The sequence below is a fragment of the Gambusia affinis genome, linkage group LG10 (genome assembly GCF_019740435.1).
Source record: "Gambusia affinis linkage group LG10, SWU_Gaff_1.0, whole genome shotgun sequence".
Lineage (NCBI taxonomy): Eukaryota > Metazoa > Chordata > Actinopteri > Cyprinodontiformes > Poeciliidae > Gambusia > Gambusia affinis.
Genome location: NC_057877.1, coordinates 28961 through 260688, shown reverse-complemented (window position 1 = coordinate 260688; position 231728 = coordinate 28961). Strand labels below are relative to the sequence as shown.

General features: G+C 37.7%; 3 protein-coding genes across 9 annotated transcripts; 1 reads left to right on the top strand and 2 right to left on the bottom strand.

The window, feature by feature from the left end:
- Positions 1 to 13741: 13741 nt before the first annotated feature.
- On the bottom strand, positions 13742 to 153335 carry szt2 (SZT2 subunit of KICSTOR complex). 7 transcript variants are annotated; one of them, XM_044130336.1, is made up of 74 exons: positions 153146 to 153335; positions 147767 to 147892; positions 141917 to 142090; positions 139481 to 139651; positions 139040 to 139162; positions 135588 to 135750; positions 134427 to 134533; positions 131794 to 132004; positions 126930 to 127100; positions 126614 to 126845; positions 123528 to 123657; positions 121314 to 121459; positions 120386 to 120538; positions 120143 to 120257; positions 117306 to 117511; positions 116993 to 117229; positions 116485 to 116563; positions 116293 to 116381; positions 115961 to 116129; positions 115697 to 115814; positions 115339 to 115452; positions 114925 to 115128; positions 114661 to 114740; positions 109185 to 109323; positions 108746 to 109069; positions 108415 to 108622; positions 106158 to 106285; positions 103520 to 103766; positions 101955 to 102108; positions 99633 to 99725; positions 97738 to 97816; positions 96940 to 97227; positions 95391 to 95526; positions 94980 to 95096; positions 94814 to 94883; positions 94288 to 94473; positions 93279 to 93488; positions 91623 to 91860; positions 90993 to 91067; positions 90281 to 90419; positions 88553 to 88688; positions 87907 to 88027; positions 87591 to 87743; positions 83274 to 83376; positions 82134 to 82248; positions 77827 to 77914; positions 76492 to 76610; positions 76205 to 76369; positions 74106 to 74190; positions 71822 to 72001; positions 61449 to 61640; positions 60934 to 61124; positions 60629 to 60795; positions 58782 to 58879; positions 58507 to 58639; positions 56368 to 56495; positions 52786 to 52833; positions 50769 to 50890; positions 50244 to 50429; positions 41022 to 41277; positions 40852 to 40931; positions 40109 to 40231; positions 34900 to 35102; positions 34637 to 34733; positions 33968 to 34048; positions 33642 to 33716; positions 25473 to 25538; positions 20561 to 20774; positions 19497 to 19674; positions 19271 to 19393; positions 17647 to 18163; positions 16366 to 16476; positions 14660 to 14728; positions 13742 to 14562 (listed from the first exon to the last, which is right to left on the bottom strand). In XM_044130336.1, exons 1-74 carry the CDS (start codon positions 153152 to 153154, stop codon positions 14419 to 14421), a joined length of 11025 nt encoding a protein of 3674 aa, XP_043986271.1. In that variant the 5' UTR covers positions 153155 to 153335; the 3' UTR covers positions 13742 to 14418. The 7 variants fall into 7 exon arrangements, with proteins under 7 accessions (XP_043986271.1, XP_043986266.1, XP_043986270.1 ...); XM_044130331.1 differs by having other exon boundaries at positions 153018 to 153151; XM_044130335.1 differs by having other exon boundaries at positions 52786 to 52830; positions 153018 to 153151.
- Positions 153336 to 154789: 1454 nt separating this feature from the next.
- Positions 154790 to 158455, bottom strand: ddx10 (DEAD (Asp-Glu-Ala-Asp) box polypeptide 10). The gene is made up of 2 exons (XM_044130330.1): positions 156936 to 158455; positions 154790 to 155981 (listed from the first exon to the last, which is right to left on the bottom strand). Exons 1-2 carry the CDS (start codon positions 158283 to 158285, stop codon positions 154899 to 154901), a joined length of 2433 nt encoding a protein of 810 aa, XP_043986265.1. The 5' UTR covers positions 158286 to 158455; the 3' UTR covers positions 154790 to 154898.
- A 19589-nt stretch (positions 158456 to 178044) lies between these two features.
- LOC122838343 lies at positions 178045 to 216457 on the top strand. The gene is made up of 8 exons (XM_044128918.1): positions 178045 to 178353; positions 190527 to 190585; positions 194774 to 194882; positions 198817 to 198875; positions 203070 to 203171; positions 211278 to 211280; positions 211369 to 211477; positions 216296 to 216457. Exons 1-8 carry the CDS (start codon positions 178291 to 178293, stop codon positions 216455 to 216457), a joined length of 666 nt encoding a protein of 221 aa, XP_043984853.1. The 5' UTR covers positions 178045 to 178290.
- Positions 216458 to 231728: the final 15271 nt, after the last annotated feature.

The window sequence follows — 231728 nt, the reverse complement described above, 5'->3', positions numbered from 1 at the left end:
CAGTCGCCCTGTCCCTGAGGCTGAAAAGCATCCCATAGCATGATGCTGCCACCACCACCTTGTTTCACTGTTGGGATTGTATTGGGCAGGTGATGAGCAGTGCCTGGTTTTCTCCACACAAACTGGTTAGAATTAACGCCAAAAAGTTCAATCTTCATCTCATCCAACCAGAGAGTCTTATTTCTCAAAGTCTGGGAGTCTTTCATGTGCTTTTGGCAAACACTATAAGAGCTTGATGTGTCTTGCACTGAGGAGAGTGCAAGACACATCAAGTGCCATAAAGCCAACTGGTGGAGGACTGCGGTGATAGTTGACTTTGTGGAACTTTCTCCCATCTCTCTACTGCATCTCAGCCACAGTGGTCTTTGCCTTCTTCTCTGCCTCTCTCACTAAGTCTCTTTAGCTGGACAGTCAGATTTAGGAAGCGTTCTGCTCATCCCAAGCTTCTTCCATTGAAGGATAATGGAGACCACTGTGCTCTTAACAATCTTAGGAACAAGGCATAGAATTGTGCCTTGCAGAGTTCACTGGGCAGTTCCTTCCACCTCATGATTCTCATTTGCTCTGACCTGCACTGTGAGCTGTGAGGTCTTATGTGAGCCTTTCCTCATCAAGTCCCGTCAGTTTAATTAAACACAGCTGGACTCCAATGAAGGAGCAGAACCTTGAGGAGGATCGGGAGAAATGGACAGCATGCGAGTTAAAGTGTCACAGCAAACGGACTGAATACTTATGGCCATGTGATATGTCAGTTTTTCTTTTCTGCTAAAAATGGGATTAGTGTACATTTATGAGAAATAATATCAACTTTTTCATTTTAGCAAATCGCTGCAAAGAAACAGAAAGTTTTAAAGGGGTCTGAATACTTTCCATTGTGTAAAGAACTTTTCAACCCTCAAAGGGCTCTCAAAGAAGTTTTACAATGAAATCAGTCAACCCCATTCACACAAACATTCATACGCTGATGACAGAAAGCTACTGGATTGTAGCCACAGCTGTCCTGGAGCAGTCTGACAGAAGTCAGGGTGCCATATTGTGCCATTGGCCCTTCTGCTCAGCACTAGCAGGCAAGGCATTCATTAGAACTAACTGGACATTTTTTCTGAAATTGTGCATGTATTATGTGTATTATCAATATGTGAAGCTTATAATAGAAATTTGGTCCCTAATTAGTGACCACAATTCCACAATTGGAATTGGGGTCCACAATTCTCATCTTCCTGTTTGAGTTTCTTGATGCAGGTCCTCAGACGTCATAGTGTGTCTTATGAACCAGAAAACACATTGCTGGGCATTTTTACCATCAACACTTGCATAAGATGCTACTGGCTGACTGAGCAATTGCTCAGTAGAACACATCGTTAGGACGAAGTGACTGCTGTAAAGGATTCAATTGTTGAGAGATTTAAGAGATATAACATTGGGAGTGAAACTAAATTTAAACCTTCACACATTTTGTCAGAAGCCACTTAAAATGTGTCTTAATATTTGTGATAAAAGGTACTTTAAAACTCTAAGCCTAGAAAATTGAAGTAAATGAACTAATAGAATGATATTGAGTGGTTTTCCACACTTTTGTCCTCAAAGTCATCACAAAGCTGATGTGTTGTAACCAGATTCTAATATGGTAACAATAGTTAGCTATATGTTTATATATTTGCATAGCCATACTATTTTTTGTGATTAATTAAAATTTTTATTGTATTTTGTTTTAAATTATGCTGCTTGCTAGCTGAGATAACTTATTGACCAGCGGTGAACTAAACTGTATTTTGTACTTGAATTCTCAGTGTTTGCATTTTTTTGTCCTTGCTGATTGTGCTGTCTGAGTCCAATGTTCACCTGTAAGCTGTTTACAGGAGGAATGTCGTTTTGTCCAACACTGAGTGGTGAGTTTGAACTTTCAGAAGGATCACATCGCATTGTGACCTTGAGAACATCATGGAGTCTTTACTGAGACATTCTCTGCTATGTAAAAACATAAATTGGCTTTTGCAGATTGTGTATCATTTGAGCTCAAGTTTTTCCCATGGTCATAATCTGGTATGACAAAAGGATAAAATAAAGGTAGAAATTAACTTATGCATACCATGTAAAACTGTGAACTTGCACCTCCAAATTGTTGCAGTTTCAAAACAAGAACTGAAATTAATGTTACATGTTTTATTGTTGGTCATAGCTACTAATAAACAGAAACATAAAGAGAAACATAAATAGTAACTATCAAGCATTTAAGCAGATAACATCTTTTGCTGTATGGCATATGTAGAAATTGTTGAAGAAATTAAATGTTACTGAACATTTTAAATGTCTATAAGATGCTTTGCCATGTTTGCAGTGCTGCCTGTTTATTTTTTAATTACTTTAGCACAGCTCCCATAATGAACTCTTCTTCAACTTTTACTGTTTATCTGCTGCTTATGCAAAATAGCACCAAACAACATGCTTTTTACCTTGTAATAATACAAGGGAGTTTTACATTTTTGACTCAAGCTCACTGTTACAAATGGCAGCCATTATTCTTAAAGTGACGGCTAAAGGGGATGGGCTGAGTCTGTCTGCAGCGTTATTGTGTGAAAGTGTGTTTACTTGCTAAGACAAGAACAGCTCAGTTTATAGTATGATGTGAAGAAGTATCTTTAAAACATCATGTCTAAAAATATATAATGATTTAACAATCATTGAATATTGATTATTTTTGACAATCCTATGTGTATCTATACATATACATTTGCCTTCTATTGTTTTTCAGCCCATTTCCTAAAATCAATTTATCTGTGTGACCTCAGACTTGCTTTCTTGTAAAAATCCAATATTAACGTTTTATTCTGCTTATTAGTTTGTTTGTTGAAATTAATTTGGCTGTTTGGTAAAATCCATCAATGCATGTGTTGTCTGAGAATAAGTTTTCTTGATTGATAAACAAAATTGTAAACAGTCCTTCCTGGTAACTCCTAAAAACATAGAAAAAGGCACTCAGATTGATCATTTTCACTTGATATATTGTCTCCTTTGCAACATCAGAGAAGAAAAATGCTTTGATATTATACTGCTGTTTTTTAGTTTTCTTGTAGATTTTTTGACCAGCCTGCTTCAGAAAAAAACAAAAAGACATTTTAGTTAAAGCAAAGAATTCCAATATTCTTAATTTTTCCAGCTATTCTGCTAACAGTACCTTTAAATATCAGTGCCCTCTGTGTACTACTGTCATTATTCTACCATTCTATCATTACTGTGCCGTTCTTTCCTTTGTTTCTACATTGTTTTATCATCCCAAACCACAATATAAACCATTATATTTTATATACATATAAAATATATAAACGTTTGTAGTGCTGTCTGTTTATTTTTCAGTTTCAGTTATATATTTCATTATATAAAATACAATGGTTTTATATTTATGCATTTGTGATTGTTTCTTTTAAGTGTGCGTGTGCTTGTGTGTGTGTATTGTACACACATTCAGGTGTTTTCAGGTGTTTTGCTTACTTTAAATTCTTGCAGACCCTCCACACCATAATAATTACTTTTGGAATCTACTAAAACTTTACTACACTTAAATATCCACACATTCACCAAAATTACAATAAGATGGCAAATGAAGATAAAAATTTTTTAAAAAACACGGTTTTATTTCAAATTCTTTAAAGTACGTTTAATGTATAATGCACACAATTGTATCCTCTGAAGCAGACTTGATCATTTTTGATTTATTCTTTCAAAAATCTTCTTTACAATGGGGATAAAAAAAAGTTGAGCTGTGTTTTTTAAGATGCATTCTGTGTTTGTATGGAGGTTTAGTGGTCCCCTGTCTGTCATTGCTGTGTTGTAAATGATTAACAACACCAGCTCTTCTTCTGAAGTTCTGAATCCATAACTTTTGAAGATTGGCTGAAGGTAAATGGTTAGGATAAGTTAGGTTTACTTTGAAGACTTATAATTATTTTTCCTCTGTACAAAATAGAATAAATATATAAGTTAAAGGAACTCAGAATGTTGTTTAATTTGTGCTGTACTTTGTACTTGTATTTTAACAGGTTTAAAGTATTTATTTATTTTTTTTAAATTATAAAATGTAAAAATTCCATCCGGGAGTGTGCTGTGGTGGTGCAGGGGTTAAGTACAACCCACATATGAAGGACTTAGTCCTCAACAGGGCTGTTGCAGGTTTGATTCCCGGCCTTTGCCACATGTCTTCCCTCTTTCTCATTGCGCACTTTCCTGTCAATTCACTATCAAATAAAGGCCACTAAATCTTTACAAAAAAAAAAATCCATCCAAAATTAACAATTTTTTCATACAAAGCAATTACAAATTTAAGAGCAATTTGTTTCACTATCCACAAACATTTTAACCTAAATATTCCCTAAGAACACACAGACAACCCATCAGCAGCAATGCCTATCTGAAGAAGAAAGAAACGTATCAAATAATGGATCAGGTCTGTAGCAGGCAGATGATAGACAGATTGTAGCTAATTTCAACAACGCAGCAGGACAAAACCAAACTCCAGATTTTTCAAATGAAGTTAAAATATTTAATCGCTGAGGCAGCTTTTGGAACATTGTTTGAAGGCCCTTAAGAATTGTTGGATAAGATTGAATTTTTCTGGATGGTTTGTTTTGAACATTGGCGAGCTTGTAGCTGGTATGACAGCTTGCAGCTTACCTCCTAGCAAGGTTAGTCAGAATGTAAAATCTGAGAAAACCTACATTTGAAAGACTTAAGCCCAGTTCGCACTACACGATAAACATTGCATGATTTGGACTCACTGACTCTTCAGGGAGGGAGAGAAGGGACGCTGGCGATCTGATCCTAGGTTGCAGAAGCTAGCTCTTGGGATGTGGAATGTCACCTCTGGTGGGGAAGGAGCCGGAGCTAGTGTGTGAGGTCGAGAGGTTCCGGCTAGAAATAGTCGGTCTCACCTCGACACATGGCTCTGCTTCTGGAACCAGTCTCCTTGAGAGGGGCTGGACATACTTCCACTCTGGAGTTGCCCAAGGTGAGACGCGTCGGGCAGGAGTGGGCATACTTGTTGCTCCCCATCTCGGTGCCTGTACGTTGGGGTTTACCCCGGTGAATGAGAGGGTAGCCTCCCTCCGCCTACGGGTGGGGGGACGGGTCCTGACTGTCGTTTGTGCTTACGGGCCGAACGACAGCTCAGATAACCCACCCTTTTTGGAGTCCGTAGAGGGGGTACTGGAGAGTGCTCCTACTGGGGACTCCCTTGTTCTGCTGGAGGACTTCAACGCTCACGTAGGCAATGACAGTGAGGCCTGGAGGGGCGTGGTTGGGAGGAACGGCCCCCCCGATCTGAACTCGAGTGGTGTTCTGTTGTTGGACACTGTTTGCACACTTTGTTGGTCAGACCTGGCAGGCCCAAACATGTTGTGAGGGTCTGCTGGGAACGTCTGGTGGAATCCCCTGTGAGACGGAGCTTTAACTCCCATCTCTGGCAGAACTTCGAACACGTCCTGGGTGGAGGTGGGGGACATGGAGTCTGAGTGGACCATGTTCTGTGCCTCCATTGTCGAGGCGGCCTATCGGAGCCGTGGCCGCAAGGTTGTCGATGCCTGTCACGGCGGCAACCCTCAAACCTGTTTATGGATACCTTTGGTGAGGGATGCTGTCAGGGTGAAGAAGGAGTCCTATTGGGCCTTTTTGGCCTGCGGGACGTCAGAAGCAGCTGATGGGTACCGGCGGGCGAAGTGGCATGCGACTCAGGTGGTTGCAAAAACATGGCCGTGGGGAAAGTTTGGAGAGGCCATGGAGAAAGACTTCCGTACGGCTTCGAGGCAATTCTGGTCCACCATCCGGCGTCTCAGGAGGGGGAAGCAGTACAGCACCAACACTGTCTACAGTGCGGATGGTGTGCTGCTGACCTCAACTCGGGATGTTGTGGGCAGGTGGGCAGAATACTTCGAAGACCTCCTCAATACCACCAACATGCCTTCCATTATGGAAGCTGAGCCTGGGGACTCTGGGTTGGACCCTCCAATCTCTGGGGATGAGGTCGCCGAGGTGGTCAAATAGCTCCTCGGTGGCAGGGCCCCAGGGGTGGATGAGATCCGCCCAGAGTTCCTTAAGGCTCTGGATGTTGTAGGGTTGTGTTGGCTAATGCGACTCTGCAATATCGCATGGACATCGGGGGCAGTTCCCCTGGATTGGCAGACTGGGGTGGTGGTCCCCCTGTTCAAAAAGGGGGACCGGAGGGTGTGCTCCAATTATAGGAAGCTTAGGCCTCCCTGGCAAGGTCTTTTCAGGGGTCCTGGAGAAGAGGGTCCTTTGGATAGTTGAACCTCGGATTCAGGAAGAGCAGTGTGATTTTCATCCTGGTTGTGGAACACTGGACCATACAAAGGAGAAAACCTACAGCAGGGTCCTGGAGGGTGTGTGGAAGTTCCCCCAACCAATCTATATGTGTTTTCTGGACTTGGAGAAGGTGTTCGACCGTGTCCCTTAGGGAGCCCTGTGGGGGGTTCTCCGGGAGTATGGGGTACTAGGCCCTTTGATACGGGCTGTCAGGTCCCTGTATGACCAGTGTCAGAGTCTGGTCCACATTGCTGGCAGTAAATTGGGCTTGTTTCTAGTAAGAGTTTCACCAGAAACAATCCCTTTGTCTCCAATTCTGTTCATTACATTCATAGACAGAATTTCTAGGCACAGCCAAGGGGTTGAGGGGATCCATTTTGGTAGCCTTAGGATCGCATCTCTGCTTTTTGCAGATGATGTGGTCCTTTTGGCTTCATCAGGTCATAATCTGCAGCTCTCACTGGAGCAGTTCGCAGCCGAGTGTGAAGTGGCAGGGATGAGGATCAGTGTCTCCAAATCCGAGGCCATGGTCTTGGGCCGAAAAAGGGTAGGGGGGGGGTGCCCTGCCCCAAGTGGAGGAGTTCAAGTATCTCGGGATCTTGTTCACGAATGAGGGAAGAAGGGAGCCGGAGATCAACAGGCGGATTGGCGCAGCGTCTGCTGTGAAGTGGGCGCTGTACTGGTCCATCGTGGTGAAGAGAGAGCTGAGCCAAACAGTGAAGCTCTTGATTTACCAGTCGATCTACGTTCCCACCCTCATCTATGGTCATGAGCTTTGTGTCATGACTGAAAGAACGAGATCACGGATACAAGCAGCTGAAATGGATTTTTTTCACAGGGTGTCTGGGCTCTCACTTACAGATAGCGTGAGAAGCTCAGTCATCCAGGAGGGACTCACAGTAGAGCTGCTGCTTCTTCACATCGAGAGGGGCCAGTTGAGGTGGCTCGGGCATCTGGTCAGGATGCCTCCTGGACGCCTCCCTGGTGAGGTTTTCCGGGCACATCCCACTGGTAGGAGGCCCCGGGGAAGACCCAGGACACACTGGATGGAGTATGGCCTCTCTCGGCTGGCCTGGGAACGCCTTGAGAACAGGGTTGGGAATAGAGTTGAAATTTTGCATTGATTTCCTTAACAGCAGTGTTGGTCCTTCTATCAGTGTGAGAAGTCAGACTGTCAGCGTTAACAGTCATTCTTCTTGTTCTCGCTAAAGAATTTGTAAATGTTGACAGGGTTAGTAGCAAGCAGTCTTCGTTGCAGTGTGTGGGCGTGTGTGTGTGATACAGTGTGTTTATAACTTTTCTGAAATGTCTCTTTTCGCTCCTCTCCCCCTCCTCTTGGTGTCGGCGTCGGTGCAGCGAAATCCTTCCCCCTCTCTCTCCTCCGGCTTCCTGTCAGTCCAACTGATTCTGGCGTTGGATCTTTGGTTGTCCAGATCATCTCTTAGTCAATGTCCATGTTGTCCAGTGCCTGGAGTTGATGGAGGTTTTCTTTGTCTTCTTGATTCTCTGCATCTACTCGGTCACTTTCATCAGCTGGTTTTGTGGGAGGGACATCATCTGGTCCATGGGAGGACAGGTTTGAGGAGTTGAGGTCAGAGGTCAGATGCATTGCAGTGAGGCTCAGACAGAAGGAAAGAGAAAAAGCAAATAAAAATCGATTAGGGTTTGTTTTGTTGTTTTCTACATTTGTAGCCTATAGGCATAAATTCAAGCTGTAAGACTCTTCAGCCTCATCAGTTCATCAATTACCACGCCTCAGCCAACCAGCACTAGATTGTTGCTCAGCCTCAACCAATCACCATGCAAGAGTTCCTTCAGAAGGCTAAACAACCACAAATCCACCTGCTTCAGCCGTGTTTCGAGCTTATGTGTGAGCTTTTCCTACCTCTCGGACATTCAGTCAGTTAATTCAGCTGCCTCTTCTCTGACAGCGAACCTCGTCCAACCTAAAAAGCATTAAGTTACATTTAAAGTTTAGTAACTTGTATTTGTGAACAAACAGAACTCAAACTCAAAGATTAAACTCACAGCATCCGATTGTTGCTATGGTAGCAAAACATCTAACTATGAATATTTTTCTTAGAATTTTTACAAAGTAAACTTAAACTTAAAATCTTTTAATATATGTATGCTGAAACCATGAAATCTAATGTAGCAGCATGGATAATCTCTAACAAATGTTACATTTATTGTGTCTGTGTTAAAATATTAGCATTTATGGGCCCCTAAAGCCCTGGGGGGCCTGATGGAGCTGCTGGTAATGTTTGATAACATTTGATTATTATTTGCCAAAGTTAAAGGAGAACCAAATATTTTAGCCACGTGAAATAATCTGTTCCCCCTCCATAACATGGGAACAAATTAATTTACCAGCAGGTCTTTAACTGTGCTTTGGAAACATTTGCTCTTCATTTCACAAAGGTAAGGGGCCTTGGGATTTAAATCATAGCTCCCTTATATTAAAGTCTTGTGAGAATAAATATCAAACATAGTTTTCAAAATGTAATTTATTAACCATTATCCAACATACATAAATTAGCACACCACAGCAAACTCAGGAACCTAAGGCAAACTCGCGACGCAGGGATACGTTTTTTCTATTGGTGGGCTTCCCACACACTGATGGAACCACCTCAGGCACAAGTCACACTAAATCTAGGAAAGAAACCAAAAATATAATGCTTTTTTTTTTTAGAAAAAATATGTCTTTATAATTACAATATACAATCAATCATTTTAGATTCCCTTATATTCCAACTGCAGGAGGATCATATCAAAGCTTGTTTATGCAAGAAAAAATTAGGTAAAACCTGTCTTTCCCAGTTCACGGTTATCATTTATATATATATATATCATTTATATATATAATATATATTTTTATTATATATATGTATGCATACACACAAAAAGTATAATTGTTGTACATTATTTCTGTCAGACTGAAAAATCTAACTCAAATATAACATCTCTGCAGTGCCGGTGATGAGATGGAGGAGAATGAGGAGAAAGATGATGAAGAGAAAACAGATGAGGAGGATAAAGATGCTTCTGTTGTGGAGGGAGGAACAAGTTGTGTGAGGTTTGCAAATTTCCTCTGAGTTTTTGTGGATAGGAACTGCCTCAAGGACTTCCACAGCTTCAGAGGTTATGATAAAAAATAATGTCCTTATTAGACGGTGAAAGATAACATGGACTACACTAACATAAAAAGTTTTTTTGTGTGTTTGTGTGATTTCTGCAAACAATGCACAATATACAAAGTTGTGTTTTTCATTTTTACAAGTGATCCAAAATGTAAAAAGTCAATGAGGCACATATTTTTTTTATTTTACTGATAAAAAACATTTCTATTTAATTTTGTTTTTGTTACATGTTCTAAAACTGCCTATATAAAAAATTTAAAGACCAACAAAGTGCCAGGAGTCGATGGATTTCCTGCAGAATTTTATAAGCATTTTAAAGCTGAGGTCACCCCCCTATTACAAAGAGTATTTAATTATGCCTTCACAAATAAGGACCCCCCAAAGTCTTGGTCAGAAGCAATAATATCTAGAATTCCCAAAGAGGGCAAGGACCCCATAAATTGCTCGTCCTACAGGCCAATAAGTTTGCTGTGCTGTGATTTGAAAATTTTAACTACAATACTGGCAAACCGAATTCAAAAATGTATCCACACAACAATTAAGCCAGACCAAACAGGGTTTATAACGGGACGTTTAGGGATAAATAATATTAGGAGAACCTTAAATGTGATCTCTGTGGCGAGGCAGAAACAGGATCCTTGCAGGATGCTTCTCAGCCTTGATGCTGGGAAGGCATTTGATAGGGTGGACTGGCAGTACCTGAAACACACACTGGCAAAAATGGGATTTCATAGAGACTTTATCAAATGAATTAGTGTGCTATATTCTGGAGCCACATCCATAATATGGGTGAATGGATACTCCTCAAAGAAATTTAGTTTAAAAAGAGGAACTAGGCAGGGATGTCGTCTTTCGCCTTTACTATTTGCTATCAGCATTGAGACCCTGGCAGAAAGAATACGGACAGAATCCAGAATCCAGAATCCATGGAGGAACAGCAGGTGGAGTCACCCATAAAATCTCGTTATATGCTGATGGCATTATTTTGTATATTTCTAATCCTCCGAGCTCAATCCCTAGACTTATGACTAGTTTAAAAGATTTTGGAGAAATCTCAGGCTATAAAGTTAATGAAACCAAGTCAGAAGCTTTGATGTTGGTGGGAAAATGGCCGACAGGTTTAGATAAAGAGGTCACTTTCAATTGGTCCAAGAGGGGATTCAAATATTTAGGTGTGACGATTTCACCACAAAACCTCACAACTATTTAATGGAAATGATATTACATTTACCACACAAATAAAATCAGACCTGTCTAGATGGGAGATTCTCCCTCTGTCCTTTTTAGGCAGAATAGAAACAGTGAGAATGAATGAATGTACTCCCACGATTGATGTATCGATTTCAGGTACTTCCTATTTGGATACCTGCCTCCACTTTGAACATTTTAGATAAAATTATTAATAACTTTATTTGGCAAAGGAGGAAACTAAGACAGAAATTATTGTTAAGCCCAAGAAGAAAAGGTGGCCTTGGTCTGCCTAATCTGAAATTGTTCTACTGGGCAGCAGAACTTCATGTTGAGGTCCAGTGGCTTGTACAGGATGAGGAGACCAACTGGATCGGTCTGGAGAACAATGCTTGCCCATTGGTACCTCTTGAAGCGATGCCATTTATGGAGGGAAAAAATTGGAAGGATTTAAAAATTGAAAATGAGTGAATTAATTGTACATACAGAGTCTGGAGTCTAGTGAGGAAGAAAATAGGAGCATCTTTAACTACATCACACATGATAAAAATAACCAAGATTACCGACTTTTTTCCAAACAAACTAGATACTGGTTATCAGAGATGGACTCAGAAAGGATTAATAAGAATTAATCAGTTATTCAGTGAAGAATCTCTTAAGTCATTTAAGCAATTACAATATGGATTATGCTCAGAAGATTTCTATAAGTACTTACAATTAAGGGATTATTTTTTATTACACAAAGAATGGCCTACCTTAAAACAAAATACATCACCTTTAGAAATATTTCTGATAAAATGTGTAGAGGACAATAATAATAATAAGATTATATCTAATCTATATAAACATTTACAGACAATTCTATAGACATGAAACAAAAGTGGGAACTAGAAATGAATATTGTTATTGAAGATGAGGAGTGGGAGGAGATTTGTGAAAAAGGTTTTAAGATCACCCACAGTCCAGGTTGGAAGGAATGTGACTGGAAATTAAGAATGATATTCTTCAAAACACCTTTCAGTTTTTCAGAAATGCTCCAAATTTGTGCTGGAGGAACTGTAATCAGACTGGGGATCACACTCACATTTTTTGGGACTGTCCAGTACTGATTCCATTCTGGCAGAAGTTGAAAAAAATATTTAAGTTCACGTGACCACTGAAGCCCTGCATTACATACTGGGTTTGACCCCAGGAGAAGATATTGGGAAAAAGAAAGTCCAGTTACTTACAGATTCTGCTTTTAGTAGCAAGGAAAATGATAACTCTGTCCTGGCTCAAGCTTTTACCTCCCACCCTTCAACACACACGCAAGAAAGATTGAAGAATGTGTATGTAATGGAAAAGATAACAGCAAATGTGTATGGAGCCCAGTTCTAAAAGCTGTCAGCTCCCTTTGTATGTTTCTGTCTTTTAATGGAAGACACTGGATATGTTCACATCCCTCTCATGTCTAAGAAATGTCAATTGCCAAAATGGATTTAAATGTTTGCTGAGCACCCCCCCCCACCCCTTTTTTTTCTTTCTCTCTCTCTCTCTCTCTTTTGTTGCATTATGTAAGTGCATGTATAAATACATACATATGCATATATGTTGGATTCATAATATTCTTAAAGAATGTTAAAATATTAAAAAATAGCAGTTTGTTTCAGCATTCAATAAGCGTTTCTTAAAATTAAATAATTGCTGATCAGTCCCTACAGGGTTTTGTGATTATTTTTGTATTTTTTACAATCAAAATCACAGATTTTGTGGTACTAATTTAGAAATGATGCTACATGTGACTTTTTGCTACTCGTATCAATCACAGACTATAACTTGACATCACATTATCTATCCTGAGTCAGCAGTCACTTAAACTTAAAAATTGCAGCAAAATCAAAAGGAAAATGTGGGCATTTGTTGATTCTGTGTGAAAACTGGAGTCTTATTGATGTAATTTGGAGTCTAGAGGGTCACATAAAAAGCTACGGTGGCCAGATTTGAGCTTGACACCTGTGGTGTAAGGGATTTGGTGCCAGCACTCCCAAGGCTGTGCACTCAGATTTGGTCTCCCTCATTAGGCTTAAACCCCGAGAGCAAAGATAAAGAACTTGGTTGGTGAGAAACCAAGTTCCATTACCTTGTTTCTATGATCTTCCTCCTCCTTCACCAGAGGGAGGAGATAAGTCTCGTTTTACAACACCGTATGCAGCATTTGTGGTTCTGCAGGTCTGATTTTCCCTAGTTTTCTTGTTTAATTAGTTAAGTAGTTTTGAGGTTAATTTCTCTGTATTTGAGTTTCATTTTGTCATAGGTCATATCTATCTATCTATATATAGATATATCTATATAGATATAGATATATCTATATATAGATAGATAGATATATATAGATAATCTTGTCTTTTCATTAGTAGCCAGATTGCATGCCAAAGTACTGCACAGAATATTTTGTAAAGTTGGGCTATTTTGTTAATAAATTCTTAGATTAGCCTTAGATTAAATTTAGATTAAATTAGCCTGCCAGTGGTCATTCCTTGTTTAAAGACTTAAAGTAACAAATTGTAATGTTAATAATTTCATTAATAACAAATTATTAATAATAATTATTAATCATTACATAAGCCAAATATCAATGCAAGTTCTGATTCCCCACCATTTTGATGCCACCTACAAAAATGTAGGTTTCTAGAATTCTGACTCCACATTTTCTTATTGAACTATCTGTCACTAACTGGGAGGACTCAGTGGATAAAGCCTGTTACACTGAGTTTTCAGTAGAGGCTCAACAGCACTGAAGTCCACCCTATGGAGGTTTGGTGCTTAGGATTTGTACCGATGCCTACCACCAAGTTTCAAAAAGACGTGGCAGCTGGAGGCCGGGAGCTATCAGAGCTACGTCAGCGTCTCATGAGAAAAGGAGTCAGTGGATAAAGAGAACAAGGCTGCAAGAACTGATCACCTTCACAGGCCATTGAAACGGCCAAAACTGACGTATAGTGAAGATGTTCCTACAAATCAACCTTTGTGAAGATGTCATCCTTCATCAATCCATTGGTAGGTGCCTTCAGACGAAGGATGTTCGTTAATCTCATCTTGTGTATAAAAAATGGAAAGCATTTTTAGAAGCTAAATCTTTTATTTTATTTTGAACAATTAACAATAACCAACTAAAGAATGTTCTCCAGTTCAGATACCACTTATTTCACTGAAGTAAATGGTATCTTACTGGTCTCTTTTTACAATTCTGTATAACGTGTTGCACATATACACAATATACATGGATGAATTAGTGCAGTGCTTAGATTACAGTGAGGTTCTCATGACAAATGAGACAGCAGAACATTTTTATAGACTCAGGCAGAGCAGAGAATGTCATCCTGGGGTCTGTTTGCTTTCCCACTGGTCAGTGTGTCCGGCAGCCTTCTTACTTATGGCTAGCTTCATATTAGCCTTGGAACTGTAAGATGACACTAATTCCTTCTCACACACTACTGAAAATAATCACTGATAACTCGACCTGTCACTGAAGCCAATACTGATATTTTCTTACCTCACTGATTAGAGCTTTGTAAACCAACTCATTACATCAGGTTTAATTATGCAAAACCAATTGATTCTGCACTCCAGGCACTTAGAAGAACAAAAGAAGAAAAACAGATAAAGGCACTTCATGGCACCAATATGGCAGTAGGCCTTTAGGTACACACATTTCTCTGATATTTCCTAACATTTCTTAGTGTAATAGAATATATGAATGATGTCATCAAGTACTTTATGAGTTTTGCTGTCAGTTTTATAATAGTCCTGTCCAGAGGTTATAGCAGGCAGTGTTGATGACAGATTCCAGATGGTGGTACATCGGCACCAGCTGAGGAGGTGGACTGCTGCTGGCCTGAGGCTGGGACGGCAGTGGTTCCCGAAATACAACCTTTAAGCTCTGTAGGATCAAGGCAATTGCAAAGAAAACACTCCACATGAATCAATTTTCAGCATGAAATGATCAGCAAAACAGTCTAATTGGTTTAATAACTTACAGTTTTTCCTGCTTGTGTGTCCAGAAAAACCAAAACAAAACAATCTGTGAACTTCTGGTTAAGGACGGCCTTTAAAAAGATAACAGACATGGATCTAAATTAGCCAGACAATCTATACTCAGACAAACACTTCAACCTCATCCTTTTACACCATTTACATGAATGACTATGTTTACATGGTTGTTGTGCCACTGGTTTGGGTACAATGCCTAAAATCATTAATAATATTTACCTTTAAAAAATGATTGTCATTATGAAACATAAAAACACATGGACTTTCCTTACCAACATTCATTCACACAAAACCATCGCACATAATCATGACATTAAATGTAACACTGCTGGCATTTAATGCCCTGATGGCGGCTATGGTACAAACTGTTTTTCAGTCTGTTTGTTCTTGCTTTTCTATGTTCAGCTGTTCAGCAGTTGGAACAAATTGTAACCATGGTGTTAAGAGTCTTTTTAGTTATTCCTGCTCTTTTTGAGGCAGCGTAATCTGTGCAGTTCTTCAAGAAATGGCAGAGAGCAGCTGATGGTCTTCTGAGTACATGTGATGATTACTGGAGAGACTCCAAAGGTTTTTGACAAATGTTATTTCTCCTGAGGACTCTCAGGAAATAAGAGTCTCTGCTGGGCCTTCTTTGTCACATTAGCTGTGTTTACTTCCCAGGCCAGATTGTTCATGATAATGTTGCTACCAAGAAATGGAAGGCTAACACCTTCACCTTTTTTACTTCTAAAATCCACTTTGAGCTCCTTGGGCTTGGCTGTGCCAAGTCCAGCGTGATGCACTGTGCAGGCTGTCAGTCGCTCCACCCTGTTCCTGTAGGCAGACTCATCCAATCATGAGTTGACAGCCTGCTGTATTTGTATCGTCCACAAATTTAACAAGGGTCGTACTTTAACCGACTGGCTTAGTTTATCCTTAACTATTTCTGTAGTTATGCTGCCTCAGGCTACTGGAGTATAAATGGACCAATTTTCCTCGTTTCTTCTTCTTGTACTCACCGATTAGCATTATTTGCTGTTATTTTAACTGTATTATTTTTCTTTTCTCTCCTCTTATAGCTGGTCTGATGTCCCGTTTGGCTGTGATTCTTTCCTGGAGGAGGGCATCATGCTGCCATCAAGTCATTTGTTTCTTCTTATACATTCTGCTCTCTCTTCTCAAACCCCCAGTCAGTTGTGTCACATGACCACTTCTACTGTGCCAGGTTCTGGTTCTGCTGGAGGTTTCTTCCTGTTAGAGAGTTTTTTTCCTCTCCTCTGTCACCACATGCATTCTTGGTATGAAGCATTTTTGTAAAGTCAATGTCACAAGTGATTGCCACTGTGTGCTCATCCAGGAGGAGTGAATGCTACTGATCAATGACTCAATGCAATATGCTGGCTTTCTGTAGAGAGAAACTTTTTAAACTACTTTGAAAATTAATTGAGCAGTTAGATAACTAGGATTAATGGGAGAATGTATGTATGACTGAACTAATAGAATCTTTGGAAAGTGCTTTGAAATGACATTTGTTGTGAATTGGTACAATACAAATAAAACTGAACTGAACTAAGTTTATGCTTAATGTTGGGCCAATTTTAAAGAAAGTCATAGTTTGTAAAATGAGGAATAATTACACTTCAGCTGACAAGTAAAAAGTACAGTTTGAAAACCATCTCTCAACATTGTATTAACGCCGGGTCATTTTACTCACCAAATACTGGATGCCATTATCATCAAAGTGTCTGCAGCTCTGAGGGAATCGACTGAGTAGAACTTTAATCAGACTTTGGTACCATGCTGGACTCATGGTCAGGAAATAATCCTGCAGTGACACAACAGTCTCTTATCAACCATGTGACATGATGTGTGTGATATTTTAGACCACTCTAACTGAGTGTGTTAATTCAGTCAGAAGGTTTTCAAGTTATTTTAATACATTTTCTAAAAAGAGGATGGAGATTTTATAGGATTCTGTTTGCTTGTTTACGTTTTTACTGTTTTAAGTTTTTGATATTTTAATCAGACTGCTTTTTAATTCATATAACGTGTTACAATGTTGTACAGTATTTTGAAAGTTCTTGTTTTTATCTATATACACACTTATAAACTCACATACACATAAAGTTAAGGAAATTACCTCTTTAGCTCATCTAATGTAGGAGTAAAAAAAAGAGCTGGACATGGTTGTTTGAGGTCATTTTGTGTTGACCCTTAAGGACTGATACATAGCTGTGGTCCAGTGCTGTAACGGTAGACTGTTTCTCTGTATATACTCGTGACATATTTTTGCTTTAATAAACTGGATGGTTGACTTTAACTCTGCTCTCTGATTATTTGAGATGATCTCTCCCAAAAAAAGTCTCTGTGAACAACACAGACTTATAAAATAATGTAACCAGAAAGGAAGTTTTGTGTTGCATTGATTTCTTCTGCAAAAGGCCTCCACATTACTTGTAATTCCATGATTCCTTTCTTGTCAGACAATATTCTGGATGATTTTGTGCATAGAATGCTGAAATCAGCAGTTCCTATTGCCCCGTCAATACTCTGCTCCCTGCGGAGCCCCTACAGTTCCTGACAAAATCTTTTGACTCACTACTCCTGGGGAAAGGACAACGGGTTAGACTTGAGAAACATGCATAAGTGTTTCTATTCTCATCTCCTCAACACTATGCTCTAATTAGATCAGAGATTTAATCTTAGACAAAACAAGGCATTGATTTTATAAACATATGAACAAGGTGGCAGAAAATGTTATTGTAAGGAAACATGCTAATCATGTTGCCATGTCTTTATGGCAACATGAATGTTTATTAAATCTCACCAAATGGACCTATTTGGCTTACACAACAACACAAACTAACAGCAACAAGGTATGGACATGTCAACCGTCACAACGCTTGACATGTTGTCTCTTTAATTTAGGAGATTTAGTCTGACTGGATTTCTTTAGTTCTTAACTTTACTTTCTTTAAAGGGTAAATATTCTCACCAGCTGTGGGTCAATATCCCCCACTGAATGGCTCTGAACAGCCTCCAGCAGCTCCTCCAGTTCTGTGAATGACAGCTTGGCCAGCTTTAATTTGTCTAGGGACACAGGGTCTCCATGGACCAGCCTCTTCCACAGGTTATCTCGGCGGCAGTGACCCATGGCCTGCTCCACACTGGCTTGGATCTGTTTGCGAGCCAGAGCCACCTCATTGTTGAGCAAAGGGAATAGAGGGGAGTTGTAGACCAGCCCCCGACACCCTGGCCCACCCCCTGTCAGAGGATAAAATTCATTGCCATCACTAGGGGCTGAGATAGTGGCAGCTTCAGATGACCTTTCCTCCCACAGATCCTGGCCATCTCCACTTGACCCGCTGCTCTCTGCTCGGTCGCGGGGGAGCCGACTTCCCTGCTCGTTTGGATCCCGGTAGATCTGGGGGAGCTTCTTGAAGCGGCGCATATCAGCGGTGAGATGGGGGAAGAGCTCCCTTTGACTTGTCATGATTACATAGAATCGCAACCTGAACAGAAAAACATATAAAAGACAGGAAATCCTTAAAATTTAATACATTATACACCATTGAGCCATTACATTATGACCAGGTATTAAAATTCTATCATTCAGTCCAACCTTTGACAGTTACAAAAAAAACAGCCGGACACCCCTAATATTGTTTATAGCCAGTAGTTTAAAACAGTTAAGCAGAATGCACAGACTGAGCAACAATAAGAAGTTCATACTATGTTGAGATATTTCAACATAGACGTGTTTGTTAGATTATGGACCTATTACTGAATAGATCCATAATTAGGACCTACAGGATAAGCATTATGGGTAATGATAAACAGCAGTACTCATCATAATATACTACAGAAATGATGGATATAATATAATGGATATTATATATGCATACATATGCATACGAATAATATATAGTGGCCTGCAAAAGTGTTCATACTCCCCTTGACCGTTTGATTATTTCTGTCACATTACAACCAGAAACATAAATATATTCTTAAAACTTTTTTTTTTCTCCATTTTTTTTTCTCCAAAGAGTTTTTGCTGCGCTAGTGGCTCGTATTTTTTGTGACAGTAGGCAGACAGGGAAGAGAGTGAGGAGAGGGGGAAGACATGCAGCAAAGGTCGCTGGGACCAGGAGTCGAACCCGCGACGTCCGCGTCAAGGACTAAGGCCTCCAAACGTAGGAGATGCTAACCCCCTGGGCCACCACAGCACGCCCCACATAAATATATTTTATTGGAAAGACCAACACAGTGTGTTATACAATGTTCAAAGAAAGTTGTACATGATTCAAAACCTTTTTTATGAATAAAAACTGAAAAGTGGGACGTGCAAGAGTATCTATATCTCTCTCTCTCCATATATATATATATATATATATATATGTATGTAGATACTATAAGTTTCCATCTATACATATATAACTATATATCTTTTCTCTCTCTCTCTCACACACATACATATATATATATATATATATATATATATATATATATACACAGTACAGACCAAAAGTTTGGACACACTTTCTAATTGAATTCAATGAGAAGATGTGTCCAAACCTTTGGTCTCTACTGTATATAACTGTTCTATTGCTCATTACTACCTTAGCAAATGCCTCTCCCCATCTGACTGCTCCTCAAATGGAACAGCGTTGTGGCACACTACCAGAGACACGTCAAAATCGTCATGGTGGTGGAGGCCCTCCAGGTCCTTGTAGGAGCCCGAACTGCATGTGAAGCAAAACCACAAGAACAGACAGAATGTTTCATTAAGTTGGTCAGACATAAACAGAGGCGGTTTATTAAGGGTTTACTGGGATGTGCTTTGACCTGTTCCACAGAGCCACCAGTGCATACTCATGGAGGTCAGCCATCCCTTTTTTGTTGTCAGTAGCAACTGCAGTCTTTGACATGCGGAGAGGCTTCATGCCGTAAGTGCTGGTGTGGTCAGTGATATAGTTGTAGAGCTGGTGAGCTGTTATTATCCCCGTGGAGACTGAGAAGCTTCCTTTATAGAAATATCAAAAAATATGTAAGATATTTATGTTATTTCATTTTTAATCAAAGCCTTAACATGTTTCAGGAAGCAAACATATTCATTACCTCCACAAAGGGTTAGTGACTGGAGAGAATGGGAGGGTTTATATCATCACAATAAAAAAAATGTAGGAACTTTTGCCATTGTTATGGCTATTAAATATTAAAAGAAGTCATTCATATTTTAGATTTCAGTATCATTCTGACAGAACTGTGGATTCGGTCAGGAATCAAATGGCTTACATCAGCCACTTTATTGTGGCCATTCTAAACTTCTGAAGAATCTCGTTTTTGTAGGTTTTGTTCTCTAGCCTTCCGTCCAACACGCTGCCTGCAGACAGAACAGTTTCTTGAAGATGCCAGTGTGAAGAAAATGATCAGTATATGGCATTTCCAGACATCAACTATAGATGGACTATTGTTGCACCAATATAATTGAGATTTTTTTTTTTATTGTGACAGAAATACGAGTTCTGTAGACAATAATTAAGTTTCAACAACAACGTTTGCAAAATGATCAGAAACTAATTGGAATTATTAGCTTTGTGTCTTTGCTTTTAATTTCTTTATTTGTTGGATCAGGACCAACAGCTTTATGTAGATTTATTACTCAAAGAATATTTTTGACAAATAACACAGAAATAGTGTTTCATCAAAAAATTCTAACATAAGATTTTTAATGATCTCTACTAAGTCCACTATAAAATCGTCCTTTGGAAAGATAGCTTTCCTTCCTTAAGTAATGAACTTCACAAAATTCCACGTCAAAATTACCTGAAATTTGGTGTATTGTATTTGAAAGATAAAGCAGTTTATTTTTTCTGAAAGCCCTACTATTTACAGTGGATGTTAATCACCTTGAAAGATGTGATTGCGACCAAACTTGGGAATATCTGGGTAATGGCAGATGAAGTCATCGAGAAAGTCCGTAAGCTGGTAGCCCTGGCGAAGTGTCATGTGGCATCCGACCAAGTACTGGTGAGCCACACGCAGGTGAAAGTCATAGCTGAAGGAGTGGACGTGCATCAGGTCCCGCACCTTATCACACTCTTCAGTGAAGAGCATGGACAGCTACAACAGAAGGGTGAACACAGCTGTAAGACAAAGGAGGCCACAGAAAGACTTCCAGCATGATTCCTGCTAGATGAGGTACTTCCACTCCAAAATCAAATGGGATTTTGATACCGACATTAGCTTGTCAAAGTGCGATGAACTATGAATGATCATCGAATTATAAGCAACAAGTTGCCTTTTCAGTTGCACAGAATATTGACTCTACTTTATTTAAATATGTTCTTAATAACCTCTAAGGCATCCTCCTGCATTAAAAGATTAATTGCCACTAATGCTGGAGCTCAAGAGTGAATCATGAGAAACTCCTGCAGTCTATCACAGGTAACATCAGGCATCCCATATGCTTCTTGCAGAAGACGCTAGGAGAAAGAAAAAAGGGATAAACCTATTGTACCTGCAGGCTGGGGCTGGGCAGACAACTTTCCTGTGTAAAAATGACACACAAGAAACTATTTAAATAAACTAATTAATTTGTAACTAGTGGTTAGATGTAAGTGGACTGGGTGCTGGAAGATTGTAATTCGCTATATTGTATGCACGTGTTTTGCCTACCCGTTCAATTTGTAGTTATTTCACTGAAGGAAGAATAAGAAAATTTTAACCAAAAATGTACCACACCTTGATTGTGCAGAGACCATTGAAGGGACAGGAAAGTTACAAAGGGGAACAAGATTCTAAACCACCAGACAGCATGGCAGAAACTCACATTAATCAAGAATCTAACGTTTAATCTCTATGTCACTCTCATCATGTGGGAACAATGCAAGGCAAATATAGTCTGTTACAAAACTGGTACAAGGCAAAAAAAACCCCCAACAAACTCAGCACCTGCTTAGGACCCCCAGATCTCCAGGGTCCCCAATAAATGCTTGAATGTAACATTTCCAATAATCAAAATGTTACGTCTATGATTTATAACAATGCTATTCAATTTGATTTAATGGTTTCAGCAAATATAAATAAAAAAATTAAATTGTACATTTAGCATTTAATTAGAACCTTTATTCACAAACTCATCTACATTAAAAAGATACATATTCTTGCCTATAATTTGATAGTTAGATGGTGCAATTGCTCCCCTCTCCCCTGCTGTGTCTTAACAACATGGAGGCCCTGAGAACCAGGTCAGTCATTATTCGATCAAGGACAGCCAGATTCATTTATTTTGCTAAACTGCTATTGTTAGCTAAATTTTATTATTGAGCAGGACAGGCATGCTTCTTGATGTACAGATAAAAAAAATTTAATAAATAACTAAATAAAAATTACTGAGGGAAAAAAAAAAAAAAAACTCAACACAGAGCACTTGAGGCATCAATCATAAAAGGGACAGGGGACCAAACCCCCCCTCTCTGCATGTGCCTGTACCTCACAGTCTTGGTTTGTGGTAAAGTTAGATTTTTTTATATTCACACAACCTACTTTGTCTATCTGTTGAGCTTACTGCTGCATTTGTCCGGCAAAGTGAATTTGCAGTACACATATAATGCTAGTAGAGGCAGCTTGCACTGTTAAAGAATATATTTACATTTATTGTAGGTGCTGCTTTCAAAAGTTGTATGTTAATTAAAACTGAGATTTGGAAATGTACGTTTGTTGTGCCATTTGATTCCTTTAAAAGATGTTGTATATTTTCCACAGCTTTTGCCTCTTCATTGTTTTTTTTTCTTGAGATCGTTGATTTGTATTTTAATCGTGCAAATTAACTAAACTATTCAGAAATCCTAGAATTCACACAGTATTTTCTATTTTTATGTATGTACAACATTTCTAAATAAAAAAAGAGCAGGCCTCGTACTAAAATTGGTATTCTGTAGCCTATCGGGGAATCTTTCTGCCATAATTCGAGAGCACACATTTTCAGATTGAAAGCAGCACTTCATGTCTTTCTTCTCCAAACTTGTTAGGCTTCAACTGCAAACTTCTGCTCTCTTTCAAATATTCACTGTGCTTTCTCAAACCTTCTCTACTTGGATCAAGTCTCCACTTGCAAACCTCTCTGCTTGCTTGCAAATAATTTTTTGCTCACGCTTGGAACAGAAAAGTACCGCCGCCTGGCAACCTCTCAGCTAATATAATGCAAGTGTTATTACTGGCTGTTTGTAAGCACAAGTATAAAACGTTTTGAGAACAAAAGACATGAAATCCTGCTTTCAGGCTGAAAATATGTGCTCTTGAATTATGCCAGAAGAGTTGTCATTTAAAAAGTTATTTTAAATGACAACTTTTTAATTGTACATGAGGAATTTTATTTTCATGTACAGCTATTCTTACTTCAGTAAAATTGGCTATTCTATCGACAGATATACACTATATTGCCAAAAGTATTTGTTCACCTATCCAAGTCATCAGAATCAGGTGTTCCAATCCCTTTCATGGCCACAAGTGTATAAAATGAAGCACCTAGGCATGCAGACTATTTTCATAAACAATGGATCAATCTCAGGAATTCCAGCGAGGAACTGTGATAGGATGCCATCTGTGCAACAAATAGAAGTGTTTGGGAACAACAGCAACTCAGCCACAAAGTGGTAGGCCTTGTAAACTGACACTTACACTGACACTTGACCGACTGCATTGTATTAAGTGTAAAGCTTGGTGGAAGGAGGATTATGGTGTAGGGTTGTTTTTCAGGAGCTGGGCTTGGCCCCTTAGTTCAGTGAAAGGAATTCTGAATGCTTCAGGATAACAAGACAAATTGGTCCATAAAGTCTGGTGTGGATGAATTTGACTGGCCTGCAGAGTCCTGACCTCAACCCAATAGAACACCTTTGGGATGAAGTAGAGCGGAGACAGAGAGCCAGGCCTTCCCGTCCAACATCAGTACGTGACCTCACAAACGCACTTCTGGAAGAATGGACAAAAATCTCCATAAACTCTCCTAAACTTTGTGGACCTTCATCCCAGAAGAGTAGAAGATGTTCTAGCTGCAAAGTGTGGACCCACGTCATATTGAACCAAATGGATCAGGGATGGAATGTCACTAAAACTCATATGCGAGTCAAGGGAGGTGAGCAAATACTTTTGGCAACATAGTATTTGTACAATGACTTATACATGTACACAAAATGCTGTCCGGGGCTTTAAATACTCTAAACGTTTTCTAAACTAAATTAGGAGCAACAGGCCATGTCCTGTCAGCTGTGCACAGTGGAAGTATCCTTATTAGGAATCATAATAAAGAGAAGCTGTAATCATTGATGACACAATAGAAGGAAAAGATAGAAAGCAATATGATCAAAACAGAATGAAAACATTAATCATAAATTATAGGCAAGCATAAACAAGGTTACATACCTTCTACCTGTAAACATAGACCTTATAAGAGAGATTGCAGAAATGTCAGACATGTATTTTGATCACAGCATGAAGAAACATAAATATGCCTATAATGTTTATTGCTGAAAAAATGGTTTCAAATGTTATGCAGAGGTGAACCATGAATAAGTCGACAGGGGGTCCATGTATTTGATTTTAAGACTTTGCAGATATTATTTAGGATGATCCCAATAAACTAAATATGTTGAACATATCTAAAGACATTGGGAGTTTTTGATGTCTTTATTTCTAGGCTTGATGGCTTAAGTGGCCTTGATTTGACAGTGTTCAGACAGGACAGCAGGTTGTGATAAAGGGTACGGTCATGGGGCTGGAACTCAAATATGTCTTTTCTATAGCCAAACTCATGAAAATAAATTGATTTTTGGTTCTACCTCTCATCTTTTCATCAATTCATTTGTAGGACTTAATAAAATCATATCAGGTTCCAACCTTATTAAAAGGGGACTATAAAGGGCGTGCTGTGGTGGCCTAGGGGATAGCACGACCCACATTTGGAGGCCTTCAGGCCTCGACGCAGCGGTTGTGGGTTCAATTCCCGGACCCGGCCAACATTTGCTGCATGTCTTCCCCCCCGCTCTCTCCCCCTTTCCTGTCAGCCTACTGTCATATAAGGGACACTAGAGCCCACAAAAGACCCCCTGGTGGGGAGAAAAAATAAATAAAATAAGGGGACTATAAAAAAACGGAATCAACAGTCACTTAAAAGCTTTAAATCAAACATATTACCACATGGAAAAAAAGCATGTAAAGAAGATGTGGAACAGTCCCAAAGGTATGCTCATACGGACAGATCAACAGCAGAATGACCCCGTAAGCCAAAAACTAAAAATAAACAGGTTCTTAGCAGAAAGTAGCTCTGGTCACTTGACCCCAAAGCCTTTGATCAAACTCCAACCTGATAAAGATGTAAGGAAAGTATAAAAAATATATTTTTTCCTTTTTTTTACAGGAATGAGACAGAATTGGAAAGAATGCATAGACAATTAGCTGAAACACCCAACACAGCCAAACCAACAAGCATGGAGGCAGAAGCCTGTCAAAGGTCAAGCAAGAACATGAAATCACAGAGATCTGGCTCACATTTGAATTGAAAAATTTGAGGTTTCAGGACTTTGCTTTTCCTAGTTATTGAAAGTGTTTGTTATGCTTGCTTATTTACAGTCCAAAATCATGGTTACTGTCACTGACAATGGCTGGGCAAAACACTCAAATTAATTAGTTTGTAGATATAAAGAGACAGACAGTAGATGTGCAAAGAAAGAGATCAAGACTGATGGCAGCAAGCAGATTGGCGAACATGGGTGAAGCCTGATTGTAGTGAGACACCCCTTCTTAAGAGTAGCAGGAACATACCGCACAGTCACATATTGGTGAGGCATCTGGAAACGGCTTGCAACGAAGTTTGGTGAGGTGGGTGCCCTGATGGAGAGATGAGATGAGGTGGGATTTGGCACACATAAAGATACAGACAGATGAATGAAGAGGAAGACTGATGAAGTTTCAAAGGCTTGTGAGAACTTGTGAGACGTTTTAATGAATAAGTACAAACTGTATTGGCACAATGGAGGTTGGGTTACTGTTCTCCTGGCAACTGCTGAACCCAAACTTGTTAACTGGATCCATCAATACAGGAAACCCATCTCCCCTGCTCCAGAGCCCCATAGCAGTGTAGTTTACATCACTATCTGAGGCTTTGCTTTACACATGGTAAGGTATGGCTTGGATGCAGGTGCTTGTCTTTGGAAAAGCTTTTCTACGATGCCTGACACATACTGTTCTTGAAGTTAATCTGAAGGCAACATGAACTTTGCAGGTCTGCAGCTGTTGACTGCATGTAAAAGTTGATTTGCCACAACCCATTCACAACGTTGGTTAGAGACAATGTATCAGACAGAAAACTACATCAGAAGAGTGGAAAAGGCAAAAAAAAAAAAAAGCTGAGAAATAAAGAACGACCACAATTTTATTTAGCTAAACAGAGCAGGGCTGACCAAGCCTCCCTGGGGCCCTGAGCAAAATTTGGTTTTGGGGCCCTCTGTTTTTGCTAATAATGTGGATTTCTGCAATCATAGTCAGATGATTAGATCATTTGTATACCTGCTATAAACTCATAGCATCTCTGACTGTGCTGTTTAGCAGGCAGTTAAGATGGGATACATACACATATTCATATTCCTGACATACTTTGATTAAATTCATTTATTTTAGGCATAATTCCAATAGCTAAAAGTTATATTTATACTAGGTAATTCTTTCTCGCCTGACAATGTGGACCAGTACTGGGCTGATTTTGAGCCTTAAAATAATTTTAGCAGTGCTCCTGCAGAGGGTTCCCATAAGACGTTTGTAAAAATGAGGTTTGTTTTGGCCACATCATGCTCAGCAGCAGACAGCACATCACCAACTACAACTTTGAGTAGCTTATGCCAATGTGGTAGTCATGTAGCCTGATGTAAAAACATTTTGTTAAACAATATTGAAGGTTGAGAAGTTTTAATTATCAAATACGCCTTTTTGAAGCCAAATAAATCCCAGAAATAAATAGAGACAATCATGAGAATCAACTCATTTAAAGTTAAAACTCAGTTTCACATAAATACAAAGACGTTAGTATAAAGGTTTGGTTGTTGAACTGGACCATTCAAAGTCACTACCCTTTCAAGCTAGTTTTCTATTAGCAGCTCCACAAATCTTTTGATAAAGTGTCCTGCATAAGCAGTTTCAGGGCTTTGGGCGGGCTCTGAAGCTGATCGATGACTTCATTTTATAGCAGTGGAACTTAAATGCAGACCTCGAGGCTCGGTATCCTGCCCTTTAAATGTCTCTCTGCTTCAGCACACTTGACTCTAGTACTAGATATCGGCTAGTGAGGCAGTTTTGCCATTAAATCCAAGTCTGTTGGATAAGAGACGAATCTAAAAGTTGCAGGACTCTGGTCCTCAAGGACCCTTTTGATTCTATCAAAGGATCAAAGGTTTGCCCTTTTGATCCTTTGATAGTATTTTCCTTTTGAAGTTGTTTTAGACACCCAGTTTTTGTAGTTACTTTTATATTCTCCACACTCAATGACTCATCGACTTGAAGTAAATGTGAAAATTGTAACGCTTGGGTTACGTTTGAAGGAGGAGAGGAGGCGGCAGACTCGTCAGGTCGATCAAAAAAACTCGCAACCACACTGGTACTGGAATTCCACAGTGTTATCTTTAATAAACGCACTTCAACAACCTTGCAAAACCCGGTTGAACGGCTGCTATAGTTTCAAACATAAATAAAATGAGCAGAGTCCAAACAACATGTCCGTCTAGCACGTTTCTCCCTCGCTCTCCACAGAGAAGCTGCGGCGCATACGTGTGACGTCATCAGCTACACTAAAGTATCTTAAAGAGACACCACATATACGGCTGTTACAAAATGAGACGGCTTTATTATTGATTCAAAATATTTAAGGGAGTGACAAACTGCTAAAACATGTCCCATCACACCTCTGGAACTCTCAGTGCAAAGTTGAAAAGTAAATCCCATCCTTCAGATCTGAGAAGATCTTTAACAGGACAAGGTCTGCAAACAGTCCGGCCAGCACTCTGGAGAAACGTCTCTTCAACACTGGTACCAAGGAGAAAGAAACGGCAGGCTGCAGCAGCCACAACAAGCACTTCAACAAGAATCTAGGAGGGAAATCTCAACTTTAAACACCAAGAAGAGGTGTGATGCAACATCTAAACAGGTTCCTCCAAAAGCAGCTCAGGAGCAAGAAAATGCCCCAAAGTTCCTGAGTGATGGGGCACTGAAAGGGATTAAACTGTTTTGTATTCAGAAAACAAAGTACTTTCCCCATCACATGGTGTCTGATATGTCTGAGAAAACACTGAGCATTATGAATGAACATCCAGCAGTTGAAAATATGGTCATTCACACAGGAGCTCTTGATGTTGCCAAGCAGTAGGTTAGATATTTTGATGATTCAGTAATCTCAAAGTCAATGTGTTTTCACGTGGACCACTACTGACAGCTTGGTGTGGAAATTGGAGATATAGCAGATTGTTTAGAATTAATAAATGACTTAGAAAATGATGCATTGCTGTCCCAACTTTGACAATCACAGAATCTTATCACTGCATAGCCATCTCTTCAAAATAAGTCTGGAATAAAACTGTTCACATGAACCATTTCTGCACTGTAAGTCAGAAACAGGGGACCTCTGCCAAAAACAGGACAATGATCAACATTAACCAAGACACTTCATATAGGCCATCACTGCAGAATAATTAAATTCCTGTAATAATTTGTTCACAAGGTCACCTCCACAATTTCAGCAGTTGCCTAGATGTGACAGGTTTACTCTTTTCCCCTGAGACCATCAGACCCATTACAAGTGAATTTCCTGTACTTGTATAACCTTTTATCAAATCCAGAGGATCCCAAAGCTCTTTAGAGTACATTCAGCCATTCACCCATTCACACTCACATTCTCACACCTTGATTACAAGACCAGTGGTCTCATGTATAAAGCATGTGTACGCACAAAAAAATGTGCAGCCTCATATTATACGCACAAGTAAGCATGTATAAAAATTAACTTTGTGTCAAAGTTTGCTCAAATATACAAACACTCTTTCCCTGGTGTGAAAATGTGTGGCAGCCACAACAAACTCCAAAACGTCAGAACTCACCTAAATACACTGAAATCTGACTAGATTCAGTTATTTAGACCAAGAAGCACCAAACCTGATGTTTATTTTATGACTTTAATGTTTTATTGTTTAAACGTAAACTATGAAACTGGACCGCATTTATCCTCCGACAATAAGCTAACACGCACACAAAATAAAAATAAAAGGATGTGAAAACCTCACAAGAATGTAAATAGCACTTTTCCTCAGTTTCTGTCTCATAAGGATGTATCGCATTGGTCTGTACGCCAAAGAGCATGAAATGCATCTATGGGGTCATTTCATTGTGACTGAACAAGGAAACAGGGTTGGATGAGCAGATTAACTCCAAACAGGTTTGATTATTTTAAGGTGATCAAGGTGTGGAGATTCAAGTAGCTGTGCAAAGGTGTGCAGCGTAAATGAGGAGAGCTTTGGCTCTGATGGAGAACATCACCAAGAGAAGGATTCAGAGGGAGCGATTGATCAGAGATCATATTGATCTGCTGGGAAATGTTGATGAGGGTTTATGAGCGTCTAGATTAATCCAGACTGATCATCCTGGAGCTCTGAGCAGAACTTAAAGAAGGAGCCGTGTGGTACTGGTACGGTCCAGCTACAGTCATCCTTCAGTCCAGCCAGGCCTGCTTTGTAAATGCGCCTTATGGACAGAAAGCATCTCTATTCTGTAAATGAACAACTTATCCACATGATTCCACTATTCAGAATAAACGTCCACATTCCTCACTCAAAGACTCTCTGACTCTCTGCCTGTCTTTAAATCCTGGCAGAACGCTCTGCTGTTCAAACAGGCATTTGCATGATCTCTTTATTTCAATTCTTTTTTTATTTGGATTGTTTTTCTTTAAAATGTATTATTTTTATTTTTGTGAGGTGACCTTACGTGTCATGAAAGCACCTTTTAACTCAAATATATAGTTATTATTACTATTAGAAATATTTATACTGCTACAAACCAGGACGTTGCCATGGTTATTGCTTCACCTGGTGACAGACTTCTAGGTATTTATATTAATTATATATTTATGGGTGGTGACAGGGCGGACCAGCAGTTGTGCTCAATTTCCTGCAAATTAGGATTTAGAAAGAAAAGGTGTGTGTGCACGGCTTTATGCATCTGAATTAGTTTGCACGCTGCATTTTCTAAATTTACACCAAGTACACCAAGTTTTAGTGTGAAAACCTCACACTCTTTTATGCATGAGGCCCCTGATCAATGTAACACACCTCTAGAGAAACCTTGGATGACATCGTTCACCACAGATACCTCATCCATCAGAGTGGGGGTAGGTGGCCCCACTCTGATGCTGGGAGTCCAGAATTAATCTCCTCTAAGATTTTTACTTAGATATGCTGACAACAACATAACAGCATTAAGGGAACACACTGATTGCGTAGCACATTTAAACATTTTTTTGTACATAGATGCGGTGAGGTGAAATATTTTACCTGGGAGCAATCTGCTTGAGGACATGAAGACAGACTCAGGGTTAGAGGGAAGGTGCAAGGTGGTAAACCACTGAAGACTCAGACTGAAGACAAACTCACCTGTATCTCCAGTTCAGAGAAGCCTTTGGAGAAAAGTATTTACTCTAAACCACAAATGTTTAATTTTAATTTCTCTCATATAAGATTTACAGATATTTGAATTTACTGATATTTATTGACGCTCTCATTGAACAAACAGTGGAAAAAAAAGCTTTCTAATAATAAAGTCTGTATTTTTTAACATTAATTGGATATTATTGAGAAAACAATAATATCAGCCCTCACCAGTCAACTAGGGATAAGTGTGTAAGTTAAAGGATGCAGGGTTTCCCCCAGAAAACTTGCTGAGTCCGGTGGTCGGGGTGCCGAGGCGGTCCACTGTGTTTTTGAATTACAAGATGTTAAGTATATATATATATATATATATATAATTAAGTTATGAGAAGACATTGCCAGTGAAATGTCATTTAAACCCACAACTGTTGAGACATAAAAACAACAAATAAAAAAGAAAAATACAAATAGAATGAATATCAATTATTTTTACTTCTATTTAATTCAAATTAAATCAGCAGCTCCAGAAGGCCCTGCAGGCCTCCAGGGGCCCCATATGTGCTAATATTCTGACACAAACCACAGAAATACACAAAATACACAAAAAGATTTTAAATTGTTTAACATTTAAACTGAAGATTTTAAGGAGCTGGAGAGTTTACTTGGTAAAAGTTCAAAGAACAATGTTCATAGTTACCATGGCAATCTTTAATCTTTGAATTTGAGCTCTGTTTGTTCACATTTTACAATGCACTGGGGGAAACCCTGGGAAAATTTTTATTGTCATAAGAAATTTTTTGTGATAAATGACACTATAAATGAGCCACCCCTAGTTGACCGTGACACTGCATGGTGGGGGGAGCCACGGACACAGCTCAACCTGTCTGTTGCAAACAGAAGTGATGTCATTGGAGCTTCCATAGGTGGACATGTTAAAGTGAGTCCACTGTGAAACACGGAGCAAAGTTAGAAAAAGAGCAGCTTCTGTCATTTTAAACACAGAGACTTGCTAAAAGGGTTCAATTTTCTTCAGCATTAGTTTGTGTGTGTGCACACACAGTGGAGGGCACAGCTGTTTGACAGAAGAAGAAAGGGGCTCACAAAAAGGATGTATTGGATTGTTCTAAAATTAGAACACTTTTTGGCACTGGACAAGTCACATGATCAACAGCCGAATGTTACTACTGGAGAAAACCTTTAAGGAAATGACAGGAAGCAGAAGGATCTGTGTATTTTCAGGCAGTTTGTTTTTTCTGTTTGAAATGTGAAATGTTTATTAGACCAAAATCAGAAATTGGATAACCGGTCGTTATCCAATTTCTGACTATGATTTATTATGATTTTGTGCAATAAACGAACATGGAAAAAAGGGATAACAAGCGCTCAATTTCTATTATCATGATTTCATTTTTGACAAGCAGTCTGACCCAGAAGTTCTGTCTGGTCACCGTATCACATAGAGACATTACGCTCTGCAGACAGACAATTTTGTTCGTTTCACGCTGTAGTATTTTCTGCCAATCACAAGTCAGTTTCAGTAAAGCTTCTGTGAGAAACAAATAGTACTGGAGAAAAATGGTTGGCCCGAGTCTTTAGTTTAGTTTTTTTTGTGTGTGTGTGAAATATACACTTTCCTTCAATTGGCTTCTTGTGAACATACCCTAACCTTCACTGTCTCCTCATCTTTTATATACTTAAATTAGAGGAATATTTTTTCATCATTCCCCAAACATGGGCTGAATATCTGCTTGTATGTTATTGCAATAAAAAAATTTTTTTGAAAATATTTTGTGTCTGATTATTTTGTAAGATTTGAGTTTAATGCTCTGACTACATATAGGTTGATACAAATTAAATATGAATAAATATCTTAATGTTTCTTGCTTATAAATCCAGAGCTAAGAAATAATGGAAAGAATCAACTCAAAAGTTGCTCATTATGTTTAGTCAGTTGAGTCTAATAAGTTACAAGTAAAAAGTCACATGAAGGTTACAAAGGTTTTCATTTCGTATTGGACAGTCATACTTCACTTATAAAAATGTGAAAAAATATTATGAGGTGGTAAACTACAGAAGAGGATAACGGGTCCATAACATTTTTCTAACACCAACTGTTGTGCAAGATAATTTTTTTCAGATTCTGAAAAATCCAAATTCTGACATTAAAGTCAGAATGACATGCAGAATGTTCTAGGTTTTAAACCAGAGCAGGTTAAAAACTATCAAGATTGCAAAAAATTGGGTGGACTAGCCTTTTAGCTACTTACTGAATCAGAAGCTACATTCAGATGCCAACTTTAGCTTTGTATACAAAACAAAGTCAGAGTGTATGGCTTTCTGTGTGATCATGATCAATTAATTGCATGCAGCTATGGACGAGTGTACAAAAATGGGTCTCCATATGATGTGCGGGGCAGAGGGAACTTCCAGGTCCGACCACTTGTTAAAAATGAAATGAAAATGAAAATTGAGTGCTCATTATCTGTTTTTTCCATTTTTATTTTGTGCACTAATGAAAAATGAGATAACGACTCGTTATCTCATTTTTGATTTTGGTTTAATAAATGAAAAATGAAAAAACAAGTCTCTTTTTGTTTTTTTCATTTTCCATTTCAAACAAAAAAAATGAACTGCCTAAAAATACACGAACCTGGAAGGAGGATTGATGGTGTGTCTGGGGTTTTTTTTGGACAGCTGGCTCCACCAGAATTCTGACAGCAGCGCACAGTTCATGAAAAGTTGTTTGTAATTCAAACATGTTTAATCTCAGTTCTTAAGTAAAACCGCAGCCGTGACGCACGCTCGCCTGGGGGTCTGCCTGGTTGATCCTGCCAGTAGCATATGCTTGTCTCAAAGATTAAGCCATGCAGCTCTAAGTACACACGGGTGGTACAGGGGAACTGCGAGTGGCTCATTAAATCAGTTATGATTTGCGGCATTACCCCAAATTGCCGCACGCATAGTCGCTCTCAAATATAAGAGACTTGTTGCTTCAAAGTGGGAACAAAACGCTGATGAATGATAGATAAGCGCTAGCACCATGGTTGAATTATGAATATATCTTATGCAACTGTTTACAACCATCACTGTCACAATTTTTTATGATTCATTGTGTAAACAACAAGTAATTAAAAATGATTTTTATTTCATTTCCTATTTAATGAAAGCACTGTAATTGCAAAGCTGTTATTTTTTTTTGACATTAGCAGAATATAAGCAAATATTTGAGCACATCTGTAATGAGAACTCAGGTACAGTAAAACAGAATGGGAATGATGGTTTCTGCTATGTGCCGAGCAGTGATATTTACCTGGGAGTTGACTGTTTGGCCCATGGGGATGCGGGAACACTCCAGTGCATACTGCTTTACACAAAAGTAACACCCCTGGTAGAATAACAGTATAGCACAAGTTGTGATTAGCAAAATGCTTGAGTCCCAGTCCAGGGAGAACATTCAGGTGGATACTCAACTCATCTAGAAGTCTGCGACATAAAAAATGCTTAAAGATTAGAGTTAAATTGATTATGCAACGCTTTACTGTTTTGCAAATTTTAGCTTTGCGAGACAATATTCCTATTCCAATGTACTGAATTATTAATTTATTAAACAAAAAGGACTGATAATCAATGTCTCACCTGAAAAGCCAGTTCCATCAACACGATCCCGCCTGGCAGCGCCCTCTGGAGGTGATACGAAGTCGTGCCAGATCCTGAGGTCTGCAAATTAGATTCAGGAAACAGCCTTACATTCTCTACTGGAATATATTTCCATGATAAGCATGTGCTTAATTCAGAATGGTTGACTTTTTAAATACCCAGCTGTTAATTGATGGAGCAATACATCAATGACCTGTCTCTTAAATTATCCTTAAAATATTTAAGATCCAGGGTTTCTCCTTGCTAGTCACCAGCAGGCAATGCAGATGAAGTGTCTTGTTCAAAAACACAACTAAGGAGGCGGCCGATTGAGGGATGAACTCTTATAACCGTTGCCATCATCGTGCAAGAAGTTGTGGGTTCAATTCCATGTGCTCCTGGAAAAGCTATTTAAAGGCCTTGTCTCTCCACAATGAACCTTTTCAATATTCTGAGTATGTGATTTTGTGGCATAATTTCCCATATATCGAGAGGAAAAACATTTTTATCTCACCACAAGAAGAGATAGTATATTTTTGAGGAACTTCAAAAACATTGACAATTGTTAGTGAGATTGCAGCAGCACACAGGAATAAACCTTAATTTCTAAGTTTGTTTCCGGTGTATGTGTTTACAAACAAGTTTTGCATTTGCCAATTGAATATTAACCTTAGGGTTGTCTTCACTCTTCTGCTTCACATAAGAAAAGGACATCCTTCCTTCCAATGACATGGAGCTCACCATGGCAGCACGTGCTCTGGCAATACTTTCAGAGAGATGAGAGATTAGTGAGTAGAGCACAAAGCTTGGAAACCTGCGTTTAGATTGAAAGTGCCACTTCAACATTTTTAACCAATAAAATTAGTTGGTCAAAGGTTGCCAGAATCCATCAAAAGGGGAATCTCGAAGAAACTATTCTTGCAATCACACACCTGCGAGCAGGGGATGGAGGCCGGACCTGGACTAGAATGAAGCCCATGCTCTGCAGGTACTGGATGTACTGCTGAAGGAAGTTGTTAGAAATCTCAAGCAGCCAAGGCTCCTCTTTAATTCGGCTTGGAAGCATGTCGGCAGAATCAGTGCTGTAGCTTCGGTCTCGACCTGACGATGTGGAGTCACTGGAGCGATGCCTTTTCTGGAAATATGTTGATAAAATAAATGAGTTCCACATACTTTAGTAAAAAAAATAATAGCCATTATTGTTGCCAATGTAATAGAAGTTTTCATTTTTAGCCTTATTTTATCTTTGATGGCACTGATGATACTTTTTACCATTTATTTGCTGATTATATCTGCTGTGTTTGGTCATTTCTGCAACATGTGTTTTTCCATTAAAGAAGTTTCCAGATAATGTTTAGATGTTTCCGCAGCTGTGATAATATAAGAGACCTGAAGTCGTCTTGGGTAAAGTGCTTGATCTGGCAATTGTCTTTGAAATTTTCATAACACAGATCTTCTGAACACAAAAGAAATGTTTTATTATGTGAAGTAAATCTTAAAGTTTCAAGTGCCAGAACTATGGTGAGAAAATGGTGTGTATGTAATACTAGACTTGTAATTACTGTAAGGCTGTTTGTGTGTAACACTGGATAGTTGTATGTCTGAAACACGATTTGTAAACTGGAAAAAACACGTTGTACATAACTTTGGAAACTTGGAAATAAGTGGTCAAATGCACACACAAATGTAAAGAATGTACGAATATTTATCCTGGTGCCAGAAAAATATGAGGAGGACAGAGTATAAAACATCATTTGAAATGATTTAAAACTACTAGGTGAATTGTGCAAGTTTAACTTCTACTTATTTATGAAGGAAGACCACTGGGATGCTCTGCTTTGCCTCTTGGTTTGACTGCCCATCTTTCCCAGCCAACGAACCAATCGACCACTTAGTGGTCGTTCTTAAAACCACGTAATGGGAGAGGCATATAGGGGAATTTTTCTGCAATAATTGGAGAGAGGGTTTCCCCTGATATATTCATTTATCCAAACATTGGTGATACTGACTTTGCACATAGACTATTGAGTGTTTAGATTCTCATTTTCTAATTTTAGGGAGTGACTTAAATTGTGTCATTGATCCAGAGTTAGACCGATCTAATCCCCGTAAATTAACTAAATCTTTAATGGCTCAAGCATTCTCTGATTTCGTGATGCAGAGTGGTCTTATTGACCCGTGGAGAAACTGAAACCCAACCAGTAAAAAATTTTTTTCTAAAGTTCATCATTCCCTGTTGCTAGGAGATCTATTCTGACACAAAGTGCAGCCGTTCTGAATGAAGGCTTTACTGCAGCTGTTCACACGGTACTGCATACTGGAGCAGAATCTTTTAGCGATTCGCAGTACCAGACCGCACCAGCTTACGCTAAACTCTGGCCCTATCTCATGAGACAAATAAGTTACTACACCTCTTTCTAATAAAAGATACAACTGAAGGCTAACTGAATTGGCAGTCACTGCTAAATGTGATCAAAGATATCCCTTAAATCCCTTACCAGAATTACCTGAAGAGCGTACGGGTGTTCAATCAGAAATTGGTTTAATTTCTACTAGAGAAACTGAGCGCTTACTTTTATATAGTCGAGGTTCATATTATTAATATGGCAACTGCCTTGCGGAAGTAATAAAATCAATAAAAGTGATGCAGTTAATTAAAGCCCCTGGCCCTAATGGGATTCCCATTGAATTTTATTAAAGGTTTATAGAAAAAATTGTGCCACTATTATTGGCTATGTCTACTGAATCATTAGAAAACAAAACTTTGGTGTCAAAATTTAAAATGTATGGGATAAAGATTTGGAAATCCAGCTTTGCAAGGAGCTCTGGAATGACACCATTGACAAAATTTGATCTTCTTAGTCTGATTCAAAGTTGTATGTAGGGTTCATTTCTCAAAATCTAGGCTTTCTGACATTTACCCGAGGGCTGTGGATGTATGTGATAAATGCAAAGGCTCTCCATGTATTAAATTATATAATTTTTTTATCTAGGTACTTCTCAATTATTTCTTCTGTTCTCAAAGTAAATTTGCAACCTTGATATTACAAAGAATGTGTGTTCTGGGGTTTTTACCAGCATCTTTCATCAGTTCCTCACCCAGTGCTCTGTTCCACCATGCTTAAAGCCCTTCACCATTGTCCCACATGGCAAAAAGTAACAACTTTCGCAGCCGCAAAGACTACCGACCAGTGGAACTAATCTGCATCATCAGGACCTGCTTTGAGACATCAGCCAGGAAGGTAAAATTCCTGATTCGGAGTCGCATCATTTCATGCCTTCCATCCACACTCAAGCCCCCAGCTTGCCTACAGAACCAACAGGATGCCAGTGCTACTGCTGTGCACACCATGTTGACATGGAATAGTGAGGCTCCTCTTCCTGGACTTCAGCTTCAGCACCATTCCAAGCGGATTGGAGACCAAGCTTGGGGACCCGGATCTCCCACCAAAAACTTCTGCTGCTGGATCATGGACTTCCTGAGACACTGCTCCCAGAGGGTTGTAGTAGGATCCCACCTGTCCTCAGCACTGAGGACCAGCACTGGCTATCCACAAGGCTATGTGCCAAGATACCTACTGTATTCCCTCTACACACCAATGTACCTCCACCCACCCAAAGAATACCATCATAAATTTGACGATGATACCAGAGTAATGTGCTTCATCTCCAGAGGATATGAAACCACATCCAAGTGGAGATGACTCTGTCTGGTTCACCACGACAACCTCCGTTTGAACACCTCCAAGAGAAAGGAACTGACTGCCGACTTTATGAGATGAAAACCAGACATTCGACCTGTTTTTATAAATGGGAACAGGTGGAGATAGAGCCAAATTTCAGGTTTCTGGGCATCTTCATCAGTGAAGATCAAACTTGGAATGGTAACTCCACTTCAGTCCTGAAGAGGGCAGAGCTGAGACTGAACCTCTTTTGGATTCTCAAGAAGAATAACCTGAACTCTTGGTGTCCTTTTAGCCCTGCTCTGTGGAGTTGCTGTTGAGCAATATGGTTGCAGTCCAACAGCTGCACTGTGGCAAGAGGAAGCAGATCCAGAGGGATATAGACACCATCCAGAGACTGATTGGGTGCCCTCTTCCATCTCTGGAAGAGATCTATAGGACTCGCTGCCTCTGCAGCATCATAAGCATTATCAGGGACCCCTTTCACCCTGGTCTCCACCTCTTCAAATTCTTACTCTTATTTAGGCATTTCAGGGCAATAAAGACAAGAACAAACAGACTAAAAAAACGTTTTGCGCAAGAGCCATTGTTACTCTGAACAGTTCAAATGATATATTTTCATTACATATTTTTAAAATATTTATTAAAATATACTTGTTTATTTATTTGCTTTTGAGAGTTGCTATTTTTAAATTTTGTTGCACTTTCTTGTACATTGATGATTTAAGGAATTCCAGTTATTCTAGCTGTAATTCTAATTCTATTTTTCCTTATACTTGTTTACATTTAAGGCCCTGTTTACACAACAACAATTTCTGGGACAAATGGAAGAGTTTTGTTGTGTTTGTACTGTACATTTACATGAAAATAGCTAATGTTTTCTCTGATGACAGCACAGTTTGAGAAAAAGTTCTAGAGTGCAACGGTTCTAAAACGTATTGGTGTCCATTGTCTTGTAAACAGAGTAAATGGATCTTTTCTGTCAGGGAATCCCTAGCTCATGCATAGTATGACACAAAACATAACTGCTTCCTATAATCCACAGAAGAAGAAACCACAGACAATGCCGGTGTCAAATAGTGGCGTTGTGAGGGCATTACACCTTGTCAATGTGTACCGTTACTGTAAACAAAGATTGTAATTAGAATGTTTTCATGTGAATGTGTTAATAGAAATGGGGAAAAAAAAAAAAAAAAATTTTTGTTGGATCATCATCATGTAAACAGGACCTAACTTGTGAAGCAATTTGTGCAATTTGAGCCTATTCTATAAAGGCTGAATCCACACTGCAGCCTGAAGTGACCCAACTCCAACTTTTTTGACGTAATGCGACCTGTATCTGATCTTTTCATGACAGTCAGAACAACACAGGTCAAATTCTTTTCTAATGCGACCCAGGCCACTTGGACATCCGATACGTATCCGATTCAAATGTGACCTAACGTCCAGATTGCATCCATCCGACTTACGTTACTGATACTCAACAAATGTCACTATTCTGTGTCTTGATACACCCAAGTGGGACGATAAACCACCATAGTGTTTTAAGGATTATTGGAATATTAAGGTTTGAGTTGTATATGTGCTGGCTCCGGTCGGACGACAACTTTTAAATCATAAGCTGTGCTCCACCATTAACATCCACACCTACTTCTTTTTTATGGCAGTTGGGAAAACACTGAGAACACTCTCTATGTGTGACATCATTGTGCCCTCTACTGCGGGACATGTTCAGGTTGTTGTAGTTCAAACTATGTTTGGAAGTGCGAACCAACACAGCAAAAAAATCAGATTTGACAAAAGAATCGGATTTAGTAGGAGATTAGGAAAGAGGCCAGATGTCATTACTTGATTTTTAAATTTTAAGTTTGCCATGGAAAGATTACAATAAGGTCATATCTGTTAGTCATGTTATATGAAATGCTTATGAACTCTCACCAAAAGAATTATTTGGGTTACATGTAGAAGGTTGGAAGTTGTTTTCTGCAGCTGCATCAGAACCAGACTGTCTCTCCACTTGTTGTTAATTCTTTATCCTTGGTATAAAACTCATGTGTTTCTCTGCCTGGGGAGCTTTTGCATCCAGACTTGCTTCATTACTGATTGTCCTACAAGCTTTCTATATTGTGCACAATATATGAATAAACCTGATTGAGTAGTTTCACCTGAACAGTGCTTGGGAATAGTATTGTTTTCCACGACAAGTTTAAAACAGGTTTTTTTGAATTTTTTTTCAGTAGTGCAAACTGATGTAAAACAAGAAAGATTTAGTCTCATTTATGTCAGTTAGAAAAATGGTGATGTTTCTTAAATAAACAGTGCATGAAATACATTGTTTAAACAATAACTTGAAGCGTTGTTTTTTGGCAAAAGATGTGATTTTTGTTTTGACCAGATGGTTTCCTGAACAATACAGGTGGGAGTAATGTTTTAGACAATCTTTAGATAGAATACATGCCTTTACAATAGTCTGAGTTGGTTCCTCTTGAATTTGCTTACGGAAGCCCGGGTCAAAGAGAAGTGGGGTGGCACAGTAGTGGACAAGCCTTGATGACTGCTTCAGAGTCTCCAAATCTGTTCCCTGTAGGGACAATTATGGCAGCAAAATATTATTGGAAGATTTGAAAAGAATGCGATCCATTGCAATTTCTTCAACTTCAAAGATAAAAACTAGTTTAACAAGGTTCACTGATGTAATTTATAAAAGACAGAACAAGAACATATACAGTTATATGCCTGATGGTCATGCTGTAGTCAATACCTTTGAGAATGTGACTAAATGTATGTGATACAGTTTTAGCACAACTTCTGGCAGTAGAGGAAATGTCTACTGTAAATCACTGAGCCAAGTCAGACTGCAGACGTCTTTAGAATATGCCTATCTTTGTACCAAACAGTTAGAAATCAGGATCATTTTAGAAGTTATCTCTTCAGGTGTTACAGTGTCTGCTTTTATAAGGAAAGTAAAACTTTATTCACTGTAATAAAGTAAGGAAAAGGACTGCCAGGTGCTTCCTTTTTGGGCAGTTCGGAAAAGCAGGGAGAAAAATCCTGGCTACTTAAACACTACAGCCAACACTTCTGTCTCAGATGGGCCACAAACATGATCAGAACAGCTATACATTTCTGAACTAGGTTATAACCAAATTAAAATGAATTATGTTTTGACAAATGGTTCCTGAACACAATCGGGATACTTACAGATATGGGCATGTTAGATTGTGCTGATCTCTGCTGCCAAGTGACAAACAAGTTTTCAATCTTCATCTGCTTCTCCATTTCTGCCCGGGAATACACAAAAATATGACCCGATTCAAAGCTGAATAGCACTAAGGGCCCCAAGATATTCTGATAGATAGAGCTGAGATTACCTCTGCGCTCTGCGGTCTTCATCTCCAAGAGCTGGTTACTATGTCGAACCACTACATCTCCTTCTGTCAAGGGCCGGATAGTGCAGACATCCCTCAGAGCCTCATCGAAGGGAAGTAGCTCAGAGGGGAAATGGAGTGGAGCAAGACTTCGGCCTGGACCTCCTAGCCTCCCCTGCTCCTTGCTGGGTAAAGGGGCAACTGCACTACGCAGCAAGGCATCAGGCTCCATTGAAGGGCTAAGGAATGGGTTAGGATCCTGGAAGACATTGTTTGACCATAAGACTAATCTGAACTAAGCGATCAAAATTTCTGTGCTCTATAAAACTTTGAAGCCTCCCAGAAACATTTGTGAAATAATAAAGACAGAGCTAAAGAAACCTGCTCAAAATTTACCTACAAATGGTGACGTGTCCTCAAAATATGTCTATGGAGTAGACGTGTTTTGAGGAAGCTCTGACTCAACTTCATTATTATTTCACCCTAAAAAATCTTTTTATGCATTTAAAGCTGGGAGTACTGCACTGCTTGATGTCTTAAGTTTACCTCAGCACAGATCGTGTGCGCCTCCTTTCACTCAGACTGGACACAGGCTGACCTGTATGGATATTTACATCAACGCCCTGTGAGGAATTATGTTTCTTTCCAGAGATTTTCATCAAGGTAAGAGATTAAAATCCACATTAGCGTTAGCTCTGATTGCGCAGCTCTACGTGAATCGCAGAAATAATTTGTAGTCACACTTTCAGAGGTGCATTGAGGGAGTGGTAAGAATGATTTATATTTGTGGACAAAGAATTTTGTGAGGCTTTTCCATCTCAACATGCTGCCCAGTGCCCGGCTGTGTCTGCGCTGATAAAGTTTATGTCAGTGTTCCCGGTTGGTCAGAGTGTTAGTGGTTAAAGAACCAGCGCTAATCACTCATCATGCAGCTTTCAGCCTGGTGAGGAGCTTTCACACTCGCCTTGCTGGTCTTATATTATTTTATTAGTAATAGTATTATTGTTTTTCTGGTTACACAAAGCATCAAACCATATCAAATGCTTTGTCCACTTAGTCAGCCAGAGTTAATGCGCACAGAGATCTGAGAAACTCATCTCACAAACTGGACCAACCAAAACAGTTTCTGTGTCCCCTTATTAAAACCTCAACAGACATGAAATGGAAGAGCTACTGTTGCTACGTTAGCAGTATTGAACTTAATCTCCTGTTTGTTGTGCATCTCTGTGCAGTGCAGCAGATTTAAACTCATCATGCAGGGCCAGTCCAAGGTTGTATGAGGCCTTGAGCAGAATTTGACTAAGGGGCCCCTCTTGCTGCTAAAAACTTCAGCACCTCTAACAGCTTTAAAGAAATGGGAGAGAGGAAGTAGATTAATTGATGAACCTAAAAAGCAATCAGTTATAATTAAAGTTTAGTCATTTGTATTTGTGAACAAACAGAAGTCAAACTCAAAGATTAAACTCATACCATCAGATTGTAGCTATGGTAACAAAACAATCTAACTATGAATATTGTTCTTTGGACTTTAACAAAGTAAACTTTCCAACTCCTTTAAATCTTACATTTAAATGTTAAACTATTTAAAACCTTTTAATTTATCTATGATGAAACCATGAAATCAAACTTAGCAGCATTGATCATCTCAATAAACAAATGTTACATTTATGTATCTGTGGTCTGTTAAAATATTAGCATTTATGGGCCCCTGAAGCCCCGGGGGGCCCGATGGAGCTGCTGACTTAATTTGGATTAAACAGAAGTGCAAATAATTGATTTTTATTTTAATTGAATTTTTTGATTTGTTGTTTTTAAGACTAGTTGTGGGTTTAGATAGCATTTCACTGGAGATGTTTTCTGTAACATAATTAACCAGGAATATTTTTACATTTCCTGTCTATTTAATATTTTTTAATACAAAAACACAGTGAACCGCCTCAACGACCCAACCACCGGGGTAGCAAGTTTTCTGGGGGAAACCCTGAAGACCTTTTTAATGTAGTGCTATTAGCCTGGCAACTTAAACAATCACAGGCCTCTAGAGCCATACATTGCATTAAGCTTGCAGACGGGACTTTACTCACCGATCTGGATCAAATCAATGACTGCTTAGCAGATGTCTATGCTAATGTTTGTCAGTCACAGGGAAAATTGGACATTGAAAATATGAAACAATTTTTTAAAATTTAATTCTGCTGAGTCTACAATCAGATTGAAGCACTGGAAGCCAGCATAACTTTACAGGAAATGGAATCTGTTATCTCTACCCTTCCCAACAACAAAGTACCTGGTCATGACGTCTTCAGTGTTGAGTTCTTCAAAGTATTCAGTCGCAAATTATCACTTCTACTTTTGTATATGTTAAACCACTCTCAGCAAGCGTCAAGACTGCCTCTCACTTTATACAGAGCCGATATATCGTTCATTCCTAAACCTGGCCAAAGTCCAGAAGTTATCCCCCAATGTCAATGTTGCCTCAAGAAACTAAAATCCTTGGAAAAATTTTAGACAATAGACTCAAAACATACATAGGTTTAATCATCCACCCAGATCAGACTGGCTTTATGCTAGTTAGGCCTATGTTTTTTTAATCTGCATGTCTTATCAATATTTCAATTCTATCTTTTCAATATTCAAATTATTCAGATGTGCATTTAATCAAATAGAATGACCTTATATCATGTATGTGCTCAAAAAATTTGGTTTTGGACGCCTCTTTACAAAATGGATATAAAATAATTTATTCGACTGTTTCTGTTATTACTAGACCTGTCGCGATAACAAATTTTGCTGAGCGATTAATTGTCTCAAAAATTATAAATGATAAACGATAATATTGTTTGAAGACCTTATTACACTAATGTAAGGGAAATGACATAATAATGCATGCAACTTCCTGCCAAAGATAGATACACTTTATTTTCAAAAGAACATTTAACACTGGAACTGATAAACAAAATAAACAAAACAACCAACAATAAAATGGATTCTCAGTCTCCATTAACAAAAATGTACTTGAATAAAAACATCAAAGTGTAAATAAATACTGCATTCAACCAAAAGAGTTCAGATTATAAAGTCTGTAAACTATATTGCCCTTCAGTAATCATTAGATTTAAATAGAGAAGATGGAACATCGACTACCTGATGCAATAGTTCACACTTACATTTTCCCCTTAAGACAATCTTGGAACATTGGTCGTTCAAAGATTGTCGTTTGTGATCATCCTGTAGTGTGTGGTGTGTTACGGTAGATCGTTGTGGCGCTCTGATCTAAATCGGGTTTTCCCCACTGGGAGCTTAACGCAGCCTGTTGAAAGTGACAGGTAGCCAATCAGAAAGCCGGATTCTCCTCCATCCTTTCTGAGGGGAAATTACAGAGGGGAATCTCAAACAGTTGACAAGATACAACCCGAAGTCCAGCGGACATTGGAGATGATATGTGGAAACAACATTAATGTTTATAAAACATTTAATGTAAAGAATATAGAAATGATGAGGGGAAGAGTTGGAGCCAAATTGCTTCCAGTTGATGAACCCGGTAACTTTTCAGCTGTTCTTCATTAACATGACATAAATAGATTCTAATGATTTTCATTCAGTCAGGACGTTACACTGACACTAGAGCCACATGCACTGCAGGTAGATTGTAGTAAAGCATTGATTAATGTCTGGTTTTAAAATTAGTTAACTGAACTTGTAGCCATAATGTTGTGCCCACTGTTGGACACCACACTGCACGATGGAACCCAATGGAACCATTATACCTAGGATTTCTGTTGGCTAATGTGTGTGATCTCTCAGGTTTGAAAATGGGCCGACAATCGGCCGACAGCTCTAAGATGATGTAGTGTGAACTGGACATTACACTGAGGAAATGAGGAAGGGAGGGTCAGCAGCAGAGTTGAGCCTTTTTTCATTCAGTGTCATCAACAGAAAGAGAAAAAGGCCGGAAGAGACGATAATTAAAATGATGTCGATAGTTTTAATTTATCATACGATTAATTGATTTATTGTTTATCGCCACAGGCCTAGTCATTACTAATCAGAAAATCTCCTATACCTTTGCTATTACCCTAACCCTATCCCTCTCCTCATTTCTCTTGTCAGTCATTATTGAACCTCTGGCTGCCAGGATTAGGCAAAACCCCCTAATATTTCCTATCGAGATCTTGAGTTGTAAGCATCATATTTCCTTCTATGCTGATGATATACTTCTATATGTCTCTAACCCACAGGCATCAATGTCTCCTCTTTTGGCAACGATCAATAATTTTGGCAGCTTCTCAGGTTTCTCTATTAATTGGGACAAGAGTGAACTTATACCCCTTATGGCAGGGGCTGATCTGGCTGATATTTGAGGTCCACATCATTTAAGATAGCTTATGATTCCTTCACACATTTGGGCATGTTGGTAACAAAAAAACCAGAACATCTCCTACGACTGAACTAGCAGAGCAAAATTCTTCAACTTAAGCAGAATATTGATTTCTGGAGGAAATCTCTCACTATCCATGGCTGGTAGGATCAACGCCATTATAATGGTGATATTACCACGATTACTTCATTGTATCCTACTTTAGACAATTAGATTCTATTATTATTCCCTTTATTTGGAGCTATAAAAGTGTCAGTATCTCCAAAAAACACTTGTGTAAACCGGTGATGGAGGGTGGGTTCTCCCTACCAGATTTCAAACAACATTACTGAGCTTCCCATTTATCCATCCTGGCATGGTGGAAGAGTGGTCCAGTCTCATCTGATGGGTCCTATCCTGCCTGGTTATATTTGGAACCTCTGCATTGTTGTAATACGCCCAAGATGCCCTAATTAACAGTTCCAGTAAAGTCAGTAAATCACTTTATACTAATAGTTTTGTCATTGGCAGCACTATCAGAATCTGGAAGCAGATACAAAAATTCATAAAAGCTCCGGAGGTTTATTTTGATACTTCTGTTTGTGAAAACCAGTCCTTTGCACCAGGTCTCAGTGACGCTGTCTTCCAGAGGGCATCGGTGTGATAGGTGACTTACATTCTGTTGGAACTTTTGCATCTTTTGCACAGTTATGTTCTGAGTACAATCTTCCCCCATTAAGTTTTTTTACGTTATCTGCAGGTCTGGGACTTTGATAGGAAAAATGTATCAGATTTTGAAGCTTTAACCAATCATGAAACCCTGGAGGCAATAAATAAATTTGATCCTGTCAATCAGGGGGCAGTGTCATACTTTTATAAGATCTTCAGTGTTATGCCTGTAGACACAACCAGAACAAAGACGGCATGAGAGGATGAATTAGAGTAGCAGCTACCTGATGAACTGTTCAGTTAATGCCAGACACAATCTCATCCAGTTCGAAACATTACATTGACTCCACGACTCCAGGGAGAAACTCAGCACTTTCTTTGCAAGTGTGTCTCCAATTTGCAATCGTTGTCCGGCTGCTATTGATAACTGACTCACTCCTTCTGGTCATGTCTTCAGCTTCACTCATTTTGAAAGAAAATCTTTCCCTTTTTCTCAACAGCTTTTGGAAAACAATGGGACCCAGAACCAATTATTATCATTATCAGGGCCCCCAGTGCTTTGCAATCAGCCACTAAAAATCAGAAAATGGCTGTTTTGTTTGGTCTGGTGATTGATAAAAGGTCAATTTTCAGATTTTGGAAGAAGGACTCTGTGCCCACATTTAATCCATGGATGGGGGAACTAGCAAATACTCTACATCTGGAAAAACTGAGGTATTACAATGAAGATAGAGTCGATGTGTTTGAGAAGATACGGGACCCTGTGCTACAATTTCTTCAATGAAAGACTGCAAAGGTAGTCTGTGTAACTTTTTTGTTCACTTGTGGAAAGATTTGGATCAATTTGTGGTGTATTTATTTCATGTTGGCTTGACTCTGTAACTGTTTTATGATGTGCTGATTTTGTGCAGGTAAGGAATGGGTGTGAATTTGTCCTGTTATGTTAATGTATGTCAAAATTAAAAATTTTAATAAAACAAAAAACCTATAAATATTAAATATTAACTTGTGGATTTAACAGAGAAGAACCACCAGTTTCCCAGCTGCAATACAATATGTGCACTACCTGTGGGAGTGTGTGTGTGTGCATGTATATATGCATACAAATATTTACATGTCCTTATATAGGCCCCTAAGTGAACTTTGGTTTTAGGGTTCCTCTATTTCTGCTAAGAATCTGATATTTCAGGCCAGAATCTGAACCAGCAACAGCCGCATCGAGGACCAAGCCCTCTCCAAATGGGCCGGGCCCAACCCCTGGCCACCACAAATCCCCAGTGTCAAATCCTTTTAGCAGAGCTCCTGGAGAAGTTTCCCATAACTTTTAAGTTGATGTAAAAATAATTGTTTTTGCCACATACATTATTACCATGCTCAGCAGCAAACAACTACAGCTCAGTGTAGGTAATTGATTTATCAATCCAGTGGCCATGTAGCCTGATGTAAAAACATTTTGCTAGACAATGTCAAACATTGAGACATTAATTAAGGTTGTCAAACGTGGCATTTTGAAGCCAAAAATTTTTTTTATCCAGAAATAAATAGGGCCAACCACAAGAAACAACTCACTTAAAACTAAAATTCAATTTCACACAAATACAATAATGCTAGTTGTTTGGCTGTTGAACTGGACCATTCAAGGTCGCTGTCCTGTCAAGCTAATTTTCTGTTAGCACCTCCTCAAAACGCCTTGATAAACATTAAATTATCAAGAGACATGAAAACATACCTTTTATCTTAGCCTTTTCTATTCTCCCTCTTTTTCCTGTCTCCCTGAAGGATAAGTCTTTTTGCAACATTATTTGAAAACTTCTACCAATGCTATGGAGGTTTGGATATGCACTGTACATTGCACAGCAATGGCTTGGTGAAGTGCCACCATGGGGCAAATCCCAAGGCATTTCCAGGCCAGCCTTGGGATTCCAAGACCGACCTGGAAACATAGTCCCTCCAGCGTGTCCTGGGTCTGGATCATTATTTTCACATCATTTCTGGATTGTTAAGTTTGAGCTCAAGTATTTATGAATGTTTATTGCAAGTTTTGTACTACTTTTGTTAATTCATTATTAGACCAAGCTACTGCAATACATACCGGTAAGTTATTTAGTGCTTATATATATATATATATATATATATAAATCATTAAATAATAAAGGTTTTTAGTTTGTGCAAAACAGTAAACTAAGAACAAATCATGTGGAATATTTTATTTATTTACAGTCATGACCAAAAGTATTGAGAATGACACAAATATTATACTTTCACATGATCTGCTGCCCTCTGGTTTTCATGTGTGCATGTCAGATGCTGTCATCACATACAGAAATACAATTGCAATCATATTATGAATAACAAAAGCTTTTAATGACAGAATGAGTTAATGCAGCAAGTCAATATTTGCAGTGTTGACCCCTCTTCTTCAGGACCTCTGCAATTCTCCCTGGCATGCTCTCAATCAATTTCTGGACCAAATCCTGACTGATAGCAGTCCATTCTTGCACAATCAATGCTTGCATTTTGTCAGAATTCCTAGGTTTTCGTTTATCCACCCATCTCTTGATGATTGACCACAAGTTTTCAATGGGATTAAGATCAGGGGAGTTTCCAGGCCATGGACCCAAAATCTCTATGTTTTGTTCCCTGAGCCAGTTAGATATCATCTTTGCTTTATGGCAAGGTGCTCCATCATGCTGGAAAAGGCATCGTTCATCACCAAACTGCTCTTGGACGGTTGGGAGAAGTTGCTCTCGGAGGACATTCTGGTACCATTCTTTATTCATGGCTGTGTTTTTAGGTAAGACTGTGAGAGAGCCGACTCCCTTGGCTGAGAAGCAACTCCACACATGAATGGTTTCAGGATGCTTTACAGTTGGCATGAGACAAGACTGGTGGTAGCGCTCACCTCGTCTTCTCCGAACAAGCTGTTTTCCAGATGTCCCAAACAATCGGAAAGGGAAAATGACTTGACCCCAGTCCTCAGCAGTCCACTCCCTGTACCTTTTGCAGAATATCAGTCTGTCCCTGATGTTTTTCCTGGAGAGAAGTGGCTTCTTTGCTGCCCTCCTTCAGACCAGGCCTTGCTCCAAGAGTCTCCACCTCACAGTGCGGGCAGATGCACTCAAACCTGCCTGCTGCCATTCCTGAGCAAGCTCTGTACTGGTGGTAACCCGATCCCGCAGCTGAAACACTTTTAAGAGACGGTCCTGGCGCTTGCTGGTCTTTCTTGGGCGCCCTGGAGCCTTTTTGGCAACAATGGAACCTCTCTCCTTGATGTTCTTGATGATGCGATAGATTGTTGACTGAGGTGCAATCTTTCTAGCTGCGATTCTCTTTCCTGTTAGGCCATTTTTGTGCAGTGCAATGATGACTGCACGTGTTTCTTTCGAGATAACCATAGTTCACAGAAGAGAAACAATGATGCACCAGCCTCTTTTTAAAGTGTCCAGTGGTGTCATTCTTACTTAATCATGACAGATTGATCTCCAGCCCTGTCCTCATCACCACCCACACCTGTGTTAATGGAGCAATCACTGAAACGATGTTAGCTGGTCCTTTTAAGGCAGGGCTGCAATGAAGTTGAAATGTGTTTTGGGGGATAAAGTTCATTTTCTAGGCTAATATTGACTTTGCAATTAATTGCTGTTGCGCTGATCACTCTTTATAACATTCTGGAGTATATGCAAATTGTCGTTATGAAAACTGAAGCAGTAGACTTTGTAAATATTAACATTTGAATCCTTCTCAAAACTTTTGGCCATGACTGTATATGTACATGTTTATATAAAAAAGGCTTGTCATGACACCAGGGCAGAATTTAGCTGACTGTGTTTAGTGAAGGCAGTACAAGGCGTTTACTGGAGCCTGAATGAATACAATTATGGCAGGTCCTTCTCTGATGAACAGCAGCATTATATCAAAGATTAATGCCTTTTCTGGAATAATCTTTTTGTCTGAAGCAATTTATAACAATGTGGATGTTTAAAATGAGGACATTTATGACACACTTCACAATCTGTGCTTTTGTTAGGAGTGGAATAAGTCTTGAGCATCTATATTCACATTTCTTAATAGCTCATCATTTTCCCATAAAATTATTACATTTTATCTTTAATTGGTATTAATTGCTGTAATAATGTTATATCAATAACAGTCAACCTGATTCGATCACTTCAGTAACTTGATTGTTGAGTTTAACATACCAGCTTGGAGTCCAGTTCCTGCAGAGGTGGATCAGAGAAGCAATAGTGATGGAAGAGGCCCATCTTTTGGTTGAACAGGCAGTGAACAACATGAGCCCTCGCATTCTGCCATTTTACAAGGCGAACCAGTTCACGGTTCAGAGATGCACCCAGGTCCACAGACCAGTTATAACTGTACAGAGTCACCTACAAAAAGCAGACCTACTATGAATATTCAAAAAACATTGAGAACAGACATGTTTCTCATTTCCACTACACAACATTGTTTCTGTCTGCAGCTATTGACTGTTATTAACTCTGTGTGTTTAGACAATCTAACGACAACTCTGTTGCTACATTGCATAGCTAATAATTTAGTTATAAACGGAGAAAATACAAACATTTCATTCCTATTCATAACATTGCCACATTAAGTTAATGTCACAATATTGAAATAAACAAGAATAGCTTTTCAGTTCCTAAATGTGTCTTCTTTATTTGGCCCCAGCAGAAGTCACATAATTAGAGTTTCATGTAAACTTTTACCTTTTTCTCTGCAATGCTGATGAACAAGAATCTCTGTCGGGGAGCTTGTCCTGCTTCAGGATGGCCAGGAGTTATCAGATCACTCTGCTCCAGAGCCTCAAACCGTTGGAAGCCCTTGTGAGCTGACCAATCAAAAGAGAACATTTGGAAAAATAGGACAGCAAAAACATTTCAAGTCATATGTTACAATCCTTTTATAGGGGCTCTCAAATAAGTGTTTCATATTCTTATATTCTCAAATGATAGTCAACAGAAGCTACAGTCAAATTACAGCAATAATGTGAGGTTTATATATATATATATATATATATATATATATATATATATATATATATATATACACATATGCACACACAGTGCCTTGTGAAAGTATTCGTCCCCCTTGAACTTTTCAACCTTTTGCCACTTTTCAGGCTTCAAACATAAAGATCTAAAATTTGCATTATTTTGTGAAGAATCAACAAATAAAGTATAAATGCACCTGCTCTGTGATGGTCTCAGGTTGTGTTTAAAGCTCAGAGAGCATCATGAAGACCAAGGAACACACCATGCAGCTCTGATACTGTTGTGGAGAAGTTTAAAGCTGGATTTGGATACAAAAAGATTTCCTAAGATTTAAACATCAAGGAGCACTGAGCAAACGATCATATTGAAATAGAAAGAGTATCAGACCAAAGCCACCAAGACCCGACCGTCCCTCTAAACTTTCATCTGGAACAAGGAGAAGAAAGATCACGATATTCAGCCAAGAGGCTCATGATCACTCTGGATCTACAGAGATCTACAGCTGAGGTGGGAGAGTCTGTCCATAGGACAACAATCAGTGGTACACTGCACTAATCTGACCCTTATGGGAAAGTGGCAAAAAGAAAGCCATTTCTCAAAAATATCCCAAAAAAGTCTTGTTTAAAGTTTGACACATGCTGTGTCTTCCATGTTTTGAGACGCACCAAACATAGAAGAAGGAGCTCTGGTCAGATGAAACCAAAATTAAACCTTTTGGCCACAATGCAAAACGATATGTTTGGCATAAAAGCAACACAGCTCATCACCCTGAACACACCATCCTCACTGTCAAACATGGTGGTGGCAGCATCATGGTTTGGGCCTGCTTTTCTTCAGCAGGGTCAGGGAAGATGGTTAAAATTGATGGGAAGATGGATGGAGCCAAATACAGAAACTTTCTGGAAGAAAACCGGTTGGAGTCTGCAAAAGACTTCAACAAGTCTGTTGGACTTGTTAACTGGGACGGAGATTTACCTTCCATCAAAACAATAATCCCAAACATAAAGCAAAATCTGGAATGGAATGGTTCACAAATAAATGTATTCAGGTGTTAGAATGGCCAAGTCAAAGTCCAGACCTGAATCCAATTGAGAATTTGTGGAAAGAGCTGAAAGCTGCTGTTCACAAACTCTCCATCCAACCTCACTGAGCTCCAGCTGTTTGGGCAAAAATTTCTGTCTCTCAATGTGCAAAATTGATAGAGACAAAACCAAGTGACTTGCAGCTGTAAAGGCAGCAAAAGGTGGTGCTACAAAGTATTAACGCAAGGGGGGCAAATAATATTGCTTTACTTTGCAGTTTTTTATTTGTTAAAATAGTTTAAAATAGCCAATAAATTTCGTTCCACCTCACAGTTGTGTCCCACTTGCTGTTGATTCTTCACAAAATAATATACATTTTAGATCTTTATGTTTGAAGCATGAAAAGTAACAGAAGGTTGAAAAGTTTAAAAAGGCTGAATACTCTTGCATAGCATAATGCGAGAGAAACCTGCCTTAAAACATTATATATGTATATATATAAAATGTTTTTAGGCAGGTTTATTTCTAGAAAAAGGCTAAACTAAAATTCCATGCCTCAAGCAAAAAGGTTAATTTGAAGACAGCTCATTTGTTGTTGAATTCTGTGATAGATTATATATTGTACCATTTGTTAAAGAAAATGTAAAAAAGTAAATTAAAGAAAAATTGACCAGTATGATTGTTATTGTTAAGCTAAGAGCCAAACTTACGTGTGAACCTATTTGGCCCTGGGGAGCTTTCCTCATCTGAACTGTCTTCTGCAGCCAAACAGAGATGGTACAAACAGCAAGGCAAGGTGGGCAGTGAAACACAGCTCAACATATAATGATGTAAGCAAATGTTTGCAAAATAACACACGAGTGTTAGACAGCTGGCACTGACAGAGAAACACAGCATCAGAGAGCAAGAGCACGTACAGGATATTCAAAAGCTTTGGCACAAAACATGGCTTTGTGTTTTCACATTACACAGAAGGCTGAAACAACAATATACTTCAGAAAGAAAGCCATTTAAACTTATGCTGAAATTTACAAGACTCAGCTCCTTATGAAACTTTCTTTTTGGTCTGACATTTTCATTAGGGCAACACATTTTTTCACAAAGTAATTATTACATGAAATCAAAAGAGTTTATTGGGGCCTGCCCATAGCAATGCATAAGGAGAGCAGAGTCACTGCTCTCCTTATGCATTGCATGGCAGGCACCTATTGTTCTACACCCAATAGAATGTCTCTTTAATACGTATTATTTATTATTCTTCCGTTACCGTTAATGCGGCTCTTCCTGCTGCGAGCCCACCCACAAAAGTGGTATCAAAACGTGCGGCTCGATCCCGGAGGGGTGCTATTATTTTTGGTGGGATTTGGAGTTACCATGGCGACGAAAAAAAGCAAAAAACGACCCCAAAATCACTAACGAGCTCACCAGGTGCAACTCTGGTTGTCAAGGGGACGAGGCAACCACTAAATCCTGAAAATACCCTATTTTTGAGGATTTTCTGTGTCGTCATAACTTCATGTAGAAACGCCATTCAAACTTCATTTTGTAGATACGTCCGTGATCTCTTTTAAAGTGAAGACAGCACATTGATATGAATTATGGTTTGTCCACAACTTCTTTCTAAGCGACCCAAAGTTTTTGATTTTTGGAAAAATCAGAGTGTGAAGGCCGCTCCGCTAGAGTGAGAGTCAGAGCGACATTTTGACCCCAAATCATTTTTAACTCGCCCTCACGCTCACAAATATTGCATGATTGGTATGAAACTCGATCATGACATTGATACGCGTGCCTGCTCCGGTCAAATGTTTTCAAAAATTATCTAGCGCTTACAGTTTTCTCTCCAGGTGCTTCAGAGCAAAGTCATGCGCCAGGGTAGCAGACAGATCTCACTGATTCACTTCCATGTATTTCTGAAAAATTTCAGACCTTGGCACACACTTTTTTTATCTCATCGCTGTTAATACTGTGAGTGAGGTAGAGATATGAATGGTGGGACTATGTGAGACGACAAATAGCCCTCTCATACGCTTCAAACGGTTTTCGAATATGTATTACGGTTCCCGAACAGGAAAGAGTTGTTTGCAATGCTTTTTTTAGTCAAACTGGCTGGCTCAAACAGAGAATTGTCTCCCCCTGGATGTTTCACTCACAGCTGGCAGAGAGGATTATTTACCATGGCAACGGAACCCAGAGCAGGGAGAGCGGCTTAAGACTACAAATACGCATCACTGTAGTTCTAACTAGTAGTTCAGTTAAAACAGAGGAGGGCTGTATATAACTCATTTAACTCAGTCACTGTTACACCTGGGATGAGTTTGGCCCTTTGAAATGAAGCTTACTGAAAATTTCAAAATAAAAGCCCTTGAAAATTTTTACATCAGGTCATTGCTTTTTTGAGCTTCATATGACTGATTTAATACAATGACTGTTACACATGGGATGACTTTTACCCTTTCAAATGAAGCTTAACAAAAATTTTTAAATAAAAGCTTTGGCAATTTTTACATCATGTAATTGCTCTTTTCGGCTTTATGTGACTGGTTTATCCAAAGCACTCTTACACATTGGATTAGTGTGGGCATTTAATATGAAGCTTACTGCAAATTTCAAAATAAAAGCCTCAATATGCCCCGGCGGCGCAATGATATCATTCTGCATTATCTGTTTCTCTCAGATTAGCCTTTTAGCTTAAATAAGCTATTTTCTATTTTTCAGACTTATTAGCCATGTTTAGTATACTTAATGGAGTAAGTAAATGACAGTAAACATTCTAATGATACCCCACATGCTACTGAAAGTATTTATGCTTACATTAGCATATTTGCTCATTTTAGCTAATACACTTACTTTATCATACTGAATGTTGCATGTCCAGCTTACTTAACATTCTTGTGATTCTCCACATGCTATTGATTACATTGCAGCTTTCTTTAGCATTGATGCTAATTCTTAGCATCAGAACGCTGGGTCCAAACCGACGGGCACACTTTGGCAGGCCCCAGTTAAATTTCTTCAGGAATTTTCTAGTTTTATTTACTGTTGGCTGGCTGTTAAATCCACAATTCTCCTTTTCACATCCGATTCTTCCATATGTTCCTAACAGATCACTTTGCTCTCACACTGCAGGTTTACTGCTAGTTTCTAGAATATTAAAAAGTAGAATGGGAGGCAGATCGTTTAGTTATCAGGCTCCCTGTCGTAATCTGTGAGACCGACACTTTTAGGACTACTGTAGGGTTAGAACCTTTCTTTTTGATAAAGGTTATAGTTAGACTGGCTTAAGTTATCCTGAGCTTTTTCTGTAGTTATGCTGCAACAGGATAAGACTACTGGAGGACAAACTGACCACTTTTTCTCATTTTCTTCTACTATTCTTCGATTGGAATTTTTTGCTGTCATTTTATCTGTTAACTTTTGGTTCTCTCAACTTATTTTTCTCTCCGTAATCGCTATACCTGGTTTAGCTTTCCGTTATACCAGAAAAGCTAAGAAGGAAGCTGTGATTCCTTTTTGGAGGACAGGATTGGCTGAGACAATTCTCCTATTAACCAATCGTTTTGCCTCTCCTGCTCTTAACCATTTCATTTCATGAACATCTAAAATAATCCTACATGCATTCTGCTCCATCTTCTCAAAACCCCAGTTGGTTGTGGCAAATGGCCACTTATACTGAGTCAGGATCTGCTGGAGGTTTCTCCCTGTTAAATGGAAGTTTTTCCTCTCCACTGTCACTTCATGCCTGATTCATTTGAGGAAGTGCTGTAAAGTCACAACACGAGCAATTGTTGTTATATGTTCACTCCTCCTTTTCCAGGAGGAGTGAATGCTGCAAGTTAGTGGCTTGATGCAATCTGCTCCATTTTCTTAACTACTTTGAATACTGTACTGTTTCATAACTGGGATCAATTGTAATGCACATATATATGAATGACTTGAAATTATTTTTTTGCAAAGTGCCTTGAGACAACATTGTTGTGAATTGACACTATATAAATAAGCTGAATTGAATTGAACCGAGGAGGTCATTCAGCCATTGGATTAACGTATGTTGAACTAAGGCCACATCTAAACTGCTGGACCTTGATGTCTGGATTTGAAGATGCCTGCTATAATGTTGAAAATTAGTGATGCATCGTCTGCATCAGACAGCATATGGCTATTGAACTGAAGTGGAAGTTGAGTTGTTCAAGTAGTGCCTGTGATAAACCTCACATTGCTAAGGCGGCCGGCAGTTCTATGTGTCACACAAGATGTCTGTTTTTTTACACTGAGAAATCCTAGCAGGTGGTTACCTTGCTCAGTGCAACAGTGCCACTGGTAGAAATTTCGCCCAATGAGAATGAAGCTTCTTTTACCATCAGGAGGGTGGCTGCGGTGCTGGACAAGAGGGAATGGACAAAACACATCTCCACTGGGGCAGCTGGAAGAGGGTTGAATTACAGAGACAAACATTTATGTGGGATTTGAAATTGAGTGACAAGTAAAATAAAACACTGCAGAACATAATGTAAAATTATTTTTGTGATGTTTCATTGTCTCAGATGTAATTAATTAAATTAAAACTTTAATGAAAATAACAGAAAAGGTTTGTATTTGTAATGATCTCCCAAAAGAGCAAGAAAAGCATTTGGCATAGAAGTCTTGTCAAATGTTGTCTGTGTCATTAGCCAACATTTTGTTTCTTTTTTCACAAGGCAGAAGGTCTATAAGGATGCTGGTTTGCATTCAGGCAGTGCACTGTATGAAGTTAGGCTGTTAAACTCCACAAACTGATGTACTAAAAATCTCATTTGAGGAGCAGCTGAACTCTAAAGCCAACAGCATTTGGGATTCTTTGCGAAATATGGTTAACAAGAACAAGGAGTGTCTAAAGGCTGAATTTTCACAGTGAGCAAAACAACTTCAGGACAACATGGACCCAGAGGTAAATACTGTGATAAGAAGAATTGAACAAATGGAGGCTATACTGGACTGGGCTTGTGAGAAGGCCAGTACCAGATCTGAATCTGATCTGGTCGTGATTATTACTCTGTTCCCAGGAGGAATATATTCCAGTCCTGGTGAATGAGCTCCTCACAGTGAGACTGTAATAGGAGCTGCTTCGAGTTAAGAGGATCAAGGATAGAGGAAGATGCCCCAGTGTGACTTAACTGGAACTCAGCTCTGTCCAGGAAAATATTAGCTTTATATGGAATAAGCAATGTTAAGTATGGACATGTTCACATTCGCTTGACAAAGAGGCATACTGAATGGTTTATTGAGCTAAACTTTAAAACTTTATTGGGTCAACTGCTCTCTGGCTATTTGTTTTGCATCACTGGAAACAGCAAAGTGACCAAAGGTAGTCTGGAGGTGGCGAGGTCTGTGGAGGAGCTGACAGTGACAACAGAGAGTGGTCATTGTTGTCTGAGATGGGACGTTCAACAGCTTAGCCTTTAAGTTATACTCCATACACTCTTCCACACTGGAATATAAATGGATGGGCTTAAATGAACTAGGAGCTCCGACAATTAATATTGATAAGTTTTAATTCACACTTTATTTCACTCAACGAGATTCACCTAGCCGGAAAAAATTTGGTGGTTACACCTGGTTTGGACATAACAGAAACAAACCGTACAAAAACGTGGCCCAGCCATTTCCTAAAAAGCGTGTTTTATCAGATTTTCATCATCTTTGCACATTCATTTTACAGTTATTTCCTGTCATCAGACATTTAGAAGATCTTCAGCATGTAATTCATGGCTTTGCCAGGATCTACAAATTCCTAACCCACCAGCCTAAGATTAATACAAAGTGGAGCTGGGAATTGTAGCGAGTGGAGGAATTCAAAGATTTCTATAAATGCAGCTCTGGTTCAGGTTACACTCATAGTGGAATTGGAAAAAATGCTCTGGCATTTTCCCAATTCTCCATTGAATTGAAGAGGGGTATGACTGCATGCATGGGCAGTATCTCCACACACTCCTTAAGCCTAACGTTCATGACCCCGTGACCTGGCACTCATTTTCCCCTTTGCTCAAATTCCAGTGTGAGTGGTCAATCACAGTTTCTATCAAGCTGGGGCAATTGGGCTATTAGTTCAGTAATGTGTTTCAGGGACATGGGGGATTTGGATATTGTACCTCTCCTTTGTCCTTCCATATCCTTGTGTTTTTCTTTCAATTGCATCAAATCCTTCTTCAAACGGCTCACGGTGCTCTGCAGTAAAGTCACCTCATTGGGCCAGGTAGGTAGTAAGCTTATAATTCTGCTTAAGCTTATGTTTTAGCTTAAACTTCTAATTAAAAGGTGTTAAACTTCCCAGCTCTAGCAATCAAAACACTCTATGACAAAAACTACTCTTAAAACCAGAGCATCAAATCCCATTAGTGGTATGCTAATGAGGAATGGCTGATTCAGAATGCAACAATTTGGAGGGAACTACTGACCTCATTCTTTCAAATGATTTCACTGTTGTGTCACTGGCCAAAGAACTGACCAGATTGTCAATCTCAGTCAAAATGGAAGGCAGCAGGAAGTTGGATGCAATTTCAGTTGTGCAATGTTGGATGGAGGGACAGCCTTTTCACCAGCAGTTGTCATGCATTTTTAAAAAGAGAAACAAGAAGAGCTATGATGGGTCATTGAACGGAAAAACTGTCATTGTCACATACATGTTTGAAATTTCCTTTGATTTGGTGCTAACACACAGACAGAAACTCACCAAGTCTGGCCATAAACGTGATCCATGACTGGCAAATATCTTGGTAGACAGGATGTAAAGTGCCTGCATCTCCTTCCTCCAACTGAGACAGCTGCCTCCTAAACCAACATAACAAGACCTCGCTTATTTAAAAAAAATATTTTCAAGGTTTCCACAAGGCCAGTCAAACAATAAAAAAATTAATCTCACTAAGACAAGGTTTCTGTTATGTCAACAACAGTAAAATCATTTCAGGGATCTTCCTGTGCTCTGAGCACTGCAGCGCCATGTAGGAGGAAGGTGGAGAGTGAAGCTGTTTCAGAGATCACTTTTGTAAGAAATGGGATATTAGCCCACAGATAAACAGGAAATTATGTTCAAGCTTCAGCATAGAGGATATTCTAAGTGTACAGAAACTTGTTTAATTTATTGTGCATTTCAGAAAAATTGATGACATTAAAAGAATGTGAATTAATGCAGGATTAATTGGATTTAACAGACCTACTTGTTACACATGATTCAAGCTCATGAGCTGATTACTGGAAGCCACATTCAACCAGAAGCAACAATTTCAATTGGACCAAATAGTTACATATACTGTTTTTAATAAAACAAAGATTTTCTTTCCTCACTGTTTGAAGATCAGAAGTTTAAATACACTAAGACCAATATGTCTATATATAATCTGGGAAAGCCCACATGATGATGTCATGTGGTTTTGTAAACTTTTGATTTGAAACTTTTGAATTTTAAGGCAACATCTTAAACATGTTTTGTCAAAAGGAATGGGCAAAACGTTTAACATACTACTGAAAGAAGTTTGTAAAAGAACTCCCAAAACTACTCAGAGTGAAACAATTCAACAAAATACCACAACTGGCAAATTAATATAAACTTTAGAATTTGAACAATTTAAACTAAAATATTTATATCACAGAAACTTTTTTTCTGTCTTACTTATGGTAAGTAAACATTTGATTTAAACTGTATTACATGTTTCCAAAGTCACTAAGAATTACAATAGTTTATTTACCACAACTGAAAGAGTCTGTGACACGATAAAACCTTTCATTCTGTGCCCAAAAGCTTTTAATGATAAATATTTTTCACAGACTGTTATAATTTCACGGCATTAAAGTGTCTGAATTTTCATCTTTAGTAACTGAGGCAAACAGTTAGTTCAGTTAACAAATAGGGAAAAATCAAAACTTTAACAACTATGGCTGCGTACACAGAAGGGGACAAAACTGTGAGGAAGATCTGAGTGATTTATCTGTGGTTTTGCCAGAAGAAGCTGGATGGAGTGATGAAGGAGAGGGAACTGATTCTAATAAAGGACTGCAACCCAATTTGTTGAAGCCATATTGTTCAGGAAGCAACAATGTGTTTTTTTTTTCTGTGAAGTTGTTTTAAAGACAGCAAAGGATTGTTGCTTTGTTGTTTTGGATCATTTGGGTTAAATGTAAGTGTAGGATCTTTGTAAAAGCATAAATTTGTGTCTTGTATTTAAGAATTTGAAGAAGCGAAGCTGCTACTTTGTAATTGTGAAAGACTGAAAAAAATTACATTTACAAAACTCCTATAGGATCTTTCTCTGTAACTACAACGTCTCAGTTATATGACACAAATACATTTGCACCAAAAAGTACCTTCATATCTCACCACCAGATATCCAGTTGGCACAGCACAGAGCTAATTTTAGAAGTATTTTGAAAGCGCTATTTTTGCAGTGGAACTAAAGACAGAACTATCACATCGTGGTTTAACTGTCCCTAGGCGAAACCCAAAGCTTTACTTTGTTGGGCCCTAAAGGCTGAAGCCCAAAATATATGACATGAAGACCCTATCAGAAGTTTCAGCCACACCACCTTTGAGCTTGCTCAAGCTCCACAGCCACAGCTCTCTCCTGACTCCACTGCTGCTTTACGTTCTCCGTCTTGTGTCTTCGCCGTGCGGCTCTGCCCTCTTCTCCCTTTTCTTGAACAATGTCATCAGTTGTCTTGGGGCTCCCAAGCTCTGCTGAGTCGGGTTTACTCTTAAGTAAGAAAAAGATTAGCTCTGTTTACAGACAGACTATACAAATTAGCAGTTAAATAACTTTATAGTGAAGAATCCATGTAATTGTTGAAAGAACAGCTCTGTAATAAAAGTTTTTGATGTTTGACAAACTGACCAGAATATCCCAAAAGCTCCGGCGCGAGATTTTACTAGTAGGAGTAGTAGATTCTGGTGTGCTGGTCCCCATCAGCGGGTTGACACCTGCTGAATGGATTAAGGTGATTGGAGAAGGGCCGCTTTTAAAGATCCGTGAGCCACTACTTTGCCTGGGGCTGTCCTTCTTTTCAAACAAAGATGTCCCTTGTCCTGAAAACAGATTTCACAATAATACAAAGTCAAACAAAAGTTTGTGGACATTTGCTATTACTAGAAATCAATAAATCAGTTCATTCAAAACAAGTTTTTTCCATGAAAACTGGACAGCAACATTTATTCCTTTCTTCAAGCTGTAAAATGCAAAGATGTTATATTAATTTGCGATGCCTTTTTGAAAGATCAGAGGGAATGTCAGGATTTGTGATGGTTTTACATAATACGTGCTACTGCACACTGCAGAAAAGTTTGCAGGATTTCAATTTTGTGGTAGGCATTTAGAAAAATGTTAACTAATATTTTTCAAGACAGTGTTACCTTTAGTTCCTTCTCTCTGCTCTCTGTCTGAGCTTGCTGTGGCAGCAAGACAAAGAGGATTTCTCAAGACTCTAAGTTCCATGATGGCATCACAGAGTGCATGGCGCAGCGCCCCTTGTAGTTTATCACTCAGCTGTAAGGGGCTGATGTTCCCTTGCTCCCAAATATCAAAGCGCACGTTTAGTTGGGCTGCTGAAAGAGATCAAAAATAAATATGGTAACTGACTTTCAAATAAATAAAACAAAAATTTGAGTATTATAAACCTAACTAGAAACTTCCAGAAGAAAGTTTAAAGAGGCCTGTGGCTGTCGAATCCGGTTCAGTGGCTCTGCTGCAAAGTTAGGTCCTCGCTCTGTGTGGTGCACCTAAAGATGCCACTACATTATTTTATAATTTTGAAATACTTTCACGTACACTTTATTCTATTTTTATTTTAAAAAATGAACAAATTATCTTTTGTTTGCATTTCAGCATATTAATCTGCCTGCATGTAATGCTTTCCTGAGGTTGGGATGGAAGCAGTAGTTGCGAAGCGGAACCTTTGGGGGAAGTTGCTTCCGGATTGGTTATGGGGCGGACTTTCTTGTTTGCCTCAGGCGTAATCTGGATGCTAATGGCAGCGCTTCATCCTGTTTTATTCTTCTACAGCAGGGGTCTCAAACTCCAGGCCTCGAGGGCCGCAGTCCTGCAGTTTTTAGATGTGCCAAAGGTACAAAACACTGGAATGAAATGGCTTAATTACCTCCACCTTGTGTAGATCAGTTCTCCAGAGCCTGAATTATTCTATTCAGGTGTTGTGCAGCAGAGGCACATCTAAAAGTTGCAGGACTGCAGCCCTCGAGGACTGGAGTTTGAGACCCCTGTTCTACAGGGTAGTACACAGTGAAAGCACACCAAAACTACTCTGTAAGTTGTTAACCTCTTATTTGACCAGTAGATACCACTGCGTTACGTTTCTATGCACCATTTTGCTAATAGTTGAGAATTCTAACAACCAGGAGTCAGATTGGCAGGCTGCCGACTCGCGCTGGGGAAATCCCACAGAGTTAGGTGATTAGAAGACCATCTCATCCATCCATCCATCTATCTTCTTCCACTTATCCGGGGTCGGGTTGTGGGGGTAGCAGCTTCAGAAGGGAGGCCCAGACTTCCCTCTCCCCAGGCACTTCTTTCAGCTCCTCCGGAGGAATCCCAAGGCGATCCCAGGCCAGCCGAGAGACATAGTCTCGTTGGGGTTTACCCCGGTGAACGAGAGGGTAGCCTGCCTCCGCCTACGGGTGGGGGGACAGGTCCTGACTGTCGTTTGTGCTTACGGGCCGAATGACAGCTCAGATTACCCACCCTTTTTGGAGTCCCTAGAGGGGGTACTGGAGAGTGCTCCTACTGGGGACTCCCTTGTTCTGCTGGGGGACTTCAACGCTCACGTGGGCAATGACAGTGAGGCCTGGAGGGGCGTGGTTGGGAGGAACGGCCCCCCCGATCTGAACTCGAGTGGTGTTCTGTTGTTGGACTTCTGTGCTCATCATGGATTGTCCATAACGAACAACATGTTCAAGCATAAGGGTGTCCATATGTGCACTTGGCACCAGGACGCCCTAGGCCGCAGTTCGATGATAGACTTTGTCACCGTTTCATCGGATCTGCGGCCGTATGTCTTGGACACTCAGGTGAAGAGAGGTTCTGTCCACTGACCACTACCTGGTGGTGAGTTGGCTCCGCTGGTGGGGGAGGATGCCGGTCAGACCTGGCAGGCTCAAACGCGTTGTGAGGGTCTGCTGGGAACGTCTAGCGGAATCCCCTGTGAGACGGAGCTTTAACTCCCATCTCCGGCAGAACTTCGAACACGTCCCGGGGGAGGTGGGGGACATGGAGTCTGAGTGGACCGTGTTCCATGCCTCCATTGTCGAGGCGGCTCATCTGAGCTGTGGCTGCAAGGTTGTCGTGCCTGTCATGGCGGCAACACTCAAACCCGTTGGTGGACACCTTTGGTGAGGGAAGCCGTCACGCTGAAGAAGGAGTCCTATCGGGCCTTCTTGGCCTGTGGGACACTGGAAGCAGCTGATGGGTACCGGCGGGCGAAGTGGCATGCAGGTCAAGTGGTTGCTGAGGCTAAATCTCGGGCATGGGAGGAGTTTGGAGAGGCCATGGAGAAAGACTTCCGTACGGCTTCGAGGCGATTCTGGTCCACCATCTGGCGTCTCAGGAGGGGAAAGCAGTGCAGCACCAACACTGTTTACAGTGGGGATGGTGTGCTGCTGACCTCAACTCGGGATGTTGTGGACCGGTGGGCAGAGTACTTTGAAGACCTCCTCAATCCCACCGACATGCCTTCCATTGAGGAAGCTGAGTCTGGGGACTCTGGGTTGGGCTCTCCAATCTCTGGGGTCGAGGTTGCCGAGGTGGTCAAAAATATCCTCGGTGGCAGGGCCCCGGGGGTGGATGAGATCCGCCCAGAGTTCCTTAAGGCTCTGGATGTTGTAGGGTTGTGTTGGCTAACACGACTCTTCAATATCGCATGGACATCGGGGGCAGTTCCCCTGGATTGGCAGAGGAACTGCCAATCCAGGGGATTGGCACTCCCCCTGTTCTGAGTGGAACAGGGGGAGTCCACTCAGACTCCCCCTGTTCAAAAAGGGGGTCCGGAGGGTGTGCTCCAATTACAGGGGGGGTCACATTCTTAAGCCTCCCTGGCAAGGTCTATTCGGGGGTTCTGGAGAGGAGGGTCCGTCGGATTGTCGAACCTCAGATTCAGGAAGAGCAGTGTGGTTTTTGTCCTGGTCGTGGAACACTGGACCAGCTCTACACCCTCAGCAGGGTCCTGGAGGGTGCATGGAAGTTCGCCCGACCAGTCTACATGTGTTTTGTGGACTTGGAGAAGGCGTTCGACAGTGTCCCTCGGGGAGTGCTGTGGGGGGTTCTCCGGGAGTATGGGGTACTGGGCCCTTTGATATGGGCTGTCAGGTCCCTGTATGACCGGTGTCAGAGTCTGGTCCCCATTGCCGGCAGTAAGTCGGGCTCGTTTCCGGTGAGAGTTGGACTCTGCCAGGGCTGCCCTTTGTCACCGATTCTGTTCATTACTTTCATGGACAGAATTTCTAGGCACATCCAAGGTGTTGAGGGGATCTGTTTTGGAGGCCTTAGGATTGCATCTCTGCTTTTTGCGGATGATGTGGTCGCATTGGCTTCATCGGGACGTGATCTGAAGCTCTCGCTGGAGAGGTTCACAGCCAAGTGTGAAGCGGCTGGGATGGCGATCAGTGCCTCCAAATCCGAGTCCATGGTCTTGGGCCGAAAAAGGGTAGGGGGGGGTGCCCTGCCCCAAGTGGAGGAGTTCAAGTATCTCGGGATCTTGTTCACGAATGAGGGAAGAAGGGAGCCGGAGATCGACAGGCGGATTGGCGCAGCGTCTGCCGTCAAGCGGGCGCTGTACCGGTCCGTCGTGGTGAAGAGAGAGCTGAGCCAAAAAGCGAAGCTCTCAATTTACCGGTCGATCTACGTTCCCACCCTCATCTATGGTCATGAGCTTTGGGTCATGACCAAAAGAACGAGATCGCGAATTCAAGCGACCGAAATGGGTTTTCTCCGTAGGGTATCTGGGCTCTCCCTTACACATAGGGTGAGAAGCTCAGTCATCTGGGAGGGACTCAGAATAGAGCCGCTGCTCCTTCACGTCGAGAGGAGCCAGTTGAGGTGGCTCAGGCGTCTGGTCAGGATGCCTCCTGGACGCCTCCCTGGTGAGGTGTTCCGGGCACGTCCCACCAACAGGAGGCCCCGGGGAACACCTAGGACACGCTAGAAGACCATGATTGTTACAAGAAATTATCTAAGTTCATTTACTTATGAGTTTATTTGAAAGGTTATGTTTTCATATTATTATGTTGTTTGTTGTTTACTTGGCTCCTTTCTCTTGTGGTACATTATTAACTGTTTTTTGGATGTTTGCTTGGGGGTTAGAAACATTTACACATTCCTGTGTCATCAGCTGCTTTTGTCATTTGCTGCCTGTGAAACTAATTGGTAACAGTCAGCCTTGTGCCCTTATAAGGGCATGTCCACAGAAGGTTCCAGAACATCCTGTAGTAAAGGTCTTTGATCCATTCTTTGTGTGTCTGTGTGAAAAAGCCCAACCTCTTTCCTTGTAATAATAATAAAAGGCAGTTGGGGACTGAGAGCCGGCGGAGTTGACCACAGACGGAGTTGACCACAGACAGTGTTTGCCGGCGGTTCTCCGGGTCTGGCTCAGCTTCCCTTTTCTGCAGAAAAGCTATTTGTGTTTTTGTTTGATTCCTTGCAGGTTAGGAACTAAAATAGACCCAACATTGATGTCTTACTAACTCCAGGTGTTAGGAATTTTATTTTGCTTTTGTTTGAATGATATTCAGTGGATGTTGCTTATTGATTCATAAAGTAGCTTAGAGCATGAGAGTAAAGTGAGTCCAGTCAAAGTTAATGGTAGAGAAACTATTCTTTGCTCATGATGTCTGAGAATTCAGAGGTTAAGTTGGAACAGGGGTGTGCTGTGGTGGCGTAGGGGATAGCGCAACCCACATTTGGAGGCCTTTAGTCCTCGACGCGGCCGTCGCAGGATCGATTCCCGGACCTGGCCGACATTTGCCGCATGCCTTTCCCTCTCTCCTTCCCTCTTTCCTGTCAGCCTACTGTCATATAAGGGACACTAGAGCCCACAAAAGGCCCCCTGATGAGGGGGGGAAAAAAAGGCAAAAAAGTTGGAACAATGCCATGTTAAATTTTTGATATATTTGTAAGTCTTGTAATTTTATTTTTGATCATTCCTAAGCTAAAATCAGAGTATATTTTGATGTTTATGCCACTCATCATGCAGCTAAATGCAGTAAAGCTTTAAAACAGAAAATGGGAAAATGATCTAAATTTTTCCACTGCTATTGCAAAAAAGCAGGCTGTCTTTACTAAAGTGAAGAAAGTGCTCCATTCTCACCTTGGTGTTAAGTTTGCCCTTTTCTACCCAGCCGTATTACAGATAACTTTGCCAAACGGCAGGTTCGATGGTTCGAAGCAGCTTCCTGTGCTCTCTTTGTAGAGAGCACAGGAAGAAAGAAGAATCTAAAAAATGTGGTGACTCCATAATGTTTCTAGGGCTGGATCTGTATCTCCAGAAGTTCTACCTAATGCTACTGCGTATTTAACATGTTAGAGGAGGGGCAGCCATACTTACTTTTTTTTATTCATTTATGTATTTCTAATTTATTTAATTTTTCTTTTTTTCTCAATATGTGTCTTTTCTCTGTAGTATTAGTAAGATGCATCTTATTGTTTTACCACTAGTTATATTACATAAGGTGGGGTCTGTACAGACTTCTCCAAGGACCTTTGAAGGTCAGGCTATGGGTTCTTTCTTTTTTGGGGGGTTGAGCTTCACACATTTGGGGGGATGCTTTTGCGATTTGTTCAGTGCCTTTCCTATGTTCTTCATGTTAGTTGTGTTTTTATGTTAGAGTGCCTCCAACTGTTTCCTGCTTTGTTTGTTTTTTTGGGGTTTTTTTTTTTACAGAAAAGTCATCTAAAAAAAGTCTGAAGCCTTTGAAACTGGGGAAGGATTGGCTGGGCTATGTCTTCCATTCTTTCTCTGGTAAGGCCAGAGGTACAACCATAGTTCTACATAAGCCAGCCCCTTTTCTTTCTGATCAACTATACCCACTAGAATTCACCCAGACCAGATTGGATTTGGCGCAGCTAATGCAAATAAACATTAAAAACAATAGACACTCCTTCTTTAACATCAGGTGACTTTTAAAATTTATTTACAATTCGCCATCTACAAATACTCAAGAAGCCTTGATCTCTGCTGAAAAGGCATTTGACCAAGTTGTGTGGAAATATTTTAAAAAATTAGTCTCTGTTACACTTTTTTTATGGATAAAATTGCTTTACTCTAATTCACAGGCATTAATCAGGACCAACAACACTCAATTAAAATATTCCTCCCTTTATCGCTCAGCAAGACAGGGGTGCCCATTGAGTATCTACAAATTTATATCTACAAATCTTCTATTCACGATGGCCATTGAATTGCTTGCAACTGTGCTCCGTTCAAACCTAAACATTGTAGGCATACAAAGATATGGTCTTGAAGCTAAAGTCTCGCTTTATGCTGATGATTTACTTCTGTATGTTTCCAACCTCCAAACTATTCTATTCAAATCTATTTCTATTGTTCTGCATTTGCTCTTAAACTTTGGCCAGTTGTCTGGACACAAGCTAAATTTAGGTAAGAGTGAGCTACCTAAACTGTTTCCCATCAGTTTAACTACCAAATCCCTTCCCCTGCATACATACCTTCCCCTTTAAAAGGTCTAATAACTCTTCATATCTTAGAATTCAACTTGCTTATAAAATTGAAGATCTTTAGAAGGCCAAACTTTCTCCCCTGCAATTGAAAATGAAAGATTTTGATGTTGGTCCTTGCTTGTCTTGTCTTTGGTAGCCTGCATTAACTGCGTCAAAATTAATGTTCTTCCATGTTTTTTGTTTTGTTTATTTCAATGTGTTCAATCCTTACTAATTCCTTCTTTAAGCAGTTAGATGGTCTTATTTCTGACTTTCTTTGGAAAGGGACGACTCCGAGGCTGACTGGGAAATTATAACAAGGACTTAAATCACTTGGGTGGATAGCCTTACCCAATTTCAGGTCCTACTATTGAGGTATTAGAGATTTTAAAGCCTTACTTAATTATGGAGCCTCCCCTCCCCACGACGGGTTAGTTATGTAGACAAATTCTGCAAAACCTTTGTCTCTTATGGCCCTGCTATTTTCACCAATTCAATCTTCCACCATTCCATATACAAAAAATAAAATCTTTAAAACTTCTCTTAAGATCTGGATACAATTCCAGCATCAATTTGGCCTAGAGGCTTTATCCTCCTCATAAACCTATTGCAGCAAATCATACCTTTACTCCCTCCCTTGTTGACAAAACCTTTACTCTAATTTCGTCCACTACTAGGCTAAAAGGCTCTATCTTGATTCAGTATAATTTAATTGCCTCTATGCGTTTGAGATCTTTAAACTTGATTAGGAGTCTCTGGGAGCAGGAAATTGGGGGGAACTTATTGGATGAGCTCTGGTCATGTATTTTGGCATGATACATAAGTCCTCAATTTGTACTAGGCGCTGTCTTATTCAATGCAAACTGGTGCATAGTGTGTATTATGCCAAATTCTGTTTCTCTAAAATTTATAGTTCTGTCGCTTCAGTATGAGCCAGATGCCAACAGTCCCATGCAAATATCATCAATATGTTTTAGCTGTGCCATCCATTTGGATGGAGATTTTTTCTGCTATATCCAATGTGGTTGGGAGAAAAATTGAGGGTTAGGGAGTGCTTTATTTGGATTTTTTCTGGAAGTCCTCCTCTTGACTCCGTCTCAGGGAAGTGCTCTAGCTTTTATGACCATCATTGCTAGGAGAGTAATATTATTCAAATGGAGAACAACTCTACTCCCTTTGTTTTTACACTGGCTTAGGTATATTCTCTATTTTCTTAAACTTGAGAAAATTAGAATAACATTGCGTGGCTCTTCTGATTATTTTACACTCACTTGGAATCCACTACAACTGCTTTCAAGACCAACTAATGTTCCCTCTATAGCAAATTAGCTACAATTAGTATTTGTTTACTTTTCTATCTATTTATTCATATTTACATATATATTTTATTTTTTTCTGGAGGTGCCCTCCATTTCCCTTCTTGTTTCTCTTTCCTTGTTTCATATGTACATAACTAACTCAATGGAAATGGAAAGTGAAATTGCTATGCAGTTGATGAACCCGGTAACTTTTCAGCTGTTCTTCTTTAACGTGACATAAATAGATTCTAATGATTTTCATTCAGTCAGGACGTTACGCTGACACTAGAGCCACATGCACTGCAGGGAGATTGTAGTAAAGCATTGATTAATGTCTGGTTTTAAAATGACTTCACGGGACTTGTAGCCATTATTTTGTTCCCATTGTTGGACACCACACAGCATGATCGAACCGGGCCAATGTGTGATCTCTCAGGTTTTGAAAATGGGCCGACAATCGGCCGACAGCTCTAAGATGGTGTAGTGTGAACTGGACATTACACTGAGGAAATGAGGAAGGGAGGGTCAGTGGAGAGCAGCGGAGTTGAGCCTTTTTTCATTCAGTGTCATCAACAGAAAGAGAAAAAGACCGGAAGAGACGACGAAGCCGATAATTAAAGTGAGGTTGATAGTTTTAATTTATCGTGCAATTAATTGATTTGTTTATCGTGACAGGCCTAGTTCTCGGTGTGGAACATGGCGCACAATCCCTTTTGTTCTTCTCGCACGCAAGTGTTTTGAGTACAGGTGTGTGGTCATGTGAAGCTGGTTGCTTCTATGTGTACCGCTGTTCCCCCAAGCTCCTGGTAGCCCTGTGACCGAGTTTGGTCAGAGCTGCGGGTAAGTCTCGCCCTCCAGGGCTAGACAAGCTCTTTTTTCGCCTTTACCAAACTTGTGGTCGCTGCTGTAATGACTGGTAAGCTTTGTTTTTCTTTTCTACAGCAGTAGTTTACTGTTTACATTACTTTGCCATATTGTTTATTGTGGCTCATCTGACTCACTGGTCTTTCTGCTCGCGCTGAGTTCATCTTTAGTTATTTATTGGACTCACTGGTGGTGTTTCAGCTTAAGCTAAGTCCGTAGCCACTATGGGGGTTTCCTACAACGGAGTCGCCAGCATGATTAACATGCTGAAAAGCATGTTAATCATGCTTTTCAGCAGTATGATGCTGGATAATTTATGCTGCTCGACCTGTCTGGCTCCTCTTTAGCCCAACGACGAGAATTACTTGTGTCCTTCCTGTTTCAGTGTGGAACATCTCAGGGTGCTGTTGGATAATGCTTGCCCGAACTGCCTTTGTCGGTCAGTCTGGAGCAGTCTACCGACTGGGAGGATGTTGTGCCACACAATCCATTGCTGCCACAACAGATGGCCAACAGCCTAAAGTTGCTGCACCTTCGGTGCTGGTGAAATGAGCCAGATGGACCAATGCAGGGAGGTTGTCCACAAGAGATGAAGGCCCTCCTCCAGTCCTTTCAGGCTAATGGTGGTCGCAGCATGGCTTTCCCTTCTGAGCAGGACGTAGCATCAGTCAATGATGACGATGCTATTTTGACGGCCTCTGGGACCCATTTCTGTGAGTACCTTCCAAAACTGGGCTCCAGGCCTCTGGGTCTGACTCCATTGCCTCTGCAGGCCTTTGCCCTTGTGACAAGGGAGCTTGGATGCACACTCGCCACACTGGATCACTGCCATGTGTGGTTGGTGCAGTTGCCACTTACCCAGCCTTGAAAGAGAATCCTGTGGGTCCTACTTGTAGTTTCGGGGGAACTTTTCGGCTTCGCAGCACTGGACCCTTGGATTGTACAGCTCAGGCCTCTTGAACAAGGCAGCAGCTGGAAGGGCTTCACAAACATGTTCGCCAACCAGTTGGCACTTGGGCAGTTTGGGGTCCTTCACAGATATCCTTGTGCCCATCTACTTCTTTCACTGAGCCACAGGGTCAGAGATTGGTCCAAAGACCTGCTCCAGATCAGGGAAACCGGGCTCGAGACAAAGCTGGGGCCAGGCCATCCTGCCCCTTGCAAGCCGATACACAGTATGGCCGGCGTCCTCCCAGCCCTTCAAAGGGCCAGGGGGCCTGCAGATGATGCCTTAGGGTTGGTGGCTGGTTATTTTACCCTAGGACAGCTCAGTTGCTGGGCTGTGCACACCCTGGAGCAGCTTACCTCTACATCACATTAGGGTGAGTGGTGTAGTGGTTGTCCCTTGGATGTCGCAGATTCCTTGTGACCTTGTTGACATAAGTCATCCAGTGCTTGAAGCACCGCCTCTGGTGATCAGTAGGGATGAAATAGAACGAGAGTTACTATAATAACTACAGTTCTATGAATCCCGGATGACCACCAGAGTGCTTGGTCCCTCGGAATCCTTGCTTCTCACAAGAAGGTTGAGGGATTGAGTTCTAGGTGTTATGTGACTATATAGTCATGTAGGGCCCCGGTGACGTTGTCATTAGCATTCGACCCATGCATGCGCATCCTGCATGTTTTAGTTTTCTCCCTGGTAGTAACAACCTTTTCAGCATGTCAATGTTTTTCTTAGGCCTTCTAATGAGCCATCATGTGATCCAGATGTGTTAAACCAGGGAGAGAACTAAAACATGCAGGATGCCGACCCTTGATGAGCCACTTTGAGCACCACTGCACAAGAATGATCATTCAGTGCTTGAAGCACCACCTCTGGTGGCCAAATAAAGTTTGTGAATAAAAAAACAACAATGTCCCAGAGCTCAATCCTAACATAAGCCAATCTGTGTGTCTATTACCTGAACTTTGGTTTATGTTGATGGCTTCTGCTTTAATCACAGTTGTCAGCTCCTCAAAATGTTCTGGGTGAAGAGGGATGGAGCAGGGCTCATATTTTAGAATAGAGGGACAGTCATGAGCTGCAACCCTAAAGGGGCAACCTTGAGCATCTACAAATGAAAGAGCAATGCAGGCAATGCCTGAAAGATAAGACAGAAAAATGGCATTATTAATTCCTTTATTAATAAAGATATACAGTGGGGAGAACAAGTATTTGATACAATGTTGATTTTTCAGGTTTTCCCACTTGCAAAGCTTGAAGAAGACTGTAATTTTTATCATAGGTACTCTTCAACTGTGAGTGATTGATTGGGTGTGTGGACAGGTGTCTTTTATACAGGTAACGAGTTCAAACAGGTGCAGTTAATACAGGTAATGAGTGGAGAACAGGAGGGCTTCTTAAAGAAGAACTAACATGTCTGTGAGAGCCAAAATTCTTACTGGTTGATAGATGATCAAATACTTATTTCACACAATAAAATGGAAATTAATTATTTAAAAATCATACATTGTATTTTTCTGAATTTTTGTTTTAGATTCCATCACTCACAGTTGAAGAGTACCTATGATAAAAATTACAGTCTTCTTCAAGCTTTGCAAGTGGGAAAACCTGAAAAATCAACAGTGTATCAAATACTTGTTCTCCCCACTGTATAATGTAAGCACAAAGTCTGCACAATAAAAACATATTTCAGGAATAGAACTGGATTGCTTATTGCAGTGTTTCCCAACCCTGGTCCTCAAGGCTCACTGCCCTGCATGTTTTAGGTATTTCTTTGCTTCAGTCCAGCTGATTTGAATTGATGACTGATTAATAGTTGAATCAGGCACATTAAAGCAGGGAAACCTCTAAAACATGAAGGACAGTGTGCCTTGGGAAACACTGGTTTATGGAATATTATAAGAATAGAATAAAATGTACTGTATTAATCCCCAAGGGAAAATTACTTATTAGTTGATAGGCCACTCCACCCAATATGTTAAATATTAATAATGCAAATATAACCATGAGACAGGCAGAAATTTTCTGTGTCGCTCTGTGGTTCACTTTGTTTACATGAGTCTCTGGTTGATGGTGCTCCTGTATCCAGCCAGGAGACATGAAGTAGACGTGGAGTCTACTTCATGTCTCCACGTCATGAAGTAGATGAGGTTTGTTGTCCAAAATGACCTGCATCTTGGACAGGATCCCTCCACTCCAATGACATCCCTAGTTTTCACAACCATCTCTATAAACCCTAGAGATAAACCCTTTCTTCTCCATTCTGATGTTCGGTTTGAACTGCAGCATATCGTCTTGGCCATGTCTACATGCCTAAATGCATGGAGTTGCTGCCAGGTGAAATACTGATTCGACATTTGCGTAAATAAGCAGTAGTAAAGGTGAATCTAAGTAGCCAGTGAGTGGATAATGCTTATATATTTTGAAGACATTCTAAATATACTTTAAATGTAATTAATTTATAAAAATGGTAAACTTAATACAGACTAATCAAGCACATTTATATTACATAAATGCTTTACACTTTAAGTATAAAAAACTTCAAGTTGTTCCAAAAAAGCATCTGACAGTAAACTTTGCACACTTCAAATTGTGAATTTCTACAATTTAATTAAAATATATTAAGCACAAAATTAGTTGTTCCAAAATAACATGCTTCAAGTTAAAAAATCCCTAACTTATTCTAAATAAGTTAAATAATCAGTATACTGATAATCTAGCTTCAACATTTTATATACTTAGACTATTTATTTTTCACAAGTGTGGGGAAACAAACCCAGCAGAGACTTATTTGATCCAACTTTTATATTCCAGTGAACAGACTATATGTACCACACTTGTCTGAAATTAACAGCAGAAGAAAAAAGTCAAATAATTATGTTCACTGGAGTTCACTCAAGCGCAAGTGTCCCACATGCTTTGCTCCCATTACACATCTCAGAAATGCCATCTGGTCTTAACATCCCTAAGCAAAAAGCAGGCTGAATATGATCTGCTGCTATTTGCAGTTCTGAAATATAAAATGAGGGCCCACATGCTAACCAACCATATTATTAACACTGTTTTATGTTTCTTCTGGTAAATGCTCTTAGACCACAATTTATTTATTTTTTTTAATGTATTTATTTGTTAATTTATTTTAGTTTTTACTGTCCAAAGTTTTTTAGACTATGGATAATACAGAGAAAGAGAAAAACTACACTCATGATGATACTGTAAGTTAAGACTCAGAATTTTGTTACCTTTGCCTCCTGTTCCCTGCCCTCCAGGCTTATTGTAGAGGTAGATATCAGAGTCAGCCAAGTCAGTGCTCAAATGAAAGTAATGCTGAAAACAGAAAAAAGGAAAAAAAATTACAACCTTCAGGCTTCACCCAAAAATGCTTTTCCAACACAGTGACAGCTTACAGACATGTATGTACAGTACAGACCAAAGGTTTGGACACATCTTCTCATTGAATTCAATGAGAAAATGTGTCCAAACTTTTGGTCTGTACTGTATGTACTCAGATTTCTGAGTTAATTGCTCAATCCCAAAACAGACTCTTAGTACAACTACATACACTCACTGGCCACTTTATTAGGTACTTGCAGAACTGCTTTAATCCCTCATGGCATATATTCAAGAAGGTACTGGAAACATTCCTCAGAGAGTCTGGTCCATGTTGACATGACAGCATCACGCAGTTGCTGCAGATTTTGTCAACTGCACATCCATGATGTGAATCTGTCATTCCATCACATCCCAAAGGTTCTCTGTTGGATTGAGATCTGGTGACTATGGAGGCCATTTGAGTTCAGTGAACTCAATGTCGTGTTCAAGAAACCAGTCTGAGATGATTCACGCTTTATGACATGGCGCATTATCCTGCTGGAAGTAGCCATCAGAAGATGGGTACACTGTGGTCATAAAGGGATGGACATGGTCAGCAATAATACAATTGGTACTAATAGGTGCCAGGAAAATATCCCCCATACCAATGTACCACCACCACCAGCCTGAACCGTTGATACAAGGCAGGATGGATCCATGCTTTCATCTTGTTGACACCAAATTCTGACTCTACCATCTGAATGTCGCAGCAGAAAGCGAGACTCATCAGACCAGACAACGTTTTCCAATCTTCTATTGTCCAATTTTGGTGAGCCTGTGAGAATTGTAGCCTCAGTTTCCTGTTCTTAGCTGACAGGAGTGGCACCTGGTGTGGTCTTCTGCTGCTGTAGCCCATCTGCCTCAAGGTTTGGCATTTTGTGTGTTCAGAGATGCTCTTCCTGCAAACCTCAGTTGTGGTTAGTTGAGTTACTTTTGCCATTCTATCAGCTCAAATCAGTCTGGTCATTCTCCTCTGACCTCTGGCATCCACAAGGCATTTGGCCCACAGAACTGGCACTTACTGGATATTTTCTCTTTTTCAGACCATTTTCTGTAAACCCTGGAGATGGTTGTGCGTGAAAATCCCAGTAGATCTGTCAGGAATGGAGTTGTTGAGGTAAAGGATGAACTAAAAGGTACACGGCAACATGGCATCTTGCTTTTATTTTTCATCAGTCAGCAACAATGAGCAGGTCCAAACTCGGAGAGACACAGGCACAAAGTAAACACAGACAAGAAATCTGCGCCAAACAAGGACGCAACTCAAACTGAAATACTATGGAGAACAGGTGAGGGGAATAACTAATTACTAATTAGCAGACACAGGTGATATATAAGGGTTAAATTAACAGGGAGCACTGGAGATTACTTTGTTCAAAATAAACCCTGACATCTGACAGGAAGTACACAAGAAAACAAAAGAAAAACCCCTCAACACACTGACATCATGACAAGGTCAGCAGTTTCTGACATATTCAGACCAGCCCGTCTGGCACCAACAACCAGGCCACGTTTGAAGTCACTTAAATCAGCTTGCGTCTCCATTCTGATGCTCAGTTTGAACTGCAGGAGATCGTCTTGGCCATGTCTACATGCCTAAATGCAATGAGTTGCTGCCATGTGATTGCCTGATTCAACAGTTGGACAGATGTACCTAATAAAATGGCCAGTGAGCGTAGATTAAATTATTTTTTAAGACAGGCATTTGTCATTTACACTGTAAATTTTTATAAGAATTTCCTTTTTTTGTCCAGTTAGTTATTTTGAAAAATATGACTTGTTAAAAAAGATCTGCAGTGCTGCAAGATAACCTCTTTATTCATCTTGAGGATTCACCTTTTGGCATTGAAAAGTCATATTGCCTGTCCTTAATAATCTTCTAACCTTCATGCTCTTTGTTCCTTCTGTAATGGACAGTCCAGAAAATAGGACAGGAAGTAGGGCACACAATTTTCATGTTCAAGCGTACCTTGAAATGATGTACAGTAATGCTGTCAGTGTACTTCGGTATATGCAGGAAGATAAGCAGGTTCTGTCTGAGGTAGTGAGCCAGGGTGGGCAGCCAGGGAAGGGAATACGTTGGAAGACTGAAGGTCATAATTCCAGTGGGAGGAGATCCTGTTGGCTGGATAAACTAACCAGACAACATTTGGAAATATTTAATTCATTATTTGATTGCCACAGACATTGCATTTGAAATAATGTGAAATGTTTTTTGTGTAATAGAAATACTAGGACACAGAAAAGCCAGACTACCTCCACATCAGCAGGAGTCAGCTTGCAGTTCCTAACAAGCATAACTGTTATGATGTCCAGGGTGGTTTCATCCAGGCGCTTCCGAAGCACCTTGACCAGTTCATCTGTGATTTCTGGACCTACACAAGAGATAAAAGAATGAATTACAATTGAAAACATACATCCATATAAACCTTGAGACCTCACAGTTGACAAGTGGCTCCAGCAGTTGTTGATGAAACAATGGAATCTTTTACACAATCTCTACCTTACAGGGTTTTCCCCAGAGTATCATAAGCCTGGCGGCCCACCATGCTTTACTAGTCCCCCCCACCAGGCTAACCCAGAATTTTATTATTTTTTTATAAAGCGGGATTGCAAGTGTCTCTGTTGCTCTGAGCGTTTCAGTGGCCAAGCAGATTTATTCCTAGAAGATATGTTTATAGAAGACGCATTTAAAGTTGAGAGAGCGAACGCCACTGAAGTTTACCTCAGTGTGCATTGCGCACGCCTCCCTTCAAACTGGACACAGCCTGACCTGTATGGATATTTACATCAACCCCCTGTGAGGAATCATGCTTTGTTGGAGAACACTAAAGGTAAGAGTTTCAAACCTACTGCACCCACAGCCTTCACGCTCGCCTCATGGTCACTCATCACACTGGTTTAATATTACTTCTTTACTATTTTTAGTATTTTTTTAGTTATACGATGCATCATATCAAATGCTTTATCTACTAAGCCAGTCAGAGTTAATGCGCACGGCCGTGCAGAGATCTGAAAAATGTGTCCCTTAAAGTTTGGCAACCAAAACAGTTTCTGTGGCGCTTATTAAAACCTCAACAGACATGAAATGGAAGACGTACAGAAGCTACATTAGCAGCATTGAATTATATCTCCCGTTTGTTGCGCATCTCTGCGCAGTGTAGCGGATTTACTTCATCTTGCTGGGCTGGTCCACTGAGCAGAATTTGACTTAAGGGCCCCTGTTGCTGCTAAAAACATCAGCACCTCGAACAGCTTCTGTGTTAGATTTAGTGAAATCTGGGAGAGGGGAAGTAGATTAATTGGCCAACCTAAAAAGCAATAAGTTATAATCACAGATTAGTCATTTTTATTTGATTTGCTTGATTTTTTTTTTAATTTGTTGCTTTTAAGATTAGTTGTGGGTTTAGATAGCGTTTCACTGGCGATGTTTTCGCGTAACATATAGTTACCCAGTAATATTTGTACATTTTCTGTCTGCCTAACATCTTTATATACAAAAAACATGATTGTCCATCTCGGACAACCTGACCACTGGGCTTAGCAACCTTTCTGGGGGAAGCCCAGACCTCATCATTTACAACTCTGTACCTGCATTTCCCACTCCATGCACCAGAAGCAGGATGTGTTTGTCTACTTGTCCTACTGGCCGAGAGCCTTCCAAAGAAGATCTGGAGCCCTAAAGGAAGATGCAACAAATACAAGACTGTCTTACTCAAGTGTAAGGACAAAATGACAAGAACAAGGATCTGGATTATTTCAGGAAAGTATTTCATTGTGGTTCTATAGCGAGTTAATTTCCATTTCCACACAGTTTTCTTTTCCTTACAATCACAAAAAATGCTCTTCATTATTTTCCAAATCAATTCAACCAATCAAATTTTATTTCTATAGCATATTTCAGCAGTGAGGCATTTCAAAGTGCTTTACATTATAACACAAAAACAAAAATCATGCAACATAGTATTGACAATCAAAACATTACATCTAGTCAAGTGCCATCATTAATTCTTAATCAATTATGCTTCAAAGGCAACTCCAAACAGGCACATCCACACATATCTGTTCAGTGATTGGATGGGGTCAAAGGTCACCTGGTGACATCATAATGTTATGGTAGCTGATATTATTTCCTGTTATAACCTGAGCCAGTGGGAACATATAGATATTGAATAAGAGGGGTCCTAGGATTGAACCTTGGGGTACCCCACATGTGACCTTTGACCTCTTTGATGAGAAGTTTCCAATTGAAACAAAGAAATCCCTGCTTTTTATGTAAGATTCAAACCAGTTAATCTCTGGACCGGAGAGTCCGACCCAACTCTCCAGTCCATTCAGTAATATGTCCTGGTCAACACTGAGGTCCAACAGAACCGGCACTGTGGTTCTCCCACAGTCCATATTTATATGGATGTCATTGAACACTTTGACTAGGCCAGTCTCTGTGCTGTGGTGAGACCGGAAACCAGACTGGAAGGAGTCAAAGCGGTTGGTTATCGTTAGGAAGCTATTTAACTGTTTAAACAGCTTTTTCAATAACTTTGCTGATGAATGGGAGGTCAGAGGTCAGAGATCGGCCTGTAATTCTGCAGTAGTGATTTGTCTAGATTGTTCTTTTTTATCAGTGGTTTGATTACTGCCGTTTTCAAAGCCTGGGGGAAAACGCCTGATGAGAGCGATGAGTTTACTATTTGGATCAGATCAGTAGCAACAACAGGCAGAACTTTCTTAAAGAAATGTGAGGGTAGAACATCCAGACAGCAGGAACTGGAGCTGAGTTGACTTGTACAAGATTACAAAGATTTGTAGTCCAGAACAAATCTTATTCCCCTCAAGACCAACACTTTTGGCTAGTTTTGATTTTACTTGGCAAGTCTGTGGTTTCCAGCTAAATTTATCATCTATTGTGACATCCAAACTCATTCTGACTCATTCTAAATTAACAGTCAGTTATTTTGATTCCATTATTTTCTTGTTTTTTGCAATTTCAAATATTACGAATTTAGTTTTATCTAAATTTAGAGACCATGTTTTTGTTTTGAAGCCAATTTCTTAGATGTATTCATTTCTGTAGTGACCACCTCTGAGTTCTTGGATATTTTCTCCAGTACAGAAAATACCAATATGCTAGTACTAGATACTCCAATATTTACCTTTACCCCACAACGTCATTTATATACAAATTGAATAATTTGGGGCCCAACACTGACCCTGCAGAAGCCATACCAGTCTGTCAGAATGTTATGCTTTTCAATAACATCGTCCAACCTTTTACTAAACACCTTTTCTAATATTTTAGAAAACTGACACTGTTGTGTTCTGTGTTTTCCTGTGTTTATTTCTAGTTCCTGTGTGTCTGAGTCTCTGTGTTGTCCTGTCTCCCCGTGATTAGTCCCCAGGTGTATCTCGTTCCCTGATTTCCTCTTGTGTATTTAGCGTCACCTGTGTGTGTCTGTCTTCGTCGGGTCCTCAGTCAGTGTACGTCAGTTAATGTACGTCTTCGCAGTCTGTAACGTCTCAGTCTAGAGTCGACTGTTAAGTCCTCGTTCGTCCCTGTCGCTACCTGTTGGGAGCATTAGCCTTCCGCTCCGTCAGTGCTGCCAGGTCTGAGAACTGTTTCCTGTTTATTTGATTACTATTAAAACTCCTGCATCTACACCTCATCTGGGTCTGCTGCGTTTTGCCTCACCGCTTCCACACCACACCTTATGACAGACACAGGTCTATACTTATTAAAAATGTGCTTATGGCAGATCTTAAAGTACTTTAGATATTTTTAAGAAATAGCACAAAGGTTTTATCAATATTGTTTTCTTCATACTAAACTTTCCAGTTCTCTAATTCCATAGGTTAGAGTTGTATTTTTTTGTAATAAAAAAAAAAAAAAATACAAGTGATTTTTTTTAAATCAAATGTACTGAAATTCTGGGGTCCAGGTCACAACACCATCAAAATGGCCACATAGCAAGAGGACTCCCGGTCGAACTAAAGTAAATGGAGAAACTTCCCAATATAAAATAAGTAAATCTAATTTATAACGCATTAAGAAAGAGGATAACAACCTCTTTGTTAAGAGAGGTTGTTATCTCTTAACAACCTCTCTTGTTAAGAGATGGGGAATATTTCTGCCATAATTCAAGAGCACACATTTTCAGTATAAAAGCAGGATTTCATGTCTTTTGTTCTAAAAACTTTTAATACTTGTCCTTTCATTTTCAGTTTGAAAGCAGCACTTCATGTCTTTCTTCTCCAAACTTGTTAGGCTTGAACTACAAACTTCTGCTCTCTTTCAAATATTCACTGTGCTTTCTCAAACCTTCTCTACTTGGATCAAGTCTCCACTTTCAAACCTCTCTGCTCGCTTGCAAATCATTTTCTGCTCACGCTTGGAGCAGAAAAGTACCGTTGCCTGGTAACCTCTCAGCCAATAAAATAAAGGTGTTCTACTGGGTGCGTTTGTTTCCTGCTAGGGGGTGCATCAATTGCAGCAACCTGCAATTCAAGCAACCTCCATCTCTGATGGATTTATAGATATATACGTTTTCTGTTAATGGTTGTCTATATGCCATTATGTATGTGTGCATGGATGGATGGACGGATGGATGTCACGTTGTGACTAGGTTCTAACACCATTGGTTCTGTGGAACCATTTTCTTTGGTCTGCCTAAGATCAGTAGCTGTTAGCAATCAGGAGCACACTGCTGGTGGATGTTTAGTGTAACACAGAGCAGAAATCTGTGTTTCTCCCTACATCCAGTGTGCTTTGCAAGTTGCTACAATCGATAGTAGCCACTCAGGCACACCCGCTAAACAGAAACAAAAGCATCCAGTATCGCTTTCGTTCTATTAGCTGAGTGGTTGCCAAGCAATGGTTTTTGATTTGAGAGCAAGCAGAAAAGAATTTGCAAGCGAGAGTGTTGGCAACCAACAAATTTTCACAGCTTGGGACAGTCAGCTATTGTCACAGCACCATAGCAATTTATGTCCATGCCTCCTGTTTGGTTTTCTGTATCTGTGCTGCATGTCCTATTGTTGTTATTTTTATCCTTTTCTGTTTAAATATTCAAAAATATTAAATGAACATAAAGTAAAAAAAGACAAATTCCCAATTCTTGCCAAATTACTTAGATATGCAGAGCGTAAATGCCTGTCACTTGGATACCAACTATTGCACCCAAGCAATAACTTGTGATTGCAATATTTCACACATGCATATTGCAGCTGTGATTTTAATTTAATGCAGGTGTAGTAGAAACCATGTGAAACACCCATGAATGCAATAAACAATGCATAGATTTTAGAAGAAACCAAACAAAAAGCTCAAGCAAAATGTTTGCACCCAGGCAAAATTACAAAAACCTTTTGAGACTGAAAACAAACTAAAATATTATTCAATAATGACACCCGATTTTAGAATCATAGCCAGAGGCATTGAAAAATAAGCCAGGACAAACATGTTCAAACTGAAAACAAGCATAGCAAATGGCAATGACAATAGAGGGTAGTGTCCTTGGCTATAGTCAGCACCTGACATCAGATATTTTACTTTGACATTTAGAATAGTTCAAATCTATTCTAACTATTTTGGGTTGCAGTGGAAAAGTGTGCAAAGTGCACAGCTGGATCACATCTCCTGCTTTCACAACATATGCAGCGAAAAGAGCAATTTTCTTTCTTGAGCCCCAAATGTTGATCAGTGGTTCTCCAGCGAACGTTCCAGGTTCCAGTCGGGGTTCACCCTGGACCTCTGGATTGGTCACCAGTCTGTCACAGGGCAAACTGAGACACACTCTTTTTTGCCCAAAAGATATTTTTCACAATATTGTCTTAAGGAACATTGTGAAAGATATTTGAGTTAGAGTCCTACTAAGATACTAAAGTACTATATGTTCTCTTACCGTTGCGTCTTCAGGATATAAAGGCTCTTGACTTCTAATGAGCCCCATTGAGCGAGTTGGATGAAGGTTTCCATCCAGGTCTGAGTACTTGCCTTTTAGTGAGGTTTCACAGAGTCTATGGAGAAAAATACAAGCCATATATAAGTTTTCATCATGGGTTGCCTTAACACGATACTGGCAGCAGTTTTTATTAGAATTTTAGTTCATAGTATAAAATCTAAACCAAAATAGTCTAAACACCTCCCGACCTCACTAGGGACAAGGGTGTACAGAAAATGGATTGATGAATTTCCTTAGTTTATAAAAAGAAGTTTCAACCAGCAAATCAAAACACTGTACCAATGAGAGGATTTATGAATAAACATTGTAGTTTAATTTTAGTTTAAACTGTATAAAAACCACATTAAACACCTGCCACATGCAGAAGCTAAAGGAAGCTAAGAGATACTCCAGAACCATATGGAGTGAATGTTCTCTTTTGGTTTTCTGAAAGACATTGCTCCCTAAATGTAAACATGTCTCTGTCTCTTTAACACCAAAGAGACATGTATATAACCTCCATCCCCCTTTTGCGCTCAGCCACAAGAGGAGTTGTGCCTGAGCTACACAACAGGGATTCAACTGGAGTTAGAGAGTTTTAAATCTCTAGTTCATTTAAATAAGAAGTGGTCACCATAAGAGGTTTCTTTGGGAACGGGTAGGGGTGGGAGTATATTTTAGATTTTACATTCCATCCTATTTAAAAGAAGTCAACAATCCCAGTATGCAAACCTTTTAACATACAAGTATATAAATATATATGTAGCTGTAATGTCAGGTTTGGCTCTGCTGGAGGATATCGTCAATGGATTCAAAGGTAGACAATATTGATCTGCTGGGATTTCTTAATGTTGAGGGGTTTATTAGCCTTCAGATTGCCCAGAGTAATCATCTTGCAGCTCTGCATGAAAGGAAATCGCTTTAATAGTGCCAATGCAGCTGCAGCTGGCTGACATGTCGAGACAGTCATCCTTCAGTCATCCTACACAGTGATCTCCTCTCAACAGGTAAACAAAAATAACATTCACATCTAAGATGTGCCTTGCAAGCAAAGGTGACACAAAAATGCAGTGGGAAATACTGTAAAATCACAAAATTCACCTGAGGTAGAAGACTGATTTAGTTGTGCGCTCCTGGTAGACAAACATGTTCTTTCTATTAACTACAGAGAAGGAGTTCAGCACTGAGCGAAGGGCCTGGATTGCTGTAAGAGAGGAACAAAAAGATGTGTTTAGAGCTTAAAAAACAAAAAACATGAATTCTGACAATGTAGTGAAAACCAAAGAACAAATTTTGTGAGAAAATAGTTACAACCTTCAGGTAACATTTCTGATGCAGGAAGTGGAATTCCAAATGATCACAGCAACATGATTATTTCTAATGCAGTGCCACCATCTACCCCAGGGTTACCTACATTTTTTCACGTGTTACCGAGCATATTGAAGGATCTCTCTTTTGTTGTTGGCAATAGACCACAAGCCATTTCTCCCTCTGGCAGTAGACAAGTGCATTTGTTTTGGTTGTATTTATCCAGAATGCCCTGTGCTATAGTTTGGTATCCAGTCAGCTTGGTATTCACATATATGCAATCAAAATACACTTTTCCCAGTGCATTATAAGGCTGGCAGCTCGACTGTAAAGTATTAGACAAGAACTCAAATATATTTCAGTGGCAATGAGGATGGAATGACTTTATTGTACAACCATCTCTGGAAGAAACACAGAGGGAGAAAAGTAAATTCCAGAACTTGTGGCTCTCATCAGGAAGAGGCTAACGAAAAGTTAGAAGTGGATGGGACTATGCGTAGCCATGGCAAAATTTCAAATTGGAGAAATACTAGAGAACAGAGAGGGACAACATGATTTTGAATTTTACTTGAAAAAAATTGAAGCTATGGATGATTGCAAGTGATGTGCTGGATGAACGATAGCTCAGACATGCGAATTTAAAAATGAAAAATTCCATTTCAGTTCAAAACTTGGACTCATGGCTTGGGCATGTAGAAATAAAAAGACACAATATGTGCAGGACGACACTAAAAGTGATGAAGATGACAACGATGAGCTGAGGGTGTGTATAGTGTACACTGATAGCAAACGACGTGGCATTCACATTGCATTTGAAATAGAAGGCAAAAAGGTAGAAATATCGCTGGACATAGGCACCCAGGCAACACTGATCTCAGAGATAATGTATCAAAAGTTTCTGTCTCATCTACCACTGCAGAACCCTCATGTAAATCTGTTCACTTTTACCAAGTAAAAAAATTCCCACTCTGGGAGAAGTAATGGTGAATGCCACATATAAACAATAAATAGCAAAGCTTTGTCTTGTGGTTGTAAAAAGAAGACAGTCTAGATTCATTCAAGATGAACTGGAGAGAAATATTCTCAGTGAGGGGGGCTCAAAATGCAGCTTATGTTAAGCTGCTGGCTATGTTGGAAAAAAACATAAGGCAGTGTTTGAGGGAGTATAAAGCCACCATTAGAGTGAAATCAAAGAGTTAGTCCATCTTTAAGAAGACTAGACCAGTACCTTATGCTCTCAGCAAATCAGCAGAAAAAGAACTGGACAGGCTAGGAGCAATGGGTATTGTATCCAAAACAGACCGGAGTGAGTGTTCCAAAAGCAGACAAGTCCATTAAGATCTGCGGGGACTATAGAGTTCAAGGTTCATGTGAACTGTTTATGAGAAATCTGTCCATGCTGTTACAACCTAGGTACACTTTACTAAAAAAAGAGAATCCGTGGAAGTGGATGTCTGAATGTGAAGAGACCTTTGAAAAAAGACTGCTGCTACAAAGCAGGGTTGTGGTACACTATGATGCAACCAAACCATTTTAGGTAGATGCAAAATGGTTTTGTGATGCATCTCCCTATGGTGCAGAGGTAGTCATATCCCACATAATGGAATATCGGGAAGAGAAACTTATAGCTTTAGAATCTCGTACACTAAAAGAACAGTGTGACTACACACAAATTGAAAAAGAGACCCTTTTTGTAATATTTGGTGAACGGAAATTCCACGAATACTTAGATGGTAGGAAGTTTATACTCACCACTGATCACATGCCAATGTTGGCGACTTATGGCATACAACTATTGCATGACAGAGTATTGTAAGTCTGCAGATCATGCCAATGCTGATGCTCTATCTAGGCTGCCAAGGAGTGATAAAGACACAACAGCAGAAGAAAAGCAAATATTCCAGAATCCAGAGACTGCACCAGTGGAGCTGTTTTTGAAGTGTCAATTGAGAACTAGATTTACCCGGCTCAAGACAAGTTTAGAGAGAGCTGTGGAAGAAAAACAAAACACACACCATGACAAGATGGCTGTAAAATTATGGCACCTGCTGCTAGGAGACCGGATGTGTATCCGAAATTTCCATGGGAAAAAGGAGAGTTAGTTAAGGCCAACTTTTGTGAAATACCTTGGACCAGTAACCTACCTCAATGATAATGAAACACTGGTTTCCAAATAAAAATTAACATTTCAGTTTTTATCGGAAACTGAAACACCACTCCAGTGTAAGAACAAGGGTTTGTCATGGATGGACTGTTGGAGGACTGTTTATATATTTTGCTGCCACAGCAACTAAGACAGCCATTGGGTCTACACTGGAGTCGATACATGCTTCAGAAGTGCTGGCTGAAAACACCACCTCAGATTTAATGGAGAGGAGAATACCACCACTGACTCCTGTGCCAGCAGTCACAGATTGGAGATCTAACCCAGTTAGTCATTTGACTACACCTGCCAATCCCAACAATACTGCAGTTCTTCATTATATACAATGGATGCACAACCTGCTTGTTTTAAACTCTAACATAGGACACAAATCCTTAAAATGGCAGGGGTACTAACTGGTACCTTCGCAATAATCCCATTGTGAAGGTAGAGGTGTCAGACTTCTTCCTTGTTAGATAAAACTAATTGTTGATTCTTGGGGTGTACATAATTTGATAAGTGTTTCTGAAACTTTTTCAGGCCAAGGACCACTTAACCAAATTAATACTCGTGGGCCACCTAACTTGAAATTGCTCCACAGTAACAATATATAAACAGTCGTTTACATGCAATACCTTGTGGAACACCAAGGGGGTCCAGTGGTACAGGGACCACAGTTTGAAAAAGACTGAAATAGATACATAAGCTGTTCAGAGTAGCTATTGTGCCATTTTGTTCTGAAGAGAAAAGCAAAACATAAATTAATTAATAAATAAATATGGCAAAGCAATAGATGTTTAATATTATTTGGTAAGTTTCTTATGCTAAATTAAATTCTTAGCATTAGTGTTCTAATTAAAGGAAAAATAAAAAGTGTAATATATTGATGCTTATTAGGTATTGAGGCTGGTTCTCATTAGTGGGGTTACAAATACACACCAGTGCATGCTCCAATGTAAGGTTGTGAGATTACGTTCTGTTGTCTTGCTTACCAATAAACAACTGAAGCATCTAAATGTGTGTCTGGGTCGCTCCTTCAAGTAAAATAAGACAATCACCTGAATTTATTACATCCTCTATGAAGGCCAACGTTCTGGAGAATACTGCACCAAGGTAGGTGTGAAAATAAAAGCGTCGCAACATTCAATGTGAATCTGTAAAAGTGTTGAGCGAGCAGTAAACAAAGAATGCGTGGCTTGTGCGTTTACTCAAGATGCACAAAGGCCATCTCTGCTCTTTCAACTTGACACAGTTCATGCATGCAGGTAATTTTCATCCAATCTGAGTATTCTTTGCAAATAGTGCATTTGCTTGGATAAATAAGAAGTCTCAACCAGCAAATCAAAACACTGTACCAATGAGAGGATTTATGAAAAAACATTGTAACAATCCATTGAGATTAGCATGGTATCAACCTACGTCAGGAGTGGATAGGGATTAGTCAGTTATTGTGCCCAGTGAACACACTAGAGGCATACATTGCCACTATAAGATGTTTAGACCAGCTGTTCTTGTGCTATGGAGACCCTATGGTAGGATCTCCATAGCGCCCTGACCCATAGTGTGTGGGGTTAGGGTTATCCTAACCCAAGATCCTAGCATTTCCCCATTTGAATGTGGATGTCATTTGCCAAACTAAAGCTGCAGGAAGCCAGAGATTCTGAAGGAACAGAGCCTTGGATGGCGACAGGCTATATATGAGCTGAGTAATCATCCAATGTGTCACAGGCGTAATTCTGATCATATCATTACTTTAATGGTGAAAACACAAAGGGAACATTCAATGCTTTCAGCAACATTTTCTGGCATTCATAGAATTGTAGTTACATATGTAACTTTTGTTTACTTTCATCTCTAAAATGAAAATGCCATTCATTTGTGTATGTCAACCTAACTGTAAAACTGGAACATATATATGTTCCTCACAATTTTGTTCACGTTAGAATACACAGGGATCTCCAACTCACCCCTGGACACCCCCATGTTGGGTCCCATCTTAAGGCGTGGATGGATGTGGATAACTGTACTCCACACAACGTCACATGCAAAATGCCCAGGGATAAATTGCATGGTGGCTGCCAAGTAATCTCTGGCCTGGTAACTCTCCTCTGTGTTGTAGTCTGAATGGTTTGAACAAAATATACACAAAATACATATACTTTAGTTTTTATATGACTGCAAGGGAATTTACGTAAGTTTGTCAATTCAGAAAAAATTATATTTTAATTGAGCCACAAATGAAACAGTAAGGGCTGAAAAAACTAAAGCTATCTACCAACTCACCATCAGTGGTGTTCTGCCTTTGCCGGAAGAGAGAGTCATTCTTCCAGATATCCTCCTCACTTTCTGCCACCAACAGTGTGTTACACACATGGCTATCATGCAGGTCCTGGAGCAACATGCGCTAAAACATACCAAAAACAATAATAGTAGGATTCTATTAAACCAATCTGCTTAAAGCATTCAAGGAACTGAAATAACTGAATGACAACTTCCAGGAGTGTTTTTCTGGATTGTTATCCACCATCCTGTGCATACTCAGGATGGTGGAATTTGATCAAAATAGAATAGAATAGAATTAGAATTCAACTTTATTGTCATTGCACTGTCACAAGTACAAGCAACGAAATGTAGTTTGCATCTATCCAGAAGTGCTATACAGGATATAAATATTTATTTACAGGTGTACAAGACTAGATATAAATATAAATATGGGAGCTATATGCACAGATTATACAGATTATACAGAATATACAAGAATGTTAGGAAATGGATTATATATGTATTAGTGGGTTTATAATACAAGATAAATAACGGCAGATAAGATTTACAGATTGTATATGTGTGTGAGGAGAACAGTCCAAATGATAAAATGACGTGCAACAAATCCTAATCCAAAATAGTGTGAAGATGTAACAACTAAAGCCACCTGATTTACAATCCTGCAAACTTCACCAATCCTCCTGACCACTGTTTGATGCAGTTCTAAGAATTCAGGAAGCTCGTGTTCATCGACTTTCCTTTTTAGCTGCTCCACATCAATCTCTTTTTCTTCACTCAAGGATCTGGAAAAAAAAAAATCTAATTAATTCAAAGAAATTCGCAGCTTCAAATATCCATAGCAAAATGTCCAATATCCCAAATGAAAACCAACATTTTGTTTTCTCCAAAACAAAGCTATTGTCTTAAATTCCATTATCAACCTAGACCAGGGGTGGGCACTCCTGGTCCTGGAGGGCCGGTGTCCTGCAGGTCATTAGCAGGACTCTGGAGAACCTGACTGCACTTGGGAGGTGATTCAGCTGTTGGATTCAGGTGTGTTGGACCAGGGAGACTCTAAGAGTTGTTTTGTTAATTAAAGTAAAAAACAATTAAAAAGCCCTCAAGTTTTCCTCTTACCTAGAGAATCACCAGCAGAGATTCCCCCACTGGATACACATGTTCCATTTCTTTATTTACTTTGAATAATTTTTTGATATACCCTAATTTCCGGATTATAAGCCGCGACTTTTGTCTCACCCTTTCAACCCTGCGGTTTATACAATGATGCGGCTAATTTATGCATTTTTTCTAATGGCCGCCAAGGGAGCTCGAGCAAAAAAGGTAAGAGTGAGACAGGTGGAATATATGTGTCAAGGAAGACGTACGTTTAATGTAACTTTGCGCTTTGTGCATGAATAAAATTAGCATGAACAGATCCTCATCATGGAAAATGCAGAAAGAAATGCATATGATGCAGCTTTCAAGTTAAAAGCAATTGAGCTGGCCGATAAAGAAGGAAACAGAGCTGCTGCACGTAAACTTGGCATGAATGAATCGATGGTGAGACGCTACCGTGTTGCTGCTGTGTTACTGCCATGTCACAGGCACTGTTTGGAAAGAAAAGCTAAGGTATATTATTCAAACTTTGAAAACTCTTTCTGTGTACCGTCTTTCTTTGTAAATGTTCAATGTAGGCACATGCGGCTTATAGACAGGTGCGGCTTATGTATGTACAAAATGGTTTTTCCTTTAAAAATGTACAGGTGCGGTTTATAATCAGGTGCGCTCTATAGTCCGCAAATTACGGTATGCACCAGAAACAGTGATAGCAGCTCATTTATTGGATAAATACGAAATCCCAACCAGCAAATCAAAACATTGCACTACGCATGAGGACCTAGGAAGACACAAGAAAACTTACAATAAATACCTGAATTTTGTACCTTCAGAACATTTAGCTAAGCATATAAATACTTATAGTCCACTTTATGCAGTATTCATTTATTTTTACTTTTAAATGTGACCAAAGTTGGTTCTTAGATCAACTGGCTAATTATTTCATTAGGATTTAACTGGTGTGCAAATAATTATTTATTTTAATTGCATTTTTTGAGTTTTTCTGTTTTACAGTTGGTGTCAAGACTGGTGACAAAGTATTGTCAATAATGTCTTCTAACAACAAATAGTTACCTAGTCATATTTTCATATATGCTGACAACTTTTGACATGTTTTAACATAAAAACACGGTGGGCCCCTGGTGGACTCCCCTAGCGCCGCCACCACTGGGATTAGCTAGTTTTCTGGGGGAACCTGGTATCAGGGTCTGAGATCAGGTAACTAGAAGAAAACATTTACACAAAGAAGCTACAGATAATGATTGACAGTTATTCTGACCTGGCATGAGAGTACACGGTCACTCTGTCCTGATGGATGTTAACAATGAGCCAGAAGTCTGGCATTGACGGTGACTGACCCTCCTGATCATCAGGGACAGGACTCTCAGACTCAGAATCACTGCTGCCCCCATCATAACCTTCATTAGAACACAAAAACAAAACAGTGACACTGATTCCATGTCAAACAGAATCCCTTAAATACATACAATAACCATGGGCATCTTCTGAGGATGACGAAACTGAAAGGCTTTCAGGCCTTGGAAGGGAGTTTTGTGGTTGACTTTGGTTTTCTTTGCTCTTTCAACATTAACTGTGTCCTGAGAGTCCTCCAACACTTATGATGCTATTATTTGCACCAGGAATCAAATCTTCATATGCTGTTCCTCTTCCTGCTAATGTACAGTATTATGAATGAAAAGCCTCACTTAACAATCCCAGCTAACAAAGCAGTTTTTGGGAAAACTTTGAAAGCAGTTTTATCTGAATTTTAATTTTGGTATATGATGTACTTTTATGTGGGTTGTACCTGTTTCTGTTTTAGAAGCAAGTATAAACAAAAAAAAATAGTTTGTGATATTTGGAGCCATAATATTGACATACCACCAACAAAGAGTTAAAACAATATAAAACAGTTAGCCATCAGCAACACACTAAATCCAATACTCAATTAATATTGTATCAAGCATAACTCAGCTGTGGTAGGAGCATACCCTGCATATCTGAGTCCAGACTGCCCTGGCTGGAGACAACACTCTGGACACGACTTGGCCTCAGTCTGCTGCAACCTGAGAACAAGATTTGATCCATTTTATTTTCCTTTCTGTCAATGTCGAAGAGAGGAGCTGGATATTTGGCTATTTATGTCAAACTCTGAAATTAAACAAACAATTTTCCGCTTCACCAGGCAGTCAAAATTCAAAGACCCCATATTTTCAAATCAGTAAACATATTATACCCGAGTTCCAACAGATCAAGTTTATTTAAGCTCTTTGGTTTGGAAGTTGTTACTAAGGAAAGTTCACTTAAAGCTTTCCCACAAAATGCAGACAATTATTTTTGTTTCAGTGCTTTTAGCAACAGCTGGGGTGCTGCTAAAAGCACCGTCACTCTGTCAAGTTTGTTTTGGGATTTCAATCTTAGAACTTCTCATAATAATTACTGGGTGATCTGTTTGAAGTGGGAGAGCAGAAATGTATAGACAAGGGTAAGACAAACAGAAGGTTCAGCGTTCCAACTTTCATGGCTGAATTTTAAGAGGTTCATGATGTTATTAGTAACTGATGTTATTTAAAAGCTGTTAAAAAAAAACTAAACATGTGAAATACGTCTGTCAGACTCACTATGAGAGGCTGACTGAGCAGAATCAGACAGGCTGACACTGGATGCTGTTTTTGGAGGAGAACTGGACTCAGGATTGCAGGAATCGGTCTGGGGAGGACTAGGCTGACTCCGGTCCCTCGTTGTACCAGAAATATCTTCAGAGTCTAGCTTTTTGGCTTGGACTGTTTCTCCGGCTTCGGCAGTAGTTGTGTCCCCATAAGCATCTGTGTGAAGACTGAAGGCCTTCCTGTCTTCATTCTGGAGAAGGATGGAGATTGTGAAATATTTGTCTATCACCTAAATGTGTTTAATCCAAGTCTCCAGGTCTGAATTTTACAAACAAATTGTTGAACATAAGATTCTTCTTCTCATATATAAAACTCTAAATGATTAAGGCCAAACTGTTGTTACTGGTGGTTCTTAGAGATGCTACAAGTTATTAGTAAATTCTTGTATGGAAGAGTGAGTTTTTTCAGAAAATAAATTAACTAGACTTCTATAAAATTGGACTGCAATCTGCTGGGTTCCCTTAGATCAGTAGTTCTCAATTAGTGGGTATCGTTGGTATTGTAGAATCAATACCAACGATAACTTTGCAAACCCTCAATATTACAAAAAACCTCACCAGTAAATGATGAAGCCTATTTACTGTGAATGCAAAATGTTCAGCACTTTTCATCTCCTCTGACAAGCTGGAAAGTAAGTTTTGCACATTTTTGTTTAAAAACTACACACTTTGAGGTAGGTAAGCTCAAGCAGTTGATAAATATTTTTTATAAATTTCAAAAAGTTTTAGTGTTAGTCAAAAAAACGTATATACCAGTTGATCATGTGCACTTTTTTCTATTGAGAATCCCACAGACTGAGCAGTGTTGATTAATGTTACTGACTGTAAATTAAACTTGAAAATTGTTTTGAGACTAATAACAATAAAATGAACTACTACCACTTATTTCAGCTGTTTTGATATTTGGGTCATTGAATTTGGAGTCAGCGGTTAGTGCAGATAAGTTATTAAATATCACATCCGCAATAGTGTTTCACTTTGGGCGGAGGGGAGCGGGAGGGTGAAACATTTGTTGTTTCTAGGGGGGCTTGAGAGAAAATTCTTAAGAACCACTGCCTTACTCTGAAATGTTTTCTGGTATTTTGACTAATTAATTGAGCATACTGTACAGTTCAATAACTAGAATCATTTGGAATGTGTGTGTGATTGAATTGAAATGATTGTTTTGGAAAATGCCTTGAGATGACATTTGTTGTAAATTGGTCACTATATAAATAAAGTGAATTGAATTGACTGATCTTCCACATAACCCTTACACTGATCCACAGACTGGTAAGCATCTTGAAGTAAACAGAACTGCCATTGAACAAGATGAAGTAAATATTTTATCTGTTGAGTCAGAATAAAGAGATAATTACCATTTTGATTTTGAGCCTTTCGATAATATGGGATAGATTTTAATTGTCTGAAAACTCCCATGCCTCTTAAAACTAAAAGCTTAAAAATTTAAAACTTAACCCCAACCTACAGTAAGAAAGTGGTTTTTAAGCATCATAAATAAAGACTTTGTTTTTCAATCTAATTTCATCGTTTACACAAAGGACATATATACAATGGTTTGTCAAACAGTGATAAGAATTCCTTAATAAAAAGAAATGAAGTATCTGACCTCCTTGTTGTTTCCAGACTCCGGTTCACCCTCCAACATCATAGGTTCTATGCGAGTCCTGTCGTTGTCTTGTGGTGAGGTGGTGGCAGTCTCAGATAACCTCTTTGTGGCCTGGATCCGCTGTGGGTGATTTCTACTCAGGGACATGTAGTAGAAGTTGTCCTGTACTACATTCAAAATGTAGCCAGAGAATGACAACCTGCAGAACTCCTGTCCAATCAGATAACATCCCATTAGACATGATCTTTCTGTACTCATTCATTTCTCACTCCAAGGTCCAGCAGAAAAACAATGTTAATTTTTTATGAAAGAAAATGTATAGTCACTTCTGCTATGTCATACTACATCTTTACTGAAATAGTTCATTTTTGCATTGAAGAAAAAATTGACTACACTTTAACAAAAAGAGAATAAAGTACCACTAAAAGTAGATCTTACATCAATCTGTGCTTTGGCGGAACGTTGTATTCTTAATTGATTTACATGGCTAAAGTGAGGGTCCTACGTTTGATATAACAAACAAACCATGGAAACCTACTGTTTTATTGCTTGCACAATGTACAAGCAGTCCTTTGCAATATTATTTATTAAAAGATAAAGGAAACTCATTGAGGACAAATATCTGTACAAGAAATATTAACCAATATGAGCAAATGGCTTTTCCAAGAAAACAAGGACGTGTCACACCAATAGCATTATATGTATGTTTTCAGTGTGGAAAAAGAGGTGTGTGTATGAAAAAGGTCTCACAAATAAAACAGAAGAAACATACAGAAGTCGCTTCTTATATTTCTGACAAAGTATTGAAGAATAATTTTTATTCATTCTGATGTCGAATAGAAACTACGGCCAAAAGCAGCACCTGCGGCTTTTTCATATCCAGAGCATATGGCTACTAACACTGACATTGCAAAACGCAAAAAGTACTTGGAGAGGCTAACAGGAGCATTGAAAGAAATATGAATCCTAATAACTAAGATTTCTTATAAGATTCTGGGTATGGTCTTGCCTCTCTGAATTTTTCCAGTGACTGCTCAGGTCCAAAGACAAACTGAAGCGGAACATCTTCACAGTGGCAGTGTGGTCGTCCGCTGGAGCGTAAGACATGCTCTGCGACTTTCAGCAGTGTGGCTGAATTGATGACCCGAGAGTGACACAGAGCAGAAACAATCTCATCCTCCAGCAGCCAGCGGATCTGAAACACATGGGGAACAAAAAAGTGCTGTACTCTGTATATACATGTACTCTGTACAGAGCAGCAAGTCCATCACAGACGACATAGGAAATACACCCATTTCTAATGTCAACAGAGACATAGGAAAAGAGTCATGCCTGGACTCACTCATGGAGCTAATATTCACAATAAAGAAAAGAACATTTGAATAATTCTAACCATACCATCACTGACCTTCTTGAGCACCTAAGTACACCTAATGAACACTGCAGATGTGAACTGTTAGGGTATTTGTTCAGTTGATGAGTATAAACTACAACATGCTTCCACAGCATTTAATGTTGGCTTTAACAGAGCTCACCTCATCGAGTGTAGCCAGAATTGCTAATTTGTGAGGAAGCGGAAATTTGGATAAGGGATCGCCAGAGACCCTAAGTGAAAAAAACAAAAATATCAGATATACAGAAGTGATTTTGAATAAGTCAGAATTGTATAGAAGCAATGTTATGTTGTGTCAAAAAAGGAACCTTTCATCATCAGTTCCCCTCAGATTGTCCAACACTGTCATCAACTCCTCGTCAGAGCGATAGGAAGATGGCTGTCCTGGTGAACGATTCAGGGAAACACTGCTCTCGGAAGTGTACCTGAATTAATTGTTATTTAAGATGAGCTACAGAAACATTTAATCACCCTTTGTGATCGATAAATTATTCTTGAATTGAATTTAACAAAATACGGAAAATGATGGGAGAACAGTCTATTTCCTTTTTCAATTCCTTCTGAACAAACATTTTTACGTTGAAGTCATAGTGATTGTTATCATCAGTTTATCATCATATATAGACAGATGGTATCTTTAAAAAAATATGCCAGCTTTCATGGGTAATAAATGTTTCCTAGCTCTTGAAAAATACAGGCTTTTGCTCTTTTCCACTCACCTGTTATGATGGTAATCAGCCATGAATTCAATTTCCAGGGGCAGAGTCAGCACAAACACATCCAGAGTTACTGAAAGTTCAGTCAGGTCAACAGACTGTAATGTCTCCACATTATCCAGACAGGAGATAACCTCGCCTGAAAGCACAGCATTCAAGTTGAGAAGTGTAAGAAAAGCAGCAACATTTTAAACTGTCCAGCTGAGTACTATCATCTTAAAAAACTGAAATACAGATCTGGGCATTAAATATACTGAACAAAAATATAAATGCCCCTTGTCAAATATTGTTGCCATGTGGAGTAAATAACTGTAAATGAGCATTTGCTGACATTTTATTATACAAACGTAACATTTCTCTTGACTTGTGTATAATTTTTAACCCAACATGCCGTCAGTGAGCATTACTCAGTGAGTTGTTTTTTTTTACTCGGTGCATGGCTGGGGCATGTCTACTGGGTGATAGGACAAGATGAGTAACAACTGGACAATCCTTGGACTGGGGACAATAAAAGGACGCCCCAAAATGTTAAATTTTGCCACAAGTCATAATGCCTCAGATGTCTCAATTTATGTGGTAGCGTGCCTTTGGCATGTTGGATGCAGGGACGTCCACCAGAGCAGTAGCTGTACAGCTCAATGTCCCAACAGACTGGCACCACTACAAATCAACCTCATCTTTGTCGGCCATGTATGACCACTCAACACAAAATGGCCACATCCGGCTCGTCCATCTATGGCAGGGGTCTCAAACTCCAGTCCTTGAGGGCCGCGGTCCTGCAGTTTTTAGATGAGCCACAGGTACAAAACACTGGAATGAAATGGCTTAATTACCTCCACCTTGTGTAGATCAGTTCTCCAGAGCCTGAATTATTCTGTTCAGGTGTGCTGCAGCAGAGGAACATCTAAAAGTTGCAGGACTGCAGCCCTCGAGGACTGGAGTTTGAGACCCCTGACCTATGGGATCAGCTAAGACCAGCGACACACACAGCTGATGAGACTATTGGTCTGCACTACAGACGCATCACAGTAATTAGTAATTACACAGTAATTACTGAAACTATATTCTGAGTTTCTCTATATATTGCATTAAATGTTCATAAAACTCTTATATTGGACATGGGGCATTTATAGTTATGTCCAGTGTATAAAGAATTATGACTCTAAAAGATTCAACCACATTATGTCCCGGTAGAAAAAAAGTAAATAGTCTTTTTTTCTTTCCTGTGATAAAAAAACAAAGAAAACCCTAACCTTGACAGTACTAAAATTAGAAGCTGAGTGTTTTGTAAACATACGTCCACCCTATAATCTACAAACTTGTAATACTGCTCTTATTGGGGTGGACTGAATATTTATTTAATTTTGCTAAAGTTAATAACTGTAATATATTCATGTCTTGTTACATATTCACCTAATAAGAAATAATTCTAATAGTGACAATTCAAAAAAGTGGGTGTATTCTCTTATTTTCGTTTTTGTGTCTTCTAAAAACTTAAGTCTAATCACTCTATTCCCATATCAATAGACTGTGATAGCAGATCTATGCTCACCAAGGCATGTGGGAAGAGTCTGAATAGGCATAGAACCATGGCTGCTGTTCATGTTGACAGAACAAGTGACGTGAAGAAACAGTGGTGGCATATCCAGCAGGGGCCCCTCAGCCTCTAGGAGAGACTCTCCATCCAGGATGCTGAAGGAGTCTTGGTCCTGGTTGACAGTATTGGAGTCGGATTGGGAGCATTCTTCACCCTCTTCCTGTGAGCTGGTGCCTACCTGGTCCTCATACTCAACCACCAGGTCTGTGTCACTCTCCATCAGACAACAACCCGGCACATTCTCTGGAGCAAAAAAATGTTCAGATAGTACTCTGGGAAAGTAACCGTTTCTTCCACAGTATTTAATGTTCCTTGATCAATGTTTAAGATCAAGGAAGAAATGTTAGCATTAGATGAAGATAACCAGAGTAAATACAGAATGAAGGTTTTGAAAAAAAAACAAAACAAACAAACAATGAAAACCAACCTGGATCTCTGTTAAATCATGAATGAACTGTGATGAACATATGCTTATGAAGGTAGAGCTCAATTTCACAAATCATGTCAATGTCTAATTACTGCCATCCCCCTAGAATCAAGAACAGCTAAACAGAACTTGTCTGTCTACATGAAAAAGGCTAAAATATTTTTAAAAACAACAATGAAATGTCCTAATATGAAAACATTTTAAAAACTTCAGCAAACAGAACAAAAATGGAGTTCAATTGCAAAACTACTACTAATCCAAAAGATCCCAAAGGCAAACCAAAGAAAAAAAACTGATTCCAAAACACTGTCCTAAGGAATCCTCACCATCTTCACTTGTAGGCTCTGTCTCTGAAACCAGCTCTTCATTAGGTCGTCTTTCAGTCTCATCATCCTCAGACTCCACCTGAATATAGAATTCACAACGAAAAAGGTCATCTTCTTGGATCCAGTGGAGTTCCCAATGGTAGATCCCAATTGGAATTGTTTTATTTTATTTTATTTCAAATATTTCGATCTACGTTCCCACCCTCATCTATGGTCATGAGCTTTGGGTCATGACCGAAAGAACGAGATCACGGATACAAGCGGCCGAAATGGGTTTTCTCTGTAGGGTGGCTGGGCTCTTCCTTAGAGATAGGGTGAGAAGCTCAGTCATCCAGGAGGGACTCAGAGTAGAGCCGCTGCTCCTTCACGTCGAGAGGGGCCAGTTGAGGTGGCTCGGGCATCTGGTCAGGATGCCTCCTGGACGCCTACATGGTAAGGTGTTCCAGGCACGTCCCACCAGGAGGAGGCCCTGGGGAAGACCCAGGACACGCTGGAGGGACTATGTCTCTCGGCTGGCCTGGGAACGCCTTGGGATTCCTCCAGAGGAGCTGGTGAAAGTGGCTGGGGAGAGGGAAGTCTGGGCCTCCCTTCTGAAGCTGCTACCCCCGCGACCCAACCCCGGATAAGAGGAGGAAGATAGATGGATAGATGGATGGATGGATGGATGGATGGATGGATAGATGGATGGATGGATGGATGGATGGATGGATGGATGGATGGATGGATGGATGGATAGACTGCTAATAAATATTGGTTGTACTCATCTATGTTAACTCTATTCATAATATCTAACACAGTTGAAACCAGATATTTGTGATGGCCTGACATCAGGCCATCACAAAGCCCTATGGTGGCCTGTGATGGCCAACGTAAAGTGGTCCTTAAGCCACCTTAGAAACTGTATGCTTAAGGCTATGGTCCATTTGGAAGTCCAATCTGTAGCCAAGCTTTTACTTGCATTTCTATAAAACTAATGTTCCTTCCTTATGAAGATATGTATTTTATGAAGTCTACCAGATCCTCCTGAGGCAAAACAGCACCACAAGATGGTGCTGTGACTCCCATACTTCACAGTAAGGATGGTAACAACCATCCCTGTTTTTCCTCCAAATGTATCAATTGTCATTATGGCCCAAACAGTTCCACTGCAGTTTCATCAGAGCACAGGACATGCCACCACAAATGAAAGCCTTTGTTCCTGTATGCAATTGCAAACTGCAATCTGGCTTTTTATGTTTCTTTTGAAGAAAATATTTGTTCCTCACCCATATCTGAACAGGACCGTTTCACTGAATAACTACACTGCCTTACCAGCTTCAGCTAACATGTACACATGTACAAATAAATCTCTAAAAATTGCCCTCGCCAAGATATCAGGTATTTAGCTAATATAATTTTAAAATAATTAATAAAATAATAATTTTAGTAATTCCAATTAAGCTAAAGCAAAAGTCGTTTGGTCTGATTTAACTTCAGGCAGTAAGAAAAAATAGAATGTCTCATTCTATTAGCTGCATGTAGATAGAATAGAATAGAAGTACTTTATTCATCCCAGCAGGGAAATTACTTTGCAGTTGCAGCATAGAGACAAGACACAGTAACAACTAGTTGTAGATAAAATAAAATATAAAATGCTATAAATTGTAAAATTATAAAGTGCTGTAAAATATAAAGTGCAACTTAAGAGCAGTCCTTACAGAGATTCAAAAAATGCAGATATGTATATGTAAATATATGTACAGCAAGTGTGCCACAGTGCAGTTGTGCAAAATTGGGCTGATTAGTGCAGAACCTTTAGTTTCAACAGTATGTCTGCGTTCAGAAGCAGCTTAGTTTCTTGTTTCACTGTTTACAAGACTACATTTTTCAATGATGACATGAAAAAGAAAACTTACCTCTTTCTTGGATGACAAAGGGAAATAGAAGTAGTAGTATGGGTTTGATGGTACACTTTTAAAATACTGCGACAGGATCATCAGAAACTTGTCCTGTTAAAAAGATTATTATGAAATCTGGATGACAATTGATTGTTCCTTACACATTGCAAAGCTAAACATACAGTACAGTATCTGTAAAAGTACACCACAATTTCTACTGCTTTTACAAATAAATCATATTTAACAAAATTATACTTTTTGACAAAAAACCCCTACAATTTCAAAGTGAAAACTAATTTCATCAAAATTATGACAATTTAAAATGTGAAATTTAATTTCAAATAAGTGAGACACTCTCACAGCACTCAGGTGATCTCCATCCCAGAGATTGTGAGACTACTAGCACTAGCTAGCAGCTAGCTCGTGGCTGGGCCTCTGTTGATGAAGGTCAGTCACATTAAATGGGCTGAATATTTATACAATCTCTTATTTTATCTCACATATTTTTGATTTAATTATGTTTCTTCCCAAAATTGTTTTGTTGATGTAAAGCTTTTGACTTGGAGGTTTCTAAATAATGAATTTTTATGTAAGTGAAATTTATTTTGAAGTTATTGGAAGCTCATTAGAAACTGAGTCAAGTAGATAAAGATCTTAATTATGAGAAATGACACAAGTTTATCAGCTAACATAACTCAAAAGAGTGTCATTCTGAGGAACCTTCAGCAGTAGAAAAAACTGGACAAAAACAAGAAAATAGTGCTGTCAATCAATTCAAAGATTTTATCAAATTAATCCCTCTCTGGCATTTTATCTAGTTTTCTAAGCTTGAAATCTAAATATTTATGCAGTTGTACAAACCCCTTCTGCTGCACTAACCAATTAAAATGCAAGCAATTGTTTGATTTTTTTGTTTTGTTTTGTTTTTGTAGCACAAAGCAGGTAATATAGACTCGCAGTACTTGGTGACAACTGTAGGAAACTTACTCCATCACACATGCATACAATGAGTAGCAAACTTGATCAGGATACAACTGACAGGATGTTTAACTGTCTAGTTCTTGTGTGGCCCATCCCTTTCTGATGGGAGCTACATGGGCAGTTGCTCATAGAGCTCAGATTTATTCCTCACACACAAAACTTCTCTCTGCTCGCAAACCTCTCTGCTCACTTGCAAATTCTCTTTCTCTCTGTCTCTAAACAAAAAGTGTAATGTTTTTCTTCAGTGAATTGCTATGGTCTCAATGTTTTCCACTGGGAACTTAAATGCTCTCATTTTTTTCTAAGAGGCCTGCAACCTCCTTTTTCCTCTCCTTGACATTGTGAGTAACAAACTGACTGGGTTACGTTTGGTTATTACTGTGTATTAAATGTAAATTCACATTTCCAGTTGTGCCTTGGTTAAAGGAAAAGGTGGCCATTAATGGTATTTTTTTTTTGTTCTACCTTATTTAAAGAGGGGTAAGTTCTTTAGATTTTATTAAGTGTCTTACAATTTTAAAGTTCATTGTTGTGACTTAGTAGTTGGTTTTATTGTCACTTTAGTTTAGTAAAGTTAAGCTAAATCGTTTTGCCTAAAATTCCAATGCTTCTCTGGGTCATATTTGTAACTAGGCCATTAGTAGTTAATGGAAGTTTAATGGCAGGAAGCCAATAAACTGATTTAAAAAATCAACAGACATTGTTTTGAAAGCATGTGACTAGTCTTTGAAAGCTAAACTCTGCTCGTGGCAAATGTGGAAAAATTCTAGCAAATGTGGGGAGTCAAGAGACAGAGCTGAGTGAGGATGAGCAGATGGGATGGGAGTGATCAGGTCGGAAGCAGCACTGTTGTCAACTTATCCACTTTGTTGCTGTGTGAATCGATTTTTCATGCTCCTCTAGTGATTTCTCTCTTTTTTTCCAAAATGATAACTAATAATAAATTTAGTGACTCTTAGTCTTAGTCTTCCCACTGCCCATTATAACACTTTCATTGTATTGGCTGGAACAATACAATGCCAGACGTCTGTACTTTTTGGTTTTGAGAGAGAGCAGAAACAACTTTGCAAACAAGCAGAGATTTGTGAGCAGAGAGTTAATCCGTGCAGAGAGAAGTTTTATGCGCTAGGAGAGAATCTGAGCATGAGCACAAAGATTTGAGAGAACACAGAGAATATTTAAAAGAGAGCAGAAGTTCTATTGCTAGAAGTTATGTCAGAAAAATACCCCATATAGCTTTTATTTCAGATGTACAAAAATAACTAAAACCTAAGGACATAAAAAATTTGTAAAAAGTTCAGACTGAAAGAAAGTCTAATTAAAAAATATCAATCAGTTGTCTTAAATTTTCAGATATACCTGAATGATTTTGTGCAAATCTGGATATACTTCACAATTGGGTTGTGTTCGTAGCAGGGTCAGAGGGAATGCCGGTGGCTTGGACTCATCCAGGATCCACTGAGAAGCCTTCCCTTTAGATTCCGCTTCACAACAATCCTCCATTTCAGGCCTACTGATGATAAAAGTGTATATAAATTAATATTTTATTATAGTAGCATAACCTCACATTGAATATCTTTAAGAATTCAGTTAAGGAAAAAATCCCATGTTAGGAAATCCTTCAAACCTAACCCTAGCCCCAATTAAGCCTGCTTCACATGTTTACACCCACAGTTCCTATTAAAAAAAAATGCAACAAAGATATTTTTTAGATATAGTTTGTTGGACTTATGTAGTATGTAGTAACTTCTGATTACTAAGTCCCAAAGTCTTGGATCCCGGGGTACATTTATGACATGGTATAGAGGGCAGAAGACAAGTTTATGTTTCCACTATGTTCAGCGAACAAAATGGTGAGGGGCTTAAACAATTTCCAAGATTCAATGTAAAAAATAAAAATTAAAAAATTTTTAAAAAATCAGCCAATAGAGAGTTTTAAGGTCCATGAGACACTTTCTTACTTCAGCCAAATGAAATCCCACAATATGGCTTTGCTGCAAATTAGATAATAAATTGATGGAAGAGCAACACATGGTCACTTTTACTAGTGGTGGAGATTTTATGACATTGTTGGCCTGCTTCTGTTCAAAGATCCAGGAAACCTTGGAAAAGTGTACAGCATCATAAATGAACTCTTTGGAAATGTTGGGAGCTTTCAATGCACAGTGTGTGATGAAGTGTGAGGTGGAAGAAGAGCCAAGGCGCAGACAGCTGCCCCAATAAGGTGTTTTAAAAGGTTTGATGATAAGAGAAACATACAAGTTGCTTGGGCATAAAGGACATGGAGCAAAACAGAACTCCATAAATGTCTTCGCTCTCAGACTGCAGATTTACTGGAGGATCCTAGAAAATGTGAAAAGGTGGTCAGTTTGTCCTCCGGCAGCCTGGGCCTGTGTCAGCATAACTACAGAAATAGCTCAGGATAACCTAAGCCAGTTTAATTTATGAGCCTTTTCAAAAGGGAACATTTTAAGTCAGACTAAAACTGGAAACTGTTTGCACTGGAGAGGTGTCTGATAACTTACAAATCTGGCTCTCATTCTAATTTTTGAAATTCTGGAAACCACCAATAAACTTGCAGTCTGAGAGTCAAGTGCTCGGTTAGGAATATATCAGTCATCCACCGAAAAAAATTTAAGTTTGCAAAATATGAGGTGGTTGTGCTAATAAGCCACTTTTGGTTTGGTTATGTGCACTAATACAGACATATCAACTTCAAACTAATTTCACTTTGCAAATCTGAGCTAAATTAAATCTTTGAGTTTCTTATTATTAGATTGAACATAGCTGACAGTTTACAATCCACATGCTGGTTTTTGTTCTTTTAACATGTAAGAAGAAAGATTATGTTTAAAAAATGTTGGAGACATCTCAAAAACATTTGCCATTTATTTTTTAAATAATTTCAAACTGGGTGAACTCACCCGCATGTCTCTGCTCGCTCCTCCTGAACCTCTCCAACACAAAAGGTGGCAGGTCTTCTTAAAAGTTTTAGACTTCCTCCCAGTCTCTGGGCCTTGCCACTCTCCCTAAAAGCCTGCATGTGACCACAGAGGGTTTGCAGGAAAGCTGTGATGTCGATCTCCTGCAGCGACTCTTCACAATAATCCATTGCCATGAGGATATCCTGGGAGCTTATGCTGTAGGATTGCTGCAGGCTACGGAACACACCTGAGACACAAAGGCACCAAGCCATGATCACATAGTAGATAGTAAATACACACCAATTATATATAGTCTGCTATATATTTCAACAATTTTTCTGACTATGACTTAAACTGCAGAACACATGTAAGATTATTGGTTTATTATTCTGATTGTACTCCACTGGAGTTTATTTCACACTTCAGGTTGCAACAAAACACACTACAAACCATCTTTACAGTGAAACACTTTTGTGTAACTGGTTTTTTTTCCACCAGAAATTGCAAATCTGGGGACCTAAAATGTGCCTTAATTTTAGGACACATTTTAAGGGGGTCACTATTTAGGGTCAAAGGGCAAATTTTGGCCATTTTTCATGTTTACACACCTCAAACTTTAACAAACTTCTCCTAGGGATTCTGAGCTATCAGCTTTATTTTTGGTCAATGTGCAGTTAACAGACAGGTCATTAAAAATAATCAAAATGGTGAATTTTTGAGCATGTTTAAGTACTGTGGCCAGGCGCAGAACTTGGCATACACGCCAAAGCAAAACAAAACACTAGCTTTCACATACAACAGCCAAGTTGCACCAATCTTGGTATGAGTGATCCAGGTGGGATGCCCAACAATCATATCATGTGCCATATACTGACATCATCCAAATATTTGACTCTGTGGCTCTATAGGGGCAACTGTCGATCTATGGTAGGGTAGTCATCTTGCGATCGGAAGGTTGTAGGTTCGATTCCAGCTTCCTCCTTCCACATGTCGATGTGCCTCTGGGCAAGGCACTTAAGCCCAAATTGCGTGTGTGTGTTTGTGAGCGCGACAGGGTGAATGTGACTCTAGTGTAAAGTGCTTTGAGTGGTCAAAATAAATGGAAAAGCGCTACATAAGTTCAGTCCATTTACCATTTCCATTTATCACCTAACCTCTGGCCCCTCAGATCTAGAAGTCACCATTTTTTCTTGGAAAGTGCCAACTTCAGGCCCCGTGAGCAAATCCAGAAGATTTTGTGTCAGGAGACAAATGACAAGTTGGTCTGACTTGCTTTAAAGTGAAAAGAGTTTTTGGTGGAAGGTGTAGCACGACGAAGTTAGAGGTGACAGCGTTAACAAACATTCAGTGCCAAATTACACATATTTCAGCTGAGCTCCATCAAGCTCATTATGATCAATCAAATTGCTTCCAATATTTGACTGCATTCAAATATTGGATGTTGTCCAAATTTGCTAGAAAAAAAATTCTTGCACCCCCTAGAAATCTTTTTTAAAAATCAGCTCCAAGCCATGCTTTAACAATCATACAATTTGGTACACTAGACAGGGTTAGGGTTAGGTTAAAGCCACTGTTTTGTCTTTTTTAAATACATTGTATCTGAGCAAACTCCTACAGCTTTTCACATACCAACTTCAGAATCACTCAGCAGTGTTGAGGCTTTGAAGGTCAATAGTTAGCAAAAATGTTTTCCTACATAAAATAGTGTGGGCAGGGTCAAACCTCGAGTCTGAGAGTTTGACATAAGACATCAAAGTGGAATAACTTCCACACGTGAGCATCCGGCTGTCTGAAACTTTATGTCTGTCATAATCAACAAGCACTGATCACATTCACTTAGTCAACTGGTGAAAACACCTTGGCTCCGCCCCCTTTCAAAAGGAAGTCACCTATTTTCCTGCTGGTCCTCTTCCTGTTACAATTCTTAACTGTTTAAACATGCATTAATAACAAAGAACAACATGAGACTAAATCCTTCTGTAAACACTGCTTCTGTCACATGCTAGAGCATGTGAACATGGCTAAATGGCAAATTCCATTCTGGGGTTTGCAGTGCTACAGCTCCCATGGTCACAGGTAGGCCAGAGCGGAGCTGAGCTGCAAGGGCCGAAAGTGCTGCTTGCAGGTTTCCTCTTGCATTTGTAACATTTTCTGTTCTACTTTCCTCACAGTTAGTTTGTGAGTATTCATCTTCAGTTCTAATTTTTTCTTATTTATTTCTTCTTTTATCAAATGTTTTTGTTACTGATGTGCACCTTGTCATGCTATTTTCTTTTAACTTTAAATAAAGACAAAAACATTGCCATAATTCTGCCTGAATTGTGGGTAATACACTTTGACAAAGTCCACTGGATGCAAGATTAGCAGAAGTGTGGAAATGGTATTCAAAAGGGGTAGGGCGAAGGCCGGATATGGAGATTTGGGACACATTACGCACTTCAACCCTTCAACATGAACATACATTTGAAGGACACAAGGGTGGAAGTGCAAGTATTGGGATTAGACCAATTTCCCCAGAGTCTGAATAATGACCTGATTATTTGACACAGGTGTGTTAAAACAGAAACACATCTATAACCTGCAGGACACAGGCCCTTGTGGTCTGGAGTTGAGGATGCCTAATTTAAAGTCAAGTCACCTTTAACATAACTCTGGTGGTAATGTTCTTGGAGCAGGCTGCAGTAATTAGCAAGCTCTTTATGTTTGTAAGGCTGAGACAGGAGGTCTGTCCAGGGGGATGGACTGTTGCGGTCTTGAGATAATGACCTGCAAAATGAGAAAAACAAAAAGCTTTAAGGGTAAAACCAAGAAAACAGTCACTCGATATCACATGGGAAAAAACATTACATCAGAAAAAAAAAAAGCCTGCAAGGAAAGATTACGATCCACAAAGAGCACTTGGAGCATTCATCTGGAATTTCTCTTCCCAAATGAATTGTGGAGTGGGCAGACATGCTGACATGTCACTGTCAGATAAGACAAATCAAAACTGGCACTGAGGTGGTTAAAAAGCTCCTTGGAGGAAAGACCTTGGGGGTGGATGAGATTCAACCAGAGTTCCTTAAGGTTCTGGAATATTGCAGAGCTGTGTCAACAAACACAGCCCTACAATATTGCATGTACATTGGGGGAAAATCCCCTGAATTAGCAAACCAGGGTGGTGGTCTCCCTATTCAAAAAGGGAGACCATCGTTGGACAGTCCGTCGAATAGTCAAACCTTGGATTCAGAAAGAACAGTGTGGTTTTCGCACTGGCCATGGAACACTGGACCAGCTTTATACTCTGGAGGTTTCTGAAGGGTGTGTGGGAGTTCGTCCAATCAGTCCACATGTGCTTTGTGTACTTGGAAAAGGCGTTCAACTGTGTCCCTCAGAGAGTCCTGTAGAGGGTGATCCGAGAGTATGAAGTACCGGACCCTTTGATTATGGGCTCCTAGGTTCCTGTATGACCGGTGTCAGAGTCTGGTCTGCATTACCGGCAGTGAGTTGGGCTCGTTTCTGGTGTCAGTTGGACTCCGTAAAGACTGTCCTTTTACCACAGATTCTGTTCATTACTTTTATAGAAAAAATTTCTAGGCACAGCCCAGGTGTCGAGGGGATCAGTTTCAGTTGGGACCGCATCTCTGATTTTTGCAGACAATGTGGTCCTACTTAACTCATCACGTTGTCTCTACAGCTTTCAGTGGAGCGGTTCGTAGCAGAGTGTGAAGCACCCAGAATTAGAATAAGTGCCTCCAAACCCAAAGCCATTGTCTTGAGCCAGAAAAGGGTGGAGTGCCTTCTCCAGGTCAGGGAGGATGTCCTTCCTCAAGTGGAGGAGTTTAAGTATCTTGGGATCTTGTTCACGAATGAGGGGAAAATGGAATGGGAGATCAACAGGTGGATTGGCACAGTGAAGCAGGCGCTGTACCGGTCTGTTGTGGTGAAGGCAGAACTGAGCCAAAATGCAAAGCTCTCGATTTACCGGTCGATCTACATTCCCACCCTCATCTATGGTTATGAGCTTTGGGTCATGACCAAAAGAATAAGATCACGGATACAAGTGGTCGAAATGGGTTTTTCCCGTAGGGTGTCTGGGCTCTTCCTTAGAAAGAGAAGCTCGTCATCTGGGAGGGACTCAAGAGTAGAGCTGCTGCTCCTTCACATCAAGAGGAGCCAGTTGAGGTGGCTCGGTCATCTGGTTAGGAAGCCTACTTGGTGAGGTGTTCCATGCACATTCCACCGGAAGAAGACCCAGAGCAAGACCCAGGACTCACTGGAAGGACTATATTCCTCAGCTAGCCTAGAAACACATTGGGATTCACCCAGAGGAGCTGGAACAAGTGGCTGGGAAGAGGGAAGTCTGGCCCTCCCTACCCCCGTGACCCGACTCCGGATAAGAAAAAAACAGATGAGATCAGCCAACAATCTTTCACTGCTGTTTTGTCCAGTTCTGATTTTCTAGTACGTTTCCATACTGCTGACTCCAGTGGTTTACTGCTGGAGTAAAGTTAGCAGTAAACTACTACTAAGTAGTTTACTGCTAAGTAAACTACTTAGTAGTTTACTTCCATACTGCTGACTCCATACTACTGGAGTCAGCAGTATGGAAACATACTAGAAAATCAGAACTGGACAAAACAGCAGTGAAAGTGGTTTACTGGAGTCAGCATTGAAACCCAAATCTGTTTGTGACTACTGAACTGCGCTTAACTTTAACCAGTAAAAAGTACACCAAAGTTGATTCCAAGCCAGTTTAGCATTACAGATTAGACTACTCTTCACCCAATTAATAGCACTGCAAGTGGTATGTGAATTTGTAGTATTTATGGTAACTAAATTCATATCAAATATGAGCTGATTCAGTTTGATCTCCGCTATCTGATGAATAAGTCGATAATAAGTAAGTTCCTTACCTGAAAAAGATGTCCTTAGGTTGGCACCTTGAGTTAGGATGTATTAGTTGCTCTTTCAGGTGCTCCAGTGAGCAGTTGTAGACATAAACTGGACACCTTAAATGACTGCTGTCACTACCGCTCTGTTGGGAAGCCTGCCTGCTGAAACTGATGCGCAAATCCTCCTTTTGTGGTTCAGAAAACTGGACTCCTTCTTTTCCTCCAGGATCTAGAACAGTTTAAGTACTATTATGGTCATGTTGTAGTTTGTTAAGACATTGGTTATTCCTTCAATTGGCTCATTTTAAATAATCTACAGCAATGTTACCACAAGCTTGATCAAAATACCAACCTGAGGATGGTGTCCCAGGATCTGTTTCTGACAGTCTACTGTCCAAACTCTCAGATTCCACATGCAGCAAGTCTATAGGACCAGCGTGGCTCTCAGATGGAGATGTAAGGAGAGACGTCTTGTCTGAGAAGTTGCCACAGCTGGAGCTCCTGTGCAGCTTAGAGACCAGGCTGTAGCCAGACTCTGACTTATCAGGGCCACTGGTGGAACCTGACAGGGAGTCTGCTTGAGATTTATTGCTGGGAGTCAAGGTATCATCCTCTTGCATACTGACAGTACTTCTAGGCTCAGTCTCCAATGTTGATGCCATCAACATAAGAACGTCTGACAAGTAGATGCAATATGCACATTATGCCTCATCCACACATCTAATCTCTAGTTTAAAGTAAAAATGTAGGTGTTTTCTGTCTCAGTACACAAAAATAAAGTAGAGGAGTACCTGCAAAGGTGGCAGGAAGGAATGTGAGGAGGAGCTGCTGGGAGTTAATGTACTTGGCATAGCACCTCCACTGTGGTACGAATGAGCTTCTTTCTAACAGCAGAGGTTCTTCATCAACAAGGTCTGCATTACTGAAACTCTGAAAATACATGTTTATTACATTGTTGCAAGAATACATGTTGGTCCTACCATGTTCCATTAAAGGCTGGTTACAATAGTAACAAAGTTTCCCTTTACTAATACGTTAATCCACGGATGAACGTATTAGTAATATAAAATATAATAAGAAACTACACCCTCTTTGATTCTAGGAATATTATTTTCCTTTTCAGTCAATCAGATTTGCTGATGTGTTTGGGTTCTCTGTTATGTTGGCCATTCGATTTTTGACAAACTTCTATGGTACACCACATAATTTTAAAACAACTTTAATACACAGACTTTAAGGTGTGCTGAGGTCCCCAGAGCATTGTGGCTCAGTGGGTTGAGTAAATCACCTTCCAAAACAAAAAACTATGAGTTTGAATCCAACTTCCTTTGGGCACATGTTGATGTGGGCAAGGCACTTGAAGCAACTTAGCCCAATGTCCCTACCAGTCTGTGCTATATAAAGTCTATATATTCACCCAGATCCTGAAGCTGTAAAACAAATGATCGCCCCTTCACTGCTGTGCTTTACAAATTGTTTGAGACTATTTGCTATACTCTATTTGGCTTTCTCCTGATCTGCATTGCAGTCAAAACATCCACACTTTAGGCTCATCTGTCCAAATTACATTGTTCAGAAATCTTGTGTTTCTTTAAGTTGTACCTTTCAAATAAAAATATACTGCCATAATTGTTTGTCAAAGCCAGTGTTTCTCAACCTTATTTGGGCCAGCGCCCCCTATCCATTATCCACCAAATATCATTTTATAATTAATATTACTATCATTATTGTTGCCATTTTGATTTTTATTGTTTCTGTATTTGTTGTCTGTCACGACCCATCTAGGGATGGCCAGATCATAACATGAAGGATCCATCCTCTTCAGATTCCAAGCAGCCAACACACACAAAGTTGAACATCTTATGATGTTATTTATTTAAAAAAAAAATGTATTTTTGATTGAGATGTTACAACTGGTGGAGCATATGACTTCAGAGAGAACTAATGCCGAAAACAACAAACAAAAGGAAACTATCTGAACATTAACTAACTTACCTAATTGAAAGTGAATAGAGCAAATGACAAAACCTTACTTCCCTTACTAAGAAAAACATGAGAAAACTAAGAAAACAGAAATGGCAGCGCACTGTTGGTTAACAAGATGTTAACAAAGTGTGGCCGGTTAGGATGAGCTGAGAATGGATGGAAGAAAGTCCGTGTCAGCAACTTTTATATTCGTCACCTCCAGGTGGCCACCAATTGGACGTCTCCGTCATCGTCTAGCAACCAATCAGAGACAGCCATCTGAACCCTCACTTTTACATAAGTTGAAGATGCCAGTCGTAACACCCTCATTCACAAGAATTAAACACACCCCTAAGTGTTTAATTCAAATTAGTTAAAAACTTCTAGACAAAGCATCAGCTAATACATTATCCTTATCCTTTTTGTAGTTAATCTGCAAGTTATCTTGCAGCAACAGAGACCAGCGCATCAGTCGGTGGTTAGAATTTTGCATTTGGGAGACAAAAACCAGCGGGTTATGATCGGTAAACACTTGTACAGTTTGCACACTAGAACCAATATAAACGAAGTTCTGTAACGTAAGTAACAAAGCAAGAGCTTCCTTTTAAATTGTACTGTAATGAAGTTGATGTTTATTAAACTTTTTCGAGAAGTAGCAGACAGGATGTTCTATGCCTTGCTCATCTTCTTGCAGAAGCACAGCTCCAGCACCACATAAACTTGCATCAACTTCAAGTTTAAAGGGACGCTCAAAATTTGGCGCAGCCAGCACTGGTGCAATGCACAACAATGCTTTCGCGGACTCAAATGCAACCTGACAAGATGAAGACCAGACAAAAGACTTCAGCGGACAAACTACAGCTAAAATAAATTCTACAAAACCTGCGATAAAAACCACAAATTCACAAAATCAACATAGCGCCTTTTTTGTTTTTAAACATCTATGCAAATCACAGGAGTCTGGGTGCCAAGACTTAATCAGAAAACCGTTTAACAAAATATGTCATTTGGGCTTTAAATCCACTTTTATCTGCAACAGAAAAAAATAAATCAGTGACTGATCATTCTGCTGCGCTTTGATCAACATCTCCCTAATGTTCAAACTCAAATTTATATCTGCAGGACTAATTTGAGACATCACAGTCTGATATTTTTACAGTCATTCTGAACAAAGTGAGTTTCATCAAATGTTGCCATAAATGACAGACAAATCTACAATTTCACCCATTTTACGAGCTTGCACACACTGAAATGCGCATGCAAGAAATACATCTGAAATGGCAACTAATTCGGCAACAAGGGTAAATGAAACTGGGACAACAACAACTTCTGGTAGAGGAAACACTTTTCCGCCAGCAAAGTCATTACCAAAAATGGGAGGGGTTTGAATGGACGAGCCCCCAATTAAAAGTCGTAACATCGTCAAAAATCCTTAAAAGAGAAACACATTACTGAATTATTAGTTTCCAAAGAACAAGAAAGCCATGTAAGTAGAAATCATTTTTAAAGGTGTCTAAGAAAAATGCAATGGGCATTCAACTTATAATTGGTAAGCTCATCAGTAGACAGGCAGAGTGGATAAAATATTTCTGTGCAATTTTCTGATGTTAGTTGTTAAATCTTGCACAAAAAGACCAGATAAAAGATGTACAATAATACCAGTTTAAACTTTGAACAATTTGAAAAAAGACTGAGCTCTAAAACATGGGTAGAACTGTAACCATGTCAATCATACCTTGTCTTCTCCTTGGTGTTTCTGTCAGCTCTGTGCTGCCTTCAGGAGAACGGACATATCATCCATAAAATGTCACCCACATGGCATTTACCCTGCAAGTCAATGCTTTAAGAACAAAAGTTCTTAAAGTGTATAATTGACTTATACACAAGTCAATTTTAAATGCTTGTGTATTATACATGGGACATGCACCCTTCGTTCATGTCGGGTGCAATTTCTTTCTAACATTACAAGTCTTAATTTAAAGACTTGTGTATAAATGAAGACATACACAGAAACATGGGTGATATTTTTCAATAGACCTATCTATTGATTTATCCATTAATATTTTTACTGGACAGAAATTACAAAGAACAAAGCTGGTTCTTAATCCAATCCTAGTTAGTCAAATAGAAAGTGTCATGGAGTCACTTTACACCATCATGACATTAACACTGACATAAAAAATAATATTGAAGAAATAAATATAAAAATACAATCTAATTAAAAATATAACTAAGTAATAAGTTCATTGCTGTTATAGTCTGTAAAATATATTTCTTTTTAGTACTATATGTGTTCTCAACAAACTCATGGCATTTCAACAATATTATCTTACCTCTTATCTGAAAATAGTGTCTGTTCAAATATTTTAGGACATAAAATATTTGAAAAGCAGAGACCTATAACCTGACAAGTGAATCACAGTAACGTCATCAGCCGGTGTAACGCTGAGAAAAGCTACCAGTGAAGCTACTAGTATCAGGAGCGCAGAGCTGCACCAAGACACCAACAGAAACACTGAAGAGAAGAAGAGCTGCCATCAACACAGTTGCAGCCAAGCATGTTTTAATGTTACACACCTCAGTTTTTAGCAAGTTGCTCAAAGTCTAATCTGGTATTGTAGTGCATATGAGAGGCAAAGTTTACCTTCGAGCAAACGCCCCCCCAACGGAATCCCCTTTTGTCCTCTGAACACCCTGTTGAGAAACCCTAGTCTACGAACATACCTTTGCAAACACACCATTCTTCCTCAATTATATTCTGTGTGAATTGTCATGGACTTTAAGACTGAACATGCTAACTGAGGCATGTGGAATCTACGATAGAAGACATGTATCTTTTTTTGTGTGTTTTTTACACTTGCAGAATTCAAATAGTCATAGAGACTGAGAGACAACAGAACATCTTTTAACCCCTTAACTGGCGGTATCCCATCAATGGGACAAATCTAGTTTGTTTGAATACTTTGCGTTTTTCGCCGCCAATTAAGGGGTTAATCAAATCTTGATGTCTGAAAAACGTGAACAAAGGGTGGAATTTCTTTCAAACATGACAAAACAATCAGGGTAAAATTCTCAGGAACTTAAAATATAAGCCTATCCCATTAAACCGTTAAATTTCTTCATACAGATAGCGGAAAAATTGTTTTGTACTTATAAGGTTTTAAAATAATGTGGAATAAATTGTTATACCAAAACCACAGGATATATTACATTATATCACTGAAGAAGTGTGTAAAAGAAACTTATTGGGCCCTTAAAACTTCTACATTTACAAAAATGAGCAGCCTTCAAATTTGTTGCCAAACTATTTGGCTCCATCATTCTACAATGAGATGTACAACAAACAAACATTTAGCAGCATATTTAACATGTTATCAGGTCAAAAAAGAGGTTTATATTCACATCAGGTTTTGACAAAATTATAGACAGAAAAATAACAGTTTCCTCAAGTTACCAGAAAAACACTTTTTACTTTTACAAAGGACAGACCAGAATAAATTAGTTTTCATTTTCCGCCGAAGAAGCAACACAACTTCAGGAACATAATCCTATAGAAAAATTACACCAAGGTAAATATTCTTGTAATACTGACTTGTTGCATGTAAAATGAAGTTTTAAATCTTAGTTCTGAGATAAAATCTTGGAAAATTACTGTGCAGGTGCAGTTAGTTATTTCAATGAGTCCAGCATCAAGAAGTGTCAACTGCTAACTGAATTCTCCTTTGACAGCATCACATTTTTCATTGGTCCTTAAAATGTATATTACAACTTGTTATTTTTTTGTATTATTCCTAGATAGGACGTATCTGTGAAAACTGTTAATGGTGCAACTAAAAGAGAATGCTGTCAAAGCCAACTACCGATAAATTTTCTCCTGTTTTTGATAGAGTAAGGGAGTTTGATGTAAATCTGTTTTTTGTACATAAGCTTTCAAGTGAGAGAGTTGATGGAATTGGGCTTTTTATGCACATAGAAATTCTCGAGATAAAGTATTCTACAGTTAAATATACCATCTGTCAAATACTTACTGTATGCAAATGAATGCCCAATCCCGAGAAGAGTGCTTTGTGAAATTTTAAAGACGTGTGTATAAATTAAGACAGAGAAATATAAGGTAAAACAGAGATCTTTATATACATTACAATTTGGTTCAGTAAATAAATATTGGCAAGGTGTAAGATATCAGGTTTTGCAAAAGGCAGTCTTAAAGTTAAAAGACTTGGCCTTAGTATTATAGAGAAGTTAAAATACCCTCAAGGTAAACCTGACTGAATACGGATAAGAATGCATGAGATTACATACCTGTAAAGTGCTTGTAGATCCCAAGACATCCTTGCTGCCAGAAATGGTGTCTTTTCTCTCTGTAGGTTTAACACATTCTTCTGAAGGACAAACAGAACAGACACAATTAGACAGATAAGAAGTTTGAATAATTTATATCAAATCTGATAAAACAGGAAAAAACATAATGTTCACTGTTTTCTCAAAGGAAGAGTAAAGTATAACATTTACAAAGCCATCCACGTTGATTAAGATATCAGTTAGGCTTGGGAAACACAGACAAACCTTTCATAAGAGACAAAGAGAAAGGAGGGATGTGGTCGTCTCTCTCTCGCTCTAAAATGTGATTCACAAAGGCAGAATAGTCAGCTGCAGCTAACGGGACCTCTCTGTCACTGAGTTCCTGCTCCAGGCTGGTGTGGAAGAGACTGAGAAGGAGCTCATTGGGGGGACTGGAGGGGCTATGAATAAGATCTTCATTCGCTACACCTGAGCAGAAAAATTTCAAGGAAAATAGTTGGTGATGTATATAACAGGTCTTTCTTGTAAATGAGACAATGAGTCACAAGAAATTTTCCTGTATAAATGAAGGAGTAATAATAATAATAAAACAAATGTTGTAGAATGCATGTATACACAGGAATTTATTTTAATGTCAGTCCTAAGCACAGCGGAGAGGGAGATGAAAAGATACAGTACCTGTATTGAATGTGAGGAAGAAGAGTTCAACCTGCTGACAACTTGGAAGAAGTTGGATAAGATCAAACTGGAAGGGAACCATTTGGATGCTGTCCTCAGATAAAGTTGCATCTCCTGTAAAGAACAGCACAGTCATTGATCAGCACACAGAAGCCTTCACACATTAGCAATACAAAAAGAAACTCACTCAGCACAACTAGGCTTAACAGCACTTACTCTGTAAACAATATAAGTTAATGGAAATAGATACATTTTTAGTATGAAATTGTGAAAGTGGTGATAAAATGTCGGCTAAAGAGCAAAAATCTATATGGTGCGTTAAGTACAGTTAGTCCATCTTAAGGGGCTCCTTTGTTACCTTGGACAACTTTATGTGCAGTGGGGAGAGAGCAGGTCTGGTCCTTATTTTGACACAGCTGATTTAAATACTCAAATGTCATCATGGTGGACATGCATGCCAAATCCCTTGGGAAAATCTAGGAAAAAAAACAACATTTTTTTGAACAAAGCATGACGGCATCTTACATGCTGACAATAAAAAAAAAAACAACAAAAAAAACAATTATATGCACTCAAAGATTTAGTCAGTCTATTCAAATGCTGTTGCATAGGTGATACGCACGGCTTGTGGAATGTCTTGGTATACGAGGCCCTGGAAATGTCGATGCTGGTCCATGCAGTTCATCACCGAGCCACTCTGTGGTTCTACCCAACATTCTGTCACCAGGTTAAGCTCTGTGTCCATGTCCACAGCTTCCACCTCTGTGTCATTGTCATCATCCGTAGAAAAGCTAGAGTGCCAGGAAGATTTCAATAGGTGGGGAAACAACTCATATGTTTTACAAGGAAAGACTGCTCTGATGACATGGAGCCAATATCAAAGTCACACTGCTGGTCCACCTTAACCAAAACCCAACTGAAAAGGATTCTGTAGAACGTCAGTGGCAGTCATACCTGTCCTTGCTAAAGGTTGAGTGAGGTGGAAACAGAATGTACTGAACAATACAAGAGTGACTCTCCTGCTCTCTGTTGTCTGACATGATCTGATGACAAAGATGAGAACAAAAAGAACAGGCGTCAGGTTACAAATCACACATGAATATATAGATATTATAGACTAATCAGCTCTCAGCTCTTGTTTTTTACCTTCATTGGCAGCTCAATCACCATGTTTATGATGCCATCCCCACTAGAGGCAAAGTGAAAACCTTCTGATAGGCGAATCCTACGAGGATGTTAAAAAAGATTTTCATGTCACCCTTTTGAGGTCACCAGGGAACAACCACAGAAGTTATTATTTAGGTTTAGCTTGTTTGGTTTTAAGCTTAAGATGATGGTAGATAATATTCAGCATCATATGCATATTTTCCATATATTTAATTAAATATTTAGTTACTCCATTATGTATATAGAATAATGTGACCACTGCCTTTACTCCTTCAATTCACAGTGTTTTGGCCTGTAATGCCTAGTGGGTTGAGTGGATTGAGAGTGGACCTTTATTCTTTGCTAGTTGAAGAAATGTCCCTCTGTTATCAAACTGCATTCTAAGCTAATGCCCTCAAACTTTAACATTTTCTAATACGTTTGGTGTTTGTAATTTACTTTATAAAACTAACTAAAATGTCAAAATTTCCTAAGACTGAAAACTTACTCAGAGAGCATTGACAGGATGTGAGCGATGGCCTGCATGGTCACAGCAGGTCCATGGCTGCTCTGTACTCCCCACACCCACCGGCGGTGTAAGAAATAACGTGACAGCGAGGCCAGGGTTGATGAGGCTGTTCGGTTAGCTGCCATGCTGAGGGGCACAGCGCTGTTGAAGGGCACTGGGAAATTCTCCATGCTGAAAATAAAGGGAGTCCTGAAGTCCTGTGGCAGCTTCTCATACCTGTAAAGAAGTTCATTTTAGGGTAAAATCCTATTCTCTGATGAAAAAGAGGATGTCTTAAATGACCCATACAAACCTTATCAGCAACTTCTCAAGAGGCTTATTGAGGACCACCACACAGGGTCTATCTGACAGAGCAGGCTTGGCCACAGGAACCAAGTGAGATTTAGATGGAGACACATGGCCCACTGTCTTCCTCTTGGCCTTCGGTGTTGCTTCTTTGCTCTGAACACGGTGAGGGAATCGAAGCTTCAGGATTTGCTCTCGCAGCTCCTCCACAATCTGATTTTTTTAAAAAGAGCTATGAGTAATGAGCTATAGATCATTGTGACCGTTCAGTCTGTTTGTACAGCACAGATGGATCTAACTAAGTGTTCTGATTAATGTTATTGTGTTTTGACATGTAACAATCTGATAGTTTTGTCCAGTTAGAGATTAAATAAAGACAGGTGGAGCACAGGGGGTAAGATTACAACAGAGGAAACTTTCTGTGTTTGGAGCCAAGTCCTACACAAAACAACCGTCATAATGCAACCAAATCACCTTGCACATAGGTTCATAATGTATATCACTAAATCCATGCAACTGTAGTCTGACTTGTTTATTGGGACAAAAACTGCTAATTAAAAACTTTAGGTTTACTTAGTGCAAATAAAAACCCTAACCTTATCCTACCCAACAAAAAATAGTGACAAGATACAGAGTTTAAAAACCTGTCTTGTCACAGGACCAACAAAATGGATGTCGGTCCACATCCATTTTTATTTCTACCCTGCCAGTGAAAACCTAGGTCATTTAACATTAAAAATTATATTCTTAATAAAGTGGTCTTGATCTATAGTTGTCCAGGCATTCAGAAGGTCTTTGACACTTTGGCTACTTTCACTTATTAAAGTACTGTAAGTGTGCTTGTTCCTGCCCATGTAGTGAAGTGGATACGTTCAAAGTAGCAAAAGGGAAAAGAGCCATCCCACCCCAGAAAAAAAATACACACACAAATGGAAAAAATATAGAGCCTCCAACACCCAGACCTGAAAGAAGACCAAAGAGTTACTTCATTTTAAAAAAAGAAGTCTTGACATGGTGTTGCAGAGAGCTGGGCTTAAGGTGGATTCAGAAATTATTCAAAGTGCTTCACTTTTTCCACATTTTGTTATGTTACAGCTTTATGCCAAATTATATTAACTTAACCTCTGTCTTTAAAATTCTACACACATATTCCCATTTGCCATGCATTTCATCAGCTTACCAGAGACACTTGCAAGACTCTCAGAGGAAGAGAAATTAGATTCTCTGGTCTAATCAGACAAAGATTGAACTCTTTGGTGTGAATGTCAGACATCATGTTTGGAGAAAACCAGGCACATCAGGTTAATAGGAAAGAATTGTAGTGGCCGTATCATGTTATGACAATATTTAACAACAATATGAACTGGCAGACAAGATGGAGAGAAAGATGAATGCAGCAATGTACAGAAACATCCATGATGAAAACCTGCTCCAGAACATCCATTCATCTATCCTTTATCACAGACTCTTGTCAATATTGGGTTTGGAAGAGAGGCTGGTGTCTATCTCCAGCGGTCAATGGGCAAGAGGCGGGGTACACCTTGGACAGGAGCATCTCTGAAGAGATCAGAAAATGGATGCAGAGATGGAGAGGTCCATTCTGCAAAGAAGAATGGACCAAACTGCCTAAAGATAGGAGAGCTAAGCTTGAGGCATCATAATCAATCCTGTTGAGGTAGAAAGGCCTCAAAAGAGGGTGTCCAGGTACCTGTAGAGGATATGAATCCTTGTCTGCAATGATCTAGGGGTTAGGACAGGATGGCAGGGTCAGTTTTTTTATTATATAGAAATAGGTGGCATTTCCAGTTCCAAATGCCATGACCTGCATTTGGAACTGGAAATAATGACAACAGGGGCTGTTTGGTACCAGCTGAGAGGGAGACAAACAAGCAGGATGAATCACCAAAATTGTTTCACTTTTGCATGCAAAAAGATAAACATTCCATCAGGTTCCTCACTACTGAATCAACAATATACTGCTCTGAATAAATGAAAAACATGAAAAATAATAAATATAAGCACAACAAAATCATAAAAAATTATCCTGTGTTCCCCATGATCCATCTATCTTGCTTCAAATATTTAGCTACTTTAAACAGCAGTGACAAAGTCCATCCATCCATCCATCGTCTTGCACACTTATCCCTAGTGGTGTCCTGAGTGGTGCTGGACCCTATCTCCAGGGTCAATGGGAGAGAGGCGTGTTCACCCTGGACAGGTTGCCAGTTCATCACAGAGCAGCACAGAGACAGACGGGATAAACAATCATGCACACACAGACCAAGGGAGAATTTAGAGAGATCAATCTAACAGTCATGTTTTTGGACTCTGGGAGGAAACAAGAACACCCAGAGAGAACCCACGCTCAAACCCAAACTCCATTCAGAAAGACCCTGGGCCTTTTTGCTGCAAAAAACAATGCTACTGACTGTGCCACTATGCAACTCCAGTGACATAGTGGTACATCAACTCCAGTTAAAAAGTACTAACCAAAAATAATTCTTTAAAAGTTATGCAGACTCTGAGAATTATTCACTTCTAGAAGAACTGACAGTTTGTCAGCTACTCTACCAGAGAAAACAAGACATTGGATTTGTTTTATATAAATACCAAGGATTCATATGCAGAGGTGGAAAATAAAAATGTTCTCTACTAGCCACAGTTGCTGGTAAGGGTAACTTGTCTCTTTTTAAATCTATTATTCTCTGCTGTAGATCCACTTTAATTCTAACATAATTGGCATAACTGTGAAATGACAATAAATCTAATCATAACAAGTTCTCCTGCGTCCCACAGGAAATTAAGATATTGGGATGATTGTTTATCTTCAAGATGCAAAAGTACCTTGTTTCTAATGTTCGCTGCCGTCCCAATAGGAAAGCCCAGGCGCAGAACCATGCAAGGTGTCTTGGAGATCAGACGGACCAGATAAAAGGATGTGGGAATTTGATCCGATGAGCTGTGGAGTCAAAGAAAAAAAAACGTTTCAGTATTATGTTCTCCAAAAGAATGAAGAACGTGAATATGTTTTTTAAAGAGCACAGAAAGAGTGATGGTTGCAACAGTGATAAAAAAAAAATATTTTACCTGTATATGAGTTTGACATATGAGTAACCTTCTACCAATACAAAGCTGCTGCAGTCCCTCAACAAGGATGTGAGAGCAGAGTGTGAGATCCGACACTGGATGGTGCTATAGCGGCCATTGTTTCCAGCTGTGTGCAGGTGTTTGGGAACAGGTCTGGAGGGACAACATTGACCCACAATCTGACTGATCAGGTTAAGTACATATAACCTTAGCAAAATTATACCAAAGACAAAAAAGGTAAGAACAAATTGGGAAGTGTTACCTATAATATGTTCCACTAGGGAGTTCCAATAAGTATGTACATGGAAGAGAATTAGTTTCTCTCTGCTTCTAATCATATTAAACATTAAAACTTTTCTGATCATGCTATGTCATTTTTTTTCTTAGGTAAATCTCAACAGTACAGAAAAAACGGTATCAAATTAATTCCACTTGTATTTAACTGTACATCTCCTCTTTAAACCATTTTAAGCTCTTTATCAAACTTTCTATCTTCCTTAAGCTGAGAGCAGCTGATGATATAACTTCCTACATCATCCTTCTCAATAGGTCATCTTCCTTTGTTATTACACTTAAGGCTCTTGCCTGATTGCCCTCGCATCTCTGGCTACTATGTTTATTCAACCAAACTCCTTCAGGTCAGATGACCTTCCTGTTGCAACAGGTCTGTCGTACGGTTCCTTCTTTATATCATCTATTTTCACCCCGGTGACAATGTATCAGCAAATTGAGTTTCCACTGATTTGTGTTATATATCCTGTAGTGCTTTGAGTCACTCTGTTCCCTACCCCTGAAATTCCCTCATACTGTAAGTGAAACATATACTCCACCATTATGTATTATTACCATCATTATCATAGTTATAGCCACATGAACCTTTATAAATCCAAATGATTTGAATAAAAAGATAAAGAGATGTGTTCCTCACAAGTCATGTTCAAGGATAATAGCAATGCGGTGCATGTGTAACCATCGTTGCCAAAAGTTTGTGTCCATAGAGAGTATGGGTTTCCAGAATGATGCAAACTGGGACTGAGACGGGTCTTTGGATCCACTGTGCTGCAAAGACAAAACCTGAAGGAGGAGGACATAATTTAGTTAAAAAAGATTAACACGGAGAAAAGAGGCTGTTTTTACTACTAGATAACCAGATTGGGAAAGTGAAACGGCTCTTAGCAATTACACTTTTCACCTGGGGGCCAGAAAGAAGCTCTGGCAACCTTTAATCAATGTTATATAAAGAAATCTGGAATTCAGTCATATACACATGTGGACAAAGTTGTTGGTACCCCTCTGTTTATGACCTCAAAGCTGCCAATGGTCACTGAAATTACTTGAAATTGGCAGAAGACATAAAAATCTACTGAAAACTAACCATGTGCAGTGATACATATATATTCTCACGTTTAGCTTATATAGACCTATATTGGACTTAATTTACCTGTTGCAAAAATTTTTTTTAACTTGCATTATTTCTAAATGAGCTTCATGTAGCACTGAGAATTAAATATAATTTCTTAATGTAGTACAGTTAATTATTTTTTACGTCTTTCATACTCCTGCTAATTTATGTGTATTACTGGTTTGGGCAGTCCCTATTAGTCGCTATGCGATTCATTGAGTTATGTCTAGAAAACCATTCTATTCCAATGCAGGATGAGCAGAAATCTGTCATAAAAATATTAGTAGAACCATCATTTATTATGAGACATATCTATTAAATACAATTTAAAATAAAGCAGAGAAAACTGATGTTAGATCCATAAATTCTCCCTGATACAAATCTAAAACAGTTTGGTTTCTGTTCATTCTGTCAAGATGCAAGAAAGGGCACATTTTTCTTATAGTGGTCAATAGTTTTATTTCAGTGCGCCACAATAAGCTGATAAACAGGTGAAGAACAAAACTAGACAAAACTACTTCTACAACTGAGCAGTTGTGCAACCATTTGGAACAATCACTCCAATCAAACAAATGTTTTAACTGTCAATGAGACTTCACCTGTCCACAGGTATTTTGGCCCACCCCAACCCTCGCTCCAGTTCTCTCACGTAATAAGAAAGTTCTAAGTTAGAAAAATATTTTTTTTAAATATGCACATCTACAGCAGGAAGCAAGAAGTGCTCTAAAGCTCCCTGGTAGATGACTGTGTTGAAGTTGGACCTCAGGAAACCCAGTGGACCACCACCAGAAGATGACATGGCACCTAAACCAACACTGACTGTGGAAACTTTACATTTGACCTCAAGCAATTCTGTGCCTGTTCTCTCTTTCTCCTGACTCTGAGACCTTGATTTCCAAAGGAAATGTAAAATTTACCTTCATCAGAGAACATAACTTTAGATCACTGAGCAGCAGTCCAGTCCTTTTTCTCTTCAGCCCATTTGAGATGCTTCTGACATCGTCTCTTGTTATAATTTAATTAAGATATTTGCTACCTTTGACAAGGGTGGGAATCTAGACTTTTCCCAGATTTGGGTTCAACAGGAAAGAGGATAATGAGAGAAAAGGAAGTTATGCGGAAAATGTCAACAGGCCAGTAATTGAACCTGCGACAACTGGCACAAGAACTAAGGCACAGAGTCGTGCTTTGCCCCTGCGCTACCACAGCACCCCTCATTAGAATGTTTTTAAAAATGTTTCTGTTAAAACACATTTCAAAAGCAATGTCTGATTTCCACTGGTTAATTTGCTGTACATTGTTATTTTTCATTCATTTTGTCAGTTTCAAGTTATTCCAGTGACCATTGTGGCTTTTTCGATCATCAACAGAGGGGTGCCAACGACTTTGTTCATGTGTGTATAACCACCTAATTATCAACTCAGAGCAGTTTTTTAATGGAAGGAATCCTTTCACAAATCTTTTTATAATCCAGTGAACCATAGATTTTACAAAACACACATTTTATGTTCATAATCTCCTAAATTGGCATAAACAGGTTGGTCAGGTGGATTTCCATTAAAAACATTTGTTAGACCAATACAGTCTCTAACATACTGGTAAAATTTTCTGTGTGCAATTTCCTGGGGCCCACCTGAGAATACACTGTGTGAATGTGACCAACTCATCAATGTAAATGCATTTTGAAACATAAAGAAAACATGCAGGATGGAGTGTCCTGAGAAGTGTATTCCACTGTACCGGAGTTGTAGAGCCAGGAGGGATGTAGAATAAAGGGACTCCGTTTTTGGTGCTCTCTGGAATCCTGTAGTTCTCGGGGATTGTATTGAATGACTGCAGATGCACCAACATCTGATCAGTTTGGTTGATGCTGGGAAAGACACACATATCAGTGAAATACATTTCACCCATTTCAAAAATAATAGCCCTTAGTGCAGTCTTTCTCAAACTGTGGTCTGCGGGCGCCCCTTTGTGGTCCACAAGGTACATGTGGACAACCATTTATGTGCCGTGATGTGAGCTCAATGCTATAGCTAGCTTACCAAATGATTGTGTTATAGAAAATGATGGGAAACTGGGAAACAGATTACTCAAAAGAAAAGTTGCATATACCACTGGAAAGAAAACAACTCCAGAAATATCATAAAATCAGAGGAAGTTAAGTCATTGCTGCTGAGAGTGTTGATGTGTCTTTAACTCACGAATGAATTCCTTTGACCAGCTTTATGCAGTGAGCCGTAGGAACCTCTCCAGTTAGTCAGAACTGTTCTTTGAGTTTTACAACTTTGCTGGTAGTGAATGATGCTCTGCTTTCAGGTCAACAGCAATTATTACTTTTCATTTAATCAAAAAATATTAAATAGAAATACAATAAATAAATAAAATTGATAGAAATAGGTTAATTATTTTTAATGGTGCAGAAAATTATTATTGGTTTCTGTTAAAAAGTCTACTTTTCTATAATTGTGCTTCGAAATCCCAAATAGCCCTAATTGTTATTAATGCACATAACACTTGGTAGTAAAGAACCATTTTGTTTTTTATTTCTAAGTGTTTGACATCATTGGAAAGCTTAGACTTTCAGAATCTATAACTCAAAATACCCAACTAGACATGTTCATGGCTTTGTTGTGGCCAGTCACATTTACCAAACAGCACCACTCTTGTTCATCCTAATAAGTTAGGACAAACAAAAAAAACAGCAATACGGGAGTTAAGAAGCTAATATTTTCATTCCAGTTTGCATCATATATTTAGGCCTGTCACAATAAACAAAAAATCAATTAATCGCACAATAAATTAAAACTATCGATGTCATTTTAATTATTGCCTTTATCGTTTCTTCCGGTCATTTTCTCTTTCTGTTGATGACACTGAATGAAAAAAGGCTCAACTCCGGTGCTCTCCACTGACCCTCCCTTCCTCAATTTCTTAGTGCAGGGGTGCTCAATACGTCGATCGCGGGAAGGTTTGAGTCAATCTCGGCAGTAGGTGACAAACTGAACGCTGCCAGGACGCTGAGACCAGCACTTCCTCGTCTGACAAGCTTATTAAAAATATTCACCAAGATCCAAAACGCTTGTAGCTTCATTAAAGAATAATAATTTTTAAAAATCTACAAAACGTGTTAATATTAATATTTTCAGTAATTATTGTTTCAACAAGGTGTTGCGCAATTCAGTGCGTAACAGTTCCATTAACACACACAAAAAAAGGCGACTCCAAGACCGACTGGCTAGCAGAGCAGGAGTTTAAATTAGCTAATCAACCACCGCTGTGTTCAGGGAGCGCTTATTAATAATCGAGAAATAAATATCAAGCCTGGAAACCTGATATAGTAACGGACTGAATGCATGTTTTTAACGTAATCTCTGCTTGACTTGCGGGGCGCAGGCGGTTGCCATGGCAACGGGTGTGCTTACACGACAAAGAAAGAGAGAGAGGGAGTAAAAAGGTAGGAGTGGTTATTTTACCTTTGTTTACCTTGTCAGCCGCTGTAGTTTCTAAACATTGGATTAATTACCTCATTTGTTTGTGAGTATACGTCATTCATAACAAACATCAAATAGGACAAATATATTTCATTAAATTTTAACAAACAATTGGCTTCTACCACAATAATTATGTGAAATTAAATTAATTATATCCCAACTTTAGAATATTTGTCTTTACCTTAACGTGTTTTATGGTTCCTCCTATCAGTCTGAGATGTACCATACTGAGGTCATCAAACCAAATTTCAGATCTACCATAACTGACTGATAACTCCTGGCCTCAAGTTTGCAACCAGCTTCTGACTGAGAAACCAGTAACCTCCTCCTAGTCAGAATCTCACTGAGGAAGAAACTGCATTAGGTTTTCTATCACTTTATTATTTCTACTGTAACTGATGTACATTTTGCAAATAAAATAAGTCAATAGAGTTTAATTTACAATTTTTATGTCTATGTGTCATAAGGTAGATCTCAGCTGGCTGGTGAGAGAAAAAGTCGATCCTGGTCTCAAAAAGTTTGGGCACCCCTGCCTTAGTGTAATGCCCAGCGCACACTGCACGCTCTTAGAGCTGTTGGCCAATTGTCAGCCCATTTTCCAAACCTGAGAGACCGGCCTCTAGGTTCCCAGTCGGGGAAAAACCCTGATTTAGATCGGAACAGCCACAACAATCTACCTTATCACACCACACACTACAGGATGATCGGTTACAAAATCGCAAGCGACAATCTTAGAGAACGCTCAACGTTCTAAGTTTGTCGTAAGGGGAAAATCGGGGCAAAAAATTGTGTAGTGTGAACTATTGCATCCCATCTTCTCTATTTAAATTTAATGATTACTGAAGGGCAATATAGTATACAGACTTCATAATCTGTACTCTTGGTTGAATGCAGTATTTATTTACACTTTGGCTTTATGTTGTTTAGTTTTTATTCAAGTACATTTTTTTGTTAATGGAGACTGAAAATCCATTTTATTTTTGGTTGTTTTGTTTATTTTGTTTATCAATTCCTGTGTTAAGTGTTCTTAAAATGAAGTGTATCTATCTTTGGCAGGAAGTTGCATGCATTATTATGTCATTTCTATTTAATCAGTGTAAAAAAGGTCTTCAAACAATATTATCATTTTTGAGACAATTAATCGCTCAGCAAAATTTGTTATCGTGACAGGCCTACATATATTAAGATGCGTTATCGCAACGCGGGGGCAAATTCAGGTTAGGTGGTCCATGACTATTTGTTATATGGCTTAAGTGGTCCTCAGCCTGAAAAAGTTTGAGAAACATTGCCTTCGCTGCTATGTAATGTCTGAGTGGAAACCTTGAGAAACAGTACCTCTGAAGTGTGTTCCAGAAGCGCCGGATGACAGAAGTGCGGTATGGACTGGTGATGGGTTTCCGCTGTGTGCAGCTGATATCATGCAGGATGTCATAGCTACCTTCCATTGTCACCTCCACCTTAGTACTTCTGTTGGATGAGTCCAAAGGCCAAGCGGCAGCTGCTAGGTACTCAATATGCATGTTATGTTTCCATAGCAGTGCCAACTTCACCTCCAGCTGTGTCCCTCCTAAAGGAAACAACAGGATGTACTCTGAACATCTTGGTGAGACTTCAAATCTCTTAAATGTCACTACTGAAAAGAGTTAATTACCTTTGGTGAGGCTGATGTCTCTGATGGTGTAGCCTTCTCTCAGTCGCACTGAAACCACACTTATTAAATGTGCATGGACTTCTTTCTCTGCGTGCTTCTTCCTCCTCATGACCAGGGCTGGGTTACCACTGGCTGACACTAGGTGCTCATTGAACAGTTTGTCCTGGGAAACTACAACATCAACAATTTTGTGGGTTTACTCATCATCAGTATTGAGAAACTCTACAAATTAGTGTCAGTGCAGGATGACATGCATCATCAGCTCATTTGAAAACTAAAATTATATATACATTTCTCTCTTTTTTTATATATTTTTTTATTTTTTTATTTCATTCTAATGGTATAAATAGTGTGATTTAAAATGAACTACCAATAAAAACAGTTCAAGCATTTCACTTGACTGCTTTTTCTGAAAAAAGTTAAACAAGCAAATCTTGAACCTTAAGCATACCTGCTCACCGTTACTGGCACCCATGAAGTTCAAGTACAGAATATTAACTGAAGCAAATTCATCAAGTGAAACGACATTGTTTTGCAGATTGCTTTAATTTGCTGTTTGGCAACAAAACAGCAAATTCTAAAAACATTTAAAAGGATAAACATTATGAGTAAAACAGAAAAACATGTTTACCGTGTCAATGGTATTGGCACCCTTTGCTGCAAATCAGTATGGAAACCCAATTTGGCTCAGATGTTGCAAATCACAAATAAGGATTTGCAACAGGATCACCTGTGATGAACTGCTTCCACCCATGTGACATGAATTATCCAATAAATGATCCTGTTGGTGTTTTAAAAGCCACCTGTTATTCCCTCTTCATGTGTGATAGTGGTAAAGACAAAGGAGCTGTCTGAGGACACCACAAATGCTATTATTTGCTAGCCCAAAACCTCCAAACGGTATAGCCATCTCTAAAGGCCTTGGTATCCCTGTAAAGTTAAGAAGTTTTGCAGGGGGACTTCTGGTTGGACTGCAAGATGGAGTAGACCCTTTTTCTGAAGCTCCCACCTAAAACATTACTACCCTATTAAATTTCGCCTCGTGTTTGTTAATCCAATAGTAACTATAGTGCTGCAATGGAATCGCAACCAGATAGTCAGACAATGACGAGCAGAATAAAAAAAGAGCAGAAAAAAGACGAGGGGAACATCATGGCTGTGCTAACGACTACGTTAGCTGACCACAAGAAATGCTTCTGCAGCGTTCACTAAACTTGAAACAAAACTGGAGCACTTTGAATCTACCATTTCTACCAACCACCAACGGATTTCATCACTGGAGAATGTGGCCACTACCATGAGCGATGACATACAGTCAATTCAAGCTGAACTAGCTACGGTGACTGGAGAGAACAGACTGAAAGCTAAGCTAATTGACTTTGAAAGTAGGAGCCACTGCTAGGTTAGTGGGACTTCCTCAAAGTATAGAAGGATCGCATTCGACAACATTTTTCTCTCAAATACTTCTGGAGGTCTTCGGGAAAGATATGCTGAAAAAGGCTCCAGAGCTGGATTGAGCACACCAGATGCTAAGTGTGAGGCCGGACCCTAGTGAGAAACCCTATCAAATCAGGGAGCTGCTTACACGCAAAGCCAGAGAGTTACGAGGCAAGTTGAAGTACAAGGGTACCCCGTTTCACATTTTTGAAGATTATTGCCCGGAGGTCTTACAGCAGCGCTCAGCTTGCCGTGGGATTATGAAAGTACTGTGTGATCAAGGACTCAAGCCTGCATTGTGCTACCCAGCCAAACTATTCATTATGACTGAGAATGGGAGTCGAAGGTTCCTGGCTTCACCTGAGAATGCCAAGCGCTATATTGGCTCTCTTCATCTGCCTAACTCTAGCCCACCAGTGGAATAATTATTAGTTGGATCCAAGCAGTTTATTTGTGGTATTAAACTAGCCATTTGCAATACTCAGACAGTTCTTTATAGCTTGTTTAATGCAAAGCTGTCTCTAGGATTTCTTTACTTTATTATTATTCTTCTGATAAACCTGTACAATTAAAATTAGCCCTGGACTTGATTACTTTTATAGAGACTGATATGTATTATGCTATTATGTTGATCTAACTCAGTTAAGGACTTTTTCAGAAGTTCTTCTACAGCTACATTGGTAGAATTTGTGGTTGTCGGGTTTGCCTTCAGACAAGTGACCATTCTGAATTTGGGAGGAGGAAAATGTTAGTCTAAAATGAAGGAAGTCTCACAAGGGATAGAAGATGCCCTGCTGTGTGATGGACACTTAAATTTTTGTCTTTGCTTTAAAGGGGGTCTGGGTCCAGATGCATATGTTTTTAGTCGTGGTGTGGATGTAAGCACACATCAAAAAGCATGCAGGCATGGTTGAAAGGGAAAAAATGGACTGTTTTAAAATGGTCAGCAATGAGTCCTGATCTCAATCCAATTGAAAATCTTTGGGTGGAGCAGAAATCTGACATTGGAAAAAGGAACCCTGCAAATGTACAAAGCATGAGCATACTACAAAAGAAGTGTGGGAGAAAATGCCACCCGAGAAGTGCAAGAAGCTTATAGATGAATACAAGAAATGTTTGGAGGCCGTCATTGCTGCCAAAGAGAGTGCAACCAAATATTAAGGAGGGGTGTCAATGATAGTGCTGGTTTTCTGTTTTGTCCTTTGGAATTAAAATATCTATGTTGCAAATTAAATTAATTACTTTGAATTGCTTTGGACTTCTGACTGAAAGATCTTGCTGACTGTGATGTTCTCATTGTACTCTGTTTTGTTGTTTGAGCCAATAACAGAAATGAGGGGGCAAGTCACGCCCCTCATTTCGGTTATTCCTCGCACCTGTGCTGCTTCCTAATTGTCTCCCTTCTTAACCCTCTCAGTCACAACCACGCTGCCAGATTATCGATCGATTTCAGCAAGTAGTTTTCCAGCACTTCTACCTCGCCCTCATAGTTACGACCACTCTTTGTTCCTCGGACCTGCCCCTTTTGCCTCGCCGTTGTCGGACTGTTACTGATCGCCCATCTGGATCTCGACCCAAGCCTGTTTCAGTTACACCGCTCTCGCCCACTCCCACGGATTCTGCTCTCTGCCCCATGACCTCGGCCCGTCTGACTAAGGATTTGGATCTGGATTTGGTTCTTCTGCTGCCCCACAAAGTTAGTACTCTGCCCTGCATCAGCGCTTCCCTCCTCAGGCACTTCCTCCTCTGCATCAGCGTAGCATCTGCTCTCCTCCTTGTTCCTCAGCCGATCACTGCAGTAACTGATCGCCAAGCCAGGTTATTGTTCCCTTTCAACACACACTAACGGATCCCTTCTTTGCTATTTCTCCAGTCACCAATCTCTCCTCTCCGCCCCCCTTCGCAGTGCTGCAGCTGACGATCCTGTGTGCCCGGTTTAAGATGCCTTTTAATAAATATCAGAGTTTACTGCTCACTCCTGGGTCATGACTGATTTTCTGGGTTCCTCTAGTGAACCATTACAGTTGACAAACATTTTGAACATTTCCATTTATTTCTGAACATATTCACTCAGTTATGCAAAACATGAACAGGTGCCAATAATTTTGAGCAGGGCTGTGTATATTCAGAGTGAACGGTGATATTACTACTTACCATTTGGAGTTACTTCATGTTTTATTCTTAAATATTTTGATGTTGCTGTCCGAGTAATCCGCAAGATATTTTTGTGCAACCCAATCTGATTTGAAAGCTATTTTGGAACCATCTCTAAATTCTTCTTAAATAAACCCGGTTTTCAGAACTCACTGTTCATACTGAACTGGGATATCATTGCATCGTTTATAAATTATCAATCAATCAATCAAATTTTATTTGTATAGCACACTTCAGCAGCAAGGCATTTCAAAGTGCTTTACATCATATCAAACACAGAAACACACTGCAACATAGAATCAACAAATTACTGGTTCTATTCTTGTTTGTATATTTTTATGTTGACTTTCTGGTAATGTATTAGTTTTTATTATTATTTCATCTTTTAATTGGTTTAAAGCATTTTAACTGAAAAGTTGAACTTTTTTGCGAATAAACTCATGTTGGAGCAAAGTGCTTATTATTATATATTTGCTGTTCAAAAACACCTGCGATGAATTTTTACTTATCTGTTGTCTTTTTAATACTTTAGGCAGGTATTGATGAATAATAAAATAATTAAGAACATTTTGGGTATTATTTCATGGAAATCACTTGGTAATTGGATCTGAATTAGTAGGTTAGTTCACAATTGTGTTCAGATATTATATAGTTACTCATAGCCTGCCCTAATCTATTGTTGAACTTCCTAAAGTAACAACCTTAGGAACACAAAAGCTGGACAGAGCTTTTGAAACACAAAAGCTCTGCCCAGTTTGCCCAGCTTAACAATTGCATCTCCTGCCCCGTGTGCAAGTTAACACCAATTTACTTATAGTCCTCTACTTATGGAAATAGTTCTTCTCCAAATATTCATATAATCTCCTTCCAAAGTCTGTGACCAGTGTCCCACTCTTCAAAGTTAAGGAGGGTATGTTTAAATATTAATCCCATTTTCTGAAGCAGCCTGATCGTACTGCATTTTCCAGCATTCTTAGTGATGAAGCCATCTTGCTGACATTACAACTACTTTATAAGCTTGAGAGAACAGTGATTAGGTGTCTGTGGAAAAATCTTCCTGATATCAAACATCTATTTTGACTGTAAGGTTAATCCGGTTCTCATACGTAGGAGAACCTTAAAGGTTCAATCTTTGCAACATTTGGAACCATGAGAGGATACCTTGGACATAGATATAGCTAAAGCAGAAAATGTTCTTGCTTCCCCTGTCAGCTTCATCACAAACAAAAGATACAGATATAGTGTGGCCATCATAGAAGTTTAATTATCTCACCACAGAAGTACTCAGAGTTCATGGACTCTGGGGTCTTGAGGAAAGTGTAGGTTAGGAAGGCCCTGTGGTAGGCATTCATCTCTTGGCTGTTTTGGTCAACTTCGGGGCAATTGGGCAAATAGGACCCAACGGTGGCCAAAGATATGAACTTCATCAGTTCTACATTTGGGATGTAGCCAAAACTGCAGTCATATGAGTACGAACCGCCAACCTAGAAAGGTACAACCACAAGTTAAAAGGAATTATTAAAATGCTGCTACAGGATAACTTTTAAAAGTAGAAACAAAAGCTGTATTATTAATTTGCAGCTAAGCTCAAAAGTATTCATACTCCTGGCAGACGTAGAAATAAAAATTTGCTTCATTCAACCATTAGGTTAGTTTCTGATAGGAATGGAACAGGCTGGGCGTGCTGTGGTGGCGTAGGGGATAGCGCGACCCACATTTGGAGGCCTTCGGTCCTCGATGCAGTGGTCGCAGGTTCGATTCCCAGACCCGGCCGACGTTTGCCGCATGTCTTCCCCCCTCCCCTTCCCCCTTCCTGTCAGCCTACTTTCGAATAAGGGACACTAAAGCCCACAAAAAGACCCCCTGGTGGGGAAAAAAGAAAAAAAAAAGGAATGGAACAGGCATGTTCCATTCATGCTCAACAGGCATTGATAGCATGCTGAAGAGGTAATTCAATCACTTGAGTCAATCAAAACCTAAAACCTACAGGAGACTGTTGTTTTAGTATAAAACAACCGCCATGTTGTTTTATACTACATATATAAAACAACATGGCGGTTGTATATAGTCTCCTGTAACAGGAGACTATATTTCCTGTAGGTTGAGAGTATACTGCACACAGTAAAATCTAATTAGTTCACCTTACTTCAAAAAATATGCAAAATCATTGTCTCAAGAAGATTTAAAAAAGTAAGTTTAAGATTACTAAGTAAACCTAACTTATTTTAAGTAAGCAGTACTAAATGAAGTAGTACAACTAACAAAAAAATTTTATTCATTTAACTTAAACTCATTTTTTTTGATTGAGTCCTGGTCCTTCCTCTTGCATTCATTATTGAGTCAAAGTACTTTACAACACAGAAAAAAGCTCAGTTATTAAAAACATACTTTTTCTAAATTAATCCCTCTTAAATAGAGTGAGTTGGAGAGTCTTTTCAACCACAAGTTCCAAGTAGCTTACTGAAAGTGAGTATTTTGATGAAAGTCAACTTAGTATTTTCAGTTAAATAAAAATTTTGCATTTACTGTGTATGACATACATGCACAGAAATATATAGGCCTGTCATGATAACAAATTTTGCTGAGCGATTGCCTCTAGAATTATTTCAATAAATAATCATATTGCTTGAAGACCTTTTTACACTGATTTAATGGAAATGACATAATAATGCCTGCAATTTCCTGCCAAAGACAGATACATTTATTTTCAAAAGAATACTTAACACTGGAACTGATGAAATAAACAAAACAACAGTCTCCATTAACAAAAATGTACTTGAATAAAAACACCAAAGTGTAAATAAATACTGCATTCAACCAAAAGAGTGCAGATTATGAAGTCTGTATACCATATTGCCCTATTTAAATCTTACTCTCTATTTAAAGTAAGATTTAAATAGAGAAGATGGAACATCGACTACCTGATGCAATAGTTCATACTACATGTTAGTTCACACCTACATTTTCCCCTTACGGCAATCTTAGAACGTTGATGTTCTAAGATTGTTGCTTGTGATTTCATAACCGATCATCCTGTAGTGTGTGGTGTGTTACTGTAGATCGTTGTGGCGCTCTGATCTAAATCAGGGGTTTTCCCCACTGGGAGCTTAACGCAGTCTGTTGAATGTGACAGGTAGCCAATCAGAAAGCCGGATTCTCCTCAGCGCTTACTGAGGGGAAATTACAGAGGGGAATCTCAAACAGTTGACTAGATGCAACCCGAAGTCCAGCAGACATTGGAGATGATATGTGAGAACAACATTAATGTTTAGAAAACATTTGGTGCAAAGAATATAGAAATGATGAGGGGAGGAGTTGGAGTGAAATTGTTACACAGTTGATGAACCCGGTAACTTTTCAGCTGTTCTTTATTAACGTGACATAAATAGATTCTAATGATTTTCATTCAGTCAGGACGTTACGCTGACACTAGAGCCACATGCACTGCAGGTAGATTGTAGTAAAGCATTGATTAATGTCTGGTTTTAAACTTAGTTAACGGGACTTGTAGCCATTATTTTGTTCCCATTGTTGGACACCACATGGCAGGATCAAACTGGGCTAATGTGTGATCTCTCAGGTTTTGAAAATGGGCCGACAATCGGCCGACAGCTCTAAGATGGTGTAGTGTGAACTGGACATTACACTGAGGAAATGAGAAAGGGAGGGTCAGTGGAGAGCAGCAGAGTTGAGCCTTTTTTCATTCAGCGTCATCAACAGAAAGAGAAAATGGCCAGAAGAGACGATAAAGGTGATGATTAAAATGACGTTGACAGTTTTAATTTATTGTACGATTAATTGATTTATCGTTTATCGCAACAGGTCTAGTAATATATGTTCTACATATGTCTATATAACAATTTAAATATACAGAAAGCAAGTTTTAAAACATTTAAATAAAGATACCTGTACAAAGGAACAAGCAATAGTTCCACTTCTGAGCTGGTTCAGCAATGTTTCACACACAGCCACATCAGGAACACTTGTCACCCCATCAGTGATTATGATGATGCCTAAAACACACAGGAGAAATTCTATCTTGCCCTGCTGTATATGAGAGGTTGATCCAAAATAGGGATATAAACAAATAATTAATTGCTGAATAATGTTCTCTATGAACAAACCAGTGACACATGCAAAATCCTCATAAAATTGGGTGTAAATACCTGTGCAGCATTCACATAATAAAGATTAATGATAAACAGGAACGCAACAGTGTGAATGCCTTTTAGCATTCATAAAATATTATTAAAATTAGGGATGCACTGATCGCAAATTTTCTGGCTGATCGACAGTCTTTAAAAACCTGGCCTGCCACTTTGGATTTTGACCAATAGTAATTTTTTTTGTCTGAAATGTTGCTAATTATAGTAAGAAAGTCACTCACTTAGCAGCAGTGGGGTGACTACTGTACTATTAACCGCAAACATGCAGACATAACTTGGTGGACCGTTCTATCAGTCAAATCTACGGTGGCCCTGAGGTACAAACCACTACAACATTGACGAAAACGGAAAGGGTATGTCCCAGTTGGAGACCTGAGAGATCACTGATTGGACGACAGTGCTTTTGAACCGGAAGTTGTCGCTTGAACGGGTCAGCCCGTTGTTTGAACATCTTCTACACCTAAAAAAGAAGAGTTGAACCAACTCAATTGAATTGCTTCAATTGGTAACTAGTCATTCAATTAAGTTTAACCAACTTAATTTATTAAGTTGGTTTAACTTAATAAATAAGAGGGGAAAGACATTAGCAAAGGTCATCAGGCTGGAATTTAACCTGGGACAGCCGCCCGAGTTGGATGAATTGAGTTGGATGGACATAACTTGAGTTGGTTAAACTTAATAAATTAACTTGTATACACTTAATTGAATTATTTGTTACCAACTGAAACAATTAAATTAAGTTGGGTTAACTAATTTCTTTTTACTGTGCATAGTTGTTATGATGACATTCTATAATTTATTCACAGTGTGTTTTTAAATGTTGAAAAGAAGAGATGTTTTGCTCTTTTTAAGAAAAACTCATCATCTCAGTAGGAGAAGAATAAAGAAAAGTCGAACCTACCTGCACTGGAATTTGAGGGAAGAAGCTGAAGGGCGAGGATTCCCTGGCGTACCATGCTGACAAGACCCATATCAGCAGACACCATGGACATTCCCTGCTTCCTATGTGGCTGTTCTTCCAAGTTGTTGTTATGGTGATTTAAGCTTTGTCCTGGTTCCACAAACTATCAATAAACAAAAAAATTTCTTGCAATCATGTCTTACATAATAAAAAATATTTCAACTATGAAATGCGGTGTTCTCATTTGTTTTTTGTCATAGCCCCCTAGGGATCATACTTTTTTTCACAGCAGACCCGAATAGCTGACCTCGAAGCTGCTTGGAAATGAAGGACGCGTTGCTTGAGACATTAGAAAGGAACAAAGCAATGAATGACAAACTTGTGAATTTGGAGAGCCGAAGCCAGAGAAACAATCCAAAGAATTTTACGGAGTTTCTGAGGGAAAATAAGGTAGATTGGATACTGATTTTGTCATCAAGCTGCCAATTAAGTAGCTGAAACTGCCAAATGGAAGTGAACTCCAAGTTCAGTGGGCACACCGAGCTCTGGCACCCAGACCACCTCCATAATTGCCCATAATTTTGAATTTTTTGTAAATCGGTATGAAAGAAGTGGTTCTGAGGAAAGCCTGGGAACAGAAAGTGGAAATGGAAGGCAAACACCTTTACAGTATTTTAACAACAATTATGCTACTGATGACAGAAAAACGTAAAGCATATAGCCCATTAAAGACAGCGTTGAAACAGAAAGGTGTCAGATTCCACATCCCGTACACCAACACAAGAATCTTTTGGGTCTCTTTTGTGACTGTGAATCTTTAGTGCGGACCTACAGAACGCGGACGAAGCAGCTTCAGACATGACCAAAAGAGGCTTCAGCTTTTAGTTTAGTTGCACAACCTTATAGACATGTTCATTTGTGGCCGTTTTCACGTTTATTGCGCTGTTCATATTGGTCTCGATGTTTGCAGTTTTTTTCAATCACAGGTAATATATTGACTTGACATTAACAAAGACACAGCGGGACGGGTCATCTGGGAAATGGTGGACAGGGACAGTCTGACTAAAACTAGCTGGATGTCAGACACATTCTGGGGTTTCTGTCTGCTTATTTCCAAGCCCAAAAAGCACAATCCGTGACTCATTAAATTTGTAAGCGACTTTAGAAAGAAAAAAACAAGCTCAAAGCTTCTTATAATAAACGGAATTGGTGACCAAAATTCAAAATAGTTCCTTTTCAGCAACAAAGTGCGCGTCTCCTTTCATTTTTTTACATTTCAGTCGCTGCTGACACTGTCGCATAGAAACAGCAGTCACTCCCCAAGAGGAAATTAAATTACATTACAAAAGAAAACAGTAATGCACAGTCTCTAAGTGGTTTTGATAAGCAACTGTAGTCTGATTACTGGATTTGAAATGGGAACTTTTTTTTTAACAAGACTTTATTTTATTGGCTAATTAAACCATTCTGTATTCAAATTCAATATTTAGCACATTAATTCACAAGCATCAATTTCCAGTACGAACAAATCAGTTGAACATCTCGGCATGCTGAAATTCCAATGTATCTTTCCTCTAATGATCAGCAAAGTATTTATAAAAATTAAAAAAATAACAAACATATAATAAAGGGAAAATCCTTCTCATGCCGTTTTTGTCTACATATTGACAAAGATACATATTAAACAAATACATGTCGAATAAACATGTATATTTACATTAATTTTACCTGCTAGAACAGGGGTGGGCAACTCCAGGCCTCGAGGGCCGGTCTCCTGCAACGTTTAGATGTGTCTCTACTTCAACACACCCGAGTCAAATAACGAGGTCATTAGCAGGACTCTGGAGAACCTGACTGCACTTAGGAGGTGATTCAGCTGTTGGACTCAGGTGTGTTGGACCAGGGAGACTCTAAGAGTTGCAGGACACTGACCCTCCAGGACCAGGACTGCCCACCCCTGTGCTAGAATGTCAGTTCCAAATATGTTATCAAACCTTTTCTTAAATAAATCAATGGAACTGATAGGTTTAATTTTGCTGTCATTTTCTCCATTGTATAAACCCTGACTACTCTCTCTCTCCATTAATGTATAGTGGGAGGTAAAGGTTTATTCCAACATACCGTAGCATTTTCTTTGCTACCAGTATAAGGATTCCAAGCAAGTACCGTTTTTCTTTACTTAATAAATTACTTGGGAGCACTCCCAGAACAAAGACAAGGGGGCTTCATTCAATATAAATGTGCAAAATATTTGAAAGCTGCCAGGACTTTAAACGATTATTGAAACAACTTTTTATTTCAAAGAAAGAGCCAGGCTTGTTGAGCTGGTCACATCACAAATTACACTCATTAAAATGACGTTTTACTCAATTTAACGACTTTCTTCTGGCAATAGTATAACTATTCTGCTAATATGACTTGGTTCACATAATATTATTTAAGAAAAATAAATAAATCTATTAGCCTGGGCATAAAACTCTGTTATATTTGTTTTACTGATCAGTGCCTCAGTTTTTTTTTTCCCCCAACTGTCAAACCATCTCTCCTCTGATATATTTCAAAACATCTGTGCTTGTATCCTCAGCTCCGTTTACAACAGTGATGTGCAGACTATTTCTACTATCCACCTAGTGACCACAGGCCCGTTTATCAGTTAAGCATGAATAAAGACAATTATAAAATCCTGCTTCTCGAGGCCCCCCTGGCACCGCACCATGCCCACCAGGGGACAAGCCCCACTATTTGAGAAGTACTGATCTAATGCATGTTGAGATTGAGATTTTGAGAGTTAACACTTATTTGCTTCAATTCAAAAACACATTAATCCCATAGGGAAATTGAATGCTGTTGAAACAATAAAGAGGATGAGATGTAAGAACATCCTCCTCCTCAATCTCATAAAGAGGATGCTTTGGGTTCTTTGCAATTTTCTTCATTTTGTGAAGAATCCTCCTTTGCTCTATCAATCCTTTTTAAGTCCCTGGTTCTGGTGCTGCAAGGTGATGGCAGGAGAGAGATTGTTCTCTCCACAATAGATGTATAAAATATAGGCAGTATCTTGCTGCAAACAATGAAGGACCAAAGCTTCCTCAACAAGTAAAGCCTGAAAAGCCCGTTACTGTTGCAACTCCAATTTTGTCTGTTATCCAGGTGAACTTGGAAGTATTTAGGTTGCTCAAATCTTCTCCCATGATGGAAATAGTGATTGATTCAACCCTGTTTTCTTTTGAAATTTATAATCATTTTATTTGTTATGTTTATATTCAAGACAAGATTATTAGTTCCACTCCATGCCACCAAGCGGTCAACCAAGTCTCTGTACTCTGTTCCTTGACCATCACTGATACACCCTGACTTGGTGAACATGTTTGATTATTACAGTATGCAGTGATGGGATGTGAAATTTTTCTAACATTAATGAAACTACATGCAACACAGCTTATAGGGCTTACCTGTTGTTGCTGCTGATGCAGGACTTCTGCTGTGTTGCTCTCCAGAGATCTGAGCTGTTGATGGATCTGATGTAGGAACTCTTTCAAGTTTGCTTTATCAAGCTGGCATCCCTGTATCAAAACCTGCAAGGGAAATCAACACTCAGCAAGGAATCCATCAGTTGTAAAAAGCTACAAATTAGAATGGTATGCACAATCTGCCCTAACACTAATACTGGGTACAAAAAAACACAAAACTGAACATTACATGTTGAATTTCACTGCAGTTCCATTCAAGCCAACTAAGACAATAGATATATTTTAGAATAAGGTGTCCTATATATTCACTTCTACACTTTCACTGACATTCACGCACACAAATACAAACAAACCATCTCTCTCATGTCATTAGAAAGAAAACTTGCTTTAGTTAAGTGGATGAAATGCAGGATAACGTATAACCTGGTGAGAAGAGAGACCAATTATTGATGAATAAACCAAAATGGTGATGAAGATCTTGGGCTTGAAAAGCTGATCTGTTCCAGGAACTTTAAATGGTTGAGCCAGTCCAGACAGGCACTTAGACAATGCATGAAACACTTCATCAAAGATCATCTCTCCTGTGCTGTCATCCTGCAGAGTACAAACCAGGACAAATCAAAAAACACATTATCCAGCCCATATGTTCAGCACATCAAACAAGCCAAGTCTCGATATTGAGTTGGGTCAGTGTGCAATATGAAATGCTTAAGATGTTTTTTATTCTATATACTTTTAGAACCTCTTTATGCAACAAAAGTCTAAACAGAGGATAACCTAATGATGTAAAGAGGCATCACTGAATAATAAAAATAATAATAATAAATTGGATTTCGGAACACTCAAAGTCACTGTACAGTAAAACACCAAGACACAACAAAAACAACAATTGGAAAAGGTGAATTAAATGTTAATGTACACATTGTTAAAGTAATGTATAGCAACATGGCTGTTCATGGTGCGATACATATATCCCTATATTAAGGGATCTTAAAATAGGTTTTCCCAACCAATATAGAACATATTTATTTTTTTACTGTATTTCTTATTTTTATATGTAAAATTTGTACATTTCTTTTATAGGACAATGGATGGAAATTTGCTTCTTGCTAAATTTGGTGTATTTACAACATTATTGTACGTTCACTGTCCAATTTAAATAAAATTACTTAAATTCAATATCAAAGTATTTAAAGCAATATCGAATTAAATTGTGAGGTTCTCAAGGAAAGTAAACAACAAATACCCAGTCCTAGCCATTATGTACAGTCATTACAACCTTAGAAAAGATCAATCTTAACATTTGATATACACAACATTTGCAGAATTACAGGCCGATCTCCAACCTCCCATTCATCAGTAAAGTTATTGAAAAAGCTGTTTAAACAGTTAAATAGCTTCCTAACAATAATCAACTGCTTTGACTCCTTCCAGTCTGGTTTCCGGTCTCACCACAGCACAGAGACTGGCCTAGTCAAAGTGTTCAATGACATCCATATAAATACGAACTGTGGGAGAACCACAGTGCTGGTTCTGTTGGACCTCAGTGCAGCTTTTGACACTGTTGACCATGAGATATTACTGAATGGACTGGAGATTTGGGTCGGACTCTCCGGTCCAGTGCTTAACTGGTTTGAAGCTTGCATAAAAAGCAGGGATTTCTTTGTTTCAATTGGAAACTTCTCATCAAAGAGGTCAGAGGTCACATGTGGGGTGCCCCAAGGTTCAATCCTAGGACCCCTCTTATTCAATATTTATATGCTCCCACTGGCTCAGGTTATAACAGGAAATAATATCAGCTACCATAACTATGCAGATGACACACAGCTCTACATTATGATGTCACCAGGTGACCTTTGACCCAATCCAATCACTGAACAAATGCTTAGAACAGATAAATGTGTGGATGTGCCAAAATTTTCTCCAGCTGAACAAAACCAAAACTGAAGTTATTATTTTTGGACCTAGAGTCATAGATCTAGAGTTATAGATCTAGAGTTATAGATCTAGAGTCAGTGCACAGCTTCAGTTATTACAACTAAAAACCAGCGATCAGCCCGAAACCAGGGAGTAGTGATGAACTCTGACCTGAACCTTCAGAGCCACATAAGGACAGTTACAAAGTCGGCCTTCTATCACCTGAAGAACATTTCCAAGATTAAAGGACTAATGTCTCAGCCAGATCTAGAGAAACTCATCCAGGCGTTTATCTTCAGTTGCATTGATTCCTGCAACAGCGTCTTCACAGGTCTGTCCAACAAATCAAACAGCCGCAGCTGATCCAGAATGCTGCTGCTGGAGTTCTGACTAAAACCAGGAAGATAGAGCACATAACACCAGTTTTAAAGTCTCTCCACTGGCTCCCTGTAGCTCAAAGAATAGACTTTGAAATACTGTTAGTTTATAAATCACTAAATGTTTTAGCACCACAATACATTAAAGATCTGCTGTTATTGTATCAACCTTCCAGAACTCTCAGGTCTTCTGGTTCTGGTTCTGCTCTGCATCCCCAGAACCAGAACCAAATGAGGAGAAGCGGCATTTAGCATCTATGCACCACAAATCTGGAACAAACTTCCAGAAAACTGTAAAACAGCTGAAACACTGACTTCCTTTAAATCTCAACTAAAAACCCACTTGTTTAGAGTTTTATTTGAAACGTAATCAATTGCAAATTTAATGACGGAATCTGACTTGGTGTTCTGTTTTGATTGTTGATTCTATGTTGCATTGTGTTTGATTTGATGTAAAGCACTTTGAAATGCCTTGCTGCTGAAATGTGCTATACAAATAAAATTTGATTGAAAATTTGATTGAACATTTATAGATGTGTGTTTGTTAACTTTTTGCAACTCTTACCACAATCCCTGTGGAAGGGCTGAGGTCCAGCTCAATGATGAAGCGATACCTGCGGGCCAGAAAGGTTGTCCGGGTGGATGGCATCAAAACACAAGGGGATGTAGTTGGGATGGAATCTGGCTGCCATCCCTTCGGTTGGACAGCAGCCAAGTCCAACTCATTTTCAAAGTTTTGCTGTGAAACAAAAATCCATCAAACATCAATGAGATATAATTCGCAATATTATGAGAATAATGAGAGGCATTTGTTAAAATCAGTCTTGGTGCAAGTGAATCTCAAGAGATTTGATCATTAAATGGGACAAAATTTCACAACAATGAGGAAATGACACAGCAAAGATAAAACACCAGTGATCAGTCTCACCTAGGAAATGTAATGTACCAACAAATGTTATATGACATTCAATACAGTCAACTTTCATGAGTCGACCTTGGTGAACAAGAGTGACATTTATAGCTAGTCCTCCAATTGCATTGCGCAGAGCATCCAAGCATGCCAATTAGTAACCAATCTCAGGCAGTGGTCACACTTGCTTTAAAGTGACACTGACATGATAAAACTAATTACATGGTTTAAAAAGATGAACTACTGTGCTTTCATTCTGTGTAGACAAAAGCTTTCAATAATAAATATTTTTCACAGACCATTAAAAATTCCATGGCATTGCACGGTGTTGTAGTTTTCCTCTATAGTAATTTGGTCAATGTCAGCACCATCGTATTGCATAATGAGAGTTAATCAATTAACTCTCATTAATTGATTAATGAGAGTTAATCAATTAACTCTCATTAATTGATTAATGAGAGTTAATCAATTAACATTGACCAAATTTGGTCAATGTCAAATTTGGTCAATTTGACATTGACCAAATGGTGCTGACATTTGGTCAATGTCAGCACCATCGTATTGCATAATGAGAGTTAATCAAAACATAAATAAGGTTGATGTTTATGTCAACGGGGAAGCAGAGAAAGTTGTGAGCAATTTCAGCAAAGATTTGAGCGATTTATCTGAAGTTTTAGAGGAAGTAGCTAGATGGAGTGATGAAGAAGAGGGATCTGGTACTAATGAAGGACCAGATCCCTCTGGTCAACAACATTTATTTGTTAAGGAAGCAACAATGTATCCCACATTTCCTGGGAGGAAGTGTCCAACGGTGAAAGGTTGGAACTGGACCTAAGTCACCTCCAAATCACAGAACAGTGATAAACAGATCTATGCATATGATGGTTATTCATCTTTTAGTCTGGTTTAATTCAAATAATCCAGTTACCGGTACTTTAATGTAACTGGTTCAAATTATGCACATGTTCCAAAATATGAATGTTCTGTGAATGGCGTTCAGTAACCAGCATTTTCCATTTCTCCTATTTCCAGGTTTTGAGTAAAATTTTTCTACTTCTGTTAACGGCATAGTATCTCTATAATCTCATACAGTATAGAAGGATTATCAGTTGACATTACGCTGCATCACCTCCCAGTGTACTGTACATGTTGCCTACAGAAAGAAAGCAACAATGTGCTACTCCAACTATTTAAACTATTTACAATTGGCTAATAAAAGTATTTACGACTTGCAGCCAGCACAGATCAACTCTCTTCGCCCAGCGCAACTGCCACAGCTTTGCGATGTCAAACTTGATGCAATAACAGCAAGTCTATAGGAGGTAACCATAGTAACTAGTGACAGTTAAGGTGAGATTATGATGAGGTTAGCACTGGTTCTTTAACCACTAACGCTCCGACCAACCGGGAACACTGACATAAACTTTATCAGCGCAGACAGACCACTCACATTTCTTGTGATACAAAGACACAGTGGACCACTGGTGGACTGGGTTTAGTACGTTTTCTGGGGGAAATCAGAACCCTGTGTTGGTGTAACTTGGTTTACAGCACTGGCAGTTTCTGTGGCGGAGGTGAGCTTGGCGGCGTGGTGAAGTCCTCTGTGAAGTTGTTGCCATAAATTTGTCCCTAAATTCCACAGATTCCAGCCAAATTGGACTAAACTCACTAAGATCAATGCTTATCCATTCCCCTACAGCAGAACTTCTCAAATAGTGAGGCACGAGAAGAAGTATTTTAGAATTGTCTGTATTTATGCTTAACTGTTAAACAACCTCCAGTCACTAGGTGGCAGCAGTGTTCAAACTAATTAACAGGCTGCCTGTTCAGGCCGGTAGAAGTAGCCTGCACAGCACTGTTGTAAAAAGGAGCTTGGAAAAAAGAGACAAACGGAGCGGAGGGTATATGTTTTGAAATATATCTCCCGTCATAGAGGAGAGATGGAGAAGTTTGAAAGGAAAAAAATGGGAGGAGAGGTCACTAAAGCAAGTATGACAAGAGTTTTGTGGCCAGGTTAAGAGTTTTCTATTTTCAAATACAAGAATAAGGTCAAAATACTACAAGAATCAAGTCCAAGTGGCAGAAATGTACAGAGCAGGTAAGAGGACATGGAGAAAAAAAAGCTGTCCCGACTTACTTTCTCAAGAGCCTGATTAACTTTTTTGAGATCCCTAAAAACATTTTGAAAAATCACCTGTTCCTTTTTTGGGTGAAATGTCTGTTTATATAGTTACTGCAAAGACGGTGGTGTCCTCTATGTGTCTAAACAAGACACATAGAGGACCATTCACCATGTTTGCTACGAGACATCCCATATGAGAATATTATGCCAAGAGACCTCCTTGGGCTGCCACCTTATCGTGGTGGAGGCGTTTGAGTGCCCCAATGATCCTAGGAGCTATGCTGTCTGGGGATTCATGCCCCTGGTAGGGTCACCCAAGGCAGACAGGTTATAGGTGAGGGACCAGACAAAGTGCAGCCTGAAGACCCCGATGATGAGTTATAACAATGGACTTGGTGTTCCCTCGCCCAGACATGGGTCACCGGGCCCCGGAGGGGTGCACGACAGCGAGCGTCTGGTGACCGGGCATATTCCCATGGAGCCCGGCCGGGCTCAGCCCGAAGAGGAAACATGGGTACCTCCTCCCATGGGCCCACCACCTGTGAGAGGGGCCAAAGGGGTCGGGTGCATTGTGTTATGGGTGGCGGCCGAGGGAGGTGACCCTGGCGGTCTGACCCTCGGTTGCAGAAGCTGGCTCTTGGGACATGGAATGTCACCTCTCTGGTGGGGAAGAAGTCGGAGCTAGTGTGTGAGGTCGAGAGGTTCCAGCTAGAAATAGTTGGTCTCACCTCGACGCATGGCTCTGGTTCTGGAACCAGTCTCCTTGAGAGGGGTTGGACATACTTCCACTCTGGAGTTGCCCAAGATGTGAGGCGTCGGCAGGAGTGGGCATACTTGTTGCTCCCCATCTCAGTGCCTGTACGTTGGGGTGAACGAGAGGGTAGCCTCCCTCTGCCTATGGGTGGGGGGACGGGTCCTGACTGTCGTTTAACACTAACTTCAAACAGAACTTCCGGGGGACGAGGGGGACATTGAGCCTGAGTGGACCTCCATTGTCGAGGCGGCTCATCTGAGCTGTGGCTGAAAGGTTGTCGGTGCCTATCGTGGCAGCAACCCTCGAACCCGTTGGTGGACACCTTTGGTGAGGGATGCTGTCAGGCTGAAGAAGGAGTTCGACCGGGTCTTCTTGGCCTGTGGGACTCCGGAAGCAGCCGATGGGTACCGGCGGGCGAAGCGGCAGCGGCTCGGGTTGTTGCTGAGGCAAAAACTTGGCCGTGGGAGGAGTTTGGAAAGGACTTCCGTACGGCTTTGAGGCAATTATGGTCCACCATCCGGCGTCTCAGGAGGGGGAAGCAGTACAGCACCAACACTGTCAATAGTGGGGATGGTGTGCTGATGACCTCAACTCGAGACGTTGTGGGCAGGTGGGCAGAATACTTCAAAGACCTCCTCAATCCCACCAACATGCCTTCCATTGAGGAAGCTGAGTCTGGGGACTCTGGGTTGGGCTCTCCAATCTCTGGGGACGAGGTCGCCGAGGTGGTCAAAAAGCTCCTCGATGGCAGAGCCCCAGGGGTGGATGAGATCCGCCCGGAGTTCCTTAAGGCTCTGCATGTTGTAGGGTTGTGTTGGCTGACACGATGTCCATGCAATATCGCATGGACATCTGGGGCAGTTCCCCTGGATTAGCAGACTGGGGTGGCGGCCCCCTTGTTCAAAACGGGGGACCGGAGGGTGTGCTCCAATTACAGGGGGGTCACACTCTTAAGCCTCCCTGGCAAGGTCTATTCAGGGGTCCTGCAGAGGAGGGTCCATCGGATTGTCGAACCTCAGATTCAGGAAGAGCAGTGTGGTTTCGTCCTGGTTGTGGAACACTGGACCAGCTCTATACCCTTGGCAGGTTCCTGGAGGGTGCATGGGAGTTCTCCCAACCGGTCTAAATGTGTTTTGTAGACTTGGAGAAGGCGTTCGACCGTGTCCCTCGGGGAGCGCTGTGGGGGTTTCTCCGGGAGTATGGAGTACCAGGCCCTTTGATATGGGCTATCAGGTCCCTGTATGACCGGTGTCGGAGTCTGGGGATTGCATCTCTGCTTTTTTCGGATGATGTGCTTCTATTGGCTTCATCGGGACATGATCTGCAGCTCTCACTGGAGCGATGAGGATCAGTGCCTCCAAATCCAAGGCCATGGTCGTGAGCCGGAAAAGGGTAGACTGCCTTCTCCGGGTCAGGCAGGGTGTTCTGCCCCAAGTGGTGGAGTTCAAGTATCTCGGGATCTTGTTCACAAATGAGGGAAGAAGGGAGCGGGAGATCGACAGGTGGATTGGCGTAGCATCTGCCCTCAAGCGGGCACTGTACCAGTCCATCATGGTGAAGAGAGAGCTGAGCCAAAAAGCAAAGCTCTCGATTTACTGGTCGATCTACGTTCCTACCCTCATCTATGGTCATGAGCTTTGGGTCATGACCGAAAGAACGAGATCGCCGATACAAGCGGGCGAAATGGGTTTTCTCCGCAGGGTGTCTGGGCTCTCCCTTAGAGATAGGGTGACAAGCTCAGTCATCTGGGAGGGACTCAGAGTAGAGCCGCTGCTCCTTCATGTCGAGAGGGGCCAGTTGAGGTGGCTCGGGCATCTGGTGCCCGAGCCACCCTGGACGCCTCCCTAGTGAGGTGTTCCGGGCACGTCCCACCGGGAGGAGGCCCTGTGGAAGACCTAGGACACGCTGGAGGGACTATGTCTCTCGGCTGGCCTGGGAACGCCTTGGGATTCCCCCGAAAGAACTGGAAGAAATGGCTGGGGAGAGGGAAGTCTGGGCATCCCTTCTGAAGCTGCTACCCCCGCGACCCGACCCTGGATAAGCGGAAGAAGTTGGATGGATGGATGGATGGATGGATGGATGGACATAATGCTGAAGTTTGTGTCTGATTGTAGCTTCCAATTCAGAAAATGGATGAAGGGCGATTCCACCTATTTTTTCTACTACCTCAGTATCTTTCATCAAAAAAGTTTCTCGGGATCTTGAGAAAATAATATGGGATTGCTCTTTTTTTCTCCATGTCCCCTTACAGGCTCAGTAGAACAGTTTTTTTAGTGTCAGAATAAAGACGCAATATAGCTGGAAGAAAGTAATTAAATTCAAACTGTTTGATAGTGATATGGAACATGACCATCTTGGCAAGTCTGGTTCTTTCTTTGAAAAAAAAATTGTTTAAAACATTGTTTCAAAGTCCTGTGGCTGATCATTTGATTCTGATATGTTAAAAGATTAAGTATTTCCGTATGACAGAGTCATTTATACCCCACAATCTTTTCACTGTGTGATTGGCCCAGTGGATCACACCCACCCCGCGAGCGATTTTATCACAGACACAGAAAACATTTGAAAACAGATTAGGGAGAAACTCAGGAACAAAACATGACCTATTTGTGAAGCTGAACTAACTTACCAATTCAGATGAAGAGGCTGGCCAGATGATCTGATTCAAATTCCTGAGAAACCATGCTAGACGCACATTCCTAGATATCCGATAGTCCTCCTTCATAAGCAGAAAGATCTGGTCTGCCTCCTCCACCTTGTAATGGGAAGCACAAAGTACATGATGTTGCAAGTCAATAAAAAAAGTGTTTTTTCTAACACCAACAAAAACTTAAATGGCTTTCTGGTACAATTAGGCCTGTCACGATAAACGATAAATCAATTAATCATACAATAAATTAAAACTGCGCCACTAAGCTGCACAGTGGTAGCACTGTTGCCTTGCAGCAAGACGGTCCTGGGTTTGATATCCGGCCCGGGGTCGTTCTGCATGGAGTTTGCATGTTCTCCATGTGCATGCGTGGGTTCTCTCCGGGTTCTGCGGCTTCCTCCCACAGTCCAAAAACATGACTGTCAGGTTAACTGGTCTCTCTAAATTCTCCCTAGGTGTGAGTGTGTGTGAATGGTTGTGTGTCCTGTATGTCTCTGTGTTGCCCTGCAACAGACAGGCGACCTGTCCAGGGTGACCCCAGTGCATGTGGCTCTAGTGTCAGTCCTGACTGAATGAAAATCATTAGAACCTATTTATGTCACGTTAACGAAGAACAGCTGAAATGTTACCGGGTTCATCAACTGCATAGCAATTTCACTCCAACTCCTCCTCTCCTCATTTCTGTATTCTTTGCACGAAATGTTGAATAAACATTAATGTTGCTTCCACATATCATCTCCAATGTCTGCTGGACTTCGGGTTGCGTCTTGTCAGCTGTTTGGGATTCCCCTCTGTAATTTCCCCTCAGTAAGCACTGAGGAGAATCCGTGCTTTTTGATTGGCTACCTGTCACATTCAACAGGCTGCGTTAACACTCCAAATGGGGAAAACCCCTGATTTAGATCAGAGCGGCCATAACAATCTACCATAACACACTACAGGATGATCGATTATGAAATCACAAGCGACAATCTTAGAACATCAACGTTCTAAAATTGTCGTAAAGGGAAAATGTAGATTTGAACTAACCTGCAGTGTGAACTATTGCATCAGGTAGTCGATGTGCCCATCTTCTCTATTTAATACTAATGATTACTGAATGGCAATATGGTTTACAGACTTCATAATCTGCACTCTTTTGGTTGAATGCAGTATTCATTTCCACTTAGGTGTTTTTATTCAAGTACATTTTTGTTAATGGAGACGGAGAATCCATTTTATTTTTGTTTTTGGTTGTTTTGTTTATTTTATCAGTTCCAGTGTTAAATGTTCTTTTGAAAATAAAGTGTATCTATCTTTGGCAGGAAATCACATGTATTATTACATCATTTCCATTAAATCAGTGTAAAAAGGTCTTCAAACAATATTATTGTTTATTGCAATAATTTTAGAGGCAATCGCTCAGCAAAATTTGTTATCATGACAGGCCTAGGTACAATCTATGTTCTCATTCTTTTCAGTTTCAGTCCATGTCTAAGTTACAGGCTAGATTTGTAAGAACAAAAATGTTACTTTTCACTGACGACGTCTGTCAAAACTCCTACATTTCTGACAGACACGCTTTGTTAGGATCAAGTCACAAAATTCAACAAATCGTAAAAATCACAAATAGCAGTCCACCTAGTAACAACAATTTGTTAATTCTTCACATTGCTAGGTTGCAGATGACGTAGTACCGACATCACGCAATGCAGATGGGGGTCAGGAAGTAAATGCAACTCATTTACTTTTGTTCATCCAACTTCAAAATGCCTGATGATTGTGTTGTCAGGCATTTTGATGACACAAAATCCCTGTCTATTATCTTTCTGTTCTAATAGACAGAAAAATAAACTTCATTTTTGTGTTCCAAAGGTGGTTGGTCACAAGGGAGTTCATTTTGAAAAAACTTACTGTACAAAGACAAGAAAAGTGGATCAACAACCTACAGCTAAAAACAGGAGGTGCAGAAACTAACAATGCCAGAGTTTGCAGCACCCACTTTCTAATAGGTAAGGCTCAAATCATTTAAATTGTATTTTCTATTATAGAAAATACAATTCTATTCTATTATTTTCTATTCTAATTTTTTATTATCGAACCCTCTTTACAGTTAACAAAAATGTGGAGAAAAAAGATCTAATGTGCCAAAACATCTTGTACGGAGCGCACGTCTGACTCTGTGGAGGTCAAAGGTCAAGCCAAAGCTTAAATCTTATTGGTCAGTTTGCTTTTGTTTATTTGGCGGCTTGGCGCTTTTTCTGTAAGCTAAAAATGAATTAGCAGAGTTTGAACCTCCCGTAGTTCTAAGAGCGGTTTGGATCCCGGTTGAGCTTTTTACCGTGTCGGTTCTGGAGGGTCGCTGGTTCATGAGCTTCTTTAATGTTTCCTGAACTGGAGAGCTGATGGGTCACCTGTTAACTAACATCTGCTGCTCTTCCTGAGCTAACCCCCTAAGACTGTGGGTTAAAGACTGTTTAACCCACAGTCTTAGAGCGTCGCGCTAAGACTGTGGGTTAAACAATTTAATCTAGTTGAAACGCTCCCCAAAAGAGTAGAAATTAATCAAACATTGTTGCTTCACCTTCTCCTTTGGACGTCTGACACCACCTGAACCTGGGAATCAACATCCTCCTCTTTCCGTGGATCTACCAGGTAGGCTTCGCTTCCATGTCATTATTATTTAGCATAGTTTGTGTAAACAAAATTTTTAAAAAAGATGCGCTGCTTTAGTGGTTTAGGTTTGTGCGATGCGCACATGATGTGCGTTGCAGAGGTGGTTGTGCTCTTGCAGGTCAGGTGCAGTGATTGTTTTGTATATACCTGAAGATCTGTCGGACTTTTTTTTTTTTACATCTGCTGGTGTCAGCCAACAGGTGACCTGTCAGCTTTTAAGTTTGCGAAACCACGAAAAAAGCTAAGAACACGGCGACCCACCAGAACCGCACACTGTAAAAAACTCAGGTGGGATCTTAGAACTACGGGAGATTCAAACTCCACTCATTCCTTTTTAGCTCACAGAAAAAGTAAACTGACCAATAAGATTTTGGCTTTGGCTGCCCTTTGACCTCTACAAACTCACACTGATATGGGCTACATACAAGATGTTTTGGCACAAAAGAACTTTTTCTTCTCTCCACAATTTTGTTAATAGTAAAGAGGGTTGGATAATAAAAAATACAATAACTTTTATTTTCTTTGTTTATTTAAAGGATAATCTCAGTGTGTCCAGCTGTACAGCTGCACCAATCCAGACTCTCAGTCACTTGTGGGAAATTTAGAAGACACACAGAAGAGCTCCAAAAGGGAATCAAACTTAAAACTCTGAATTGAGAACTTCTGATCACATAATAGCAATTAACCATATCTGCCATGGTAAATCATTACTGATAAATATTGTCAATAGTCCCTAACATTAATATGATCAGGCAGCATGTAATCATATATACATATATGTATTATTGTTATAAAGGCTGAGCCAAGAAAATTTATGTCTGTATCAAACAAGTAGCCCTTCATGTTGCTCTGAACCCGTGAAGTAGCTCCCAGTCTCAAAAAGGTTGGTGAACACTGGTATAGCTGTTCTCTTTCACAATGCACCGTATCAAATCATCCAAACAATTTGAAAAATCTGTTCACCTTGTCTGTCATGGCACTGCACCAATAACTACTGAAGGAAACAATATGAAAACTTCGGAGAAAGATACAAGTGCAACTTCCTTCTTCACAAAATGTTTTAAAAAATGATGTAGCTTCAGTGTTTAGCAGTAGTAGGCTTTTTTTCTTTATTTTTGTCAAAAGACTACAGCAATTTCTCCCTCTAGAGATAGACTCTTATATTTGTTTAGGTTGTGAAGAATGCCCTGCACTACAGTTTGCTTCCTGATTTTGGAGACGTCTCTGGTCTGCTTGGGTCTGCACCAGAGTTCATTCATCCGAACTGAGACCTAGGTTTTTAGGCAGACCCGGGTCAATTTTTTTGGTTCAAATCAGAGTTCAACTGCACATTCACACCTTCCCAAACGAACAGGACATTCCAGACAAACGACCAAGAGTTCGATTAAAGCGTACTAAACAGGGTTGGTGTGAATGCACCCTTAAATAGTTTTGTTCAGTCAGTGTCCCACAAACCGCTTTTAGCTACACATCCTGATAATAGCCTTCAACTATAAATCACATGCACTTACATCATCCAGTCACATTTGAAGAAAGAGTGGCTGAACAGGTCTGCGGGTAAGAAAGATTTATAACGGCAGCCTGCGCTGCTTTCTAGGGACTGAGCAGCCATGTTGAATTTTCTAAATCTAACTTCAACTTAGGCCTGTCGCAATAGACAATAAATCAATTAATCGCAAGATAAATGAAAATTACCAACCTCATTTCAATTTATCAGCTTTATTGTTTCTTCCTGTCATTTTCTCTTTTTCTATTAATGACCTGGATGAATAAAGGCTCAACTCCGGTGCTCTCCATTGACCCTCCCTTCCTCATTTCTTCTCTATCTAACTCTAATCATTATTAAAGAGTAATATAGTATACAGACTTCATAATCTGCACTCTTTTGGTTGAATGTAGTTTTTATTTCCACTTTGATTTATTTCTAATTTTTTTTCAAGTACAGTTTTTGCTAACAAAGACTGAGAATCCATTTTATTGCCAAAAATAAAATGTATTTATTTTTGGCAGGATGTGCTTGCATTATTAAGTCATTACCATCACATCAGTTTAAAATTATCTTCAAACAATATTATCGTTAATTGCAAAAAACTTTTTGAGACAATTAATTGCTCAGCAAAATTTGTTATTGTGAAAGTCCTACTTCCACTTTCCTTAAAGAGGCACTACAATGTAAAATCGAGTGTTAGGAGATTTATGTCATGTTATAATGTTATTTCCCCACCAAAAACATTCCTAGAGTGTTTCATGCACATAAGAGAAATCCTTTAATCTCTCATGCAAACAATTTGGCTTTGTAAAACGATTGGTGGGACTGAGTGCCACCTTTGAGACAAAGCTCCTCCTTGCAGTTTCCAAGTTTCTGAGCTTCCATCTCACAAAGCAGCCCCTCCCCATGACTGCCCCACTCAACTCCTTCAGACTAGCTACTGCAATTAGCAAACATCTGGTGGAATCGTGCATCTCCTGAGCTCATTATACAAGATACTTCTCAGTGTAACACTGATAAAACATTTCTTCAAGTTCTGGGAAAATGGACCTCGTTTTTCCAAATGAAGTCAGTTACGAATGTTACCTCATTGTCCTTTCTCTCTGCCATGTTTGGTAGTACATGTAGACATCAATGACGTCCCAAATCCAGTCAAGATCAATTAGTCCAAACACTTGTGTATCTGCTGTGTCTCAGTGTCAGAGCTTACTCACAATTGGCATCGTGTCCTCGAATATGACTTCCGGCTGTGGGGTTCAAAATAAAACGTAGTGGTCATTAAAGGTAGTCAATGCCTTGAGTTAACGCCCTCTGAATGCAATGAAAATTCAGATTTTGACCTATAATCCCATTACAGTATAACTTTGTTATAATCGAACTAAAATGGACCCCTGAAATCTAACATGTCATATCGTCTGTGCGTTTAGTATTTTTGTTTTGAAATGCAACGTTCGCCACTCTACCCGAATAACATGTGATCCGGAAGTGTGGCTGGCTTTTTTTTCCGGTAGAAACAATTATGAAAAGAAAAACAAGACGAGGAAACGAAAGGTGACGCATTACAAGTGAAGCGCGCAGCCCGTCAAATAAACGATGGAATCTGATTTAAAAATCTAACTTTTTTTATTATAGAATATTTAAGCATTTACAAAGAATAACGACTTACTCACCACAAGTCTTTAACAAAAATAAAATGTAAAAAGATTAGCAGGAGAAACTGCAACAGTCTACATACGAGCTGGCACATACACTCTGCACATACAAATAAAATGTACTTACTTTGTTGTCTTGAAGTATTCAGATTCAAATGTAATACCTTTACAACCTTGTGACTTTGCTATAACACTGTCACCATATGCATTTTAAACGCAAGGGTAAGCCTATCTTCTGTGCTTGAAGTTTTATTTTAAGAAATAGTTTTTCTGCTTATTTCAAGCCCATTGCTGTTAGCTAGAAAAACAGCTGAAAACGGATTTGTTCTCCAAGGGTCTTCTATGTTTGTTCTTAGACGATGTGTGATGTAGTCTTGTAATTTATGGTATACTTTGACCCTGTGAAAAGTGCTTTGTAAATTTAGCTTAGATTTATTTTCACAGAAAGTGGAGACTGTATATCTGAGCAGATTCCACAAATGCAAAGCAGTTCAGTTGATCTGACAGTTTAGTTAATCTGAGATAAGGCAAATAAACACACAAGTTGGAATTTGTAATTTCCCATTTTTTAAGCAGATTTAACCTCTGCTGTTCTTCCCAGTGATGAAAAGAAGCAGTGTCTTTTGATCAATGGTAGTTATCCAGGCATAAACTGGAGCTCTGTACCCTAAAGTTCTAGTTTATCATTCCCTCCTAAACTTGGAGAAAAAGTTAAACTAAACTTGAACAATCAACATATGAAGTCATCTCTGCTACAGGCCAGAGTAACATAGCCAACAAGGTAGATTGGTGTGACTATATAACTTGAAAACTTCTCATCTAAAAACAGGCACACTCTGGTAGTTTCTTGTCTACTGTCCAGAAACTATGAGCAGAGGTGGAAAAATTACATTGAAGATATTTAATCACAAACTCAGTAGTTATGACTCTGAGTAAATATTTAGATTTATTGATTTTAAACAACAAAACCAGCACTCAACAACAACCAGCAATAAAAACTAGTCAGGAATCACGAATAAATGAAAAAACCAGGAATATTGGACCTGATATGTTATTACATGGCATATATGAGAAAAAAATGTATAAGCCTAATCTGTAGGCGACCTTTTCGTGACCCAGGCATTTATCAGACAAACTTGAAAGCCTGATGATCTGTAGTTTGAACAGCTTAACCAAAGGTCTGACTAACAGAAATAGAAACAGACATCGAATCTGGCCATTTTATTTGATACTTTCAGACAATATTTAAAACCAGAACAGAATTCAGTCAGTGTGTTTTCAATCAGTTTGAATTTCAGTCCCTGGTAATCAGTCTCTACTTTGGTCCACGCAGCAGATGTAAAACCAGCTCCTCATCTTCAGCCAGTGAAAGGCCAGTGTCCAGGCCAGTATGCTCATCATTCAGCTGCTTTCCTTTCTTTCTTGTCACTGCTAAAGGCTCCTCGTTGCAGCTGTGTTCTTGTTTAGCACTACCCTCCTCCTCTTCTTCTGATGAGTGCAACTGATCGGGGTCTGGCAAGATGCTGGAGTCAAACTCGCCCCCGCTGTGACAGGCCAAGTATGCTACATTTTCCTCATCAGACATTCGTTGCCGCTTACTTGCCTCCCTCCTGGCCTCTCTGGCCTTGAGCCTCTTATTTCTGTGTTCAGCTTGAACCTTGCGTCTGTACTCTTGCTTGTCAAACTCCTGGTCTTCACGCCTAAGCCTGTCTCTGGCCTTTGCCACATTGATGCCTAAAACATCGTCTTCCTCATCCTCAGCAGTTACCGCTTGCTGCACTGGGGGCCAAAGCTGCACAGCTTCTCCTTCTTCGTTAAAAGTAATTTTGGTATTGATTTGGAAGTTTTTCTTTAGGAGCTTTTTGGTCTTTTTGAACTTTGATTCTTTTCTGGTGTTATTTGGGCCTTGGGAAGTGTCCTCCACACACTCTGGGTGCCCCGACAGCTCAAAGACATCCTTTCTTTTGACAGTCAGCAGTTCTAAGTCCCGAAGATCATCTTCATCTTCACTAATGTCTCCATGAAGTGCTTTTGAGGACTTATCCACATTTTCTTCAGTGTCGTGTTCAACAACTTCACAGGGCACCTTGTTACTCAGCTGAACCTTAAAGCTCTGGAGTTCTTCCTCTTCATCAGGCTGCTCCTCATCCTCATTCTCTGCTTTCTGTGCCTGGGCTTTACTGAGGAAGCGCACCCTAGGGCAAACAGCAAGGCCCAGAGACAGAGCATACTGCCTAATCGGCAGCTGAAAGATGTCAAAGACTTGTTTGTTTTTCATGAGATAGACTGAGCGCAGGTAAGAAACAAAACACCTCTGGGCTCTTTCTTTCTGCTCCATCTCCTGGGCCAGGAAGGCCTCCAGCTTCTGCTGTACACTGTGCACTTTTTCTGGATTCACCTGAAATCAACACACAGATTCAGTCGAGTTGTGGGTATGGACCCAGCTCTAATTCACAGCTTCAAGAAAATGTGAAAAAATGATGCTGTTTTAATTTTAAGTAATTCTTCTGCCTGAATACAGTTTATAAATTATGAAAACACACTGTTAAGGTTGGCAGATCCTTCAGTTTAATGGATCCAAATATAAATGTTTAATATTTTCTGTCAGGTTAAAACAGCTCTACTTAAAACCTAGGAATATTTAGATTGACCAAATTAGGACAGAATTACCTCATATCAAACTCTGCTTCTTACACTTGTAAATGTTCAAAACCTCAGAGTGTCAATGTTGTATTTGGTACCTAACCCAATCAAAGTTTTTAAACCAGACTCAGTTACAGCCTAGCATTATTGTGAAGAAAACATAGGTGACAAAAAAAATGTTGTCAAATGGTTTTTTTAAAATATATATATTGTTTATGTTTGGACTATTTTACGCAGGAACTCTAAAAATCTCAATTTGTCAAATACATCAACAAATTTCACAAAAAATCATGTTGAAATTAAACTATTCCCAAGCTTCCAGGTTTGAATTAAATTAAAACAAAAACAATAAAAAAGGTTTTAATCTTTCGAAATAAATGTTTTACCCTTTAAATATAAATACCCATACAGCCCCAACACATTGCAGAAACTAAACACTTTTTGTTGCTATCAACAAGCTCCTTAGAGAATATGTAACCATTTAACTTATTGGAAATGATATCGTCTCATTCAACTTGGTTTATTTCTAAGCATGGACTCGACTTAGGTCCACACCCTCGATTAGACTTCAGCCATAAATGCTTAGTATGGCTGAAGTCATTTTCATGGAAACCTTTTAGCCAGTTCATGTTGGTACAAGCAAAATATTGATGTTGAATGTAAATTGTGAGCCAGACTATGTCTGGAGTGTGGATGCAGGATGACTCACTTGGATCTGATTGATTGGAACCTTCTTCTCCTGCAGCTGGTCCAGCATGGCTTTCTCTTCAGAGGGGAGCAAGAGCAGCAGAGCCTCTCCACCCTCCTTGTACCGAGCTGTGCGGCCTACCCTGTGGATGTAGGTGTCTGCGTCCTCTGGGCAGTCAAACTGCAGCACCCAATTGACAGCAGGGAAGTCCAGGCCTCTCGCAGCAATATCTGTGGCAAATAGGACAGCACTCTGCTTCTTGACAAAATTGTTGTAGACCTCCACCCTCTTCATTTGCTGCTGCTTGCCATGCAGCGCCAGGATGGTAATCCCAGGTCTTAGACGACAGAAAGCTCGAAACAGATACTGAACTTCTTTGCAGCAGGCAAAGAACACAATAATCTTCTTCTTCAGGTGGCTTCTAATAAAGGAATAGAGCATGTTCACTTTGTGGTGCAACTCACACACCACGAAACTCTGCTCCAAGGTGGCCGGCGTGCTGAACTTGGCTTTCTCATGAACCCACACAAACTCTGGATCCTTGAGACTAAGACGGGCCAGATCTTTCACACTCCTGGTCTGTGTGGCGGAAAACAAAAGGGTCTGTCGTGACTTGGGCAGGTTATCCAGTATGGCATTGAGCGTGTCTGCAAAGCCCATGTCGAGGATGCGGTCCGCCTCGTCGAGGACAAGCATGTGCAAGCTGCTAGCATGGAAGGAGGCTGTCTCGTCCATGTGTTGCAGCAGCCGCCCCGGGGTGCATATCACAATGTTGGTGCGGGATATCCGCTCTGACTCGCTCTTAAGGTCCTTACCCCCGATAACGAGCCCTGCGGAAAACTCGTGATTTTTGCCTACTTTGCGGAGGACTTCGAAGGTTTGATAGGCGAGTTCTCTGGTTGGTGATATGATGAGGACACCGAGACCGTCCATTGAGCTCCACTGCTGACGATAAAGACATTCAAGCACCGGAACGAGGAAGGCTAAAGTTTTTCCGGAACCAGTCTTCGCAGCACCAAGGACATCTCTGCCACGCAGAGCGAAGCCGATCGTCTGTCTCTGGATTTCTGTGGGCTGGCGATACTGAGCCTCCTGTAGACCCAACAGGGTCTTCTTCGAGATCGGAAAGTCCGAAAACCTACAAACGTCCGTCGTGTTGATGTCACCATATCTATTCACCAGACTTTCGATGTACTCCCTTTCTAGTTGCCACTCGGGTTTTTTCTTCTGTATTCTCCGTTGTTTCACACGGTTTCTTCCCTTCATGTACTTGTTCTTCCACTTCTCAAAGCATTTTACTGGGTCGGCGCTCCCTCTTATCTGAGCGGTTTTTGGTTTCTTTCTTCTGGAACTCTTGTTTTTTTCTTTCATCGTTCAAAGTAAGCACAATGCTACACTGATTCTAGACTCCACACACTCAGCGTGACGCACATGGACAGTGTCGCGTACTGCTGACGTAATTATCTCGCGACGTAGTAAAACATTTCTTCTTGTTGTTTTATGACGGTTGGCAAGCAGCTTACTGATGTGCATTACCGCCATCTACTGGAATGAAGTGTGGATCCGGATGCTACATATATTTTTCCCATAAAAAATAAATGATAAAAATAAAATAAACAAATCATCAATTCCATCAATTTCATTTTCTTAATGTAATTTATTAAAGAACAAAAATATTCAGAATTAGGATTTTTGTCCAAAACATCTTGTATATTTAACTGTAATTTATTTTCCTGTAATCTACACACTAATTCCCGTCTCTCAACAGAATATTTAGAGCAGAACAACAAAACATGTTTTACTGTCTCTTCTTGAAAACAAAAATCACAATTTCGTGTTGGATGTTTTCCCATTTTAAATAATGTACCATTTAACCCTATATGACCAAAACGTAATCTGCATAATGGTGTCCTCTTTTCTATTTCATCCTGTTCTCCTCACTACACCGACTTTTCTTTAAAATCTTTAAAGCCACCTACCAGTTCTAACTTCTTCCGATTGTTTCTGCCATCTTTCCTTAACCTTTTGTTAATAATAGATTTGATTATTATTATTTATAAATAATAAAGCAGTGATTTCTTCTTTACTGAATGGTATCAATATAACAATTTTTTGTAGCTTGTTTTGCATGTTTATATGCCAACTCGTTTCCTTTTATTCCTACATGTGACTGTATGAGAAGGACCTCGCTGCAGCAAACAGAAAGGGGCGGGGACGGACCCTTTCTGTTTGTAAATAGTCCCTTATTTAGAAATGGGACTATTGCATTCCGGAAATGAAAGGGGCGCTATTTTCATAATCACTAGTATAAATACCTTAAAGACGCGGGGACTACTGTTGTTAAGTTGTTGTTGTTTTTTTTTCCAAGAACATTTTTTGTTAGTGGAGACTGAGAATCCATTTTATTTTTGTTTTTGGTTGTTTTGTTAATTTTCCAGTTCCAGTGTTAAGTGTTCTTTTGAAAATAAAGTGTATCTATCTTTGTCAGGAAATCGCATGCATTATTATGTCATTTCCATTAAATCAGTGTAAAAAGGTATTCAAACAATACTATACTCTATCGCAATAGTTTTTTGAGACAATTAATCGTTCAGCAAAATTTGCTATCGTGACAGGCCTATAACCAATACCTTATTTTCTGATGTAATCAAAATGGTCCCAAACTACGAAATCTTTCGTTTGTCTTGAGGCTGTGTAGTTGACATACGGTAAAAGATCAAGAATTATTTTTGGCAAATGCATCCCGCTGACAGATTCGCTTCCTTATAAACACAGTTTGGGGCGTCAGCTTCATTTTGAAACAGTTCCTGTATCGGTTACGTGACATGGTGAAAGCAATACATGCGCCTCCACGGGATTTTGTCTATGGGCTTGACACATGCGCCAACGCATCTGGACCCATCACTACTGTTTTTTCATCGACTGATTTTACAATAGACATTTGTTTTAGTGTATTCGGAGTGCAGTGCTTGGTGTGGCAGACAGTTTTCTTTGAGGTTTGATTTGCCTCCTGAAAAACTAAAATTCTTCAAAAATTCTTTTTCTTGGATTTCTCTTGGCTCTCTGATCCGATCCCTTATATTTTAACTCATCAGCCAGAATTTTACTTTTCCAACAGCTTTAAGTCTGTTTCTGCTGTGCAAGACTGATATATTTTTGCAGAACAAAAAAATAGTGGAAAGTGAGAATTTTGGAGGTGAAGGGTTTAATTATTTTTATTCAGAATCTTGTGAGTGAATCATCTCAAGTATTCCCTGATGTTAGATTTTTTTTTCTTCTTGCTGGCTCTTTTTCAATCAAGTTTATTTGTGTAGCATATATCAGCAACTATGCAGTTTCAAAATGTTTTACATAATAAAAACACATAAATATAAAGTCACAAAATATGGCAAAATCAACCATTGAGAAAACTGGTAACAAACAATACATTTGATGAGTGCTATCATCAAAATCATTAATACACATGAACTATAAAAGTTTCCTTTTATTTTGGCCACTTATGAAGACAAATACTCCTCTGATGCACGATCAAATACAACAACCCACAAAGCAGCACGGCTCCTCATGCATTTATTCTGAAAACCGACAAGCAGTCCCATGACCCATGCAATGCGAGGCATCCGTTGTTGCCAGTCATGTGGTTTTCAGCAAAAAAATGACACAAGCCTCAAAACAGGGTTTCATTAACACGCCCCCTTTGTACTTGGTACACTCCTTGAAGCCTGGCTCCAGAAGGCCCATCACTACTTCACAGGCAACCAACTTCACTTCTCAATGAGGAGCACCTGTGCAGAGCCCAGAACAAAATGCTACATGCTAATCACTAAAAATATTAAATAAATACAATTAAAACTTCTCTGAACTACACTCTTTTAAACGTCTCTTACTATTTTGGCTACCAATATCTCTATCATCTATCAAAATTTTATCCTTACCTCTTCCTCTACCTATCGGAGTCCAGTCATCAAAATCCATGTCATTATCATCATCACCACCCCCATCTACCTTGGTTGTCATCCCAATCCAGTCACACTCCAGTTTATGGCAACTGCCAAAAAGCAGTCAGAGTTTTGCTGTCGGACTGACACTTTTCTCAACAAGAAGTTCTACCAGCTGCCAGGTGCTTGGCGTTGCTAGCCTTCTTAGTAAAACATTTTCTTCTTCTTCTTCTGGGTTTTATTGGCGGTTGGCAACAAACTTTTAATAGCATTACTGCCACTTACTGATATGTAGTTTGGTTCAAGATTGTTTAATTCATACTAAATATTTATACCTATAAACAGGAGCGCAACTACATACTTTCTGAGGTGTATGCAAACATCTCATTGCCCCCCCTTCCTCCTCTATGAAATAAACTTGTACAGCTCATCTTTAATGAAAGTATCAATAATAAATGCACATATATGTTTATAAACTGCTGCCCACAGGGCAATTAAAAAAGAATAAAACAGAAAACAGGACAATATTTCATCATTTAACATATAAATGAGCCAAAGAGCCACTTCTGTTAGCCTGTGTCTAGAACCACCTGTGGGCTGCAGGTCTGAGGCATGTTGTTAGCATGTTTTCTATCATATTTATAACTTGATAGGAAGCCTTATCCAAACTGGCAACCCACATTAATAAAATAGTGAAATAATATTGACCACAAAACACTGTATTTATAAAAGATATCAATGTTTTTTTCTACACAATCCTAACAAACGTTTTTAATGCTGAAAAAATAAACGGTTTCTCTTCACAATATTTATGAATTAATTTATTTGGTTCACGATATATGTTAATCTATTTGTATAATTTGTTCTTTAAATTGCCATTTATATTATTTTTCGGTCTAAGGAAATGATTGAGGACATGAAGAGGGCACACCTAAACCTAACCTCTTTGGAAAGGCTAAGAAGAATGGTTATATTTTATTTTATCTTATTTCTTTACCTCACTTTTCAGACGCAGAGCCTAGCTCAGCTTTAGGTTTCCACTCTGAGCTTCCACTAAATGCAAGATTATTGCTTGTTTCCTATTCTGAAGATCAGAGCTTTGATTGTGGAGTCATTTTTTCATCACATTCTTTTATTTCCTTTTACATTTCTTTATTTTCTAACTCAGTTTTTCTGCTATGGAGCTTGTTTCCACTTGTATTCTCACTTCTGAGCCCCGCAAAGCCCTGGAATTATTCGATCAGATCTGTCAAGAGAGGTGGAGTTTTGATGACTACACTGAGCCCTTTGTGACAACTGAGGATGAAGAATCTGCAACTTCACATCCCAGAAGAACCTCTTCTCTTTCTAGACGATGACGATGCAGAACTGCAGGAGGGTGATGGACTCCCAGCATGGGAAAGGTCTGACCTCGTGGAGGGGGTGTCAAGAAAATCCGAGATCATCCCACTTCCCCAAGCTGGAGATTTTAGTTTAACAGTAAAAATAAATAAAGTTTTCTTTGAAATGAATCACTTAAGTGAAATCTAGACCCAACAGTAGACTTAAAAGTCAATAAAATGAATTTGGTTGTGTGTGTTGTTTTGTCTCCTACAAACTTTGCTTTAATTTTACTTTTTTTCTATTTAATCATAAGAAATCATATTCAAGACAGAGAGAGTCATGAAACAGGAAGAGCAGGTTTCCTGGAAAAAGAGGAAGTAAGTTTCCAGCCTGCAGATTCATAAAAATAGTTCAGACTATTACTTATCTCAAAGCATGAAAGTTTTAAAGAATGAAATCTAAACATTTTGAGTAATTGGATAAGATTCAAAGTAAAATACTTATATTAATATTGGTTTGCTTGTAATAATACTTACACTTACACTTACATTAGTGGGTACTCTTACAAGTAAAACAAGTAACTGTAACTTTGATATTAAATAATAAGAATCATGGATTATTCTTGGTTTCTTTACAGAAAACATTTGTAATAACCCACATTAAGATTATAATAAGAGTAACTGATAAATTATGGTTATCATAACATTATAAATGAATGATAAATCAGAGAAGTAAAAGAAGTTATAAATGTGATTTTTACTCTGAACTTGAAATGGTGTGGAAGGTGTAGCTGCAATTAAAGATCACTGATGTGTTGGAGGTGGATGGAAGGTGAAAGGTTAAGGGGAAAAGGGGAACCAACAGGAGAGCAGAGATGGTCAATGACTTATTTAGAAACAGGTTGTTGAGCAACCTGAGTCATTAGCATAGACATCAGGACACAATGTCTCTAAGACAGTGATGGATATGAGATCATCTGTCCAAGCAGTCAGCCAATGAAATAAGCACAGCAACAGTGCTAGCCAATGCAAATGAACCAAAAGGCTGGATAAACCCTATAAAAGGTGGGTGCAAAAGAGGAACCTTTGGTTGGATCCTCCTGGTAGCTTCGAGTCAAGATCAAGATGGACAAAAAACTCTGCAGCTGAAGAAGAGCCGGGGCCACAGAGCCGAAGACTGTCCTGATCATGGGGACCAACCCGTCTGCCCCGCAACACGTGGCTTCAAATTGCACTTCTCTCATCAGCTGGGTTCAGACCCCAAAGACGAAGATGAAGACCAAGGTAAAGGCAAAGGCAAAGGCAAAGACAAAGAAGAAGAACTGATGTCTTCCTTCCTGCCAGCACCCAGGTCCTGTGTGACCTCACCATCCATGAGGAGAAGAAAGCTCATCAGACCTACAGAGATCCCTGCCTTCGTCGACCAACATCCTCCTCCTGCTGCAACACCTCCTTCATCATCAGGCCAGGTCTGGGGTTCGAAAAGCCAAACTCCGTCCGTCTCTCTCAAAGGTTCCCTTTTTAGTTCTCAGTGTCAGCATTAGGGAAAGATAGACTAGATGATTAATTTTTCTTATTTGATTATTTCTGCTACTGAATTAAGCTGTACTGACCCTTGCAAAATTGCCTTACTAATAAAATATTTAGCATAAAGAAAATCTAAAAGAAGTTGTGGACATTCAAATAATGAGTCACCTTAAAGTTCTTTGATGGTTGTAAAATAGCTCTGATGTTTGATTCTGGAGAGGAAGAGCTGGAAAATGTTTTATTGGTTTATTGGTTGCTGGTGGCCCATATTTAAAACATCATCCTTGGGACTCGCCTGAGTCACTAAAACCAACCTGGTTCAGTAACAAGAGCAAATTGTAATAAAAGAGAAGGAGCGACCGTTAACAGGTGTGCTCTGTGAAACTAGTTGGCTGCAGGCTGCTCAGTCTGGCTAATTCACAGGGGGAAGAAGGGTGGGACACCTGGATGGAGGTCGTCAGAAACCAGGCGAATCGTTTCTCAATGCCAGCTTAAACAGAGTTTACTTCAGTTCTGGACAGGGTAAATCCCAGCAGATTTAGGAAACTCAATTAACCCGTTAGATGGAGAGCTGGTACCACATCTCCCCTCTCAGAAGAGGAAGTAGAGAGTGAGTGAGTAGAGAGAGAAGGAGGGGGGGGGGATGTGGCGCAATAACAGATCGAAAGTACAAACATGTCCACCAGGTTTACCCAGAATGCACTGCAGTTACTTGATTGCTTCTCTGAAGGCTGAGAATGATGTCTTTAAAACTCTGCCTTTTCACTGAGCTTTTTCACTGTAATATTTTTACAATCATTAGAACATTGACTAAAAATTCCAAAGTTTTTTCTTCGATAGATAAACCGAATTGAATGTTTTGTAAGGAAATAAAATCCACATTTATTGTTTTAGAAAACAGAAAGTTTCGAAGTTGATCCCATAAGTGTAATACTTCTTTACATTCATAAAACAAATGTTTAGTTGTTTCCAATTGAGTTGTACAAAAGGCACAATTCAACATTAAACTTAAATCTCTCTCTTAAGAACTCATTTGATGGATATATGTTATTTGTTATTTTAAAATGTAATTCCTTATATTTAGGAGGAACTGGGAATTTGACATAATTTTTCCTAATTTTCACTATGAGTGATTTCTTAAAATTGTGTAAGAGAACTGTGCTTTTTGTTCTTCCTGAGTACATATTATTTATGAAATACTGATTCAAAAATCTGTTGCATTTATTAGTCCTAATGTCCACTTGCTCAATTTGAATCTTATGGAGTCTTGGAATAAAGAAATTAGGTAAATTGTTTTTAACTGACTGAATGAGGACATCAGGGATACTACATAAAACTTTCTTGCACATTGTTAGTGAACAACCAGTCCCATACTTTCCGTTAAATATCACCATTTCCATCCAGTAAATGAGTCATTGACCAGATTTGTTTATTCCACCAATCTTCTAGAAAAATAGATTTTCTACCATATAGAATAGCTCTGTTTTTCCACAGTGGAACATTATGAGGGTTGATGTTGGGTCTATTTTCACTCACAACTTGCAAGGAATCAACCAAGAACACAAGTTACTTTTCTGCAGAAGAGGGAAGAGAAGCCAGACAGAGAACCGCAGTCAAACACTGTCTGGGATCAACTTCGCTGGCTCTCAGTCCTCAGCTACCTTTTATTGAAACAGTGTATAACCTAATCACATGGACATTGTAGCTCTAAACAGCTGCAACATGGTCTAATTGATTACACATCATTTAAATACAAGCTCTTTTCTTTGAGTCTGAGTGTGACTATTGACGTGGCATTGTTTCCTGTGTCTCTCTGTGGATATCATCTCAGCGACTCACAAGCTTCTGGTCACCTCTGTCCCCATGTCCAGGAACAGTTAATAATGTACCACAGAAAGAAAAAGAGCCTAGTAAAAACATGAAAAAGAATAATGATATGAAAACATAACCTTTTAGATAAACTCATTCTCCTAACAGTTGAAGTTGTTTAAACATTAGCTTCCACTGCAGCAAAACCTGTTGATGGAAATTAGAGAGTTATCGGGAGCTTAGATAATTCTAAATCATATTTCAATAACAACTCAATACCTCCAGCTTTTTGAAATACGAACAACAGTACAGCAATCCAAATAAGATCACCATATTTTAAAATGAACTGAAGCCATCTAATTTTTAAAATACCATTCATAATTTCAAAAATGTATTGCCCTGATAACACCTTCCTCATATTTTTTTTAGCAAATGACTTTTTCTGATATAATGGTTTTTGTTTTTGTTCCCTGTGACAGAGACACACAGCTGTTAATATTGGTGTTTAACATGGTAATCATATTAAGAAAGCTATTTCCAAATCCAAAATGTCTTAATGTGTTAACAATAAATTGATGTTCCACAGAAGCATATGCTTTGTGCAAATCTAAAAACAACATAAAATTGTCATCTTTTATCAAGTGACTATAATCAATAAGGTCCAGAACCAGGCGGATGTTGTTATGGATGGATCTGCTTTTTAGAAAGCCAGATTGTGTTTGACTAATTATTTTAGGCAAGCCAGTTTTTAACCTCACTGCCAAAATCTTTGTTAAGATCTTGTAGCCTGTGTTCAATAGCGTGATAGGCCTTAAATTATTTAAGTTTTTCTTATCTTTACCAGGTTTTGGGATTAGTTTAACTATGCCTTGTTTCATAGTTTCCATGAGTTCCTTCCTACTAACACATTCTTCTACAGCCTGAAACAACAAAAGTTTTAAATCCTCCCAGAAATGTTTATAAAGGTTAGCTGTGAGTCCGTCTGGCCCAGGAGCGCGATCAGAAACTATATTTCTTATAGCAATGTCAAATTCAGAGATTCTTGGCTCTTCATCACAGATTTTCTTAAAGTTTTCATCAACAACAGAAACTAGATTACTTATTTTATCAAAAAATGATGAAGTAATTCTCTCTGTATGTGAAGATTTATAAAGATTACTATAGAAATTAAATACTTCTTTTGTTATTCTATTAGTCTCAGAACATTCCACTCCATCAATAATAAGACTATTAATAGAATTATATTCCTGTCTATGTTTTTCTAAGTTACAAAAGAAAGCACTATTTTTTTCTCTTTCTTCGATCCACCTGGCTCTGGACCTTACATAAGCACCTTTTACCTTACTTATGTATAGCTCATCTAATTTAGAATGCAATTTATTTATTGTTTCTTTATCCTTATCAGTCCAACTTAATTTTCTGTAAAGTGACATAAGATCTTTAATCACTATTGTCTCTTCTGTTTTTTTTTTCTGTGTAATTCTTGACCAGATCTTATTGAATACTTGGTAGGCGTAAAATGGTGAGTTGCACTTTTGACAATCTACCAGTTGTCGCTCTGTGGGACACGGGTGCACAGGCCACAGTGATAAATGACAATTGGAGGGCGGATCACTTACCTCACACCACTATAAGGGGGATAGATGAGCTATTGGGATCAGAACCATTAAATGGGCTTGCTGCTAATCAAACAGAAATACCATTTATAGGGTGGATCCCCATAGATTTTAAACTTACTGGGGTTAAAAAGTCTAGCTCTAGCCTCCTAGTGCCTGTGCTCGTCTCAAGTGACCCAAATGTGGCTCAGGACCCTATTATAGGGTACAATGTGATAGAGGAAGTCATCAAAGAGCAGTTGAAGCAACAGGGCAATAAAAACAACGATATTGCTAACATAGTGAGCAGTGCTTTCGACATTGATGTTGGATCTGCAGAGACTGTTATCCAGTTAATACAGACACCCCAGAGCTCTAGAAAGGAGATTCAAGTAAAAACAGGACGGAGTAAAATTATCCTAGGCTCTGGTGAAACTCTAACCATTCGAACTCACATCCAGGCTGACGAGGACACTGTAATGTTGTTTTGTCCTACCCTGAATACCAGCATCCCAAAAGGACTTCATATGCAAGAAGTACTGTTTAAAATGAAAAGAGGCAACTCAGCCATGGTCCCAGTGTCTGTCACCAACACCACAGGTTATAATGTAACTTTAAAATCACGTCTCATTCTGGGCCATATCGAGGCTGTAAAAGCAATATATCCAGCTGCTTTGCAACCAGTAGAGAACCGACAAACTAATAACATGACAAGTGATGTAGATGTTAAAGTTTCATCACCTACCAGCAGTGACCCGAGTGATATTTGGGATCCTCCTGTACAGTTAGATCATTTAACTGGTGAGCAGCAGCTTGCAGTGAAAGCAATGCTCAGAGAGGAGTGTAAAGCTTTTGCCAAAGATGAAAATGATGTTGGTTGTATTCCCAGTCTTCGCATGCACATTACTCTCAAAGATCAGACACCAGTTCAAAAGACCTACATTAGTGTGCCTAAACCACTTCACCAGGAAGTAAAAACCTACCTGCAGGACTTGCTAAATAGAGGCTGGGTTACAAAATCAAAGTCATCCTATTCTTCGCCGATAGTCTGTGTGAGAAAGAAATCAGGCGAGCTCAGACTTTGTGTAGATTATCGAGAACTTAATCGCAAATCAGTACCTGACAGGCATCCTATTCCCAGAATACAAGACATGCTGGACAGCCTTACAGGTAGCTCCTGGTTTACAGTATTGGACCAGGGAAAGGCTTATCACCAGGGATTTTTAGATGAGGACAGTCAGCCACTCACAGCATTTATTACTCCATGGGGTTTATACCAATGGACTAGAATCCCATTTGGACTCAGTTCAGCACCAGCAGAATTTCAGAGAAGCATGGAGGAGTGTTTGTGGGGTTTGCGTGATGATGTTTGCCTACCTTATCTTGATGACAATTTGGTTCACAGTAAATCATTTGAAGACCATGTTGCACATGTAAGAACAGTCTTACAAAGATACCAGAAACATGGGGTTAAACTTACTGCTAAGAAGTGTGAACTTTTCAAGCCAAAGGTCAGGTTTTTGGGTAGGATGGTGTCAAAAGAGGGTCATAGCATGGATCCAGCAGAGATTGCCCCCGTCCTGGCACTCAAAGAAAAACAACCCAGCACAATGGGAGAGGTGAGACAGATACTGGGATTTCTGTCTTATTACAGATCTTATATTCAAGACTTTTCATCCATCGCAAAGCCCTTGTATGAACTGATTGCAACCCCAGCAGACGCTAAAAACTCCCTCCAAGGCTCAAAAAAACAGGAAAGTAGAAAACAGAGGAAAAACAAACTGAGCAGGGGACAGCTGCCCTCATCATTCCCTGTTAAATGGACAGAAACTCATCATCAAGTTCTGTGCTACCTAGTTGACCAATTGACAAACCCTCCTATTCTAGGATACCCAGATCTAAATGAACCATTTGTGCTGCATACTGATGCTTCTCAAGCAGGGTTAGGGGCAGTTCTTTATCAACGCAGAAACGGCAAGTTACGAGTTATAGCTTATGGATCGAGAACTCTAACCCCACCAGAGAAAAACTATCATATGCATGCAGGTAAACTTGAGTTTTTAGCGTTAAAATGGTCTGTCTGTGAGCGCTTCAGGGATTATTTGTTTCATGCGCCATCTTTTGTGGTTTACACCGACAATAATCCACTCACTTATGTTTTGACAACAGCAAAATTAAATGCGTCGGGTCAGCGTTGGGTTGCTGAGTTGGCAGACTTCAATTTTACCATAAAATACAGACCTGGGAAAACAAATGCAGATGCAGATGGGTTATCTCGAATGCCCCTTGATTTTGAAGACTATATGAGAAGCTGCACACAAACAATTAGTCAAGACGCTGTAGTAGCCACACAGCAGGGTATCTTAGTGCAGCAAGCAGAACCAGCACCAATGTTGAATGCAATCTCCTTTAATGTCCTGCAGCAACAAACAGGAGCAGAGAGACTTTTGGAGTCAGTTCAACCAATACCAAGACAGGAAATCTGTGCAGCACAGCGGCGAGACCCTGTAATAGGCAAAATGTATGAGTATAGGCTGCAAAACAAAAGACCTGCTGCACATAAACTCCAAACTGAGAGTCCTGAGTTTAAAGCATTGGCTAGAGAGTGGAGCAAACTAAAAATCACCCAGGATGGAACAATGTTAAGAACAACCAAACACAAAACACAACTAGTCCTTCCTTCAGTGTACCATTCTTTAGTGCTAGATGAATTGCATAAACAAATGGGTCACTTGGGCTCAGAACGGACACTCAATCTGATTAGGGATCGTTTCTTTTGGCCAAAGATGCAAAGGGCGTTGAACATTTTGTCACCAATGTTTGTGAATGTCTAAAAAGAAAACCCAACAGACAGGCACGTGCCCCTATGTTGAGCATAGAGACCACTCACCCATTTCAGCTAGTGTCAGTTGACTTTTGCATTTGGAACAATGCAAAGGGGTTTTGAGTACATTCTGGTAGTGATGGACCACTACACCGCTTCGCTCAGGCCCTACGCAACTACAAACAAATCAGCAAAAAGCGGTGGCAGATAAACTGTTTAATGACTTTTGTCTCAGATTTGGTTTTCCAGAAAAATTACATCATGATTTAGGGGAGAGTTTGAAAACAGGTTGATACATCACCTGAAAGAACTGTCTGGTGTTAAGGGTCACACCACCCCTATCACCCACAAGGAGCGGACAAACAGAAAGATTTAACAGGACTCTTCTTTCTATGTTAAGAACGCTGACGGAGGAACAGAAAACAGATTGGAAAAATCACCTTCACAAAGTTGTACATGCATACAATTGCACTGTTAATGATGCCACCAGTTACTCTCCCTTCTTCTTGCTGTTTGGGAGGTCGCCACGGTTACCAGTTGATCTTCTGTTTGGCCTTGAGAGAGAGCAAGGTTCGGGTTAGGGTTAGGGTTAGGGTTAGGGTTAGGGTTAGGGGTTAGGGTTAGGGTTAGGGGTTAGGGTTAGGGTTAGGGTTAGGGTTAGGGTTAGGGTTAGGGTTAGGGTTAGGGTTAGGGTTAGGGTTAGGGTTAGGGTTAGGGTTAGGGTTAGGGTTAGGGTTAGGGTTAGGGTTAGGGTTAGGGTTAGGGTTAGGGTTAGGGTTAGGGTTAGGATAAGGGATGTGGTTTGAACCTTGTTTGAACCGCTCTCTTACGCCCATAATCCGGCCTACGGTCATCTTGGTTCATCCAAGGTAATGCGCTCTCACTCGAGATCATACAGCTAGCCTGAATGACTGGACCCTGTCTTATAGGTGTTTATGTGCAATGGTTAACAAGTAACCTGATCTGTGATGTGCTGTGTAAGTGCAAAGTGGATGCCTGTTTAGTGGGACCAGCCCAAACTAAACCATGAGTGTATTGTCATGTGCTGTATAGAGAAAAAGAATACAAACTAATAATAATACTACATAATAACAAAATATATTAATAATAATAAAATAAAAAATAATAATCATAAATAAAATAAGTAATTGGTTAGGATTTAAAACTAAAAATATATTAAGTTTCAAATAAAATAAGAAAATTTATGGTATAGAGTCCACAATTATATTGTGGTAAAAGGCCAAATTCAATTGGTTAGGTTTAGAATAAGAGTTATAGTGAGTTCCAATATTGATTGGTTGTGTTTTAAGGTCAAAGGTCATGATGAATTTCAAACATAAGTTAATTAGTTATATTTAGAGGATTGGGGTATGGTGAGGTACAAAAATTCAAGTTTCATTAAATTTGGAGTCCATAGTAAGAGTGGATTTTCAAGTCTAATTTAATTGGTTAAGTTAAAAATCCAGGTAGTGAAGAGTTTCCAAATTCTTACCTGGTAACCTTAAAGGAACTGGATCATAATGGCATTAAAAATCCAAATTAAATGGTTAATTATGTAGTTAAAGGGTATGGTAAGCTTTTCACTTTTCGATTAGTAAATTAGATTTAGAGTCAGCAATTCCTCAAATTGTCTGTTTGGTGGGATCACAACAAAAATCACCCATGAGTGTATTATCCTGTGTTAAATAGAGAAAAGGAATAAAAAAAATAATAAATCAAAAATAGTGAATAATAGCAAACAAAAACAAAAATAATTTTTGTGTCAGAATTTAGAGCTAAAAAATTTTTTAAAAAATACTATTAAAGATACAACTAAAACTAAAGAAGGTTTAGGATTAGAATCCACAGTTCCCCTGTGATACAAAACCAAACTCAATTGGTTAGGTTTAGAATAAAGGTAAGAGTGAATTCCCAAATTGATTAGTTGTGTTTTAAGGTCAAGGGTCATAATGAGTCTCAAACCTAAGTTAATTGGTTAGCATTAGAGGATTGGGGTGTGTTGAAGTTCAAAGGCTTCAAATTCCATTAAATTTAAAATTAATAGTAAAAGCGGATTCTAAGGAGTAGATTAATTGGTTAGGTTAAGAATCAAGGTTATGATGTGTTTCTAAGTTTTCAACTAAAAGTGTTAAAGGATCCAGGTCTTAGTAAGGTTTAAAATTACCAATTAATTAATTAAATTATGTATTTAAAGGATATGGTGGGGTTTTTTATTTTCTGATTACCTAAACATATTTAGAGTCCATAATTTCTTCAGAAAAGGGCCAAACTTAATTGGATTTAATAAAGGTTTTAGTGAATTATCCACTTAATTGGGTGTGTTTTTATGGAGCAAGGGACATAATAAGTTAATTGGTTAGGTTTTGAGTCAACAGGTGTGGTGAAATTAAGGATCTAAATTATTGAGTTCTGGCCATTACAGTTTTAGGCCTAGGAAGTTTTTATTGTTTGAATGTAATTGGTTAGATTTAGTATCAGGCGTTTGATGGATTTCCAGGTTCAAACTGTTATGTATTAAGGTCAAGGGTCATATAGCATAAGTAAGTATTTCTAAAATAATTAGTTACATATTAAGGCTAAAAATTATAGTGAAGTTAAAAATTCAATCTATAAATTATATTCAGAGTCAACCTTTATATCAAGGTTGAAGATCTAATTTAAATAGTTAAGTCTTAGAAAGTTAAGTTTTAGAATAAAATTTATAATGAGTTTCAAAATTAATTGATTGTCTTTTAAGGTCAAAGGTCATAATGAACTTCTCAGATACAAGGTAAATTGGTTAATTTTAGAGTCAGAAAACACCTACTAAAGTTCAAGATCCTAATCAACTCGGTTTGAAGTGAACAGTTAAAGCGAGTCTTAAGGCCTAGTTTAATTGGTTAAGTTCAAAATAGGAGGTTATGAAGAGTTTAAAATATCAGTTAGCCATGTTTTCGGACCAAGATCATGAGGTTCAACATATTACTTAGTTAGTTAGATTATGTGGTTGGAGGACCTGGTAAGTTTTGTACTTTTCTATTAATTAATTAGATTTCAAGTCAACAATTTTTCTCCAAAATTCACTATCAAAATTAATTGTGTTTAATACAGATTATAGTGAGTTTCAAAATTAATTGGTTGTGTTTTAGATCTAGGGTATATACTGAGCTTTAAAAATACGAGTTTATGAATTAAATTTGGAGTCAAAAGGTGTGATAAAGTAAAAATACCCAATTACTCAAGTTTAATATTAAAAATATAAACAAGGTTTCAGGCTTCCCTTAATTGGTTAGTTTTAGTATCAAAGATTATGATGGATTTAAACGTTTAACTAGTTATGTATTAGGGTCAGGTGTCATAGAGAATAAATAATAAATCAATAAAACCATTTTAATCATTAATTAGTAGACTTTAAAGTTGCGGATTTTAGTAGAATTAAGAATTACAGCTAAAAGTTTCATTCAGAGTCCAAACTTATATCGAGATTGAAGATCTGGTTTAATGGTTAGGTTTAAAGTAAAGGTTCTGAAAAGGTTCCAACATTAATTAATTGTGTTTAAAGGTCAAAGGTCAAATTGGGGTTAATAATTATAGTAAATTTTAATTCTAGTTTTGATTAGTAAGATTTCAACTCAGAGGTTGTGTTGATCTTACAAGTTTCCTTAATTAAGATTTCCATCAATCATTCTAATGAGGTTCAATATCTAACTTAGTTGATTAAATTTCGGGTAAAGTATTGGTGAAAGTCTATATTCAATTAGTTCCAATCCTTGAATTAGGAATTAGTTGTCCTGGATGGACCCCTTTCATTTAAACCTCTTGGTACAATTGTGTCGAATCTTTTAATCCAGATTTGTTCCTGAATCCAGCACACACACTTGGTCCAATTTGGGTTGTGTGCGATAGGTCTGGCCCTAATGGATTCAACCCCATGTATTTGGAAGTGTTTAACGATAGTTGTTTCTGTTTTCCTATTGTGTTTAATGTTCGATTTGTGTGCACTTAGTCTTCTATGTAATGTGTTCCCTGTTTCCCCAATGTATTGCATTTTGCATGTTTTGCACCAAATTATATAAACGACATTTTGTCTCTCCAGGTGATTCTTTTGGGACGGACCAGCGTCTGTTGGTGTTTCTGCTCGGAGGAAAGGAAGGTGGTGTATCTGTGCGGTCTGCGGTCACGACTGAATTTGGCATGTACCAATATGTCCTTAAGACTCGGGTTTTTTTTGAACGCTGAGATGACCCTCCAGTTTTGGGCCTCTGGCAGCTCCTTCTGTAATTGTTCAAAGTTTCCCTTGATTATTTTGTGTACTTTCTGTGTAAATTTGGAGAACGGTCCAATCAGAGGAATCATGTGTACATTCTCTTTTTGGTTTTCCTTATTTTGTGTGGTCCCAGTTTCAAAAACCTCTTTCTTTGTCCTTTGTAGCATTGTTCTTGTGTAGCCCTGTTTTCGTAGTGCCCGAAAAAGTGTTTGTGTGGCACTATCCCTATCCCGTTTGAGCAAATCCTGTTAAATCTGATTAACTGTGCCTTGAGGATGCCAATAAATGTGTGTTTTGGGTGAAAGCTGTGTCTGTGCAAAAGTTGGTGTGAGTCTGTGTTTTTGAAGTGTACTTTGGTGTCCAATGTCCCATTATCCTGAAAGTTCTCCCCTTTAAATGTTACTGTGTCCAGGAAAATCACCTGGTTTGGGTCACAGGTCAATTTGACCTTAATTGATGGGTGGTGGTTATTTAGAATTTCGGTGAAGTTGATCAAATCTGCATATTCATAATTCCAGATTCCCCAGATATCGTCCAAATATCTATAATAGGCATCTGGTAATTTGGTACATTTTTGGAAGCATTCCCTCTCCCATTTTGCCATATATATATTGGCATAGGCTGAGAACCTTTTGCCCATAGCCGTGCCTTTAATTTGTAGAAACCAATCGTCGTCAAATTTAAAATCGTTGTTTTCTAGGTTCAACCTGAGAAGCTCAAGGACAATATCATCCGGACGGTTTGGGTCCGGATTCTCGAGGAAACATTCCTTTATTGCTTCCAGGCCCCTGGATGTTTCGATGTTAGTGAATAAACTCTAAACGACCATTGTGAAGAGGAGGGTTCTCTCAGTAACCTTATGACCTCTGAGTTTTTGTAGGAAGTCACTCGTGTCTCTAATGTAGCTAGGATGTTTTATGGCCAGGGGTTTCAGGTAATGTGTGATCAGTTCCGCGGATCCATACGACTCACTGCCACAATCTGAGACGATAGGTCTACCCTTTGGGATTTGATTTGGCACTGTCCAATCTTTCAGTTCTTTGTGTATTTTTGGTAGAAGATAAAAATATCTGGGCCTCGGTGGATGTGTACCTAATAAGTATGTTAGTTGTTGTTTGTTGATGAATTTCGATTCCTTAAGTTGTGTAAGTAATGACCTGATTTCAATTTGTGTTTGTGGGTAAATGGGTGCCTGCAATTCTTTATAAAATTCTGGGTCCTGAAGTTGTCTCAACGCTTCAGTCCTATAATCCTCCTTGTCCATTATGACAATGGTGGATCCTTTGTCGCGGTTTTATAATGATAGAGTGTTGTTGTTTCAGTTGTTTTAAGGCCTCTTCCTCCTTCATGGTGAGATTGTCATTCTCCTTTTCCATGGGAATTTTCCTCACTCCAATTCTGTCTTGTTGGATTAATTCCAAAATTTCTGGTTTGATTTTGTAAATAGGAGGTTCCCATTGGGAAGGTGCGGTGAAGGGGGTTGGGGTTTGTTTGTTTGTTGTTCCGGTTTTGAAGAAATCTGCCAATTTAATTCTCGGTGATATTGTTGAATTTGAAATTTGTTTAGTTCTCTAATGTTGGGATGCTGGTGTGAGGTAGGCACGAATGACAATCCTTTGGAGAGAAGTCCAATGTGGTGTTCGTCAATTGGAATGTAGGTGATAGGTTGAGAATGCCCGTTGAATATTCAATTTTTCCATTTGTGGAGCCAAAACTTGATTTTCCATGGTGTCTTTTCCCCATTCTAAAAGTCGGCCTTATCGCTGGGGTCAAGCGTGCGGAACAGTTTAACTGCCAACACCAATGTGAGAGAATTTTCCTACCAGTCTCCTTTGTCCAATGTATGTTGTCTTTTCTGTATGGAAATCAGTGTTCAGTATCTGTGTGATTGTATGATGGTGTAATTTGTTACAGGTTGATGTGATAGCGTCGATAATCATGTTCAAAGTTTGTCGGTGTATGAAATTTAAGTTTGTTGAGAAATTGTTAAGGGGAATATAAATGTCTGCAAATTGAAAGGTGTCTTTTGTTGTGTTCAACAGGGAACTGAGGAGTTTTATCATTGATGTTTGGTCATTGTGATCCTTATTATTTATGCCAAAAGATAAAATGATCGATTTAACTCCGTTGGAAGGCTTGGTGTTCCTGATGATGCTCCTTGCATGTTTAAATTGTGCTCCCGGGTAAATGTCAATTTGGATGTTGGTATTGGCGGTGTTGGTATGTTTTGAGGTTTGAATCCCCTATAATTAAAATTGGTTTCATTGGTGTCAGATGCCAATTTTTGATTTTGTCCCCAAAATGGTTATGTGTTCGAATGAGAGGTTTTGTTTGTGTACCCAAGGGTTTGAGGGAGGTTCTTAAAACCTCCTCTAATGTTATTTAAGTAGAGGGTATTTGTGGGTCCAAGGGCAAATCCCCAGATTCTTCTCGTATTCCTTTTTGTTTAACATTTTTGTTTTGTAGATATTGATACATTTAGTTGGGTTGATGGTGGTTTCTGAATGTTTCTTGGTGGTTTTGATAAGTAATCCTTAATGGTTTTCCTCGCCAAGAATAGAGTCCTCTGTTTTACTGCTTTTATATTTTTTTGAATTCTTCTGGTAGCCTCGTTTAATATTTTTTCTACATGTATTCTTGGTAATTGTTGAATTTCCATCCATATTTCTTTTTCTCCCTCAGTCTCGCGTTGGTTCAGTTGTATCTTTTTATATAGAATAAACATTAGTTGTACCACCAGTTCAATCCATTTTTTGAGCTTTTCCATTTGGTTCGGCATTTTTTTGTTTACCCAAATTTCGTCAAGAGTTAGTTTTTCAAAGATAGAATTATTGTTTATTTGAGTTCAATGTTACTTTCTAATCTATATATGTATATGTATATCTATACACACCAATATATAAGGATATATCTGTGTAAAGGATTATAACTGTTTTTTTTATATTATTTTTTTATTATTTTTTTTAAAAAACAGGCTTTTAAATTCGTCTTCCTAGAAATCTCTATTTCTTTATTCAAAGGTTTCTGAATAAGATTGTATTAATATTGAAAGAATGAGTAGACTCAATATATTATTAGTGATAGAGGATTATAACTGTAAATCAATCAATTATATTTAAATAAATCCCAATAAAAAGGTTAATGAATTCTTCTTATAATAATGAAATCTGTTAATCGAATCACCGTAGAATAGTGTTATGTACAACCATCAAGAATATAGGTAACTTAAATATTTTATTATGGATTTTATTCAATAGATATTTTTTACAGGGATTCAAAAAACCAATTGTTATGATCCAGAACCATAAAGTTATTCACAAGAATATCAGAAATAAATAACGTCTAAGTTTATCTTAAATCAACAACTGTATAAAGGCATCAAACAAGATAAATTGAACATCCAAAAGAAATTACACTCATGTATTGAAAAGCAATGTAATTAATCTAAAACAGATTTAATTCAATAAACCCTTTTTTTTAAAATCAATAAAGAACCATGAGTGATGCAAACAATCCTCCCAGTAATCTCAAAAATGAGAGAGATATCAGAGTTATAAGTATGTTCAAAAAATTGAATTGATCCTTAATATTTTACCAAGGATTTAATTATTTCAATTATTTATAATTTAATTTTTGAGAGAAATGTTTCCAATTAGCCTATTTTATCAATGTTTTATTAGCGTTTTTAACAGCGGTTCGGCCGTACCGACCCGATGTTAAAACGTATCTAAAAAGCTAAATTTTAGAATCCGTCATCAGTGGTGTACCGCTGGATCAACGGGTGTTTTCGCCGTGAAAACACCAGACCCCCTCCTCAACGGTGGCCTCCCGGGTTGATCAAGTCCCGGGCAGGATTCTATAATCAATTAGTAGTTTTTCTTAAAATTTCGGTTGGGAAACGTGGTAAAAGTAGTTCTTTAATTATTGATTTTCGTAAGTTTTTTTGTTTTAAATTATTAAACGATCTTTTCGTAACAGAAGGTAGGTATCTACTCACGTAAAATCTGAAATTGTTACTTATTTTGAAACAAAATGTATTTTCTAATGTCGGCACTCTTCTTTGTTGCAGCTGTGTGTCAACCAACGGTCAAGAAGCTTCTGGAACTTTCGATGGAATGCCGGGGGTTAAGGAGAAGAGAGGGGGAGGAGAGAGATCGCGCATGCGCCCCAGCCTCCAGGTGATGACGTAATATTGAGAAATAAAACAATTCATTTTAATTAATTTCTCCAATATAAATATATATAAAAACAATATAACAAATTCTTTTAATATATATGTCTGCCAAATATACATATTTGACTATAAGTATATAAACATATAATACTAAAAAAAATTTTTTTCTAAAAAAATCTAAGTAAAAACAATAAAAAATTCATAATTAGAATAGAAAAAGGAATATAATGAAACAATATCTATCTATATATAAAAAAAATATATATAAAAAAATAGAAATATACATACATATATATAAAGCATAGAAATATACATACATATATATAAAAAAATTTTTTTTAAAAAAATATACAGTAAACATCATGAATAAATTAAATCTAATAAAATAAGCTATCAATAGAAATGGAAATAGTAATAATAATAATAATACTAATACAAAAATGTATAAATAAATCAACCATCTCTATATATAAATGCTTAAAATAATCTTTTTTTAAAAAAAATTTTTTTTAAAAAAGGTAAATAAAAAAGTATTAATAATTTGTGGGTGTTATGGTGCAAAATGGATAGGTTTTGTTGTTTGTAGGTGGGTGCAGACAGTGTGCTTGTCCAAAGACACCAGAGATCCAAGCTAGGTGACCGAGGATCTGGCTGATATAGGATGTGGTTTGAACCTTGTTTGAACCGCTCTCTTACGCCCATAATCCGGCCTACGGTCATCTTGGTTCATCCAAGGTAATGCGCTCTCACTCGAGATCATACAGCTAGCCTGAATGACTGGACCCTGTCTTATAGGTGTTTATGTGCAATGGTTAACAAGTAACCTGATCTGTGATGTGCTGTGTAAGTGCAAAGTGGATGCCTGTTTAGTGGGACCAGCCCAAACTAAACCATGAGTGTATTGTCATGTGCTGTATAGAGAAAAAGAATACAAACTAATAATAATACTACATAATAACAAACAAAAGAAATATATTAATAATAATAAAATAAAAAATAATAATCATAAATAAAATAAGTAATTGGTTAGGATTTAAAACTAAAAATATATTAAGTTTCAAATAAAATAAGAAAATTTATGGTATAGAGTCCACAATTATATTGTGGTAAAAGGCCAAATTCAATTGGTTAGGTTTAGAATAAGAGTTATAGTGAGTTCCAATATTGATTGGTTGTGTTTTAAGGTCAAAGGTCATGATGAATTTCAAACATAAGTTAATTAGTTATATTTAGAGGATTGGGGTATGGTGAGGTACAAAAATTCAAGTTTCATTAAATTTGGAGTCCATAGTAAGAGTGGATTTTCAAGTCTAATTTAATTGGTTAAGTTAAAAATCCAGGTAGTGAAGAGTTTCCAAATTCTTACCTGGTAACCTTAAAGGAACTGGATCATAATGGCATTAAAAATCCAAATTAAATGGTTAATTATGTAGTTAAAGGGTATGGTAAGCTTTTCACTTTTCGATTAGTAAATTAGATTTAGAGTCAGCAATTCCTCAAATTGTCTGTTTGGTGGGATCACAACAAAAATCACCCATGAGTGTATTATCCTGTGTTAAATAGAGAAAAGGAATAAAAAAAATAATAAATCAAAAATAGTGAATAATAGCAAACAAAAAACAAAAATAATTTTTGTGTCAGAATTTAGAGCTAAAAAATTTTTTAAAAATATACTATTAAAGATACAACTAAAACTAAAGAAGGTTTAGGATTAGAATCCACAGTTCCCCTGTGATACAAAACCAAACTCAATTGGTTAGGTTTAGAATAAAGGTAAGAGTGAATTCCCAAATTGATTAGTTGTGTTTTAAGGTCAAGGGTCATAATGAGTCTCAAACCTAAGTTAATTGGTTAGCATTAGAGGATTGGGGTGTGTTGAAGTTCAAAGGCTTCAAATTCCATTAAATTTAAAATTAATAGTAAAAGCGGATTCTAAGGAGTAGATTAATTGGTTAGGTTAAGAATCAAGGTTATGATGTGTTTCTAAGTTTTCAACTAAAAGTGTTAAAGGATCCAGGTCTTAGTAAGGTTTAAAATTACCAATTAATTAATTAAATTATGTATTTAAAGGATATGGTGGGGTTTTTTATTTTCTGATTACCTAAACATATTTAGAGTCCGCAATTTCTTAAGAAAAGGGCCAAACTTAATTGGATTTAATAAAGGTTTTAGTGAATTATCCACTTAATTGGGTGTGTTTTTATGGAGCAAGGGACATAATAAGTTAATTGGTTAGGTTTTGAGTCAACAGGTGTGGTGAAATTAAGGATCTAAATTATTGAGTTCTGGCCATTACAGTTTTAGGCCTAGGAAGTTTTTATTGTTTGAATGTAATTGGTTAGATTTAGTATCAGACGCGTTTGATGGATTTCCAGGTTCAAACTGTTATGTATTAAGGTCAAGGGTCATATAGCATAAGTAAGTATTTCTAAAATAATTAGTTACATATTAAGGCTAAAAATTATAGTGAAGTTAAAAATTCAATCTATAAATTATATTCAGAGTCAACCTTTATATCAAGGTTGAAGATCTAATTTAAATAGTTAAGTCTTAGAAAGTTAAGTTTTAGAATAAAATTTATAATGAGTTTCAAAATTAATTGATTGTCTTTTAAGGTCAAAGGTCATAATGAACTTCTCAGATACAAGGTAAATTGGTTAATTTTAGAGTCAGAAAAAACCTAAAAAAGTTCAAGATCCTAATCAACTCGGTTTGAAGTGAACAGTTAAAGCGAGTCTTAAGGCCTAGTTTAATTGGTTAAGTTCAAAATAGGAGGTTATGAAGAGTTTAAAATATCAGTTAGCCATGTTTTTTGGACCAAGATCATGAGGTTCAACATATTACTTAGTTAGTTAGATTATGTGGTTGGAGGACCTGGTAAGTTTTGTACTTTTCTATTAATTAATTAGATTTCAAGTCAACAATTTTTCTCCAAAATTCACTATCAAAATTAATTGTGTTTAATACAGATTATAGTGAGTTTCAAAATTAATTGGTTGTGTTTTAGATCTAGGGTATATACTGAGCTTTAAAAATACGAGTTTATGAATTAAATTTGGAGTCAAAAGGTGTGATAAAGTAAAAATACCCAATTACTCAAGTTTAATATTAAAAATATAAACAAGGTTTCAGGCTTCCCTTAATTGGTTAGTTTTAGTATCAAAGATTATGATGGATTTAAACGTTTAACTAGATGTATTAGGGTCAGGTGTCATAGAGAATAAATAATAAATCAATAAAACCATTTTAATCATTAATTAGTAGACTTTAAAGTTGCGGATTTTAGTAGAATTAAGAATTACAGCTAAAAGTTTCATTCAGAGTCCAAACTTATATCGAGATTGAAGATCTGGTTTAATGGTTAGGTTTAAAGTAAAGGTTCTGAAAAGGTTCCAACATTAATTAATTGTGTTTAAAGGTCAAAGGTCAAATTGGGGTTAATAATTATAGTAAATTTTAATTCTAGTTTTGATTAGTAAGATTTCAACTCAGAGGTTGTGTTGATCTTACAAGTTTCCTTAATTAAGATTTCCATCAATCATTCTAATGAGGTTCAATATCTAACTTAGTTGATTAAATTTCGGTAAAGTATTGGTGAAAGTCTATATTCAATTAGTTCCAATCCTTGAATTAGGAATTAGTTGTCCTGGATGGACCCTTTCATTTAAACCTCTTGGTACAATTGTGTGAATCTTTTAATCCAGATTTGTTCCTGAATCCATCTCTCCCTCTTGGTCCAATTTGGGTTGTGTGCGATAGGTCTGGCCTAATGGATTCAACCCCATGTATTTGGAAGTGTTTAACGATAGTTGTTTCTGTTTTCCTATTGTGTTTAATGTTATTTGTGTGCACTTAGTCTTCTATGTAATGTGTTCCCTGTTTCCCCAATGTATTGCATTTTGCATGTTTTGCACCAAATTATATAACGACATTTTGTCTCTCCAGGTGATTCTTTTGGGACGGACCAGCGTCTGTTGGTGTTTCTGCTCGGAGGAAAGGAAGGTGGTGTATCTGTGCGGTCTGCGGTCACGACTGAATTTGGCATGTACCAATATGTCCTTAAGACTGGGTTTTTTGAGCGCTGAGATGACCCTCCAGTTTTGGGCCTCTGGCAGCTCCTTCTGTAATTGTTCAAAGTTTCCCTTGATTATTTTGTGTACTTTCTGTGTAAATTTGGAGAACGGTCCAATCAGAGGAATCATGTGTACATTCTCTTTTTGGTTTTCCTTATTTTGTGTGGTCCCAGTTTCAAAAACCTCTTTCTTTGTCCTTTGTAGCATTGTTCTTGTGTAGCCCTGTTTTTCGTAGTGCCGAAAAAGTGTTTGTGTGGCACTATCCCTATCCCCGTGTTTGAGCAAATCCTGTTAAATCTGATTAACTGTGCCTTGAGGATGCCAATAAATGTGTGTTTTGGGTGAAAGCTGTGTCTGTGCAAAAGTTGGTGTGAGTCTGTGTTTTTGAAGTGTACTTTGGTGTCCAATGTCCCATTATCCTGAAAGTTCTCCCTTTAAATGTTACTGTGTCCAGGAAAATCACCTGGTTTGGGTCACAGGTCAATTTGACCTTAATTGATGGGTGGTGGTTATTTAGAATTTCGGTGAAGTTGATCAAATCTGCATATTCATAATTCCAGATTCCCCAGATATCGTCCAAATATCTATAATAGGCATCTGGTAATTTGGTACATTTTTGGAAGCATTCCCTCTCCCATTTTGCCATATATATATTGGCATAGGCCGGTGAGAACCTTTTGCCCATAGCCGTGCCTTTAATTTGTAGAAACCAATCGTCGTCAAATTTAAAATCGTTGTTTTCTAGGTTCAACCTGAGAAGCTCAAGGACAATATCATCCGGACGGTTTGGGTCCGGATTCTCGAAAACATTCCTTTATTGCTTCCAGGCCCCTGGATGTTTCGATGTTAGTGTATAAACTCTCACGTCCATTGTGAAGAGGAGGGTTCTCTCAGTAACCTTATGACCTCTGAGTTTTGTGTAGGAAGTCACTTGTCTCTAATGTAGCTAGGATGTTTTATGGCCAGGGGTTTCAGGTAATGTGTGATCAGTTCAGCGGATCCATCGACTCACTGCCACAATCTGAGGCGATAGGTCTACCCTTTGGGATTTGATTTGGCACTGTCCAATCTTTCAGTTCTTTGTGTATTTTGGTAGAGATAAAAATATCTGGGCCTCGGTGGATGTGTACCTAATAAGTATGTTAGTTGTTGTTTGTTGATGAATTTCGATTCCTTAAGTGTAAGTAATGACCTGATTTCAATTTGTGTTTGTGGGTAAATGGGTGCCTGCAATTCTTTATAAAATTCTGGGTCCTGAAGTTGTCTCAACGCTTCAGTCCTATAATCCTCCTTGTCCATTATGACAATGGTGGATCCTTTGTCTTTTATAATGATAGAGTGTTGTTGTTTCAGTTGTTTTAAGGCCTCTTCCTCCTTCATGGTGAGATTGTCATTCTCCTTTTCCATGGGAATTTTCCTCCAATTCTGTCTTGTTGGATTAATTCCAAAATTTCTGGTTTGATTTTGTAAATAGGAGGTTCCCATTGGGAAGGTGCGGTGAAGGGGTTGGGGTTTGTTTGTTTGTTGTTCGGTTTTGAAGAAATCTGCCAATTTAATTCTGCGGTGATATTGTTGAATTTGAAATTTGTTTAGTTCTCTAATGTTGGGATGCTGGTGTGAGGTAACAATCCTTTGGAGAGAAGTCCAATGTGGTGTTCGTCAATTGGAATGTAGGTGATAGGTTGAGAATGCCCGTTGAATATTCAATTTTTCCATTTGTGGAGCCAAAACTTGATTTTCCATGGTGTCTTTTCCCCATTCTAAAAAGTCGGCCTTATCGCTGGGGTCAAGCGTGCCGGAACAGTTTAACTGCCAACACCAATGTGAGAGAATTTTCCTACCAGTCTCCTTTGTCCAATGTATGTTGTCTTTTTCTGTATGGAAATCAGTGTTCAGTATCTGTGTGATTGTATGATGGTGTAATTTGTTACAGGTTGATGTGATAGCGTTAATCATGTTCAAATTTTGTCTGTGTATGAAATTTAAGTTTGTGGAGAAATTGAGAAGGGAATATAAATGTCTGCAAATGGAAAGGTGTCTTTTGTTGTGTTCAACAGGGAACTGAGGAGTTTTATCATTGATGTTTGGTCATTGTGATCCTTATTATTTATGCCAAAAGATAAAATGATCGATTTAACTCCGTTGGAAGGCTTGGTGTTCCTGATGATGCTCCTTGCATGTTTAAATTGTGCTCCCGGGTAAATGTCAATTTGGATGTTGGTATTGGCGGTGTTGGTATGTTTTGAGGTTTGAATCCCTATAATTAAAATTGGTTTCATTGGTGTCAGATGCCAATTTTGATTTTGTCCCCAAAATGGTTATGTGTTGAATGAGAGGTTTTGTTTGTGTACCCAAGGGTTTGAGGGAGTTCTTAAAACCTCCTCTAATATTATTTTAAGTAGAGGTATTTGTGGGTCAAGGCAAATCCAGATTCTTCTCGTATTCCTTTTGTTTAACATTTTTTGTTTTTGTAGATATTGATACATTTAGTTGGGTTGATGGTGGTTTACGAATGTTTCTTGGTGGTTTTGATAAGTAATCCTTAATGGTTTTCCTCGCCAAGAATAGAGTCCTCTGTTTTACTGCTTTTATATTTTTTTGAATTCTTCTGGTAGCCTCGTTTAATATTTTTTCTACATGTATTCTTGGTAATTGTTGAATTTCCATCCATATTTCTTTTTCTCCCTCAGTCTCGCGTTGGTTCAGTTGTATCTTTTTATATAGAATAAACATTAGTTGTACCACCAGTTCAATCCATTTTTTGAGCTTTTCCATTTGGTTCGGCATTTTTTTGTTTACCCAAATTTCGTCAAGAGTTAGTTTTTCAAAGATAGAATTATTGTTTATTTGAGTTCAATGTTACTTTCTAATCTATATATGTATATGTATATCTATACACACCAATATATAAGGATATATCTGTGTAAAGGATTATAACTGTTTTTTTTATATTATTTTTTTATTTTTTTTAAAAAACAGGCTTTTAAATTCGTCTTCCTAGAAATCTCTATTTCTTTATTCAAAGGTTTCTGAATAAGATTGTATTAATATTGAAAGAATGAGTAGACTCAATATATTATTAGTGATAGAGGATTATAACTGTAAATCAATCAATTATATTTAAATAAATCCCAATAAAAAGGTTAATGAATTCTTCTTATAATAATGAAATCTGTTAATCGAATCACCGTAGAATAGTGTTATGTACAACCATCAAGAATATAGGTAACTTAAATATTTTATTATGGATTTTATTCAATAGATATTTTTTACAGGGATTCAAAAAACCAATTGTTATGATCCAGAACCATAAAGTTATTCACAAGAATATCAGAAATAAATAACGTCTAAGTTTATCTTAAATCAACAACTGTATAAAGGCATCAAACAAGATAAATTGAACATCCAAAAGAAATTACACTCATGTATTGAAAAGCAATGTAATTAATCTAAAACAGATTTAATTCAATAAACCCTTTTTTTTAAAATCAATAAAGAACCATGAGTGATGCAAACAATCCTCCCAGTAATCTCAAAAATGAGAGAGATATCAGAGTTATAAGTATGTTCAAAAAATTGAATTGATCCTTAATATTTTACCAAGGATTTAATTATTTCAATTATTTATAATTTAATTTTTGAGAGAAATGTTTCCAATTAGCCTATTTTATCAATGTTTTATTAGCGTTTTTAACAGCGGTTCGGCCGTACCGACCCGATGTTAAAACGTATCTAAAAATCTAAATTTTAGAATCCGTCATCAGTGGTGTACCGCTGGATCAGCAGTGTTTTCGGTGAAAACACCAGACACCCTCCTCAACGGTGGCCTCCCGGGTTGATCAAGTCCCGGGCGGATTCTATAATCAATTAGTAGTTTTTCTTAAAATTTCGGTTGGGAAACGTGGTAAAAGTAGTTCTTTAATTATTGATTTTCGTAAGTTTTTTTGTTTTAAATTATTAAACGATCTTTTCGTAACAGAAGGTAGGTATCTACTCACGTAAAATCTGAAATTGTTACTTATTTTGAAACAAAATGTATTTTCTAATGTCGGCACTCTTCTTGTTGCAGCTGTGTGTCAACCAACGGTCAAGAAGCTTCTGGAACTTTTCGATGGAATGCGGGGTTAAGGAGAAGAGAGGGGGAGGAGAGATCGCGCATGCATCCCAGCCTCAGGTGATGACGTAATATTGAGAAATAAAACAATTCATTTTAATTAATTTCTCCAATATAAATATATATAAAAACAATATAACAAATTCTTTTAATATATATGTCTGCCAAATATACATATTTGACTATAAGTATATAAACATATAATACTAAAAAAAATTTTTTTCTAAAAAAATCTAAGTAAAAACAATAAAAATTCATAATTAGAATAGAAAAAGGAATATAATGAAACAATATCTATCTATATATAAAAAAATATATATAAAAAATAGAAATATACATACATATATATAAAGCATAGAAATATACATACATATATATAAAAAATTTTTTAAAAAATATACAGTAAACATCATGAATAAATTAAATCTAATAAAATAAGCTATCAATAGAAATGGAAATAGTAATAATAATAATAATACTAATACAAAAATGTATAAATAAATCAACCATCTCTATATATAAATGCTTAAAATAATCTTTTTTTAAAAAAAATTTTTTTTAAAAAAGGTAAATAAAAAAGTATTAATAATTTGTGGGTGTTATGGTGCAAAATGGATAGGTTTTGTTGTTTGTAGGTGGGTGCAGACAGTGTGCTTGTCCAAAGACACCAGAGATCCAAGCTAGGTGACCGAGGATCTGGCTGATATAGGATGTGGTTTGAACCTTGTTTGAACCGCTCTCTTACGCCCATAATCCGGCCTACGGTCATCTTGGTTCATCCAAGGTAATGCGCTCTCACTCGAGATCATACAGCTAGCCTGAATGACTGGACCCTGTCTTATAGGTGTTTATGTGCAATGGTTAACAAGTAACCTGATCTGTGATGTGCTGTGTAAGTGCAAAGTGGATGCCTGTTTAGTGGGACCAGCCCAAACTAAACCATGAGTGTATTGTCATGTGCTGTATAGAGAAAAGAATACAAACTAATAATAATACTACATAATAACAAACATAAGATATATTTTAATAATAATAAAATATAAAATAATAATCATAAATAAAATAAGTAATTGGTTAGGATTTAAAACTAAAAATATATTAAGTTTCAAATAAAATAAGAAAATTTATGGTATAGAGTCCACAATTATATTGTGGTAAAAGGCCAAATTCAATTGGTTAGGTTTAGAATAAGAGTTATAGTGAGTTCCAATATTGATTGGTTGTGTTTTAAGGTCAAAGGTCATGATGAATTTCAAACATAAGTTAATTAGTTATATTTAGAGGATTGGGGTATGGTGAGGTACAAAAATTCAAGTTTCATTAAATTTGGAGTCCATAGTAAGAGTGGATTTTCAAGTCTAATTTAATTGGTTAAGTTAAAAATCCAGGTAGTGAAGAGTTTCCAAATTCTTACCTGGTAACCTTAAAGGAACTGGATCATAATGGCATTAAAAATCCAAATTAAATGGTTAATTATGTAGTTAAAGGGTATGGTAAGCTTTTCACTTTTCGATTAGTAAATTAGATTTAGAGTCAGCAATTCCTCAAATTGTCTGTTTGGTGGGATCACAACAAAAATCACCCATGAGTGTATTATCCTGTGTTAAATAGAGAAAGGAATAAAAAAATAATAAATCAAAAATAGTGAATAATAGCAAACAAAAACAAAAATAATTTTTGTGTCAGAATTTAGAGCTAAAAATTTTTAAAAATACTATTAAAGATACAACTAAAACTAAAGAAGGTTTAGGATTAGAATCCACAGTTCCCCTGTGATACAAAACCAAACTCAATTGGTTAGGTTTAGAATAAAGGTAAGAGTGAATTCCCAAATTGATTAGTTGTGTTTTAAGGTCAAGGGTCATAATGAGTCTCAAACCTAAGTTAATTGGTTAGCATTAGAGGATTGGGGTGTGTTGAAGTTCAAAGGCTTCAAATTCCATTAAATTTAAAATTAATAGTAAAAGCGGATTCTAAGGAGTAGATTAATTGGTTAGGTTAAGAATCAAGGTTATGATGTGTTTCTAAGTTTTCAACTAAAAGTGTTAAAGGATCCAGGTCTTAGTAAGGTTTAAAATTACCAATTAATTAATTAAATTATGTATTTAAAGGATATGGTGGGGTTTTTTATTTTCTGATTACCTAAACATATTTAGAGTCCGCAATTTCTTAAGAAAAGGGCCAAACTTAATTGGATTTAATAAAGGTTTTAGTGAATTATCCACTTAATTGGGTGTGTTTTTATGGAGCAAGGGACATAATAAGTTAATTGGTTAGGTTTTGAGTCAACAGGTGTGGTGAAATTAAGGATCTAAATTATTGAGTTCTGGCCATTACAGTTTTAGGCCTAGGAAGTTTTTTATTGTTTGAATGTAATTGGTTAGATTTAGTATCAGGCGTTTCGATGGATTTCCAGGTTCAAACTGTTATGTATTAAGGTCAAGGGTCATATAGCATAAGTAAGTATTTCTAAAATAATTAGTTACATATTAAGGCTAAAAATTATAGTGAAGTTAAAAATTCAATCTATAAATTATATTCAGAGTCAACCTTTATATCAAGGTTGAAGATCTAATTTAAATAGTTAAGTCTTAGAAAGTTAAGTTTTAGAATAAAATTTATAATGAGTTTCAAAATTAATTGATTGTCTTTTAAGGTCAAAGGTCATAATGAACTTCTCAGATACAAGGTAAATTGGTTAATTTTAGAGTCAGAAAAAACCTAAAAAAGTTCAAGATCCTAATCAACTCGGTTTGAAGTGAACAGTTAAAGCGAGTCTTAAGGCCTAGTTTAATTGGTTAAGTTCAAAATAGGAGGTTATGAAGAGTTTAAAATATCAGTTAGCCATGTTTTCGGACCAAGATCATGAGGTTCAACATATTACTTAGTTAGTTAGATTATGTGGTTGGAGGACCTGGTAAGTTTTGTACTTTTCTATTAATTAATTAGATTTCAAGTCAACAATTTTTCTCCAAAATTCACTATCAAAATTAATTGTGTTTAATACAGATTATAGTGAGTTTCAAAATTAATTGGTTGTGTTTTAGATCTAGGGTATATACTGAGCTTTAAAAATACGAGTTTATGAATTAAATTTGGAGTCAAAAGGTGTGATAAAGTAAAAATACCCAATTACTCAAGTTTAATAAAAATATAAACAAGGTTTCAGGCTTCCCTTAATTGGTTAGTTTTAGTATCAAAGATTATGATGGATTTAAACGTTTAACTAGTTATGTATTAGGGTCAGGTGTCATAGAGAATAAATAATAAATCAATAAAACCATTTTAATCATTAATTAGTAGACTTTAAAGTTGCGGATTTTAGTAGAATTAAGAATTACAGCTAAAAGTTTCATTCAGAGTCCAAACTTATATCGAGATTGAAGATCTGGTTTAATGGTTAGGTTTAAAGTAAAGGTTCTGAAAAGGTTCCAACATTAATTAATTGTGTTTAAAGGTCAAAGGTCAAATTGGGGTTAATAATTATAGTAAATTTTAATTCTAGTTTTGATTAGTAAGATTTCAACTCAGAGGTTGTGTTGATCTTACAAGTTTCCTTAATTAAGATTTCCATCAATCATTCTAATGAGGTTCAATATCTAACTTAGTTGATTAAATTTCGGGTAAAGTATTGGTGAAAGTCTATATTCAATTAGTTCCAATCCTTGAATTAGGAATTAGTTGTCCTGGATGGACCCCTTTCATTTAAACCTCTTGGTACAATTGTGTCGAATCTTTTAATCCAGATTTGTTCCTGAATCCATCTCCCTCTTGGTCCAATTTGGGTTGTGTGCGATAGGTCTGGCCCTAATGGATTCAACCCCATGTATTTGGAAGTGTTTAACGATAGTTGTTTCTGTTTTCCTATTGTGTTTAATGTTCGATTTGTGTGCACTTAGTCTTCTATGTAATGTGTTCCCTGTTTCCCCAATGTATTGCATTTTGCATGTTTTGCACCAAATTATATAAACGACATTTTTGTCTCTCCAGGTGATTCTTTTTGGGACGGACCAGCGTCTGTTGGTGTTTCTGCTCCGGAGGAAAGGAAGGTGGTGTATCTGTGCGGTCTGCAGTCACGACTGAATTTGGCATGTACCAATATGTCCTTAAGACTCGGGTTTTTTTTGAACGCTGAGATGACCCTCCAGTTTTGGGCCTCTGGCAGCTCCTTCTGTAATTGTTCAAAGTTTCCCTTGATTATTTTGTGTACTTTCTGTGTAAATTTGGAGAACGGTCCAATCAGAGGAATCATGTGTACATTCTCTTTTTGGTTTTCCTTATTTTGTGTGGTCCCAGTTTCAAAAACCTCTTTCTTTGTCCTTTGTAGCATTGTTCTTGTGTAGCCCTGTTTTTCGTAGTGCCCGAAAAAGTGTTTGTGTGGCACTATCCCTATCCGCGTGTTTGAGCAAATCCTGTTAAATCTGATTAACTGTGCCTTGAGGATGCCAATAAATGTGTGTTTTGGGTGAAAGCTGTGTCTGTGCAAAAGTTGGTGTGAGTCTGTGTTTTTGAAGTGTACTTTGGTGTCCAATGTCCCATTATCCTGAAAGTTCTCCCTTTAAATGTTACTGTGTCCAGGAAAATCACCTGGTTTGGGTCACAGGTCAATTTGACCTTAATTGATGGGTGGTGGTTATTTAGAATTTCGGTGAAGTTGATCAAATCTGCATATTCATAATTCCAGATTCCCCAGATATCGTCCAAATATCTATAATAGGCATCTGGTAATTTGGTACATTTTGGAAGCATTCCTCTCCCATTTTGCCATATATATATTGGCATAGGCCGGTGAGAACCTTTTGCCCATAGCCGTGCCTTTAATTTGTAGAAACCAATAAATCGTCAAATTTAAAATCGTTGTTTTCTAGGTTCAACCTGAGAAGCTCAAGGACAATATCATCCGGACGGTTTGGGTCCGGATTCTCGAGAAACATTCCTTTATTGCTTCCAGGCCCCTGGATGTTTCGATGTTCGTGTATAAACTCTCCACGTCCATTGTGAAGAGGAGGGTTCTCTCAGTAACCTTATGACCTCTGAGTTTTTGTAGGAAGTCCGTGTCTCTAATGTAGCTAGGATGTTTTATGGCCAGGGGTTTCAGGTAATGTGTGATCAGTTCATGGATCCATACGACTCACTGCCACAATCTGAGACGATAGGTCTACCCTTTGGGATTTGATTTGGCACTGTCCAATCTTTCAGTTCTTTGTGTATTTTTGGTAGAAGATAAAAATATCTGGGCCTCGGTGGATGTGTACCTAATAAGTATGTTAGTTGTTGTTTGTTGATGAATTTCGATTCCTTAAGTTGTGTAAGTAATGACCTGATTTCAATTTGTGTTTGTGGGTAAATGGGTGCCTGCAATTCTTTATAAAATTCTGGGTCCTGAAGTTGTCTCAACGCTTCAGTCCTATAATCCTCCTTGTCCATTATGACAATGGTGGATCCTTTGTCGGTTTTATAATGATAGAGTGTTGTTGTTTCAGTTGTTTTAAGGCCTCTTCCTCCTTCATGGTGAGATTGTCATTCTCCTTTTCCATGGGAATTTTCCTCACTCCAATTCTGTCTTGTTGGATTAATTCCAAAATTTCTGGTTTGATTTTGTAAATAGGAGGTTCCCATTGGGAAGGTGCGTGAAGGGGTTGGGGTTTGTTTGTTTGTTGTTCGGTTTTGAAGAAATCTGCCAATTTAATTCTGCGGTGATATTGTTGAATTTGAAATTTGTTTAGTTCTCTAATGTTGGGATGCTGGTGTGAGGTAGGCACGAATGACAATCCTTTGGAGAGAAGTCCAATGTGGTGTTCGTCCAATTGGAATGTAGGTGATAGGTTGAGAATGCCCCGTTGAATATTCAATTTTTCCATTTGTGGAGCCAAAACTTGATTTTCCATGGTGTCTTTTCCCCATTCTAAAAAGTCGGCCTTATCGCTGGGGTCAAGCGTGCCGGAACAGTTTAACTGCCAACACCAATGTGAGAGAATTTTCCTACCAGTCTCCTTTGTCCAATGTATGTTGTCTTTTTCTGTATGGAAATCAGTGTTCAGTATCTGTGTGATTGTATGATGGTGTAATTTGTTACAGGTTGATGTGATAGCGTCGTTAATCATGTTCAAATTTTGTCTGTGTATGAAATTTAAGTTTGTGGAGAAATTGAGAAGGGGAATATAAATGTCTGCAAATGGAAAGGTGTCTTTTGTTGTGTTCAACAGGGAACTGAGGAGTTTTATCATTGATGTTTGGTCATTGTGATCCTTATTATTTATGCCAAAAGATAAAATGATCGATTTAACTCCGTTGGAAGGCTTGGTGTTCCTGATGATGCTCCTTGCATGTTTAAATTGTGCTCCCGGGTAAATGTCAATTTGGATGTTGGTATTGGCCGGTGTTGGTATGTTTTGAGGTTTGAATCCCTATAATTAAAATTGGTTTCATTGGTGTCAGATGCCAATTTTTGATTTTGTCCCCAAAATGGTTATGTGTTCGAATGAGAGGTTTTGTTTGTGTACCCAAGGGTTTGAGGGAGGTTCTTAAAACCTCCTCTAATGTTATTTTAGAAGTAGAGGGTATTTGTGGGTCCAAGGGCAAATCCCCAGATTCTTCTCGTATTCCTTTTTGTTTAACATTTTTTGTTTTGTAGATATTGATACATTTAGTTGGGTTGATGGTGGTTTACGAATGTTTCTTGGTGGTTTTGATAAGTAATCCTTAATGGTTTTCCTCGCCAAGAATAGAGTCCTCTGTTTTACTGCTTTTATATTTTTTTGAATTCTTCTGGTAGCCTCGTTTAATATTTTTTCTACATGTATTCTTGGTAATTGTTGAATTTCCATCCATATTTCTTTTCTCCCTCAGTCTCGCGTTGGTTCAGTTGTATCTTTTTATATAGAATAAACATTAGTTGTACCACCAGTTCAATCCATTTTTTGAGCTTTTCCATTTGGTTCGGCATTTTTTTGTTTACCCAAATTTCGTCAAGAGTTAGTTTTTCAAAGATAGAATTATTGTTTATTTGAGTTCAATGTTACTTTCTAATCTATATATGTATATGTATATCTATACACACCAATATATAAGGATATATCTGTGTAAAGGATTATAACTGTTTTTTTTATATTATTTTTTTATTATTTTTTTTAAAAAACAGGCTTTTAAATTCGTCTTCCTAGAAATCTCTATTTCTTTATTCAAAGGTTTCTGAATAAGATTGTATTAATATTGAAAGAATGAGTAGACTCAATATATTATTAGTGATAGAGGATTATAACTGTAAATCAATCAATTATATTTAAATAAATCCCAATAAAAAGGTTAATGAATTCTTCTTATAATAATGAAATCTGTTAATCGAATCACCGTAGAATAGTGTTATGTACAACCATCAAGAATATAGGTAACTTAAATATTTTATTATGGATTTTATTCAATAGATATTTTTTACAGGGATTCAAAAAACCAATTGTTATGATCCAGAACCATAAAGTTATTCACAAGAATATCAGAAATAAATAACGTCTAAGTTTATCTTAAATCAACAACTGTATAAAGGCATCAAACAAGATAAATTGAACATCCAAAAGAAATTACACTCATGTATTGAAAAGCAATGTAATTAATCTAAAACAGATTTAATTCAATAAACCCTTTTTTTTAAAATCAATAAAGAACCATGAGTGATGCAAACAATCCTCCCAGTAATCTCAAAAATGAGAGAGATATCAGAGTTATAAGTATGTTCAAAAAATTGAATTGATCCTTAATATTTTACCAAGGATTTAATTATTTCAATTATTTATAATTTAATTTTTGAGAGAAATGTTTCCAATTAGCCTATTTTATCAATGTTTTATTAGCGTTTTTAACAGCGGTTCGGCCGTACCGACCCGATGTTAAAACGTATCTAAAAAGCTAAATTTTAGAATCCGTCATCAGTGGTGTACCGCTGGATCAACGGGTGTTTCGGCCGTGAAAAACACCAGACACCCTCCTCAACGGTGGCCTCCCGGGTTGATCAAGTCCCGGGCCGGATTCTATAATCAATTAGTAGTTTTTCTTAAAATTTCGGTTGGGAAACGTGGTAAAAGTAGTTCTTTAATTATTGATTTTCGTAAGTTTTTTTGTTTTAAATTATTAAACGATCTTTTCGTAACAGAAGGTAGGTATCTACTCACGTAAAATCTGAAATTGTTACTTATTTTGAAACAAAATGTATTTTCTAATGTCGGCACTCTTCTTTGTTGCAGCTGTGTGTCAACCAACGGTCAAGAAGCTTCTGGAACTTTCGATGGAATGCCGGGGGTTAAGGAGAAGAGAGGGGGAGGAGAGAGATCGCGCATGCGCCCCAGCCTCCAGGTGATGACGTAATATTGAGAAATAAAACAATTCATTTTAATTAATTTCTCCAATATAAATATATATAAAAACAATATAACAAATTCTTTTAATATATATGTCTGCCAAATATACATATTTGACTATAAGTATATAAACATATAATACTAAAAAAAATTTTTTTCTAAAAAAATCTAAGTAAAAACAATAAAAAATTCATAATTAGAATAGAAAAAGGAATATAATGAAACAATATCTATCTATATATAAAAAAAAATATATAAAAAAATAGAAATATACATACATATATATAAAGCATAGAAATATACATACATATATATAAAAAAATTTTTTTAAAAAAATATACAGTAAACATCATGAATAAATTAAATCTAATAAAATAAGCTATCAATAGAAATGGAAATAGTAATAATAATAATAATACTAATACAAAAATGTATAAATAAATCAACCATCTCTATATATAAATGCTTAAAATAATCTTTTTTTAAAAAAAATTTTTTTTAAAAAAGGTAAATAAAAAAGTATTAATAATTTGTGGGTGTTATGGTGCAAAATGGATAGGTTTTGTTGTTTGTAGGTGGGTGCAGACAGTGTGCTTGTCCAAAGACACCAGAGATCCAAGCTAGGTGACCGAGGATCTGGCTGATATAGGATGTGGTTTGAACCTTGTTTGAACCGCTCTCTTACGCCCATAATCCGGCCTACGGTCATCTTGGTTCATCCAAGGTAATGCGCTCTCACTCGAGATCATACAGCTAGCCTGAATGACTGGACCCTGTCTTATAGGTGTTTATGTGCAATGGTTAACAAGTAACCTGATCTGTGATGTGCTGTGTAAGTGCAAAGTGGATGCCTGTTTAGTGGGACCAGCCCAAACTAAACCATGAGTGTATTGTCATGTGCTGTATAGAGAAAAAGAATACAAACTAATAATAATACTACATAATAACAAACAAAAGAAATATATTAATAATAATAAAATAAAAATAATAATCATAAATAAAATAAGTAATTGGTTAGGATTTAAAACTAAAAATATATTAAGTTTCAAATAAAATAAGAAAATTTATGGTATAGAGTCCACAATTATATTGTGGTAAAAGGCCAAATTCAATTGGTTAGGTTTAGAATAAGAGTTATAGTGAGTTCCAATATTGATTGGTTGTGTTTTAAGGTCAAAGGTCATGATGAATTTCAAACATAAGTTAATTAGTTATATTTAGAGGATTGGGGTATGGTGAGGTACAAAAATTCAAGTTTCATTAAATTTGGAGTCCATAGTAAGAGTGGATTTTCAAGTCTAATTTAATTGGTTAAGTTAAAAATCCAGGTAGTGAAGAGTTTCCAAATTCTTACCTGGTAACCTTAAAGGAACTGGATCATAATGGCATTAAAAATCCAAATTAAATGGTTAATTATGTAGTTAAAGGGTATGGTAAGCTTTTCACTTTTCGATTAGTAAATTAGATTTAGAGTCAGCAATTCCTCAAATTGTCTGTTTGGTGGGATCACAACAAAATCACCCATGAGTGTATTATCCTGTGTTAAATAGAGAAAAGGAATAAAAAAATAATAAATCAAAAATAGTGAATAATAGCAAACAAAAAACAAAATAATTTTGTGTCAGAATTTAGAGCTAAAAATTTTTAAAAAATACTATTAAAGATACAACTAAAACTAAAGAAGGTTTAGGATTAGAATCCACAGTTCCTGTGATACAAAACCAAACTCAATTGGTTAGGTTTAGAATAAAGGTAAGAGTGAATTCCCAAATTGATTAGTTGTGTTTTAAGGTCAAGGGTCATAATGAGTCTCAAACCTAAGTTAATTGGTTAGCATTAGAGGATTGGGGTGTGTTGAAGTTCAAAGGCTTCAAATTCCATTAAATTTAAAATTAATAGTAAAAGCGGATTCTAAGGAGTAGATTAATTGGTTAGGTTAAGAATCAAGGTTATGATGTGTTTCTAAGTTTTCAACTAAAAGTGTTAAAGGATCCAGGTCTTAGTAAGGTTTAAAATTACCAATTAATTAATTAAATTATGTATTTAAAGGATATGGTGGGGTTTTTATTTTCTGATTACCTAAACATATTTAGAGTCCATAATTTCTTAAGAAAAGGGCCAAACTTAATTGGATTTAATAAAGGTTTTAGTGAATTATCCACTTAATTGGGTGTGTTTTTATGGAGCAAGGGACATAATAAGTTAATTGGTTAGGTTTTGAGTCAACAGGTGTGGTGAAATTAAGGATCTAAATTATTGAGTTCTGGCCATTACAGTTTTAGGCCTAGGAAGTTTTTTTGTTTGAATGTAATTGGTTAGATTTAGTATCAGACGTTTCGATGGATTTCCAGGTTCAAACTGTTATGTATTAAGGTCAAGGGTCATATAGCATAAGTAAGTATTTCTAAAATAATTAGTTACATATTAAGGCTAAAAATTATAGTGAAGTTAAAAATTCAATCTATAAATTATATTCAGAGTCAACCTTTATATCAAGGTTGAAGATCTAATTTAAATAGTTAAGTCTTAGAAAGTTAAGTTTTAGAATAAAATTTATAATGAGTTTCAAAATTAATTGATTGTCTTTTAAGGTCAAAGGTCATAATGAACTTCTCAGATACAAGGTAAATTGGTTAATTTTAGAGTCAGAAAAAACCTAAAAAAGTTCAAGATCCTAATCAACTCGGTTTGAAGTGAACAGTTAAAGCGAGTCTTAAGGCCTAGTTTAATTGGTTAAGTTCAAAATAGGAGGTTATGAAGAGTTTAAAATATCAGTTAGCCATGTTTTCGGACCAAGATCATGAGGTTCAACATATTACTTAGTTAGTTAGATTATGTGGTTGGAGGACCTGGTAAGTTTTGTACTTTTCTATTAATTAATTAGATTTCAAGTCAACAATTTTTCTCCAAAATTCACTATCAAAATTAATTGTGTTTAATACAGATTATAGTGAGTTTCAAAATTAATTGGTTGTGTTTTAGATCTAGGGTATATACTGAGCTTTAAAAATACGAGTTTATGAATTAAATTTGGAGTCAAAAGGTGTGATAAAGTAAAAATACCCAATTACTCAAGTTTAATATTAAAAATATAAACAAGGTTTCAGGCTTCCCTTAATTGGTTAGTTTTAGTATCAAAGATTATGATGGATTTAAACGTTTAACTAGTTATGTATTAGGGTCAGGTGTCATAGAGAATAAATAATAAATCAATAAAACCATTTTAATCATTAATTAGTAGACTTTAAAGTTGCGGATTTTAGTAGAATTAAGAATTACAGCTAAAAGTTTCATTCAGAGTCCAAACTTATATCGAGATTGAAGATCTGGTTTAATGGTTAGGTTTAAAGTAAAGGTTCTGAAAAGGTTCCAACATTAATTAATTGTGTTTAAAGGTCAAAGGTCAAATTGGGGTTAATAATTATAGTAAATTTTAATTCTAGTTTTGATTAGTAAGATTTCAACTCAGAGGTTGTGTTGATCTTACAAGTTTCCTTAATTAAGATTTCCATCAATCATTCTAATGAGGTTCAATATCTAACTTAGTTGATTAAATTTCGGGTAAAGTATTGGTGAAAGTCTATATTCAATTAGTTCCAATCCTTGAATTAGGAATTAGTTGTCCTGGATGGACCCTTTCATTTAAACCTCTTGGTACAATTGTGTCGAATCTTTTAATCCAGATTTGTTCCTGAATCCATCTCTCCCTCTTGGTCCAATTTGGGTTGTGTGCGATAGGTCTGGCCCTAATGGATTCAACCCCATGTATTTGGAAGTGTTTAACGATAGTTGTTTCTGTTTTCCTATTGTGTTTAATGTTCGATTTGTGTGCACTTAGTCTTCTATGTAATGTGTTCCCTGTTTCCCCAATGTATTGCATTTTGCATGTTTTGCACCAAATTATATAAACGACATTTTTGTCTCTCCAGGTGATTCTTTTTGGGACGGACCAGCGTCTGTTGGTGTTTCTGCTCCGGAGGAAAGGAAGGTGGTGTATCTGTGCCGGTCTGCGGTCACGACTGAATTTGGCATGTACCAATATGTCCTTAAGACTCGGGTTTTTTTTGAACGCTGAGATGACCCTCCAGTTTTGGGCCTCTGGCAGCTCCTTCTGTAATTGTTCAAAGTTTCCCTTGATTATTTTGTGTACTTTCTGTGTAAATTTGGAGAACGGTCCAATCAGAGGAATCATGTGTACATTCTCTTTTTGGTTTTCCTTATTTTGTGTGGTCCCAGTTTCAAAAACCTCTTTCTTTGTCCTTTGTAGCATTGTTCTTGTGTAGCCCTGTTTTCGTAGTGCCCGAAAAAGTGTTTGTGTGGCACTATCCCTATCCCGCGTGTTTGAGCAAATCCTGTTAAATCTGATTAACTGTGCCTTGAGGATGCCAATAAATGTGTGTTTTGGGTGAAAGCTGTGTCTGTGCAAAAGTTGGTGTGAGTCTGTGTTTTTGAAGTGTACTTTGGTGTCCAATGTCCCATTATCCTGAAAGTTCTCCCCTTTAAATGTTACTGTGTCCAGGAAAATCACCTGGTTTGGGTCACAGGTCAATTTGACCTTAATTGATGGGTGGTGGTTATTTAGAATTTCGGTGAAGTTGATCAAATCTGCATATTCATAATTCCAGATTCCCCAGATATCGTCCAAATATCTATAATAGGCATCTGGTAATTTGGTACATTTTTGGAAGCATTCCCTCTCCCATTTTGCCATATATATATTGGCATAGGCCGGTGAGAACCTTTTGCCCATAGCCGTGCCTTTAATTTGTAGAAACCAATCGTCGTCAAATTTAAAATCGTTGTTTTCTAGGTTCAACCTGAGAAGCTCAAGGACAATATCATCCGGACGGTTTGGGTCCGGATTCTCGAGGAAACATTCCTTTATTGCTTCCAGGCCCCTGGATGTTTCGATGTTCGTGTATAAACTCTCCACGTCCATTGTGAAGAGGAGGGTTCTCTCAGTAACCTTATGACCTCTGAGTTTTTGTAGGAAGTCACTCGTGTCTCTAATGTAGCTAGGATGTTTTATGGCCAGGGGTTTCAGGTAATGTGTGATCAGTTCCGCGGATCCATACGACTCACTGCCACAATCTGAGACGATAGGTCTACCCTTTGGGATTTGATTTGGCACTGTCCAATCTTTCAGTTCTTTGTGTATTTTTGGTAGAAGATAAAAATATCTGGGCCTCGGTGGATGTGTACCTAATAAGTATGTTAGTTGTTGTTTGTTGATGAATTTCGATTCCTTAAGTTGTGTAAGTAATGACCTGATTTCAATTTGTGTTTGTGGGTAAATGGGTGCCTGCAATTCTTTATAAAATTCTGGGTCCTGAAGTTGTCTCAACGCTTCAGTCCTATAATCCTCCTTGTCCATTATGACAATGGTGGATCCTTTGTCGGCCGGTTTTATAATGATAGAGTGTTGTTGTTTCAGTTGTTTTAAGGCCTCTTCCTCCTTCATGGTGAGATTGTCATTCTCCTTTTCCATGGGAATTTTCCTCACTCCAATTCTGTCTTGTTGGATTAATTCCAAAATTTCTGGTTTGATTTTGTAAATAGGAGGTTCCCATTGGGAAGGTGCGGTGAAGGGGGTTGGGGTTTGTTTGTTTGTTGTTCCGGTTTTGAAGAAATCTGCCAATTTAATTCTGCGGTGATATTGTTGAATTTGAAATTTGTTTAGTTCTCTAATGTTGGGATGCTGGTGTGAGGTAGGCACGAATGACAATCCTTTGGAGAGAAGTCCAATGTGGTGTTCGTCCAATTGGAATGTAGGTGATAGGTTGAGAATGCCCCGTTGAATATTCAATTTTTCCATTTGTGGAGCCAAAACTTGATTTTCCATGGTGTCTTTTCCCCATTCTAAAAAGTCGGCCTTATCGCTGGGGTCAAGCGTGCCGGAACAGTTTAACTGCCAACACCAATGTGAGAGAATTTTCCTACCAGTCTCCTTTGTCCAATGTATGTTGTCTTTTTCTGTATGGAAATCAGTGTTCAGTATCTGTGTGATTGTATGATGGTGTAATTTGTTACAGGTTGATGTGATAGCGTCGTTAATCATGTTCAAATTTTGTCTGTGTATGAAATTTAAGTTTGTGGAGAAATTGAGAAGGGGAATATAAATGTCTGCAAATGGAAAGGTGTCTTTGTTGTGTTCAACAGGGAACTGAGGAGTTTTATCATTGATGTTTGGTCATTGTGATCCTTATTATTTATGCCAAAAGATAAAATGATCGATTTAACTCCGTTGGAAGGCTTGGTGTTCCTGATGATGCTCCTTGCATGTTTAAATTGTGCTCCCGGGTAAATGTCAATTTGGATGTTGGTATTGGCCGGTGTTGGTATGTTTTTGAGGTTTGAATCCCCTATAATTAAAATTGGTTTCATTGGTGTCAGATGCCAATTTTTGATTTTGTCCCCAAAATGGTTATGTGTTCGAATGAGAGGTTTTGTTTGTGTACCCAAGGGTTTGAGGGAGGTTCTTAAAACCTCCTCTAATGTTATTTTAGAAGTAGAGGGTATTTGTGGGTCCAAGGGCAAATCCCCAGATTCTTCTCGTATTCCTTTTTGTTTAACATTTTTTGTTTTTGTAGATATTGATACATTTAGTTGGGTTGATGGTGGTTTACGAATGTTTCTTGGTGGTTTTGATAAGTAATCCTTAATGGTTTTCCTCGCCAAGAATAGAGTCCTCTGTTTTACTGCTTTTATATTTTTTTGAATTCTTCTGGTAGCCTCGTTTAATATTTTTTCTACATGTATTCTTGGTAATTGTTGAATTTCCATCCATATTTCTTTTTCTCCCTCAGTCTCGCGTTGGTTCAGTTGTATCTTTTTATATAGAATAAACATTAGTTGTACCACCAGTTCAATCCATTTTTTGAGCTTTTCCATTTGGTTCGGCATTTTTTTGTTTACCCAAATTTCGTCAAGAGTTAGTTTTTCAAAGATAGAATTATTGTTTATTTGAGTTCAATGTTACTTTCTAATCTATATATGTATATGTATATCTATACACACCAATATATAAGGATATATCTGTGTAAAGGATTATAACTGTTTTTTTTATATTTTTTTATTATTTTTTTTAAAAAACAGGCTTTTAAATTCTTCCTAGAAATCTCTATTTCTTTATTCAAAGGTTTCTGAATAAGATTGTATTAATATTGAAAGAATGAGTAGACTCAATATATTATTAGTGATAGAGGATTATAACTGTAAATCAATCAATTATATTTAAATAAATCCCAATAAAAAGGTTAATGAATTCTTCTTATAATAATGAAATCTGTTAATCGAATCACCGTAGAATAGTGTTATGTACAACCATCAAGAATATAGGTAACTTAAATATTTTATTATGGATTTTATTCAATAGATATTTTTTACAGGGATTCAAAAAACCAATTGTTATGATCCAGAACCATAAAGTTATTCACAAGAATATCAGAAATAAATAACGTCTAAGTTTATCTTAAATCAACAACTGTATAAAGGCATCAAACAAGATAAATTGAACATCCAAAAGAAATTACACTCATGTATTGAAAAGCAATGTAATTAATCTAAAACAGATTTAATTCAATAAACCCTTTTTTTTAAAATCAATAAAGAACCATGAGTGATGCAAACAATCCTCCCAGTAATCTCAAAAATGAGAGAGATATCAGAGTTATAAGTATGTTCAAAAAATTGAATTGATCCTTAATATTTTACCAAGGATTTAATTATTTCAATTATTTATAATTTAATTTTTGAGAGAAATGTTTCCAATTAGCCTATTTTATCAATGTTTTATTAGCGTTTTAACAGCGGTTCGGCCGTACCGACCCGATGTTAAAACGTATCTAAAAAGCTAAATTTTAGAATCCGTCATCAGTGGTGTACCGCTGGATCAACGGGTGTTTCGGCCGTGAAAAACACCAGACACCCTCCTCAACGGTGGCCTCCGGGTTGATCAAGTCCCGGGCCGGATTCTATAATCAATTAGTAGTTTTTCTTAAAATTTCGGTTGGGAAACGTGGTAAAAGTAGTTCTTTAATTATTGATTTTCGTAAGTTTTTTTGTTTTAAATTATTAAACGATCTTTTCGTAACAGAAGGTAGGTATCTACGTAAAATCTGAAATTGTTACTTATTTTGAAACAAAATGTATTTTCTAATGTCGGCACTCTTCTTTGTTGCAGCTGTGTGTCAACCAACGGTCAAGAAGCTTCTGGAACTTTCGATGGAATGCCGGGGGTTAAGGAGAAGAGAGGGGGAGAGAGATCGCGCATACCAGCCTCCAGGTGATGACGTAATATTGAGAAATAAAACAATTCATTTTAATTAATTTCTCCAATATAAATATATATAAAAACAATATAACAAATTCTTTTAATATATATGTCTGCCAAATATACATATTTGACTATAAGTATATAAACATATAATACTAAAAAAATTTTTTTCTAAAAAAATCTAAGTAAAAACAATAAAAAATTCATAATTAGAATAGAAAAAGGAATATAATGAAACAATATCTATCTATATATAAAAAAAAATATATATAAAAAAATAGAAATATACATACATATATATAAAGCATAGAAATATACATACATATATATAAAAAAATTTTTTTTAAAAAAATATACAGTAAACATCATGAATAAATTAAATCTAATAAAATAAGCTATCAATAGAAATGGAAATAGTAATAATAATAATAATACTAATACAAAAATGTATAAATAAATCAACCATCTCTATATATAAATGCTTAAAATAATCTTTTTTTAAAAAAAATTTTTTTTAAAAAAGGTAAATAAAAAAGTATTAATAATTTGTGGGTGTTATGGTGCAAAATGGATAGGTTTTGTTGTTTGTAGGTGGGTGCAGACAGTGTGCTTGTCCAAAGACACCAGAGATCCAAGCTAGGTGACCGAGGATCTGGCTGATATAGGATGTGGTTTGAACCTTGTTTGAACCGCTCTCTTACGCCCATAATCCGGCCTACGGTCATCTTGGTTCATCCAAGGTAATCGCTCTCACTCGAGATCATACAGCTAGCCTGAATGACTGGACCCTGTCTTATAGGTGTTTATGTGCAATGGTTAACAAGTAACCTGATCTGTGATGTGCTGTGTAAGTGCAAAGTGGATGCCTGTTTAGTGGGACCAGCCCAAACTAAACCATGAGTGTATTGTCATGTGCTGTATAGAGAAAAAGAATACAAACTAATAATAATACTACATAATAACAAACAAAAGAAATATATTAATAATAATAAAATAAAAAATAATAATCATAAATAAAATAAGTAATTGGTTAGGATTTAAAACTAAAAATATATTAAGTTTCAAATAAAATAAGAAAATTTATGGTATAGAGTCCACAATTATATTGTGGTAAAAGGCCAAATTCAATTGGTTAGGTTTAGAATAAGAGTTATAGTGAGTTCCAATATTGATTGGTTGTGTTTTAAGGTCAAAGGTCATGATGAATTTCAAACATAAGTTAATTAGTTATATTTAGAGGATTGGGGTATGGTGAGGTACAAAAATTCAAGTTTCATTAAATTTGGAGTCCATAGTAAGAGTGGATTTTCAAGTCTAATTTAATTGGTTAAGTTAAAAATCCAGGTAGTGAAGAGTTTCCAAATTCTTACCTGGTAACCTTAAAGGAACTGGATCATAATGGCATTAAAAATCCAAATTAAATGGTTAATTATGTAGTTAAAGGGTATGGTAAGCTTTTCACTTTTCGATTAGTAAATTAGATTTAGAGTCAGCAATTCCTCAAATTGTCTGTTTGGTGGGATCACAACAAAAATCACCCATGAGTGTATTATCCTGTGTTAAATAGAGAAAAGGAATAAAAAAAATAATAAATCAAAAATAGTGAATAATAGCAAACAAAAAACAAAAATAATTTTTGTGTCAGAATTTAGAGCTAAAAAATTTTTTAAAAAATACTATTAAAGATACAACTAAAACTAAAGAAGGTTTAGGATTAGAATCCACAGTTCCCCTGTGATACAAAACCAAACTCAATTGGTTAGGTTTAGAATAAAGGTAAGAGTGAATTCCCAAATTGATTAGTTGTGTTTTAAGGTCAAGGGTCATAATGAGTCTCAAACCTAAGTTAATTGGTTAGCATTAGAGGATTGGGGTGTGTTGAAGTTCAAAGGCTTCAAATTCCATTAAATTTAAAATTAATAGTAAAAGCGGATTCTAAGGAGTAGATTAATTGGTTAGGTTAAGAATCAAGGTTATGATGTGTTTCTAAGTTTTCAACTAAAAGTGTTAAAGGATCCAGGTCTTAGTAAGGTTTAAAATTACCAATTAATTAATTAAATTATGTATTTAAAGGATATGGTGGGGTTTTTTATTTTCTGATTACCTAAACATATTTAGAGTCCGCAATTTCTTAAGAAAAGGGCCAAACTTAATTGGATTTAATAAAGGTTTTAGTGAATTATCCACTTAATTGGGTGTGTTTTTATGGAGCAAGGGACATAATAAGTTAATTGGTTAGGTTTTGAGTCAACAGGTGTGGTGAAATTAAGGATCTAAATTATTGAGTTCTGGCCATTACAGTTTTAGGCCTAGGAAGTTTTTTATTGTTTGAATGTAATTGGTTAGATTTAGTATCAGACGTTTCGATGGATTTCCAGGTTCAAACTGTTATGTATTAAGGTCAAGGGTCATATAGCATAAGTAAGTATTTCTAAAATAATTAGTTACATATTAAGGCTAAAAATTATAGTGAAGTTAAAATTCAATCTATAAATTATATTCAGAGTCAACCTTTATATCAAGGTTGAAGATCTAATTTAAATAGTTAAGTCTTAGAAAGTTAAGTTTTAGAATAAAATTTATAATGAGTTTCAAAATTAATTGATTGTCTTTTAAGGTCAAAGGTCATAATGAACTTCTCAGATACAAGGTAAATTGGTTAATTTTAGAGTCAGAAAAAACCTAAAAAAGTTCAAGATCCTAATCAACTCGGTTTGAAGTGAACAGTTAAAGCGAGTCTTAAGGCCTAGTTTAATTGGTTAAGTTCAAAATAGGAGGTTATGAAGAGTTTAAAATATCAGTTAGCCATGTTTTCGGACCAAGATCATGAGGTTCAACATATTACTTAGTTAGTTAGATTATGTGGTTGGAGGACCTGGTAAGTTTTGTACTTTTCTATTAATTAATTAGATTTCAAGTCAACAATTTTTCTCCAAAATTCACTATCAAAATTAATTGTGTTTAATACAGATTATAGTGAGTTTCAAAATTAATTGGTTGTGTTTTAGATCTAGGGTATATACTGAGCTTTAAAATACGAGTTTATGAATTAAATTTGGAGTCAAAAGGTGTGATAAAGTAAAAATACCCAATTACTCAAGTTTAATATTAAAAATATAAACAAGGTTTCAGGCTTCCCTTAATTGGTTAGTTTTAGTATCAAAGATTATGATGGATTTAAACGTTTAACTAGTTATGTATTAGGGTCAGGTGTCATAGAGAATAAATAATAAATCAATAAAACCATTTTAATCATTAATTAGTAGACTTTAAAGTTGCGGATTTTAGTAGAATTAAGAATTACAGCTAAAAGTTTCATTCAGAGTCCAAACTTATATCGAGATTGAAGATCTGGTTTAATGGTTAGGTTTAAAGTAAAGGTTCTGAAAAGGTTCCAACATTAATTAATTGTGTTTAAAGGTCAAAGGTCAAATTGGGGTTAATAATTATAGTAAATTTTAATTCTAGTTTTGATTAGTAAGATTTCAACTCAGAGGTTGTGTTGATCTTACAAGTTTCCTTAATTAAGATTTCCATCAATCATTCTAATGAGGTTCAATATCTAACTTAGTTGATTAAATTTCGGGTAAAGTATTGGTGAAAGTCTATATTCAATTAGTTCCAATCCTTGAATTAGGAATTAGTTGTCCTGGATGGACCCCTTTCATTTAAACCTCTTGGTACAATTGTGTCGAATCTTTTAATCCAGATTTGTTCCTGAATCCATCTCTCCCTCTTGGTCCAATTTGGGTTGTGCGATAGGTCTGGCCCTAATGGATTCAACCCCATGTATTTGGAAGTGTTTAACGATAGTTGTTTCTGTTTTCCTATTGTGTTTAATGTTCGATTTGTGTGCACTTAGTCTTCTATGTAATGTGTTCCCTGTTTCCCCAATGTATTGCATTTTGCATGTTTTGCACCAAATTATATAAACATTTTGTCTCTCCAGGTGATTCTTTTGGGACGGACCAGCGTCTGTTGGTGTTTCTGCTCGGAGGAAAGGAAGGTGGTGTATCTGTGCCGGTCTGCGGTCACGACTGAATTTAGCATGTACCAATATGTCCTTAAGACTCGGGTTTTTTTTGAACGCTGAGATGACCCTCCAGTTTTGGGCCTCTGGCAGCTCCTTCTGTAATTGTTCAAAGTTTCCCTTGATTATTTTGTGTACTTTCTGTGTAAATTTGGAGAACGGTCCAATCAGAGGAATCATGTGTACATTCTCTTTTTGGTTTTCCTTATTTTGTGTGGTCCCAGTTTCAAAAACCTCTTTCTTTGTCCTTTGTAGCATTGTTCTTGTGTAGCCCTGTTTTCGTAGTGCCGAAAAAGTGTTTGTGTGGCACTATCCCTATCCCGCGTGTTTGAGCAAATCCTGTTAAATCTGATTAACTGTGCCTTGAGGATGCCAATAAATGTGTGTTTTGGGTGAAAGCTGTGTCTGTGCAAAAGTTGGTGTGAGTCTGTGTTTTTGAAGTGTACTTTGGTGTCCAATGTCCCATTATCCTGAAAGTTCTCCCCTTTAAATGTTACTGTGTCCAGGAAAATCACCTGGTTTGGGTCACAGGTCAATTTGACCTTAATTGATGGGTGGTGGTTATTTAGAATTTCGGTGAAGTTGATCAAATCTGCATATTCATAATTCCAGATTCCCCAGATATCGTCCAAATATCTATAATAGGCATCTGGTAATTTGGTACATTTTGGAAGCATTCCTCTCCCATTTTGCCATATATATATTGGCATAGGCGGTGAGAACCTTTTGCCCATAGCCGTGCCTTTAATTTGTAGAAACCAATCGTCAAATTTAAAATCGTTGTTTTCTAGGTTCAACCTGAGAAGCTCAGGGGCCAGATCATCCGGACGGGTTGGGTCCGGATTCTCGAGAAACATTCCTTTATTGCTTCCAGGCCCCTGGATGTTTCGATGTTCGTGTATAAACTCTCCACGTCCATTGTGAAGAGGAGGGTTCTCTCAGTAACCTTATGACCTCTGAGTTTTTGTAGGAAGTCACTCGTGTCTCTAATGTAGCTAGGATGTTTTATGGCCAGGGGTTTCAGGTAATGTGTGATCAGTTCCGCGGATCCATACGACTCACTGCCACAATCTGAGACGATAGGTCTACCCTTTGGGATTTGATTTGGCACTGTCCAATCTTTCAGTTCTTTGTGTATTTTTGGTAGAAGATAAAAATATCTGGGCCTCGGTGGATGTGTACCTAATAAGTATGTTAGTTGTTGTTTGTTGATGAATTTCGATTCCTTAAGTTGTGTAAGTAATGACCTGATTTCAATTTGTGTTTGTGGGTAAATGGGTGCCTGCAATTCTTTATAAAATTCTGGGTCCTGAAGTTGTCTCAACGCTTCAGTCCTATAATCCTCCTTGTCCATTATGACAATGGTGGATCCTTTGTCGGCCGGTTTTATAATGATAGAGTGTTGTTGTTTCAGTTGTTTTAAGGCCTCTTCCTCCTTCATGGTGAGATTGTCATTCTCCTTTTCCATGGGAATTTTCCTCACTCCAATTCTGTCTTGTTGGATTAATTCCAAAATTTCTGGTTTGATTTTGTAAATAGGAGGTTCCCATTGGGAAGGTGCGGTGAAGGGGGTTGGGGTTTGTTTGTTTGTTGTTCCGGTTTTGAAGAAATCTGCCAATTTAATTCTGCGGTGATATTGTTGAATTTGAAATTTGTTTAGTTCTCTAATGTTGGGATGCTGGTGTGAGGTAGGCACGAATGACAATCCTTTGGAGAGAAGTCCAATGTGGTGTTCGTCCAATTGGAATGTAGGTGATAGGTTGAGAATGCCCCGTTGAATATTCAATTTTTCCATTTGTGGAGCCAAAACTTGATTTTCCATGGTGTCTTTTCCCCATTCTAAAAAGTCGGCCTTATCGCTGGGGTCAAGCGTGCCGGAACAGTTTAACTGCCAACACCAATGTGAGAGAATTTTCCTACCAGTCTCCTTTGTCCAATGTATGTTGTCTTTTTCTGTATGGAAATCAGTGTTCAGTATCTGTGTGATTGTATGATGGTGTAATTTGTTACAGGTTGATGTGATAGCGTCGTTAATCATGTTCAAATTTTGTCTGTGTATGAAATTTAAGTTTGTGGAGAAATTGAGAAGGGGAATATAAATGTCTGCAAATGGAAAGGTGTCTTTTGTTGTGTTCAACAGGGAACTGAGGAGTTTTATCATTGATGTTTGGTCATTGTGATCCTTATTATTTATGCCAAAAGATAAAATGATCGATTTAACTCCGTTGGAAGGCTTGGTGTTCCTGATGATGCTCCTTGCATGTTTAAATTGTGCTCCCGGGTAAATGTCAATTTGGATGTTGGTATTGGCCGGTGTTGGTATGTTTTTGAGGTTTGAATCCCCTATAATTAAAATTGGTTTCATTGGTGTCAGATGCCAATTTTTGATTTTGTCCCCAAAATGGTTATGTGTTCGAATGAGAGGTTTTGTTTGTGTACCCAAGGGTTTGAGGGAGGTTCTTAAAACCTCCTCTAATGTTATTTTAGAAGTAGAGGGTATTTGTGGGTCCAAGGGCAAATCCCCAGATTCTTCTCGTATTCCTTTTTGTTTAACATTTTTTGTTTTTGTAGATATTGATACATTTAGTTGGGTTGATGGTGGTTTACTGAATGTTTCTTGGTGGTTTTGATAAGTAATCCTTAATGGTTTTCCTCGCCAAGAATAGAGTCCTCTGTTTTACTGCTTTTATATTTTTTTGAATTCTTCTGGTAGCCTCGTTTAATATTTTTTCTACATGTATTCTTGGTAATTGTTGAATTTCCATCCATATTTCTTTTTCTCCCTCAGTCTCGCGTTGGTTCAGTTGTATCTTTTTATATAGAATAAACATTAGTTGTACCACCAGTTCAATCCATTTTTTGAGCTTTTCCATTTGGTTCGGCATTTTTTTGTTTACCCAAATTTCGTCAAGAGTTAGTTTTTCAAAGATAGAATTATTGTTTATTTGAGTTCAATGTTACTTTCTAATCTATATATGTATATGTATATCTATACACACCAATATATAAGGATATATCTGTGTAAAGGATTATAACTGTTTTTTTTATATTATTTTTTTATTATTTTTTTTAAAAAACAGGCTTTTAAATTCGTCTTCCTAGAAATCTCTATTTCTTTATTCAAAGGTTTCTGAATAAGATTGTATTAATATTGAAAGAATGAGTAGACTCAATATATTATTAGTGATAGAGGATTATAACTGTAAATCAATCAATTATATTTAAATAAATCCCAATAAAAAGGTTAATGAATTCTTCTTATAATAATGAAATCTGTTAATCGAATCACCGTAGAATAGTGTTATGTACAACCATCAAGAATATAGGTAACTTAAATATTTTATTATGGATTTTATTCAATAGATATTTTTTACAGGGATTCAAAAAACCAATTGTTATGATCCAGAACCATAAAGTTATTCACAAGAATATCAGAAATAAATAACGTCTAAGTTTATCTTAAATCAACAACTGTATAAAGGCATCAAACAAGATAAATTGAACATCCAAAAGAAATTACACTCATGTATTGAAAAGCAATGTAATTAATCTAAAACAGATTTAATTCAATAAACCCTTTTTTTTAAAATCAATAAAGAACCATGAGTGATGCAAACAATCCTCCCAGTAATCTCAAAAATGAGAGAGATATCAGAGTTATAAGTATGTTCAAAAAATTGAATTGATCCTTAATATTTTACCAAGGATTTAATTATTTCAATTATTTATAATTTAATTTTTGAGAGAAATGTTTCCAATTAGCCTATTTTATCAATGTTTTATTAGCGTTTTTAACAGCGGTTCGGCCGTACCGACCCGATGTTAAAACGTATCTAAAAAGCTAAATTTTAGAATCCGTCATCAGTGGTGTACCGCTGGATCAACGGGTGTTTCGGCCGTGAAAAACACCAGACACCCTCCTCAACGGTGGCCTCCCGGGTTGATCAAGTCCCGGGCCGGATTCTATAATCAATTAGTAGTTTTTCTTAAAATTTCGGTTGGGAAACGTGGTAAAAGTAGTTCTTTAATTATTGATTTTCGTAAGTTTTTTTGTTTTAAATTATTAAACGATCTTTTCGTAACAGAAGGTAGGTATCTACTCACGTAAAATCTGAAATTGTTACTTATTTTGAAACAAAATGTATTTTCTAATGTCGGCACTCTTCTTTGTTGCAGCTGTGTGTCAACCAACGGTCAAGAAGCTTCTGGAACTTTCGATGGAATGCCGGGGGTTAAGGAGAAGAGAGGGGGAGGAGAGAGATCGCGCATGCGCCCCAGCCTCCAGGTGATGACGTAATATTGAGAAATAAAACAATTCATTTTAATTAATTTCTCCAATATAAATATATATAAAAACAATATAACAAATTCTTTTAATATATATGTCTGCCAAATATACATATTTGACTATAAGTATATAAACATATAATACTAAAAAAAATTTTTTTTCTAAAAAAATCTAAGTAAAAACAATAAAAAATTCATAATTAGAATAGAAAAAGGAATATAATGAAACAATATCTATCTATATATAAAAAAAAATATATATAAAAAAATAGAAATATACATACATATATATAAAGCATAGAAATATACATACATATATATAAAAAAATTTTTAAAAAATATACAGTAAACATCATGAATAAATTAAATCTAATAAAATAAGCTATCAATAGAAATGGAAATAGTAATAATAATAATAATACTAATACAAAAATGTATAAATAAATCAACCATCTCTATATATAAATGCTTAAAATAATCTTTTTTTAAAAAAAATTTTTTTTAAAAAAGGTAAATAAAAAAGTATTAATAATTTGTGGGTGTTATGGTGCAAAATGGATAGGTTTTGTTGTTTGTAGGTGGGTGCAGACAGTGTGCTTGTCCAAAGACACCAGAGATCCAAGCTAGGTGACCGAGGATCTGGCTGATATAGGATGTGGTTTGAACCTTGTTTGAACCGCTCTCTTACGCCCATAATCCGGCCTACGGTCATCTTGGTTCATCCAAGGTAATGCGCTCTCACTCGAGATCATACAGCTAGCCTGAATGACTGGACCCTGTCTTATAGGTGTTTATGTGCAATGGTTAACAAGTAACCTGATCTGTGATGTGCTGTGTAAGTGCAAAGTGGATGCCTGTTTAGTGGGACCAGCCCAAACTAAACCATGAGTGTATTGTCATGTGCTGTATAGAGAAAAAGAATACAAACTAATAATAATACTACATAATAACAAACAAAAGAAATATATTAATAATAATAAAATAAAAAATAATAATCATAAATAAAATAAGTAATTGGTTAGGATTTAAAACTAAAAATATATTAAGTTTCAAATAAAATAAGAAAATTTATGGTATAGAGTCCACAATTATATTGTGGTAAAAGGCCAAATTCAATTGGTTAGGTTTAGAATAAGAGTTATAGTGAGTTCCAATATTGATTGGTTGTGTTTTAAGGTCAAAGGTCATGATGAATTTCAAACATAAGTTAATTAGTTATATTTAGAGGATTGGGGTATGGTGAGGTACAAAAATTCAAGTTTCATTAAATTTGGAGTCCATAGTAAGAGTGGATTTTCAAGTCTAATTTAATTGGTTAAGTTAAAAATCCAGGTAGTGAAGAGTTTCCAAATTCTTACCTGGTAACCTTAAAGGAACTGGATCATAATGGCATTAAAAATCCAAATTAAATGGTTAATTATGTAGTTAAAGGGTATGGTAAGCTTTTCACTTTTCGATTAGTAAATTAGATTTAGAGTCAGCAATTCCTCAAATTGTCTGTTTGGTGGGATCACAACAAAAATCACCCATGAGTGTATTATCCTGTGTTAAATAGAGAAAAGGAATAAAAAAAATAATAAATCAAAAATAGTGAATAATAGCAAACAAAAAACAAAAATAATTTTTGTGTCAGAATTTAGAGCTAAAAAATTTTTTTTAAAAAATACTATTAAAGATACAACTAAAACTAAAGAAGGTTTAGGATTAGAATCCACAGTTCCTGTGATACAAAACCAAACTCAATTGGTTAGGTTTAGAATAAAGGTAAGAGTGAATTCCCAAATTGATTAGTTGTGTTTTAAGGTCAAGGGTCATAATGAGTCTCAAACCTAAGTTAATTGGTTAGCATTAGAGGATTGGGGTGTGTTGAAGTTCAAAGGCTTCAAATTCCATTAAATTTAAAATTAATAGTAAAAGCGGATTCTAAGGAGTAGATTAATTGGTTAGGTTAAGAATCAAGGTTATGATGTGTTTCTAAGTTTTCAACTAAAAGTGTTAAAGGATCCAGGTCTTAGTAAGGTTTAAAATTACCAATTAATTAATTAAATTATGTATTTAAAGGATATGGTGGGGTTTTTTATTTTCTGATTACCTAAACATATTTAGAGTCCGCAATTTCTTAAGAAAAGGGCCAAACTTAATTGGATTTAATAAAGGTTTTAGTGAATTATCCACTTAATTGGGTGTGTTTTTATGGAGCAAGGGACATAATAAGTTAATTGGTTAGGTTTTGAGTCAACAGGTGTGGTGAAATTAAGGATCTAAATTATTGAGTTCTGGCCATTACAGTTTTAGGCCTAGGAAGTTTTTTATTGTTTGAATGTAATTGGTTAGATTTAGTATCAGGCGTTTGATGGATTTCCAGGTTCAAACTGTTATGTATTAAGGTCAAGGGTCATATAGCATAAGTAAGTATTTCTAAAATAATTAGTTACATATTAAGGCTAAAAATTATAGTGAAGTTAAAAATTCAATCTATAAATTATATTCAGAGTCAACCTTTATATCAAGGTTGAAGATCTAATTTAAATAGTTAAGTCTTAGAAAGTTAAGTTTTAGAATAAAATTTATAATGAGTTTCAAAATTAATTGATTGTCTTTTAAGGTCAAAGGTCATAATGAACTTCTCAGATACAAGGTAAATTGGTTAATTTTAGAGTCAGAAAAACCTAAAAAAGTTCAAGATCCTAATCAACTCGGTTTGAAGTGAACAGTTAAAGCGAGTCTTAAGGCCTAGTTTAATTGGTTAAGTTCAAAATAGGAGGTTATGAAGAGTTTAAAATATCAGTTAGCCATGTTTTCGGACCAAGATCATGAGGTTCAACATATTACTTAGTTAGTTAGATTATGTGGTTGGAGGACCTGGTAAGTTTTGTACTTTTCTATTAATTAATTAGATTTCAAGTCAACAATTTTTCTCCAAAATTCACTATCAAAATTAATTGTGTTTAATACAGATTATAGTGAGTTTCAAAATTAATTGGTTGTGTTTTAGATCTAGGGTATATACTGAGCTTTAAAAATACGAGTTTATGAATTAAATTTGGAGTCAAAAGGTGTGATAAAGTAAAAATACCCAATTACTCAAGTTTAATATTAAAAATATAAACAAGGTTTCAGGCTTCCCTTAATTGGTTAGTTTTAGTATCAAAGATTATGATGGATTTAAACGTTTAACTAGTTATGTATTAGGGTCAGGTGTCATAGAGAATAAATAATAAATCAATAAAACCATTTTAATCATTAATTAGTAGACTTTAAAGTTGCGGATTTTAGTAGAATTAAGAATTACAGCTAAAAGTTTCATTCAGAGTCCAAACTTATATCGAGATTGAAGATCTGGTTTAATGGTTAGGTTTAAAGTAAAGGTTCTGAAAAGGTTCCAACATTAATTAATTGTGTTTAAAGGTCAAAGGTCAAATTGGGGTTAATAATTATAGTAAATTTTAATTCTAGTTTTGATTAGTAAGATTTCAACTCAGAGGTTGTGTTGATCTTACAAGTTTCCTTAATTAAGATTTCCATCAATCATTCTAATGAGGTTCAATATCTAACTTAGTTGATTAAATTTCGGGTAAAGTATTGGTGAAAGTCTATATTCAATTAGTTCCAATCCTTGAATTAGGAATTAGTTGTCCTGGATGGACCCCTTTCATTTAAACCTCTTGGTACAATTGTGTCGAATCTTTTAATCCAGATTTGTTCCTGAATCCATCTCTCCCTCTTGGTCCAATTTGGGTTGTGTGCGATAGGTCTGGCCCTAATGGATTCAACCCCATGTATTTGGAAGTGTTTAACGATAGTTGTTTCTGTTTTCCTATTGTGTTTAATGTTCGATTTGTGTGCACTTAGTCTTCTATGTAATGTGTTCCCTGTTTCCCCAATGTATTGCATTTTGCATGTTTTGCACCAAATTATATAAACGACATTTTTGTCTCTCCAGGTGATTCTTTTTGGGACGGACCAGCGTCTGTTGGTGTTTCTCCGGAGGAAAGGAAGGTGGTGTATCTGTGCCGGTCTGCGGTCACGACTGAATTTGGCATGTACCAATATGTCCTTAAGACTCGGGTTTTTTTTGAACGCTGAGATGACCCTCCAGTTTTGGGCCTCTGGCAGCTCCTTCTGTAATTGTTCAAAGTTTCCTTGATTATTTTGTGTACTTTCTGTGTAAATTTGGAGAACGGTCCAATCAGAGGAATCATGTGTACATTCTCTTTTTGGTTTTCCTTATTTTGTGTGGTCCCAGTTTCAAAAACCTCTTTCTTTGTCCTTTGTAGCATTGTTCTTGTGTAGCCCTGTTTTCGTAGTGCCCGAAAAAGTGTTTGTGTGGCACTATCCCTATCCCGCGTGTTTGAGCAAATCCTGTTAAATCTGATTAACTGTGCCTTGAGGATGCCAATAAATGTGTGTTTTGGGTGAAAGCTGTGTCTGTGCAAAAGTTGGTGTGAGTCTGTGTTTTTGAAGTGTACTTTGGTGTCCAATGTCCCATTATCCTGAAAGTTCTCCCCTTTAAATGTTACTGTGTCCAGGAAAATCACCTGGTTTGGGTCACAGGTCAATTTGACCTTAATTGATGGGTGGTGGTTATTTAGAATTTCGGTGAAGTTGATCAAATCTGCATATTCATAATTCCAGATTCCCCAGATATCGTCCAAATATCTATAATAGGCATCTGGTAATTTGGTACATTTTTGGAAGCATTCCCTCTCCCATTTTGCCATATATATATTGGCATAGGCCGGTGAGAACCTTTGCCCATAGCCGTGCCTTTAATTTGTAGAAACCAATCGTCAAATTTAAAATCGTTGTTTTCTAGGTTCAACCTGAGAAGCTCAAGGACAATATCATCCGGACGGTTTGGGTCCGGATTCTCGAGAAACATTCCTTTATTGCTTCCAGGCCCCTGGATGTTTCGATGTTCGTGTATAAACTCTCCACGTCCATTGTGAAGAGGAGGGTTCTCTCAGTAACCTTATGACCTCTGAGTTTTTGTAGGAAGTCACTCGTGTCTCTAATGTAGCTAGGATGTTTTATGGCCAGGGGTTTCAGGTAATGTGTGATCAGTTCCGCGGATCCATACGACTCACTGCCACAATCTGAGACGATAGGTCTACCCTTTGGGATTTGATTTGGCACTGTCCAATCTTTCAGTTCTTTGTGTATTTTTGGTAGAAGATAAAAATATCTGGGCCTCGTGGATGTGTACCTAATAAGTATGTTAGTTGTTGTTTGTTGATGAATTTCGATTCCTTAAGTTGTGTAAGTAATGACCTGATTTCAATTTGTGTTTGTGGGTAAATGGGTGCCTGCAATTCTTTATAAAATTCTGGGTCCTGAAGTTGTCTCAACGCTTCAGTCCTATAATCCTCCTTGTCCATTATGACAATGGTGGATCCTTTGTCGGCCGGTTTTATAATGATAGAGTGTTGTTGTTTCAGTTGTTTTAAGGCCTCTTCCTCCTTCATGGTGAGATTGTCATTCTCCTTTTCCATGGGAATTTTCCTCACTCCAATTCTGTCTTGTTGGATTAATTCCAAAATTTCTGGTTTGATTTTGTAAATAGGAGGTTCCCATTGGGAAGGTGCGGTGAAGGGGGTTGGGGTTTGTTTGTTTGTTGTTCCGGTTTTGAAGAAATCTGCCAATTTAATTCTGCGGTGATATTGTTGAATTTGAAATTTGTTTAGTTCTCTAATGTTGGGATGCTGGTGTGAGGTAGGCACGAATGACAATCCTTTGGAGAGAAGTCCAATGTGGTGTTCGTCCAATTGGAATGTAGGTGATAGGTTGAGAATGCCCCGTTGAATATTCAATTTTTCCATTTGTGGAGCCAAAACTTGATTTTCCATGGTGTCTTTTCCCCATTCTAAAAAGTCGGCCTTATCGCTGGGGTCAAGCGTGCCGGAACAGTTTAACTGCCAACACCAATGTGAGAGAATTTTCCTACCAGTCTCCTTTGTCCAATGTATGTTGTCTTTTTCTGTATGGAAATCAGTGTTCAGTATCTGTGTGATTGTATGATGGTGTAATTTGTTACAGGTTGATGTGATAGCGTCGTTAATCATGTTCAAATTTTGTCTGTGTATGAAATTTAAGTTTGTGGAGAAATTGAGAAGGGGAATATAAATGTCTGCAAATGGAAAGGTGTCTTTTGTTGTGTTCAACAGGGAACTGAGGAGTTTTATCATTGATGTTTGGTCATTGTGATCCTTATTATTTATGCCAAAAGATAAAATGATCGATTTAACTCCGTTGGAAGGCTTGGTGTTCCTGATGATGCTCCTTGCATGTTTAAATTGTGCTCCCGGGTAAATGTCAATTTGGATGTTGGTATTGGCCGGTGTTGGTATGTTTTTGAGGTTTGAATCCCCTATAATTAAAATTGGTTTCATTGGTGTCAGATGCCAATTTTTGATTTTGTCCCCAAAATGGTTATGTGTTCGAATGAGAGGTTTTGTTTGTGTACCCAAGGGTTTGAGGGAGGTTCTTAAAACCTCCTCTAATGTTATTTTAGAAGTAGAGGGTATTTGTGGGTCCAAGGGCAAATCCCCAGATTCTTCTCGTATTCCTTTTTGTTTAACATTTTTTGTTTTTGTAGATATTGATACATTTAGTTGGGTTGATGGTGGTTTACGTATGTTTCTTGGTGGTTTTGATAAGTAATCCTTAATGGTTTTCCTCGCCAAGAATAGAGTCCTCTGTTTTACTGCTTTTATATTTTTTTGAATTCTTCTGGTAGCCTCGTTTAATATTTTTTCTACATGTATTCTTGGTAATTGTTGAATTTCCATCCATATTTCTTTTTCTCCCTCAGTCTCGCGTTGGTTCAGTTGTATCTTTTTATATAGAATAAACATTAGTTGTACCACCAGTTCAATCCATTTTTTGAGCTTTTCCATTTGGTTCGGCATTTTTTTGTTTACCCAAATTTCGTCAAGAGTTAGTTTTTCAAAGATAGAATTATTGTTTATTTGAGTTCAATGTTACTTTCTAATCTATATATGTATATGTATATCTATACACACCAATATATAAGGATATATCTGTGTAAAGGATTATAACTGTTTTTTTTATATTATTTTTTTATTATTTTTTTTAAAAAACAGGCTTTTAAATTCGTCTTCCTAGAAATCTCTATTTCTTTATTCAAAGGTTTCTGAATAAGATTGTATTAATATTGAAAGAATGAGTAGACTCAATATATTATTAGTGATAGAGGATTATAACTGTAAATCAATCAATTATATTTAAATAAATCCCAATAAAAGGTTAATGAATTCTTCTTATAATAATGAAATCTGTTAATCGAATCACCGTAGAATAGTGTTATGTACAACCATCAAGAATATAGGTAACTTAAATATTTTATTATGGATTTTATTCAATAGATATTTTTACAGGGATTCAAAAAACCAATTGTTATGATCCAGAACCATAAAGTTATTCACAAGAATATCAGAAATAAATAACGTCTAAGTTTATCTTAAATCAACAACTGTATAAAGGCATCAAACAAGATAAATTGAACATCCAAAAGAAATTACACTCATGTATTGAAAAGCAATGTAATTAATCTAAAACAGATTTAATTCAATAAACCCTTTTTTTTAAAATCAATAAAGAACCATGAGTGATGCAAACAATCCTCCCAGTAATCTCAAAAATGAGAGAGATATCAGAGTTATAAGTATGTTCAAAAAATTGAATTGATCCTTAATATTTTACCAAGGATTTAATTATTTCAATTATTTATAATTTAATTTTTGAGAGAAATGTTTCCAATTAGCCTATTTTATCAATGTTTTATTAGCGTTTTTAACAGCGGTTCGTACCGACCGATGTTAAACGTATCTAAAAACTAAATTTTAGAATCCGTCATCAGTGGTGTACCGCTGGATCAACGGGTGTTTCGGCCGTGAAAAACACCAGACACCCTCCTCAACGGTGGCCTCCCGGGTTGATCAAGTCCCGGGCCGGATTCTATAATCAATTAGTAGTTTTTCTTAAAATTTCGGTTGGGAAACGTGGTAAAAGTAGTTCTTTAATTATTGATTTTCGTAAGTTTTTGTGTGTTAAATTATTGTACGATCTTTTCGTAACAGAAGGTAGGTATCTACTCGTAAAATCTGAAATTGTTACTTATTTTGAAACAAAATGTATTTTCTAATGTCGGCACTCTTCTTTGTTGCAGCTGTGTGTCAACCAACGGTCAAGAAGCTTCTGGAACTTTCGATGGAATGCCGGGGGTTAAGGAGAAGAGAGGGGGAGGAGAGAGATCGCGCATGCGCCCCAGCCTCCAGGTGATGACGTAATATTGAGAAATAAAACAATTCATTTTAATTAATTTCTCCAATATAAATATATATAAAAACAATATAACAAATTCTTTTAATATATATGTCTGCCAAATATACATATTTGACTATAAGTATATAAACATATAATACTAAAAAAAATTTTTTTCTAAAAAAATCTAAGTAAAAACAATAAAAAATTCATAATTAGAATAGAAAAAGGAATATAATGAAACAATATCTATCTATATATAAAAAAAATATATATAAAAAAATAGAAATATACATACATATATATAAAGCATAGAAATATACATACATATATATAAAAAAATTTTTTTTAAAAAAATATACAGTAAACATCATGAATAAATTAAATCTAATAAAATAAGCTATCAATAGAAATGGAAATAGTAATAATAATAATAATACTAATACAAAAATGTATAAATAAATCAACCATCTCTATATATAAATGCTTAAAATAATCTTTTTTTAAAAAAAATTTTTTTTAAAAAAGGTAAATAAAAAATATTAATAATTTGTGGGTGTTATGGTGCAAAATGGATAGGTTTTGTTGTTTGTAGGTGGGTGCAGACAGTGTGCTTGTCCAAAGACACCAGAGATCCAAGCTAGGTGACCGAGGATCTGGCTGATATAGGATGTGGTTTGAACCTTGTTTGAACCGCTCTCTTCATATAATCCGGCCTACGGTCATCTTGGTTCATCCAAGGTAATGCGCTCTCACTCGAGATCATACAGCTAGCCTGAATGACTGGACCCTGTCTTATAGGTGTTTATGTGCAATGGTTAACAAGTAACCTGATCTGTGATGTGCTGTGTAAGTGCAAAGTGGATGCCTGTTTAGTGGGACCAGCCCAAACTAAACCATGAGTGTATTGTCATGTGCTGTATAGAGAAAAAGAATACAAACTAATAATAATACTACATAATAACAAACAAAAGAAATATATTAATAATAATAAAATAAAAAATAATAATCATAAATAAAATAAGTAATTGGTTAGGATTTAAAACTAAAAATATATTAAGTTTCAAATAAAATAAGAAAATTTATGGTATAGAGTCCACAATTATATTGTGGTAAAAGGCCAAATTCAATTGGTTAGGTTTAGAATAAGAGTTATAGTGAGTTCCAATATTGATTGGTTGTGTTTTAAGGTCAAAGGTCATGATGAATTTCAAACATAAGTTAATTAGTTATATTTAGAGGATTGGGGTATGGTGAGGTACAAAAATTCAAGTTTCATTAAATTTGGAGTCCATAGTAAGAGTGGATTTTCAAGTCTAATTTAATTGGTTAAGTTAAAAATCCAGGTAGTGAAGAGTTTCCAAATTCTTACCTGGTAACCTTAAAGGAACTGGATCATAATGGCATTAAAAATCCAAATTAAATGGTTAATTATGTAGTTAAAGGGTATGGTAAGCTTTTCACTTTTCGATTAGTAAATTAGATTTAGAGTCAGCAATTCCTCAAATTGTCTGTTTGGTGGGATCACAACAAAAATCACCCATGAGTGTATTATCCTGTGTTAAATAGAGAAAAGGAATAAAAAAAATAATAAATCAAAAATAGTGAATAATAGCAAACAAAAAACAAAAATAATTTTTGTGTCAGAATTTAGAGCTAAAAAATTTTTTAAAAAATACTATTAAAGATACAACTAAAACTAAAGAAGGTTTAGGATTAGAATCCACAGTTCCTGTGATACAAAACCAAACTCAATTGGTTAGGTTTAGAATAAAGGTAAGAGTGAATTCCCAAATTGATTAGTTGTGTTTTAAGGTCAAGGGTCATAATGAGTCTCAAACCTAAGTTAATTGGTTAGCATTAGAGGATTGGGGTGTGTTGAAGTTCAAAGGCTTCAAATTCCATTAAATTTAAAATTAATAGTAAAAGCGGATTCTAAGGAGTAGATTAATTGGTTAGGTTAAGAATCAAGGTTATGATGTGTTTCTAAGTTTTCAACTAAAAGTGTTAAAGGATCCAGGTCTTAGTAAGGTTTAAAATTACCAATTAATTAATTAAATTATGTATTTAAAGGATATGGTGGGGTTTTTATTTTCTGATTACCTAAACATATTTAGAGTCCGCAATTTCTTAAGAAAAGGGCCAAACTTAATTGGATTTAATAAAGGTTTTAGTGAATTATCCACTTAATTGGGTGTGTTTTTATGGAGCAAGGGACATAATAAGTTAATTGGTTAGGTTTTGAGTCAACAGGTGTGGTGAAATTAAGGATCTAAATTATTGAGTTCTGGCCATTACAGTTTTAGGCCTAGGAAGTTTTTTATTGTTTGAATGTAATTGGTTAGATTTAGTATCAGACGTTTCGATGGATTTCCAGGTTCAAACTGTTATGTATTAAGGTCAAGGGTCATATAGCATAAGTAAGTATTTCTAAAATAATTAGTTACATATTAAGGCTAAAAATTATAGTGAAGTTAAAATTCAATCTATAAATTATATTCAGAGTCAACCTTTATATCAAGGTTGAAGATCTAATTTAAATAGTTAAGTCTTAGAAAGTTAAGTTTTAGAATAAAATTTATAATGAGTTTCAAAATTAATTGATTGTCTTTTAAGGTCAAAGGTCATAATGAACTTCTCAGATACAAGGTAAATTGGTTAATTTTAGAGTCAGAAAAAACCTAAAAAAGTTCAAGATCCTAATCAACTCGGTTTGAAGTGAACAGTTAAAGCGAGTCTTAAGGCCTAGTTTAATTGGTTAAGTTCAAAATAGGAGGTTATGAAGAGTTTAAAATATCAGTTAGCCATGTTTTCGGACCAAGATCATGAGGTTCAACATATTACTTAGTTAGTTAGATTATGTGGTTGGAGGACCTGGTAAGTTTTGTACTTTTCTATTAATTAATTAGATTTCAAGTCAACAATTTTTCTCCAAAATTCACTATCAAAATTAATTGTGTTTAATACAGATTATAGTGAGTTTCAAAATTAATTGGTTGTGTTTTAGATCTAGGGTATATACTGAGCTTTAAAAATACGAGTTTATGAATTAAATTTGGAGTCAAAAGGTGTGATAAAGTAAAAATACCCAATTACTCAAGTTTAATATTAAAAATATAAACAAGGTTTCAGGCTTCCCTTAATTGGTTAGTTTTAGTATCAAAGATTATGATGGATTTAAACGTTTAACTAGTTATGTATTAGGGTCAGGTGTCATAGAGAATAAATAATAAATCAATAAAACCATTTTAATCATTAATTAGTAGACTTTAAAGTTGCGGATTTTAGTAGAATTAAGAATTACAGCTAAAAGTTTCATTCAGAGTCCAAACTTATATCGAGATTGAAGATCTGGTTTAATGGTTAGGTTTAAAGTAAAGGTTCTGAAAAGGTTCCAACATTAATTAATTGTGTTTAAAGGTCAAAGGTCAAATTGGGGTTAATAATTATAGTAAATTTTAATTCTAGTTTTGATTAGTAAGATTTCAACTCAGAGGTTGTGTTGATCTTACAAGTTTCCTTAATTAAGATTTCCATCAATCATTCTAATGAGGTTCAATATCTAACTTAGTTGATTAAATTTCGGGTAAAGTATTGGTGAAAGTCTATATTCAATTAGTTCCAATCCTTGAATTAGGAATTAGTTGTCCTGGATGGACCCCTTTCATTTAAACCTCTTGGTACAATTGTGTCGAATCTTTTAATCCAGATTTGTTCCTGAATCCATCTCTCCCTCTTGGTCCAATTTGGGTTGTGTGCGATAGGTCTGGCCCTAATGGATTCAACCCCATGTATTTGGAAGTGTTTAACGATAGTTGTTTCTGTTTTCCTATTGTGTTTAATGTTAGGTTTGTGCACTTAGTCTTCTATGTAATGTGTTCCCTGTTTCCCCAATGTATTGCATTTTGCATGTTTTGCACCAAATTATATAAACGACATTTTTGTCTCTCCAGGTGATTCTTTTTGGGACGGACCAGCGTCTGTTGGTGTTTCTGCTCCGGAGGAAAGGAAGGTGGTGTATCTGTGCCGGTCTGCGGTCACGACTGAATTTGGCATGTACCAATATGTCCTTAAGACTCGGGTTTTTTTTGAACGCTGAGATGACCCTCCAGTTTTGGGCCTCTGGCAGCTCCTTCTGTAATTGTTCAAAGTTTCCCTTGATTATTTTGTGTACTTTCTGTGTAAATTTGGAGAACGGTCCAATCAGAGGAATCATGTGTACATTCTCTTTTTGGTTTTCCTTATTTTGTGTGGTCCCAGTTTCAAAAACCTCTTTCTTTGTCCTTTGTAGCATTGTTCTTGTGTAGCCCTGTTTTCGTAGTGCCCGAAAAAGTGTTTGTGTGGCACTATCCCTATCCCGCGTGTTTGAGCAAATCCTGTTAAATCTGATTAACTGTGCCTTGAGGATGCCAATAAATGTGTGTTTTGGGTGAAAGCTGTGTCTGTGCAAAAGTTGGTGTGAGTCTGTGTTTTTGAAGTGTACTTTGGTGTCCAATGTCCCATTATCCTGAAAGTTCTCCCCTTTAAATGTTACTGTGTCCAGGAAAATCACCTGGTTTGGGTCACAGGTCAATTTGACCTTAATTGATGGGTGGTGGTTATTTAGAATTTCGGTGAAGTTGATCAAATCTGCATATTCATAATTCCAGATTCCCCAGATATCGTCCAAATATCTATAATAGGCATCTGGTAATTTGGTACATTTTTGGAAGCATTCCCTCTCCCATTTTGCCATATATATATTGGCATAGGCCGGTGAGAACCTTTTGCCCATAGCCGTGCCTTTAATTTGTAGAAACCAATCGTCGTCAAATTTAAAATCGTTGTTTTCTAGGTTCAACCTGAGAAGCTCAAGGACAATATCATCCGGACGGTTTGGGTCCGGATTCTCGAGGAAACATTCCTTTATTGCTTCCAGGCCCCTGGATGTTTCGATGTTAGTGTATAAACTCTCCACGTCCATTGTGAAGAGGAGGGTTCTCTCAGTAACCTTATGACCTCTGAGTTTTGTAGGAAGTCACTCGTGTCTCTAATGTAGCTAGGATGTTTTATGGCCAGGGGTTTCAGGTAATGTGTGATCAGTTCCATGGATCCATGACTCACTGCCACAATCTGAGACGATAGGTCTACCCTTTGGGATTTGATTTGGCACTGTCCAATCTTTCAGTTCTTTGTGTATTTTTGGTAGAAGATAAAAATATCTGGGCCTCGGTGGATGTGTACCTAATAAGTATGTTAGTTGTTGTTTGTTGATGAATTTGATTCCTTAAGTTGTGTAAGTAATGACCTGATTTCAATTTGTGTTTGTGGGTAAATGGGTGCCTGCAATTCTTTATAAAATTCTGGGTCCTGAAGTTGTCTCAACGCTTCAGTCCTATAATCCTCCTTGTCCATTATGACAATGGTGGATCCTTTGTCGGCCGGTTTTATAATGATAGAGTGTTGTTGTTTCAGTTGTTTTAAGGCCTCTTCCTCCTTCATGGTGAGATTGTCATTCTCCTTTTCCATGGGAATTTTCCTCACTCCAATTCTGTCTTGTTGGATTAATTCCAAAATTTCTGGTTTGATTTTGTAAATAGGAGGTTCCCATTGGGAAGGTGCGGTGAAGGGGGTTGGGGTTTGTTTGTTTGTTGTTCCGGTTTTGAAGAAATCTGCCAATTTAATTCTCGGTGATATTGTTGAATTTGAAATTTGTTTAGTTCTCTAATGTTGGGATGCTGGTGTGAGGTACGAATGACAATCCTTTGGAGAGAAGTCCAATGTGGTGTTCGTCAATTGGAATGTAGGTGATAGGTTGAGAATGCCCCGTTGAATATTCAATTTTTCCATTTGTGGAGCCAAAACTTGATTTTCCATGGTGTCTTTTCCCCATTCTAAAAAGTCGGCCTTATCGCTGGGGTCAAGCGTGCCGGAACAGTTTAACTGCCAACACCAATGTGAGAGAATTTTCCTACCAGTCTCCTTTGTCCAATGTATGTTGTCTTTTCTGTATGGAAATCAGTGTTCAGTATCTGTGTGATTGTATGATGGTGTAATTTGTTACAGGTTGATGTGATAGCGTCGTTAATCATGTTCAAATTTTGTCTGTGTATGAAATTTAAGTTTGTGGAGAAATTGAGAAGGGGAATATAAATGTCTGCAAATGGAAAGGTGTCTTTTGTTGTGTTCAACAGGGAACTGAGGAGTTTTATCATTGATGTTTGGTCATTGTGATCCTTATTATTTATGCCAAAAGATAAAATGATCGATTTAACTCCGTTGGAAGGCTTGGTGTTCCTGATGATGCTCCTTGCATGTTTAAATTGTGCTCCCGGGTAAATGTCAATTTGGATGTTGGTATTGGCCGGTGTTGGTATGTTTTTGAGGTTTGAATCCCCTATAATTAAAATTGGTTTCATTGGTGTCAGATGCCAATTTTTGATTTTGTCCCCAAAATGGTTATGTGTTCGAATGAGAGGTTTTGTTTGTGTACCCAAGGGTTTGAGGGAGGTTCTTAAAACCTCCTCTAATGTTATTTTAGAAGTAGAGGGTATTTGTGGGTCCAAGGGCAAATCCCCAGATTCTTCTCGTATTCCTTTTTGTTTAACATTTTTTGTTTTTGTAGATATTGATACATTTAGTTGGGTTGATGGTGGTTTACGAATGTTTCTTGGTGGTTTTGATAAGTAATCCTTAATGGTTTTCCTCGCCAAGAATAGAGTCCTCTGTTTTACTGCTTTTATATTTTTTTGAATTCTTCTGGTAGCCTCGTTTAATATTTTTTCTACATGTATTCTTGGTAATTGTTGAATTTCCATCCATATTTCTTTTTCTCCCTCAGTCTCGCGTTGGTTCAGTTGTATCTTTTTATATAGAATAAACATTAGTTGTACCACCAGTTCAATCCATTTTTTGAGCTTTTCCATTTGGTTCGGCATTTTTTTGTTTACCCAAATTTCGTCAAGAGTTAGTTTTTCAAAGATAGAATTATTGTTTATTTGAGTTCAATGTTACTTTCTAATCTATATATGTATATGTATATCTATACACACCAATATATAAGGATATATCTGTGTAAAGGATTATAACTGTTTTTTTTATATTATTTTTTTATTATTTTTTTTAAAAAACAGGCTTTTAAATTCGTCTTCCTAGAAATCTCTATTTCTTTATTCAAAGGTTTCTGAATAAGATTGTATTAATATTGAAAGAATGAGTAGACTCAATATATTATTAGTGATAGAGGATTATAACTGTAAATCAATCAATTATATTTAAATAAATCCCAATAAAAAGGTTAATGAATTCTTCTTATAATAATGAAATCTGTTAATCGAATCACCGTAGAATAGTGTTATGTACAACCATCAAGAATATAGGTAACTTAAATATTTTATTATGGATTTTATTCAATAGATATTTTTTACAGGGATTCAAAAAACCAATTGTTATGATCCAGAACCATAAAGTTATTCACAAGAATATCAGAAATAAATAACGTCTAAGTTTATCTTAAATCAACAACTGTATAAAGGCATCAAACAAGATAAATTGAACATCCAAAAGAAATTACACTCATGTATTGAAAAGCAATGTAATTAATCTAAAACAGATTTAATTCAATAAACCCTTTTTTTTAAAATCAATAAAGAACCATGAGTGATGCAAACAATCCTCCCAGTAATCTCAAAAATGAGAGAGATATCAGAGTTATAAGTATGTTCAAAAAATTGAATTGATCCTTAATATTTTACCAAGGATTTAATTATTTCAATTATTTATAATTTAATTTTTGAGAGAAATGTTTCCAATTAGCCTATTTTATCAATGTTTTATTAGCGTTTTTAACAGCGGTTCGGCCGTACCGACCCGATGTTAAAACGTATCTAAAAAGCTAAATTTTAGAATCCGTCATCAGTGGTGTACCGCTGGATCAACGGGTGTTTCGGCCGTGAAAAACACCAGACACCCTCCTCAACGGTGGCCTCCCGGGTTGATCAAGTCCCGGGCCGGATTCTATAATCAATTAGTAGTTTTTCTTAAAATTTCGGTTGGGAAACGTGGTAAAAGTAGTTCTTTAATTATTGATTTTCGTAAGTTTTTTTGTTTTAAATTATTAAACTATCTTTTATTAACAGAAGGTAGGTATCTACTCACGTAAAATCTGAAATTGTTACTTATTTTGAAACAAAATGTATTTTCTAATGTCGGCACTCTTCTTTGTTGCAGCTGTGTGTCAACCAACGGTCAAGAAGCTTCTGGAACTTTCGATGGAATGCCGGGGGTTAAGGAGAAGAGAGGGGGAGGAGAGAGATCGCGCATGCGCCCCAGCCTCCAGGTGATGACGTAATATTGAGAAATAAAACAATTCATTTTAATTAATTTCTCCAATATAAATATATATAAAAACAATATAACAAATTCTTTTAATATATATGTCTGCCAAATATACATATTTGACTATAAGTATATAAACATATAATACTAAAAAAAATTTTTTTCTAAAAAAATCTAAGTAAAAACAATAAAAAATTCATAATTAGAATAGAAAAAGGAATATAATGAAACAATATCTATCTATATATAAAAAAAAATATATATAAAAAAATAGAAATATACATACATATATATAAAGCATAGAAATATACATACATATATATAAAAAAATTTTTTTTAAAAAAATATACAGTAAACATCATGAATAAATTAAATCTAATAAAATAAGCTATCAATAGAAATGGAAATAGTAATAATAATAATAATACTAATACAAAAATGTATAAATAAATCAACCATCTCTATATATAAATGCTTAAAATAATCTTTTTTTAAAAAAAATTTTTTTTAAAAAAGGTAAATAAAAAAGTATTAATAATTTGTGGGTGTTATGGTGCAAAATGGATAGGTTTTGTTGTTTGTAGGTGGGTGCAGACAGTGTGCTTGTCCAAAGACACCAGAGATCCAAGCTAGGTGACCGAGGATCTGGCTGATATAGGATGTGGTTTGAACCTTGTTTGAACCGCTCTCTTACGCCCATAATCCGGCCTACGGTCATCTTGGTTCATCCAAGGTAATGCGCTCTCACTCGAGATCATACAGCTAGCCTGAATGACTGGACCCTGTCTTATAGGTGTTTATGTGCAATGGTTAACAAGTAACCTGATCTGTGATGTGCTGTGTAAGTGCAAAGTGGATGCCTGTTTAGTGGGACCAGCCCAAACTAAACCATGAGTGTATTGTCATGTGCTGTATAGAGAAAAGAATACAAACTAATAATAATACTACATAATAACAAACAAAAGAAATATATTAATAATAATAAAATAAAAAATAATAATCATAAATAAAATAAGTAATTGGTTAGGATTTAAAACTAAAAATATATTAAGTTTCAAATAAAATAAGAAAATTTATGGTATAGAGTCCACAATTATATTGTGGTAAAAGGCCAAATTCAATTGGTTAGGTTTAGAATAAGAGTTATAGTGAGTTCCAATATTGATTGGTTGTGTTTTAAGGTCAAAGGTCATGATGAATTTCAAACATAAGTTAATTAGTTATATTTAGAGGATTGGGGTATGGTGAGGTACAAAAATTCAAGTTTCATTAAATTTGGAGTCCATAGTAAGAGTGGATTTTCAAGTCTAATTTAATTGGTTAAGTTAAAAATCCAGGTAGTGAAGAGTTTCCAAATTCTTACCTGGTAACCTTAAAGGAACTGGATCATAATGGCATTAAAATCCAAATTAAATGGTTAATTATGTAGTTAAAGGGTATGGTAAGCTTTTCACTTTTCGATTAGTAAATTAGATTTAGAGTCAGCAATTCCTCAAATTGTCTGTTTGGTGGGATCACAACAAAATCACCCATGAGTGTATTATCCTGTGTTAAATAGAGAAAAGGAATAAAAAAATAATAAATCAAAAATAGTGAATAATAGCAAACAAAAACAAAAATAATTTTTGTGTCAGAATTTAGAGCTAAAAATTTTTAAAAAATACTATTAAAGATACAACTAAAACTAAAGAAGGTTTAGGATTAGAATCCACAGTTCCTGTGATACAAAACCAAACTCAATTGGTTAGGTTTAGAATAAAGGTAAGAGTGAATTCCCAAATTGATTAGTTGTGTTTTAAGGTCAAGGGTCATAATGAGTCTCAAACCTAAGTTAATTGGTTAGCATTAGAGGATTGGGGTGTGTTGAAGTTCAAAGGCTTCAAATTCCATTAAATTTAAAATTAATAGTAAAAGCGGATTCTAAGGAGTAGATTAATTGGTTAGGTTAAGAATCAAGGTTATGATGTGTTTCTAAGTTTTCAACTAAAAGTGTTAAAGGATCCAGGTCTTAGTAAGGTTTAAAATTACCAATTAATTAATTAAATTATGTATTTAAAGGATATGGTGGGGTTTTTATTTTCTGATTACCTAAACATATTTAGAGTCCGCAATTTCTTAAGAAAAGGGCCAAACTTAATTGGATTTAATAAAGGTTTTAGTGAATTATCCACTTAATTGGGTGTGTTTTTATGGAGCAAGGGACATAATAAGTTAATTGGTTAGGTTTTGAGTCAACAGGTGTGGTGAAATTAAGGATCTAAATTATTGAGTTCTGGCCATTACAGTTTTAGGCCTAGGAAGTTTTTTATTGTTTGAATGTAATTGGTTAGATTTAGTATCAGGACGTTTCGATGGATTTCCAGGTTCAAACTGTTATGTATTAAGGTCAAGGGTCATATAGCATAAGTAAGTATTTCTAAAATAATTAGTTACATATTAAGGCTAAAAATTATAGTGAAGTTAAAAATTCAATCTATAAATTATATTCAGAGTCAACCTTTATATCAAGGTTGAAGATCTAATTTAAATAGTTAAGTCTTAGAAAGTTAAGTTTTAGAATAAAATTTATAATGAGTTTCAAAATTAATTGATTGTCTTTTAAGGTCAAAGGTCATAATGAACTTCTCAGATACAAGGTAAATTGGTTAATTTTAGAGTCAGAAAAACCTAAAAAGTTCAAGATCCTAATCAACTCGGTTTGAAGTGAACAGTTAAAGCGAGTCTTAAGGCCTAGTTTAATTGGTTAAGTTCAAAATAGGAGGTTATGAAGAGTTTAAAATATCAGTTAGCCATGTTTTCGGACCAAGATCATGAGGTTCAACATATTACTTAGTTAGTTAGATTATGTGGTTGGAGGACCTGGTAAGTTTTGTACTTTTCTATTAATTAATTAGATTTCAAGTCAACAATTATTCTCCAAAATTCACTATCAAAATTAATTGTGTTTAATACAGATTATAGTGAGTTTCAAAATTAATTGGTTGTGTTTTAGATCTAGGGTATATACTGAGCTTTAAAAATACGAGTTTATGAATTAAATTTGGAGTCAAAAGGTGTGATAAAGTAAAAATACCCAATTACTCAAGTTTAATATTAAAAATATAAACAAGGTTTCAGGCTTCCCTTAATTGGTTAGTTTTAGTATCAAAGATTATGATGGATTTAAACGTTTAACTAGTTATGTATTAGGGTCAGGTGTCATAGAGAATAAATAATAAATCAATAAAACCATTTTAATCATTAATTAGTAGACTTTAAAGTTGCGGATTTTAGTAGAATTAAGAATTACAGCTAAAAGTTTCATTCAGAGTCCAAACTTATATCGAGATTGAAGATCTGGTTTAATGGTTAGGTTTAAAGTAAAGGTTCTGAAAAGGTTCCAACATTAATTAATTGTGTTTAAAGGTCAAAGGTCAAATTGGGGTTAATAATTATAGTAAATTTTAATTCTAGTTTTGATTAGTAAGATTTCAACTCAGAGGTTGTGTTGATCTTACAAGTTTCCTTAATTAAGATTTCCATCAATCATTCTAATGAGGTTCAATATCTAACTTAGTTGATTAAATTTCGGGTAAAGTATTGGTGAAAGTCTATATTCAATTAGTTCCAATCCTTGAATTAGGAATTAGTTGTCCTGGATGGACCCCTTT

What these genes read in the sequence shown, in the direction of transcription:
- szt2 (XM_044130331.1), bottom strand. Translation starts at nt 153,041, where the DNA reads ATGGCAGAGAGAAAGGACAATGAG. An exon ending in CAGCCTCTTCATCTGAATTG is followed by an intron (nt 142,091 to 147,766) that starts GTAAGTTAGTTC and finishes TTTGTTTCACAG; the next exon opens with CAAAACTTTGAAAATGAGTT. An exon ending in TCAACCTTTAGCAAGGACAG is followed by an intron (nt 116,130 to 116,292) that starts GTATGACTGCCA and finishes CTGGCACTCTAG; the next exon opens with CTTTTCTACGGATGATGACA.
- LOC122838343 (XM_044128918.1), top strand. Translation starts at nt 178,291, where the DNA reads ATGCCGGGGGTTAAGGAGAAGAGAGGGGGAGGAGAGAGATCGCGCATG. An exon ending in CTGCTCCGGAGGAAAGGAAG is followed by an intron (nt 190,586 to 194,773) that starts GTGGTGTATCTG and finishes TCTTTGTTGCAG; the next exon opens with CTGTGTGTCAACCAACGGTC. An exon ending in CTGCTCCGGAGGAAAGGAAG is followed by an intron (nt 198,876 to 203,069) that starts GTGGTGTATCTG and finishes TCTTTGTTGCAG; the next exon opens with CTGTGTGTCAACCAACGGTC.
- ddx10 (XM_044130330.1), bottom strand. Translation starts at nt 158,285, where the DNA reads ATGAAAGAAAAAAACAAGAGTTCCAGAAGAAAGAAACCAAAAACCGCT. An exon ending in TTCCAATCAATCAGATCCAA is followed by an intron (nt 155,982 to 156,935) that starts GTGAGTCATCCT and finishes TGTTGATTTCAG; the next exon opens with GTGAATCCAGAAAAAGTGCA.